Source organism: Coregonus lavaretus (genome assembly GCF_964263955.1).
Source record: "Coregonus lavaretus genome assembly, chromosome: 39".
NCBI lineage: Eukaryota > Metazoa > Chordata > Actinopteri > Salmoniformes > Salmonidae > Coregonus > Coregonus lavaretus.
Window position 1 is genome coordinate 16,624,920 of NC_140026.1, and position 288,358 is coordinate 16,913,277.

The window sequence follows — 288,358 nt, forward strand, 5'->3', positions numbered from 1 at the left end:
TGACCTGGTGATGGTTGCAATATCTTTTATGGTTCTCATAAGGATATCAGCCAATGATTACACAATATGAAAGTATATCTGAAAGCAGGGGTTGTGATACACAATGTATTACAAACATACAACCTCAACAGCAGCTTCAGCACTGGAAAATGTGTATACCAACAGTGATAAATATTCATAACACAAATAACATATTCAGAACCAATTCACAACCAGAACTAGCCAAGGTCCCACCACATTATGCTCCATCATTATAACATGACAATGTGCCACTGAATCCATCCATACTGAATGAGTTAGTTATGTAAACTAGTGAGGGGAATAAGCTGTGATTCCCTTGTCTCAGCAGCAGCAAACAGCACAGTATGTATATTTAGAGCAAAGCAGCTAAGGCCAGGGGGGACATAGGTAGACACACACAGCCAGGCTAAGAGCTGAGCAAGCAGCAAGCATGACTGGGGGGAGCGAGGCGGTGGAGAGGGAGCGAGGCGGTGGAGAGGGAGCGGGGCGGTGGAGAGGGAGCGGGGCGGTGGAGAGGGAGCGAGGCGGTGGAGAGGGAGCGGGGCGGTGGAGAGGGAGCAGGGCGGTGGAGAGGGAGCGGGGCGGTGGAGAGGGAGCGAGGCGGTGGAGAGGGAGCGAGGCGGTGGAGAGGGAGCGAGGCGGTGGAGAGGGAGCGGGGCGGTGGAGAGGGAGCGGGGCGGTGGAGAGGGAGCGGGGCGGTGGAGAGGGAGCGGGGCGGTGGAGAGGGAGCGGGGCGGTGGAGAGGGAGCGGGGCGGTGGAGAGGGAGCGGAGCGGTGGAGAGGGAGAGGAAGAAGAAAAATAAATACAGAGGCAGAGAGGAGGAGGGAAGGGAGAGAGAAAATAATGGAAGAGGGTGAAAGACAGAGGGAGAGATAGGGGGTGAAGGAGAGAGAGAGAGAGCGAGATAAGGGTGTGAGGGAGAGAGAGAGATAAGGGGGTGAGGGAAAGAGAGAGAGAGATAAGGAGGTGAGGGAGAGAGAGAGAAAGCAGTGTGGGGCAAGTAGAGCATCACATAAGCAGAGAGCATGTGATGTTTGGGAGGTGCTTCAATTCATACCAAACAATGAATTCAAGCAAGGACAAGAAATGTACACATTCTCTACATTAACACATTGTATGCGTCCAAAATAGCAACCTACTACATACAGAGCATTCGGAAAGTATTCAGACCACTTGACTTTTTCCACATTGTTACGTTACAGCCTTATTCTAAAATTGATCAAATCTACACACAATACCCCATAATGACAAAGCAAAAACAGGTTATACATTTTTGCAGATGTACTTAACAAAAAACGGAAATATCACATTTACATACGTATTCATACCCTTTACTCAGTACTTTGTTGAAGCACCTTTGGCAGCGATAATAGCCTCAAGTCTTCTTGTGTATGACGCTACAGGCATGGCACACCTGTTTTTGGGGAGTTTCCTCCCATTCTACTCGGCAGATCCTCTAAAAGCTCTATCAGGTTGGATGGGGAGCGTCACTGCACAGCTATTTTCAGGTCTCTCCAGAGATGTTCGATCAGGTTCAACTCTGGGCTCTGGCTGGGCCACTCAAGGACATTCAGAGACTTGTCCCGAAGCCACTCCTGTGTTGTCTTGGCTGTGTGCTTAGGGTTGTTGTCCTGTTGGAAGGTGAACGTTCGCCCTAGTCTGAGGTCCTGAGCACTCTGGAGCAGGTTTTCATTAAGGATCTCTCTGTACTTTGCTCCGTTCATCTTTCCCTTGATCCTGACTAGTCTCCCAGTATCTGCCGCTGAAAAACATCCCCACAGCATAATGCTGCCACCACCATGCTTCACCGTAGGGATGGTGCCAGGTTTCCTCCAGACGTGATGGTTGGCATTCAGGCCAAAGAGTTTAATCTTGGTTTCATCAGAACAGAGAATCTTTTTTCTCATGGTCTAAGAGTCTTTAGGTGCCTTTTGGCAAACTCCAAGCGGGCTGTCATGTGACTTTTACTGAGGAGTGGCTTCCGTCTGGCCACTGTACCATAAAGGCCTGATTGGTGGAGTGCTGCAGAGAGGGTTGTCCTTCTGGAAAGTTATCCTATCTCCACTTAGGAACTCTGGAGCTCTGTCAGAGTGACCAAGTTATCCTATCTCCACTTAGGAACTCTGGAGCTCTGTCAGAGTGACCATCGGGTTCTTGGTCACCTCCCTGTCACCACCCACCTCACCTCCCAATGTCCTTCTCCCCCGATTGCTCAGTTTGGCCAGTCGGCCAGCTCTAGGAAGAGTCTGGGGGTTCCAAACTTCTTCCATTTAATAATGATGGAGGCCAATGTGTTCTTGGGGACCTTCAATGCTGCAGAAATGTTCTGGTACCCTTCCCCAGGTTTGGAATTTGAAATGGTTTATAATTTTACTTTTGATACTTAAGTACATTTTAGCAATTCCATTTACTTTTGATACTTAAGTATATTTAAAATGAAATACTTAATAGACTTTTACTCAAGTAGTATTTTACTGGGTGACTAACTTTTACTTGAGTCATTTTCTATTAAGGTATCTTTACTTTTACTCAAGTATGACAATTTAATACTTTTTCCACCACTGGGTCTGAATACTTATGTAAATGTGATATTTCAGTACTTAAAAAAAAGAAATTTGCAAAAATGTCAAAAAAACTGTTTTTGCTTTGTCATTATGGGGTATTGTGTCTAGATGTATGAGGAAAACAAGTAATTTAATTCATTTTAGAATAAGGCTGTAACGTAACAAAATGTGGAAAAAGTCAAGGGGTTTGAAAACTTTCCGAATGCACTGTATATTTCACAGTTTCGCGCCGCCACAGATAACAGTGGTCTACGCGGCCGAGTGTCAACAAATTCACCACTAGAGATATCAAAAGTTCATCAAATGACTTTTTCTGTCATTTACGTCGAACACCAACGTGTTCCTCCTTTGTGGAGTTAGGTTTGTTTTGTTGCCAAAGCACTAGCAAGACCTGTAAAGTCAACTGTCCTCGGGTTGAATTCAAATTTGAGGACGTTGCTGACTTCGCTCAAAATTATTCCTCTCCCGTCTACTCGTCCTCCATTCAAATTACTTTGCATTGTTTTAGAGTGACCTAGACAGCATGGCTGTCGACTCAAACTAATAAAACAAAGGGCACTGCTTTAAGATAACTAAACCAAAACCTAGGAGTGCATGTGATCAGAACCCATTGTGGTCAAATATACCTTACACTGCTGTCACTAGGGCAACATAGGTGGGTATGCAAAGCGCGCTGGGAAAGATGTATTGGTTGTAAAGGGTTAGTGCTATCCGGGATCCTTAGTGCTATCTGTCCCTACCCTAATCCCTAACCTTAACACCTACCCTAACCCCTACCCTAAGCCTATCCCTGACCATAACCCTTACCTTAACTGTGTTCAATTTCAACTTCAATGGGCTGACGTCAGATTCAGGACGTCCCAAGGATCCCATTCAGAGGCTCCCCCCACGTTCCACCGGCATAGTCTCCTTCCGCCAGATTGGACTTAAATCAAAGTGACCGCACATTAGGCAAAAGAAGGTGCATCAAATTAAGGTCTTAATTCCACGTCGGGAGTTATTAAGATGTTTTGTAATGAAAGTAGACTACGGATATAAATTCCTTTGACACCTTTCAACACTAATAGAGTTGCAAGCTTCTAATATTACATGAGATCCGAGCAGCAGGCTGTGGGGGTTGACGTCCCAGAGATCTATAAAAATGGGGCTGTATCTCAATTGTATATCCTTGATTCTTCATGCCCTCTCTCCTAGCCTCCTTCTCAAAAGTCATTGGAGGAAAAGATCGGATGGGAGGAACATAAGATCGGAGGGGAGGAACATAAGATCGGAGGGGAGGAACATAAGGGAGGCAGGTAGCCTAGCGGTTAAGAGCATTGGGCCAGTAACTGAAAGGTCGCTGGTTCGAACCCCCTAGCTGACTAGGTGAAAAACCCTAATTGCAATTCTCTCTGGATAAGAGTGTCTGCTAAATGATGTAAATGTAATCAAGAAAATACAATTGAAATTCGCTCTGTACATGGATAAGATGCATTAAAACGTGCTAGCTTTCAGCTACAATCCCACACAACATACATGCACAACTACCCCTCACTGTTGTCCCATGTTATTCAAATGCACAACAGCTTCTTTGCGACTAATATGCCAATTACATTTGACTCGGCAGCTTCCCGCCCCCTTGCTTCAGTTCATACTGTGCAGAGGGAAGGACTGGCTGGGACATTAATGCATATTTATTTTACAATAAACAGGGGATTACGCTTAGATTAATCATAGCCAGAACGTCCACGCTGTTTTCTAAGTTATCCAGCTGAGGAGGAAATGCCATTCAAATCCCCTCGACGCCAAGTAAGAGGTAAAGCAAAACCTCCCAGTGTGATTCCGTGTGGCGTTATTGGAAAAGGTGACATGGCACCTTATGCTGAATTGATTAACCTCCGTCACTAATAACATGCACCATATTCAGCCCGCCGACTGACGTATCCTGCGGTTTAAGATTAAGTCACTTCATCAGCCGCGGACGATATGTCAGGCATCCTAGAATTCGGTTTTTTTCAATGAGCCAATATCTTCTCCTCAATCTCTGAGTGGCGAAGAGAAGAAACATCCGGAGTGGCGTTTACTGAGAAAAAATAACACTGCCTGCAGTAAGGGGAGGGGAAGGGTGATGGGGGTGTGTGTGTATTAGTGTGGGTAGGCTCGTCATTCACAAAACCAACCGGTAAACTGTGGAGGGTGAAACATCTCCTTAATTGAATTAAATCCAGCGGGAGGGGGGGGGGGGGGGGGGGGGGGGGGGTGACAGCATCCGATTTGGAGAGGGAGAGATGAAAGGTGCACAAGAAAACAAATGACAAATTCGAAAGCAAGATGGGGAGTGAGAATATGAGATGGAGAGATGGATCAGATGGATAGGGTTGAGAGGTTGGGGGGAGGGTTAGCATGGGGCGGGTAGAGACTCGAGGCACAGCAAAATGGAAGCCAGCTGCACTTTTGCATGATTACACCGAAAACATCATTTGCATCGGGGAGCGCAATCCAAACATGCTTGGTGGATGGGTATGGTTACCGACCAGAAAAACCTCCCATCGCCGAGGGGGGAAATTAGTGGTTTACCGGTGCTATCCTGGAGATTTGCATATGTTAATGACCACCTATCATATAGCATTTCCATAACCATCAACTCATCAACTCTCACAAGAGGAAACAAGTGAAATAGGACCCCATGAATGCTCATCATTAGAATGCTGTGTAGGAGACTGCATGTCTATTTAATCTTGCCCTGTTGCATATTCATGCTTTCAAAGGACATTTCTTGGAATTTGTGACTCGTTTCAGGAAACTAGGCGTATGTCGCGCGTCAGTACTTCACAGGAGAGCCATTTGAACGTAAACTTTTTTTTAAATCAAAATGCATTTTTTTTGGCAGAAATGCCTTCTGGAACATGTGAACTTTCATGTGCCTTAATAACAAACGTGTATGCCATCTGTAAATACTAATACAATTGTTAAATTACGAGCCTAGCTGGTTTAGCCACCAAAAAAGACAGGAACCTTCCCACTAGCCATGATTGGCTGAGATAATGAGTGGGCTGGACATGCCGAGAGATGAGTTCGTATTGGTCTGCCATGTAGCACGCTTCTGTCTATTACATGAGCTGGTCAGTATGTGTAGGTAATCCTTTCTAACGTCTTTTTTTGAACGATATCACATAGTAGAAAAAGAAGTGTTGCTCTCCAGTGGAATTAGAGTATGATAGCTAAGGAGATGGAGAAAATTCTGGCGTTTGATTGCAAATATGCAGGGGGAGTCGAAAAGACAACACACAGAAGGCTGTTGTATAAAACGCCCGTCTCCGGATTACATCATCAAACTAAGGGCAACCATGGCATCCATGACAGAGGGAGAAGCGTCCATCCATGTATACGGGTAAGATTTTCTAGCTAGCTACATTTTCAGATATTACACGTTTCAAATTTTGTCAGAAAGTTGTTTATTTCAAGTTAAAGCATACTGTTAGCTAGCTAACGTTAACTGGCTGGCTCGCTAGCTAACTTTACATGTATCATCTATCTAGTAATATTATTTGTATCTCAGAGTTATTTGCATTGCTAGTTATAGCCTAATGTTAGCTAGCTAGCTAACATTGAACCTGGTTGGTTAGCTACCTGCAGATTCATGCAGGGTAGTAACACTATGAGTTGGGATTATGGTTAATTGTTTAGCTAGCTACATGTCTAAACAAAAGACTCCACTATGCAAGTAACCATTTCAATAGAATGTTCATGATGTCACTGTGACAACTGTCGATAGACGTAGCTGGTAAATTCGCTCTGGCTATCTACTCCGATTTCAGAGCACTCTCATCTGAGTGTGCCAGAGTGCAGAATAACTGACGGATTTACTAACGCTCAACACCCGTTTAATATGGCCGTGTCAGTAAACGTTGGCAAAAAAGTGTACTTAAATTGTTGCCAGCAGCACAGTTACGGTCACCAATGCTCTGGATAACCAGCTCTGCTAGGGCGGGAAAAATGGTCAGAGTGAGCTGTTCTCTCATTTGTGTCTGGAAGTAGCTAGCAAGCTAGCCAACATCAGCCAGTTAGCTTGGGTGCTTGACTGCTGTTGTTAGGTCAGAACGATCGGATCAACCCTACTCCTCGGCCAGAGTGTCCAGTGTGCGCTCTGAATGCTCCGAGAGCGAAACGCTCTGAATTTACGAATGGATAATCTGACAACGCTCTGAGTTTACGAATGCCCAGAGTGAATTTACGAACACACCCGTAGTATAAACCAGCCTTTAGTCTTGAAATCTTTGGTTGTTTAGTACATGGCCTCACATGTGAATCCTTAAAGAGATGGGTGGGGCTAGGGCTTAACAGTGTGTGAACGCTGCTGAATGGGTGTAGACAAAGATGAGCTCTCCAGTAGGTGTACCAAAACATTCAAGGGCCATTTTGTCAAAAGTGAGGTTACAAGTTTATCAACTTTCAAAGCAGAATTACTTTCCCATTGTTCCTCAACTGCAGTGTATGATATAACATTTTCTAGCTCCGAGTCTCTGAGTTTGAAATGGTGTAATAAACACCATTACAAACTTCGCTACATAAAACCGAATCGAGCCGGTCGGTCACATTTATGCAAGGTCGGTTGAATCACTCGAAGAGGGGAACTTGATAGCAAGCTGAAAAATGTTGTCGGAATCTCCTGAATAAAATGTGTTCATGATTTTCTGTGTTTGGGAATGAGTTTGTAGAAATAGTGCAGGGAATAGTCTTGTCATGATATTAGCAACTGTTTAGTCTGATGAGGAAGTGGATTGACTTGTCACGTACCTGTGAGTGGTTCTTCTCTCGTCAAAGCTCCTTACAAATCCAGTACATCACATCTCAGAGACTAGAACCATATATCCCATCCTAGAACAGAGAAAGACACCTGTTAAAATCCAAAAAGGGCTGACTTTTTGATTAGTTATAAAAAAAGAAGAAGAAAAAAAGATATTCACAACATAATTAATCAATTGAATCCATGACGATAAGGACAGTTAGGATCATTTTGAAAAATGCCATCATTATGATCATCACAATCCTTATGATTATGAAAATGTATGCACTCACTAACTGTAAGTCGCTCTGGATAAGAGCGTCTGCTAAAATGACTAAAATGTAAAAAAAAAAATATGCACATGATCATTTGCATGTATATTTTAGCTGCATATGAGCTGTTGGTGTCTCTTCAGATGGCCATTAGAAGTTATTTCAAGTGTGGTCTGGCTGCGCTCTGTACTGGTTATAAATGTATGAAGAGCTATTCAGGCAGAGAGGAAGAGGAAAAGAGAGGCCCAATTCGGCAGAAAATCTGTCTCCCTCCAGCAGGTGGCATTTTTTCATTGTTTCGCCCACCAAGCATGGAATTTTTGTATGGAGGTCAATGAGAGTGGTGAATTTGGTCAACAACAAAAAAATCGATGGCTTATTTGCTACGTGAGGTTTATTTGATCGAATATAAGTTGCGTAATGCTTAAGTTGTTACGAGTGTACTGACGTGTCACTTTATATCGAACTTGTTGAGATGGCGATGCATATTCATGGCATGAGGCTAGTAGCATCTCTCTCCATTGAATACAGGCAGGTGACGTCAACAACCCTCACTGAATATTCAAAAAAGGATTACAATAACGAGATGTATCCACCAATCCAACGAAAGGATAGCCAGGAGCTAGACAGTCCGCCATGCTGCGTTGTGGACAACGACTCCCCTTTTTAGGGCGGAGAGACGTGTATTGTGTCAGTTTATCCATAATCTTTGATTCAGGTCACATCAGCTTTAATGACTGATTTATTAGGACCCAACAAGGCCCTGCTGATGGGCGCCGGACAACGAGCCTGATTTAAACTGTATTAACACTGCAGTAAATATCCATATACGACATTAGCATTTTGATGACTGCTTTTCATTTTCACCGAATCTCTTGCTCCATTTTAGCAGTCTCTCTCTCGCCGTGTGTATCGCTCTCTCCATTTCTCTTATTGTCTCTAGAAGTGCATCTATAGCTTTGTCATGCTCTTAATCTTCCCCTCTCTTTTTTGCGCTCTCACTATCAATTTCGCTCTCTGCACCCCCTTTCCTTTCACCTTTTGAAAAGGCTTCAGAAGTTTAGAGGTTGACTTTAATTACAGCCGAATTACGATTTACGACAATTCCTCTCGAATGAATTCTTCAGAAATGTGTGTAATTGAAACAGAAATAGACAACAAGAACTTCTTTGTGTGTGCGCAACAGAAGAACGGGCCAAAACTTGTTGTCATCCTCTCCCTGGAATGATGGCTTGCTTTTTGCATTTACAGGGGCTGTGAAATGGATTCCCTTAAAAAGTATCTTGATTAAATGTCATCCATCACAAACACAGCCAAGACACAAATGTCTGCAGATTGAGGCAACTGAAGTCCACACATCTGATTGGAATCGTCAATCATACAAACAGTGTTTTGCACTAGCGCCTGCTGTCGGCTATACAGCCGATTACAGAGTCATTTTCAGCCGGGTACTTTCCCCACTTAATTCAACTAGGCTACTTTTCAATTCACTAGTCAGAAAAGTCTGCCGATCCCGCTAGAATGAACGATATGTATCTTCTAGCAATCTATTGATAGGACATGCGCTTGTCAGTCACAAAGTGAGCGATGACAGGGAAACACTGCTGGTATGACAGTCTGCTGTAGTGATGGGCATTCCGAGTCTTTTCGGTGAGCAGACTCATTTGGCTCCCAAACAGCTCTTATTTCAAAATGCTAATGTCCACCTAGAACCATGAAACAACTGCAAATCCCCAATATAAAGGCCAAAAGGTAGGCTACCATTAAAGTGCATTCCGAAAGTATTGAGACACCTGCCCCTTCTCCACAATTTGTTACGTTACAGCCTTATTCTAAAATGAATTAAATTATTTTTCCCCCCTCAATCTACACACAATACCCCATAATGACAAAGCGAAAACAGGTTTAGACATTTTTGCCAATTTATAAAAATATAAAAAACAGAAATACCTTATTTCTGTAAGTATTCAGACCCTTTGCTATAAGACTCGAAATTGAGCTCAGGTGCATCCTGTTTCCACTGATCATCCTTGAGATATTTCTACAACTTGATTGGAGTCCACCTATGGTAAATTCAATTGATTGGACATGATTTGGAAAGGCACACACCTGTCTATGTAAGGTCCCACATTTGACAGTGCATGTCAGCTCAAAAACCAAGCCATGAGGTCGAAAGAATTGTCCGTAGAGCTCCAAGACAAGATTGTGTCGAGGCACAGATCTGGGGAAGGGTACCAAAAAATTTATGCAGCATTGAAGATCCCCAATAACAAAGTGGCCTCCAAATGTTTAAATGGAAGAAGTTTGGAACCACCAAGACTCTTCCTAGAGCTGGCTGCCCGGCCAAACTGAACAATCAGGAGAGAAGTATTCAGACCCTTTACTCAGTACTTGTTGAAACACCTTTGGCAGCGATTACAGCCTTGAGTCTTCTTCGGTATGATGCTACAAGCTTGGCACACCTGTATTTGGTGAGTTTCTCCCATTCTTCTCTGCAGATCCTCTCAAGCGCTGTCAGGTTGGATAGGGAGCGTCGCTGCACAGCTATTTTCAGGTCTCTCCAGAGATGTTCGATCGGGTTCAAGTCCAGACTCTGGCTGGGCCACTCAAGGACATTCAGAGACTTGACCCGAAGCCACGCCTGCGTTGTCTTGGCTGTGTGCTTAGGGTCGTCCTGTTGGAAGGTGAACCTTCGCCCCCAGTTTGAGGTCCTGAGCGCTCTGGATCACCCGTTCATCTTACCCTCGATCCTGACTAGTCTCCCAATCCCTGCCGCTGAAAAACATCCCCACAGCATGATGCTGTCACCACCATGATTCACCGCAGGGACGGTATTGGCCAGGTGATGAGCGGTGCTTGGTTTCCTACAGACGTACCGCTTGGCATTCAGGCCAAAGAGTTCATTCTTGGTTTGGCTGGGTGGAAGAGAGTAAAGGTCGTTCCAAACGTCTTCCATTTAAGAATGATGGAAGCCACTCTGTTCTTGGGGACCTTCAATGCTGCAGAAATGTTTTGGCACACTTCCCCAGATCTGTACCTCGACACAATCCTGTCTTGGAGCTCAATGGACAATTCCTTTGACCTCATGGCTTGGGTTTTTGCTCTGACATGCACTGTCAACTGTGGGACCTTACATAGACAGGTGTGTGCCTTTCCAAATCATGTCCAATCAATTTAATTTACCACAGGTGGACTCCAATCATGTTGTAGAAACATCTTAAGGATGACCAATGGAAACAGGATGCACCTGAGCTCAATTTAAAGTCTCATAGCCAAGCGTCTGAACACTTACCTTATTTAAGTATTTAACTTTTTTAATTTAATTTAAACCAAAAAAAATGTTAATGGTTTGTCGAGATCGGTGTGGAAGAACTTGACTGGCCTGCACAGAGCCCTGACCTCAACCCCCATCGAACACCTTTAGGATGAATTGGAACGCCGACTGTGAGCCAGGTCTAATTGCCCAACATCAGTGCCAGACCTCACTAATGCTCGTGACTGAATGTAAGTAAGTCCCCACAGCAATATTCCAACATCTAGTGGAAAGCCTTCCCAGAAGAGTGGAGGCTGTTATAGCAGCAAAGGGAGGACCAACTCCATATTAATGCCCATGATTTTGGACTGAGATGTTCGATGAGCAGGTGTCCATATACTTTTGGTAATGTAGTGTACACTGGAGTTGCTTACCAAGACGACATTGAATGTTCCTAAGTGGCCTAGCTACAGTTTTGACTTAAAATTGGCTTGAAAATCTATGGCAAGATTTGAAAATGGCTGTCTAGCAATGATCAACAGCCAATTTAACAGAGCTTGAAGAGTTCAAAAAAGAATAATGGGCAAATATTGTACAATCCAGTTGTGCAAAGCTTTTACAGACTCAGGTGTAATCGCTTCCAAAGGTGATTTTAACATATATTGAGTCAGGCTTGAATACGTATCAAGATGAAGTGTTTGACTTTTCATTAATATATATATCTTTTTTTTTTTTCTATTTTGTGTAGATCATAAAAATAAATAAAAATACATATATTTTAATCCCAATTTGTAACAAATTGTGGAAAAATTCAAGGGGTGTGAATACTTTCTGAAGACACTGTATATCCTTGCCATTCATAAATCATACAACATAGCTATATGTCCATGGTATCGCATCCAGACAAATAAACTATTCTCATTTGAATTTTCGATATGAAGTTCATCAGGACTTGCCACACAATGACATTAAAGTGAGTGACTCATCAGTAGCCTATCAAATTGCATCTGCTGTTGATTTGGTTCCCTAATTTGCATACGGGTAGTCTTTTTGGCGATTATCTGCAGATAAATTATGAAAATATTTGATAAAGATGGTGAATCCTCCTCACTGCAGGAACAATAGGTAGGTTAGTGGAGAGACAACCTCACTCTGATCCAAAATATGATAAAAGAAAACTGATTGAATTGTTTTAAAAGCTAAATGATACTTATGTAGTATTTTCAAAAGATATTGAGATAGGTCTACTGATTTAATCAAAGTGTTGACAATGGAGTAGTCAACTGCTGCTTTCTGTGTAGCAAAGTCCATGATTAACACCTGCTTCATTCTTCAATCATACCTGAATTGCAGATAGCTTAGAAAATGCCTCTTAAAAGGAAGCTAGAAACCCTTGGAAGTAAGCAGACTCTTACGGGATTCTTTAAACGCCAAGTGCAGTCCAAATTAAGTTCTTCCTGTGTTTTATATCATATTGTACAACAGCTGATGAAACTAACACTGTAAAAGTGTGAACACATTTTATCAGTGTTATTTCATGATAGTTGCTGATTGAAAATCTAGCATTAGAATGTGCAAAGCTGTCATCAAGGCAAAAGGTGGCTACTTTGAAGAATTTCAAATATATTGTGATTTGTTAAACACTTTTTTGGTTACTACATGACTCCATATGTATTATTTCATAGTTTTGATGTCTTCACTATTATTCTACAATGTAGAAAATAGTAAAAATAAAGAAAAACCCTGGAATGAGTAGGTGTGTCCAAACTTTTGACTGGTACTGTATATACAAATACACTGAGTGTACAAAATATTAGGAACACTTTCCATGACATAGACTGACCAGGTGAATCCAGGTGAAAGCTGTGATCACTTATTGATCACTCTGTGTAGATGAAGGGGAGGAGACAGGTTAAAGCAGGATTTTTAAGCCTAGAGACAATTGAGACATGGATTGTGTATGTGTGCCATTCATTCAGAGGGTGAATGGGCAAGGCAAAATATTTAAGTTCCTTTGAACCGGGTATGGTAGTAGGTGTCAGGCACACTGGTTTGAGTGTGTCAAGAACTGCAACGCTGCTGGGTTTTCACGCTCAACAGTTTCCTGTGTGTATCAAGAATGGTCCACCACCCAAAGGACATCCAGCCAACTTGACAACTGTGGGAAGCATAGGAGTCACGATGGGCCAGCATCCCAGTGGAATGCTTTCAACACCTTGTATTCCATCCTCAACGAATTGAGGCTGTTCTGAGGGCAAAAGGGGGCGCAACTCAATATTAGGAAGGTGATCCTAGTGTTTTGTACACAGTGTATATTCCAGTGCAAAATGTTATTCCAGTCATCCTCAGCAGGTCAAAGATTTTGTGCTGAATCAGTCTAGGGGTGTTAGCAGAGGCTATCATTAGGAGTGAAGGACACACTGTATATATATGTATTTGCACACACTGTATATATATGTATTTCTGTTGTATTTTTTACTTTGTTTTGTTTTACCCCATATGTAACTCTGTGTTGTTGTTTTTATCGCACTGCTTTGCTTTATCTTGGCCAGGTCGCAGTTGTAAATGAGAACTTGTTCTCAACTGGTTTACCTGGTTAAATAAAGGTGAAATAAAAAATAAAAAAAAGGAGGACACACACACACACACAATGAGCATCTGGACCCAAGGGTCAAATTAAATGCAGGCAAGCTGATAACAATTGACTGGGATTGTTGGTGACCCAGGCCAGAGGAAGTGCAGGCAGGTTATGTATTTAAATGTGCTTTCTTGCCTTGTTCTTGCTTTCTCTCCTCCTCACTCACTCCATCTTTCTCTCCCTTCAACTGCATAATCTTATCTTTCTCACTCTCACCTCTTTCTCTCCATCCCTCCCTTCTCTCTATCCTGCCTCTGCATCTTCCCATCTTTCTTTCTTTCTAGCGTCAACCGCTCAAATCGCTCTCCCTCCCTCACTTAAATTTTCTCCCTCTCTCTGAGTCCTATCTTTATCCTGTCATTCTCTCCCCAACTCTCCCTTCTGTCTCGCTGTCTCAATGACAATGAGGGGAGGTGGAAAAGGGTGTACATCTAACACCTCCAACCTTTTAGCTACTCTGCTGGAGGCTTCCACATGCCTGTGCTCTAATTGGCCTTATTAGCGAACTAAGGAACCTTGAGCTATGTGACGCGTGTGTGTTTGTGTGTGGCGTATGTGTGTGCGTGCATGACAGAGGGCAAGAGAGAGCTTGGGTTAAAATTGAGTATGCACGTGTGCATAGTGTGTGCAGACATGCAAGGGTGCAGACTCACAGTAGACTCCGGTCCCTTGTGGGCCCCATGGCTGATCGATAAAGCATTGAGGCAAGGAGGAGGCGTCCTCATATCCCTGCTATGGGTGGGAAATCTGGAGTGTGTGAAACGCCTTTTGCTGAAGATAATTTTTTTATTTTTTATGTATGTGTAAAGGTTCACAAGCATCAACCCCACAATGTATATGTGTGGAACACTTTCTTGTAGAAGATACCTTTAAAAAATGGCCGCCTTTGTGCGTATCAAGACAAACTATAGCATCAATCCCACAGTGTAAAACACCTCGTTGTAGACACCATTAAAAATGACACGCACACAAAGGTGGCCAAGGTGAACTAGCGTCAACCCCACAATTTACAGTAAGTGTGCAAAACAATCGAAGATACCTTTCAAAAGATAGCCACCTTTGTGCGCGTCAAGGCGAACTAGTGTCAAGGCAACCCCCGCAATTTTGCCCTCTCCCGAAGCTTCAGAGGCAAGGTGTGGGGAAGAGAGGGGCGTTTATCTTTCAGATCGAATATCATTATGGTAATGAGCTATTCTTTATTTGGAATACATACTCTTGCCGAGATGACCAACCTTGCGGCGGAACATAAAAGTCAATAGAGGAGAAAATTGTACGGGTGACGTTAGTGGGACTTGACACCGTAGGTCCTTCAGAGGGCTACTGCATTGTGTGCATGAACAAATCAGCCATATAGCTTTTTTTCCTCTCACGATAACGGCACTTAGCATCATGTTTACAGTGCAGGGTGGTATTGTCGGGCAATGAGACGTGATCAAGATCAATGCTGACTGTAAGAGCATGATACTGTCGAATGCAAATGCCCATTCCACTGAAAATAATCTAAAGAATTTACTTGAAGAAATATGTATGGACAGGTCTCTGAACATTTCACTTGACATTCAGTTGTTTTGTGGGGGCGTGGAGGAATCATTTTCTGGTATGAAACTCTGGTATGTCCGCAAAAGCATTGCAAAACACAACACAAAAAGAGTGTTTGGGCATTGGGAATGGGATACCAAAAAATCTGCAACGGATTGAAAATGGGGATTGAGTTACTGGCAAGGTACGTCTAGAGTCCCATTTCCATGTGTAAGTGTGTGACCAACCTTCACCATCCCTCACCTTCAACCCCCCACCTCCTCCTCCTTCCCCTTTCCAATATGGAACTTGACCCCCTCAGAAGAGAGCAACCCCAGAATTGAATGCAACCTTGAAATAGGTGAGGGGGCCGAGGTGTGTTTCCAATAAAAACCCAAGACTTTGTATGTGTGTGTGCACGTGCCCGGCATGCACGTATGTGTGTGTGGGCACGTGCATAAGTTTGTGTGTGTGCCTGTGAATGGGGGTTCTGGAGTCTGTCAGAGCCGGAGGCGCTGCCGACATGGTTTGACAGGTGTGCTGGACCCAAACAGGCACCCGGAGCAGGACCTATCACAATGTTCCCATTCAGGCTTTGAGGGAGTCAGCAGAGATATCCCAGGACCCCTGTAATAAGGAGTTAAAAAGGGTGCCCATTTCTCCATGAGGTGATGAACAACGTCAACGCTTTCTGTACTACTGCACACACAGGCTGTGTCCCAAATGGCACCCTATTCCCTATATAGTGTACTCCTTCTTACCCGGGCCCAGGGCTCTAGTCAAAAGTAGTGCACTATATTGGGAATAGGGTGTCATTTGGGACACAGAGACAGACCTGACTGTACCTGTATCAACATCTTAAATGGGTAGCCTGACCTTATTTTGACCTACCATCATAACACAACACGGAAAATGTCCCTCTTTCATGTCACATTGTGGACATGTGTATATTTCCCATTGCCATAATGCTGATTGCCTTGAGGGCTTGGGAGTCTAAATGACACTCGGCTACATATTGGAGTTCTAGGAAAGTAATGATTGGAAGTCTCTCCTCTACGACCGGAGTGCTATTTTGTCTTTCATTAGTTAGCGGCATATTTAGTATATCCTAATACAACACAGTATAATACAACAAGTCAACTTCAATGGACAACCTCCTGGCTTTTTTACAGACTTATTTTCATAGTTTCACATTTTTAATTATCACCTCACTATGTATCATCTCTGGGAAGGCAGCTAGAGCGTAAAAACCTTCCTACAAAAAAAACACAGAAAGGTGTCAGACGTAATTGACCCGACAACTCCCCCATTTCCCAATTTGGTATTCATTCCCATTGACAAAAACACGAGACATGAACTTTGACCTTGAGGTACTTAAAATTTGACTAGGTCCATCATTAATAATGATGTTGGAAAACAGGAAAGGTTTTCCAGTAGAGTGTATTTGAGCACTGTGCCTGCACAGACGTCACACGCACACATGCACACATACACGTCACACACCATAGACAACAAACACTCACGGAAATGATGTAAAAAATCTTAGCAATGCACAAGCTGATGGTGGGCTTTGACAGAAATAGTCACTGTCTGGAGGAATTACACAAGAATTACACACGGGCAGCGCTGATATACATCCGAAAACGTACATCTGACAGAGGCTTTTAAAACATAGACAACGCTGGCAGAGTGGCCATCCATGCGTAAAATTGGACAGCCATCCTTCAGCCTAGGCATAAATCTATGGCTGGCTTTAGATGGGGAGAAGCACTATACAACGAGCTTCTGATGAAACATTTAAAAAAAAATAACTAAATGCAATCAAATCACATTTTATTTGCCACATGCTTAGACTAACACTGAAATGCTTACTTAGTAGCCCTTCACAACAATGCAGAGAGCAAAAAATTAATAATAGAAAAATAACAAGAGGAATAAATGCACAATGAGTAACGATAACTTGACTATATACATCAGTATCAGTATACAGAACAGGGTATCAGTACCGAGTCCATGTGCAGGGGTACGAGGTAATTGAGGTAGATATGTACATATACTGTAAATAGGGATAAAGTCACTAGGCAAGAGAATAGATAATAAACAGTAGCAGCAGCGTATGTGACGAGTCAAAAGAGTTAGTGCAAAAAGGGTCAATGCAGATAGTTAAATAGTTAACCAATAGCTACCCGGACTAACTATTTAGCAGTCTTATGGCTTGGGGGTAGAAGCTGTTTAGGGTCCTGTTGGTCCCAGACTTGGTGCATCGCTACCGCTTGCTATGTGGTAGCAGAGAGAACAGTCTATGATTTGGGTGGCTGGAGTCTGACCATTTTTAGGTCCTGAATGGCAGGGAGCTCGGCCCTAGTAATGTACTGGGCCGTACCCACTACCCTCTGTAGCGCCTTGCAGTCGGATGCCAAGCAGTTGCCATACCAAGCGGTGATGCAGCCAGTCAAGATGCTCTCAATGTTGCAGCTGTACAACTTTATAAGGATCTGAGGGGCCATGCCTAATCTTTTCAGCCTCCTGAGGGGACAGAGGTGTTGTCGTGCCATTTCCACGACTGTGTTGGTGTGTGTGGAACAAGATAATTCCTTAGTGATGTGGCCGCTCCACTACAGCCCTGTCGATGTGGATTGTGGCGTGCTCAGCACTCAGTTTCCTGTAGTCCAGAATTTTATCTGGGATGAATACAGATATCGCTGGATTACAGTTGAAGAAACATGGCCATGTGAGTTGACTGACTTACTTATTGGTTCTTCTCACTAAATGTATGAAAGTGGGCATTCTAAAATGTTTGGATCGCAGATTGCCCCTTTAAGTAATTATATATTTGTTTAAATGCTGGAATATTAATTTATTAATACTAACGATAGTTATAAAGGTGTTAGATATTATAGAGCCTATTCTAACAATACAAGTGGACAGTCAAATTGGTGTCAAAATAGTAAACAGTGAATTTTAAAAATGACCAACCAAAGACATTCTAAATGGTGCATGGAAAAGTCATAGGGTGAGATGCCAGAAACAACCCAGATTATGAAAGGAGTTAAGCATATGACGTTACTGACAAGGCCTATACCTCGAGTAGCCATCCATACTGCTATATTAAAGACGCATCAACAAGTATGTACAGAAAAAGGGTCAACCACTGAATCCACAGGTTATCAACGCAGTAAATCACATTTGTGTTGCCTACTTTACATTAAACATGTAGGCAAAAAATAAATAAAACACAGGATAGAGTGATAGGCATCCTCATTAAATTCTCTGCCGGTGGCTAACGCAATAAGAACTGACAGTCGACTGCTGTAAAGTGACATTGTGCCTCGGCTAATGTGTTCACGTCTTCTCAGGGGCAGGGAGAGACGAGGGCCGTGTCCTCATTGGGTCATCTGCAGTGAGGGAATAGTCTCGCGCCGCAACGGCTAAAATAAAACATGCTAGGCTAATATAAACTCTCTAGCTTCCCCTTGCTAATGTTTAGCCTGGGAGGAATACAGTCAAAGCTGGCAGGAGAGAGTAAATAGCGGTGGTGGTGGTAAACATTTGTCTTTCAGATCAAAACAAAACAAAACCGAAGAGTGTTGGGCGTCTTCGAAAAAGCTCAATCCTCCGATAAATCGCCTTCTCTGAGTGTTGCCAAGGGTGAAATTGTGATGAATGGAATCGCTCAAGTACAGTCATGATTCCAGTTATCAATAACTATCCAGATAAACTTGGGCAGGAAATTGTCAAAAATAGAGAATACAGTCATTTCAGGCTGAAAAAAAAAAGTGACTACTGTGCTAGCGCACAAAAATGGCATAAGTAATCATAATGGCAGGCAGTGTGTTGTGGGTAGTGGTTCTCTATGCTTGACTGAGGAAGAGGGGGCTGCATACTAATGCTGCTGGGACTCTAAAGCAGATTGCGAGCTCTCGCTATCTCACTGTTGGCCGCTTTCTAATTGGGCATGTCGCAAGCAAAACAACTTCAGACAAAACTAATTGGTAAGTCTATATATTTTTCTCACGTCAATGTGCACTTTCCTTTTCAAATCCTCCTCACTTCCAGAATAGCCCCTCATTTTATTGTCAGGCCACGGAGAGGTGAGAGTGATCCGTCTGACCTCTTTGCTATTTGCTAGTCGTACAGTTATAGGCTGGCATGCTGCTGCTACTTCTGTTGTTGTTAGGGTTTCTTGCTTAAGGTCAAAGGAGGTTCAACTTTTAATTTAGCCCGGCAACATAATTCAACCCAGCAGTCTTGTGGGGCAACAGTATAGCAGTTAAGCAGTGGCAGACCTACTCAAAGTTATGGAACCCTCAGTAGAGATTGTTCTGGTTTCTGTTACTGTGGTCAAATATAGATTGAGGAATGCGATTTTTCAGAATAAGGTGTGAGGGCCATGAGATTGGATGGTGTGTCTTGCATGCCATTAAAATTGTATACGGCGCTTGGCGCTAACAAAACAAACTGCGGGCGCCTGGTAACAGACACAGGGAGACAGATGGCTGTCGGAATGGGGTTTCTTATGCATGAGGACTCGCTGCATCTGCTGGTGTGTTACTGCAGATTTCCTGGCCAGGGTGAAGCTCAAGGAACCAGCGGGAAAGTACTCTTCATAAGGAAGCAAAACAAAAGCTGAGCGCTGTTATCTGTGTTAAAAGAAAATCCAGCTCTTTTATTTGGGGAGAGCCAACTGCTGTACCATCGACTTGGAGCCACAATCCTATTTAGGGGGCCTTAAAAAAGCAATCAAGGACCCAGTCAGTCTCTAACACCCAGGTGGGCAGAGAGCCTTGAAGGAAAAACCAGCAGGGCACTGCAGCCCCTCCAGGGTTGGCCACCCTTTTCATGCTAGAGACAACAGTATGGGAACTGGGGTTGGCAACCTTTGTCATCTGTCAAAACAGATCCAAACATCATAAAATAAGACTGTGTAAAAGTGGTTGTATGGCCACAGTCCAGGCTGACTGTCTGTGCTCCTTTCAGAGACATGCTCTAATTGGACATGGTTGATAGAGATTAAAGAACACCTCTCAAGCTGTGTGCTTTTCCCTTTTATTAGAAAAGAAAGAGGGATGGGGATGCTCGATTTGCATTCCGCCAGGCGATAGAGAAGGTTACAATTGGCCAGAGCAAGATCGATGCACCAAAAGCACTTAATTCCTGCTCAATTTCATCCTTTACTGCTGGTAGAATTAAAAACTGCTCTCGACAGACTTTCCAATCCAAATTTCCCCCCTTAGCCAAGACAGGCCCCGTTCAAAGTCATCAATCGAACGCGGGTGAAAAGTATTCTCTGGGGAGCTGCAGTGGCCTCACGTATCCCACACTCCCACTGATTATATGGAAGGCCAGGTTATTGACCACTTCAGGATGGAGGATTCATTGGACATAGGGCTGTACGCCGTTTGTAGCCAATGATGAATTCTACAGGGCCACGAGCAGCCAATCTAATGCCAAGCACTGGGTGGCCAAAGGTGGTTAGCTCTTCTGGTAGAGGTTTTGACCGATTAGGTAAGAACAAAGAGGCTGCCTGTTGTATTGTGGCATGTATTGCACAGAATACTAGGCCTATGTGTCAAGGGATTGTATTTTGAGTGGGGATGACAGAGCATCAGGTGAGAGAGGACAAATAGTTATTTTAAATACAGTGTGTCAATTCAAGCCTAGTTTCAGATAGTACTAGGGAGTCATGGAAAGATTGGATACTTTAGTAATCTGTTAAATGCAATGCATCCATCTCGCTGTTACCATTATAAATGAAATGTCAGGTTGATAAATTGGCAGAGTGCTTTAGTAACTAATACAACAATTTGCTCCCCATCGCAAAATTTCCACCGCTTCAGCATTTCAAATATCACATTTCAGTTTGAGCGCCACAGCCTTATATTATTAGCTAATTTACTGTAAGCCAACGTCACATCAGTTTATCTTCATCCCAGCGCATCAACTGGCACATGTACACAGTCACATTCCTTTTATTTTAATTAAAGTGGCCTGAATATTACAATTTATTTTGTGAGACATTTGTTCTGAAACCTGTGTAACCCACATTGCAGCCCTGGCCAAGCCAACAGATCGAAATCTGTAAATGACCTGGGTGTAGTGACTGCATTCAAGCTGCTGCCCCAATTATTTCTGCCCAGCTGCAATTATACGAGGCTACCCAGCTGTGTTTGACACAAAGCTGGCTTACAGAGAGAGGGCTTACAACCACCAAAAACATAAACAAGATTAGAGACGGTAACGTTTCACATCGACTCCTGTGTGACAGCGGAGCCGCTAAGTGGACCTTTGGTTTCTCCGGCCGCACCGCATCAGAAAGCCATTTTTTTTTTTTTATACGAAGATTCACCCAAGTGAGGTGATTAAAATGTCTTACTGAAAGGGGCTGAAAGAGGAAAAAATCCCAAATGTGCCTCCTCGAATCAGAAGTTTTGCCCGGCACAAAGGAATTGATCGTTTTCATCTCAATCAATTATTGATGGTAATTGTTCATTAGGGGAAGTTGTAGCCACAGGAAAGGCACAGAAATATCCTGGCTGATAACACATGAAAGTTAAAGCCACAGGTGCAGGAATAAAGACGTCACAGGAGCCTGGCAGATTAAGAGCGATTTAGGGTGCATCCCAAATGGCTCCCTATTCCCTCTATATCCTCTGGTCAAAAGTAGTGCACTACATAGGGAACAGGGTGCCATTTGTGAGACACATCCTTAGACTGCAGCATTCAGTTCATGATTACCAACATCATGACTGCCAGTGTCTATTAATCATTATGTGTGCTAGTTTCACTGTGAGGGATCAAACCTGACCTCATAGTCTAGCTACATACTGTAGTCTCACAATGCCACAGTATGATAAGCATGCTCATAAATTATTTTATCAGTCTAGATATGAGCTGATATGTAGCCATCCATTTGGCATGTACAGCACTGGGAAGTTAACAGTTCATCCTGAAAGAATGTATTTTTTTATGTGGGGTAATTTATGAGACCATTGCCTGTGAGTAATTGGGCTGCCCAAGTTAACCAATTACAACATAGTGTGAGCAGATGGGTGTTAGCCAGTTGAGGTAAAGCCTAGGCATCAGCTCAAGTCTTCAGGTCTCAGCCAAGGTTCCTCATCACGCAAGCATGGTTCACTGAACCAATCTCCAACACATTTTACCTAAATAAAGCAATAAATGCTAAATAAAAATCCTAACAAATGTTTGTAGTGCAAATTTCCTTCCAACCATTGTTACAGTTGGAAAGAATACTCCAAAAGGGAACACTGAGCTCATGCTGTGTATTACGGATGTGGCCATGTATAAAATGTGGGTAGGCATGGGTTATGGACAAGGCAATCACTGCAGACGGAGTGAGCCTTGTTGAACAAAAGTAGATGTCAACTGTCTGGTGAAGAGGATCTGACGTTCCGAGCGCTCCGTACCGATGATAAATGGATGCAATATGCCACCAGTCACCCAGCAGAACCAGTCAATACTACTGAGCAGAGGAATGCTAGAGGGACAATGGGAGACTGTGAACCTTGTTATGGAATGACAAACATCTAGTGGAGGGGTGGATTCTGAGGGTGGTGGGGAGATATCATTCAATACACGTTTCAGTCAGCATTATCGGTGGCATCCCAAATGGCCCCCTATTCCCTACATAGTGCACTACTGTGGACCAGAGCTCTATAGGCCTTGGTCAAAATTAGTGCACCATACAGGGGATAGTGTGCCATTTGGGACGCAAGCATTATTTGGTTTAAGAATGATAGCGGAAAGCTGCCACTTGATAGGCAGATTTAAAGTTGCATATTTGGCAAACGCTGTTACAACTTTGAAAGTTCATATTTTAAGGTGAAACGATCATCAGGTTCATCCAATGTTCTGGAATAGTAGTAAATGTAGGCTTCTACACCAGTGTCAAGCTTGGGTATGTATATTATGGTTTCATCCTCCTGACCCATAACACTTGGTCTCTGAACCTCAATATCATGCCTTCGGAAAGTATTCAGACACCTTGACTTTTTCCACATTTTGGTACAGCCTTATTCTAAAATTGATTCTACACACAATACCCAATAAAGACAAAGCAAAAAGAGAATTTTAGAAATGTTTGGTAATCTATTAATAATAAAACACTGAAATATCACATTCACATAAGTATTCAGAACCTTTCTCCCATTCTTCTCTGCAGATCCTCTCCAGCTCTGTCAGGATGGATGGGGAGCGTTGCTGCACAGCTATTTTTCAGGTCTCTCCAGAGATGTTCGATCGGGTTCAAGTCCGGGCTCTGACAGGGCCAAACAAGGACATTCAGAGACTCGTCCCAAAGCCACTCCTGTGTTGTCTTGGCTGTGTGCTTAGGGTCGTTGTCCTGTTGGAAGGTGAACCGTCGCCCCAGTCTGAGGTCCTGAGCGCTCTGGAGCAGGTTTTCATGAAGGATCTCTGTACTTTGCTCCGTTCATCTTTCCCTCGATCCTGACTAGTCTCCCAGTCCCTGCCGCTGAAAAACATCCCCACAGCATGATGCTGCCACCACCATGCCTCACCATAGGGATGGTGCCAGGTTTCATCCAGACCGGACGCTTGGCATTCAGGCCAAAGACTTCAATCTTGGTTTCATCAGACCAGAGAATCTTGTTTCTCATGGTCTGAGAGTTTTTAGGTGTCTTTTGGCAAAGTCCAAGCGGGCTGTCATGTGCCTTTTACTGAGGAGTGGCTTCTGTCTGTCCACTCTACCATAAAGGCCTGATTGTTGGGGTGCTGCAGAGATGGTTGTCCTTCTGGAAGGTTCTCCCATCTCCACAGAGGAACTCTAGATCTCTGTCAGAGTGACCATGGGTTTCTTAGTCCCCTCCCTGAACAAGGCTCTTCTCCCCCGATTGCTCAGTTTGGCCGGGCGGCCAGCTCTTGGAAGAGTCTTGGTGGTTCCAAACTTCTTCCATTTAAGAATGATGGAGGCCAATGTGTTCTTGGGGACCTTCAATAATGCAGAAATGTTTTGGTACCCTTCCCCAGACCTGTGCCTCGACACAATACTGTCTCGGAGCTCTACGGACAATTCCTTTGATCTCATGGCTTGGTTTTTGCTCTGACATGCACTGTCAATTGTGGGACCTTATTTAGACAGGTGTGTGCCTTTCCAAATCATGTCCAATCAATTGAATTTACCACAGGTGGACTCCAATCAAGTTGTAGAAACATCAAGGATGATCAACGGAAACAGGATGCACCTGAGCTCAATTTCAAGTCTCATAGCAAAGGGTCTGAATACATATGTAAATAAGTTTATTTTTTATTTTTTATACACTACCAGTCAGGTTTGGACACACCTACTCATTCCAGGGTTTTTCTGTATTTTTACTATTTTTTACATTGTAGAATAATAGTGAAGACATGTAGCCATGTCAAATAGCCACCCTTTGCCTTGAAGACAGCTTTGCACACTCTTGCCATTCTCTCAACCAGCTTCATGAGGTAGTCACCTGGAATGCATTTCAAATAACAGGTGTGCCTTGTTAAAAGTTAATTTGTGGAATTTCTTTCCTTCTTAATGCGTTTGAGCCAATCAGTTGTGTTGTGACAAGGTAGGGGGTATACCAAGTCCATATTATGGCAAGAACAGCTCAAGAGAAACAACAGTCCATCATTACTTTAAAACATGAAGGTCAGTCATAAGGAACATTTCAAGAACTTTGAAAGTTTATTCAAGTGCAGTTGCAAAAACCATCAAGCGCTATGATGAAACTGGCTCTCATGAGGACCGCCACAGGAATGGAAGACCCAGTGTTACCTCTGCTGCAGAGGATACGTTCATTAGAGTTATCAGCCTCAGAAATTGCAGCCCAAATAAATGCTTCACAGAGTTCAAGTCACAGACACATCTCAACATCAGCTGTTCAGAGGGTACTGGAAAAGCAGCAAACAAGTGCTCAGCATATGTGGGAACTCCTTCAAGACTATTGGAAAGCATTCCAGGTGAAGCTGGTTGAGAGAATGCCAAGAGTGTACAAAGCTGTCATCAAGGCAAAGGGTGGCTATTTGAAAAATATATTTTGATTTGTTTTTACACTTTTTTGGTTACTACATGATTCCATATGTGTTATTTCATAGTTTTGATGTCTTCACTATTATTCTAAATGTAGAAAATAGTAAAAATAAAGAAAAACCCTTGAATGAGTAGGTGTGTCCAAACTTTTGACTGGTACTGTACATTTGTAAACATTTCTAAAAACCTGTTTTCACTTTGTCATTATGGGGTATTGTGTGTAGATTGCTGAGGATTGTAAAAAAATATATATTTTAGAATAAGTCTGTAACGTAACAAAAAGTCAAGGGGTCTGAATACTTTCCAAAGGCACTGTAGATCTATAAAGGGATATTAAATTCATCAGAAATCCTGGAGACAGAGACAGACAGAGAGATCGAGAGAGAGGAGAGAGTGAGAGACACACACCAATGAATACACACGTTCCATGTTAGCCACAGCCAGCAGAGTGTGTCCCCCTCTGACCGTGAGGTTGGCAGAGGAGAGTGCGGCTGTGGGGGTCTATGAAAGTCTACTCCAGCCCTTGACTGAAGGCGATATCTCTGTGTACACCCACGAGTAGAAAAGGCCCCATTTTCCAGATCCTCGCCCTGCGGGGCCCCTGCCTGCGCGCCAGCACCGTTATCTGCTGCTTATTATTTGGCTGAATGAGCCGGAGCGGGGCTCCCGGGGCCGCTGCTGACATAATGACTGATTACAGTCTGCGGCTCACGCGAAATCCCACCGCTGCCACCAGCTGCAGCTTGGCACTGCAGGAGAGGTCAGGGGGAGCGGTGACAGCCTAACTGAGCCGCCTCTCTACCTGTCACGGCTGACAGAGACTCAGCTGGACACCTGGGTCACTCTGTGCCCATCACCGGCCACCTCGTCACAACCCACTACCTCTAACGACGTGGATGTGGTTTGTGTTGAAGGGGAGAAGTATGATAGACTATGGTAGAATGCAGGAAATGGTCAATGGAGAGGCTGGGGTGGATGGCATTGCTTCCTCGTGTCTGTGAATGTTTAATATAGACTTTAACCTCCTGAAGAGTTGTGATGCACAATCTAATACGGACACCAGACAGGTGATATAAACTTTTTGCATGATCCCTCTCTACCCGCCTTTCAAGTTCCTCCACAGTTTGACATATACAGTGCCTTCAGAAAGTATTCATACACCTTGACTTATTCCAAAAAAGATTGTGTTGTTTTACAGCCTGAATTCAAAATGGATAAAACATTTTTGTACAAAATCTCACCCCCTGTACACACAATACCCCATAATTTCCCCCATTCTTCTTTGCAGATTAACTCAAGCTCTTAAATTAGATGGGGAGCGGCGGTGAACAGCAATCTTGAAGTATTTCCACAGATTTTCAAATGAGATTCAAGTCTGGGCTTTGGCTGGGCCATTCAAGGACTTTCACATTCTTGTTCTGAAGCCATTCCAGCGTCGCTTTGGCTGTATGCTTGGGGTCATTGTCCTGTCGGAACGTAAATCTTCGCCCCCAGTCTAAGGTCGTTTTCACTCTGGAGCAGGTTCTCATCAAGGATTTTCCTGTATGTGGCTCCATTCATTGTTCCCTCTATCCTTACCAGTCTCCCCGTCCCTACCGCTGAAAAGCATCCCCATAGCATGCTGCCACCACCATGCTTCACAGTAGGGATGGTGTTAGATGGGTGATGAGTTTTGCCTGGTTTTCTCCAGAAATAGCGCTTTGCATTCATGCCAAAGAGTAAAATTATTGTCTCATCAGACCACAGAATCTTTTGCCTTATGCTCTCAGAGTCTTTCACATGTCCTTTTGCAAACTCCAAATGTGCGGTCATTTGCCTTTTTATCATCAGAAGTGGCTTCTGTTTGGCCACTCTCTCATAAAGCTCAGATTGGTGAAGTGCTGTAGAGACTGTTGTCCTTCTGGCAGGTTCTCCCATCTCAGCCAAGAAATTCTGTAGTTCTGTCGGAGTGGTCATTGGGTTCTTGGTCACCTCCCTGACCAAGGTCCTTCTTGCCCGGTTGCTTAGTTTGGTCGGATGTCCAGCTCTAGGCAGAGTCTGTGTAGGTCCATATTTTTTCAATTTCCCAACGATGGAGACCACTGTGCTCTTGGAAACATTCAACACTATAAATTGTTTTATACCTTTCTCCAGATATATGCCTCATCACAATCTCTGAGATCTACGGACAGTTCCTTGGACTTCCTGGCATAGTTTCTGCTCTGACATGCACTGTCAACTGTGGGACCTTATATAGACAGGTGTGTTTCTTTCTAAATCATGTCCAAACAATTGAATTGGCCACAGGTGGACTCGTTTCAAGTTGTAGTGACATCTCAAGGATGATCAAAGGAAATTGGATGCACCTGAGCTCAATTTGGAGTGTCATAGCGTAGTGTGAATACTTATGTAAATTAGATATTTCTGTATTTCACTTTCAATAAATTAGCGACAATTTCTAAAAAAACATGTTTTCACTTTCTCATGATTGGGTATTGTGTGTAGATGGGTGAGAGAAACATATATTTAACCCATTTTGAATTCAGGCTGTAACACAACACTGTGGAATAAGTAAAGAGGTATGAATGCTTTCTGAAGGTACTGTACGTGCGTGTCACAATCCATATGAAAAGAGCACGGCAGGGGGGTCTGCGATGTCGATGTCAACAGCTACCCTTTTCAAATGGCAGAGGAATAAGTAGTACCCTCCTTCAGCACTTTTCAGATGATGTCGGCTTTCAGGCAGTCAATTAAGTTCAAGGTGAGACAAAAACGTGTCATTGTTTAAATGGTTTTGCTCTGGCAGGCCCCTGCATCAATCCGGGCGTTTCCGCCACGAAGGTGACAAAGGTCTGGCAAGCAAGACAGGTTCAGGTCTGTCCTTATATACACCAACCTGGGTCATTTTCATAAGGCACCAAATGGAAGAAAATGGACTGAAACAGGGAGGGACAACCTGAACCTGTCCAACAAGAAAAGCTATTTTTTGTTTTCCGTTGCAAGATGTTTTGCTACGGTTAGCCCTATTGACTACGACCCTGATACGAGGCACGATTGCAGGTACACAGTGCTTGGGTCTCAAATAGCCACTTCAATGGGGCAGTCACATGCATCAATGTGAGCGAGTGACTTCTGCAAGGAGCCTCCTGGATAAGGCAGTCTGTCCCCCTCAGTTTAAATTCAATCCTATAGCTATTGATTAGAGAAATCAATTTGGGCTCAATCACAGGCGCAGTGAGATGCTGAAATGCTGCAATACATTTTAAAAGACACAATCAAAATCAGAGTCTGATCAAGTGAATGGATTGAGCCCCCTTGATTGTATTACAAATGTGACCCACCACCTGGATTCAGTCCTATGTAGCAAAATTTGAAATTGTATTTTTTACTTTGGATAAAAGTAGAGACAGCTAGAAAATGGTATATCATACACTGCAGTTGAGGAAAAAAGGGAAAGCAATTCTGCTTTGAAAGTTGATAAACTTTTAACCCCACGTTTGAGAAAATGGCCCTTGAATGTTTTGGTACACCTACTGGAGAGCTCTTATTTGTCTACACCCATTCAGCATCGTTCACACCCTCTTAAACCTTAGCCCCACCCATCTATTTAAGAATTCACATGAAGCCATATGCTAAACAGAGTGAGTAGTGTAGTAAACAACCAAAGATTTCAAGACTAAAAGTAGTAAAAGTAGTAGCCTACAATAAGAAAAATCTAGTTCTTGGCCAATATCCTAATCTGACTTTGGTGAAGGTCATGTTGTGTTTCACATTACCGTCTCTGGTAAACACATACTGTATCAAATAAAAGCTACGTTTATTTGTCACATGCACAGGATACAGACTGTGTAAATGGAACAGTGAAATGGTTACTTGCATATTTGCATAGTAGCAATATCAAAAACAGAAAGTGCCCAGATAATGATGCTTCCGCAGACACTTGTCTAAATTGATGGGTAATATGAAAGAAATGCTATAACCACCCCCCAGCCAAATATAGCGAAGTGGATGGGTCACTATTGTCTAGACATATACACATATTGATGAAATTCAATAGATGGCCGTAATCACCCCCAGACACACCTGAATAACTTGATGGGTCATGTAATCATCAGGTGAAGTGGAGTCTTTTGTTTAGACATGTAGCTAGCTAGTTAGCTAAACAATGAACCGGCATAATCTCAACTCATAATACTACCAATACAAATGTATCGTCATAGCTCTAGTATGAATCTGCAGGTAGCTTAAGCTAACCAACTAGGTTCAATGTTAGCTAGGCTATAAATAGCAATGCAAATGGATTTCTGATTTGAATAATATTGCTACACAGATCATACACGTAACGTTAGCTAGTGAGATAGAAAACAAATTTTTGTTAGCTAGCTAAGAGTATGCTTTAACTTGCAATGAAAAGGACTTTGACTAAATTAGAAACCTATAATATCTGAAAATGTAGCTAAACTCTTACCCGTATACATGGATGAACGTTTCACGGCAGACTGGAACCATTTAACTCTGTTTTGTTTGTAGCTACATCTTGTTTGGCCAGCGTTGTGTCAAGTCACTCCAGTTCACACTGACCGTGGCATGTGCAGAAAGTAGCCCATCACAACTTTTTCCAACTGATCTGTCGATAGCGCCTGCTAAATTCAGGGCATCAATGTTGTTGAGAAATGTAGCAAAACTTTTATAGTTCTCGATGGCTAACATTATATCTTTCAAAAATGCTGCGGTAGAAAGGACCATCAACACATACTGAGCAGCTCACATTATAGATAGAAGCATGCTACATGGCAGACCAACCCAAACTCATTTCCCGGCATGTCCAGCCCATCCATTATCTCAGCCAATCATGGCTAGTGGGAAGGTTCCTGTCTTTTTCTGTGGCTAAACCAACTAGGCTCGTAATTTAAATGTTTTAATCGTATTTACAAATGGAATACAAGTTTGTTATTAAGGCACATGAAAGTTCACGTGTTCCAGAAGGCATTTTTAAAATTATTATTAATATATATTTTTTTACTTTTCCGCCATTTTCTCCCCAATTTCGTGATATCCAATTGGTAGTTACAGTCTTGTCCCATCGCTGCCGTACGGACTCGGGAGAGGCGAAATGTTAATGTTTCTATGCTAATTAGCTAGTGCGACTGACTTTGATAGAGCATGTCACAAATTTGCATTTTGTAACATTTCCACATGAAAATAGCACTTAATGCCTATGATTTATATGTAGTACTAAAGAAATCAATTTCCCAGAGGAGAGAAAAGAGAAAACCTTCCAAGTGGAAGTTATCAGTGTTAGACTGCTCTTAACCATTAAAAAAGGTTTTTATAAATTGATTGATGGTAGAGGAATGATCAATTATTCATCACTAACTAGGGAACTGATGCCAATCCAACTGACAACTTAATTAAATGATCTCTCTCCGCTATACACATGCACTACATCAGGGATGGGCAACTTTGATGGGAGTGGAGCCACCAAAAAATCTGAACTCATGAGGGGCCGCAGTGGCTCGCAGGCCTGCGTACCCACATCCATACCCACACATGCAGTCAGAGCCGGCCCTAGCCTTTTGGGGGCCCTAAGTAAAATGTTGTTGATTACAAGTTTGGATAACTGGCTAGACTATCTTACATATCTAAAACATTTTAGCTGACATGGGCTAATTGAGTGACTGACATAAGAGAAAATACTGTGATGCACAACCAAATTTCGAAATTGCACCTTGTGTTTTCTACTATTATAACTCTCAACAGTAAGCTCAGACTCCGACTGAGTCCAGAACCCTATGGGCCCTGGTCAAAAGTTGTGCACTATGAAGGAAAAAGGGTGCCATTTTGGACGCATTTATTACATTTATCCTCTAAACACCTTAGTGATAACTTGATGGGTGGCATCTGTATACCTTAGGAATGTGACACAATTGGCATTGTCGACCACTAGGTATAGGAATAAACTTGTACATTGATATTTATGATATGTCATTGAATAAAAAAGTACATTGACATTTATGATATGGTGCATGCAACTAAAACTCATCTTCCCCCTCTTTGATCGGCAATTATTGGTCAGATCAGGAGGTCTCCATGGTTTGGGAGGCATAAATACTAACCGTCATCTCCATTAATTTGTATGCAGCTGCAGGTGCACTCGCTCAGTACGGATTCAGGCACAAACTTGCCTTCCAAACAGGCCATAACTTAACTCCCAAGTTCCTCCATTTAGCAGGAAAAGCACTGTTTTTGTTTGAGTCCGAACCACGTCCTCTGTCTAGTAAAAAAAATATATATATATATATATATATATATATAATCAAAACGACGCAAAGCTTCAACATCAATCTTCACCTAAGAAAACTTGTCACATTGTAAAATGCATGTATACAAATGCATCACACTTTACAGAGTAGTAAAGAGGTTGACGTACTGGGGCTTTGTTGGACTATGTCAGTTTGATAGCTTCTGGGTGCCTTTTAGGAACACCAGGAGGGTCATAAGAAAAGCTAAGACGCCTTCAAATGCTAAATCGACATTTCAGGTAATAAACATGCAGCCAGCACTAAATCAAATCAAATGTTATTGGTCACATACACATGTTTAGCAGATGTTATTGCGGGTGTAGCGAAATGCTTGTGTTCCTAGCTCCAACAGTGCAGTGATATCTAACAAGTAATATCTAACAATTTCACAACATATACCGAATACACACAAATCTAAGCAAGGAATGAATTAAGAACATATACATATATGGACGAGCGATGTCAGAGCGTCATGGACTAAGATACAGTAGAATAGTATACGGCAGCATATAAATGAATTCACAATATTTTTCACACTCACACCACCGGTCACGTTTCACATACAAAGACTTATGTTTTGATTCATTCCTGGTGTGGGAGGAATAGGTGATTCAGAGTGGACTGATTTTAATAAACCAATGCAACTGGCAAGTAACTTTCATAACTGAATATAATTTGATCACAACTCCTTACATAACAATTCCACACATTGTTTAACAATACCATACAAGTAAGTTTTAACTGGTGAGAAAAACGTTGCCCATATATGTGTCCTTGTATAGTTGTTTTTATGTTTTGGTAATAAGCATGTGATTACTCTGAATGACACCATAACTTCAGGTGAGTTGACTTCAACAGAGTGCAACAGGGTTGGGGTCAATTCCATTTAAATTCCAGTTAATTCAGGAAGTACACTCAAATTCCAATTCCAATGCTCTTCAATGCTTTTCAATGAGGAACATTTTGAATTGGAGTTTGGTTCAGTTTGAGTTGACTGGAATTATATATATACAGTACAAGTCAAAAGTTTGGACACATCTACTCATTCAAGGGTTTTTCTTTACTTTTACTATTTTCTACATTGTAGAATAATAGTGAAGACATCAAAACTATGAAATAACACATATAGAAATCATGTAGTAACCAAAAATGTGTTAAACAAATCAACAGGTCGGGGGATTGTGGAGGCCAGGTCATCTGATGCAGCACTCCATCACTCTCCTTCTTGGTCAAATAGCCCTTACACAGCCTGGAGGTGTGTTGGGTCATTGTCCTGTTGAAAAACAAATGATTGTCCCACTAAGCCCAAACTGCAGAATTCTGTGGTTACCATGCTGGTTAAGTGTACCTTGAATTCTAAATAAATCACTGACAGTGTCACCAGCAAAGCACCCCCACACATCCTCCTCCATACCTCACGGTGGGAAATACACATGCAGTCTCAAGAACCATACATCTCAAATTTGGACTCAACAGACCATAGGACAGATTTCCACCGGTCTAATGTCCATTGCTCGTGTTTCTTGGCCCAAGCAAGCTTCTTCTTCTTATTGGTGTCCTTTAGTAGTGGTTTCTTTGCAGCAATTCGACCATGAATGCCTGATTCACACAGTCTCCTTTGAACAGTTGATGTTGAGATGTGTCTGTGACTTGAACTCTGTGAAGCATTTATTTGGGCTGCAATTTCTGAGGCTGGTAACTCTAATGAACTTATCCTCTGCAGCAGAGGTAGCTCTGGGTCTTCCATTCCTGTGGCGGTCCTCATGAGAGCCAGTTTCGTCATTGCGCTTGATGGTTTTTGCGACTGCACTTGAAGAAACGTTCAAAGTTCTTGAAATTTTCCGGATTGACTGACCTTCATGTCTTAAAGTAATGACGGACTGTCGTTTCTCTTTGCTTATTTGAGCTGTTCTTGACATAATATGGACTTGGTCTTTTACCAAATAGGGCTATCTTCTGTAAACCCCCCCTACCTTGTCACAACACAACTTATTGGCTCAAACGCATTAAGGAAAGAAATTCCACAAATTACTTTTAAGAAGGCACACCTGTTAATTGAAATGTGTTTAACACTTTTTTGGTTACTAGCTGATTCCATATGTGTTATTCACTATTATTCTACAATGTAGAGAATAGTAAAAATAAAGAAAAACCCTGGAATGAGAAGATGTGTCCAAACTTTTGACTGGTACTTTTATACATTTCATAATAATGTATATGCCATTTAGCAGACGCTTTCATCCAAAGCGACAGTCATGAGTGCATACATTTTATATATGGGTGGTCCTGGGAATCAAACCCACTACCCTCGCATTACAAGCTCCATCCTCTACCAACGGAGCTACAAAGGACCATTTGAATTTAAATGGAATTGACCCCAACCCTGGAGTGCAATAGAAATCCCACCAAAGGTATCCCTATTTCATCAATAGGAGGTCTATTCTAAGACACTAGGTAAAAGCAAACGCTCAATCAATCTACGACAACACTCATCACATTTGATCAAAAGGACAAGGCTTCTATCCCTATAGACGTCAATCAATCCATATCTGCTATTGTCACTGTTACAGTAGGCCCTTGAGCAACAATTAAATAGAGGATGACAGTTCTGAATTAAATGTCTTATACATATGAAGTGATTAAGGACCCAAGTCCATTTGTGAACGCTGCAGCACTCAAATCTACAAAGCAAATCCAAAGATGTATTTAGAGAGTCTGAGGTATTTGATGTGCGGTTTGCGAGTTGCAAATTGTAAACCCCCCCCCACCCCACCCCAGGGACAAGTTAACGAAGAGGCAAATTTAAGATGGAAGGGAGGTAGCAGATTATCGAAAAACTGCAGGCTCAGGGAAAGTCGACGAGCAAAGACATTTGAATGGGAGGGAAAAAACGGCATTGGTCATGCTGGCTCGTGCCAAGTGCACGCCACACGGTCGAGCTCTACCCTCGCCACCCTCACAGGCTTTTATTCAAATTGAATGCATAAATTACTTGAATTAATGTGACGTGGCACTGGAACTCGGGTAAGATGGCCGACGGGCTCTTTTTATGTGTATTGTTTCCTGTCTTTACCGGATGGACCACAAGAGCATAGCAGGTTTCATTGTAGGAGTCATCTAATCAATGGGGGTCAAGTTGATTTCGAGTGATTTTATGGTCCATGATGTTCACATTCCCTACTTTTCCAGAGTGGAAGGGGACGGTTTCTCTCGCTCTCTCGAACCCATACGTTTCCAACACATTGTCTGGTTGACAAGCCTATGGGAAGCGGCTATGACTATTCCATGACTTCAGCTTCTCACAAGCTGCTCTTTTCAAAACACTGCAGACTCATTGGATAGGCACGAAATCCCCCACAATTCCATCCCGCTGAAAAGCTTTCGATCATCAGCCCCCTAGCCTCGCTCCCCTCTTCCCGACCGCATTTAGGGGCAAACTCTGCAAAGAGAAAGTAGCTGGAATGAATTTGATAATCCCAGTCATTATGAGGAGGAAGAATGGGGCTATTAGAGGAAACAATGGCTGGGTTAGTGAATGAGTGGGACGGCGGGATGGTCTTCGCTCACACTCACACCCTCCCAACCGGCTCACACACATTCCTGTCATTGCCCCACACACCACACCATTCTCCTCCCTGTCTGACAATAAGCGCTACATAGAAGATTTAAAAAAAAACACTACATGCCTCACAGGGCATCAAATGAGTGAGTGTGTGTGATTCTGTCTACGTGTGTGGTTTTAAAGAAAAGCTCAAAACCTTTTCAGTTCAATATTTTGTGCAGAGCCAACCATTGATGCAGAAGCACTTAACTTGTACCACAACAACCCGTCATCTCACTACTGTGACCTTGCAATCGCCAGCCTTCGACAGAGCCGCGGCTACAAGACTCAAATATACCTTGTGTCACTTTCTGAAAGCAAACCTTGGGCCTTAATGGCTCTCATGTTTTGTATCACGTAGCATCCCCCCCATCAACACAGCCTAATTTTCTCTGTTGTTGAAAAGCTTTTCGCCACAACCTTTATGCCCAAGCTCTTTGTAGACCTGGAGACCGAAAGTGTTGAGTGAGACGTGCCACAAGGACCTTTACTTTCCACGGCCGTGATTCTTTTATTTTAATTTTCTGACTTTCTTTTCTTCTTTTGACACATTCCTACCGCAGACGGGCCCTGGCAGACCAGCCTGTCTCATCTTAACAGCATGATCACTCCTCTCCTGGAGAGCCAGAAAGCCAAGGCCCTCACACTGGCAGCAGGGCCATTTCTGGCCTGTGTGTGTGTGTGTGTGTGAGTGACAAAGCTATTATAGTTTTGTGCTTTTCTATTCGTTTTTATTTCGATTATTATTCTTTTATTTTTTAGTTGCAGTTAGTTCAGACTATTTAGTTTATATTTAGTTTGAGTTTTATAAAATAATGTTTCAGTTTTTAGTGTTAGGGTCCTTATGCGTGGGATGCTAGGAGACATTTATGTGTTGTAGGCCTATAGTTTGTTTTTGTTATGTCACTTTGTGCCACAGGGGAGCAGTAAAACAAGGTGATGGGCTAGGTCATAGGTTTGGTTAGATTATAAATCAATCTTAATGTGACTTGGATTTAAACTGATAATTGTCGGTGTCCGACTCAGATTCAGACATTTCTGTTGCACCGTTCAAAGCTATGGCCAGCTCTGGTTGTTGTTGATTACGGGTATTCTCTTGCCTGTTCTGTAATAGCTTGATAGCCTTGACTGTTTTCGCCCCGTTGTCAGTTACAACAAGTAGGATCTTCTCCTCCGGTATGTCCCATGCATCAAATGTGCAGTCAATTACCTCTCCGGTGTGTGGATGCTAAATCCAATGTAGGTTGAGCAAACATGCTGTGCCTTGTTGGAGGAAGGGTGATAGAAGCGGACTGATATGCCCATAAAAACGAAGCAGTCAGTCCTTTCTTGCTCCATCTGTCTACACACAGAGTCATTTATTTATACCCCTTTCAGAATCTCCTTAACTTTATAGGTTGCTATATCCATTCGCAAGAAATCAACCTGTTTATTCTAGCAGCGCCAGGAGTTTAAAATTTGGGATCAAGTGTTTGGTTGAATTTTCTGAAGGCTGGCTCATCGCACAGGTCTTGTGGACTTGCCATACTGGATGAATAAATTAACCAGTGCTTCTCTCTTTTTTTTAATACTCATTGAATTAGGTTGCCATGTGCCTACTCTTTTCATGCAAACTGCTAAAGTTGGTTGTCCTGACGTGCAGCTACTAATAGCTGGTGGATGTCTCACTTTGTATTCATCCTGAAATTGCTTATATGATTCTCTGTGGGCGCTGTTCAGATGAACTTTGAGGTTAGTTGGATTTTCCCTTTTATCTCTGTTCCACACACGCTGCCATCTTCTGACACTACATTTGCCTTTGTCCTTTCCAGCAATGAACTCAAAACAATCCCATACAGGGCTTTATCTTTTGTTGCCGCCGTTGTTCACACCCATAGACAGGTTAGCTGACAACGTCACGAAACCGATGCACGCGATTCAATGGGGTAGAAGTCTGTTATTGTGATTCTGGATGGCCAGATAGCTAGCAACAATGAGAAGATGCTGCCATATGGTGAATCGTAAGTGGCTCGTTTCAGCTAGTTTTATCTTGTTCTTGATAAAAATGTTTTGTTTTGAGGGGTTTTGACTCATGTCTATGCTATTAAGGCTAAAATTCTCTAGCTAGCTATCCAACAACTGTAACAATGTACAGTATGAGAGACAACAAGTGCTCATTGTGCAAATGTATTTATGTTTTCAAGTTGGAGTTGGAGTAGTCATGCTGTACTTCGCTCCGCAGGTAATATGACAAACATTACATTACAATGGAACGATTTGATTAGTGTAATGTTAGCTAGCTACATAGTTGTCTTTGTATCAAAGATAAAGGTGTAGTATAGAGAAACTATCGAGGTTAGCTAGCCAGCTACATTCGTTCGCAGCGACACCGTTTTTCAAACAAAGTCAACACCGCAGCCATTGCTAGCTAGCCAACACTACCAGCTAGCAGTACTGTAGCAACTAAATACAATATCATTTTAGTCAATGAGAATTTTGCAACGTAAAGCTTCACCTTCTGAACATTTGAGATGTGTAGTCCACTTGTGTAGCTAGCATTATTGACTTTGTGCTAGCTAGCCAACGTTTAATGAATTCTACGTTATGAAAGGAACTAGACACGGACACGGATGATCTGTTTAGTGTGTTAACACACTATTGGTAGTTTGTTGTAACCAAGTATTGGTGCTAAACCGTGTGTTATTGGATGCTAGCATGCTAGTTAGCTATGGCGTCATAGGATACGGTGACCTGGGCGGTTTTCATGGAAGAATACTGTACCAAGTTAGCTAGCTGAATAAACTAAGTTAGAGTCTATTCCTAGAAAACATTGAACCGCTGTAGTTTACAACAATTATCATTTCTAAAGTGGAAGTTGGGAGAGTTATATTTGAGTGTTTCAGTGAAAGGTAAGTGAGGGAGGCCCCGCTCTCTCGCTTCCCCAGATGTTTAGTTAATTTTATCCCGATCTCTTTTGCATTATTGTAGCCTTTTCTGTAGCCTGTCAACTACAGTGGGGAGAACAAGTATTTGATACACTGCCGATTTTGCAGGTTTTCCTACTTACAAAGCATGTAGAGGTCTGTAATTTTTATCATAGGTACACTTCAACTGTGAGAGACGGAATCTAAAACAAAAATCCAGAAAATCACATTGTATAATTTTTAAGTAATTCATTTGCATTTTATTGCATGACATAAGTATTTGATACATCAGAAAAGCAGAACTTAATATTTGGTACAGAAACCTTTGTTTGCAATTAGAGATCATACCTTTCCTGTAGGTCTTGACCAGGTTTTCACACACTGCAGCAGGGATTTTGGCCCACTCCTCCATACAGACCTTCTCCAGATCCTTCAGGTTTCGGGGCTGTCACTGGGCAATACGGACTTTCAGCTTCCTCCAAAGATGTTCTATTGGGTTCAGGTCTGGAGACTGGCTAGGCCACTCCAGGACCTTGAGATGCTTCTTACGGAGCCACTCCTTAGTTGCCCTGGCTGTGTGTTTCGGGTTGTTGTCATGCTGGAAGACCCAGCCACGACCCATCTTCAATTTGACTGTACATGGCCCCATCCATCCTCCCCTCAATACGGTGCAGTCGTCCTGTCCCCTTTGCAGAAAAACATCCCAAAAGAATGATGTTTCCACCTCCATGCTTCACGGTTGGGATGGTGTTCTTGGGGTTGTACTCATCCTTCTTCTTCCTCCAAACACGGCGAGTGGAGTTTAGACCAAAAAGCTCTATTTTTGTCTCATCAGACCACATGACCTTCTCCCATTCCTCCTCTGGATCATCCAGATGGTCATTGGCAAAGTTACATTACATTTACATTTTAGTCATTTAGCAGACGCTCTTATCCAGAGCGACTTACAGTTAGTGAATACATATATATATATATATATATTTTTTTTTATACTGGCCCCCCGTGGGAATCGAACCCACAACCCTGGCGTTGAAAACGCCATGCTCTATCAACTGAGCTACATCCCTGCCGGCCATTCCCTCCCCTACCCTGGACGACGCTGGGCCAATTGTGCGCCGCCCCATGGGGTCTCCCGGTCGCGGCCGGCTACGACAGAGCCTGGATTCGAACCAGGATCTCTAGTGGCACAGCTAGCACTGCGATGCGGCGCCTTAGACCACTGCGCCACTCAGGAGACAGTTCAGATGGGCCTGGACATGCGCTGGCTTGAGCAGGGGGACCTTGCGTGCGCTGCAGGATTTTAATCCATGACGGCGTAGTGTGTTACTAATGGTTTTCTTTGAGACTGTGGTCCCAGCTCTCTTCAGGTCATTGACCAGGTCCTGCCGTGTAGTTCTGGGCTGATCCCTCACCTTCCTCATGATCATTGATGCCCCACGAGGTGAGATCTTGCATGGAGCCCCAGACCGAGGTTGATTGACCGTCATCTTGAACTTATTCCATTTTTTTATAATTGCGCCAACAGTTGCCGCCTTCTCACCAAGCTGCTTGCCTATTGTCCTGTAGCCCATCCCAGCCTTGTGCAGGTCTACAATTTTATCCCTGATGTCCTTACACAGCTCTCTGGTCTTAGCCATTGTGGAGAGGTTGGAGTCTGTTTGATTGAGTGTGTGGACAGGTGTCTTTTATACAGGTAACGAGTTCAAACAGGTGCAGTTAATACAGGTAATGAGTGGAGAACAGGAGGGCTTCTTAAAGAAAAACTAACAGGTCTGTGAGAGCCGGAATTCTTACTGGTTGGTAGGTGATCAAATACTTATGTCATGCAATAAAATGCAAATTAATTACTTAAAAATCATACAATGTGATTTTCTGGATTTTTTTTTAGATTCCGTCTCTCACAGTTGAAGTGTACCTATGATAAAAATTACAGACCTCTACAGGCTTTGTAAGTAGGAAAACCTGCAAAATCGGCAGTGTATCAAATACTTGTTCTCCCCACTGTTTGTTTATTTATTTATATTTATATATATATATATATATATATATATATATATATATATATATATATATATATATATATATATATATATATATATATATATATATATATATATATATATATATATATATATATATATATACACACACATACACACACACACATACACACACACTAAACAATTTGATGGTTTTTATTTTAGTTAGTTTTGCTGTCAAAGATAAGTTTCAGTATAGTTTCAAATGTTTTTCTTAATTATTTTATTTCAGTTTACAAAATTATTTTTCCAATTATAGTTTTTATTTTATTTTCAGTTTTTGTTTACTATAATACAGTGAGGGAAAAAAGTATTTGATCCCCTGCTGATTTTGTACGTTTGCCCACTGACAAAGAAATGATCAGTCTACAATTTTAACGGTAGGTTTATTTGAACAGTGAGAGACAGAATAACAACAGAAAAATCCAGAAAATCGCATGTCAAAAATGTTATAAATTGATTTGCATTTTAATGAGGGAAATAAGTACTTGCCCCTCTGCAAAACATGACTTAGTACTTGGTGGCAAAACCCTTGTTGGCAATCAGAGGGCAGACGTTTCTTATAGTTGGCTACCAGGTTTGCACACATCTCAGGAGGGATTTTGTCCCACTCCTCTGTGCAGATCTTCTCCAAGTCATTAAGGTTTCGAGGCTGACGTTTGGCAACTCGAACCTTCAGCTCCCGCCACAGATTTTCTATGGGATTAAGGTCTGGAGACAGGCTAGGCCACTCCAGGACCTTAATGTGCTTCTTCTTGAGCCACTCCTTTGTTGCCTTGGCTGTGTGTTTTGGGTCATTGTCATGCTGAAAAACCCATCCACGACCCATTTTCAATGCCCTGGCTGAGGGAAGGAGGTTCTCACCCAAGATTTGACTGTACATGTTTCCACCTCCATGTTTGACGGTGGGGATGGTGTTCTTGGGGTCATAGGCAGCATTCCTCCTCCTCCAAACACAGCAAGTTGAGTTGATGCCAAAGAGCTCGATTTTGGTCTCATCTGACCACAACACTTTCACCCAGTTCTCCTCTTAATCATTCAGATGTTCATTGGCAAACTTCAGCCGGCCCTGTATATGTGCTTTCTTGAGCAGGGGGACCTTGCGGGCGCTGCAGGAGTTCAGTCCTTCACAGCGTAGTGTGTTACCAATTGTTGTCTTGGTGACTATGGTCCCAGCTGCCTTGAGATCATTGACAAGATCCTCCCGTGTAGTTCTGGGCTGATTCCTCACCGTTCTCATGATCATTGCAACTCCACGAGGTGAGATCTTGCATGGAGCCCCAGGCCGAGGGAGATTGACAGTTCTTTTGTGTTTCTTCCATTTGCGAATAATCACACCAACTGTTGTCACCTTCTCACCAAGCTGCTTGGCGATGGTCTTGTAGCCCATTCCAGCCTTGTGTAGGTCTACAATCTTGTCCCTAACATCCTTGGAGAACTCTTTGGTCTTGACCATGGTGGAGAGTTTGGAATCTGATTGATTGATTGCTTCTGTGGACAGGTGTCTTTTATACAGGTAACAAGCTGAGATTAGGAGCACTCCCTTTAAGAGTGTGCTCCTAATCTCAGTTTGTTACCTATATAAAAAAACACCTGGGAGCCAGAAATATTTCTGATTGAGAGGGGGTCAAATACTTATTTCCCTCATTAAAATGCAAATCAATTTATAACATTTTTGACATGCGTTTTTCTGGATTTTGTTGTTGTTATTCTGTCTCTCACTGTTCAAATAAACCTACCATTAAAATGATAAACGGATCATTTATTTGTCAGTGGGCAAACGTACAAAATCAGCAGGGGATCAAATACTTTTTTCCCTTCACTGTAACCTTGGTGGGTGGGGTGGGTGGGTCAGTGAGTGTCAGGGCAGGTAGTCTAACTGTTGTCTCCTTGGCATCTGTAATTCTGTCATATTCTACTTGGTGGTATGCAAGGATTTAGCCAAACCTGGCTATCTGTATCCATAAAATATATGATTGATGCTACACTAGCATTTCTAAAGCCTTTATATTTTAAAATCTCTGAAGCTGGAGACTCTTATCTCCCTCACTAACTTTAAGCATCAGTTGTCAGAGCACCTTACCGATCACTGCACCTGTACACAGCCCATCTGAAATTAGCCCACCCAACTACCTCATCCCTATATTGTTATTTATTTTGCTCTTTCGCACCCCAGTATCTCTATTTGCACATAATCTCTTGCACATCTAGCATTCCAGTGTTAATACTATTGTAATTATTTTGCACTATAGCCTATTTATTGCCTTACCTCCATAACTTGCTACATTTGCACACACTGTATATATATTTTCTGTTGTATTATTGACTTTATGTTTTTTACCCCATATGTAACTCTGTGTTGTTTTTAATCGCACTGCTTTGCTTTATCTTGGCCAGGTCGCAGTTGTAAATGAGAACTTGTTCTCAACTGGCTTACCTGGTTAAATAAAGGTGAAATAAAATAAAATAAAATACTTTATACTCCAACAATGCAAACAGCAGCCGCATACAATCTGTAGGGATCCAAGGCCAGTTTTGACATGCCCAAGTCGTCAATCATACATTTAGCCCCCTTCAAGCCATCCAGCAACCCAAAACTCTATTCCAACACCAACTTTGGCAATGACCAAATTGGCTGAAAATTCCAAACATTTTGGTTTGTCAGAGAAGCGTTGAAAGGGAGGGGGCAAAAAAACAATTACCAGGTGCTGCTGGCTTTGGCTCTCTTCCTGTAATTTCTGGATTCAATAAAGAAACTAATTTCCCTCATTAAACACAATGTACATGGACACAGAAGGCAGTCGGTACAGAAGCCACAATGAACAAATGGTTTTTGATTCCAGAACAGATGATTGTACATGCAGGCACCGAAATGAATATTCATTTCACCCCCCGAATCCAATTTGTACATGTACCTGAGCAATAAGCTGCATATACTGTTACATGAGCTATATTCAACCTACTTAATAGCTTCCCTTACTGTAAAAGGGAAGTTGCACAACTGAAACCCAAAAATGCAGTAATCAATATAAATGTGGCATTAAAATAACAAAAAAATAAGAACACAAGAAAGTAAGAAGCTATATACAGGGTCAGTTCCAATTCCATATTTTCAATATGCAGGGACACTGGAGTGATAAACATAGATATCTATAGGGTAAGGTGACTTGTCATCAGCAGCGTAAATAAAGATTGTATGTGAGTGTGTGCATGTGTGTAGAGTCTGTATAAATGTGTGTGCGCATGTTATGTGTGTTGGAGTGTCAGTGTGCGTGAGTGTGTAGAGTCCTGTGAGTGTGCATAGAGACTGTGCAAAAATAAAAATAAAATATAACGGTCAACTCCGATGTAGCCATTCTGTTAGCTCTTTAGCAGTCTTTTGGCTTGGGGATAGAAGCTGTTCAGGAGCCTGTTGGTGTCAGACTTGATGCACCGGTATCGCTTGCAGAGAGAATAGTCTATGGCTTAGATGGCTGGAGTCTTTAACGATTATCCGGGCCTTCCTTTCACACCGCCTGATAGAGGTCCTGGATGGCAGGGAGCTCGGCCCCAGTAATGTACAGTGAGGGAAAAAAGTATTTGATCCCCTGCTGATTTTGTACGTTTGCCCACTGACAAAGAAATGATCAGTCTATAATTTTTATGGTAGGTTTATTTGAACAGTGAGAGACAGAATAACAACAAAAAAATCCAGAAAAACGCATGTAAAATTTTTTAGAAATTGATTTGCATTTTAATGAGGGAAATAAGTATTTGACCCCCTCTCAATCAGAAAGATTTCTGGCTCCCAGGTGTCTTTTATACAGGTAATGAGCTGAGATTAGGAGCACACTCTTAAAGGGAGTGCTCCTAATCTCAGCTTGTTACCTGTATAAAAGACACCTGTCCACAGAAGCAATCAATCAATCAGATTCCAAACTCTCCACCATGGCCAAGACCAAAGAGCTCTCCAAGGATGTCAGGGACAAGATTGTAGACCTACACAAGGCTGGAATGGGCTACAAGACCATCGCCAAGCAGCTTGGTGAGAAGGTGACAACAGTTGGTGCGATTATTCGTAAATGAAAGAAACACAAAATAACTGTCAATCTCCCTCAGCCTGGGGCTCCATGCAAGATCTCACCTCATGGAGTTGCAATGATCATGAGAACGGTGAGGAATCAGCCCAGAACTACACGGGAGGATCTTGTCAATGATCTCAAGGCAGCTGGGACCATAGTCACCAAGAAAACAATTGGTAACACACTACGCCGTGAAGGACTGAAATCCTGCAGCGCCCGCAAGGTCCCCCTGCTCAAGAAAGCACATACACAGGCCCGTCTGAAGTTTGCCAATGAACATCTGAATGATTCAGAGGAGAACTGGGTGAAAGTGTTGTGGTCAGATGAGACCAAAATCGAGCTCTTTGGCATCAACTCAACTCGCCGTGTTTGGAGGAGGAGGAATGCTGCCTATGACAACAGGAATGCTGCCCACCGTCAAACATGGAGGTGGAAACATTATGCTTTGGGTGTGTTTTTCTGCCAAGGGGACAGGACAACTTCACCGCATCAAAGGGACGATGGACGCCGCCATGTACCATCAAGTCTTGGGTGAGAACCTCCTTCCCTCAGCTAGGCATTGAAAATGGGTCTTGGATGGGTATTCCAGCATGACAATGACCCAAAACACACGGCCAAGGCAACAAAGGAGTGGCTCAAGAAGAAGCACATTAAGGTCCTGGAGTGGCCTAGCCAGTCTCCAGACCTTAATCCCATAGAAAATCTGTGGAGGGAGCTGAAGGTTCAAGTTGTCAAACGTCAGCCTCGAAACCTTAATGACTTGGAGAAGATCTGCAAAGAGGAGTGGGACAAAATCCCTCCTGAGATGTGTGCAAACCTGCTGGCCAACTACAAGAAACGTCTGACCTCTGTGATTGCCAACAAGGGTTTTGCCACCAAGTACTAAGTCATGTTTTGCAGAGGGGTCAAATACTTATTTCCCTCATTAAAATGCAAATCAATTTATAACATTTTTGACATGCGTTTTTCTGGATTTTGTTGTTGTTATTCTGTCTCTCACTGTTCAAATAAACCTACCATTAAAATGATAGACTGATCATGTCTTTGTCAGTGGGAAAACGTACAAAATCAGCAGGGGATCAAATACATTTTTCCCTCACTGTACTGGGCTGTCCGCACCGCCCTCTATAGCGCCATGCGATCGAGGGCGGTGTTGTTTGCATACCAAGCAGTGATTCAGCCAGTCAAGATGCTCTCAATGGTGCAGCTGTAGAACTTTGAGTATTTGCGGGCCCATGCCAAACCTTTTCAACCTCCTGAGGGGGAAGAGGCTCTGTCGCGCTTTCTTCATGACTGTGCGAGTGGACCATTTTAAGTCTGTAGTGATTTGGACACCGAGGAACTTGAAGCTCTCGACCCCCCATTTCTTGTAGTCCACGATCAGCTCCTTGGTCTTACTGACGTTGGAGGGAGAGGTTGTTGTCCCGTCACCACGCTGCCAGGTCACTGACCTCCTCCCTGTAGGTTGTCTCATCGTCGCCGGTGATCAGGCCTACCACCGTCGTGTCGTCAGCAAACTTGATGATGGTGTTGGAGTCGTGTGTGGCACGCAATCTTGGGTGAACAAGGAGTACAGGGTCAGCGTGGCAGAGGTCATGTTTGCCTACCCTCATCACCTGGGTTCGGCCCGTCAGGAAGTCCGGGATCCAGTTGCAGAGGGAGGTGTTCAGTCCCAGGGTCATAAGCTTGGTGACGAGCTTGGAGGGCACAATAATGTTGAATGCTGAGCTGTAGTCCATGAAAATCCTACTCACATAGGTATTCCTCTTATCTAGGTGGGTGAGGGCAGAGTAGCGTACAATTGAGATTGTGTCATCTATGGATCTGTTGGGGCTGTTTGCAATTTGGAGTGGGTCTAGGGTGTCTGGAATGATGGAGATGATGTGTGCCATAACCAGCCTTTCAAAGCACTTCATGATAACAGATGTGAGCGCTACAGGGCGGTAGTAATTGTGTCATGAAGAGTTCTTGGAAACAGGAATTATGGTAGTCATCTTAAGACATGTGGGGATTACAGACTGGGAAAAAGGAGAGGTTGAAAAATTACAGTGAATATTCCAGCCAGCTGATCTATGCATGCTCTGAGAACAGACCCTGGAACAGCCTCGGAGAGCGAGATCACCCAGTCCTTTGGGTTGGTGGGGGCCCACACAAACTGTTATTGTCGAAGCATGCATTAAATGCATTGAGTTCATCTGGAAGAGAGGCATTGTTAGTGGCTGGGTCTTCTGGACTGTAGCCCCTGCCACATGCGGCGGTGCCGGTGTAGTATGATTCCACCTTATTCCTATATTGTCCTTTTGCTCGTTAGATCACTACGGAGGTCGTAGCAGAACTTCTTGTACTTGTTCCTGTCCTCAGCCATAGCTTCAGTTTTGTCTGCGGTAGCCCTGTCTTTTAGTTTAGCGCCAACCTCTGTTAATTCAGGGCTTTTGATTGGGGAAGCAGCGAACCGTCACTGTGGGAACAACGTCACCGATGCATTTCTTTATGAAGCCGGTGACAGAGGTGGTTAGCTCGGCCATGTTATCCTCTGAGTCTCAGAACATATTCCAATCAGCACTAGCAAAGCAGTCCTGTAGCATAATCTCTGATTCTGATGACCATTTCTCAACAGAGTGAGTCAAGTACTTCCTGTTTGAACTTCTGCTGTGCTGTCTGCTGTGTGTGTGTGTGTGTGTGTGTGTGTGTGTGTGTGTGTGTACAGTAATTTACAGGCATCTAAATCCCCTCCATAGCCAGTAGCCTTGGGTAACCTACCGTAAAACTTCAATTAATAGCCGAGGCGTTTATTTGCTTAAATCACTTTACAAAACAGGCGCTTAGAGAGGCTTCTATTTGAGCCAGGTGTCCATTTCCTTAATGCACACAGCTTTTGCTCATTTGCATAGTTAATTGTTTAATTCCAGCATTCACTTCTAGCATTTTAATATATTTATTCACCTCCTGCACTAATGTGTTATCATTTACACACTGTCACGTTTCTTTTGTCTTAGTATGCCTTTATAAAAAAAACTTCAGTGACAGAATAATTATTCTCCTCTTTTACTGTGCAATTTCGGCAGTTCTTTATTTCGCCACTAGAGGGCGATCAGCCGATTTCTAAGGGTCTATTCTCCCGAAGTTCTTGACTGTTTTTGTGCTTGCCAGTTAGCTAGCAGTTCTCAGCTGTTCACAGCCAAAACGGATGATCGCCATCATTTTGTCATTAAACCTCGTAAACAATTAATGGCAATTCATGTTAACCTCATAAACAACTTCCTTTAGAACCATTGTTTATTTGAAACAGGCGTTTATTTGCTGAAATATGTGCCATTGCCAGGCTATTAAAAGGGACAGGTGGCTATTTGAGAGAGCGTTTAATTGAAGTTTTACGGTATTCAAATCGATACAAGGCCAGTACTTTTAACTCAAGTAAAAGCCTTACAGGAGAGGAGCTATCAAGTCATATCCTATACAGTGAACCTACTGAAGAGAATTGAAGAGATCATGTATCGAGTCATACTTTAATGGCAAATTTGATACCACCTGCTGCGTAATGTCCAAAAAGCTCAATCAAATCCATATTGAATCGACTTTAGGGAAACAAAAAATTAGAATAAAACTGAACTAAAACAGCACAGCCTCTGAGAATGAAATGAAATGGTGGCCTATATGGAAGTAGTTAGGATTGGTTTAATTGAAACCAATGTTTTTACTGAGGGTACCAAATTAACCCGTATCATAAAACATTTACGCCATTAGCTGGAATGTGGTGCAGCGTATAGAAGGGAGGGCTTAAATCATGAGAGTAATATACACAGACAGAGGCCCTATACAGAGAGACAATACCGAATAAAGACCTCCATCTTTCACTGCCTCAAGATGAGCTGGCAAGAGCTATTCCAACCTATTCATAGTTTGCACCTCCGTCACTCAGTCGCGTCATGCCATTGTTATGAACGTTCTCAATCCGCCCTCTGCCTGCGGTGCCATAGTGGTGCCCAAAAGTCGCGATAAGCCCAATCATTCTGGACGGAGGCTAACGACTGTTTAGTCTAAATTACACTACAGTGTCCTGGAAATATGATGACATTGCTAAAGTAGGCAGATATTTAGTAGGAAACAACTTTGCCATCATTATCATGATGTCAAATTCCTACTTTAGACAGATGGCAAAGTTATTTTAAGCAAAGTTGGTCCAAAAAAAGCTAGTAATGCTAACGTGAGCTAGCTACAATCTCGTGGTCTCCCCTCAATCTTAGCTAGCTAGATAACATACTGCATCTGAAGTCAATCTGGCCACATCAAAATGATGACAAAAGGTTTTCCTACTAACTATTTGCCTCCTTTCGAAATGGTATTGTATTTCCAAGCCACTGTAATGCACTTTTGATGAAATCTTCCCTATTTTAGGAGACCAAAAGTGTTGGGACAAATTCACTTACAGTATATGTGTATTAAAGTAGTAAAAAGTTAAGTATTTGGTCCCATATTCATAGCACGCAATGACTACATCAAGCTTGTGACTTTAAAAATTAGTTGGATGCATTTGCTGTTTGTTTTGGTTGTGTTTCAGATTATTTTGAGCCCAATAGAAATGAATGGTATATAATGTATTTGTATAATTTCAAATCCAAAGTGCAGGAATACAGAACCATAACAACAAAACATTTGTCAATGTCCCAATACTTTTGGATCTCACTGCATGTCATCCAGGTTAAGAAATATTACCAGTTGTTATGCCTTTGTCAGAGAAACGTCTCAGGAAAACCATCTTTGTCAAGACAACGAAACAATAAAGAGGGAAAGCAGCCTTGAGAAAAATCATAGTGACAAGAATACAATACACATTCATTTTACAGATTGACAACTAATGCAACAAGGTGAAGACGATCTAAGCCCAGTTTGATTGAATTCCAGCCCATAACGAACAGATAAAGTGTGATTTCGGGAAAAAACACCTACTAGGCCTTAGAACACCTAAAGCAGTAACGACACTAGGGTAATAATAATAATAATATAATAATATGCCATTTAGCAGACGCTTTTATCCAAAGCGACTTACAGTCATGTGTGCATACATTCTTACGTATGGGTGGTCCCGGGGATCGAACCCACTACCCTGGCGTTACAAGTGCCATGCTCTACCAATTGAGCTACAGAGGACCACTGTTTTCACAAGCCAGATGGCACACACAGGTAGACTCCTGCACCAGCTCTCGGGCGCTATATGCCACCCCCCTCTCCATCTACCCTCTTCTTGTTATTCTGGCAATAAAAGGTAGTTTACAGACAGAGCAACTCTTGCTACCAGGATTATCAATTTTCCAGACATATTCACTTTACTGCATAAGCGGTTGGCTTAAACGAATTAGGCCAGCCATCCAGAATGCACTTCAATGGGGCAGCACCACAACAAGAGGAAAGGCGAGGTCAGCATCTAGCATTATAGTCAAAAGTGATAGCCGTCAAACATACACCGTTGGGACACTTTGTCCACAGCTGTGGAGCAAATATTATGAAGAACGACGTGGCATTGGATGAGCAAAGACAAGATACATTGAAAGTAAACTACAGGTTGACATCCAATTAGACAGAAAGCAAAGCATCAACTGTCCTCCGATTTTTCCTCTAGGGGGAGGATGACAAGGTCTTCACCGTCTGAGGTAGATGGCTCAGTTTTGTTATGGGCATGTTTACCGTACACCCACCGCATTGAAGATATTGCTGTAATCACGTGTCACCACCTTGACAGCACTTCACAGATGATGAGATGGAGAGTCAGAGACAAACAAGTGTTAGCTAGTAGGCCTACTAGCCCTTGGTAGAATGTCTGGGAAATAATGCACAATTGATCTGAGGAACTGATGGGAAGGATTCAAAGCTTTGACAAATATATTAATGTTACAGACTTTGACCCTAATTTGAACGTTTTATGTCACACACACACTGAATAGCCAGTCACTCATGTTAGTCCATTCCCTTTCATATCTAAAATGGCATTGAGGACAACATAGCAAAATATATTGAAATGAGACAGAAAAGAAGTTGAAAAGTTCTGATTTAAAACATTAACATATCTTACAAATTAATTTAAAATGAAAAGCTAAAATGTCTTGAGTCAATAAGTATTCAACCCCTTAGTCTAAATAGGTTCAGGAGTAAAAATGTGTTTAACAAGTCACATGAATTGCATGGACTGGCAATAATAGTGTTTAACATTATTTTTAATAACTTCCTCAGCTCTGTACCCCACACACACACAATAATCTGTAAGGTCCCTCAGTCGAGCAGTGAATTTCAACCACAGATTCAACCACAAAGACCAGGGAGGTTTTCCAAAGCCTCGCAGAGAAGGGCACCTACTGGTAGATGGGTAAAAAATAAATTAAAAAAAGCAGACATTGAATTTCCCTTTGAGCATGGTGAAGTTATTAATTACACTTTGGATGGTGTATCAATACACCAAGTCACTACAAAGATACAGGTCGCTCAGGGATTTCACCATTAGGCCAATCATTACTTTAACCCTCCCGTTGTCCTAGGGTCAAAATGACCCGCCACTGTGTTGAACCAACTTTATTTAATTTTTATATTTTTTGGATCATTTGTGAGAAGGAGGCAGTGATACGTTCTTTAAAGTCTCACTGCCTCCTTCTCACAAATGATCCCAAAACTATAACAATTAAATAAAGTTGGTTCAACACAGCGGCGGGTCATTTTGACCCTAGGACAACGGGAGGGTTTTAAAACAGTTAGAGAGTTTAATGGCTGTGATAGGAGAAACCTGAGGATGGATGGATCAACAACATTGTAATTACTTCACAATACTAACCTAATTGACAGAGTGAAAAGAAGGAAGCCTGTACCAAATCAGAATATTACAAAACATGCATCCTGTTTGCAACAAGGCACTAAAGTAATACTGCAAAAAATGTGACAACGCAATTAACTTTTTGTCCTGAATACAAAGTGTTATGTTTGGGGCAAATCCAATACAACACATTACTTAGTACCACTTTCCATATTTTCAAGCATAGTGGTGGCTGCATCATGTTATGGCTATGTTTGTATTCGTTAAGGACTAGGGAGTTTTTCAGGATAAAAAATAAATGGAATTGAGCTAAGCACAGAAAAATCCTAAAGGAAAACCTAGTTCAGTCTGCTTTCCACCAGACACTGGGAGATGAATTCACCTTTCAGTAAGACAACCAAAAACACAAGGCAAAATCTACACTAGAGTTGCTTACCAATAATATAGTGAATGTTCCTGAGTAGCAAAGTTACAGTTTTGACTTAAATTTGCTTGAGAATCTATGGCAAGACCTGAAAACTTGACACAGCTTGAATAATTTGTAAAAGAATAATGGGCAAATGTAGAACAATTCAGGTGTAGAAAGCTCTTAGAGACTGACCCAGAAAGACATGCAGCTGTAATCACTGCCAAAGGTGATTCTAACATGTATTGACTCAGGGGGTTGAATACTTATCTAATCAAGATAGTGCTTTATTTTTCACGATAACAAAAAAAAATAAAAATGTTAGAACTTTTCTTCCACTTTGACATTAGAGTATTTTGTGTAGAATCGTTGACCAAAAAAAAAGACTATTACATCCATTTTAATCCAACTTTGTAAAACAACAAAATGTGAAATAAGTCAAGGGGTGTTAATACTTTCTGATAGCAAAACATTAAATTAGTAAATAAGTGTGAACGCCTATGGCCAACGTCAGCGGACTACTGGGGTGTCGCAGTTATGGCAGTCTTGTGTGCAAAGGAATGAGATTGAAACATAAAACTAACCAATTCTGGTGGCTCATGATAGCTTATATTTCATTTCTCGTGCGATGCAGATGGGCCCCTCAGGACTGTTACTGCGTCAGTTTTTCCTCAAACTTGCATGGTGGCACTCAAAATTGACATTATACATGTGGAAAAAACATCAATTTTCATCCTATTCCATATATTGCCGTTTATCCATGATCGTATAACCCATTTTCCATTTTCTCTTGAACAACCGCTGTTTCAAGCACCCATTGTAAAACGGACTGTGAACTGTTTCCGGGTATTCTACACAAACTTCATTCATCACCAACTTCACATTGTGTTAAAGTAACGCGTTGCGCATTATTTCAACGTCTTCTGAAAGCAGGGTTGTGAATAGAGAAACTGACAAACGTACCTTGCCTGTGCATAGTCTCAAACATTCACTTTACTTTATAATAAACCATACCCCAAACTATTTGAAATGTACACATTGATTCTCTCATTTGGATAGAGCAGCAAGGACGCGCTCATTAAGTGAAGCTCCTTAATCACCACAACTGACACCAGAAACTATTGATATCTTGACAAGGCAATTAATTGCAACCTGCGTGGCCAATGAATACCAACCGTGACACACCGTCGACAAGTTTATTTAAAAATTAATTCTTAAATATAGCAAAGTATATAACTCATTAGCCTACACATTACATTCAACATACGCAAATATTGGATATACAAGAAACTGCAGGTAGGCTATTGAAGTGCATATGCGAACCAAAATACTGATGAAGATGCAGGCTAAATCATAATGCCTGCATTTTAGCATAATATTCTTACCGTGTTTTAGAAGATACTGGTGAAACAATTTACCCTTCAAATAGTCCTCCCATTGAAAGTTTAAGTGATAAAATTGTTCACACTATCTTCTTTACCCAATTGATATCGTCCTTGCGCACAGATCAGTCTCCTCAGAGGGTCGAGGGAAAAGAATGGCGATTCCAAATAATTATTTCGAATAACTCCGCTTATATTTTCTCACAAGTCCGGTAGTAGGCTACAAGAGCTGGAAATGTCTGTAGGATCCCTATACTGTCGATATTGCTGGAGAAAGAAGGGGCTCCTTGGGTATCCAGATGACAGTCCCTCAAAAGTAGTGGCACAAAACACGTCCTCTTGTACAGTAACTACCACATCACGTCCTAAAGTAAAAGCTCAAAGGCAAAACACATTAGCGCAAAAGAAGTGTAGGCTATCCTAAATAATTTTGTCTCTTGTTTGAAAATCTCCACGGCAAAGAATTCGATATATGTTTTGCTTCCAAAGCTTTGCTCTCCATGCATATGACAAACCAATTTCGGAGCACTGCCTGAGAGAAATGCGGTCTTTGACTCAAGGTAGAATGCGAGAACAGCGAGAGGCAAAACTCGGATCTGGATTATCGCTCACACCATATACTCGGGCTCCACCTAGCAGTAAATATGAGATAAAAATGCAACCAACCAACTACCTACAGTCGTGGTCAAAAGTTTTGAGAATGACACAAGTATTGGTCTTCACAAAGTTCGCTGCTTCAGTGTTATGAGATATTTTTGTCAGATGTTACTATGGTATACTGAATTATAATTACAAGCATTCCATAAGTGTCAAAGGCTTTTATTGACAATTACATTAAGTTTATGCAAAGAGTCAATATTTGCAGTATTGACCCTTCTTTTTCAAGACCTCTGCAATCCGCCCTGGCATGCTGTCAATTAACTTCTGGGCCACATCCTGACTGATGGCAGCCCATTCTTGCATAATCAATGCTTGGAGTTTGTCAGAATTTGTGGGTTTTTGTTTGTCCACCCGGCTCTTGTGGATCGACCACAAGTTCTCAATGGGATTAAGGTCTGGGGAGTTTCCTGGCCATGGACACAACATTTTGATGTTTTGTTCCCAGAGCCACTTAGTTATCACTTTTGCCTTATGGGTTACTGGAAAAGGCATTGGTTGTCACCAAACTGTTCTTGGATGGTTGGGAGAAGTTGGTCTCGGAGGATGTGTTGGTACCATTCTTTATTCATGGCTGTGTTCATAGGCAAAATTGTGAGTGAGCCCACTCCCTTGGCTGAGAAGCAACCCCACACATGAATGGTCTCAGGATGCTTTACTGTTGGCATGACACAGGACAGGAAGGTAGCGCTCACCTTGTCTTCTCCGGACAAGGTGTTTTCCGGATGCCCCAAACAATCGGAAAGGGGATTCATCAGAGAAAATGACTTTACCCCAGTCCTCAGCAGTCCAATCCCTGTACCTTTTGCAGAATATCAGTCTGTCCCTGATGTTTGTCCTGGAGAGAAGTGGCTTCTTTGCTGTCCTTCTTGACACCAGGCCATCCTCCAAAAGTCTTCGCCTCACTGTGCGTGCAGATGCACTCAAACCTGCCTGATGCCATTCCTGAGCAAGCTCTGCACTGGTGGTGCCCCGATCCCGCAGCTGAATCAACCTTAGGAGACAGTCCTGGCGCTTGCTGGACTTTCTTGGGCAACCTGACGCCTTCTTCACAACAATTGAACCTCTCTCCTTGATGTTCTTGATGATCCGATAAATGGTTGATTTAGGTGCAATCTTACTAGCAGCAATATCCTTGCCTGTGAAGCCCTTTTTGTGCAAGCAATGATGACGGAACATGTTTCCTTGCAGGTAACCATGGTTAACAAAGAATGAACAATAATTTCAAGCACCACCCTACTTTTAAAGCTTCCAGTCTGTTATTCTAACTCAATCAGCATGACAGAGTGATATCCAGCCTGGTCCTCGTCAACACTCTCACCTGTGTTAACGAGAGAATCACTGACATGATGGCAGCTGGTCCTTTTGTGGCAGGGCTGAAATGCAGTGGAAAAGTTTTTTGGGGATTAAGTTCATTTTCATGGCAAAGAGGGACTTTGCAATTAATTGCAATTCATCTGATCACTCTTCATGACATTCTGGAGTATATGCAAACTGCCATCATCAAAACTGAGGCAGCAGACATTGTGAAAATTATTATTTGTGTCATTCTCAAAACTTTTGACCACGACTGTACACCTCTACCTGTATCATGCTTATGACTATCAAGTGAAAGTCATATAAAAACATTTTTCAGTGAAATACAGTTGAAGTCAGAGGTTTACATACATTTAGGTTGGATTCATTAAAACTCAATTTTCAACCACTCCACAAATTTCTTTTGAACAAACTACAGTTTTGGCAAGTCGGTTAGGACATCTACTTTGTGCATGACACAAGTAATTATCCCAACAATTGTTTACAGACAAATTATTTCACTTATAATTCACTGTATCACAATTCCAGTGGGTCAGAAGTTTACATACACTAAGTTGACTGTGCCTTTTTAACAGCTTGGAAAATTCCAGAAAATGATGTCATGGCTTTAGAAGCTTCTGATAGGCTAATTGACATCATTTGAGTCAATAGGATGTGTACCTGTGGATGTATTTCAAGGCCTACCTTCAAACTCAGTGCCTCTTTGCATGACATCATGGGAAAATCAAAAGAAATCAGCCAAGACCTCAGAAAAGATATTGTAGACCTCCACACGTCTGGTTCATCCTTTGGAGCAATTTCCAAATGCCTGACGGTACCACGTTCATCTGTACAAACAATAGTACACAAGTATAAACACCATGGGACCACGCAGCCGTCATACCGCTCAGGAAGGAGACACATTCTGTCTCCTAGAGATGAACGTACTTTGGTGCGAAAAGTGCAAATCAATCCCAGAACAACAGCACAGGACCTTGTGAAGATGCTGGAGGAAACAGGTACAATAGTATCTATATCCACAGTAAAACAAGTCCTATATCGACATAACCTGAAAGGCCACTCAGCACGGAAGAAGCCACTGCTCCAAAACCGCCATAAAAAAGCCAGACTACGGTTTGCAACTGCACATGGGGACAAAGATTGTACTTTTTCAAGAAATGTCCTCTGGTCTGATGAAACAAAAATAGAACTGTTTGGCCATAATGACCATCATTATATTTGGAGGAAAAAGGGGGTGGCTTGCAAGCCCAAAGAACACCATCCCAACCGTGAAGCATGGGGGTGGCAGCATCATGCTGTGGGGGTGCTTTGCTGCAGGAGGGACTGGTGCACTTCACAAAATAGATGGCATCATGAGGAAGGAAAATTATGTGGATATATTGAAGCAACATCTCAAGACATCAGTCAGGAAGTTAAAGCTTGGTCGCAAATGGGTCTTCCAAATGGACAATGACTCCAAGCATACTTCCAAAGTTGTGGCAAAATGGCTTAAGGACATCAAAGTCAAGGTATTGGAGTGGCCATCACAAAGCCCTGACCTCAATCCTATAGAAAATTTGTGGGCAGAACTGAAAAAGCATGTGCGAGCAAGGAGGCCTACAAACCTGACTCAGTTACACCAGCTCTGTCAGGAGGAATGGGCCAAAATTCACCCAACTTATTGTGGGAAGCTTGTGGAAGGCTACCCGAAACGTTTGACCCAAGTTAAACTATTTAATGGCAATGCTACCAAATACTAATTGAGTGTTTGTAAACTTCTGACCCACTGGGAATGGTTTAAAGAAATAAAAGCTGAAATAAATCATTCTCTCTACTATTATAATGACATTTCACATTCTTAAAATAAAGTAGTGATCCTAACTGACCTAAGACAGGGAATGTTTACTAGGATTAAATGTCAGGAATTGTGAAAAACTGAGTTTAAATGTATTTGGCTAAGGTGTATGTAAACATCCGACTTCAACTGTATATATACTTCTGACTTCAACTGTAGGTCTGCGCTTGTAGGCCTGACTCGAAATATTTATGAGTAACATACTGCCTCTCAAGAACTGCTTGGTAAGGCTGTGGAAATGTGAAAATTAATCAACAGTCAGCTGCTAGCAACACTGTATATAAGTATACCAGTTTAATTTAAGGACCAAACAAATTGACAGCTGTGCCACATAGATTGCAAAATAGTTGGAAATAGATTTTCGATGTACTGATTCCATGGCACATGGTTTATGAACTGATATGCAAAACGACTCCGGATTCAAAACGTATAATTTTTCAGTTTAAATTATTATACACAATTCTTGCGACCAATAAAAGGTTACAGTGGGGGAAAAAAGTATTTAGTCAGCCACCAATTGAGCAAGTTCTCCCACTTAAAAAGATGAGAGAGGCCTGTAATTTTCATCATAGGTACACGTCAACTATGACAAACAAAATGAGAAATAAAAATCCAGAAAATCACATTGTAGGATTTTTAATGAATTTAATTGCAAATTATGGTGGAAAATAAGTATTTGGTCAATAACAAAAGTTTCTCAATACTTTGTTATATACCCTTTGTTGGCAATGACACAGGTCAAACGTTTTCTGTAAGTCTTCACAAGGTTTTCACACACTGATGCTGGTATTTTGGCCCATTCCTCCATGCAGATCTCCTCTAGAGCAGTGATGTTTTGGGGCTGTCGCTGGGCAACACAGACTTTCAACTCCCTCCAAAGATTTTCTATGGGGTTGAGATCTGGAGACTGGCTAGGCCACTCCAGGACCTTGAAATGCTTCTTACGAAGCCACTCCTTCGTTGCCCGGGCGGTGTGTTTGGGATCATTGTCATGCTGAAAGACCCAGCCACGTTTCATCTTCAATGCCCTTGCTGATGGAAGGAGATTTTCACTCAAAATCTCACGATACATGGCCCCATTCATTATTTCCTTTACACGGATCAGTCGTCCTGGTCCCTTTGCAGAAAAACAGCCCCAAAGCATGATGTTTCCACCCCCATGCTTCACAGTAGGTATGGTGTTATTTGGATGCAACTCAGCATTCTTTGTCCTCCAAACACGACGAGTTGAGTTTTTACCAAAAAGTTCTATTTTGGTTTCATCTGACCATATGACATTCTCCCAATCCTCTTCTGGATCATCCAAATGCACTCTAGCAAACTTCAGACGGGCCTGGACATGTACTGGCTTAAGCAGGGGGACACGTCTGGCACTGCAGGATTTGAGTCCCTGGCGGCGTAGTGTGTTACTGATGGTAGGCTTTGTTACTTTGGTCCCAGCTCACTGCAGGTCATTCACTAGTTCACCCCGTGTGGTTCTTGTGATCATTTTGACCCCACGGGGTGAGATCTTGCGTGGAGCCCCAGATCGAGGGAGATTATCAGTGGTCTTGTATGTCTTCCATTTCCTAATAATTGCTCCCACAGTTGATTTCTTCAAACCAAGCTGCTTACCTATTGCAGATACAGTCTTCCCAGCCTGGTGCAGGTCTACAATTTTGTTTCTGGTGTCCTTTGACAGCTCTTTGGTCTTGGCCATAGTGGAGTTTGGAGTGTGACTGTTTGAGGTTGTGGACAGGTGTCTTTTATACTGATAACAAGTTCAAACAGGTGCCATTAATACAGGTAACGAGTGGAGGACAGAGGAGCCTCTTAAAGAAGAAGTTACAGGTCTGTGAGAGACAGAAATCTTGCTTGTTTGTAGGTGACCAAATACTTATTTTCCACCATAATTTGCTAATAAAATCATTGAAAATCCTACAATGGGATTTTCTGGAGAAAAAAAATTCTCAATTTGTCTGTCATAGTTGACGTGATGAAAATTGATGATGAAAATTACAGGCCTCTCTCATCTTTTTAAGTGGGAGAACTTGCACAATTGGTGGCTGACTAAATACTTTTTTCCCCCACTGTATATATATGGGGGATCAACAATCTCAGCTCTGCAGATTTTGCTGCAAAGAGACAGTGTCATTAGATCATTTATTTTGGTACTGTCCATATGTAGCTTGTTTTTCGTCACAGGTCCAGTAATGGTTGAAGAATACTGGGTGATTTGAAAAGTCATAGTCAATCAATCAATTATATAATAATACTTTTAGCAAAAATCTTTATCTTTAATTTACAATCTGTAGAAACTATGAGCATAGAAAGGTTCAGCACTTTTGTGACACATCACAGCACAGTTGTGATATATATGGCAAATAGAAATCCAATATGGATGGTGTTAAGAGACAGATGGGAGGGGTTGAATGGAGCTGAAGGGTGGGACTAATAACAACAAGATAACTCATGTAAACTATACTGTGTCCGTAAAATGTATATAGGTTCAGAACTTTTGTGAATCAGCACAGTTAAAAATATATGGCAAATAGAAACCAAGATGGACATCAGAAATAGATAAGAGAGGTTGAGGGTAGAGGAAGGACAGGACTAAAAACTAACAAAATATAACTATTGTAAAATAGATTGTGTCTGTAAAATGTATATAGTATGTATAAGCTGGAAGTAGAAGCCTAAGTGCTGTTGTTCATTAGTTTACTCCAATTAGGGGAGGGGTGGTAGGGTTAGTGGAATATAATAAAGGAAAATAGTCAATACTTTGTAGAGCCACCTTTTGCAGCAATTACAGCTGCAAGTCTCTTGGGGTATGACTCTATAAGCTTGGCACATCTAGCCACCGGGACTTTTACCCATTATTCAAGGCAATACTGCTCCAGCTCCTTCAAGTTGGATGGGTTTTTTCGGTGTTCCTCAAGGTTCCGTTTTAGGACCACTATTGTTTTCACTATATATTTTACCTCTTGGGGATGTTATTCGAAAACATAATGTTAACTTTCACTGCTATGCGGATGACACACAGCTGTACATTTCAATGAAGCATGGTGAAGCCCCAAAATTGCCCTCGCTAGAAGCCTGTGTTTCAGACATAAGGAAGTGGATGGCTGAAAACTTTTTACTTTTAAACTCGGACAAAACAGAGATGCTTGTTCTAGGTCCCAAGAAACAAAGAGATCTTCTGTTAAATCTGACAATTCATCTTGATGGTTGTAAAGTCGTCTCAAATAAAACTGTGAAGGACCTAGGCGTTACTCTTGACCCTGATCTCTCTTTTGACGAACATATCAAGACTGTTTCAAGGACAGCTTTTTTCCATCTACGTAACATTGCAAAAATCAGAAATTTTCTGTCCAAAAATGATGCAGAAAAATTAATCCATGCATTTGTTACTTCTAGGTTAGACTACTGCAATGCTCTATTTTCCGGCTACCCGGATAAAGCACTAAATAAACTTCAGTTAGTGCTAAATACGGCTGCTAGAATCCTGACTAGAACCAAGAAATTTGATCATATTACTCCAGTGCTAGCTTCCCTACACTGGCTTCCTGTTAAGGCAAGGGCTGATTTCAAGGTTTTACTGTTAACCTATAAAGCGTTACATGGGCTTGCTCCTACCTATCTTTCCGAGTTGGTCCTGCCGTACATACCAATACGTACGCTACGGTCACAAGACGCAGGCCTCCTAATTGTCCCTAGAATTTCTAAGCAAACAGCGGGAGGCAGGGCTTTCTCCTATAGATCTCCATTTTTATGGAACAGTCTGCCTACCCATGTGAGAGACGCAGACTCGGTCTCAACCTTTAAGTCTTTACTGAAGACTTATCTCTTCAGTAGGTCATATGATTGAGTGTAGTCTGGCCCAGGAGTGTGAAGGTGAACGGAAAGGCTGGAGCAACGAACAGCCCTTGCTGTCTCTGCCAGGCCGGTTCCCCTCTCCACTGGGGTTCTCTGCCTCTAACCCTGTTGCAGGGGCTGAGTCACTGGCTTGCTGGTGCTCTTTCATGCCGTCCCTGGGAGGGGTGCGTCACTTGAGTGGGTTGAGTTACTGACGTGATCTTCCTGTCTGGGTTGGCGCCCCCCCCTTGGTTTGTGCTGTGGTGGAGACCTCTGTGGGCTATACTCGGCCTTGTCTCAGGATTGTAAGTTGGTGGTTGGGGATATCCCTCTAGTGGTGCGGGGGCTGTGCTTTGGCGGAGTGGGTGGGGTTATATCCTTCCTGTTTGGCCCTGTCCGGGGGTTTCTTCGGATGGGGCCACAGTGTCTCCGGACCGCTCCTGTCTCAGCCTCCAGTATTTATGCTGCAGTAGTTTATGTGTCGGGGGGCTGGGGTTAGTTGGTTATACCTGGAGTACTTCTCCTGTCTTATCCAGTGTCCTGTGTGAATTTAAGTATGCTCTCTCTAATTCTCTCGTTCTCTCTTTCTCTCTGAGAACCTGAGCCCTAGGACCATACGTCAGGACTACCGGGCATGATGACACCTTGCTGTCCCCAGTCCGCCTGGCCTTGCTGCTATTCCAGTTTCAACTGTTCTGCCTGCGGCTACGAAACCCCTACCTGTCCCAGACCTGCTGTTTTCAACTCTTAATGATCGGCTATGAAAAGCCAACTGAGAGACCTGAGCCCTAGGACCATACGTCGGGACTACCGGCCGTGGTGACTCCTTGCTGTCCCCAGTCCGCCTGGCCTTGCTGCTATTCCAGTTTAAACTGTTCTGCCTGCGGTTATGGAACCCCTACCTGTCCCAGACCTGCTGTTTTCAACTCTTAATGATCGGCTATGAAAAGCCAACTGAGATTTATTCCTGATTATTATTTGACCATGCTTGTCACTTATGAACATTTTTGAACATCTTGGCATGGTTCTGTTATAATCTCCACCCGGCACAGCCAGAAGAGGACTGGCCACCCCTCATAGCCTGGTTCCTCTCTAGGTTTCTTCCTAGGTTTTCGCCTTTCTAGGGAGTTTTTCCTAGCCACCGTGCTTCTACACCTGCATTACTAGCTGTTTGGGGTTTTAGGCTGGGTTTCTGTACAGCACTTCGAGATATTAGCTGATGTAAGAAGGGCTATATAAAATAAAATTGATTGATTGATTGATTGGGTTCCGCTGGGTTACAGCAATCTTAAAGTCATACCACAGATTCTCAATTGGATTGAGGTCTGGGCTTTGACTAGGCCATTCCAAGACATTTAAATGTTTCCCCTTAAACCACTCAAGTGTTGCTTTAGCAGTATGCTTAGGGTCATTGTCCTGCTGGCAGGTGAACCTCTGTCCCAGTCTCAAATCTCTGGAAGACTGAAACAGGTTTCCCTCAAGAATTTCCCTGTATTTAGTGCCATCCATCATTCCTTCAATTCTGACCAGTTTCCCAGTCCCTGCCGATGAAAAACATGGTGTTCTTGGATGGTGTTCTCGGGGTGATGAGAGGGGTTGGATTTGCGCCAGACATAGCATTTTCCTTGATGGCCAAAAAGCTCAATTTTAGTCTCATCTGACCAGAGTACCTTCTTCCATATGTTTGGAGAGTCTCCCACATGCCTTTTGGCAAACACTTATTTTTTTCTTTAAGCAATGGCTTTCTTCTAGGCACTCTTCCGTAAAGCCCAGCTCTGTGGAGTGTACGGCTTAATGTGGTCCTATGGACAGATACTCCAATCTCCACTGTGGAGCTTTGCAGCTCCTTCAGGGTTATCTTTGATTTCTTTCTTGCCTCTCTGATTAATGCCCTCCTTGCCTGGTCTGTGAGTTTTGGTGGTCGGCCAACTCTTGGCAGGTTTTTTTACCCCCTAAAAAAAAATAAAAAATAGCTCTTGGTAGGTTTGTTGTGGTGCCTTATTCTTTCAATTTTTTAATAATGAATTTAATGGTGCTCCGTGGGATGTTCAAAATGTAGGCACATTTTTTATAACCCAACCCTGATCTGTACTTCTCCACAACTTTGTCCCTGAGCTGTTTGGAGAGCTCCTTGGTCTTCATGGTGCCGCTTGCTTGTTGGTGCCCCTTGCTTAGTGGTGTTGCAGACTCTCGGGCCTTTCAGAACAGGTGTATATATACTGAGATCATGTGACAGATCATGTGACACTTAAATTGCACACAGGTGGACTTTATTTAACTAATTACATTACATTTACATTTTACTCATTTAGCAGACGCTCTTATCCAGAGCGACTTACAAGAGCAATTCTTATGTGACTTCTGAAGGTAATTGGTTGCACCAGAACTTATTTAGGGGCTTCATAGCAAAGGGGGGGAATACATATGCACACACCACTTTTCCGTTATTTATTTTTTAGAATTTCTTGAAACAAGTAATTTTTTTCATTTCACTTCACCAATTTGGACTATTTTGTGTATGTCCATTCCATGAAATCCAAATAAAAATCAATTTAAATTACAGGTTGTAATGCAACAAAATAGGAAAAACGGCAAGGGGGATGAATACTTTTGCAAGGCACTGTATCTTCAATGTTATACTGAATGTTTAGGACTAAATAAATGTAAATACATGTAGTTAATTTTAATTGTTTCAAACTCAATCACCAATAGCACTCTATATCACATACACATGTATGAATATCATGCTGTGTAGACCTTGATAGTGAAGCACATTCCTTAGTATACTGGGACACCTTTATCTAGTGCACTGCAGGCAGGCAGTGGTTCATTTTTCAACTGGGCTTGCATTTGAAAAGATGAAGTGTTATCTCTAGCCAGCACTGCTTGCAATGCACCCCCGATGCAAATTGATTTTTGCAGGCAGTGCGCTGACCAAAGCTGCATGTCATTACTGTATCAGTGCTTGAAAACCTTGGTAGCTAGCTAGCTTCTGTATGGCTATATACTGTATATAATATACTTCGACCATCTTGACTGCATTAAACAGTACATGAAAACTGCCTTCACAACAACATACACTACCAGTCAAAAGTTTGGACACACCTACTCATTCAAGGGTTTTTATTTTGTTACATTGTAGAATAATAGTGAAGACATCAAAACTATGAAATAACATATGGAATCATGTAGTAACCAAGAAAGTGTTAAACAAATCAATATATATTCTTCAAATAGCCACCCTTTGCCTTGATGACAGCTTTGCACACTCTTGGCATTCTCTCAACCAGCTTCATGAGGTAGTCACCTGGAATGCATTTCAATGAATTGGTGTGCCTTGTTAAAGTTAATTTGTGGAATTTCTTTCCTTCTTTATGCGTTTGAGCCAATCAGTTGTGTTGTGACAATGTAGGGGTGGTATACAGAAGATGGCCCTATTTGGTAAAAGACCAAGTCCATATTATGGCAAGAACAGCTCAAATAAGCAAAGAGAAACAACAGTCCATCATTACTTTAAGACATGAAAGTCAGTCAATACGGAACATTTCAAGAACTTTGAAAGTTTCTTCAAGTGCAGTCGCAAAAACAATCAAGCGCTATGATGAAACTGGCTCTCATGAGGACCGCCACAGGAATGGAAGACCCAGAGTTACCTCTGCTGCAGAGGATAAGTTCATTAGAGTTACCAGCCTCAGAAATTGCAGCCCAAATAAATAATTAACAGAGGTCAAGTAACAGACACATCTCAACATCAACTGTTCAGAGGGTACTGTGTGAATTAGGCCTTCATGGTCAAATTGCTGCAAAGAAACCACTACTAAAGGACACCAAAAAGAATAAGAGACCTGCTTAGGCCAAGAAACACGAGAAATTGACATTAGACATTTACATTTACATCATTTAGCAGACACTCTTATCCAGAGTGACTTACAAATTAGACCGGTGGAAATGTGTCCTTTTGTCTGGAGTCCAAATTTGATATTTTTGGTTCAAACCGCTGTGTCTTTGTGAGAGGCGGTGTGGGTGAACGGATGATCTCTGCATGTGTAGTTCCCACCGTAAAGCATGGAGGAGGAAGTGTTATGGTGTAGGGGTGCTTTGCTGGTGACACTGTCTGTATATATTTAGAATTCAAGGCACACTTAACCAGCATGGCTACCACAGCATTCTGCAGCAATACGCCATCCCATCTGGTTTGGGTTTAGTGGGACTATCATTTGTTTTTCAACAGGACAATGACCCAACACACCTCCAGGCTGTTTAAGGGCTATTTTACCAAGAAGGAGAGTGATGGAGTGCTGCATCAGATGACCTGGCCTCCACAATCCCCTGACCTCAACCCAATTGAGATGGTTTGGGATGAGTCGGACGGCAGAGTGAAGGAAAAGCAGCCAAAAGTGCTAAGCATATGTGGGAACTCCTTCAAGACTGTAGGAAAGAATTCCAGGTGAAGCTGGTTGAGAGAATGCCAAGAGTATGCAAAGCTGTCACCAAGGCAAAGGGTGGCTATTTGAAGAGTCTCAAATATAACATATATTTTGATTTGTTTAACACTTTTTTGGTTACTACATGATATTATTCTACAATAGTAAAAATAAAGAAAACCCCTTGACTGAGTAGGTGTGTCCAAACTTTTGACTGGTACTATATTCCAAGAACAATTATATGAATATCAAACCATTTATGGAAATGTAACCACATATTGAGATCTTGTATTATCACACATTTCAGAGACACAAATTAGACCAAGACAGTTTAATAGTATAGGCCACATGTAACAACACAGCACATAAGTTGCGTCCCAAATGGCACCCTATTTTCTATAGTACACTACTTTTGAAAGAGACCTATGGGCACTGGTCAAAAGAGGGGCAATAAATAGGGAATAGGGTTCCAATTGCAGGAGCGATTGAGAGAGACAGAGAGGCATGCGTCCTGCATCATGTAACTAACTCAGGCCGCCTCTGCCACACTTGAAGCCTTATGTGCTATGGTGATTATATGGAGCTTCAGTGACTAGATTCACAATAGTGAGATACATTGGTGGAGGATACCATTATTGAGTCATTATTGAATAGACAGAGGCACATTTCAATTTTTTATTACTTGTAAACACAGCCATTGAGTTACTAGACAATGTATAATTGTGTGTGTGTGTTATTGCCAAATACTGCTGCCAACAGTGGGGTTTACCCAACACAGACAGTTAAACACCCGAGACATAGTCATAATAATTGGACATCATAAAGTGATACATGGAACCATAAAAGCTCAATGCACAAACTCAACATGCCACTGAGAAACTATGCCAAATATAAAGCTGTTTAGAAAAATTAAAGCTTATGGGGACATGAAGCAAATCCAAAAAAGTAGGAGACATTCCCATTCATTCCCATTCATTCATGCTTGCAAGCAAGCAGAGGATTTTATTTAATCTGGGAGTGTTGACACTTTAATAGTGCTGAATACTTAAAGTGCTCAAACAACTAGAAGCGTAGTTGTCCTCTGCTTATTGTGTTAAAATGTGTGAATGTGCAGTTGTTTTGCATTATTTATAGAGGGTTGTTTGATTTTTCGATTTTCAACATCAGTATTAAGATATTGAACCTAGTTGTAATTGTTAGGCCTTTGTGCCACTCACTTGGGTTACCTTCTCACTACTTGATAGTAGGCTTTTGAGCAAGAACCTTGTCTAATTATCATGCTTGCTTAGGCCTACTTTCTTATGGTTCACATAGCGCACATAAAAGTTCTGTAGACATTTGGAAGGTTTAGGCCTACCGACAACTATACTGTTATCCAACAGGGAGCCAGCCTATTTTACTGGCATAAAAATTGTTGAATGGAAACATGGATAGTGTTAGAATTTCAATATTGCCCAGAGCTGTGACACACTGGTCTGAACCGGAGGGCGTTTGTTGGTGCAATATTTGCTCAAAAATGTGCTCAAGCTTTGATTGGTTCTCTTAAACGTTATTGTTTTCCTGAGGGGTTGAGAACTCTCCTTGTTTGGATTTGAAAATCCAACAGTTGTATTGGAAGGGAGCTGGGTATGGCTGTCCATGTGGCTGTTTGAGTGAGAAAGAGACAGAGGAGAACCAATCAGTAAAAAAGCACAGCCCCATTTATTATCAACGCTTCATGCCTATAACATCAAGGAGCCTTTCCAGACTCTGGTCAGGAAGACTTTGAGTTTGCTGTCAGACAGACTAGACAGTCATTGGTTTCGCATGCAAAACGTAGTTGGTGACAGTTTAGCTTTATCATATCGTGGCTATTGTCAAAGGTTTGGGTATTGAGTTTGCTATTTCTATATTTAGAAATGGTTAGAAATTATTTTTGAATCCTCATGATTGACTAGGTGAAATATTTGTTGTTTCTGCTGTGTTAACCAGAGTATCATTCAGGAGCGCCAATTATCCTGTGTTTTTGGGTAGGCCTAATGTAATGTTACTAAATCCAAAGGGGGAGAGTAGGGTACGATGGTCTATTACATGTTCTATGCATAGTTAAACACTACTATTGAAATGTAGGCTATGTACAGTATTTCAAATCAAATCAAATAAAATTTTATTGGTCACATGCGCCGAATACAACAGGTGCAGACATTACAGTGAAATGCTTACTTACAGCCCTTAACCAACAGTGCATTTATTTTTAACAAAAAAAGTAAAAATAAAACAACAACAAAAAAAGTATTGAGAAAAAAAGAGCAGAAGTAAAATAAAATAACAGTAGGGAGGCTATACAGGGGGGTACCGTTGCAGAGTCAATGTGCGGGGGCACCGGCTAGTTGAGGTAGTTGAGATAATATGTACATGTGGGTAGAGTTAAAGTGACTATGCATAAATAATTAACAGAGTAGCAGCAGCGTAAAAAGGATGGGGTGGGGGGGGCAGTGCAAATAGTCCGGGTAGCCATGATTAGCTGTTCAGGAGTCTTATGGCTTGGGGGTAGAAGCTGTTGAGAAGTCTTTTGGACCTAGACTTGGCACTCCGGTACCGCTTGCCGTGCGGTAGCAGAGAGAACAGTCTATGACTAGGGTGGCTGGAGTCTTTGACAATTTTGAGGGCCTTCCTCTGACACCGCCTGGTATAGAGGTCCTGGATGGCAGGAAGCTTGGCCCCAGTGATGTACTGGGCCGTACGCACTACCCTCTGTAGTGCCTTGCGGTCGGAGGCCAAGCAGTTGCCACACCAGGCGGTGATGCAACCAGTCAGGATGCTCTCGATGGTGCAGCTGTAGAATTTTTTGAGGATCTGAGGACCCATGCCAAATCTTTTTAGTCTCCTGAGGGGGAATAGGCTTTGTCGTGCCCTCTTCACGACTGTCTTGGTGTGTTTGGACCATGATAGTTCGTTGGTGATGTGGACACCAAGGAACTTGAAGCTCTCAACCTGTTCCATTTGGTCATTGAGATTGTATTACCTGAATGTGTGAATAGTGATTTCATGCCTATATGGAAGACTTTTAATTGATGATTGGTCTAAAATGATATAGTCCATGTTGAGGGTATCCCAGGTATCCTATTTAAAACCTGTCATTCCTCTGCCAGAGAGACAGGGGTAAGGTTGTCATACTGGTTGTTCTAGCAGGTGTGATTGAGGCTTGTGTTAATCAGAGCTCTGTTTTGAGTTGTTGATTGTTTTTCAATTTATCTGAGAATGTTTTCCTGTTTGTTATTTTTGTTATAAATATGTGTTAGATAGTGTACATAAGTTTGGCGCTATTAGCTTCTCCACAAATAAAAGCCCTCACTACAGGCATTGCACTTCAGGAACATCATGATGCCTGCCTCCTCACTACAACATCTACTGCAATGGCCTTCCTAACACCAAAAGGCTAACAATTTAAGAGAATTCATAGGACTTAAGACATTCCTGCCAGAATGCATGTATGCACCCAGAAATGTCACATCTCTGTTGGAGATGCAAAAAGCACAAAGGAACCTTATTACATATGCTGTGGTCCTGTAATAAACTGACACCATTTTGGGATAATGTATGTGTAGTGTTTTAGAGTCTGTGATACGCTGATCCGCTCATATGTGCTATCATTTCATTGTGTCTAGGAATTTATATACATCCATCTCCACGGTTATGTCTGTTGGGGAATGTAAATATTGCTGATCAATATCAGATAACGTTTTGTAATCTAGGTCTAATTGCTGCAAATAAATATATATCCATCAATTGGAAAGCCTCATATTCACCCTCAATAACAAACTGGAGGAATGAACTATCTAGCTATATCCCATTGGATTTAGAATATTATAAAGTTAAACAAAAAACGGAAGTGTTTGACGAAATTTGGAAACAATGTTGATCACCTTGGGGGAATGTGTTGTATAGTGGCCGTTTTGTTTTCGTTTTCTGTTGTTTGTGGGGTGCTGTGGAAAAACAATAAAACAGGAATATTTATGTACAACAGTCTTTTTATTAAATTCAACAGAAAAATCTCACTCACGTTTGCCTTCAAAACAACATAAGTTATTGATATAGCTTTAGTGTAGGTTGAACTTTGATGGTTGAAATTAAGTTTAGTAACCCACATAGACACGTATAACAAGCTCCCTAAACAAGATAAAAACTTTACAACAAATCATCAAGAAAAAACCCATTATAACATAGCCTTACAGAGCTCTCTGTCACGTATACAGTTAATAACAGTAAGTACAGTTCTTTTAACAGTAACGTTCCGTCTTAGCGCATAACATTGGAGAAGCGTTCTAGTTAATGACGCGGCAAATTATTGTAACTGTTTAGCAGCACGGGTCCGACGTTGGAATGTACACTATATATACAAAAGTATGTGGACACCCCTTCAAATTAGTGGATTCGGCTATTTCAGCCACACCCGTTGCTGACAGGTGTATAAAATCGAACACACAGCCATGCAATCTCCACCGACAAACATTGGCAGTAGAATGACCTTACTGAAGAGCTCAGTGTCTTTCAACGTGGCCGTCATAGGATGCCACCTTTCCAACAAGTAAGTTTGTCAAATTTCTGCCCTGCTAGAGCTGCCCTGGTCAACTGTAAGTGCTGTTATTGTGAAGTGGAAACGTCTAGGAGCAACAACGGCTCAGCCGCGAAGTGGTAGGCCACACAAGCTCACAGAACGGGACCGCCGAGTGCTGAAGTGCGTAGCGTGTAAAAGTCGTCTGTCCTCGGTTGCAACACTCACGACCGAGTTCTAAACTGCCTCTGGATGCAACGTCAGCACAATAACTGTTCGTTGGGAGATTCATGAAATGGGTTTCCATGGCCGATCAGCCGCACACAAGCTCAAGATCACCATGCGCAATGCCAAGCGTCGGCTGCAGTGGTGTAAAGCTCGCCACCATTGGACTCTGGAGCAGTGGAAACGCGTTCTCTGGAGTGATGAATCACGCTTCACCATCTGGCAGTCCGACGGACAAATCTGGGTTTGGTGGATGCATAGTGCTAAGTTTGGTGGAGGAGGAAAAATGGTCTGGGGGCTGTTTTTCATGGTTCGGGCTGGGCCCCTTAGTTCCAGTGAAGGGAAATCTTAACGCTACAGCATACAATGACATTCTAGACAATTATGTGCTTCCAACTTTGTGGCAAAAGTTTGGGGAAGGCCCTTTTCTGTTTCAGCATGACAATGCCCCCGTGCACAAAGCGAGGTCCATACAGAAATGGTTTGTCGAGATCGGTGTGGAAAAACTTGACTGGCCTGCACAGAGCCCTGACCTCAACCCTGTCGAACACCTTTGGGATGAATTGGAACGCCGACTGCGAGCCAGGCCTAATTGCCCAAAATCAGTACCCGACCTCACTAATGCTCTTGTGGCTGAATGGAAGCAAGTCCCCGCAACAATGTTCCAACATATAGTGGAACGCCTTCCCAGAAGAGTGGAAGCTGTTATAGCAGCAAAGGGGGGACCAACTCCATTTTAATGCCCATGATTTTGAAATGAGATGTTCGACGAGCAGGTGTCCACATACTTTTGGTCATGTAGCGTATGTATGTCTGTAATCGGAAAAAGGTTGTGATTAAGAGGTTCTCGTTTGCATCGCCGAGCAGTGCCCAATAAATAATGAAATCCACTGGTTAGATGCTACCCCCCATTCTACTTCCTGTCTGCAGCAGCATGCTGCCCATATTGCAACGCTGATTCGCTAGGACAAACAGGTGTGAAACACAGACAGGTGTGCGCGCAGACAACATGGGGTCCATTTTTTGTCTTGTTTTGGAGGGGTTGGTAGCATCTAACAATTGGATTTAATTATTTATTGGGCACTGCCCGGTGATGCAAGCGACGACCTCTTAATCAGAACGGTCTAGCGATTACGGATATACATTCAGACATTGGAAATGTATTGCCAAACAAGCAGAGGCACTGGTCGGCAAATAACTCGCAAGGTGGGTATCTATACTGAACAAAAATATATACGCAACATGCAACAATTTCAAATATTTTACTGAGTTACAGTTCCTATACAAAAATCTGTCAATTGAAATAAATTCATTAGTGCCTAATCTATGGATTTAATATGAGAAGGAATACATATATGAATCTGTTGGTCACAGATACCTTACAAAAAAGGTAGGGGCGTGGATCAGAAAAGCAGTCATTATCTGGTGTGACCACCATTTGCCTCAGGCAGTGCGACACATCTCCTTCGCATAGAGTTGATCAGGCTGTTGATTGTGGCCTGTGGAATGTCCCACTCCTCTTCAATGGCTGTGCAAAGTTGCTGGATATTAGCAGGAACTGGAACATGCTGTGAAACGCGTCGATCCAGAGCATCCCAAACATGGTCAATGGGTGACATGTCTGGTGAGTATGCAGGCCAGGACATTTTCAGCTTCCAGGAATTGTGTACAGATCCTTGTGACATAGGGCCGTGTATTATCATGCTGAAACATGAGTTGATGGCGGCGGATGTATGGCACGACAATGGGCCTCAGGATCTCGTCACGGTATTGTGTTGTGTGACAAAACTGCACATTTTAGAGTGGGCTTTTATTGTCCGCAGCACCTGTGTAATGATCATGACGTTTAATCAGCTTCTTGATATGCCACACCTGTCAGGTGGATGGATTATCTTGGCAAAGGAGAAATGCTCACTAACAGGGATGTAAAAAAAAAAATGTTTGCACAACATTTCAGAGAATTAAGCTTTTTGTGCATATGGAACATTTCTAGTTTATTTTATTTCAGCTCATGAAAAATGGGACCAACACTTTACATGTTAAGTTTATATTTTTGTTCAGTGTATATACTGTAAGCACTGTATAGATGCTACACGAATAATCTTTAAGCAAATCACTACATAAAGGGTGATATAAAAGGTCCTAACATATTGTTTGCCAAACTGTTTTTCCACCCTTTATATGATACAGTTGCTCCTTTTTCAAGTGTGAATTCAGATAATTTTGGGACACTTTTTTGCTAAATCCCCTTTCCAATCCATGCTGCTTTGAAAACAGGACGTTCTTGTTCAGTCATGCATTTCAGATTCCTAGACAGTTTATTGTATCAACCAGTGGGAGGCCAAAATGAAAGTGGGGGAATCATTGGATGAGCTGGCAGATTATTATTCTTATTTTTTTAGTCATTTAGCAGACACTCTTATCCAGAGCGACTTACAGTTAGTGAGTGCATACATTTTTCATACTGGCCCCCCCATGGGAAACGAACCCACAACCCTGGCGTTGCAAGCGCCATGCTCTACCAACTGAGCTATTCTATCCCCAATAGGTGACATGGCAGTTATGTCCTCTGCAATTAGATAGGATTTCTGAAATAATAATTTATATTATGTACCATCATAATAGGCACAAATTAACCAAGCTGCATTAGCCAATGAAAATCATGTAGAAACCAATCGTATGTCAAGGTGTGACAGACGGTTCAAATCCTGGCCTTCTGCACCGCAACAAGACAGTGTTAGGCCACTGAGCTAAAGCCTAGGTATTACCTCTGAGAGCTGACACACGTTTTCAGGTCTCAGGCAAGTAACCACCTCAAATTCAACCACGCTATCTAGTTGAGCTTTGCTGCTCTGATCAGTGGGACAACAGTACACAAATGCCTCCCCTAATCATAGAACATGTATACAAGTCTACAATGATATTGGTACATTTCAATGAGTGGGAATGCAGGATTCTAGTTCAAATTCAATATTTATTGATACACACATTAATGAATGAATGAATGAATGAATGGATAGAACAGGAACTTTCTTCATTAACTTTCTTAATGTTACCACAACGAAACCAAAACCAAAATGTTACCGCAACGAAACCAAAATCCCTACATCACTGTTCCCTTCTTTAAGGATAAAACCACAGATCTAATGCCGAATCACTATTTAACAGGCAAAAAGGGAGTTTGTCCCCACATGCATTTGATACATTTAACTTTGAGTAACAGCTCTCTCTCATATCAAAATGTTATAAGCTTTGCACATCTGGGTCTGAAATGGAGCACATAATCATATAAACAGGAAATACACAGAACATCTTAGTTTGAATAGCATGTCATGTCCTTTCCAAGGTGAAACTAAATGCATTCTATTTTAATTTTTTACACATCATGATCACATAATGCTTCATACATTTGCATGCTCATCTGCACCTGGCTAATACATGCTGTGTGTATTTTGGTCGCACGTCCCTGCAATTGGAATTTGTGTGTGTGTATGGTTTTGATTTTACTATCCTTGTGGGGACCAGAAGTCCTCACAAGGATAGTAAAACAAGGAAAATCAAGTGGGAACATTTGGGGAAGTGGGAACTTTTTCCCCCACAAGGAAAAAGGCTATTTTAAGCTTAGAGGTTAGGTTTAGGGTGAGGGTTACAATTAGGGTTAGGGTTAGAATTATGGTTAGGGGTTAGGGGTTAGGGATTATGTTTTAGGGTTAGGTGTTAGGTTTAGGGTTAGGGGTCTGGGGTTACGTTTAGGGCTAGTTTAAGGGATATGGTTAGGGAAAATAGGATTTTGAATGGGAATCAATTATTTGGTCCCCACAAGGATGTGTGTGTGTGTGTGTGTGTGTGTGTGTGTGTGTGTGTGTGTGTGTGTGTGTGTGTGTGTGTGTGTGTGTGTGTGTGTGTGTGTGTGTGGATGTGGATGTGTGTGTGAGCCACATATTTCCTTCAGATTACACAGATCATTGATAAACTCCCATATGCGATAACATCTACAAAATGTGTAAAATTTGTTAGGCGAAATATCACAATGTGCAATCACAGCAGCAAGATTTGTGGCCCATTGCCATGAGAATAGGGCAAACATTTGCACTACAACTATTTGCACATTGCTAAAACACTGTACATAGCTGATAATATAAAACTTGAGATGTCTTCATCTTTTTGAAACCTTTGTGAGTACAATGTTTACTGTTAATTTCTAATCGTTTTTTTGTTTATTCTTTTTTTCCACTTGCTTTGGCAATATAAACCTATGATTCCCATGCCGATGAAGCCCCTTTAAATTGTATATATATATATATATATATATATATATATATATATATATATATATATATACAGTGGGGAAAAAAGGATTTAGTCAGCCACCAATTGTGCAAGTTCTCGCACTTAAAAAGATGAGAGAGGCCTGTAATTTTCATCATAGGTACACGTCAACTATGACAGACAAATTGAGGAAAAAAAATCCAGAAAATCACATTGTAGGATTTTTAATGAATTTATTTGCAGATTATGGTGGAAAATAAGTATTTGGTCACCTACAAACAAGCAAGATTTCTGGCTCTCACAGACCTGTAACTTCTTCTTTAAGAGGCTCCTCTGTTCTCCACTCGTTACCTGTATTAATGGCACCTGTTTGAACTTGTTATCAGTATAAAAGACACCTGTCCACAACCTCAAACAGTCACACTCCAAACTCCACTATGGCCAAGACCAAAGAGCTGTCAAAGGACACCGGAAACAAAATTGTAGACCTGCACCAGGCTGGGAAGACTGAATCTGCAATAGGTAAGCAGCTTGGTTTGAAGAAATCAACTGTGGGAGCAATTATTAGGAAATGGAAGACATACAAGACCACTGATAATCTCCCTCGATCTGGGGCTCCACGCAAGATCTCACCCCGTGGGGTCAAAATAATCACAAGAACGGTGAGCAAAAATCCCAGAACCACATGGGGGGACCTAGTGAATGACCTGCAGAGAGCTGGGACCAAAGTAACAAAGCCTACCATCAGTAACACACTACGCCACCAGGGACTCAAATGCTGCAGTGCCAGACGTGTCCCCCTGCTTAAGCCAGTACATGTCCAGGCCCGTCTGAAGTTTGCTGGAGTGCATTTGGATAATCCAGAAGAGGATTGGGAGAATGTCAGATGAAACCAAAATATTACTTTTTGGTAAAGACTCAACTCATCGTGTTTGGAGGACAAAGAATGCTGAGTTGCATCCAAAGAACACCATACCTACTGTGAAGCATGGGGGTGGAAACATCATGCTTTGGGGCTGTTTTTCTGCAAAGGGACCAGGACGACTGATCCGTGTAAAGGAAAGAATAAATGGGGCCATGTATCGTGAGATTTTGAGTGAAAACCTCCTTCCATCAGCAAGGGCATTGAAGATAAAACGTGGCTGGGTCTTTCAGCATGACAATGATCCCAAACACACCGCCCGGGCAACGAAGGAGTGGCTTCGTAAGAAGCATTTCAAGGTCCTGGAGTGGCCTAGCCAGTCTCCAGATCTCAACCCCATAGAAAATATTTGGAGGGAGTAGAAAGTCTGTGTTGCCCAGCGACAGCCCCAAAACATCACTGCTCTAGAGGAGATCTGCATGGAAGAATGGGCCAAAATACCAGCAACAGTGTGTGAAAACCTTGTGAAGACTTACAGAAAACGTTTGACCTGTGTCATTGCCAACAAAGGGTATATAACAAAGTATTGACAAACTTTTGTTATTGACCAAATACTTATTTTCCACCATAATTTGCAAATAAATTCATTAAAAATCCTACAATGTGATTTTCTGAATTTGTTTTTCTCATTTTGTCTGTCATAGTTGACATGTACCTATGATGAAAATTACAGGCCTCTCTCATCTTTTTAAGTGGGAGAACTTGCACAATTGGTGGCTGACTAAATACTTTTTTTCCCCCACTGTGTATATATATATATATATATATATATATATATATATATATATATATATATATATATATATACAGTACCAGTCAAAAGTTTGGACACACCTACTCATTCAAGGTTTTGTCTATATATTTTTTTACAATGTTTTACATTGTAGAATAATAGTGAAGACATCAAAACTATGAAATAACACATATGGAATCATGTATTAACCAAAAAAGTGTTAAACAAATCAAAATGTATTTTATATTTGAGATTCTTCAAATAGCAACCCTTTGCCTTGATGACAGCTTTGCACACTCATGGCATTCTCTCAACCAGCTTCACCTGGAATGCTTTTCCAACAGTCTTGAAGGAGTTCCCACATATGCTGAAGACTTGTTGGCAACTTTTCCTTCACTCTGCCGTCCGACTCATCCCAAACCATCTCAATTGGGTTGAGGTCGGGGGATTGTGGAGGCAAGGTCATCTGATGCAGAACTCCATCACCCTCCTTCTTGGTAAAATAGCCCTTACACAGCCTGGAGGTGTGTTGGTTCATTGTCCAATGATAGTCCCACTTAGCCCAAACCAGATGGGATGGCGTATCACTGCAGGATGCTGTGGTAGCCATGTTGGTTAAGTGTGCCTTGAATTCTAAATAAATCACAGACAGTGTCACCAGAAAAGCACCCCCACACCATAACACATCCGTTCACCCACACCGCGTCTCACAAAGACACGGCGGTTTGAACCAAAAATCTCCAATTTGGACTATAAAATATATTTTGATTTGTTTAACACTTTTTTGGTCACTACATAATTCCATATGTATTATTTCATCGTTTTGATGGCTTCACTATTATTGTACAATGTAGAAAATAGTAAAAATAAAGAGAAACCCTGGAATGAGTAGGTGTGTCCAAACTTTTGACTGGTACTGTATATATCAAATCTAATCAAATCAAATTGTATTCATCACATACACGTGTTTAGCAGATGTTATTGCGGGTGTAGTGAAATGCTTGTGCTTCTAGCTCTGACAGTGCAGTAATATCTAACAAGTAATATCTAACAATTTTCCAACATATACCCAATACACACCAATCTAGAAAGGAATGGAATTTAAGAATATAAACATATATGGACAAGCAATGACAGAGCGGCATGGACTAAGATACAGTAGAATATTGTAGAATAGAATACAGTATATACATATGAGATGTGTAGAGCAAGATATGTAAACATTATTTAAGTGACTAGTGTTCCATTTCTTAAAGTGGCCAGTGATTTCAATAGGCAGCAGCAGCCTCTAATGTGCTAGTGATGGCTATTTAACAGTCTGATGGCCTTGAGATAGTTGCTGTATTTCATTCTCTCGGTCCCAGCTTTGATGCACCTGTACTGACCTCGTCTTCTGGATGATAGCGGGGTGAACAGGCAGTGGATCAGGTGGTTGATGTCCTTGACAATCTTTTTGGCCGTCCTGTGACATCGGGTGCTGTAGGTGTCTTGGAGGGCGGGTAGTTTGCCTTGCAAAAATATTCATCCCCCTTGGCGTTTTTCCTATTTTGTTGCATTACAACCTATCATTTAAATTGATTTTTATTTGGATTTCATGTAATAGACATTCACAAAATAGTCCAAATTGGTGAAGTGAAATGAAAAAAATAACTTGTTTAAATAAATCGGAATAAAAAAATTACGGGAAAGAGGTGCATGCATATGTATTCACCCCCTTTGCTATGAAACCCCTAAATAAGATCTGGTGAAACCAATTACCTTCAGAAGTCACATAATTTGTTAAATAAAGTCCACCTGTGTGCAATCTAAGTGCCACATGATCTCAGTATATATACACCTGTTCTGAAAGCCCCCAGAGTCTGCAATACCAACTAAGCTAGGGGCAGCACCAAGCAAGTGGCACCATGAAGACCAAGGAGCTCTCCAAACAGCTCAGGGACAAAGTTGTGGAGAAGTACAGATCAGGGTTGGGTTATAAAAATATCTGAAACTGAACATACCACGGAGCACCATTAAATCCATTATTAAAAAAGGGAAAGAATATGGCACCACAACAAAGAGGACCGCCTACCAAAACTCACGGACCAGGCAAGGAGGGCATTAATCAGAGAGGCAACAAAAAGATAAAATATAACCCTGAAGGAGCTGCAAAGCTCCACAGCGGAGATTGGAGTAACTGTCCATAGGACCACTTTAAGCAATACACTCCACAGAGCTGGGCGTTACAGAAGAGTGGCCAGTAAAAAGCCATTGCTTAAAGAAAAAAATAAGCAAACACATTTGGTGTTTGCCAAAAGGCATGTGGGAGACTCCCCAAACATATGGAAGAAGGTACTCTGGTCAGATGAGACTAAAATTGAGCTTTTTGGCCATTAAGGGAAACGCTATGTCTGGCGCAAACCCAACACCTCTCATCACCCGAGAACACCATCCCCACAGTGAAGCATGGTGGTGGCAGCATCATGCTGTGGGGATGTTTTTCATCGGCAGGGACTGGGAAACTGGTCAGAATTGTAGGAATGATGGATGGCGCTAAATACAGGGAAATTCTTGAGGGAAACCTGTTTCAGTCTTCCAGAGATTTGAGACTGGAACGGAGGTTCACCTTCCAGCAGGACAATGACCCTAAGCATACTGCTAAAGCAACACTTGAGTGGTTTAAGGGGAAACATTTACATGTCTTGGAATGGCCTAGTCAAAGCCCAGACCTCAATCCAGTTGAGAATCTGTTGTATGACTTAAAGATTGCTGTATATCAGCGGAACCCATCCAACTAGAGGGAGCTGGAGCAGTTTTGCCTTGAATAATGGGCAAAAATGAATAGTTATGCACACTCAAGTTTTCTGTTTTTTTGTCTTATTTCTTGTTTGTTTCACACACAAAAATATTTTGCATCTTGTGTTGTGTAAATCAAATGAAACAAACCCCCCCAAAATAGAACTGTTTGGCCATAATGACCATCGTTATGCTTGGAGGAAACAGGGGAAGGCTTGCAAGCCGAAGAACACCATCCCAACCGTGAAGGACGGGGGTGGCAGCATCATGCTGTGGGGGTGCTTTGCTGCAGGAGGGACTGGTGCACTTCACAAAATAGATGGCATCATGAGGAAGGAGAAGTATGTGAATATATTGAAGCAACATCTCAAGACATCAGTCAGGAAGTTAAAGCTTGGTCACAAATGGGTCTTCCAAATGGACAATGACCCCAAGCTTGCTTCCAAAGTTGTGGCAAAATGGCTTAAGGACAACAAAGTCAAGGTATTGGAGTGGTCATCACAAAGCCCTGACCTCAATCCTATAGAAAATTTGTGGGCAGAACTGAAAAAGAGTGTGTGAGCAAGGAGGCCTACAAACCTGACTCAGTTACACCAGCTCTGTCAGGAGGAATGGGTCAAAATTCACCCAACTGATTGTGGGAAGCTTGTGGAAGGCTACCTGAAACGTTTGACCCAAGTTAAACAATTTAAAGGCAATGTTACCAAATACTAATTGAGTGTATGTAAACTTCTGACCCACTGGGAATGTGATGAAATAAATAAAAGCTGAAATAAATCATTCTCTCTACTATTATTCTGACATTTCACATTCTTAAAATAAAGTGGTGATCCTAACTGAACTAAGACAGGGAATTTTTACTAGGATAAAATGTCAGGAATTGTGAAAAACTGAGTTTAAATGTATTTGGCTAAGGTGTATGTAAACTTCCGACTTCAATTGTATAAATATATACAGTGGGGAAAAAAAGTATTTAGTCAGCCACCAATTGTGCAAGTTCTCCCACTTAAAAAGATGAGAGAGGCCTGTAATTTTCATCATAGGTACACGTCAACTATGACAGACAAATTGAGAAAAAAAAATCCAGAAAATCCCATTGTAGGATTTTTAATGAATTTATTTGCAAATTATGGTGGAAAATAAGTATTTGGTCACCTACAAACAAGCAAGATTTCTGGCTCTCACAGACCTGTAACTTCTTCTTTAAGAGGCTCCTCTGTCCTCCACTCGTTACCTGTATTAATGGCACCTGTTTGAACTTGTTATCAGTATAAAAGACACCTGTCCACAACCTCAAACAGTCACACTCCAAACTCCACAATGGCCAAGACCAAAGAGCTGTCAAAAGACACCAAAAACAAAATTGTAGACCTGCACCAGGCTGGGAAGACTGAATCTGCAATAGGTAAGCAGCTTGGTTTGAAGAAATCAACTGTGGGAGCAATTATTAGGAAATGGAAGACATACAAGACCACTGATAATCTCCCTCGATCTGGGGCTCCACGCAAGATCTCACCCCGTGGGGTCAAAATGATCACAAGAACGGTGAGCAAAAATCCCAGAACCACACGGGGGGACCTAGTGAAAGACCTGCAGAGAGCTGGGACCAAAGTAACAAAGCCTACCATCAGTAACACACTACGCCGCCAGGGACTCAAATCCTGCAGTGCGAGACGTGTCCCCCTGCTTAAGCCAGTACATGTCCAGGCCCGTCTGAAGTGCATTTGGATGATCCAGAAGAGGATTGGGAGAATGTCATATGGTCAGATGAAACCAAAATATAACTTTTTGGTAAAAACTCAACTCGTCATGTTTGGAGGACAAAGAATGCTGAGTTGCATCCAAAGAACACCATACCTACTGTGAAGCATGGGGTTGGAAACATCATGCTTTGGGGCTGTTTTTCTGCAAAGGGACCAGGACGACTGATCCGTGTAAAGGAAATAATTAATGGGGCCATATATCGTGAGATTTTGAGTGAAACCCTCCTTCCATCAGCAAGGGCATTGAAGATGAAACGTGGCTGGGTCTTTCAGCATGACAATGATCCCAAACACACCGCCCGGGCAACGAAGGAGTGGCTTCGTAAGAAGCATTTCAAGGTCCTGGAGTGGCCGAGCCAGTCTCCAGATCTCAACCCCATAGAAAATCTTTGGAGGGAGTTGAAAGTCTGTGTTGCCCAGCGACAGCCCCAAAACATCACTGCTCTAGAGGAGATCTGCATGGAGGAATGGGCCAAAATACCAGCAACAGTGTGTGAACACCTTGTGAAGACTTACAGAAAACGTTTGACCTGTGTCATTGCCAACAAAGGGTATATAACAACGTATTGAGAAACTTTTGTTATTGACCAAATACTTATTTTCCACCATCATATGCCAATAAATTCATTAAAAATCCTACAATGGGATTTTCTGGATTTTTTTTTCTAATTTTGTCTGTCATAGTTGACGTGTACCTATGATTAAAATTACAGGCCTCTCTCATCTTTTTAAGTGGGAGAACTTGCACAATTGGTGGCTGACTAAATACTTTTTTTCCCCACTGTATATATATATATATATATATATATATATATATATATATATATATAGAGAGAGAGAGAGAGAGAGAGAGAGAGAGAGAGAGAGAGAGAGAGAGAGAGAGAGAGAGAGAGAGAGAGAGCTCATCTCTTGGCAGTAGTACTGTAGACTACTTTATCACTGACCTCAACCCAGAGCCTCTCAGAGCGTTCACAGTCAGCCCACTGACACCCCTATCAGACCACAGCAAAATCACAGTCTACTTGAACAGAGTAATACTCAATCATGAGGCATCAAAGCCAAAGGATCTGAATAATATTAAGAAATGCTATAGATGGAAGGTAAGTAGTGTCGAAACCTACCAAAAAACAATTAGGCAGCAACAAATTCAATCCCTTTTAGACAACTTCCTGGACAAAACATTCCAATGTCATAGTGAAGGTGTAAACTTGGCAGTAGAAAACCTAAACAGTATATTTGACCTCTTAGCTATCCTATCAAATCTAAAAATCTCTAACAGAAAACGGAAGAAAAGTAACAACAGTGACAAATGGTTTGATGAAGAATGCAAAAACCTAAGAAGGAAATTGAGAAACCTATCCAACCAAAAACATAGAGACCCAGAAAACCTGAGCCTATGCCTTCACTATGGTGAATCACTAAAACAATACAGAAATATACTATGGAAAAATAAGGAACAGCATGTCAGAAATCAGCTCAATGTAATTGAAGAATCCAAAGACTCTAACCCCTTCTGGGAAAATTGGAAAATACTAAACAAACAACAACACGAAGAGCTATCTATCCAAAACGGAGATGTATGGGTAAACCGCTTCTCCAATCTTTTTGGCCCTATAACAAAGAACTAACAGCAAAAAAAGATACATGATGAAATGCAAATGTTAGAATCAACTATTAAAGACTACCAGAACCCACTGGATTCTCTAATTACATTGAATGAACTACAGAACAAAATACAAACCCTCCAACCCAAAAAGGCCTGTGGTGTTGATGGTATCCTCAATGAAATGATAAAATATACAGACCACAAATTCCAATTGGCTATACTTAAACTTGTTAACATCATCCTTAGCTCTGGCATCTTCCCCAATATTTGGAACCAAGGGCTGATCACCCCAATCCACAAAAGTGGAGACAAATTTGACCCCAATAACTACCGTGGGATATGCGTCAACAGCAACCTTGGGAAAATCCTCTGCATTATCATTAACAGCAGACTAGTACATTTCCTCAGTGAAAACAATGTACTGAGCAAATGTCAAATTGGCTTTTTACCAAATTACTGTACGACAGACCACATATTCACCCTGCACACCCTAATTGACAAACAAACAAACCAAAACAGAGGCAAAGTCTTCTCATGCTTTGTTGATTTAAAAAAAGCTTTTGACTCAATTTGACATGAGGGTCTGCTATACAAATGGATGGAAAGTGGGGTTGGGGGAAAAACATAAGACATTATAAAATTAATGTACACAAATATCAAGTGTGCGGTTAAAATTGGCAAAAAACACACACATTTCTTTCCCACAGGGCCGTGGGGTGAGACAGGGATGCAGTTTAAGCCCCACCCTCTTCAACATATATATCAATGAATTGGCGAGGGCACTAGAACAGTCTGCAGTACCCGGCCTCACCCTACTAGAATCTGAAGTCAAATGTCTACTGTTTGCTGATGATCTGGTGCTTCTGTCACCAACCAAGGAGGGCCTACAGCAGCACCTAGATATTCTGCACAGATTCTGTCAGACCTGGGCCCTGACAGTAAATCTCAGTAAGACAAAAAGAATGGTGTTCCAAAAAAGATCCAGTTGCTAGGACCACAAATACAAATTCCATCTAGACACCGTTGCCCTAGAGCACACAAAAAACTATACATACCTCAGCCTAAACATCAGCGCCACAGGTAAGCTCCACAAAGCTGTGAACGATCTGAGAGAAAAGGCAAGAAGGGCCTTCTATGCCATCAAAAGGAACATAAAATTTGACATACTAATTAGGATCTGGCTAAAAATACTTGAATCAGTTATAGAACCCATTGCCCTTTATGGTTGTGAGGTCTGGGGTCCGCTCACCAACCAATAATTCACAAAATGGGACAAACACAAAATTTAGACTCTGCATGCAGAATTCTGCAAAAATATCCTCTGTGTACAACTAAAAACACCAAATAATGCATGTAGAGCAGAATTAGGCCGATACCCGCTAATTATCAAAATCCAGAAAAGAGCCGTTAAATTCTATAACCACTTAAAAGGAAGCGATTCCAAAACCTTCCATAACAAAGCCATCACCTACAAAGAGATGAACTTGGAGAAGAGTCCCCTAAGTAAGCTGGTCCTGGGGCTCTGTTCACAAACAAAAACAGACCCCACAGAGCACCAGGACAACAACAACAACAACAACAACACAATTAGACCCAACCAAATCATGAGAAAACAAAAAGAGAATTACTTGAAACATTGGAAAGAATTAACAAAAAAACAGCAAACTAGAATGCTATTTGGCTCTAAACAGAGAGTACACAGTGGCAGAATACCTGACCACTGTGACTGACCCAAACTTAAGGATAGCTTTGACTATGTACAGACTCAGTAAGCATAGCCTTGCTATTAAGAAAGGCTGCCGCAGGCAGACCTGGCTCTCAAGAGAAGACAGGCTATGTGCACACTGCCCACAAAATGAGGTGGAAACTGAGCCTCCTAACCTCCTGCCAAATGTATGACCATATTAGAGACACATATTTCCCTCAGATTACAGAGATCCACAAAGAATTCGAAAACAAACCCAATTTTGATAAACTTCCTTATCTACTGGGTGAAAAACTACAGTGTGCCATGACAGCAGCAAGATTTGTGACCTGTTGCCACAAGAAAAGGGCAACCAGTGAAGAACAAACACCATTGTAAATACAACCCATATTTATGTTTATTTATTTTCCCATTTGTACTTTAACTATTTGCACATTGTTACAACAATGTATATATACATAATATGACAATAAAGCCCTTAAATTGAAATTGAAATTGAAATTGAAATTGAATTGAGAGAGAGAGAGAGAGAGAGAGAGAGAGAGAGAGAGAGAGAGAGAGAGAGAGAGAGAGAGAGAGAGAGAGAGAGAGAGAGAGAGAGAGAGAGAGAGAGAGACGTTAAATTCTACAGCTATAAATTAAAATATTTTAGATTATGGTAAATATAATTTGTGTCTATACATTAAAAGGGCAATCCGCAGTTGAAATAATAACAAAGCGGTCTTACATTTGACATTTTAGTCATTTAGCAGATGCTCTTATCCAGAGCGACTTACAGTTAGTGCATTCATCTTAAGATAGCTAGGTGAGACAACAACACATCACAATCTTATTAAATACATTTTCCCTCAACAAATAATGTATTATCAAAGTCTGTGCTAGCTAGTCTTCCTGCCTCTGTTTTTGTAAAAAGCTGAGGAATGGGGAAATATAACCACTCTCAAATTTATAGACAGAGCTATGGATGCCAGGACTGACAATCCAATATAACAAAAATGATAGTTTTAAGCATATTTTGAGGGTATACAGTGTATATTTACATTAGCAATGTTTACAATCATTGGAGTAAAACAAGCTTATATTTTGGGTTCTGATGGGGTACGACAGTTGAACTAAGCTCATGATACATTTATAAGTTATACTTCAAGAATCAATGGATATATATAATTAATTTATTATTCAAAAAATTACTGTAGCAAGTGCAGATTTCCCCTTTAATTAGTTATTTATTTTTGATTGAGAACACTGATGTCATTATTGATAGGCATAGGTACTGAAGTATATTGAGAAACTATTCTGCACCAAGTTGAATAGGTTTCAGTACCCCTACGCTGCGAGTAATCAGAATAGCACAGGAGATCAGCACTTCACAATGTGAAGCACAGATGGAAAGATAAAGATCTGTTATCTATGTTTTGGCAAATAGATAAGACTGGGTACATTTACATTTACATGATAAACAAAGGGTACCCTTGTTTATCATTCTTGCCAGGGATCATTTATGCAATAGCAGACATGCCTTTTGCAATACCCGTGATTATGAAAAATAGACCCCCTTATAAAATTGCCCAATGCATATAAAGTAAATCCCCAATCAAGTCTGTCTGAGAGCAATACTTGAGATGATTGAGATGCAGAACAGCAGGCTGCACTTTAGGCCTAGTTGTCATGGTATCCACCAAGAGGCGCTTGTGACCTCCCAATAAACTTCCACCGTCTCTCCCATAGCTGCTCTCTAGCTCAACTCTCCGTGACGCTGTTGCTGCAAATGTCTATAGAATATCGAGTTACAATACGCCCCATCTTTAAGCCCAGTATATGCGCCGTTAGCCGGAGTACAACAGGACAGGATACGTCCTGTGTAAGCCGTCAGCCAAGGGTCAACGCCTATGTAAGTTTCCTTCGTTCGTATAATACTACTTTCAATGCATTTGACAAGCTAAAAGTTAATAGGCGTTTCGGATACATATGTAACGCAGATTTCCGATTTCGGATTTTGAGCGACAATGTTGCTATTGTAAAGGCTATGTTCTCTGCCGCTCGCGCGTTCAATGTTTCCGACGATATCTGCATTTTCTCTGCCACAGCCTATATTATACGTTTATAGTTTTGTGGGAATGTTTCAAGCACTTTGGCGGTTTCATTACGTTGTCACAACGTGATACAACTTCTTTGGCGTCTCTGATAATATCGGAAACCTGTTGATTCACTGTCCCGGAGAAGAGATGGAGAAGGAGGGGGAGTTGAGTAAAGCGGATTGTATTCATTGCCTTCTGTAGCCGAGGCGAGTCTAGATTTAAAATAATACTATGTAAACGTATAAACATACAGTGCCGACACTTGTACAAACACATTTCAATTAGAAAAATATGCCTTGAGTGAGCGGTGAATGAAAACTATGCTATTGTGGGGTTATGGATCCATACATAGCCTAGTTATAACTATCCCAGCTAGCACATAACGTTTCTTTGAGCTTGGTGAGAGCCAGTGGCGTGTATTGATGGATGCTAAGGGAAGCCAGGCTTCCCCAAAAAAATTATCAAGAAAAAAAACCTGACAATTTATCTTTTGTCTCTCTGTGTTTCATAATTTTCCTTCAATTCGCAAGAGGCTGAATCTATCTCTCCAGAGAAAGCATCTGAGCGAGCGAAACAGCGCCCCTCTGTCTCTGTATGTGTAGCACATCTATCTGATGCTGTCTGGTCAAAAAGAGCATGAGATTGTTGCCGCCCGTAGCATTGAATGCAAGGGAAGCCAGAGAGCATTTGGCCACCCTTGATAAAAAATAAAGTATAAAATAATAGCCAATCAGCTTTGAGCTAAACTTAGTGAGCTCAACTGTGAATGGTCCTGGCGCACCAAAAAAAAGTGTCAATTGAAGCCTTTTTGGATTTGGCTTCATACCAATCACATCACATCTAGAGCAAAACGTCAAATGACAGAAAAAACTTGAATTGTTGCATCTCGCTGTGTTGTCCTTCGGTAGCTAGCTTGCTAAAATTGGCCCTTTCCTAAATTAGCCATGGATGGAGGTAGGGATTTGGGTTTGGCTTCCCCAGTGATTTTACTGGGAATGGTGCATGATAGTTGCTTGGCTTTGGAACATTCTCAGCACACTTAAGGATCTTGACAAAACGTTATTTTCTTGGTATTTCATTACTTTAACAGATCGTTTTTAAAAGTGCAAACATGGTTACATTTCATTCCAATTTTGGTGATGTTCTAGGAACGTTCTCCAACTAGTTTGACGTTGGGAATGGTCTCAAATAGTACAGAGAAGCTTAATAAACCATTTTATTCTGTGGGAATTTCAACATTTCAATTTCAATACTTCAGCATAACATTTCCAACACGTTTCCTCATGGTTCTATTTAAAGTCATGTTCTCAGAACATTAAGAAAACTTTCCATAAAAACCACAATAAAACATTAGTAACATTCAAAGAACATTGTAAGAATGTTATTTAAAAACCTATACATTCTGTTCTCAGCGTCAACAAAACTCTATCCTCGATCTTGTTAAGTGTGTTCAGGTGTGTTGGCCACACCCACTCATTTGCCACACCTGATCTTAATGAGTGCTTGTTTCCTTTGAAATTTTCACATACATTCTTAGAACGTTTTCGTTTTACCAGTCAGGAAACTTATAGCTTAGTTCCCAGAACCAATTGGAAACCAAAAACGTATGTTCCCACAACTGCCAAGAAACCAAATGTGCTAGCTGGGATCCCTAGCAAAAACCCCTTCAAGAAAACATTATCCTATTGGCTAGGCTATCTGTTTGTCCAAACCTAGTGATAGGCCCTACATAAAGCTTGAAGTTGTTTCCATTTTGGTTTCAAATTCGTTTTTATATTAGGTGACAAAAATTGCTATTGTCTGTAAGTTTATAGACATTTGCTGTAAATATAGCCTACAGATAGGCCTATAGGCTATTCTATGGCTGATGATGCCATGCGACTCGGGTATTCAGCATATGCACCTGCACCTAATTATTGAGCTAATATAGGATTTACGCAAATTAAATAATGTGCCAACAAACAATTAAGATCCTCCCCATACCACTTCTTATTGATAATGGATAAATGCAATTAAATAAACTGTTTTCTATCAATTTGCATGCATGGTATGACTGGAGTGGGTATGATAAGGTTACAGAGCAGTTAGTGAGACGATTTACTGTAGTCAAACTAAATATGCAATATTTAACTTCCAGGTTTTTGTACATTATTGTATAAAAAAATACATTTCATTCACATTAGAACATTGACTTTACCTGCATCACTTAACCTTTCAGTTTTAAAAGCATCACTGTGCCTTGGTATGGTAACTTATTTCTGAATGTATTAATGAATACTTGATTTACAGTAACTGAGAAGTGATATGGCTATTGATTAGGCTACTGAGCATAGAATCAGAACACCTGCCTGTTTGGCCAAACATGCATAGTAAATGACTTTGCCTAGGCCACACAGATGCCTGGTGGTGACATACAGTGGGGAAAAAAAGTATTTAGTCAGCCACCAATTGTGCAAGTTCTCCCACTTAAAAAGATGAGAGAGGCCTGTAATTTTCATCATAGGTACACGTCAACTATGACAGACAAAATGAGGAAAAAATCCAGAAAATCACATTGTAGGATTTTTTATGAATTTATTTGCAAATTATGGTGGAAAATAAGTATTTAGTCAATAACAAAAGTTTCTCAATACTTTGTTATATACCCTTTGTTGGCAATGACACAGGTCAAACATTTTCTGTAAGTCTTCACAAGGTTTTCACACACTGTTGCTGGTATTTTGGCCCATTCCTCCATGCAGATCTCCTCTAGAGCAGTGATGTTTTGGGGCTGTCGCTGGGCAACACGGACTTTCAACTCCCTCCAAAGATTTTCTATGGGGTTGAGATCTGGAGACTGGCTAGGCCACTCCAGGACCTTGAAATGCTTCTTACGAAGCCACTCCTTCGTTGCCCGGGCGGTGTGTTTGGGATCATTGTCATGCTGAAAGACCCAGCCACGTTTCATCTTCAATGCCCTTGCTGATGGAAGGAGGTTTTCACTCAAAATCTCACGATACATGGCCCCATTCATTCTTTCCTTTACACGGATCAGTCGTCCTGGTCCCTTTGCAGAAAAACAGCCCCAAAGCATGATGTTTCCACCCCCATGCTTCACAGTAGGTATGGTGTTCTTTGGATGCAACTCAGCATTCTTTGTCCTCCAAACACGACGAGTTGAGTTTTTACCAAAAAGTTTCATCTGACCATATGACATTCTCCCAATCCTCTTCTGGATCATCCAAATGCACTCTAGCAAACTTCAGACGGGCCTGGACATGTACTGGCTTAAGCAGGGGGACACGTCTGGCACTGCAGGATTTGAGTCCCTGGCGGCGTAGTGTGTTACTGATGGTAGGCTTTGTTACTTTGGTCCCAGCTCTCTGCAGGTCATTCACTAGGTCCCCCCGTGTGGTTCTGGGATTTTTGCTCACCGTTCTTATGATCATTTTGACCCCACGGGGTGAGATCTTGCGTGGAGCCCCAGATCGAGGGAGATTATCAGTGGTCTTGTATGTCTTCCATTTCCTAATAATTGCTCCCACAGTTGATTTCTTCAAACCAAGCTGCTTACCTATTGCAGATTCAGTCTTCCCAGCCTGGTGCAGGTCTACAATTTTGTTTCTGGTGTCCTTTGACAGCTCTTTGGTCTTGGCCATAGTGGAGTTTGGAGTGTGACTGTTTGAGGTTGTGGACAGGTGTATTTTATACTGATAACAAGTTCAAACAGGTGCCATTAATACAGGTAACGAGTGGAGGACAGAGGAGCCTCTTAAAGAAGAAGTTACAGGTCTGTGAGAGCCAGAAATCTTGCTTGTTTGTAGGTGACCAAATACTTATTTTCCACCATAATTTGCAAATAAATTCATTAAAAATCCTACAATGTGATTTTCTGGATTTTTTTTCCTCATTTTGTCTGTCATAGTTGACATGTACCTATGATGAAAATTACAGGCATCTCTCATCTTTTTAAGTGGGAGAACTTGCACAATTGGTGGCTGACTAAATACTTTTTTTCCCCACTGTACATGTCACAAAGCCATTGCCAATGTCAATTAAGGCCCCAGGAATGGCAATTTGGCAGATGTTAATCCCTCAATAAGAGCATTAGTCAAATACAAAGGCCCCATCAACCTGTATGTGCCTAGTAAAGACCTACTTCTTCTAGTAGTATTGTAGCACCTGCATCTTTAGCTGAACAATTTGTATTTGATATTTTATGTCCTGTGAAAAATTAAAATTCAGAGAGTAGGCTGCTGAGATGTTTTAATTGTCTGTCAGTCAGTAAGAACACACTCTCAGAGTGTACTCGGATATAAACATTAAATGAGTAAGTAGCCAATGTGATAATGATTGACAAAAGTAGCATTGCAACAACACTCGTCATGGTTTCATGTTGGTGTCGTATTCATTTGGCCAAAAGTCAAAGGTCAAATAGGGGGTGCTTATATGGAGGGTGTGTAACACATATGTGTATTTTGCAGGCCTTGACTACGGGAAGAGTAACACTCTCCGGTTGATAGGCAGCTATCACATCTACCGGGAATAAAATACATGATTGAGACAATGGGTAAGTGATCTGTCAATTTGTGTTAGAAAATAGTTGATTGCTAATGTTGTCAGTTATGTGCAAGGTCTCACAACATGAAAAGAGTGAGAGGTGATAATGTTTTGATGAAGAGAGTGAATTAGATTGACGTTGTTTGTTTCTCTCTTACTCCCCATCTCCCATCCAAACATTTAAAAAACGGACTAGGCCTCTGTTATTGTAAAATCAACCTATTTCTTTAACAAACACAGAGCCTGAGGAGAATCCTTGTTATGCATGCTTGAACACTCAGCTACAAAAACAACAACAAGGTACAAGCCGTTAACAGAGAAATGTGTCTGTCGAGACTCTCGTGTTATTGGTTTGTTTACTGTCTGTGCACATAAGGTGGGCTAGCTCTCAGAACGAACTCTGCTTTGGAACTCGTGCACGCCCTATTAGGTGTTAGTCACAGTCCGCGGGCCTCGAAAATTGCCCCGTCCTCCTCAACCGGAGGACGTCAAACCCATCCTTGGCTAACAAGCCGCTTTGAGGAGGCGAGAGAAGAGCTTATGCAGGGTCGAGCAAGCAAACTGTGGAGGACCCTTTTTCTCTGGTTGCCCAGTCCGGGCCTGTGCGTCTCTCCGCCGAGCCAAAGCTATCAGCAAATCATTGTTATTCTGAAAGAGAACATCATGTTGAATGGATGTTTATTTTTTTATTTTTGTCTGGTGCAAAGGCCAGAGCTACATGATTCTGATATTCTAAGCTCCGTTGAACAGTGGTCGAACTCAGCTAAGCCTCAGGGTGGTCGATGTGTGTCTCTCCCTCTCCTCTCCTCTCTCCTCTCTCTCTCTCCCTCCTCTCTCTCTCTCTCCCCTCTCTCTCTCTTTCCTTGCCCATGAATCATTCACATGGTGCTTCACACATTAGCAAGCATGTTTGGTTCCGTGTATCAACAGGAGCATGTGTTACTTACAGTAGATAAAGACTTTAGAAGTCTTCCAAAGACTCTGAAGTCAGTAGTAGAATAGACTTCACATTCCTTCAACACTGGGCCCCTCAGGGGTGTATTCTTAGTCCCCTCCTGTACTCCCCTTCACCCACGACTGCGTTGCCGCACACGACTCCAACACCATCATCAAGTTTGCTGACGACACAACAGTAATGAGACAGCCTACAGGGAGGAAGTCAGAGACTTAGCAGTGTGGTGCCAGGACAACAACCTCTCCCTCAACGTCAGTAAGACCAAGGAGCTGATCGTGGACTACAGGAGAACGAGGGGAGAGCACGCCCCCATCCACATCGCTGTACTGGAGTGGGTCGAGAGCTTCAAATTCGTTGGTGTCCACATCACTAAGGACTTAACATGGTCCACACACACCCACACATTAGTGAAGAGTGCACGGTAGAGACTGAAAAGTCCACGGATCCGCCAAAAAGTTATACAGCTGCACCATCGAGAGCATCTTGACTGGCTGTATCACCGCTTGGTATGGCAAATGCACCGCCCTGGACCGCAAAGCTATACATAGAGTGGTGCAGACAGTCTAGTATATCAGGCAGTGTCAGAGTAAGGCCTTAGAGGCCATAGACTGTTCACTCTGCTACCGTCTGGCAAATGGTAATGAAGCATTGGCTCTCGGAACAACAGTCTCTGAGACAGCTTCTACCCCCAAGCCATAAGACTGCTAAATAGCCAGACTGCTAAATAGTAAATGAATGGTACCTGAACTATCTGCACTGACCCTATCTTGCACTGACCCTACGCACACTCACTAGATTATATATACACACCATATACACACTCACTCACACATACTACATTGGCACTGTCACACAAAACCCACACACATTCACATACAGTACATATGCACACACACATTACACACACGCGCATACCGACACAACACAAATACACATGCACACACACATACACTTTTAAACTCATCCTATGCTGCCTGCTGCTACTCTGTTCTCTATTTTACTCGTATTATGATCTATCCTGATACCTCGTCACTTTACCCTGCCTTTATGTACATACTGTATCTACCTCAAATACCTTATTATTATTATTATTATTATTATTATTATTATGATCTATCCTGATGCCTCGTCACTTTACCCTGCCTTTATGTACATATCTACCTCATATACCTTATTATTATTATTATGATCTATCCTGATACCTAGTCACTTTACCCTGCCTTCATGTACATATCTACCTCAAATACCTTATTATTATTATTATTATTATCTATCCTGATGCCTAATCACTTTACCCTGCCTTTATGTACATATCTACCTCAAATACCGCGTACCCCTGCACATTGATCTGGTACTGGTACTCCCTGTATATAGCTTGTGTAATTTAGTACCCTTGTGTTACAATTCTTTTATTTTTTATTATTATTGTTTATTGCATATTTGGGAAGCAGTGCAGGCTGCTGAGGGGAGGATGGCTCATAATAATGGCTGGACTGGAGCAAATGGAATGGCATCAAACACATGGAAACCATGTGTTTAATGTATTTGATACCATTCTGCTCTAGCCATTACCACGGGCCCGTCCTCCCCAATTAAGGTGCCACCAACCTCCTGTGTTGGGAAGGGCTCGTAAACAAGCGTTTCACGGTAAAGGCTACAGCTGTTGTACTCGGCGCATATGAAATGAATACAATTTGATATCTCAGCAATCCATCCTAAATAAACACTGACAACATAATAAGAACACTTTGATGTTTAATTACAGGATGTTTTAGAGAAGTCAAAGGGGGCATGTCAACCTCCTAACTGTACTCAATTTCAAAACACTTGCGTTGATCACCGTGCATGTTCATACTGATAGCTATCCCCCTGCCCCATCTCTCTTCCACTCTTTTCTACGCTGCTCCCTCCCCATGCGGTCACTGGACTATGCAACGCTTTTGCAGATACCCAGCGTGCCTTGCAGGCAGTGGAGCGTCTCCAGGCCAAGCTAAAGGAGCGTGGGGAGGTCCCCACCGAGGAGAAGCTCAGCCTGCTCAAGTCGGTTCTCCAGAGCCCCCTGTTCCACCAGATTCTGGCCCTTCAGAAGTCTGTCCAGCTCCTCAAAGACCAGGTGGGTAAGATCAGGTCACAGGGGTGTTGGGATGTAGGGTCACTAAGTTAGTTAGCTAACTTTGATGAACAATATCAAATATACAGTGCCTTCAGAAAGTATTCACACCCCATTTTGTTGTGTAACAGCCTGAATTTAAAATATACTGAACAAAAATATAAATGCACCATGTAAAGTGTTGGTCCCATGTTTCATGAGCTGAAATAAAAGATCCCCGAAATTTTCCATATGCACAAAAAGCTTATTTCTCTCACATTTTGTGCACAAATTTGTTTTCATCCATGTTAGTGAGCATTTCTCATTTGCCAAGATAATCCAGCCACCTGACAGGTATGGCATATCAAGAAGCTGATTAAACAGCATGATCATTACACAGGTGCACCTTGTGCTGGGGACAATAAAAGGCCACTCTAAAATGTGCACTTTTGCCACACAACCCAATGCCACATTTGTCTCAAGTTTTGAGGGAGCGTGCAATTGGCATACTGACGGCAGGAATGCCCCCAGAGCTGTTGCCAGAGCATTGAATGTTCATTTCTCCAGCATAAGCCGCCTCCATTGTTTTAGAGAATTTGTCAGTACGTCCAACCGGCCCAGGACCTCCACATCCGGCTTCTTCACCTGCGGGATCGTCTGAGAGCAGTCACCCGGACAGCTGATGAAACTGAGGAGTATTTCTGTCAGTAATATGGCCCTTTTGTGGGGATAAACTCATTTGGTGGGCCTGGCTCCCCAGTGGGTGGGCCTGGCTCCCAAGTGGATGGGCCTATGCCCTCCCAGGCCCAGCCATGGCTGCGCCCCTTCCCAGTCATGTGAAATTCATAGATTTACAGTGGGGGAAAAAAGTATTTAGTCAGCCACCAATTGTGCAAGTTCTCCCACTTAAAAAGATGAGAGAGGCCTGTAATTTTCATCATAGGTACACGTCAACTATGACAGACAAATTGAATTTTTTTTCTCCAGAAAATCACATTGTAGGATTTTTTATGAATTTATTTGCAAATTATGGTGGAAAAAAAGTATTTGGTCAATAACAAAAGTTTCTCAATACTTTGTTATATACCCTTTGTTGGCAATGACACAGGTCAAACATTTTCTGTAAGTCTTCACAAGGTTTTCACACACTGTTGCTGGTATTTTGGCCCATTCCTCCATGCAGATCTCCTCTAGAGCAGTGATGTTTTGGGGCTGTCGCTGGGCAACACGGACTTTCAACTCCCTCCAAAGATTTTCTATGGGGTTGAGATCTGGAGACTGGCTAGGCCACTCCAGGACCTTGAAATGCTTCTTACGAAGCCACTCCTTCATTGCCCGGGCGGTGTGTTTGGGATCATTGTCATGCTGAAAGACCCAGCCACGTTTCATCTTCAATGCCCTTGCTGATGGAAGGAGGTTTTCACTCAAAATCTCACGATACATGGCCCCATTCATTATTTCCTTTACACGGATCAGTCGTCCTGGTCCCTTTGCAGAAAAACAGCCCCAAAGCATGAAGTTTCCACCCCCATGCTTCACAGTAGGTATGGTGTTCTTTGGATGCAACTCAGCATTCTTTGTCCTCCAAATACGACGAGTTGAGTTTTTACCAAAAAGTTATATTTTGGTTTCATCTGACCATATGACATTCTCCCAATCCTCTTCTGGATCATCCAAATGCACTCTAGCAAACTTCAGACGGGCCTGGACATGTACTGGCTTAAGCAGGGGACACGTCTTGCACTGCAGGATTTGAGTCCCTGGCGGCGTAGTGTGTTACTGATGGTAGGCTTTGTTACTTTGGTCCCAGCTCTCTGCAGGTCATTCACTAGGTCCCCCCGTGTGGTTCTGGGATTTTTGCTCACCGTTCTTGTGATCATTTTGACCCCACGGGGTGAGATCTTGCGTGGAGCCCCAGATCGAGGGAGATTATCAGTGGTCTTGTATGTCTTCCATTTCCTAATAATTGCTCCCACAGTTGATTTCTTCAAACCAAGCTGCTTACCTATTGCAGATTCAGTCTTCCCAGCCTGGTGCAGGTCTACAATTTTGTTTCTGGTGTCCTTTGACAGCTCTTTGGTCTTGGCCATAGTGGAGTTTGGAGTGTGACTGTTTGAGGTTGTGGACAGGTGTCTTTTACATTTACATTACATTTGCGTCATTTAGCAGACGCTCTTATCCAGAGCGACTTACAGGAGCAATTAGGGGTAAGTGCCTTGCTCAAGGGCACATCGACAGATTTTTCACCTAGTCGGCTCAGGGATTAGAACCAGCGACCTTTCGGTTACTGGCACAACGCTCTTAACCACTAAGCTACCTGCTGCCCTTTTATACTGATAACAAGTTCAAACAGGTGCCATTAATACAGGTAACGAGTGGAGGACAGAGGAGCCTCTTAAAGAAGAAGTTACAGGTCTGTGAGAGCCAGAAATCTTGCTTGTTTGTAGGTTAACAAATACTTATTTTCCACCATAATTTGCAAATAAATTCATAAAAAATCCTACAATGTGATTTTCTGGAGAAAAAAATTCTCAAATTGTCTGTCATAGTTGACGTGTACCTATGATGAAAATTACAGGCCTCTCTCATCTTTTTAAGTGGGAGAACTTGCACAATTGGTGGCTGACTAAATACTTTTTTCCCCCACTGTATTTATATTGACTGATTTCCAAATATAAACTGTAACTCAGTAATATTGTTGAAATTATTGCATGTCGCGTTTATATCTTTGTTCAGTATAGATTAATTTGATATTTTTTGTTACTGGCCTACACACAATACCCCATAATGTCAAAGTGGAAGCCTAAATAGGTTCAGGAGTAAAAATGAGCTTAACAAGACGCATAATGAGTTGCATGGACTCACTCTGTGTGCTTTAATAGTGTTTAACATGATTTTTGAATGACTACCTCATTAATTTTTTTTTTTTTTTTTTATTTAACCTTTATTTAACGAGGTAAGCCAGTTGAGAACAAGTTGTCATTTACAACTGTGACCTGGCCAAGATAAAGCAAAGCAGTGCGATAAAAACAACAACACAGAGTTACATATGGGATAAACAAAAATGTACAGTTCATAACACAGTAGAAAAATAGAAAATCTATATACAGTGTGTGCAAATGTAGTAAGTTATGGAGGTAAGGTAATAAATAGGCCATAGTGCAAAATAATTACAATTTAGTATTAACACTGGAGTGATAGGTGTGCAGAAAATGATGTGCAAAAAGAGATACTGGGGTGCAAATTAGCAAAATAAATGACAATATGGGGATGAGGTAGTTGGGTGGGCTAATTACAGATGGGCTGTGTACAGGTGCAGTGATCGGTAAGCTGCTCTGACAACTGATGCTTAAAGTTAGTGAGGGAGATAAGAGTCTCCAGCTTCAGAGATTTTTGCAGTTCGTTCCAGTCATTGGCAGCAGAGAACTGGAAGGAATGGCGGTCAAAGGAGGTGTTGGCTTTGGGGATGACCAGTGAGATATACCCGCTGGAGCGCATACTACAGGTGGGTGTTGCTATGGTGACCATTGAGCTAAGATAAGGCAGGGATTTGCCTAGCAGTGATTTATAGATGACCTGGAGCCAGTGGGTTTGGCGACGAATATGCAGTGAGGGCCAGCCAACAAGAGCGTACAGGTCACAATGGTGGGTAGTATATGTGGCTTTGGTGACAAAACGGATGGCACTGTGATAGACTACATCCAATTTGCTGAGTAGAGTGTTGGAGGCTATTTTGTAAATGACATCGCCGAAGTGAAGGATCGGTAGGATAGTCAGTTTTACGAGGGCATGTTTGGCAGCATGAGTGAAGGAGGCTTTGTTGCGAAATAAGAAGCCGATTCTATATTTAACTTTGGATTGGAGATGCTTAATGTGAGTCTGGAAGGAGAGTTTACGGTCTAACCAGACACCTAGGTATTTGTAGTTGTCCACATATTCTAAGTCAGACCCGCCGAGAGTAGTGATTCTAGTCGGGCGAGCGGGTGCAGGCAGCGTTCGATTGAAGAGCATGCATTTAGTTTTACTAGTGTTTAAGAACAATTGGAGGCTACGGAAGGAGTGTTGTATGGTATTGAAGCTCGTTTGGAGGTTTGTTAACACAGTGTCCAATGAAGGGCCAGATGTATACAAAATGGTGTCGTCTGCGTAGAGGTGGATCTGAGAGTCACCAGCAGCAAGAGCGACATCATTGATATACACAGAGAATAGAGTCAGCCCGAGATTTGAACCCTGTGGCACCCCCATAGAGACTGCCAGAGGTCCAGACAACAGCCCCTCCGATTTGACACATTGAACTCTATCTGAGATGTAGTTGGTGAACTAGGCGAGGCAGTCATTTGAGAATCCAAGGCTATTTAGTCTGCCAATAAGAATGCGGTGATTGACAGAGTCAAAAGCCTTAGCCAGGTCGATGAAGACGGCTGTACAGTAGCTCTGTAGCCTACACATACAATTATCTGTAAGGTCCCTCAGTCGAGCAGTGAATTTCAAACACAGATTCAACCACAAAGATCAGGGAGGTTTACCAATTTTTACCCATCTACCTATTGGTAGATGGGTAAAAATTAGAAGCAGACATTGAATACCCTATGAGCATGGTGAAGTTATTAATTACACTTTGGATGGTGTATCAATACACCCAGTCACTACAAAGATACAGGCGTCCTTCCTAACTCCGTTGCCGGAGAGGAATGAAACCGCTCAGGGATTTCACCATGAGGCCAATGGTGACTTTAAAACATCTACAGAGTGTAATGGCAGTGATGGGAGAAAACTGAGGATGGATCAACAACATTGTAGTTACTCCACAATACTAACCTAATTGACAGTGAAAAGTGTGGCAAAAAATGTGGCAAAGCAATTAACTTTTTGTCCTGAATACAAAGTGTTATGTTTGGGGAAAATCCAACACATTATGGAGTACCACTCTACATATTTTCAAGCATAGTGGTGGCTGCATCATGATATTGGTATGCTTGTAATCATTAAGGACTGGGGAGTGTTTCAGGATAAAAAAGAAACGGGATGGAGCTAAGCACAGGCAAAATCCTAGAGGAAGACCTGGTTCAGCCTGCTTTACACCAGATACTGGGAGATTAATTAACCTTTCAGCAGGACAATAACCTAAAACGCAAGGCCAAATCTACACTGGAGTACTCTTACCAAGAAGACAGTGGCCGAGTTACAGTTTTGACTTAAATCTGCTTGAGAGACTTACCCAGAAAGACTCACAGCTGTAATCGCTGCCAAAGGTAATTCTAACATGTATTGATTTTTTTTTAATGTGTTTATTTTAATTTTTTATTTTAATGTGTTTATTTTAATTTTTTCTTCCACATTGACATCACAGAGTATTTTGTGTAGATCATTGACAAAAAAATGGCAATTATATCCATTTTAATCACATTTTGTAACACAACAAAATGTGGAATGGTGTGAATTCCTTCTGAAGGCACTAGCTCTTGATTTTCTGTTTTATTGTCAAGAAACCTAAACTTGGGTTGTTTAGGAGTGTCCAGTAGGGTTGGGCCGATTTTATATGATTAAATCGAATATCATGATATTTGACATTGACAATATATTGTGAAGTGCAAGACCATACTCTATTTGACCTTTACACATCAACTCTGTGCAGTTTTATCAGTTAGGCTGTATCAGTATGTTGAAAATGAAGTCTAAATAAATGAACTAAGCCTCATTCTGTCACCATACTAAGATTATTTAATGAGAATGTGACTATAATATCGAAAATAAGCACAAAAATGGCACAGTCTGAAATGATCTAGTCATTAACAGTCATTAACAGCGCAAAATGGAGAAGCAATTGTCAAGTCAACTGGGCTGGTTTATCCCATGCTGTGGATATGGAGATAGTTTAAAGGGATAGTTCTCCCAAATTACAAAATTACATATTGGTTTCATTAAAGCCAGACTCAGTATGTCCCAAATAAAATATCACATTTTCTTTTGTTTAATATATGTCGAAATGGATAAATTAAAACTTAATTTGCCATTTGGGTCACTTCAAAGTGATACAAAATATGTTTATATGAGTTATAAGTACAGCAGCTTTGTTTACAAATTGCAGGGCAGATTTCTCCAGGTAATTATGATCTGTTGCTCTGATCCATCCACTACTACAGCAACACATCAACAATACAAATAGGCCTCTCTATATCCCTCTAATTATAAACAAGACATTATAAATGATAGTTGAATGATACAGAAAAAAAGTGTAATTTAGCTGACAAATGCGTGTGGTAACGGTTTATATATTGGCTCCTGGCTGTCAGTCAGTCTGTCTACACCTTTTTGGGATGTAGTCCGCCATAAAACCAACAGAAGAAGAGGTCCGTCTGTCTGTCTGTCAGCCGATGATTCATAGCAGAGGATTTTTTGAAAACACCGGCGGGTCTGTAACAAAGTTACTCTGTTGCGCTAGCTTGATTTTCTGAATAAATCTGGGAACTGGAATTGTGGGCGATTTTCATTCAGCAAGGCAGGGATTCCTCACTCACGACAAATGCCAGCATCACGCTGCTGTGGACAGGGCCAATGATAATCGCGAAAGCCTGAGCTAGCTGTCTACTCGTAAATGAAACTACAGTACAGTAGTTACACAGCAAGCTAGCGAGCTAATTTAGCTGGCTAGCAAACAGCTGTCGATATATTCAAGCGTTGCTAAATGTGCAAACCGGTGGTGTAGCCTACTATAGTGAAGAAGAAAAAAATGTGCACTTGCAAACTTTGCTGGAGTTGTTAGCTGGTTTACTATTGCAACCTTTTGATGGCAAATTTATTTTACAATTCAACATAGGCTAGCTAGTTGCTAAGGGTCGTCCTTGCACTGCAAGACTGAGATCAAGCAGGTAACGGCATTATTGTTGCATAACAGTATATTTTTGTCTAGCTCTGTAAATTTGAATTTCATTTTACTGCTGTTATGTTAATAGGTGACTTGTAAATTGTTATTTTATAATACAGCAGCCTGCATGTTTTTTGTAACTAGAAGAGGCCTACTGGTTGATCTTGATCAGAGGGTGGCTTGCCCAACAGCTGCTTAAGAACACTCAGGTAGCCTAGACTCTAGAGCATGTTATGACGTCTTGCCTTGGTTTGTAACAAAATATAAAATGTAAACAAAATGACGAAACTGACACATACTGAGTCTGGGTTTAACCTCTAAGCAGTCTATGGACAAGGTATGACAGCAATCCATGCATTGATTGTTTTTGTAATTTGGGTGAACTATCCCTTTAAGAATGAGGGTTAGGGTAGCCATCACTCTAACCCTTACAGGGGGTCATAAACATGACCCAATAAAGTAAACATAGACTTAACCTCAACCCATCTCTCATTCCAACTCCCTAACTGGTCTTTAAATATTTGTCCACATTGTAGATAAATGTGTTAATGGCATAGCTGCAGACTCAGCTCGTCTTTTCAATGTAGCTTTAAATATGTGCCATCTTCTTTCAAGATCAGGATTGACCATGTATGGTCTTTGCTGCAAGAGTATTATTATGTCTAGTAGTTAGAATGAAAGAAATTACTGCTACCTGTTTCAGTCTTGATTTGGTCTGCATTGAAACCAATTGAATTATTCAGGCTCCAGACAGACTTTGCTTTTTTTCTTCTCAAATCATGTATTACTGTGGTCATATTGCAGTCCGAGTTCATCTGGGCACTTTTATTAAGGTTATATAAGCAGACACTACCAGGCAAAGCCAAAAGGCCTCATCGGCTTATCTAGGGCCCATGAGAAATTTAGATTTGTTTTTGCCCAAGAAAGAGCTCTGGTTAGGTCACTGTGGGAAGGGTCAGGGTGAGTGCTTGAGACAGAAAATATGTGAGCTATGCAGTGGTAGGCAGGGATGCTGCTACAGCTTTTCTTTTTTTTCACCCCTGAAGGAATTCAGATTATAAAGTCCTTGCAGGCATTTTTTTGTGTGCCAGTGCTTTATAGCTTATTTCAGCAGTGTCACATTCCTTAGCACAATGTAACAATCCATTCCACACAGTATAGCATGGGTAACTGTGTGTGTGTGTGTGTGTGTGTGTGTGTGTGTGTGTGTGTGTGTGTGTGTGTGTGTGTGTGTGTGTGTGTGTGGCATGCTAAACTATTGCTCTTCCACCCTAATGTTTTTTTAAGCTAAAATAAATTAGCAATGGAGTCTATGTTTATAGATAAAGTGAATCAAAGAAAACATTAAATAATGTAAATTCAATTTAGAGGAACAGAGATTAAGCTGAGTGCTTGCAATACAAATATACTTTCTGGCTTCCTTAGGCAAAACCAATTTGTAGGAAAGATTTAGTTAGTGTTTTTGTTGTCAGTCAATGCCTAGACCCACACATAGTCTGTCTGTCTACTCCCGCCAGTAGTGCTTAGCACTGTCAGTGTCGCTATGGCGACAGGGCCTGCTCGCAGAAGAGAGAGGCCGCCGCCGTGTGAAGTGGGGCAGAAACAAATTCTTAAATGTGCAAGACTGGAGCTTTAATCCTCTTAGCCCGGCTGGCTAACAAAGCTTGTGTATGGGACAGCAACTTGAGCGCTACGCTAACTTAGCCTAGCCTGCAGGGTTTTTCTCTTTACAAAGGCTAAAACCTCACCATAGGCTACTGGCTGGATGATATGTCAGTTAGTGTGTCAAAAATGCTTCGTCAATATGCTAAGCACAAGTTCAAAAGGGCAACCAAATTCAAGGATGCTATATTTCAAACAAAGTGCTTATGAAGCAATGCGCTAGTCCTTTTGGATCACATTCAAATGAATCATAAACAAACATTAGAGCCAATAAGCAAATGAGATTCAAAAACATAGTTTTACACATTGTCTAATTCATGTAATCCATTAGTCACAGAAACACAGTGGTTGCAGCCCATTTATTGAGTAGCATATCAAGGCATCCAGATGGCTATGATGGAAATATTATATTGTGGCAGAGTCATTGTTGGATCCACTGAAAGGCTATTATCTCTGAAGGAATGGACTGCTATAGATCCAGCTAATCACTGTTGGGTAACGAGCTGGCCTGCCTCCCACGCTCCTAGGCTCCTAGACTTAGTTCGATTTTGGAAATTCACGAAATTAGCCTCTGTTTATTTTAACAGCAGTGATGGCAGGTTTTTGGTTAGAACTTGATTGGATCGGCTTGTGTGGCCTCATTTTGCATATTAGTGATACTCAATGCAATGCATGTATGTAACAAAGTGTGACAAGTAAACATGGTTTGTGTTGATATATCCAAAAATAAAGCCGTAATTTTGTGGATTAAGCCTGTTTCTGGCGAGATGTATAATTCCTACCGTCACACCATTGAATATATTTGATTTCAAATACTTAGTTATAGTGTGTGTGATCACGTCTGTCTAACTTCAATCAAACAACTGCCACAAATTCAATAAACAGCACTTCAAAACTATAACAGCCAACAGCTTTTAGCAGCTGCTCTTTTTTATAAACAGTACTGAGTTTACACAGTTTGCCATATATCAAAATGTTGCAAAACCTAGAGTTCTTGAATGCAACACTTGTTGACTGTATTTCCATTGATGGTTTCAGGGTGGTGTCACATCAACACTTAGCGGTGACCTGAGTGAATGCTACACATCAGCCCAGGCCAATGGTGGCCATCTTGCCTACCCAGAAGCCTCCACTAGTACACAGATCAATGGGAAGCAATCGCCTGAGGAGTTTGAGCACATCATTCGCTCCATGGCTCAGGTAAAGACCTGTTTGGATATAACGCAAGCATTTCATACATTTTGAGTTATGTCATCACAGCAAGTAACTTTCTTTTAGATACACATATATTAAGAGGTACATATTTCATTATATGGTTGGTTGTTTTTGTTTGTAATCTGACTTGACTTTTGCACAAATGCTGTTGGTGGTACTATTTCTCCACATCCCTAGACTGTAAGAAATGTATTATCTCCAGAAATATATCTTGATAATCACAAGCAAGGCTGGTTACACTCCCGGTCAAGCTAGCTAAATATTCAAAGACAAGTGCGCACTACACTACACTACACTACACTACGCAGTGTTTAGTGTACACTCTTGAGTGACTTCAAATAGACTTCAGAGGAGAGTGTGTGTCTTTGCTGCTGCTGTGAGAGGGGGTAAGAAGGAGGGCTAACATTGTGTGTGTGATATATATGCGTACATTTGTGTGTGTGCGTCTGTGCATATGCCTGCGTGTGCCTGCGTGTGTGTCTAGGGGCGTTACGTGATGTACATGGAGCTGGTGAAGCCGCTGTCTGGGGGTCTGGGCTTCAGCGTGGTTGGCCTGAGGAGCGAGAACCGTGGGGAGCTGGGCATCTTCGTCCAGGAGATCCAGCCCGGAAGCGTGGCCCACTGGTATGGGAACGTTAACAAGGGTCATGCCCAGCAGATTAATCTGGTTGAAATGACATCATTATAACCAGAAACCCAGTTTTGCCCACTGGGTCAACCGTTGATTATCTAATGTGTTAGTGATGGGCTGGAACAAAAGCCTGCCCACCCTGTAGCAGACAAATCTGGTTGAAATGAAGTCATTAAAACCAGAAACCCCGTTTTTGCACATTCCAGCTGAATCAACAGTTGATTATCTGATGTGTAAGTACTGGGCTGGAACAAAAGCCTGCCCACGCTGCATCTCCCCAAGACCATAGTGGATGACTACTGTCTTTTTCGACCTGCATCTTTTCAACAGTGAGATTATCCGCAGTTCTAAGCTTTACAGCCCATTAGATAATCAGCTGTTGACAATCAACTATTCAATAATGAATTTAGTTGCACTGAGACCGCATCTTATGAAATAGGTTTGACCTTGAGTCATCAATGAAAACTTAACAATATAAGACATTAAAGGGATAGTTCACCCAAAATTACATATTGGACAAAACTACTAAAAAGTTACCACTTACAGCTGCAATATGTCACTTTTTGGGCGACCTGACCAAATTCACATAGAAATGTGTGTTATAGATCTGTCATTCTCATTAAAAGCAAGTTTAAGAACCGGTAGATCTGTTCTATGTGCGCTATTTTGATGCCTCAATATTTTTGTTTAATTGGAAAATATATTTCACAGTGGTTTAGATGCTACAATTCTCTACACTATACTTGCTTATTTTGTCACAAACTGAAATTAAGCAAACTATTAGAATTTTAGCAACCAGGATGTCATACTGTAATTTTGGTGAACTATCCCTTTAATTGATGTCAATTATATATTTTATCATGAGAATCCTCCTGTTCCCACAGCGATGGGAAGCTGAAGGAGTCAGATCAGATCTTGGCCATCAACGGTCAACCCCTGGACCAGACAGTGACCCACCAGCAGGCCATAGGCATCCTGCAGAGAGCCTCTGAGCACGTGCAGCTCACCATAGCCAGAGGACCCATCCCTCAGCTGGCCAGCCCCGTGGTGTCCCGTACCCCCTCCGCTGCCAGCACCCTGTCTGCCCACTCCAGCGCGGTGAGGAGAATGCACACACAGAGGCTTGTGGAAGCATACATAAACACATTAGCACACACACAAACATGAACACACTCACATTCTGCGCGCACACACACACACACAAACTATGGTGTCCCACATTCCCAGGGGAGCTAGCGTCATGCATGACCACTCTAGCGTGATGAGGAACACACAGACACAAAAGCAACCCTCATACACAGACGGTTGTATAACGTTAGTTCACTGAGGCACACACACATACACAATAATACTTAACATATTCCTTCTCGCTCCTTGTGGAGCAAAGGGCCTCAACAGTGTATCTCTATCGAACCCTGTTCTGGGTAGTTTTCTTTACATCCAGGTGGTTCCTGGAATGATGTTTCTTCATTTCCTCTTCATTAGTCCTTGTTTTCCTTGGACTGCCAACCTCTCTTTTGCCCTGAGGGTTACACCCTATAGTAAGCTTCCTGTAGTGAATGTTTTGAGATCCATATCTGACCCTCACTCTCTGTGTCCCTCCTTAGGCCCACTGGAATCATGTGGAGACAATGGAGCTGGTCAATGACGGGACAGGCCTGGGCTTTGGCATTGTGGGAGGCAAGACCACCGGTGTCATTGTCAAAACCATCCTACCTGGAGGCGTCGCTGATCAGGTGACTTCAATGTCATGGATGCACCACACATTGGTATTTAGAGGATTTGCAAGCAGGAACCTGTTGTTTACACGTAATTTCAACCAAAAAAATTCAATGTGATGACGTTGAATCAACGTGGAAAACTGATTGGATTTGCAAAAAGTAATCAATATATGGGTGGAAAAAATTCACCCATCTTTTTACCTAAGTTCAATGTCATGGTGACATTTTTGGTTGATTTCCCGTTTGTTGACATCTCAACCAAATGTAAATAAAAAATTTATGTTGGACTGATGCCTGTGCCCAGTGGGAATATTGGTTTTTGTAAGCCATACCTACTAGTAATAACCAACGACTTTCCTACCTTGTACTTAGGATGGGCACTTACGCAGTGGGGACCACATCCTCAAGATTGGGGACACTGACCTTTATGGCATGGGAAGTGAGCAGGTGGCTCAGGTACTGAGTTTTGTATTGAATTGACTACTGATAATGAGACTCGTCTGAGACTTTTGGATGTACGACTTTGAGACTTGACTGAGACTTGACAAAAACGTCTCCTTTTTATCACCTTTGTCCTGGTTTTCCTATAGTTTTATACAGTATAGTCCTAAGTGACAAGTAAAATATTTAGTGTGTAGTGCTGATCTCAGTTGTATTGTGATTGGTCCAGGTCCTGAGGCAGTGTGGTAACAGAGTGAAGTTGGTTATCACTAGAGGCCCTCCAGAGGAGACCTCCATCGTCCCAATGTTGTTGCCCACGGTCACAGAGCAACAGGTACGACAAGACAATTGTGTGGGGTGGTTGGGTGGATGGGTAGGGGGGAAAGGGGGAGGATAAGGTGGTTTTATTAGGTTTGTTTCCTTAAAATGTTATATTTACATATGACTAGGATAAAGTGCACATGGTTCTGTCTCTCTTTTGTTCCATCTCTCTTCCCCTCAGAGATAGGCATCCAATGAGAATAATTTGTGACACGTAACATCTGTGACTCAGAAGCCTCAGAAGTCACAATGTTCCAAAAGCTAACAACTGGAATTCGCTGTACATTATCAAGCAGTATTAGCCTTGACCCTTATCAACATTCCATGACTAACACTCCCAAACTAGACTGTATATTATTTTCTGTACACAGTCTCAGTAACCCCATTGCTTGATTGCAATTTTTAGTTGACATTGATCAAATAAATAACATAACTCATCTGGCTGACAGAGTTGATGCATAGGTGAGGAATGCTTGTTGGTAAATTGCTAACAGCACATGGAATTGGGGGAATTCCGCACCCGCGACTCGCCCCCTCCACTGTGCTCTCTGTCGGCCATTTTGTAGAATGTAGAAGCTGACTCACTCTTCCTCTCTCTATTCACAGGGATATGAGGAAGAGGAGGCCGAAGCGTTCGATGTTGGGCTGACCAAGAATGCCCAGGGTCTGGGAATCACCATCGCCGGCTATGTGGGGGACAAAAATTCTGGTAAGACTTGCCAGCATTGTTTACTACTAGAAATAGTTTTATTTATTTTCTAATTTATTCACTCTGCTTGGGATGGAATGAAACCACTTGTGAAGAAATGTACTTTAAAGAGTCCCATAGAATGTATGGAGCACAGAGCTATATAGTGACACTGCCTCTTCTCGTGAAATGGTGAATGTTTCTGACTTCTCTAGAACACTCAAACTGCAGATACAGTTTGACAGTTAAAGGAATGTTATCCACACATGCTCATTGTGTCTATTTTGCAATTTTCAGAGCCCTCTGGTATTTTCGTGAAAAGTATAACTAAAGACAGTGCTGTAGAGCAAGATGGCCGGATCCATGTTGGAGACCAGATCATAGCCGTAAGTGTCTTAGGCTATCCTCAACTCTTTTAATTTTATTTTTTTGGACAAATTTATTTTCACTTTCTGACTTGAACAGATAGAGAGGGAAGGAGAATGACAGTGGGGTAGAGGTTGTGCAGTAGGCCAGATTCGAACCTATGCCAACACTAACAGCCCTAACCGCTAGACACCCCCAGGCCACACCCCTCTGATTTTTTTATTAGCTGTTATGTAAATTTAAATTCCATGCCAAAGTATAAAATAAAGTGTGCAAGGGTATTTCTCTCATTTTTGAATAATATGGAGCTTTATCTATTTAGATAATGTAGGGAGATATTAAGGCCCCATATTTGAATAATTTGGCTTCAGCCGAGATTTATACACACTGTTCCAGTCATGGCTAGGGCTGTTACGGTGACCGTATTACCGCCACACCGGCGGTCATGAGTCATGACGGCAGTCAAATTCCATGTGACCATTTAGTCACGGTAATTACGCTTCTCCAAGCTCTGATGCTGCTAATGGTCATTAGTAGCCTACCAAACTTGATAACTGCCTGGTACTCAACACTCTATTGTCCCTCTAATCTCTCTGACATCAATGCAAATGTTATCGAATATCTAATCAACCACTTCATGGGAGCCCATTAGCTCATGTTGCGCAACATTTCTATAGGCTATGCAATTGCGTGAGAAAACAGAATGATGGCCTCTATTAAAAAGTGGAGGATCCCATCAGCTTTCTATAGGCTAGACCTACTATATTTATTTTATCAACTTTTCTAATATTAAGCACATTGCTTCTCTTTACAACAGGAGTATAGCCTACCTGGCTGGCATGGAAATGAACCACGGGAAAAGCGTCCTCCATTCTCTATTTAAGTGCTTAGATGACATTCATTTTTTGCCCATGTTTCGAGACAGGTGCATGAAAATGGTCCATTCTAAATCAAAACAAATTTCACACAAATATTATTTAGTATATGTAAAGACAAGATTACATCAAGAACAGTGATGATGGGTGACAATATTAGCCTATCACTTGTAAATTATATATTATCACTTGTGAATTATGCCCAGCTTGTGTGCAGTAAGGCAAGAAACCGCACATGCCTTTTTTTGCGACTTTTTCAAATCATATTCGCACACCTCATGTAGACTAGCCCATAGGCCTATATGTTTTGATAATGTTTGTATCACAACTAAAGTGGCCAAATACCTTAAAATTAAGCACATTCATCCGCTTTACATTTCATAAAAATAATAAAAGCATTACATGCATTTTTGGCTGTCTTCACTTGTAGCCTGTTAGAAAGATCTGATCACGTGACGGGCATTGGCTAATAAGAATTTAGCAATCTGAGAGAGTCATGTGAGTGAGGGGTGCTTTGGAGCACGTAGCTGGGAAAAGGGTATTATAATTATTATATTCAGCCCAAGGGCACAACGGCCACTGGCCGCAAAAGGCATGATTTTTGGGGGGGCATTATGGCCACACAAAGGGGATGCCGCCGTGAAATTTGAGGCATTGTCAAGTGCTTGTCAAATTGTGAATGAGAGACTGATGAAGTGTGTGCCGTCTGCTCAGAAAACAAAGCAGAGCTCATGCCTTTCATGCAACTTTTTTCAAATCATCATGCAACTTTTTTCAAATCATCATTAGAGTCGCATCATGCAGCCTTAGGCTATATGTTTTGATCACAGCTAAAGTTTTAAAAAAAACTCTAAATTAAGCATATAGGAGTACCTGTTTCTTTGTTAAATGCTCAACACAGAATAGCTGGATGTGCACACTCCCTCAGAAATCTTTTGGAGAAAATATCCTTTCTATTTTATTCAGCTATGTTCAATTGTATTCTTAATACTATTAAATAATGCCACGGAATTCTAAGCAACTCTTGTCTGCTAAATAAACTAGTGTAGCCCACAGCCATATGGCATAGCCAGGTCAGAGCCAGATCAGGGCCTAACATAAGGACAACTCAGAGTATGCTATTCTGTTCTTCTGAAATATACTACATTTTTCTTTAAAATACATAATGGATTTATTGTGATGGTGTAGGCTATATTAAATTGATTTATTAGACTTTTTTAAATGTAGATGTTCCAAAGGTCTGAATCAGTGGCTTGTAGGTTATGCGTGGAAGCCAGGAGATGCTAAATGTGTTTATGTTAATTAACAGTCAATTACCGTGAGATCGGCTTGACAATCACCGGCTGACAATTTCATGACTGCCACAGCCCTAGTCATGACCCTAAATTGAGCATTTACAATTAATGCAAAACACTTTCTGTGTTACATCCTGAATAAATTAATGGATTTGAAGCATGAGCAAATCTTCCATCATGATTTGTTTTCTTGTTGTGATGTAGGTTTGTCTATTGGGTGCAACCATTTTTGTGTGTATGGGTGTGCCTGGTATGGGTGTGCCTGGTACGGGTGTGCCTGGTATGGATGTGCCTGTGAGCTTGCTTTCCTGTTTGTGTTGTCCTGAGAATGTATCCTATAGACTTGGATATACAACTCACGTGCCACAAAGCCTGTTTAAGTACGGAGAAAGCCCTCGTTGATGCTGTCCATGCTGTCACAGAAGCCAATATAACAAAGATGCAAAGAAGAGCCCTCTATTCATCTCCATGATATATCCATAATCATGACATGGATGATCGCCCCCTGCAGGTGGACAGTAATAACATCCAGGGCTACACCAACCAGCAGGCCGTGGAGGTGCTGAGACACACGGGCCAGACTGTTCACCTGAAGCTGATCAGGCGAGGCTTCCGTCCAGAGGACATCCCACCTGCTGTGGTGTCCAGTGTGATCGTAGTCTCACCAACCCCAGGGGGCAGAGACCCCACACTGGAGAGAACGGATGTTGTGGACGCCACCACTGAAGGTACCTCTGGACAAAGGGTTTGGGCTACCTGGATTTGTCCAATAAAAAAACACACTCAATTTGGTTTTCTGTTGCAAAGCATTTTAAAACGTTTTCAATGGCGTGCCCTAATGAACATGACCTTGACAACTGCATCTTTGATTGACAGTGCATATATTTATTGCATATTCCACATACTGTATTCCATTTAGCTGAGAATACAGCCCAACTGTAATCAAGGGATGGGATGGGATTTTTCTGGGTTAATCAGGAATTCCTACTCCAACATTATCCTCCATTCATACATGATAGAAATGGACCTATCCCTTAGCCAGATTGACCTGATTTCTATGTAGTCCGTATGTATCAAGTGTTTCAGAGTTCTGATTTAGGTTCAGTTTTGCCTTTTAGATTGCAATGATTAAGTTTCCATGGACAGGGAAGTACTTCTATTCTGAGAAGCTTGATACATTCAGCCCCTGATCACATCCCTGGGGACCCTGCAGGGCTGTGCCCACTTGAGGAAAGTTCACATACCACAACATTGCCCTAACTTTAATGACCTCCATCTACGTAAGGATGGTGAAGCTTCTTTCTACTTGTATCTTCTCACCACAACCACAGCTCCAGATTTAGAAGGCAGCGCACTCCGCCCTGCTTTAGGAAACCCTGAACTCCTTTAACCTGTAATTGGGCCAGCCTCATACCAACCCCAGTAAACATAAGCGTAGGAAAATGCATGACAAAATCAAATCAAATCCAATTTTATTGGTCGCATACATATATTTAGCAGATGTTATTGCGGGTGTAGCGAAATGCTTGTGTTCCAAGCTCCAACAGTGCAGTAATATCTAACAATTTACAACAATACACACATCTAAAAGTACAAACACACACGTGCATGCACACTCACACACACTCTTACGCACACTCACACACACAATGCCCATTTATAACACAACCCCTTACGACATAACCACCATGTTCTGGCTAGGAGCAAGATGTGTATGTGTGTATTGACGTGTGTATATTGTGTACCCCGGTGCAGGTGAGAAACAGTACCAGGTATTGAGTGGGGAATCGAATGTCACCAACGTGAAGGATCAGTTAACTGAGAACACCAGAGACGGTAAGTGAATCCACTCCCCTGTTATCTGGGGTCCTTTACTAAGGATAGCTAATGGATTGGAATCTGTTTAAAATATGCTATTGTCGTGAGGACTGGTTTTAGGCTACTGTGCATTTCAAAATAATTGAACCAGTCCATCTGTAGATGCTCAACAAACTATCAATGCATGTCTATAGATGTTTTCCCTGTTGTAATTCAACAGAAATGTTGTTGACATGTTTTTGATTGTCTGTGGATAGTTTGTTGAGCATCTACAGATGGACTATCCACATGAAGTGTTGCCACACATTTCAAATATAAATTTTCTCCATAATACAGTTCCTTCAGAAAGTATTCAGACCCCTTGACTTTTTCCACATTTTGTTACGTTACAGCTTTATTCTAAAATAGATTAAATTGTTTTTTTCCCCCTCATCAATCTACACACAATACCCCATAATGACAAAGCAAAAACCGTTTTTTTAGAAATGTTTGCAAATGTATATACAAAAATTTTTGAAATATATAATTTACATAAGTATTCAGACCCTTTACTCAGTACTTTGTTGAAGCACTTTTGGCAGTGATTACAGCCTTGAGTCTTCTTGGGTAGGACGCTACAAGCTTGGCACACCAATATTTGGGGAGTTTCTCCCATTCTTCTCTGCAGATCCTCTCTAGCTCTCTCAGGTTAGATGGGGAGCGTCGCTGGACAGCTATTTTCAGGTCTCTCCAGAGATGTTCGATCGGGTTCAAGTCCGGGCTCTGGCTGGGCCACTCAAGGACATTCAGAGACTTGTTCCGAAGCCACTCCTGTGTTGTCTTGGCTGTGTGCTTAGGGTCGTTGTCCTGTTGGAAGGTGTACGTTCCCCCCAGTCTGATGTCCTGAGCGCTCTGGAGCAGGTTTCATCAAGGCTCTCTCTGTACTTTGCTCCGTTAATCTTTTCCTCGATCCTTACTAGTCTCTCAGTCCCTGCCGCTGAAAAACATCCCCACAGCATGATGCTGCCACCACCATGCTTCAACTTAGGGATGGTGCCAGGTTTCCTCCAGACGTGGTTTCATCAGACCAGAGAATCTTGTTTCTCATGGTCTGAGAGTCTTTAGGTGACTTTTGGCAAACTCCAAGCGAGCTGTCATGTGCCTTTTACTGAGGAATGGCTTCCGTCTGGCCACTCTACCATAAAGGCCTGATTGGTGGAGTGCTGCAGAGATAGTTGTCCTTCTGGAAGGTTCTTAACGTAAATGTAAAAATGTAAATGTTCTCCCGTCTCCACAGAGGAACTCTGGAGCTCTATCAGAGTGACCAACGGGTTCTTGGTCACCTCCCTGACCAAGTCCCTTCTCCCCCGATTGCTCAGTTTGGCCAGGCAGCCAGCTCTAGGAAGAGTCTTGGTGGTTCCAAACGTCTTCCATTTAAGAATAATTGAGGCCACTGTGTTCTTGGGGACCTTCAATGCTGCATAATGTTTTTGGTACCCTTCCCCAGATCTGTGCCTCGACACAATCCTGTCTCGGAGTTCTACGTACAATTCCTCATGGCTTGGTTTTTTCTCTGACATGCACTGTCAACTGTGGGACCTTATATAGACAGGTGTGTCCCTTTCCAAATCATGTCCAATCAATTGAACTTACCACAGGTGGACTCCAATCAAGTTGTAGAAACATCTCAAGGATGATCAATGGAAACAGGATGGACCTAAGCTCAATTTCGAGTCTCATAGCAAAAGGTTTGAATACTTATTTTTAATACGTTTGCTGAAATGTCTAAACACCTGTTTTCATTTTGTCATTATAGGGTATTGTGTGTAGATTGATAAGGGAAAAAATGAATTTAATCATTTTAGAATAAGGCTGTAACAAGAAGTGGAAAAAGTCAAGGGGTCTGAATACTTTCTGAAGGCACTTCAGTGGCAAATAAATACAGATTTTCTTCACATAAAAGGGTAAACGAAAGATGCCTTTGAAGTGGTTCTTACAGTAACACCAAACTCTTTCAAGTAGGGCATTTTGGAGTTGTCTAACTGTAGCCTACCGCTTGCTGTGAGTCATTGAGTCTGAATCAATCAGATGGGACATAGTAGTTGGTTGAATGTACTTGAAACTTCATATTCTATTTAAGTCTACACTGAGTGTACAAAACATTAGGAGCACCTTTCTAATATTGAGTTGCACCCCCTTTTGCCCTCATAACAGCCTCAATTCTTCAGGGGATGGACTACAAGGTGTCGAAAGCTTTCCAAAGGGATGCTGGCCCATGTTGACTCTAATGCTTCCCACAGTTGTGTTAAGTTGGCTGGATGTCCTTTGGTTGGTGGACCATTCTTAATACACACAGGAAACTGTTGAGCATGAAAAACCCAGCAGCATTGCAGTTCTTGATACCATCCGGTGCGCCTGGCACCTACCCCGTTCAAAGGCACTTAAATATTTTGTCTTGCCCATTCACCCTCTGAATGGTTCACTTACACAATCCATGTCTCAATTGTCTCAAGGCTTAAAAATACACATTTAACCGGTCTCCTCCCTTTCATCTACACTGATTGAAGTGGATTCAACAGGTGACATCAATAAGGGATCATAGCTTTCACCTGGTCAGTCTATGTAATGGAAAGAGCAAGTCTTCCTAATGTTTTGTACACTCAGTGTATGTTATATTGATGTTTTTAAGAAGCAAAGCTAACAGAGGATGAAGAGTTGGAGCTGATGAAGAGGTGGCAGGAGACTCTCGGCCCCAGCAACAAAGTAGTTGTGAGTTAACAGAAGTAACATCCACCCAAACACAGCCTGTCTCTACTAAATGATACATGGTTGTACTTTTTCCTGTTTTACACGTTCTCTTGCCGTTTTATGGATGGACAAGCACTGGTTGCAGAATAAAAACATTATTGTATGTGTTCTAAATGGAAAATGTCAATAAAAACATTGTTCATAAAAAAAAAAATCATCAACCATATTGCCACACTAGGTCATTTGAATGCTGACCATTATAGGACAATTTTATAAAATGTGTGAAAGCATAATTTTCTGAAAAAGGTGAATAGTATTTTCGTACCAACAGAGTTTGCCCACCTGTTGTGCCCATGCCCATGACAGGTTGCCCAGGTGGAGAAGTTCAGTGAGAGCAGTGGTCTGGGCATCAGTCTGGAGGCCAACAACGGGCACCACTACATTCGCTCCGTCCTGCCGGAGGGGCCAGTGGGATGCTGTGGGAAACTCTTCAGTGGGGACGAACTGCTTGAGGTAAGGGGTACCGCCAATAGCGAGAACATGGTGAACAACATTTAGCCTGGAACTAACTTACTGCACTAATTCTTCCACCACTGATATCAAATTTGAAGGTGCCTCAATTCCTTGGATATGTTACTAAGATGTTTTCACTACGCAAAAAATAATAGTGAACAAACTAGAATGTATTGCATACAAATAAAAACCTAGCCATTTTTTTTCTTCCAGAAATGACCCTAAAATATTGATAGGAATATTTAGTCACAGTTCCTGCTCTTTTGAATCTTAATCGAAAACATTTAGGCCTTTATTCAATCCGATCGCGGGTTGCAGCTTTTAAAGGCAATTTCAGATTGAGCCGACAAATGCAGAGTTTACCGTGAATAGGATCTCTGCGGGAACAGTGCCTTTAAAAACCGCAATGAGTGACACAACATAAGTGTTAACCATTGGATGTGTGTGCCCACCCCTCTCCATTCAGGTCAATGGAATATCCCTGATTGGTGAGACCCACAAGGAAGTGGTGAACATTCTGAAGGAGCTGCCTGTCTGTGTCTACATGGCCTGCTGTAGGTCCGCCCCTCTCCTAAAGAGTGACAGGGATTCTGGCCAACCAGGGTTGGATGAATTTGCCACTGAACCGAAAATGAAGGTACATTCCCTACGCTCCTTTGAGGTTATTGATAATAAATTATTATTTAAAAAACTCACCTGCTATGGCTTTACATCACTTGCCATCACATGGTTGGAGAGTTATTTAACCAATAGAACCCAGAGAGTGTTCTTCAATGGAAGCTTTTCTAACATCAGATATGTATAGTGCGGTGTCCCTCAGGGTAGTTGCCTTGGGCCATTACTCTTTTCGATTTTTACAAATGATTTGCCACTGGTCTTACATGAAGCTAGAATGACTGTATGCGGATGATTCCACACTTTTACATGTTAGCAACCAAAGGCAGTGAGCTCACAGAAATTCTAAATAAGAAGTTATGGTCAGTATCAGAATGGGTCATCTAAAACTTAGAGAATGTTTTGAACCAAATAGAATGCTTAAACATCAACTGGAGTTGTGCATAAAGGGTGTGACCATTGAGCAAGTTGAGGAAGCTAAACTCCTAGGTATAACATTGGATGGTCAATTATCATGGTCAAGTCATATTGACAAAGTTGTTATGAAGATCAGGAGGGGTATGTCTGTTTATAAAAAGAGCTGCGTTTTTGAAACAAAAATCAACTGTACTAGTTGTTCAGGCCCTGGTCTTGTCCCATCTTGATTACTGTCCGGTAATATGGTCAAGTGCAGCAAAGACGACCTAGCAAAGGAATTCCCTTCCATCTCCAATTACTCAAGCAAACAGCAAAATTACCTATGTGGAAGCATCTGCTTTCAATATACTTTTTATCCTTCATTTACTCAAGTGTTTCCTTTATTTTGGCAGTTACCTGTAGATGCTATTGACATCGGCATTATTACATACAGTGCATTCGGAAAGTATTCAGATCCCTCGACTTTTTCCACATTTTGTTACTTTACAGCCTTATTCTAAAATGCATTACATTATTTTTTTCCCTCATCAATATACACACAATACCCCATAATGACAAAGTGAAAACAGGTTTGCAGAAATCTTTGCAAATGTATTAAAAATAAAAAACGTAAGTACCTTATTTACTTAAGTATTTAAACCCTTTGCTATGAGATTTGAAATTGAGCTCAGGTGCATCCGGTTTCCATTGATCATCCTTGATGTTTCTACGACTTGATTGGAGTCCACATGTGTTAAGTTCAATTGATTGGACATGATTTGGAAAGGGACACACCTGTCTATATAAGGTCCCACAGTTGACAGTGCATGTCAGAGAAGAAAACCAAGCCATGAGGACAAAGGAATTGTCCGTAGAGCTCCGAGACAGGATTGTGTCGAGGCACAGATCTGGGGAAGGGTACCAAAACATGTCTGCAGCATTGAAGATTCCCAAGAACACAGTGACCTCCATCATTCTTAAATGGAAGAAGTTTGGAACCACCAGAACCACAAGTTTGGGAGAACATTCCAGAAGGACAACCATCTCTGCAGCACTCCACCAATCAGGCCTTCATGGTTGAGTGGCCAGACGGAAGCCATTCCTCAGTAAAAGGCACATGACAGCTCGCTTGGAGTTTGCCAAAAGCCACCTAAAGACTCTCAGACTATGAGAAACAAGATTCTCTGGTCTGATGAAACCAAGATTGAACTCTTTGGCCTGAATGCCAAGCGTCACGTCTGGAGGGAACCTGGCACCATCCCGACGGTGAAGCATGGTGGTGGCAGCATCATGCTGTGGCGATGTTTTTCAGTGGCAGGGACTGGGAGACTAGTCAGGATCGAGGGAAATATGAACGGAGCAAAGTACAGAGAGATCCTTGATGAAAACCTGCTCCAGAGCGCTCAGGACATCAGACTGTGGGGAACGTACACCTTCCAACAGGACAACGACCCTAAGCACACAGCCAAGACAACGCAGGAGTGGCTTCGGGACAAGTCTCTCAATGTCCTTGAGTGGCCCAGCCAGAGCTTGGACTTGAACCCGATCAAACATCTCTGTAGAGACCTGAAAATAGCTGTGCAGCGACGCTCTCCATCCAACCTGACAGAGCTTGAGAGGATCTGCAGAGAAGAATGGGAGAAACTCCCCAAATACAGGTGTGCCAATCTTGTAGCATCATACTCAAGAAGACTCAAGGCTGTAATTGCTGCCAAAGGTGCTTCAACAAAGTACTGAGTAATGTGTCTGAATATAACATATTTCAGTGTTGTTTTTTTTTGTGCAAATAAATCTAAAAACCTGTGTTTGCTTTGTCATTATGGGTATTGTGTGTAGATTGATGGGAAAAAAAACTATTTAATCCATTTTAGAATAATGCTGTAACGTAACAATGGGAACAAGTCAAGGGGTCTGAATACTTTCCGAATGCACTGTATTTTTGAAACGGTCAATGTTCCAGTAACTGTCATGGCAATAATCATTGCTTACTAGCCTAAACATAATGCAATCTAACATGCATGGTTGGGGTCAATTCAGATTTAAATTCAGTCATATATCTTTTGTTATTTTCAGCAAGTGAGTTGTTCAGGAAGTGATTTGAAAACAACTGAAGGTTAAGCCAGAAAGTCCTTCACAAAATGGTGGGTGTTGGACATACAGTAGCATACAGTAAACCGTGTTTTCCCCCACCCCTTGATATTGAATGACTAATATGATTGGTCCTCCTACTTCACTCATCCACCCTCATTAGTTTAACACAGTCTGTCCAATGCTCTGCCGGGCCTCCAGTTTGGCAACGATGACGGATTAAGATTTAGGATTAGGAAGGACAGTGACTGTTTATTAACACCAATCCATCTAAAGTAATACCTCAGGTACTGTGACAATGCATGAGATATAGGCGATAGTAGCCAGAGAGCTACACAAAGCTAACCTTCAATGGAAACCTGCCTTTGGATTTTGGATTTCTCCTCAGCTCATCAGATGCCTCAGTTTAGGGAAAAAATACAACATACAGCACTTCTGCCTAGCAACCAAAGATTCCCTTTAATGTGCTGCCAAAAAACTTACGAAACGGCACTAGCGGAGAACCAGCAGCCTATGGGCTCGGAGTTAGTAAGGAATGCGTGTGCTGGTATGATATCGAGGATTTATCTCTGCAGATACAGGGAGACCTCGGCAGTTTCCTGGTTTCCGAAGGTTCCGAGGGGGTGGCAACAAAGGAAAATGTAACGGAGGAGACACTCGGAGCTCCTTTGGCCATGTGGGAGACGGAGATACAGGACATTGAGCTAGAGAAGGGAGAGAGTGGACTGGGATTCAGCATCTTGGACTACCAGGTGAGAATTCTGAATGGGAATTCTGGGAATGATTATCATAGGAATGATACTTGCTAGTCAAGCGTATGTGATTTTTGCAAATGATTGAATTTACTTATTTCATCATCATTCACTTCAAATAGTTGTTGTTGTGGGTTGTACCTGTCTTCGTACTTTGGGAGGAAGTGGTCATGTGAGCTTTAGGACCGTTGCCCTCTGGGAAATTAAGTTCAGTTAAGTGACTCAATACACTGCAATGCGCTGTGTTTTTCCATGTAGATTGAAACTAAATTGCTTACTCTTATTTTTGTTAAAAGTAATAACTTGTCATATACAGAACATTCAGAATAAACAAATCCTCCAAATAAAAGTGCATTATACATTTTAGTCCTTGTTGCTGTATTGGATTATCTGTTGAGTGCATCCATTGACATTACTGACACAGATCTTGTCGTAGGACCCAATTGATCCGGCCAAGACGGTGATCGTGATTCGCTCTCTGGTGTCCGAAGGAGTGGCGGAACAGGATGGCAGGCTGTTGCCAGGTGACCGGCTCATGTTCGTCAACAGCACCAACCTGGACAATGCCAGTCTGGAGGACGCCGTCCAGGCATTGAAGGGGGCCGACATCGGCAAGGTCCACATCGGGGTGGCCAAGCCACTGCCTGTAAGGAAACCCTATTGTGACGTCTGTCCTATAGCGAGACTAGTGAGGCGTGTGTGTGATGTACAGTGAACTCCAAAGGTATTGGGACAGTGACCATTTTAGTTTTATTTTGGCTCTGTACTCCAGCACTTTGGATTTGAAAGGATACAATGACTATGGGGTTAAAGTGCAGACTGACAGCTTTAATTTGATGGCATTTTCATCCATATCGGGTGAACCGTTTAGAAATTACAGCACTAACTGTACATTTTAGGGGACCAAAAGTCATCATTGCGTGCTAGGAATATGGGACCAAATACTAAACTTTTGACTACTTTAATACACGTAAGTGAATTTGTCCCAATACTTTTGTTCCTCTAAAATGGGGGGAACATGTACAAAAAGTGCTGTAATTTCTAAATGGTTCACCCGATATGGATAGAAATACCCTCAAATTAAAGCTGACAGTCTGCACCTTAACCTCATAGTCTCTGTATGATTTCAAATCAAAGTGCGAGAGTACAGAACATGTCACTGTCCCAATACTTTTGGAGCTCACTGTATGTGAGCGTTTGTGTGTGTGGGCACTCAGCATTTGTGTGCGTTTTCTCTCCGGTGTGTGTGGCCACCCAAAAATGAGGGCTCATCTTACTGATGTCTTGAATTTTTCTTGCTGACATACTCACCTCCAAGCTCCCAGACAACAGCATAAGGCAGCACAAACATCCCTGCCTTTTGTGTCATATTGCTTTATTATTGCATTTTGAGGCACCTTGGACTCTGTGTACATAAATGCATTGGGACAGCTGTCAAAATAAGGGTTTTCCCACAAACATATTTACCACCTGAGGGATTTCTAGTCTAATCTTTGTGTGTTTTCTGTGAAAATTGGTTGCATTCTTTCAGCTTTAGAGTTAGATTTCTCTCTCTTGGGCTTGCCATTGGATTATGATGAGAATGTACAGTAGGTTCTAGCTCTCGTGTCAAGGTTGTTGTAGGTCTGGTGGATTACATTGTTTTTGTGAAGCCTCTGTGGAGTTATCGAGCTCTCCTGCAGCTCATTTTTGTTGGATTGCTTCTCAAAATTGAGTTTGACTGGTATAAGCCTCTAATACCGTCTCCAATCTCTCCCTCTTTTCTCTATATCTCTCGCTCGCCGGGCATCGCGCTAGATACAATCAAGATCAAACGGTCCATTTAAAGCGATCTGTGGCAAACTCCAAGAAAGGATGTCTTTTGAAGTCCTTTGGAAATCAAATAACCAAGTACAACTTGTCACCAAACTATTACCAAAGTAGAGACCAATCCATGGAAACCAAATCAAACCAATAAGACTCACACTCCTTTCGCTACTAACAACCTCAACTACATTGTTTAACAACTCCAATCAAATTTGACTTGAAATTTGTAGACAATGATTGGAATTTCCTCAGTATTCTTTTCTGGGAATGTCCAGATATTTTCCAATTACAGCCCTGTCTCCACAGCCGTACAATGAAGAGGGCAGTCCGTCGTCATCCTCGGGAATCTGTTCTTTTATCTTCAACACTCTGCTGGTTAAAGAGAGAGAAGAGGAGCCAGCAGAGGGCCACCTTTTCTGGGCAGAGCCTGCATTGGTTAGTCGCCGTTGGGGACATGTCAAACCAACCATTGAAATTGAGGGACAAGGGAAAAAAACAACCAATCAAAATTAGACACAAAGTAACCATTGTGACTTCTAAAATGTGTCCTTTAAAATATTCTATCAAGTACATTTTGATTTCATTCGTAACTCTAATCACATTCGATCAACAAAAAACAAAATATTGTTTTGAAATGGCTCTCATGGCACTCACACAGCTATCCGTGATTGGATAGCTCACCCATGGAATAGAGACATATTCCCCATCCAATTCACTACTTTAATGCAGATTGACTCCAATGAGGCAGACCTGACCGATGAGAGGGTGTTGGAGCATCGCTTCTCTGGCGAGGAGGATGACACCTTCCAAGCATCCTTGATCGCCCTCCACGGCAGCACCTGCAGCGCTGACCTGTCCTACCAGATGATCTTGCAGTCCTCCACACCCAAGGTAGGCCAACAAACTTGCACTGTGGCTAGCTGAGTCCATTTTAAAGCCATTACAGTCAGCTATTTTTGAAAGCTTGTTGCAAAAGCAGTATCAGTATGGTCATCTCATTAGTTTGAATTTCATTAGAGCAATTGCAAGCTGCTGCCCTTTTCACTAAGAAAACTCCTCACGTAATCAAAATAAATAGCTTATTTTACCATACAAGGTTGACTTTAAAAGTACTGTGCTATCTTTAATTGTTTGACTTCTTCAAACTGGCAGCTATATTGAAGTGATACAATGTTTATTTTGTTGTTAACCCCTTTGTATGTACTGTATGTTGCCTGTTTTTGTTGTAGATCTTTGTCTCTTCCTGGAGCACTATCCCCAGAGTGTTTTTTTAGATTAGTATCTACCTATATATTGCACTGCACCTTAACAAGATGTTACTACCCTATTAGAATTAAATGGTCCATTGCGTGCCTCAGTCCTGCTCTCAGCATTTCTGCTTGTTGCAGTTCTTCCAAATAGTTTCCTCTCCTAGGGATTTCTTTTTCCAAGTTTCATATTGCCATCTCGGATGCTTAAGGAACCGCTGAAGAGATTCATTGCCACACAGTTCGGGCCTCATGAAATATATCTAGGGAGATAATAAAGAAATATTGGGTGCAACGCACACTCTAAAACAGGATAATCTGTAATTATCACTATTCCCCGTCTGTCACTGATGGCTTTTCAATGGCTCATTACGAGGAGTGCAGAGCGGCGACTGAGGTAGACGAAATCCCCCAGTTGGGTGATTGTGAAACTAACGAGGTGTAACCTCCATTTTGGCTCGTCTGGTTTGTTTTACCTACATAGCGGAGTGCTCGTCTGGACTTGTTGACCGAACACCCCTTTGTGATGTTGTCCGGCCTCGCAGACGTCACCGAACCCTTCTCCCCGGAGGAGAAGCCCATCGCTTTCCCCCTGCCCAGGAGTATTGGAAGTCACTCCCTAATGATTGACAACAACGCACTAGCTAGCTCCGATCAGTACCTGGCGCATCACTTAACCCAAATGGAGCCGGCGGATCTGTCGAACTCCTACAGTCCGTACACTGACTCCGGTTTGAATGATTTGGGGGAGCCGATGCAGTCTCTCCATTTTCCGGTGGAGCCCACCATGGCGATTGCGGACATAGGGGAGATGGACGGCTTAATGAAGGTAAACAAGCCTTCATCTAAAGAGCTGTGCCATCTGTCGCTTGGCCATCGAATGTCATTAAGTGTGCTTCATAATCAAACAAGCATGAGTAAATCGGTCAACAGCAATGATCAGGAAATTGAAATGCAAGAAGTTACGTTTAACAAATGTTGAAATGCAGTGGACTCATCACAGGCCAATGTGAAATGTAATTGGATTTACGAGAATAATAGCTAATAACCCAACCAGTTTTAAACATTCTACTTTTTACTAGAATAACATTTTTAGGTATTACATGCCCAAGGTGACGGCATAACAGAAAATAATTTAAGATGATTCCCTTCCTTACTTTGTATGTTTGATTCCTTGGCTAATTGTTCCCACGTAACCTCCCTGGTAGTATAGATTAACTCTATCTTATTCTGTCACAATTATTAGTTTTAAAATGTTGTACCAAAACTTCCTCCATAGAAAATATTTTCTAATTTGACCTCAATCTCATTCTGTCACAATTATTCATTTTTACGTTTTGTACCATAGAAAATATTTAAAAATGTGTTTCATGAATACTTTTTATTGAATCATTATTCTCAAGGGGGATGAGCCATCTGTAAAGCAGTCCAAAGAGGAAGGGGACAAGATTAGAACCACTGGGAGTAACTTTGAAAGGACAATCACTGTTGTCAAGGGCAACTCCAGTCTCGGTTTGTATTAATTCTTTGGCACTATGTTGTATATTCCTATATTTCTTTTTTTAATTGTCAGCCCTGATGAGAAATTGTTGTGAAGAGAACAGTATTCACTTTTTAATCAATCTTTCCTCTTTACACCCCAGAATTGTATGTAAATAATGCAATATCTGATGCATTATGGTCTTTCTGTCTGTTAAGGTTGTTGGATATTAATTATGATATTAACTATGTGAATCTCCAGCGCATCAACATTATTAACAAATGATTAAAGATTGAACACATTACATATAAATGTTCCAGATCTTTGAGAATGTTGTCTTTGTATCTACCTTACAGGGATGACGGTGAGCGCTGTCAAGGATGGCTTGGGGATGCACATCCGCAGCATCATCCACGGAGGCTCCATCAGCCGAGACGGCCGTCTGGGGGTGGGGGACCTCATCCTGGCCATCAACGGCGAGGCCACGGCCAACCTGACCAATGCACAGGCCCGCGCCATGCTCCGGAGACACTCCCTCATTGGGCCAGACATGGGGTAAGGACCCGGGCTAGGCAACATGTCCAATGTTTTGATACCTTGTCCTTGGAAACCTGTTTTATATGGTTTCATTAAAATGCCCAACTACTGCCTATACATACAGTGCAGATTTCACATCAAATATATTATTCCTAGATTCCCTACACACGGATGCACACTCTTTTTTATGTTACAATGTAAAAGTCAGAGAGGACTTTTACATAGACACACTATTAAACAGTCAGATAAATGGCGCCTGACGTCACACTAAATGCCTCTTGATCAAATGTGGTCCTTTAATTTTTTTGTTATGTAAATGATTTGGTGGCTTTTTCTATAGCCTATGTGTACAATTATGATCAAGTCAAGCATTGAGTTAAGCTTCGTAGTGTATTGCATTAGAGTAAATTGCTCCAAATGATCCCATTAATGTAATTTGTACATCTCCCACACAACAGCTAACTGTTTTAACCAAAGCCATCCAAATACACATTTAATTGAAATGAATTGAGATTACTAAAACGCATACCTCAGAAACAACACCTGATAATGAATGTGTAGTAAACATTATTATGCAGTAGAAAGTGTTGAGGAGCTCAGTTTACTTTTAACAATGCACTTATCGTCTAATAGGAAAGGTCATTGTAATCCAGTGTTGTGAGTCATAGACCACCTTAATATCACTTAGAAGTTGTGCCATGCAAAGCATGATAGAATGTACATATATAGGATCTTAATTTGAGACTGTTTGCTACAGCAGGAAAATAATCCTGCAGCAACAGGAAATGTGAATTAGTATGTGGATTATAATTAATGAACATTTTTGTAGGGGTTGATACATTTTTCGTGAGGGAAATTTCAAAGTGGAAATTGCAAACTTCAGAAGCCCTTTTAAACCTTATGTACACTACACGTTTTAAATGTTCTGCCTTGCAGGAAAGTTATCCTGCAACAGGATGATCAAATTAAGATCCTACATCTGTAGGCTACTGTACATACATTTAATATTTCTGATGAACACCAATTGAATACTGTAGGCTACATGAAGGTAGGACTTTCAGTCCTATAGAAAGGCTTTTGGACTACAGCATTTGGACGAGGGAAGCTACATTAAAGTCTTGGGCCCCATTATTTTCGGTATCTCAAGTGCTGCTTGCTTTACGTTAAACTTCTCAGTACAGTATGTTTGCCCATAAAATCCTCTTCACCTTCTAGATCTGCTTGTGCACCAGAGGACGATCTGTGCCCCTTTTATGTGTGAGTATTGCTAACTCCCACGCTGAGGGGTGTGCAACCAAAATCTGCCATTTTAATTTGTTTCCTCACTGTCCACATTTCCTCACCATCCTCATGCGGGCCTCATCGCCTGTCCATGGTAGGGAGTTTTATCCAGATCTAGAAGTTACAACACATACAGTATATCAACCATACTGCACATCTACCTTACACAAACCTTATCTCATCCATATATCTATCATACACAAGTCTTATATTAACCATATACAGTGAGGGGAAAAAATTATTTGATCCCCTGCTGATTTTGTACGTTTGCCCACTGACAAAGACATGATCAGTCTATCATTTTAATGGTAGGTTTATTTGAACAGTGAGAGACAGAATAACAACAACAAAATCCAGAAAAACGCATGTCAAAAATGTTATAAATTGATTTGCATTTTAATGAGGGAAATAAGTATTTGACCCCCTCTGCAAAACATGACTTAGTACTTGGTGGCAAAACCCTTGTTGGCAATCAGAGGTCAGATGTTTCTTGTAGTTGGCCACCAGGTTTGCACACATCTCAGGAGGGATTTTGTCCCACTCCTCTTTGCAGATCTTCTCCAAGTCATTAAGGTTTTGAGGCTGACGTTTGGCAACTCGAACCTTCAGCTCCCTCCACAGATGTTCTATGGGATTAAGGTCTGGAGACAAGCTAGGCCACTCCAGGACCTTAATGTGCTTCTTCTTGAGCCACTCCTTTGTTGCCTTGGCCGTGTGTTTTGGGTCATTGTCATGCTGGAATACCCATCCACAACCCATTTTCAATGCCCTGGCTGAGGGAAGGAGGTTCTCACCCAAGATATGACGGTACATGGCCCCGTCCATTGTCCCTTTAATGCGGTGAAGTTGTCCTGTCCCCTTAGCAGAAAAACACCCCCAAAGCATAATGTTTCCACCTCCATGTTTGACGGTGTGGATGGTGTTCTTGGGGTCATAGGCAGCATTCCTCCTCCTCCAAACACGGCGAGTTGAGTTGATGGCAAAGAGCTCGATTTTGGTCTCATCTGACCACAACACATTCACCCAGTTCTCCTCTGAATCATTCAGATGTTCATTGGCAAACTTCAGACGGGCCTGTATATGTGCTTTCTTGAGCAGGGAGACCTTGCGGGCGCTGCAGGATTACAGTCCTTCACGGCGTAGTGTGTTACCAATTGTTTGTTTTATTGGTGACTATGGTCCCAGCTGCCTTGAGATCATTGACAAGATCCTCCCGTGTAGTTCTGGGCTGATTCCTCACCGTTCTCATGATCATTGCAACTCCATGAGGTGAGACCTTGCATGGAGCACCAGGCCGAGGGAGATTGACAGTTATTTTGTGTTTCTTCCATTTGCGAATAATCGCACCAACTGTTGTCACCTTCTCACCAAGCTGCTTGGCGATGGTCTTGTAGCCCATTCCAGCCTTGTGTAGGTCTACAATCTTGTCCCTGACATCCTTGGAGAGCTCTTTGGTCTTGGCCATGGTGGAGAGTTTGGAATCTGATTGATTGCTTCTGTGGACAGGTGTCTTTTATACAGGTAACAAGCTGAGATTAGGAGCACTCCCTTTAAGAGTGTGCTCCTAATCTCAGCTCGTTACCTGTATAAAATACACCTGGGAGCCAGAAATCTTTCTGATTGAGAGGGGGTCAAATACTTATTTCCCTCATTAAAATGCAAATAAATTTATAACATTTTTGACATGTGTTTTTCTGGATGTTTTTGTTGTTATTCTGTCTCTCACTGTTCAAATAAACCTACCATTAAAATTATAGACTGATCATGTCTTTGTCAGTGGGCAAACGTACAAAATCAGCAGGGGATCAAATACTTTTTTCCCTCACTGTATCTACCATACACAAGTCTTATATCAACCATATATCTACAGTACCAGTCAAAAGTGCGGACACACCTACTCATTCAAGGGTTTTTCTTAATTTTTACTATTTTCTACATTGTAGAATAATAGTGAAGACATCAAAACTATGAAATAACACATATGGAATCATGTAGTAACCAAAAAAGTGTAAAAACAAATCAAATATATTTTATATTTGAGATTCTTCAAATAGCCACCCTTTGCCTTGATGACAGCTTTGCACACTCTTGGCATTCTCTCAATCAGCTTCACCTGGAATGCTTTTCCAACAGTCTTGAAGGAGTTCCCATGTATGCTGAGCACTTGTTGGCTGCTTTTCCTTCACTCTATCATCTGACTCATCCCAAACCATCTCAATTTGGTTAAGGTCGGGGGATTGTGGAGGCCAGGTCATCTGATGCAGCACTCCATCACTCTCCTTCTTGGTAAAATAGCCCTTACACAGCCTGGAGGTGTGTTGGGTCATTGTCCTGTTGAAAAACAAATGATAGTCCCACTAAGCCCAAACCAGATGGGATGGCGTATCGCTACAGAATGCTGTGGTAGCCATGCTGGTTATGTGTGCCTTGAATTCTAAATAAATCACAGACAGTGTCACCAGCAAAGCACCCCCATACCATAACACCTCCTCCATGCTTTACGGTGGGAACTACACATGCAGAGATCATCCGGCGGTTGGAACCAAAAATCTCAAATTTGGACAATTTCCACCGGTCTAATGTCCATTGCTCGTGTTTCTTGCCCCAAGAAGGTCTCTTCTTATTGGTGTGTTTTTGTAGTGGTTTCTTTGCAGCAATTCGACCATGAAGGCCTGATTCACACAGTCTCCTTTGAACAGTTGATGTTGAGATGTGTCTGTGACTTGAACTCTGTGAAGCATTTATTTGGGCTGCAATTTCTGAGGCTGGTAACTTTAATGAACTTATCCTCTGCAGCAGAGGTAACTCTGGGTCTTCCATTCCTGTGGCGGTCCTCATGAGTGCCAGTTTCATCATAGCGCTTGATGGTTTTTGCGACTGCACTTGAAGAAACTGTCAAAGTTCTTGACATTTTCCGTATTGACTGACCTTCATGTCTTAAAAGTAATGATTGACTGTCATTTCTCTTTGCTTATTTGAGCTGTTCTTTCCATAATATGGACTTGGTCTTTTACCAAATAGGGCTATCTTCTGATACCCCCCCTACCTTGTCACATCACAACTGATTGGCTCAAACGCATTAAGAAGGAAATAAATTCCACAAATTAACTTTGAAGATGGCGCACCTGTTAATTGAAATGCATTCCAGGTGACTACCTCATGAAGCTGGTTGAGAGAATGCCAAGCGTGTGCAAGGCTGTCATCAAGGCAAAGGGTGGCTATTTGAAGAATCTCAAATATAAAATATATGTTGATTTGTTTAGCACTTTTGTGGTTACTAAATGATTCCATGTGTGTTATTTCATAGTTTTGATTTGTTCACTATTATTCTACAAAAATAGTAAAAATACAGAAAAACCCTTGAATGAGTAGGTGTGTCCAAACTTTTGACTAGTAGTGTACCATACACAAGTCTTATATCAACCATATATCTACCATACACATACAGTGGGGAAAAAAAGTATTTAGTCAGCCACCAATTGTGCAAGTTCTCCCACTTAAAAAGATGAGAGAGGCCTGTAATTTTCATCATAGGTACACGTTAACTATGACAGACAAATTGAGAAAAAAAATCCAGAAAATCACATTGTAGGATTTTTTATGAATTTATTTGCAAATTATGGTGGAAAATAAGTATTTGGTCACCTACAAACAAGCAAGATTTCTGGCTCTCACAGACCTGTAACTTCTTCTTTAAGAGGCTCCTCTGTCCTCCACTCGTTACCTGTATTAATGGCACCTGTTTGAACTTGTTATCAGTATAAAAGACACCTGTCCACAACCTCAAACAGTCACACTCCAAACTCCACTATGGCCAAGACCAAAGAGCTGTCAAAGGACACCAGAAACACAATTGTAGACCTGCACCAGGCTGGGAAGACTGAATCTGCAATAGGTAAGCAGCTTCGTTTGAAGAAATCAACTGTGGGAGCAATTATTAGGAAATGGAAGACATACAAGACCACTGATAATCTCCCTCGATCTGGGGCTCCACGCAAGATCTCACCCCGTGGGGTCAAAATGATCACAAGAACGGTGAGCAAAAATCCCAGAACCACACGGGGGGACCTAGTGAATGACCTGCAGAGAGCTGGGACCAAAGTAACAAAGCCTACCATCAGTAACACACTACGCCGCCAGGGACTCAAATCCTGCAGTGCCAGACGTGTCCCCCTGCTTAAGCCAGTACATGTCCAGGCCCGTCTGAAGTTTGCTAGAGTGCATTTGGATGATCCAGAAGATGATTGGGAGAATGTCATATGGTCAGATGAAACCAAAATAGAACTTTTTGGTAAAAACTGAACTCGTCGTGTTTGGAGGACAAAGAATGCTGAGTTGCATCCAAAGAACACCATACCTACTGTGAAGCATGGGGGTGGAAACATCATGCTTTGGGGCTCTTTTTCTGCAAAGGGACCAGGACGACTGATCCGTGTAAAGGAAAGAATGAATGGGGCCAGTATCGTGAGATTTTGAGTGAAAACCTCCTTCCATCAGCAAGGGCATTGAAGATGAAATGTGGCTGGGTCTTTCAGCATGACAATGATCCCAAACACACCGCCCGGGCAACGAAGGAGTGGCTTCGTAAGAAGCATTTCAAGGTCCTGGAGTGGCCTAGCCAGTCTCCAGATCTCAACCCCATAGAAAATCTTTGGAGGGAGTTGAAAGTCTGTGTTGCCCAGCGACAGCCCCAAAACATCACTGCTCTAGAGGAGATCTGCATGGAGGAATGGGCCAAAATACCAGCAACAGTGTGTGAAAACCTTGTGAAGACTTACAGAAAACGTTTGACCTGTGTCATTGCCAACAAAAGGTATATAACAAAGTATTGAGAAACTTTTGTTATTGACCAAATACTTATTTTCCACCATAATTTGCAAATAAATTCATTAAAAATCCTACAATGTGATTTTCTGGAGAAAAAAAATTCTCATTTTGTCTGTCATAGTTGACGTGTACCTATGATGAAAATTACAGGCCTCTCTCATCTTTTTAAGTGGGAGAACTTGCACAATTGGTGGCTGACTAAATACTTTTTTCCCCACTGTACCTTATATCTACCATACACAAACCTTAGTCTGACCAGTTAAGTTAAAAATAGAGCAAACTTCTTAAATTCACAATTCAATCATTAATAATTCAAGATATTGTCAAATGATGTTGAAATCTGTGGCCATTAAATTTCACCAGATCAGATAATCTTATAGCTAATCAATGCTTTGCTGATTTTTTTTTAAATACAGCATATTTAATATTGCCAATACCAACACAGATATATCTCCAAAACCATTTTTTTTGGTGTGGCAGCTAAGCTTCTACTCGTGTCCATGTGCACAGGTAGTCAAGTTAACGCAGTCCTAACACAAAGTCAATGTATCTGGATAAATCTCTCACTGGACTGCACAACTAACCATTAAAACTTCATCCTTAACACTACATTGACATTCTTTTCTGGGACTATGGGGCTTGCAGGTCCATTTGTGTGGCGATAACGATTGATTTTGCACTTTTTGGACTTCGCTGTGTCCACCCCATCACACACTAATTCACTTGTTCCTTCCGTCATCTGTTTTTGGAGGCATTTTAATTGCTGTTTGAATGAACAGGGATTCAAGTACCTCAGTGTCTGCATGTCCTAATGTTGAAGTACGAATCAGTCCATCGTTGTTAGATCTGTCATCTTCACTCAAGTGTAAGTGTGTGTGCTTTAGAATCAACTAATCACGATTGAATTGCTTTAAACTGGGCCTACCAAAGCGGACCTATGCTCTTTACCACTTCCCCTTCATTACATTCTTAATATTTTGGAACGTTCTCTTCTGTTCCAGTAAATTAAGAATTGGTGTTCCAATTGATGTTCCCTTCAAACCGCCATGACATATTTTGGAAAGAATTCCGGCACTCAATTCAATTCGAGCCAACTTTATTGGCCCAGACATTTATGAACGACGCAAACATCTGTTTTGGATAGTTATGCGGGACGTCTGCTACATTATTAATTGACGGCTCACCTTGGGCTCATGATAGGCAGAATGCATTGCCGGAGAAATGTAGAGTTCATTCCTTCCCCTCCTGCAATCTTGTGCCGCACAGTTAATTTGGATGGGGAGAAAAACAGGCGAGCTCCTGAATGTAGATTAGACGTCTATGAATAAATACAAGTCATTTTGTTAAAGTACCCTTTCTGCCATATGGGGTGACATACGAATGCAGGCTCTTCCACACTAATGCTTTGTTAAACGTTCATGTCATTCCTAATGATGAATATTGACATGCTTGCACACAAAGTTGAACTCTCGTGTCATATGTTTATGGATAGGATATATATTTTTGGGGTATTTGCAGTGATGATGACATCTTGGTCAGGTTGTTGTTAGGAGTGTGCTGAGGTCCATTGGTGTGTGTGCGCACGTGTGTTCTCAGCATCACCTATGTCCCCGTGGAGTATCTGGAGGAGTACAAGGCCAGCCTGGAGCAGCCTAAAGATGACGTCTTCTCTGATGCTCCTCCGGCCCCAATGTAAGCTCAAACTTTATAAAACTTTATAGAAGTAATATATTATAGAAAGTTATTTTCATAACGATGCCCTCACTAAACTCATATGCTTTTGATTTCAAGCATAGACCAACTTTTACAACATTATTTTGTTGTACTCCAGACAGTACCAAAACAAGTCGATAACTATCATTCAAGCTAAGGTTTACAAAGGCTGCTGTTTTCGGTTTGTCCCTTTGCAGAAGAGAAATCCCAGAACTCCCAGAGCGGGAGGATGGAGAGGGAGAGGAGAGCGAGCTACAGAGTGCCACCTTCAGTAACTGGAACCAGCCCAGGAAGTGAGTAGGAAGTTTGACTTTGGCTTGGTCCAGAACATAGAGTTGGATAGAGGGTGCCCTTTCCACAAAGCCAGTTTTAGCATGGGAAGGAAGCGCCATTGAAGGCTTTCACTATTTTAAAGTAGTCAACTGGGTGTGACTTCCTATGGGTTAATTTAAGAAGTTATCATGGCAAAGATAGGGGTATACCCTCTTTCCAACTCTAATGTTAAGAAAACAAATCTGATTGGGTAAATAAGCAATAAGCACTGCTTTGGACGTCAAGCCAAGGTTTATGGCAGTAGTTATACTGCTTTGGAACTGGGCTAGACCCTGCATACGTATATTACCCACTGTCTGTGTTCTGTTTTGTGATAGTAATGTTGTTCAAAACCGGTATCCTCACCTCACCTCCTGTCCTCGAGAGGTGCTCTACACTGTCTGCTGATTCTAATCAGTGACTGATTTAGGCAAGCGAACGCAAGTCTGTGGCACTCTCTGTCCAATCAATGACAATCAAGAGGAAATCAGCAAACACTGTGGCCCACCAGGATTATTAATAGCTGAGGCTAACTCAATGGGCTGCAACGTTTAGAATGTCACAAATAGAAATGTAGCCAACTGACACACACCCTAATCTAAAAGACAGAGAATCACATCAAGTCTACCTAATTTACCGACCCGACACAATGCCCCATTTTATACAACAGAGAATCATTTACATTTTAAATTGTTGAACCTTCTGTAACGTTGCACTCTCTTGAATTTGTATTCAATAGGTGAGGTTCTTACACAAGCCATTTTCCTCCTTCAATGTCACATGTAATTCTTTACTTTGTTTGCAAATAAATCAAATTACAGGAGTTGGCCAACTGTGTCCCAAGAAGTGGTACAATAGAGAACCCCCTTTTTAAAATATATTTTACAATGCGTGTCATCTCTCTCAGGGTGGAGCTAAAAAAAGAAGCGGGCAAGTCCCTATCTACCATACACAAGTCTTATATCAACCATATATCTACAGTACCAGTCAAAAGTTTGGACACACCTACTCATTCAAGGGTTTTTCTTAATTTTTACTATTTTCTACATTGTAGAATAATAGTGAAGACATCAAAACTATGAAATAACACATCATGTAGTAACCAAAAAAGAATTCAACAAATCAAATATATTTTATATTTGAGATTCTTCAAATAGCCACCCTTTGCCTTGATGACAGCTTTGCACACTCTTGGCATTCTCTCAATCAGCTTCACCTGGAATGCTTTTCCAACAGTCTTGAAGGAGTTCCCACGTATGCTGAGCACTTGTTGGCTGCTTTTCCTTCACTCTATCATCTGACTCATCCCAAACCATCTCAATTTGGTTAAGGTCGGGGGATTGTGGAGGCCAGGTCATCTGATGCAGCACTCCATCACTCTCCTTCTTGGTAAAATAGCCCTTACACAGCCTGGAGGTGGTGGTGGTACAATAGAGAACCTCCTTTTAAAAATATATTTGACAATGCGTGTCATCTCTCTCAGGGTGGAGCTAAAAAAAGAAGCGGGCAAGTCCCTTGGCATCAGCATCGTGGGGGGCAGAGGGATGGGCAGTCGCCTCAGCAACGGTGAGGTGATGCGGGGCATCTTCATCAAACACATCCTGGAGGACAGCCCCGCCGGCCGCAACGGAACCCTGAAGACTGGAGACAGGGTTGTTGAGGTACACCCATCTATATTATTTCACAGTAGCATGTATTTACTTTGACATGGCAAAATGGTTATTGCACAGTGATAACCTATTAATTATTTGTTTGTTTCTTTGGAATGTATCAGGTGGATGGCGTGGACCTGAGAGATGCCAGTCACGAGCAGGCTGTGGAGGCCATCCGCAGGGCAGGAAACACTGTAGTGTTCCTCGTCCAGAGTATCGTCCACAGGCCCAGGGTGAGCCCTCTAGCTCCCTGTGTTGGCATGCCAGCTCCCTGTGTTGGCATGCCAGCTCCCTGTGTTGGCATGCCAGCTCCCTGTGTTGGCATGCCAGCTCCCTGTGTTGGCATGCTAGCTCCCTGTGTTGGCATGCTAGCTCCCTGTGTTGGCATGCTAGCTCCCTGTGTTGGCATGCTAGCTCCCTGTGTTGGCATGCTAGCTCACTGTGTTGGCATGCTAGCTGTGTGGCAAATGTCTTTCAACAACAATACTTTATTTCCTAATCTCAAACCATTAATTATCCCATTTTAATACAAAATGTACTTCAAAAAGCTACTTAACCATCCTGTATCCAACAAAGACTACAGTAGCTATCTATATATGTGACAAAGCTTCAAAAGCATGACTGGCTATTAGGGTTGCTTTCATACCCGAGAGTGTGCTTTGCGAGAGGATGGATTTGAGGTTTGAGAAAGGCTTTTGCTCATATTCAATTCGTTGACAGACTCCTTGACAGGATCCATTTCACTAAAAGTTCAACGGAAACTTCTAAACATTTGGCTGACTGTATTTTTCCTGCATTATCTTCATTGGTTTGAAAGCACCATTAGGCTCCAAAAGCATGACTAACTAAAATCCTACTGAAATTGCTGCCAGCTTTGCAATAGCCAACATACCTTGATATCCAACTTCCAATCATTCATTTTCATGCATGGTTGAAGCTTTCCGGACCTTTTCCGCAACCTTCCACTAACCTTCATCTAACCAGTCCAGCATGCACCTCTTCCTCAGCCCGAGTCCCACTGTAGCCCTGCTTCGTCACCAGTCATAGAGAAATACAGCACCGCTTTAAAATGCTTGCCTTATCAAATGTGCCAGGTAATCTCTCGCTCTCTCTGTTTATTTGTACTGCTTTCTTTCTTTCTTCCTCCCTCTATCTCTCTCTTTGCACATCAGTAGAGTCGATGTTGCTTTATCTCTCCATCCAGAAGTTTTCAGACTTGCTTATAGGCTACTGTATGTGCATGCAACAGAAACGTGCAAAAAGAGACCCAAATAAAAATTTGAATCTGAGTGCATCCATAGGGAAAAAAATAGATATAAAATGCTATATGCTAGAAAGGTTAACTGCTACGGGGCAGGTGTGTATTGCTCTTTCTCTTTTAAATGATGCCACTGGGACCCACCTACAGATCGTAATTATGCTTTCTAGCAGTTCCCCTTTAAGGCCTTCTTCTACTCTTCTGTGTCACTGGTGAATAATCCAAAAGCAGCCTTGAGGATTTTCTGAAAAATGTATTGTTTGGTTCTAAGAAAGAAAAAAAACACTGGTCTCCTTGAGGACATTCATTACCATTCGCTCATTTTGCAATAATTTGAATGACTCCAGAGCTGTTTTTACTTTTGAACATCTATTTTTCTTGGCTATTCCCTTCTTTCCTGGACAGCCTCTGATTACATTTTTGTCAGGGCTCTGCTGCCACATTTCATTTCCTTCAACTTCTGTATCCTTGACTTGCTGTTGATCCCCTGTGTTGCTTTTAGAAGGCGCCCCTACCCTTTCTTCTGCGGCTGAACACCCACCCCGGGTCTAACCCACGACCCACTATTCAAACCTCTGCCAGCTTATTATCTCCTGCCCCTCCGCTTCAGGTTAGACTGTCTGTAGCTCTACTCTGTCTCTGTCTCTGTGTGTGTGTGTGTGTGTGTGTGCGTGACCCAGTGTCCAATCTTCCTTCATGTAGGCTGCTTTCTTTTGCTGCTCAAGGTTTGCTTTTTGTGGGGGGTCAATCCTACAGTGTATAATACTCTTTGTGTAGAATATTTTCTCTTTGGCCCAGTTTCCCAGACCCAGATTAATTATACTAATGAACTCAAAAGCATGCTCAGTGGAGAATCTCCATTGAAAGTGCTTTTGAGTCCAGGAATAGATTGTGTCTGCCTGGGATACTGGCTTATAACGTTTTGTGAACTGAGGAAGAGGAACAGGAAAAGCTAAAATAACACAATAGCTAATATGTCCAGTACCCCAAACCACAAGGTTCACTGAATGTTGCTGTGGTGGTTTCTGGTTGGCAAGCAGAATATATTAAGTCAGCTCCTGGGTGAGATGTGGTCAGGCCTGGGTGGAATATTGATAATGAGCTGCCTACCTCACTGGACACATCACCATTTTAGTTTTCCCAATGTGTATATACTACCCACTCTGACCAAGGGCAATCCATAATCTGCCAATACAACCACAACTCATGAAGAAAGACAATAACAATTGAAGTTTCGCTCAGGCTACTTTTTCTGTTACATTCAAACAAACGTTTTTAATATATATGGATGCTTTTACTTTAGACATGTCCCATGCAAGCCTCACTAATGAAATACAGTATGATGCCTCACCGTTGGAAGTTCAGCCTTTGCTGATATGACATTTGATGGCAATGCCTAGCAGTGTATTTTTCATGTCTCCGTCCCTCTTGTACACAACAGTCCTCAACCACAGACACCAACGAGGAGAGAGCGACAGCCATGGTGCGGTGCAATAATGACAAGGTCAGTGTCTCTATGTAACCTTCAGACCTATGTCAAATACTTTCAAATACTTGAGGTGCACTGGATTTAGCACATCGTTTGCACTTTTGGGACTATTCCATTGGTTCCACTGTACTGAAACCAAAGGAAACCAAGCACAGCAGGGCTCCCGAGTGGCGCAGTGGTCTAAGGCACTGCATCTCAGTGCTTGAGGCGTCACTACAGACCCCCTGGTTCGATTCCAGGCTGTATCACAACCGGCCGTAGGGCAGCGCACAATTGGCCCAGCGTCGTCCGGGTTTGGCCGGTGTAGGCCGTCATTGTAAATAAGAATTTGTTCTTAACTGACTTGCCTAGTTAAATAAAGGTAAAATAAAAAAATAAAAATAAACAGCTCAAGTATTTTGAAGTGTTTGGGCCCTGGTCTTGTAACCTTAGGGGACAACGCCTGTAACTTGATGTTGTATTGTCGTGGAAGTCTCAAACCAAATTCCCGCAGGGCTTTGTGTACACTTTTTTCATGCCAAATGATTTACATCTGTGTACATTATACTATTCACCTATCAAGTTCATGTCTCATCATGACCAGCAAATATGTGACTGAATACAGCTGACCCTTCAGGAATCGAGTTTGAGACACCTGGGATAAATCTTATTTAGCTTATCAAATTACGATTTTTAGTAGACCTAGCACTTCACTCACACTCTCCATCATAGCGGTGGAGTGAAGTTTCTGCCCTTAGTTTCACAATGTTGTCCTAGTCCTTTGTTGTCTATCTCACTGAAAGTCACTGACTCTTCTCTGTTCTCTGTAGGAGGTTGAGAGTCACAGTAGACTATTCCTACGCCTCTCCCCAACTAACCCTTTCACTCCTACTCCGTTTAAGGTTTGTGGGTCTTTGTGTTGTCGTGCTTTTCACCTTCTATTCCCATGTATACTTGTACGGTTGTGTTATGGAATATATGTGGAGACACATATATTGGACAGGCCTTACATGCATACATGCTGTCCTAACACATTTCCACTAAACCTATCTGAATCCCTTTTTCTTTTTTGTGTTTTGTTGGTTACAAATAGAACATTGAAATGTCGAAATTGAAACGTGCCCATTTTAATCTCTTGCAAAAAATATGCAATTTTTTGATTCTGAATCAAAATTATTTTTAATTTTCCTAAATTGATCAAAATAATCCAAGTTTTGTCTTGGATTGTGTTGCACTTGCTTCATAAGGTAAGTGTCCATTTGAATGTGTTATCAGATGGACAATGGTTGGATTGAATTCTATCAGTAAGGAACATTTGTTATTAAACTCAGTCTTGAATATTGAGGTAATCTAAAAATACACTACTTATGACTTGAATCAATGGAATGCTTTGCTTACAGCAGTTTAGTCAAATAACAGTTTAGTCATATAAACTAAAAATACATCCTTAAAAAGTAGGGTGACCCCGTTTTAAAGGGTCCACCTGCACGACTGACTAAAACGTACTTTACCGACTCAACTTAACAGTACAGCTTTAGGTTGTAGTCAGCTAAACCTGCTACGCTGAAACTAAATGATTATCTGCCTTTTTGCCACACTACAACTCTATTGTCCTGATACTTCTGTGATGTGGCAGCCGCCAAAGAGGGAAGTGGGAAAGACATCGTCCACTACTCCTCACCTCTCCCTTCCCGTGGTTCCCCACGTCGGAGAGACAGACACCGATACCCTGACAGAGATTCCCGACAGACAGGCCCAGACGGAAGACAAGGATGAGTTTGGCTACAGCTGGAGTGAGTGTGACTATGAACAGATCTAGGGACAGTTTACCCTCCCCTTAAACACTCAAAACCGATCAATAAGGGCAACTTCCTCCTTCTTCATGAAAGGTCACTCATTGGACCGAAGTTGGCTAACTATGTTATGTTATCTGGGTGCTCACGTTGTTATTATGGATCATTATACAATGAACAAGACCATGGATGGACCCCATCCAGAAAACCCTCCTAGCCCCCACTCCATAGGCACTCGAATAGAACTGAATATATATGATAGGTGAAAGTCCTACCAATTCATCAGTGGGTAGGCACTAGGGTTTGTTTCCATGGATTCAGCCAGCTCCCTCTTGGCATGCCTACTCTCATGTGCTACCACCTAGCGGCCACTAGAGGGCATCCACATTGCATTTTGAACATGACCTGATCTGCGCAATCATAGTCTTGCCAGTGCTTGAATTGGGCCGGAACACACCGGTACACCCAAAATAGGTACAAGCACCTATTTCAGTCTACTTCAAGCACTAAGTCTGGCTACTAGGCTCTCAAGGCAAGTGAACTAGGCTAGCACAATCATATTATACCTATCTAATTATTAAAATGAAGCGTCAGCGGGGTAGGGAAAGGGGTGGTTTCTGAATGGGGCCTCAGGCTCTTCTGATTATGGACAGTATAGTCCCTTCTGGGCCCCTGGTGTGTGTGTGTGTGTGTGTGTGTGTGTGTGTGTGTGTGTGTGTGTGTGTCCGTCCTGTGGGGATCAGATTGATGAGGTGAGTCAGTGAGATTAGTACAGGAGTGATGGGACAGTACAGTCTGTGGCACACAGCCCAGAACAACATGGTCTCCTCTGAATACTATCCATTCCACTGAGAGATAGAGAGAGAGGCCTGTCTGTCTGTCAGGATCAATACAAACCTAGGTTTGGCAGTGTCTTTGTAAGTTGAAACGATGACATATTTGACTCTAATGTGAGATGTGTTGAGTATGACTTTGCATTTGATGTGATCCTTTAGTTTAGAACCACTGACTATGATTTTTGTTAAAAGTTGTTTAATTCCCATTCATGACTTGGATGTATGAGTATAGCAAGTCAAGAAAAGCTATCCAGCGAAAATCTATGCCAAACACTACATGGAAAGCTATTTGATTATATAGTCAATAATTTCACATAATTATATTATACAACACACACAGGTTCTAGTCAAGCCTGCAACTGTATTCACATTCATCTGTATGATGTTTCAGTGTTTCGACTCATTTCAATCTATCCACTGTTCTCTACAGAGAACATCATTCAGCGCTACGGCAGCCTTCCGGGGCTGCTGCACATGATTGAGCTGGAGAAAGGGAAGACTGGCCTGGGCCTTAGTCTGGCTGGCAACCGCGACCGCTCCCACATGAGTGTGTTTGTGGTCGGGATCGACCCCACTGGAGCCGCCGGCAAAGATGGTCGCATTGTGGTAGGGGATGAACTGTTGGAGGTGAGGAGCTTGGATTAGTAATGTAGTGGTCACCGACGCTATAGATTGGTGGTTTTTAACCAGGAGTTGGTGCCCAGTGGGTATTACTGTGTTTTATGTACTAAATCACATTATGTCTTGATTGAGCTTTTCCTGTCTGATTTGATATCTAATCTCGACAATATTATCTGAGGTTTGCAGGAAGGAAGCAAAACTAATGCCAGTTGCTGAATTGAATAACGTGGTACGTTAGACAGTAGTAAGAAATTCCATATTGTTAATTTCTGCACCCTATTAGATCAATGGGCAGATTCTGTATGGGCGGAGTCACCAGAATGCCTCCTCCATCATCAAAAGCGCCCTGTCGAAGGTCAAGATCATTTTGATCAGGTAGTGTATTTGAAGAACCAAGGAAATATATCACAAGTCCTTATTTCCATCCCCCACCAAGTATATTTTCAACTGAACCACCAAGTTCAACTAATTTCTGCCTTGCATAAAGCAGTATAATCACTCATCCCAATTCTTTACAATGACAAACATTTATAGATTCTGTAGCAGAGCCCCTTCAATAGCAGAGGACTATTTTAAGCCTAATAACATCACCATACAAAGCCCAGTAGAGAGAGCTGTGGTGTTACAAAAGACTGTTTAGACTGATCTAAACTGAAATCAGTGCAGACAGGCATCACAATACTCCAAGGTGTCTCCTTCCATTGTCTCCTGCGTTATTCCTGGTAAGGTCACATGATCATGGAAGACTACTTATGTCAGGCCAAAATAAGGCAGGCAGGAACACACGCTACTTAACTCAACTGACAGCCTCAATTAGACTGTGTGGTTCACAGACTCGTGATGCATCCCAAATGGCACCCTATTCCCTACATTGTTCACTATTTCTGACCAAAGTAGTGCACTGTATAGGGAATAGGGTGCCATTTGCGACACACTCATGAGCTATGGGTCTCAGACAGACAGAAAGCTATGTGTCCTGAAGCAGTGACTAGTGATTTACTCTTGAGTTATGACTGGTGGACAGGAACACAGATGCTCTCAACCAGATGGCTGTAGGACCAGTGAGGGAGCATGGAGACACCCTGGAGCCCCAGACAGAGGTAAACACACACAACCATGTCACATGCATACACCCATGATATGTACTTCTCACACAGGAACAAACAGACACATATTCACACACTGTCTCCCTGTCATCCTGTGTATGTGTAGATACTTTTTCTGATTGAAAACGGCCTGAAGGTATGAAGCAGCTCAATGACAAAGGCTCTATCTTCTACACTTTCACTCTCATATTCATCATTTTCTCACAGCTAGAAACATGTACTTCCATTGCACCCTCGGCGATCGATGTCGACATGTTGAAATATGTGCAGCACGTCATTCTGCCGAAGGTGAGTTACCTTGAGACTCTCCGATGCTGCTCTGCTATTCGTTAACATAGGCTCAGACCTCTTCAGGGAGAGAGAGGGAGGGAGCAAAGGGGCCTATTCTCTATTCTAATTGGCTGCTACAAGAGAGAGGGAGGACAATGAGAGAGGGAGGACAGTAATCTATCCTAGAAACTGAGAGAGAGCAGGATAGACAGGGAGAGTAAAGAGGATGTGAACCTATTCTAGTTTAATGGGTCTTCTGACAAGCCAAACACCTGGATGGGAGTCTCAGCCTAGCTGTCTGTCCACATGGTTTATTATATAATAGTCTATTAGAGGATCATGGTATGAAGGCAACATCTGGTATGGGCACATACCAGACACATACTTTCCTGTTACTTCCTCTCACTCTCCAGGAACAAAAGATCATGCCGTGTCAAGATGCTGAGTAGAACTGGGTCGTGTTCATTAGGGCATACCCTAGCAAACCGAAAACTAAAACGAGTGTTTCTTATTGGTCATGTTCAGATAGTACCTCCCTGTTTCTTTCGGTTTCTGACAATTTTTCTCCTGTTTCTAACTTAATGAACACCCTGGTACTAGTTTGCTGCTCCAGTCACTCTTTATTATTGTCAGATTTTCTTTTTACAATAGTCCTTGATATAGGACAGGGGTGAAAAATGAATATTGCCCTGGGGGCCGCATTCGGTCTTCAACGAGGTCCGGTGGGCCGCACTGAAAATGGGTTATATTTCCTCGCCGTCAAAATTAGCAAAAGATAGTCCTCTTGCCATCGTTTTTTAAAATATCCGATGCTCCTTGACTGCCTAGGTTTAATTTAAGTGATTATTGGCAAGCTGGACACAGTCAAGAAAGTGTATGAATGTAGGTCCATTATCATCTCTACACAATTTCGATTTGGTATTAGTCATTTTAAAGTATATTTAGTTCACAGCCCCCCCCCCCCCCCATTTTTATTTATTGTTTTACTTAAACCCCCTGCGGTCCAGATTGGACACCCCTGATGTAGAACCATAATGTTCCAAACTGCCTCACAATTTACAAAACAAACCGTTCTTGCATTGTGATGTTTCTGGTTATCAATAGCTCGCTTTCTTCATGTTTAATGTGTCATCATGCATGATTCACTGTGTCTATAATTATGGTTGACAGGGAGGTATTGAAGAAAATTCAAGTACATTATCTATTTTGAACTCTAGGAGGAGGGTGGATTCGGCATCAATTTCAGTGAGGATGACTCCAAGAATGGGGTGGTGATTCAGAGTATAACTGAAAAAGGACCAGCAGGAAAGGTATGTCACTCTGTCTTACTCTCCTGATTCAAACAGGTGTCCTCTATAGCAGTGTTCTTCAATCCTGGTCCTTTGGACCCACAAGGTGAGCTGGCTTTTGTTCCATCCTAGCGCTAACCCACCTGATAAAACTACTAGGACCTTGATTAGTTCAATCAATAAAGTGCTGGGTTGGAACAAAAGCATATACAACCTGTAGCTGTCCAGGAGCAGTTTTGAAGAACAATGCTGTACAGAAAATAATATTGGACATCCTACATGTTATGCTAATTGGATGGACATATTTTAAGATTAAAAACATTCTCTAACACCAGTCCTGTGTTACTCTATGCAGGACGGCAGCATCAAATCTGGAGATAAACTCCTGGCTGTGGAGGATGAACCAGTGGTGGGCTACACTGTGGAGAGGGTAAGATCTGCCTCTGCAGCCATTTTAGACACACCCTACGGCCAGGGTTAATGGATAGTTGGTTGATTCGTTTGTTGAGTGTTTCTTTATTTTTTTTTATTACTTTGTTTTTACAGGTTTTTTGTTACATATACATACATTTTACATAGTTTGAGTGTTAGTTTAACATTTATAGACCACAGGGATGGGCAAAAATTACTAAATACATATAGAAAATACCATAAAGATCAATATATCAAAATAAAATACAAAAATAAATTTGCAAGTAGCCGGCCCGAACAGCAACAACATTCTCAGTAACGGTTACAAAAACGCGTTACTTGCTCTGACTGTGATATGTTGTGTTTAACTACCTTAGTTAAGCAAGTCACTCTGGATAAGCGTGTGTGCTAAATGACCTAAATGCAAATGTCAAAATTAACATGCCAAAATTCACTGCAAAGCACACTGGGTATTGTTTTGGGGCAGAGCTCATTAAAATAATACCCAGCATGCTTTGCAATTGTTAATTTTTTACATACAGTGGGGGGAAAAAGTATTTAGTCAGCCACCAATTGTGCAAGTTCTCCCACTTAAAAAGATGAGAGAGGCCTGTAATTTTCATCATAGGTACACGTCAACTATGACAGACAAATTGAGATTTTTTTTCTCCAGAAAATCACATTGTAGGATTTTTATTGAATTTATTTGCAAATTTCTCACAGACCTGTAACTTCTTCTTTAAGAGGCTCCTCTGTCCTCCACTCGTTACCTGTATTAATGGCACCTGTTTGAACTTGTTATCAGTATAAAAGACACCTGTCCACAACCTCAAACAGTCACACTCCAAACTCCACTATGGCCAAGACCAAAGAGCTGTCAAAGGACACCAGAAACAAAATTGTAGACCTGCACAAGGCTGGGAAGACTGAATCTGCAATAGGTAAGCAGCTTGGTTTGAAGAAATCAACTGTGGGAGCAATTATTAGGAAATGGAAGACATACAAGACCACTGATAATCTCCCTCGATCTGGGGCTCCACGCAAGATCTCACCCCGTGGGGTCAAAATGATCACAAGAACGGTGAGCAAAAATCCCAGAACCACACGGGGGACCTAGTGAATGACCTGCAGAGAGCTGGGACCAAAGTAACAAAGCCTACCATCAGTAACACACTACGCCGCCAGGGACTCAAATCCTGCAGTGCCAGACGTGTCCCCCTGCTTAAGCCAGTACATGTCCAGGCCCATCTGAAGTTTGCTAGAGTGCATTTGGATGATCCAGAAGAGGATTGGGAGAATGTCATATGGTCAGATGAAACCAAAATATAACTTTTTGGTAAAAACTCAACTCGTCGTGTTTGGAGGACAAAGAATGCTGAGTTGCATCCAAAGAACACCATACCTACTGTGAAGCATGGGGGTGGAAACATCATGCTTTGGATGGGGCCATGTATCGTGAGATTTTGAGTGAAAACCTCCTTCCATCAGCAAGGGCATTGAAGATGAAACGTGGCTGGGTCTTTCAGCATGACAATGATCCCAAACACACCGCCCGGGCAACGAAGGAGTGGCTTCGTAAGAAGCATTTCAAGGTCCTGGAGTGGCCTAGCCAGTCTCCAGATCTCAACCCCATAGAAAATCTTTGGAGGGAGTTGAAAGTCCGTGTTGCCCAGCGACAGCCCCAAAACATCACTGCTCTAGAGGAGATCTGCATGGAGGAATGGGCCAAAATACCAGCAACAGTGTGTGAAAACCCTGTGAAGACTTAAAGAAAACATTTGACCTGTGTCATTGCCAACAAAGGGTATATAACAAAGTATTGAGAAACTTTTGTTATTGACCAAATACTTATTTTCCACCATAATTTGCAAATAAATTCATAAAAAAATCCTACAATGTGATTTTCTGGATTTTTTTTCTTCTCATTTTGTCTGTCATAGTTGACGTGTTCCTATGATGAAAATTACAGGCCTCTGTCATCTTTTTAAGTGGGAGAACTTGCACAATTGGTGGCTGACTAAATACTTTTTTCCCCCACTGTATGTACCTTCCAAATACTTAATATTTATATTTAGTTCATTTAGCAGTCACTTTTTTCACACCATAGTGCTATCAGACGTATGATACCAATGCAGGGTGAAAGGGTAGCCACAAAATGTAAACCGCTATAAAATAAATGGTATAGAAAATTATTTTGTATTTTGAAAATACAAAATGCATTGGAGTGTATTCAGCCCAGTTTAATTCAGATTACAACATATTCAGAAGTAATTCAAATATGTATTTTAAAACACATGTAACAGAAATACTGCCAATCTCTGCTAGACCATCTGTTGGGGACTATCCAATTGTGTATTTTTTTTTCTCCTACATTTCAGGTCCATTCTCTACTGCGGAAGGCCAAAGGCTCAGTGAAGTTGACAATCTGCACAGATGAGTCATCGCCCCTCCCCCCCCACTATACTGATCAGGCCACCAGCCTACCCAGCATCCCTAGCATTTCCATGGCTACCCTGGGACAGACTGAGTCAGAGCCAATCAGGAGTGAGTAAACCGCTTGTCGTGTTGACAGGAGGACATGCCATTGATCATTAGCATTTGGGTTTATTGAACGTAAACAACTTAGCTGAAGATTAACTTAAATATTGGTGCTAGTTATAACTCAAAATCTGAACGAAGTATGATTCACTCAGTTATGTAGAGCAGAGTGATATACTTATAGGACAAGTGCCCCCAACTTCAATACCAATCACTTGACATACCAATCACGTCTGTGATTGTTAGTCATTACTGTTTCTGCTGATTTACACAATGAAGAATGAAACAGATACAGTATCCAAATATAATATAGTCTCTAGTTTACAGTGACTGAATAAATTCTAGTCTGATTTTAGCCTGGCATCAAATGAATAGGTGCTTTAGCCAACTCCTCTGAATATTTTTTGTAATTGCCTTATATTGAATGGCATGCCAATAATAATCAGAGGAATTGGATAAAAGCACACAGATCTGGGACCAGGCTAGAATGAAAACATTTCTTCGATCCTTCATCTTAATTTCCCCCTCTCGCTCATCAGGCTCAAGTCGCTCGTCCACCCCTGGCACTCTGGCCTCCTCTGACCCTATGACCTGTCCCATCATCCCCGGCTGTGAGACCACCATAGACATCTCCAAAGGCCAAACGGGCCTGGGCCTCAGCATCGTGGGGGGCTGTGACACTCTATTGGTAGGCCAAAGAGCAAACGCCACACACAGGAACTTTTCATCAAAGCAGCTCTGTGATGACTGGGTTTCTGAAGCGTCCCCTTGTATTGTAGAATAATAACAAAACGTGTATTTTTGAATATTCTATGACAGAACGGTTGTTGGATCCCAATTAACAGATTGCAAACTGACAGTTACTGACAAAGAATCTGGGTTAGTTTTACATAGTTTTCCATAGATTTATCTGTAGTTTTAGATCAGAATTTACACTGGGTTTTTGTCCAATTCATTATTTTATAACAATACATAAGAAACAAGTAGAAGTTCAACCACTAACATTACAAGAAGACCAATTCCCACTACTACTTCCATAATGATACAAACTTAAAAGATATGCCACCCACTTAGAAGTCTTTGGTTATGTGTGCTTTTAGAGCTGGTAGTAGTATCCCAGGTCTGAAATAGCTGTGGAGGCACTGGAATGGCAAAGGAATATAGGAAATAATGCAGTCTGTCACACACACACACCCCGCTCCTCCTCTCTCCCCGCCATTCTGTGTGCTCAGTCAGTCCTCAGCCACAGGAAGCAATATCCTGGAATGCGCCCCATGACCTGAGAATGACCCCTCTCTCCCACACCGTCACCCCCCCCCCCACCCCTCCGCCATAGACACCTACACACACAGACTCCAGCTACACCGCCCCACCCCTCCCCCATAGACACCTACACACACAGACTCCAGCTACACCCCTCCCCCATAGACACCTACACACAGACTACGGCTAGTGTCAACCTGTCCCACTCTGTCTCTAATCTCCCATGTATTCCTGAACTCCTTCACCTTGTCATTTTATTCTCTTCATTTCCCGCTCTCTATTTCTCCTTCTCTCTTTTCCCTGTTCCCTCCTACTGTGTCACACACCTCTCCTATTTCATCACTTGTTTTTCCCCTTTCTCACACTTTTCTTTCTCTTCTCTTTCTCTAGGGGACCATCATCATTCACGAGGTCTATGAGGAGGGAGCTGCCTCCAAGGATGGGAGACTTTGGACTGGGGACCAGATCCTGGAGGTATTGGAATATAACAGGGCCCGTATTCATAATTTAGGATCAGATCCCCCGCCCCCCTGTAATCGTATTCCTTATGATATAAAAGGCTAAACTGATCCTAGATCAGCACTCCTACTCTGAGACTTGGCGAATATGTGGTCGTGCCGATACACCTTCAGCAATCCCATGTAATGGACAATATCAGACAGGAGAACCCAATCCTAACTTGAGACGTGGGCACATATTTCACACTCTAGTATAACACTGCATTCATATCAATAAGTGACACTTAAGATAGGATTTGGTTCATAGAGTCTGAAGAATAATTGTTCAATTGCACTTGAATCATATGTTACATCTAAAATTATATAAATACAGACAATGAATGGTATAAATAGTCATTATACAGTACCAGTCAAAAGTTTGGACACACCTACTCATTCAAGGGTTTTTCTTTATTTTTACTATTTTCTACATTGTAGAAGTCATCAAAACTATGAAATAACACATATGGAATCATGTACCGGTAGTAACCAAGAAAGTGTTAAACAAATCAAAATATATTTTATATTTGAGATTCTTCAAATAGCCACCCTTTGCCTTGATGACAGCTTTGCACACTCTTGGCATTCTCTCAACCAGCTTCACCTTGAATGCTTTTCCAACAGTCTTGAAGGAGTTCCCACGTATGCTGAGCACTTGTTGGCTGCTTTTCCTTCACTCTGCGGTCCGACTCATCCCAAACCATCTCAATTGGGTTGAGGTCGGTTGGGTCATTGTCCTGTTGAAAAACAAATGATAGTCCCACTAAGCCCAAACCAGATGGGATGGCGTATCGCTGCAGAATGCTGTGGTAGCCATGCTGGTTAAGTGTGCCTTCAATTCTAAATAAATCATAGACAGTGTCACCAGCAAAGCACCCCCACACCATAACACCTCCTCCTCCATGCTTTACAGTGGGAAATACACATGCAGAGATCATCCGTTCACCCACACCGCTTCTCACAAAGACACAGTGGTTGGAACCAAAAATCTCCAATTTGGACTCAAGACCAAAGGACACATTTCCACCGGTCTGATGTCCATTGCTCGTGTTTCTTGGCTCAAGCAAGTCTCTTCTTCTTATTGGTGTCCTTTAGTAGTGGTTTTTTTGCAGCAAATCGACCATGAAGGCCTGATTCACACAGTCTCTTCTGAACAGTTGATGTTGAGATGTGTCTGTTACTTGAACTCTGTGAAGCATTTATTTGGGCTGCAATTTCTGAGGCTGGTAACTCTAATGAACTTATCCTCTACAGCAGAGGTAACTCTGGGTCTTCCATTCCTGTGGCGGTCCTCATGAGAGCCAGTTTCATGATAGTGCTTGATGGTTTTTTGACTGCACTTGAAGAAACTTTCAAAGTACTTGAAATTTTCCGGATTGACTGACCTTCATGTCTTAGTAATGGTGATGGACTGTCGTTTCTCTTTGCTTATTTGAGCTGTTCTTGCCATAATATGGACTTGGTCTTTTACCAATTAGGGCTATCCTCTGTATACCTTCTCACAACACAACTTATTGGCTCAAATGCATTTAAGAAGGAAACACATTCCACAAATTAACTTTTAATTAGGCACACCTGTTAATTGAAATGCATTCCAGGTGACTACCTCATGAAGCTGGTTGAGAGAATGCCAAGCGTGTGCAAAGCTGTCATCAAGGCAAAGGGTGGCTATTTGAAGAATCTCAAATACAAAATATATTTTGATTTGTTTAACACTTTTTGGGTTACTATATGATTCCATATGTCTTATTTCATAGTTTTGATGTCTTCACTATTATTCTACAATGTAAAAATAAAGAAAAATCCTTGAATGAGTAGGTGTGTCCAAACTTTTGACTGGGAGTGTATGTATAGATGACATGATATATAGAATGACATCTTAATAGTCAGCTTAACTGTCTGCCAGCCACCCTTTTGCCCTTTGCTTTGTTATAGAGGCAGACTAGGGGTGTGACTGGGGCAGTTAGTCATGGCAGCTCAGTCAATGGGGCTGGAAGCACCTCACTAACCCCCTTTCAATACATGCACACACCAACACATACACACCCTTATGACTTAATTGCCCCGCCTCAGTAATTCACTTTGGGCCCTCAGCTAAGCTGTAGTATTCACACTGCTCATGATAGGGTCAGGGGGAGGGTGAGAGAGTGGCCACCCATTCTGTGCCTCAAGCAGAACCAATGTCATTAGCGACCCATTTCAGTCTGCTATGAGAAAAACCATACATGGCTATGTTAGCGCTAATGGGCTATTTCCCCTTGATATGGAACCTTAAAGAGGTTGAACGGGATCTTAAGCACTTACAAATTCTGAACATATTGTACGAATTGGAATTCGTAACATATCATACGAATTGCAGGATTTAAAAAATAATAATTTGCAGGACGTAACATATAATACGAATGGATGACGTTGTACACAAATTGCACAATTTTCGGGGACCCGTTTTGGCTTGTGTGTAATACTTTCAACACTACTGGCTGAAATTGTACAAAACCTCTGTAGCATCACTTTAAAATAAGGTTGCGGTTCTCAGCTCTAAGCTAAGTACATTGTGGTGTTATTACCAGAAAAGGTTTTCAAAATATAAGTATAATATAATTATAGTAAAGTATAGGCCTACCCTCACACATGTATGCTAGCTGTTGACTGTGTATGTTGCATTATTCACATCCTACACCAATATTCATATTTGTCAGTGTGTTTGGGCCTATGGCGTTTCTATTCATAGGGACAATATAACATGCTATCGATTCTACCCTTGCTGCCACATTTTTATATTGACAAATCTGTTTTTTTCTCTCTTCCTCTTTCATCTCTCTTCCTCCTCCCTCCACCTGCTCTCTCTCCCCCTCTAATCTCTCTCCCTCCCCATCTCCGCAGGTGAATGGCATTGACCTGCGCGTGGCCACTCACGACGAAGCTATCAACGTGCTGCGGCAGACTCCTCAGCTGGTGCGTCTGAGCGTGTACAGGGATGAGGCCCAGTACAAGGAGGAAGACCTGTGGGATGCCTTCACCGTGGAGCTGAACAAGAAGCCCGGCCAGGGCCTGGGCCTCAGCATCGTGGGGAGAAGGTACTAGAACCTATAAGTCTTATAGGGACGTTTGACTGAAAACATTTAAGGGATGGCTTAAAATGTACATCGTAAACAGGGATGTCCTAAAATATACACCGTAAATGTGGATGTCCTCAAATGTACACCGTAAACAGGGATGTCCTGAAATGTACACTGTAAAGATGTTGGAGAGAAGCTTTCTTTCGCTAGGATGATTAGATTCGTTTATTCGTCACATATACAGGGTCGCAGACGTAATTGCAGGGCACAGTGAAATTCTTAAGCTCGGCGCTCCAACAGTGCAGGTCAAAAAGTGAAGTGAATGAAACAATAATAAAAATAATACTAATAATATATATACATATTTATGTAACTGTAACAATGATAAATGTCCATTGGGGTGGGAGCAGGGGGAGAATGTCCCCGAGGGGATGTCCAAAGGGAAAGCAGCAACCAATCAGAGTTTAACTAGGACTCTACTAGCCTCTCTAGAGCGATGGTTCTTAGTCCCATTCACGGGACTAATACACTTGATTCAAGTAATCAACTTATCTTGTTTTTTTTCATTTAGACCACAATTAGATTATTGGACATAGTTTAAATAATGTGTTGACTCATTCAGACTCACATAAGGTCATGCTGAGCCATCCTCAGTGTGTTATCCCAGTAGATAACAACACACGCCTTGAGGGTCTCTCAACGCATGGTGTTAGAGGTGTGTGACCTCTAGCCCTAACTCACTGGAGACAGACAGCACAGGAATGGCCCCAGCAGAGAAGCCTCAGGCAACCACCGGTGTGTGTGTGTGTGTGAAACATGCTTCTCCTGTTTGCCTGAGCCAATTAGACTGTTGAGGAGTCAGGCCTGCAGTGGTGATGGGGATAGTGTGTGTGTGTGTGTGTGTGTGTGTGTGTGTGTGTGTGTGTGTGTGTGTGTGTGTGTGTGTGTGTGTGTGTGTGTGTGTGTGTGTGTGTGTGTGTGTGTGCGCGTGTGTGCATGTGTGTGTGCGTGCGCAAGAGTGTGAGTATGTGCGTAGGCCACAGGTTATTGAGCAGTGGGGGTCAAGGTGTTTGACCTTTCCTATCTCAGTGATTAACATTGGTCATTGACTAGTTGCTCTACTTGCTGAGAAACTAGTTAAATCAATGGTGACGGGGGGGGACCCACACTTGTTTTAATATACACTTGTTCTAGTAAGAAAATTAAGAGAATATAATGAGGAAGATTAGGCATTTTAAAGATTTAAATGTGTTCTTTATTCAACATAGGAAACGAAAAAGGAAACCTCGAACCGATACCGAATTGAAGAGTCTGAACGGGAACTGGTATCGGAAAAGAAAAAATCCCAAAGATACCCAGCCCTTGCCCTAGTAGATACATGTATAGATAAGATACAGTTGAAGTTGGAAGTTTACATACACTTAGGTTGGAGTCATTAAAACTTGTTTTTCAACCACTCCACAAATGTCTTGTTAACAAACTATAGTTTGGGCATGTCGGTCAGGACATCTACTTTGTGCATGACACAAGTAATTTTTCCAACAATTGTTTACAGACAGATTATTTCACTTATAATTCACTGTATCACAATTCCAGTGGGTCAGAAGTTTACATACACTAAGTTGACTGTGCCTTTAAACAGCTTGGAAAATTCCAGAAAATTATGTCATCGCTTTAGAAGCTTCTGATAGGCTAATTGACATCATTTGAGTCAATTGGAGGTGTACCTGTGGATGTATTTCAGGCCTACCTTCAAACTCAGTGCCTCTTTGCTTGACATCATGGGAAAATCAAAAGAAATCAGCCAAGACCTCAGAAAAAAAAATGGTAGACCTCCACAAGTCTGGTTCATCCTTGGGAGCAATTTCCAAATGCCTGAAGGTACCACGTTCATCTGTACAAACAATAGTACGCAAGTATAAACACCATGGGACCACGCAGCCATCATACGGCTCAGGAAGGAGACGCGTTCTGTCTCCTAGAGATGAACGTACTTTGGTGCGAAAAGTGCAACTCAATCCCAGAATAACCGCAAAGGACCTTGTGAAGATGCTGGAGGAAACAGGGACAAAAGTATCTATATCCACAGTAAAACGAGTCCTATATCGACATAACCTGAAAGGCCGCTCAGCAAGGAAGAAGCCACTGCTCCAAAACCGCCATAAAAAAGCCAGACTACGGTTTGCAACTGCCTTGGGACAAAGATCGTACTTTTTGGAGAAATGTCCTCTGGTCTGATGAAACGAAAATAGAACTGTTTGGCCATAATGACCATCGTTATTATTTGGAGGAAAAAGGGAAAGGCTTGCAAGCCGACGAACACCATCCCAACCGTGAAGCACGGGGATGGCAGCATCATGCTGTGGGGGTGCTTTGCTGCAGGAGGGACTGGTGCACTTCACAAAATAGATGGCATCATGAAGAAGGAAAATGATGTGGATATATTGAAGCAACATCTGAAGACATCAGTCAGGGAGTTAAAGCTTGGTTGCAAATGGGTCTTCCAAATGGACAATGACCCCAAGCTTACTTCCAAAGTTGTGGCAAAATGGCTTAAGGACAACAAAGTCAAGGTATTGGAGTGGCCATCTCAAAGCCCTGACCTCAATCCTATAGAAAAGTTGTGGGCAGAACTGAAAAAGTGTGTGCGAGCAAGGAGGCCTACAAACCTGACTTAGTTACACCAGCTCTGTCAGGAGGAATGGGCCAAAATTCACCCAATTTATTGTGGGAAGCTTGTGGAAGGCTACCTGAAACATTTGACCCAAGTTAAACAACAGTGTATGTAAACTTCTGACCCACTGGGAATGTCATGAAAGAAATAAAAGCTTAAATAAATCATTCTCTCTACTATTATTCTGACATTTCACATTCTTAAAATAAAGTGGTTATCCTAACTGACCTAAGACAGGGAATTTTTACTAGTATTAAATGTCAGAAATTGTGAAAAACTGAGTTTAAATATATTTGGCTTCCGACTTCAACTGTATACCTTAGATTTTTACCTAGGTCTACCTTCAGTGTATTTGGGTAATCCTACCTGCTTTGGAACCTGCTTTTCCTTAACATATCTATAGATCCTGAACTGCCATGCCTCTTATTGGGTAAAACAAAATGGACCTCAACAAACCACAGCAGGAGGCGGGCATTTGATCTGCATTTTTACCTAATAGATTTATAGATACCTTATTGTCCTCAGAGAGAGCCTATTAGTTAAATACAACATTTTAGAACTACACAAATAAAGATGACACTTAAAATGCATAATTTGATTTGGTGTTGAATCTATCAAACCCTAACTGCAAAATGCTCACACACAAATGACAGACACATGCACAGAGACCAAACACTCACACGAACAAAACATAAACCCTGGTTCACTCATATGATGTTTCTATCCCCAACAGGAACGACACAGGGGTGTTTGTGTCGGACATAGTGAAAGGGGGCGTGGTGGAGAGTGACGGGAGGCTGATGCAGGGAGACCAGATCCTCTCCGTCAACAAGGAGGACGTCAGAAACGCCACCCAGGAGTCAGTGGCTGCGCTGCTGAAGGTGAGCCTATGAAAGAACCATGGGAAGCCCCATCTGGGTCAAATAAAGCCGGGTCCCAGATCTGTTTGTGCTGTCTTGATACATGACCACAGGCTTTACAGCACTAACAGATTTGGGACCAGGCTGGGTTCAAAGTTTTAGTTGTCTCAAATTAAGCTTAAAAATTGTTGATGTGGATAGATAATTTATGTATTTAGAATTTGTTAAAAACTTAAATGTATACTGAGTGCTGTATTGGCTCTTTTCCGACTGGTTGGTGTGGAATACGTCACTAGCATCTGTTCTTTGGATGGTTTGTTTAGATGAAAAGCTATTTATGTGTTTGTATGTTTACATGTTTGTGTTTGCAGTGCGGTGTGGGACCCATAGTGATGGAGGTTGGCAGATTTAAAGCCGGACCCTTCCACTCTGAGAGAAGGTTCTCACAGAACAGTCAGGTAAGCTGCCATTTTGTTTTCTGAACCTTAATTATATCCTGGGGCCTGTTCAGGAGGGCAATGTTACAGAATGTTCAGATAGAAATGAATCTAACAGATAGGACCCATGTAGAATAGGGACACCCTGTAAGCTCTATTCATTACAGTTCTATATGAATATATTTCAGCTCACTGAATACTCCCCAGTTCTCTTCCTTCCTCTATGGCCTATTGGTAGTCCTTAGTCCCAAAATGGAGTTCAGATAAAGGAAAGCAATTTGTCATTCATTTCACGTTTCTCTTTCCTTGTGTTTGGGTAGATGAGTGAAACAGGCAGCTGCAAGGTGACCCCTCACTCTCTGTCAGCCTCCTCTGGAAGCCTCCAGATGGACTGTGACAGCGTACAACATACAAGTCAGGAGTCTAAGACATTTTCAGTTGATAAACATGTAGCTGTTTGGAAAACTAAAGCTAGCCGTCATTTGTCTTGATTCATTTTGGCTGCTTACTCTTGTTTTTTACTCTTTTACAAAGCACTGGACCACCAGGAGACCAGAAGTGTTGAATTCACAAAGGTCAGCTTTCTTTTATAATATTTATCATTATTTGGAAAAACTAAACAATTTTTTGCTTGTCCTTGTATTAAGATTGATGCAACATACCGATTGTACTGGTTTTCGTGGAGAGGTAACCCCCTAGAGTAGATTGATGCACCGGTGCGTCAATTTAAGGAACATAATAACAAAATCCCCATCAAAATCCGTCAGTTTAAGCTAGAGATATCTGTCTCAATCCACAGTATTCGCCGATGTCGCACTTCCGCATCTGCAGTGAAAGGTGGCAGAGCTAGAGCGATGTTTGTCAGACCATGAGACATCCGGAAAATCGGTCTTCTCACAAAAACGTCTGTAGCGTTAGAACGGTTTGACCTACAAACGAATGTGACCACTCTATGGAAAGGGGAGACCGTCTCGAACAGGGGACTCGTCTGAAGTTGGTACCGTCAATGTGCCAACTTCTGTTTGTAGCGTCTGAACCGTTTGGGCTACAAACTAATGTGATGGTGTTCTCCGTTTTGCTCTACGACCCCCACAAGTGCCACGGAACTCGTCTGAAGGTAACCGGCACCGGTTTGCAAAGATGAATGGAAGTATGAAGGTAGTTTTGTGCCTACCCAAAGGTTTTATATCTCCTAGATATAGGACAAACACTTCAAAACCATGTTTCTTATTATACATTTTTTGACTGTCTTTTTTTCCATTTATGAATGTGTTAATCAGTGCGTTTCTATGGGCTATAGTAGTAGTATATATTTTTGTGATACCTAAAGTGGTCCTAAAATTCAAAGAAATAGCTAAATGATCCATAGTATGACCATCTTAAAACAATTCCATATGTCAGCTTAGAACCCCTCCTCCAACGGCTTAGACCTTTAAGAATTAAACTACTTTACACTATTTAAATATGTATTTTATTTGTCTTTGTGAGGTAACTTACTACAACTGGTTAGTGGTTGTAGTGATTTTGAAGTACTTTTGTAATTGGTTGTCTTTCCTCATAGGGTCTCACTGATTCATTGGGCATCAGTATTGCGGGTGGAGTGGGCAGTCCCCTGGGTGATGTGCCCATCTTCATCGCCATGATGAACCCTACCGGCCTTGCTGCCCAGACACACAAACTCAAGGTGGGTTGGGACCTGATCAAGAGGATATGGGTTATGTGGGCTATGTTTGTTGAGTTCAAGGACCCTCAAGGAAAGTCAGACTCCGCTGATCACATGGAGTCTATTCACTAAATGTTCACCTAAACAAGAGAAAGAGATTCGTTTTGAGCTACAAATTAACAAACAGCAAGGAGCTTTAACATGTCGATGGATGTTCATACAAATACACCAAACGCGAGCACAAACTTCAAGTTTAAGTCAACTTTAGAATATTTACACCTAAGTGTATTCTTCCTTTATTTGTGGCTGGTTCATTTTGGACAGTGGGCTATTCAGATTTGTGCCCGCAACTTAGACTTTCTTGTCAATCTTTCAGTGTTGTCAATGGGGGAATTCCGTGAAAGTGTTATCTCAAGTCTAAATACTGCCTGTAGTCAGTTTCAAGTCATCACGTAGGTTGGTACTATTAGGGTCGAGGGCCTTTACAGCTGAAAGCGATGGCCTATGGCCTCCTGCAGAAGGACAGACAAACGGACCATTGTAGCCCCCACAGACAGACTGGCAACAGACAATAGTAGAGCAGTAATCCATAGGAGACCATAAATCTAGTTATACTGCACTGAGCCCATAAAATGTAACAGAATAGAGGGCCTGTCTTAGATGTCTTAAATAGAATATCTATGCTGGTATCCCTTCAAAAGAACAAGAAGAATGGGTGAACTAAAGCAGCCGAAACACAAAGCAGTGGTTTAGAAATACTGGATATGGTTTGCTTGCATTAGATATGGCCTACATTAACTTTATCAGTAGTTCTCTTATTTTATAATTACTAAGTCAGTATTATTATAATCAATTGCTTTATGGTCCCTGGCCGAAGGCCGGCTGAGTAGCGGTAATGCGTGATCACTATTCTCAATCAACACAAACCACTATCTCCCTTCCGCTAATCCCTTCAAATCAAATTTTAGGTGTGGACTAACACTGAAATGCTTACTCAAGGGCTCTTCCCAACGATGCAGAGAGAAAGAAAATAGAGAAATAATAGAAAAGTAAAACACATAGTAATAATAATAATAGCTAGTGGCATACAATACAATGCCTTAAATACATCTTTGTTAGTTTACAATACAATGCCTTAAATACATCTTTGTTAGTTTACAATACAATGCCTTAAATACATCTTTGTTAGTTTACAATACAATGCCTTAAATACATCTTTGTTAGTTTACAATACAATGCCTTAAATACATCTTTGTTAGTTTACAATACAATGCCTTAAATACATCTTTGTTAGTTTACAATACAATGCCTTAAATACATCTTTGTTAGTTTACAATACAATGCCTTAAAAACATCTTTGTTAGTTTACAATACAATGCCTTAAATACATCTTTGTTAGTTCATGCCCACAAGGACCTAGGAGGTAGGGGTTAGGGATCGATTTAGGGATTGATTTAGGATTAGTTGTTGTCTCTATCCCAAATGTACCAGTATTACAAACATTGTGACCAAGGGGTTAACACATGCTGTAACCTCTAACCTTGTGACCTCTCTGTGACCCCTCCAGATCGGTGACAGGATCGTCAGTATCTGTGGGACCGCTACTGAGGGTATGAGCCACAGCCAGGCTGTCACCCTGCTGAAGAACGCCACCGGCACCATCGAGCTGCAGGTCAGTGAAAGACTTCTCATTGTCATTCTCCCAACTACAGTAAGATTATACTGGTCTTTTTAGCAACAACGCATATACAACGCATATCTGAAAACCTTTACTTCATCAGTGATAACTGAATACAGATATAATGATGAAGTAAAGGTGTTGTATATACGTTGTTGCTAAAAGATTAGTATGGTCTTGTGTCCAAGGGTGCGTATTGTGGACATTTAGCTACCCTTAATTGATTTATCATGTATTATCTGTAGCTTGGTACAGTATATAGCTCTTTCTGTTTTATGTGGCTGCTGTCATCTATGTCATGTTGTCTGTAAATGTTGATGATGAAATTGTTCTTTATCGCAGTGCTCCAAAATGCGAGACAAATTCCTTTAAAAGGCAAGTAAATGAGCTGATGAACTGAACAAACAAAACTAAATGACCTTTTCATGTATCACGCGTCTTGCAACAACAAAACCCAACAGGTGGTAGCAGGGGGTGATACCACAGTGACCGGCCCCTCTCAGGAACAGACAGCTGCCGGACTCTCAGTCTCCAGCCTTACTGCTACTAGCATCTTCCACGATGACCTGGGGTACGCACGCACGCACGCACGCACACACACACACACACACACACACACACACACACACACACACACACACACACACACACCTGTTGCTCCTGTCAAACCCGTACAAGGCCTGATAAACATCAACAGAAGATAACTAATGACAACATTTCTCTACATCCTACAGACCTCCTCAATATAAGGCCATTACCCTGGACAGAGGCCCAGACGGCCTGGGCTTCAGCATTGTTGGTGGCTTTGGAAGCCCACATGGAGACCTGCCTATTTATGTGAAAACCGTGTTTGGAAAGGTTAGGGGAAATCTCCTCTTTTCACTAAATGATGTTTAATAAAGCAAGTCAGTATAATATTTTAAATCGATGAAATCTGTTAGAATTTACATTTTCGACAGTTGTAATTGTAAGTGTGGTAACCTGGCGTGTGTATGTTCTCCAGGGGGCAGCGTCAGAGGACGGGCGTCTGAAGCGGGGGGATCAGATTATGGCTGTTAACGGACAGAGTCTGGAGGGGGTCACCCACGAGGAGGCCGTGGGCATCCTGAAGAGGACCAAGGGAACAATCGCCCTCACTGTGCTCTCCTAGATACACACACACCTCGCCCTACACACATAGACAAAGAATCATACCCTGGGGTAGACACACATACACACCCTAATATACTGTACATGTATTGAAATGTGAACACACCCATATATTCCCAAACTCGAAGGTTGTTTTGTTCGTGTAGCAAGAAACATTGTGATCCATATTATTTGTATTTACCAGAAGCTACTGCAGGTAGACTGAAGTATTCACTGGACACTGTGGCTAAGATCTTTTATACTCTAGTTTTCTATGCTCAGACATGGACTGTGTTATGGTATTTAGGGTTAAGAGCCCTTTTAAGCATTATCTGAAAATATTGGTAGAATAAGGGCCATTATTTAAAGCTTATGCTACTTTAAACTGCTGTCCATCCTCTTCTATAGTGAAGTCACTGTCGTTTTTAAGTCTAAACTCTCTGAATAACGTTTTTTTTGTGATGCAAATCACCTTTTCAGAAGTGAAATGGTCTTAAAGCAGACCAAGTATCTAAGTGTGTGTACGTGGTCACACACTCAGGGAAAGGAGAGGGCGTGTATGAGACACTCACTGAAATGTAGTTCTGCTAATGCAGATGATGTGACGTATTGTTTCACAGTATTTTACCATTCGAGTATTAATTCTTTTTTTGGGGGGGTCATTTTCTGTAATGACCATACTTTATCATAATATGATAGTAGGTGAAGGAAACCAGCTTCTGTGGTCTATCTCAGTGGTCTCCAACCTGGAGAGCTACTGCAGCCAAGCACTAGCACAGCTGTTTCACATAATCAACTGTTGACGGTTTTCAATATGGACCACAATTAGTCGAATCAAGTGTGTTAGTGTTGGGCTGGAACAAAAACTTGTACACCTCCAGGATAGGAGCTTCTTAATTAATTTCAAACCATTAGCTAGATAACCCATGTTCTAGTTTCACAACAATGGATCCCCTTTTTAACATTGCGTCAGTCACACTCTTACAGATGTAGGGTCTTCATTTGAGCCAGTTTGCTACAGCAGGAAAAGAATACTGCAGCAACAGGAAATGTGGATTTAATTAATGGACATTTTTGTAGGGGTTGACACATTTTTCATAAGGGAAAATCAAGTCTGAAATTTCAAAGTGGAAATTACAAACTTCAGAAGCCTTTTTAAACTTCAAATTCAGTTTAACATTTCCTGCATTGCAAGAAAGTTCTCCTTCAACAAAGTGATCAAATTAAGATCCTACATCTGTATCACAATACATGTGTACTTAGTTAAGTACATCAAGCACAGTATTGAGTTGTTCAGAGGCTGAATTAATAAAAGTGACCTTCAAACCCCAGTTATTGATTGGTTTCATGTGTTTTATTTGGGAAATGTCACAGAGTCCATAGGCTTTTCAGTAGTGTGGCTAACTGGTTTTGTAAAAGTTGATGGGAATTCTATTGAGAATATTTATATGCTGGAAACCTAGGTGCCCTTGCTGGGCTCGTCACCAAGCGGTGGTTATTATTGGAGGCCCACGGCGTCACACAAGACCTGCACATCTGACTAATATATATCATGTGGATTCATGATTTATGAGGATGTGAGGAGTGAATGTGGCTTATGCATCTGATCTATTATTAGCTAGAGGCTATACCTAAGATTAAAGGGAATGGCTCCAAACCCACACATCCAAGTAGAAATGTACAGTATATAAAATCTGATACTAATGTCATACATAATAATTACTTCATCCTTCTTCGTTAGGCACCAAATGGAAGAAAATTGACTACCTGGACCTATCCAATGAGAAACATAAATGTTCCTTTTCTGTTGGAAAATGTAAAGATTTTTGGGTGAGTGCCCTAATGAACAAACCCAGGTTGTTCTATTAAGCTTTTTCAGAGGGAGAGTAGAGAAAGGGGTCTCTGTTTAGATTTACTGTAGGATGTCTGCTGTCTCCATACAGGCAGCTGTTTCACAGCAAAGCATGTGGTCTGTGTGAAGTCCTTCTACACATGAAAACCTTTTCTTAAGCTACAGTGGTTTAAAGAAAACACAGAAGTGTTCCATTACCATGGGAAGTCAAGCGGACCGGTTGAAAGGCTGAAACCCAGGGGAGCAACTTTCACTGGGGATGGGGGGGACATGACCCCCACATTCTGAAATTGCATTTTTGTTCCCCCAAGTTTTATAATTGCACTGTGATTCAAAAAGAGGCATCTGTGTGCTTTAGGACCATGCGAATGCCTTCGAGCGGTCGGGTAGGCTATTTGGTGATATGACAGGCTGGATTTAGGACAACGCGGACACCGGCACAGAGCGTGCGAAGAGAGGCTACTGTTGTCTGGGTGTACCATTAGAGCTAGCAGAAGTTGGCTAACGTTAGTGACCTAGCTACCTAGCTAGCTGACTTACTTCAGCTATTATTTTTGCCTCAATCACACTAGACCTGAATCAAACGATGAAACCAGCGGCCAAGAGATTGAAGACCAATATTCTGACGTTTTTTGAAAGCGCAATGTGAGTTTTTTTTAGAGTCAGTGTAGCAATGCAATGTTATTGAGGTGTCAGTTTCCCTAGCTAATTCCCTACTTTTCACAACGACAAGGTATTAACAGCTCTACAGGCCTCACTTTCATGGTGCACAGTCAGTACACAACACTATGCTCATCATGTCTTAGCATTATCAGACGGTGACAGGTATCCCAGCAGGGTCAGACAGCCAGGGAAGACCAGTCTATGGAGCTCAGGGGAATTTTGCAATATATTATAACAACCAGTAAATGGATACACATTTCCGTCTTGAGTTGATGGGTGGGCTACAGTGTGGGATCTGGGAATAATGTTCATTTCAATTATTGAACCATTGATTCTATTCTTGGATAATATAATGTATAAATGTACACCAAGGTAATTATTTGTCATGCCTCATCTGAGCAGGATCAGATGGTGACAGGGATCTCAGCAGGGCCAGGCAACCAGGGAAGACCAGTCTGTGACGGCGCTGAGGTGAACTTTATTCTCTCTGTGCAGCAAACACTGGACAAGCCAGAAACTTCAAAGATTGAAACTACTGTACTTTATTAAGGCAGTCTGACAAACCTCTAAAGTTGATTTCCAAATGGTATCAAGGGTTGATAGAGGCTTTCCCCGATGACACAAAACATGTCAAACAAAAATGTGAGGAAGACATGGGAGACACTATTGATGAGGATGAATTTATACAGATATGTTTGAATGCCCTGTCATGTTCATATCCCAGACATAAACTACTGCAGTTTAAGACCATCCATACAACGTACTATATGCCAGTGAAACTGAATATCATGCACTCAGAAATGTAATTCCTCTGCTGATGGTGTAAAACACTAGCATTTATAGTGGCTAAGAAATGAATTGCCATTAATTGGAAGGTTGGTTATCCTCCCATGTCAAAATGGATGTCAGAAATGTCAAGTTATGTATCACTAAATTTGATTTATTACAAGATTAAAGGTATACTGTGCAACTTTCATAAAGTCTGGATGCCTTATATGGAATACTGTATGACAAAAGGAGTCTGTATTGAAAACATGCCCAACGTCAGGGGATATACCTATTTAGGCAATCTCTAACTGCTGGGCTGCTCAGTCCTGGCCCTAGGAGTCTGCTGTACTGTTGGTTGTCACTCTGGCCTTGGCCTAACACACCTGAAACCAATAATGAATGTTTCACTAAGATCCTAAAGAGGAGTGGGGTGTGTTGGGTTGGGGCGCTGCAGTGCGGTGGACCCCTTGGGGCAGGGCGGGGCGATCAAGCTACAGTTGAAGTCGGAAGTTTACATACACCTTAGCCAAATACATTTAAACTCAGTTTTCACAATTCCTGACAATTAATCCTAGTAAAAATTCCCTGTCTTAGGTCAGTTAGGATCGCCACTTTATTTTTAGAATGTGAAATGTCAGAATAATAGTAGAGAGAATGATTAATTTCAGCTTTTATTTCTTTCATCACATTCCCAGTGGGTCAGAAGTTTACATACACTCAATAAGTATTTGGTAGCATTGCCTTTAAATGGTTTAACTTGGGTCAAACGTTTCGGGTAGTCTTCCACAAGCTTCCCACAATAAGTTGGGTGAATTTTGGCCCATTCCTCCTGACAGAGCTGGTGTAACTGAGTCAGGTTTGTAGGCCTCCTTGCTCGCACATGCTTTTTCAGTTCTGCCCATACATTTTCTATAGGATTGATGGCCACTCCAATACCTTGACTTTGTTGTCCTTAAGCCATTTTGCCACAACTTTGGAAGTATGCTTGGGGTCATTGTCCATTTGGAAGACCCATTTGCGACCAAGCTTTAACTTCCTGACTGATGTCTTGAGTAGTTGCTTCAATATATCCACATAATTGTCCTTCCTCATGATGCCATCTATTTTGTGAAGTGCACCAGTCCCTCCTACAACAAAGCACCCCATGATGCTGCCACCCCCGTGGTTCACGGTTAGGATGTGTTCTTCGGCTTGTAAGCATCTCCCTTTTTCCTCCAAACATAACGATGGCCATTATGGCCAAACAGTTCTATTTTTGTTTCATCAGACCAGAGTACATTTCTCCAAAAAGTACAATCTTTGTCCCCATGTGCAGTTGCAAACCGTAGTCTGGCTTTTTTATGGCGGTTTTGGAGCAGCGGCTTCTTCCTTGCTGAGCGGCCTTTCAGGTTATGTCGATATAGGACTCGTTTTACTGTTGATATAGATACTTTTGTACCTGTTTCCTCCAGCATCTTCACAAGGTCCTTTGCTGTTGTTCTGGGATTGATTTGCACTTTTCGCACCAAAGTACGTTAATCTCTAGGAGACAGAACGTGTCTCCTTCCTGAGCGGTATGACGGCTGCGTGGTCCCATGGTGTTTATATTTGCGTACTATTGTTTGTAAAGCTGAACATGGTACCTTCAGGCGTTTGGAAATTGCTCCCAAGGATGAACCAGACTTGTGGAGGTCTACAATTTTTTGGCTGATTTATTTTGATTTTCCCATGATGTCAAGCAAAGAGGCACTGAGTTTGAAGGTAGGCCTTGAAATACATCCACAGGTACACCTCCAATTGACTCAAATGATATCAATTAGCCTATCAGAAGCTTCTAAAGCCATGACATCATTTTCTGGAATTTTCCAAGCTGTTTAAAGCACAGTCAACTTAGGAAACTTCTGACATACTGGAATTGTGATACAGTGAATTATAAGTGAAATAATCTGACTGTAAACAATTGTTGGAAAAATTACTTGTGTCATGCACAAAGCAGATGTCCTAACCGACTTGCCAAAACTATAGTTTGTTAACAAGAAATTTGTGGAGTGGTTGAAAAACAAGTTTTAATGGCTCCAACCTAAGTGTATGTAAACTTCCGACTTCAACTGTATATTGTGTGCAACTAAAAAGATCTCTACAGTACTATTAGGCCTATGATATGAATTACAGGCCCTCTGTAATTATTGGGTCAGTGAAGCATTGTTTCTTCTTTTGGTTCTATACTCCAAAACGTTGCATTTGAAATCAAACAATGATTATGAACTTAAAGTTCAGACTGTCAGATTTAATTTGAGGGTATTTTCATCCATATTGGGTGAACCATTTAGAAGTTAGAGCACTTTTTGTACATATTCCCCCATTTTAGGGGAGCAAAAGTATTGGGACAGTAGTAAAAAGTTAAGTATTTGGTCCCACATTCATAGCACGCAATGACTACATCATGGTTGTGACTCTACACATTTGTTGGATACATTTGCTGTTTGTTTTGGTTGTGTAGAAATTAATGTTAAATCATGTATTGTGTCATTTTGGAGTCACTTTTATTGTAAATAAGAATAGAAAATGTTTCTAAACACTTCTACATTAATGTGGATGCTACCATGATTACGGATAATTCTGAATGAATCGTGAATAATGATGAGTGAAAAAGTTAGAAAGACAAATATCATGCTAACCTCGCACCATTACAATAACAGGTGAGGTTAGCATTTTGGGGGTGGGTATATGTGTGGGTCTATAACTTTCTCACTCATCATTATTCACGATTCATTCAGGATCCAAAATCATGGTAGCATCCACATGCATGTAGAAGTGTTTAGAAACATATTCTATTCTTATGTACAATAAGTGACCCAAAAATGACCCCAAACGGGTTATATTTGATTGTGTAGAAATGCAGGAAATTAAAGGTTATGTCCCCCCCCCCCCCCCCCCACTTCTAAAACCAAAGTTGCGCCCCTGGTGAAACCTTTGTAAGAGGTCTCTAGCTGGGCTTTTCTCTTCACTGTGTTGGAGAGTCAAAAAGTGGGACTTGTTACTGTAGAAAAAGATATAGGATGTGTGTGGATGTTGGTGTGTGTGTTTGTTTGCGGTCATGACTCATGCTATTACTAAGCTAAGGCACTGGCTGGGTTTACTGATTCACAATTACATGGGAGAACCGACCCAACCCACCCCTTAAAGACACCCAGAACTATGTCATCTCCTACAAAACCAAGTGACATCTTGTTTCCTTTTTTCAAAACAACCAAGCCTAACCTAAACAAATACTCCATTCACCAATTGCCCTATCCAAGTGGGAAATCTTTCATTTTTAGAAATCCAATTCAATTTATGGACAATTTTGTTCTTCTGTATCTTATAAATCTTAGAACCATAAACAAAGATAGCACCACAAAAAATAACACATCCTGCCTTAAAATGCTGTCAGAAATTCTGTAATATGAAGTCCTGACTGGGAAGTAACAACTTGTCATTTTATCACTGACTTTTCACATTTTCAACCTAAAGATAAAACAAAGCCATTTTTAACAATGTCAAACGTTAACAATGTGGATATACAGTATGTCACTAGTTTGACCAATTGTCAACATTCACAGACTTGATAACTTTAATATAGCTAATCTAGTTAGAGAATATGTAATTGATTGGAGAATTGTTCTGACTTCAAAACCACTTGAACACAATCATGTCATATTCACAACTTCACAACTGGGAAATACGAGATTCCGAGGAACATCTTACCGCCACATAAACATGTGCAATAAATCACATTGGCTTTACAATAGATGTCAAAGCGACAATAGTGTAAACGTGTGAATTTACTGCATGGAGTGCTGCATGATTAGGAACTTTCCTCACTGCATTGCTAGCTAGCATTGTGGCCTACAGCTGTTAGCTCAGTGCCAAAACTCAAGAACCTGACACATGCTATAGACAGCTGAGCTATTCCAAGCACCTGCTGCTTTAATTGCCTGTGGAGTTGTGGGTTAGTTACCTAACCGCTCCAGACTCAAGAAACATGAGCTGGCTGACTAGATGATAGGCTTGTCTGGGCTAGTTCCTTAGATGTGAGATCAGATGCGGCGACCAGGTCACGCTTAGCTGAGCAAGGTCAGATTTCATTAGCCAACTGTAGCAAGGTTAACGTTCTGTCAGGCGTTTTCAGACTTCAAATGTTGAGAGGAGTCCAGAAAAGTCATACTAAGTTTGATTTTGGAATTAACTATCACACAAGTTAGAAGTGCACAACAGGGTCAAAACTATAAATAAGATATGTTTTGACAACGATAGTCACTTCACGTCTTCCCCAACAGACAATCGTCAACCCCTGACTAATGCTTCCACCCCTGAGCTTTAGTCTTTGGTTGTGAAGCCAGTAATTGCCATTTGTTCAAACACCTACTACAGTATCATGTTGTGGTGTGACTATGCGTTGGCCATTGAGAGGTTAAGCAAACAGAAACCAGCAGTCACAGCCAACAAGTGGTCCATGATGACTCAACTAACATGCCAAGGTAGGGTATGTCACGCTACATCACCCCTTCTCATGACATTTCAGTTTATTGCCACTTAATGAGGATTCCCTTGCATAGCTGGAATACTGAGGGCGTGCAGTGGGATGGTGGAATGGATAGAGAACAAAGAACAATACATTCCCTTGTTACGGCAGTTTGGTTATGGAACACAATGATTTCATGGGAACGCTATAGCTAAAGGGTGCCTTCAGATAAGGTTGTCAGGAGCATTAGCATTATGATATAATATTTTTGTCATGTCACAGTAGTCATTGATGTTGCATGTATTGACCTATGACTTCCTCGTTGTCTTATAAGTATGACTGCAAAGACATAGAGTTCAGTTTTCAAATCTGTTTTCACACTTTTCACACACTGTAGTCTTATGAATAACTATTCTTACAGTGGCTAAATGCAATGTTTGGAAAGACTACATTAAATGAAGATCAGCAGTGTGCAGTCAGCATGTCAACAAACCTAGCAAGATGTATGTTTATTTTGTCCTGTTTGAGTGCAAAATGTATAATTCAGAAATATAAAACAGCATAACATTTGGTCTGGTTAACCAAGAAGAAGATGGGGTAGACAGTGGTTTAGCACAGTCTATGCTGACAAGCAGCCCAAAGTTTTTAATTGATGGTATTTAGTTGTTGAAGAATGCAGTACAGACAAAGAATCAAGAGGGCAATTAACTTTTGCTCCATAACTAATGGATTCTCTACCGTTTCCTGTAGTGTAGACATTTCCTCACTTGAAATGCCACAAATGTTGTCGTCATAATGGTATTCAGGAAACACTTTACTTGAAGGTTGTTAGGAATTATAATGCAACACTCATGAAAGTGTCATGGCTGCTTCCCAAAAGGAACTTGTGTATACCCGCTTCAAGTAAAGTGCTACTGGCCTGCTACACTAGACAAATAACCTTTGCAGAGCGTGAGACGCTCCTATTCATTTCAGTGAAACCTGGGCGTAAGTGTGCTGGCGCCACGAGAGGCTGGTGTTGCTTTGCATAAAATTATGTTCTGGTTCTATTTTCAAACCCTGCTTTTTCCCCCAGTGTAGCTTATATATTACTGCTAGTCACTACTCTGGTACAGAATACATTTTCATGTCTGCTTGATCTCAAACATGCCCTAACAAAAAAGACTGCTACTCAGAACACTGATACATGTTTCCACACTGGGGCATGGATGATTGAACAAATGCCTAAACATGGTGTCTAAAGACAGAACGATGGGCGCACTCATGCACAAGGAAGTGGTTGCTAGCTTGTGCATGGATCTGACTTCTACATTACATAAAAGGCCTTATTATGTAGGCTACACCAAGGGAGATAATCTACGGACCGGTCGATCGGGTTACACCTTCCTGGGTTGACACTTTCAAAGGGTCAAAGGTCATCGCATACTGAGCCATAGTTCATTCTAATATATGCACAGACAAACTAACGAACATAGACTGAACAAAAATATCAACGCAACATGTAAAGTTTTGGTCCCATGTTTCATGAGCTGAAATAAAATATCCCCGAAATATTCCATATGCACAAAAAGCTTACTTCTCTAAAATGTTGTGCACAAATTTGTTTACATTCTTGTTAGTGAGCATTGCTCCTTTGCCAAGATAATCCATCCACCTGAAAGGTGTGGCATATCAAGAAGCTGATTAAACAGCATGACCATTACACAGGTGCACCTTGTGCTGGGGACAATACAAGTCCACTCTAAAATGTGCAGTTTTGACACAAAACATAATGCCACAGATCTCTCAAGTTTTGAGGGAGCATGCAATTGGCATGCTGACTGCAGGAATGTCCACCAGAGCTCCACATAAGCTGCCTCCAACGTTGTTTTAGAGAATTTGGCTGTACATCCAACCGGCCTCACAACCGCAGACCATGTGCATGGCATCAGGTGGGAGAGCGGTTTGCTGATGTCAACAGAGTGCCCCATGGTTGCAGTGGGCTTATGGTACGGACAACGAACACAATTGCATTTTATCGATGCCAATTTGAATGCACAGAGATACCATGATGAGATCCTGAGTCCCATTGTCGTGCCATTCATCCGCCACCATCACCTCATGTTTCAGCCTGATAATGCATGGCCCCATGTCGTAAGGATCTGTACATAATTCCTGGAAGCTGAAAATGTCCCAGTTCTTCCATGGCCTGCATACTCACCAGACATGTCACCGATTGAGCATGTTTGAGACGCTCTGGATCAACATGTAAGACAGCGTGTTCCAGTTCCCGCCAATATCCAGCAACTTTGTACAGCCATTGAAGAGGAATGGGACAACATTTCACAGGCCACAATCAACAGCCTGATCAACTCTATGCGAAGGAGATGTGTCATGCTGCATGAGGCAAATGGTGGTCACACCAGATACTGACTGTTTTTCTGAACCACACCCCTACCTTTTTTTTAAAGGTACTGTATCTGTGACCAACAGATGCATACCCTATATATACAAAAGTATGTGGACACCCCTTCACATTAGTGGATTTGGCTATTTCAGCCACACCTGTTGCTGACAGGTGTATAAAATCGAGCACCAAGCCATGCACACTCACTACTTAGTTCCAAACTGCCTCTGGAAGCAACGTCAGCACAATAACTGTTCGTCGAGAGCATTATGAAATGGGTTTCCATGGGCGAGCAGCTGCACACAAGCCTAAGATCCCCATTTGCACTGCCAAGCGTCGGCTGGAGTGGTGTAAACTTGCCGCCATTGGACTCTGGAGCAGTGAAAACGCGTTCTCTTGAGTGATGAATCACTCTTCACCATCTGGCAGTCCGACGGACGAATCTGGGTTTGCAGATGCAAGGAGAACGCTACCTACCCGAATGCAAAGTCCCAACTGTAAAGTTTGGTGGAGGAGGAATAATGGTCTGGGGCTGTTTTTCATTGTTCGGTCTAGGCCCCTTAGTTCCAGTGAAGGGAATTCTTAACGCTACAGCATACACTGACATTCCAGACGATTCTGTGCTTCCAACTTTGTGGCAACAGTTTGGGGAAGGCTCTTTCCTGTTTCAGCATGACAATGCCCTCGTGCACAAAGCGAGGTCCATACAGAAATTGTTTGTTGAGATCGGTGTGAAAGGACTTGGCCTGCACAGAGCCCTGACCTCAACCCCATCGAACACCTTCGGGATGAATTGGAACGGCGACTGCGAGCCAGGCTTTTTCGCCGCACATCAGTGCCCGACGTCACTAATGCTCTTGTGGCTGAATGGAAGCAAGTCCCAACAGCAATGTTCCAACATCTAGCGGAAAGCCTTCCCAGAAGAGTGGAGGGTGTTATAGCAGCAAAGGGGGGACCAACTCCGTATTAATGCCCATGATTTTGGAATGAGCTGTTTGACGAGCAGGTGTCCACATACTTTTGGTAATGTAGTGTATCTGTATTCCCAGTCAAGTGAAATCCATAGATTAGGGCCTAATGAATTGATTTCAATTGACTGATTTCCTTATATGAACTATAACTCAGGAAAATCTTTGAAATTGTTGCATGTTGCATTTATATTTTTGTTCAGTATAATTTAATTTCCTTAGAGGCGGAACCGAAATTCACAGAGGTACAATGCATTCCATTGAAGTCAACAGATGCCAAGGAAGTTGAGTATTCAACTATTGGTAGGACTAAAAAGTTTATTGAACAACCGTCCTGTCTGGTGAAGCAATCGCTTGTCCTTCCTACACGGTGCCTGTATATTGCCTGTGGGTTTATTACTCAGTGGTCTTAAAGAAGTACTGTCTGAGGGATTAGTGGAGGCACGTGCTTGCACAATCCTCCGTATTGTTGAAGTCAGCATAAATTTTTTACTCTAAAAGGTCTTGCTCACTTAACACAAAGGAGTTACTGTGTACAGTTGGAGTGACGACTGTTGACAAATGATGCACGAACCTAGACATTTTGGATGACATACGTACCTATTACACCCTGCTTTGATAAGCCTTTGATAAGGTCGGCATCAACATTGTTTATTGAATGTATTCAATTACTAATAAAGTCAGACAATGAGGATTTATGAGGATTTATCATTTCTGTTGCCTACATTGACTGCCATTGGTAAACAAGTAGGCGGTTTCTAACAACTTCTTCAATACAAAATCCTTAGCAGTACACTGAGCCCTGTTTCACTGGCTAAATAACATTGCATGACAAGACACCTGCAAAACAGTTGTTTATGTGTTCATGTCCTCATTTTCCCACTCCAGTGTCACATTTAGACCCAAACAGAGCAAAGAAAGAAGACAAGTAAAATACACGTTCTTTATGTCCTAATTTAGATTCTAATAACAAAGATTATATAATATGTTTCAGGCTCAGTGAGGCATCATAAGAAACAAACAAACTTGTGATAGCCATACTTGACAAGGACATTAAATGCTATGATTTATGATTTTACAAAAGCTTATTCCTCCTTGGGATATGGTTTAAAGGGGCGATCTGGGATTGGTACATTCATTTTTGGACTTTTATATATATACAGTATAGCCATTGATTCTTGAAGAATGAACTTATAATTGTATAACCTTGTTTGAATCCCAGATTCCCCCTCTAAGCTCTGCTAGTGTTATGTCTCTTGACTGTTAAATAGAGATGGGAGGTAACCAAGGCAACCACAACATCACTGAGTGGCCTTGTCAACTAACCTATGTTTAAAAAATTAAAAAAATAAAATAAAAATATATATAAAAAATAAAAAACTTATTCACTAACTGTAAGTCGCTCTGGATAAGAGCGTCTGCTAAATGACTAAAAATTTTAAAAAATGTAAAATGTACATACTGGAAAGACAAAGCCCTCCCAAGTCCTCCCATGTGTACCAATATATGTTTTGTTACATAATACAATGCTAAGGGTTGTGTGTGTGTGTGTGTGTGTGTGTGTGTGTGTGTGTGTGTGTGTGTGTGTGTGTGTCAAATATTGAATTGTCTGGGCAGGTTTTGTTTGAGATGGTTAGTGTTTCATTAAGGTGTTGACAAAGCATTATGTTGCAAATAGAAATTTGATGAAAATGCAGCACAACAGGACCAATGTTTGCATGAAATCTATGTCTTCAACATGAATAGTATTTTCATCTGGATTTCTACCTATAAAATAATCTTCAAACATGCCATGTGTACAACATATATACATTACACGTCTACGTGGGTTTGTGTGGCAATGGGAAACATGCACAGTCCTATGCACGTGCCTATTGGGTAAAAACAATAAACCTTTAGCACAACACAAACAGGTGATAAGATTAACAAGTGCACTCGTTGTTAGTAATGACACTGATTCAGATGAGACATTGTTGATAGTATGACCATCTGTGGAGCATCTACAGATGGACTATCCAAATAAACTGTGACCTTAATTCATCCCAAACTATCTGTTAATAAGGAACTGCTTGCTAAGGTTACGGTTACGGTTAGGTTTAGAATAAGGGTTAGGGTTAGGGCTAGGGTTAGGATAAGGGTTAGGGTTAGTAGCTAGTTAGTTGAAATGTTACTGATAGTCTGTAGATAGTCTGTAGAGCATCTACTGATGGACTATCCAAATAAAGTGTTAGATAAAATGACAATCTGTTTCCCCCAACACAGTAGAACCACCTTAGGCCCCCAAGCTGTTTGAAGTACAAACATGTTTTATTGGTCAAACTCTAGGTAGCAGTTTTTAGAAAATATGTAGTCTTATCGATAGGGTTCTATCAACAAGAGGACAGAAAAATAGACAGGTGGCTTTGGAAAACAGAAGCTGGGTTATGAAAATGTAACAGGTGTGTCTGGGAGGGTGGGGTGGAAGAGACACAGTGTAATGTTGTGTTCAACATAAATAACACACACTTGTACCTTCTCAATTATATATAATTGATATATCAAGCAGTGCTTTATTTTTTGGAATGTGTCTAACATATTAATTTTTTCAGTTGAGGAAATTGACAAGCAAAGGAAAAATGTGTTTGTTTCTCTGCCAACTGTCATAAGATACAATCTCCCTTTTAGGTATGTTCTATTGAAAAATAGTTATACACCAGGATGATCTTAAATTACACAGACTTATTTTCTCTTAAAGTTGATCATCCATTCAGTCAGCAATGGTTCACTGTTTTAGGAAGATGTCTGAAGATCATATTACCTACAGCAGCACATTGATTCCAGTGCCAAGAAGACTGGACAAGTTGTGGAGTGATACATTGTGACAGGTTGAAAACCCCTCTCTACATATTGGAATAGTCTAAATACACTCAAATTAAATTGGCAACCTATTAGTCACAGTATAGAGATGGAGTATTTATTTAAAAATTTTATTAGACCAACCGGACTGTATGATTCATATTTCAATGAATTGACAAATTTGGATTATATTTGAATTTTAATCATCCCTATGGTAAAGAATCATCCATTAATCATATCTGAGGAAATTATTTTTGATGACACACCGCTTGATTCAGTCAAACATTTACAGCTTTGGTTCATAATAGGGCCCAAGTAAATTCAATTTCTTAATACAAATTCAAAAGGATTACATTCAGATTCAATTTCTGTTGGCACTAATATCACTTCATCCCCATGTAGCTGCAGTCTCCCATTCCCACAGACCTCTCATTTCACAGCTGAAAACTGTCAGGTCAGCCTGGTGTCATAGACGAAATGTAACATAGTAAACGAAAATCAAGAATGCTCAAATTAGTATGATATGTTACGTTTGGTATGGTTACATAAGAGAGAAGGTTACTTAATGAAAAAAACGAAAGGAAGTCTAGCAACCCACAGGTTGCGTATTCGAATCTCATCACGCTAGCTAATAAGCGAATTGGCAACTACTTACTACTTTTTTTGCTACTTTGCAACTATTTAGCATATTAGCCCAACCCTTCCCCTAACCTTAACCCTTTAACCTAACTCCTAACTCTAACCTTAACCCTAACCTTAACCCCTAGCCTAGCTAACGTTAACCACCTAGCTAACGTTAGCATTAGCTACCTATCCATCTAGCTAACGTTAGCCACAACAAATTTCAATTTGTAACATATCTTCCGACAACAACAGCCGAGTTGCTACCCCAAATTGCATGATAACTGTGCCTAAAACTAGTTGATTCCTCACCACGGTCATTTTCTGTGGATTATTTGGCTGCTCTAACAAGGCAGGAAAGACATTAGGGAAAAAATATGTTTACAGATTCCCCGCAATCATGAAACACCATTGGTGACACCAATGAGATAAGACTCAAGAACTGTCAGAAAAGCGAAGAAACCTTTTTGCCTGTCAAGACCTGAACCCAGACAGCTGTCTGTACAGGGTATTCTATGATCATTTCATCACTGGTAAGTCAAGTCTGATCGATTTCGAGATTAGTTTAGCTGTTATGCGAACCAGATGTTAACAACAACACTAAGTTATCCAAAATTAGCTAGCTAGATAGCTTGTAGTCTAGCTATTAGCGTGTGTCCAGTGAATTTCAAGTTTTGGGGGAGCCATTTTTTCACCATAAAAAGGCACCTTTATAACAAATGATTGCATGCCTCTATCATCACATTTGCAGACTAATCTAAGCCTACTATTCCTAATGTGATGAGTGGATTGGATAGTGATAATTTAAGTTATTAATAAGCGCGCAGTGGCATAGGCTTATAGGCTATAACAGAGAAGTTTATTTCCTTTGCACAGGAAAAATGTGGCCTTTGATAAACATTTCATGCAATTCTACTACACTTCATATGACTGGAGACATTAGCTGAATCTTTTTTAATACAATGGCCTACTCTACTGACACTGACAACAGATCAATAAAAACGACCTTGTCTTGAATGCAACCATGTAATCTAGAATATAACGTTAATTTGACAAAAACTGGATCCCTTCTAGCCATGACCATGAAAAGGGGAGACGCAAATTGTACAACATGACGTCCATATAGCCTGGAGGACATTATTGTCCTCCAGGCTATATAACCCAATGATAATATAACCCAATGATAATTAGTTGAGAACTTTATTCATAAGAGGAGGCAAAATGTATGGAAATTGCAGCATAGGACAAAGGCCTCAATGGGATAGGACAACCTGCTGTGTTGACTATTGGTTGTTCCAGCCCAACAATAGATTTAATTTTTATATGACACTAAAACACCTGAAAGAATTAAACACAACCAAACAATTAAGAGCCCTGATGGTATAGGTGACCTACTGTAAAAAAGTGCTGTTCTAACATCAGGTGTGCTTTTCATTTGTTTATGTACTATGTCTCCTGAGTGGCGCAGTGGTCTAAGGTGCCGCATCGCAGTGCTAACTGTGCCACAAGAGATCCTGGTTCGAATCCAGGCTCTGTCGCAGCCGGCCGCGACCGGGAGACTCATGGGCGGCGCACAATTCGTCCAGGGTAGGGGAGGGAATGGCCGGCAGGGATGTAGCTCAGTTGATAGAGCATGGTGTTTGCAATGCCAGGGTTGTGGGTTTGATTCCCACCGGGGGGGGCCAGTATAAAAAAATTATAATAATACGTATTCACTAACTGTAAGTTGCTCTGGATAAGAGCGTCTGCTAAATGATGTAAATGTACTGTAGGTTCACCAGCTGACCTCTATCAAGACACCCATGTTGACTGGATACCCACTGTGAAGATGAGCAATGCTGCATCAGTTTCTATTTCTACTACTTTGTCCTTTTCCAGATATGAAAGGAGACGCCCCTCAGTTATACAAGATGGTGGTCATATGCTGTGGTTTGGACAATCTGAACGATTGTGTTGTGCCATTTGAGTAGAGAGCACCTTCACCTTCTCGTCATGACAAAAGTGCCCCCTTAAACAGTATGAATATATCAAATGTAATTTGGAAGATGTTAAAGACTATTGTTTATGATATTGTAAACATACTGTACTTTAATAATAGGCTATATTGTTGTATGGGTGAAATTAAAAGTATTGTCATCTCTGCTTTGCCTAGCCCCATTGAATAAAAATTATTTCGTATAGCACAAGATTTTCTTTCTTTTACAATTTAAACACATTTAGCATAGACAATGTAATTGTTGTGGTAGTCTTAGGCAAACCATCTTCATTATCACAGTAGCACCTCCAAGTGCCACTCAGACCTTCTGGGAGAAAAGTATTGTATATGGCATTGAACTTGGTGGTTGTAGTTGTGTGTATGTTTTAAGCGAAGGATCCCATCATCTCCTGCTTCCAGACATTTCAGCACAAGGCATGTACAAAATCTAGTATAATGATTAGCCTCATACATTGTCTACTGGTATCGTTTTAAAATTGAGAACATATAGTTGAACAATATGTAAACAATGTGTGAGTTAAGCTATTCTCTGCTTCAGATGCACAATGTCAAGGGGTGCATAGCAAATGCACATAAGGCTAATGCTTTCATACTGTAGGCCAATGGTTCCCAACTCCGGTCCTTGAGTACCCCCAACAGTACAGTTTATTGTTGCCCCGGACAAACACACCTATTTCAACTTGTCAACTAATCATCAGGCCCTTTGAGTTGAATCAGGGATGTTTGTCCGGGGCTACAGCACAAATATGTGCTCTTTGGAATACTCAAGGACAGGTGTTGGGAACCACGGCTGTAGGCCTATTGCTGCATTGCCGTTGCATGTCATTATCAGCTGCAAAATGGGTTCACATGGCTGATATCCTGAAAGAATTATGACAATCAATTAAAACTAATTGGAGAGCTTATGACTGGACAAAAAGGTAGTGTTCATTTGAGAATACAACACAGAAACACAGACAAATTAGAGACAGATTCCCTTCCCCTCTGTATTGCAGGATTGTGATCTGTGATTAATCAACATCGACAGTAGTTCATCTTGAATAATAGTTAAGTTAACAATGAAAACAAGTTTAAACACTTAACTTCAAAGAATCAACACTATTTCATATCATTTCAAGGTGTACAAGGAAGCTAACTCATATGTAAAGGTAAGACATTTTAGTATCAAGTAGGCTAATTATTACTAAAGCATAATTTCAGGTGAACAAAAAAAAGTAAATACCAGAGGTGGCCAACCTTGCTCCAATGATCCTTGATCTACTGGGTGAGCAAATCAAATCAAATCAAATGTTATTTGCCACATGCGACGAATACAACAGGTGTAGACATTACCGTGAAATGCTTACTTACAGCCCTTAATCAACAATGCATTTATTTTTAAATAACTAAGTAAAATAAAACAACAACAACAAAAAAGTGTTGAGAAAAAAAGAGCAGAAGTAAAATAAAAAAACAGTAGGGAGGCTATATATACAGGGGGGTACCGTTGCAGAGTCAATGTGCGGGGGCACCGGCTAGTTGAGGTAATATGTACATGTGGGTAGAGTTGTATGTATGTATATATATATATATATATATATATATATATATATATATACATACATACATACATACATACATACATACATACACATACACATACACATACACATACACATACATATACACACATACATACATACACACACACATACACACACACATACACACATACATACATACATACATACACATACATATCCTTTTAAAATATATATACAGTGGGGCAAAAAAGTATTTAGTCAGCCACCAATTGTGCAAGTTCTCCCACTTAAAAAGATGAGAGAGGCCTGTAATTTTCATCATAGGTACACGTCAACTATGACAGACAAAATGAGAAAAAAAAATCCAGAAATTCACATTGTAGGATTTTTAATGAATTTATTTGCAAATTATGGTGGAAAATAAGTATTTGGTCAATAACAAAAGTTTCTCAATACTTTGTTATATACCCTTTGTTGGCAATGACACAGGTCAAACGTTTTCTGTAAGTCTTCACAAGGTTTTCACACACTGTTGCTGGTATTTTGGCCCATTCCTCCATGCAGATCTCCTCTAGAGTAGTGATGTTTTGGGGCTGTCGCTGGGCAACACGGACTTTCAACTCCCTCCAAAGATTTTCTATGGGGTTGAGATCTGGAGACTGGCTAGGCCACTCCAGGACCTTGAAATGCTTCTTACGAAGCCACTCCTTCGTTGCCCGGGTGGTGTGTTTGGGATCAGTGTCATGCTGAAAGACCCAGCCACGTTTCATCTTCAATGCCCTTGCTGATGGAAGGAGGTTTTCACTCAAAATCTCACGATACATGGCCCCATTAATTTTTTCCTTTACACGGATCAGTCGTCCTGGTCCCTTTGCAGAAAAACAGCCCCAAAGCATGATGTTTCCACCCCCATGCTTCACAGTAGGTATGGTGTTCTTTGGATGCAACTCAGCATTCTTTGTCCTCCAAACACGACGAGTTGAGTTTTTACCAGAAAGTTATATTTTGGTTTCATCTGACCATATGACATTCTCCCAATCCTCTTCTGGATCATCCAAATGCACCCTAGCAAACTTCAGACGGGCCTGGACATGTACTGGCTTAAGTAGGGGGACACGTCTGGCACTGCAGGATTTGAGTCCCTGGCGGCGTAGTGTGTTACTGATGGTAGGCTTTGTTACTTTGGTCCCAGCTCTCTGCAGGTCATTCACTAGGTCCCCCCGTGTGGTTCTGGGATTTTTGCTCACCGTTCTTGTGATCATTTTGACCCCACAGGGTGAGATCTTGCGTGGAGCCCCAGATCGAGGGAGATTATCAGTGGTCTTGTATGTCTTCCATTTCCTAATAATTGCTCCCACAGTTGATTTCTTCAAACCAAGCTGCTTACCTATTGCAGATTCAGTCTTCCCAGCCTGGTGCAGGTCTACAATTTTTTTTCTGGTGTCCTTTGACAGCTCTTTGGTCTTGGCCATAGTGGAGTTTGGAGTGTGACTGTTTGAGGTTGTGGACAGGTGTCTTTTATACTGATAACAAGTTCAAACAGGTGCCATTAATACAGGTAACGAGTGGAGGACAGAGGAGCCTCTTAAAGAAGAAGTTACAGGTCTGTGAGAGCCAGAAATCTTGCTTGTTTGTAGCTGACCAAATACTTATTTTCCACCATAATTTGCAAATAAATTCATAAAAAATCCTACAATGTGATTTTCTGTAAAAAAAAATCTCAATTTGTCTGTCATAGTTGACATGTACCTATGATGAAAATTACAGGCCTCTCTCATCTTTTTAAGTGGGAGAACATGCACAATTGGTGGTTGACTAAATACTTTTTTCCCCCACTGTATATTTCCCTTTATTACTTTCCAACCCTGCCACCCTTTCCCCACTTGGAGTAAACTAGTGAACAACAACGCCTAGGCCTCTACTTCCAGCCCATACCCACTATCTACATTTTATGGACACAGTCAATTTTACAGTAATTACATTTTGTTTGTTCTTTCTCCTGAACTTCTTCTACTCTCAACCTCTCCGATCATTTTCACGATGTCCATCCTGTTTGCTTCTATATGCCATATCTTTCTAACTGTGCTCCTTCACAAAAGCTCCCAACCTACTACCCATACACTTATTATGGACACAGCGTGCCTACATTATTAGTTATCTTGTTATTGTTTGTTGTTAGTTATTATTAGTCCCATCCTTCAATTCCATTCAACACCTCCCATCTATCTTTTAACACCATCCATATAGGATTTCTATTTGCCATATATATTTCAACTGTACTGTGATGTCTTACAAAAGTTCTGAACCTTTCTATTCTCATTGTTTCTACAGATTGTGACATTTTTGCTAATAGTATTATTATGTTATTGATCGATTGACTATTACTTTTCAGATCACCCAGTAGTGCTATCTGCAGGGTTAGCTCCAGGTAAATATTGCAATCCTTTAGCCATTCCTGGACCTGTGTCCAAAAACAAGGTACAAATGGACAGTACCAAAACAAATGATCTAATGATTCTGTCTCTTCGCAGCAAAATCTGCAGAGCTGGGAAGATTGTATCCCCCATATATATAACATTCTATTGGTAGCAAGAATTTTATATAATAATTTAAATAGAAAGATTCTAAGTTTTGAATCCGGTGTCGTTTTGCGTATCAGTTCATAAACACTATGCCATGGGATCGGTACGTCAAAAATCTCTTCCCAACTATTTTGCAATCTATATGGGACGGCTGTCAATCCTTTGGTCCTTAAATGAAACTGATATACCTTTTTATTTATCACAGTTTTCCTTAACCAATTATGTTCTTTAATGCAAGGCCGACAGACAATTCCTTACTTTCTCCTCCTTCCACTTTCCTGTTCCATTTTTGCGGTAAGGCTGCAATTATTTGGTTGTAATTTTGGGTAGAGCAGACATTTCCATATGTGTTTGTTAGCTGCATGTGCGACATAACTCCACCAGTCCTACCGATGATATCATTTACAAAGATTATACCTTTTTTAAACATTTTGTTAAAAAAAAAGGTTTTTTGTCAATTAGTATATTTGAGTTTAACCACAATATTTGTTGCATTATTTGTTCTGTCGTTTCTGGAGGATTAAATTGAAATTGCAACCAACTTTCTATGGCTTGTTTTAGAAATAGTGATATCTGGGAGATTATTTCCTTTTCAAATAACTGAAAGTGAGAGGTTGTAATCTGAATAAAGGGAACAAGGCCATTCTTGAACATTGGGTGAGACAATCTTACTAATTTGCTAGAGTACCAGTTCGGATTTAAGTATAACTTTTGTATGACTGAAGCTTTTAGTGATAGGTCTAATGCTTTAATATTTAATAATGTATGTCCTCCATATTCATATTCATTATATAAATAGGCCATTATATATGTCTGGCTTGCCATTCCAAATAAAATTGAATATTCTTTTTTTATATAATTAAAAAAACTGTTCGAGATAAAGTGACCATTCATAAATAATTAACAGAGTAGCAGCAGCGTAAAAGGATGGGGTGGGGGGGCAGTGCAAATAGTCTGGGTAGCCATGATTAGCTGTTCAGGAGTCTTATGGCTTGGGGGTAGAAGCTGTTGAGAAGCCTTTTGGACCTAGACTTGGCGTCTTTGACAATTTTGAGGGCCTTCCTCTGACACCGCCTGGTATAGAGGTCCTGGATGGCAGAAAGCTTGGCCCCAGTGATGTACTGGGCTGTACGCACTACCCTCTGTAGTGACTTGCGGTCAGAAGCCGAGCAGTTGCCATACCAGGCGGTGATGCAACCAGTCAGGATGCTCTCGATGGTGCAGCTGTAGAACTTTTTGAGGATCTGAGGACCCATGCCAAATCTTTTCAGTCTCCTGAGGGGGAATAGGCTTTGTCGTGCCCTCTTCACAACTGTCTTGGTGTGTTTGGACCATGATAGTTCGTTGGTGATGTGGACACCAAGGAACTTGAAGCTCTCAACCTGTTCCACTACAGCCCCGTCGATGAGAATGGGGGCGTGCTCAGTCCTCTTTTTTTTCCTGTAGTCCACAATCATCTCCTTTGTCTTGGTCACGTTGAGGGAGAGGTTGTTATCCTGGCACCACACGGCCAGGTCTCTGACCTCCTCCCTATAGGCTGTCTCATCGTTGTCGGTGATCAGGCCTACCACTGTTGTGTCATCGGCAAACTTAATGATGGTGTTGGAATCGTGCCTGGCCATGCAGTCATGGGTGAACAGGGAGTACAGGAGGGGACTGAGCACGCGTGTTGAGGATCAGCATGGCAGATGTGTTGTTACCTACCCTTACCACCTGGGGGCGGCCCGTCAGGAAGTCCAGGATCCAGTTGCAGAGGGAGGTGTTTAGTCCCAGGATCCTTAGCTTAGTGATGAGCTTTGAGGGCACTATGGTGTTGAATGCTGAGCTGTAGTCAATGAATAGCATTCTCACGTAGGTGTTCCTCTTGTCTAGGTGGGAAAGGGCAGTGTGGAGTGCAATAGAGATTGCATCATCTGTGGTTATAAGAGACGATGGCGAACGCGAAGAAACACACATAATATTACAATTGGTTAGAGGGCTGTAAAACGGCAGCCATCTTCTCCGGCGCCATCTCTCACACCAGCAGACTTCTGTTCCAGCCCAGCAATAGCACACTTGATTATTAACTAATTAGCATTGATACATTGAATCCGGTGTGTTAGTGCTGGGCTAGAACAGAAGCATATTTTCATAATGTCCTCACACAAAGGATCCTGACCTATCCAGAGTAGCCTACTCTCTGACAGCTGGAACTGCTAGCTAATCCTTTCACCCTCTTCCATGGCTGTTAGCTAGCTACCTACCTACACATGCATTTAGAGTTACAATGATAAATACATCAAGATAGCTAACTAACTAGCCAAAATGAAGTTAGCAAGCTGGTGATATTTAATTCACTTAGCTAGCTATACAGTATACAAAGTTAGCTAACTAGCGAACATTAAGTTAGTAGCTTGTTTAAGTTAGCCTGCACACTACATTTCTGTAGCAAGCTAGATAATAATACATAATTTTCGGATAATTTTACAAATATATTAACTTACTTGAATAGGTTCTCCCACTGCCTCCATTTTCCTGGTCCTTAGAAAAACTAGATAATGTGCAATTTTCTCAAAGTTTCCGGTGGTAGCAAAACACAACCAACAATGTGGAAGATTGGATGACTTCCAACCGACTGACTTTGGTCTTCCAACATGGCGCCTGGTGCAGTTGCTAGGTGATTTGTGATGCAACTGCAAGCCCACTATAGAGTACCACAGTATGGGTCATAATACCCATACAACCTAGCACTCAAACAGGGAAATGGTTCCAATCGTTTTTCCACCATTCATTCTTCCCATAGGGGATTTTAGAAACACTTCAAATAAGGGCTGTGTTTCGTGTAGGCTTTGCCTGGCATGATGTTTTGATAACCGTGTAAATCTCTGTAGGACAAGGTGACTTTTATCAATATACAGTAACGGTAAAAAGTTTTAGAACTCCTACTCATTCAAGGGTTTTTCTTTATTTGTACTATTTTCTACATTGTAGAATAATAGTGAAGAAATCAAAACTATGCTTTTCCAACAGTCTTGAAGGAGTTCCCACATATACTGAGCACTTGTTGGCTTCACTCTGCGGTCCGACTCATCACAAACCATCTCAATTTGGTTGAGGTCGGGGGATTGTGGAAGCCAGGTCATCTGATGCAGCACTCCATCACTCTCCTTCTTGGTAAAATAGCCCTTACACAGCCTGGAGGTGTGTTGGGTCATTGTCCTGTTGAAAAACAAATTATAGTCCCACTAAACCCAAACCAGATGGGATGGCGTTTCGCTGCAAAATGCTGTAGTAGCCATGCTGGTTAAGTGTGCCTTGAATTCGAAATAAATCACAGACAGTGTCACGAGCAAAGCACCCCCATACCATAACACCTCCTCCTCCATGCTTTACGGTGGGAAATACACATGTGGAGATCATCCGTTCACCCACACCGCGTCTCACAAAGACATGGCGGTTGGAACCAAAAATCTCCAATTTGGACTCCAGACCAAAGGACAAATTGCTCGTGTTTCTTGGCCCAAGCAAGTCTCTTCTTATTATTGGTGTCCTTTAGTAGTTTATTGTAGCAATTTGACCATGAAGGCCTGATTCACACAGTCTCCTCTGAACAGTTGATGTTGAGATGTGTCTGTTACTTGAATGTGAAGCATTTATTTGGGCTGCAATTTCTGAGGCTGGTAACTGTAATGAACTTATCCTCTGCAGCAGGGGTAACTCTGGGTCTTCCATTCCTGTGGCGGTCCTCAAGAGAGCCAATTTTATCATAGCGCTTGATGGTGTTTGTGACTGCACTTGAATAAACTTTCAAAGTTCTTGCAATGTTCTGTATTGACTGACCTTCATGTCTTAAAGTAATGATGGACTGTCGTTTCTCTTTGCTTATTTGAGCTGTTCTTGCCATAATATGGACTTGGTCTTTTACCAAATAGGGCCATCTTCTGTATACCACCCCTACCTTGTCACAACACAACTGATTGGCTCAAACGCATAAAGAAGGAAAGAAATTCCACAAATTAACTTTTAACAAGGCACACCAATTAATTGAAATGCATTCCAGGTGACTACCTCATGAGGTTTGTTGAGAGAATGCCAAGAGTGTGCAAAGCTGTCATCAAGGCAAAGTGTGGCTATTTGAAGAATCTCAAATATAAAATGTATTTTGATTTGTTTAACACTTTTGGTTACTACATGATTCCATATGTGTTATTTCATAGTTTTGATGTCTTCACTATTATTCTACAATGTAGGGGTTCTAAAACTTTTGACCGGTGGTGTAGCTTACTTACTTTTTTTGTGTTCTTCTAATTTATTTTTATTGTGTGCTTTTGTTCTACTTAACTTTTTTGTTTTATTTTTATAGTACTACTGATATTGACTACTACATTATTGGGAAAGAGTAAGCAATAAAGCCATTTCACTGTACTAGTGCACATGACAATAAAAATATTGAAACTGTTTTGCGGGTACTATTTAATGAAGCTGCTAGTTGAGGACCTGTGAGGCGTCTGTTTCTCAAACTAGACACACTAATGCATTTGTCCTCTTGCTCAATTGTGCACCGGGGCCTGCCACTCCTCTTTCTATTCTGGTTAGAGCCAGTTTGCGCTGTTCTGTGAAGGGAGTAGTACACAGCGTTGTACGAGATCTTCAGTTTCAGAAGAAAGTTATTTGTTTCTGGCCATTTTGAGCCTGTAATTGAACCCACAATTGCTGATTCTCTAGATACTCAACTAGTCTCAAGAAGGCCAGTTTTATTGCTTCTTTAATCAGCACAACAGTTTTCAGCTGTGCTAACATAATTGCAAAAGGGTTTTCTAATGATCAATTAGCCTTTTAAAATGATAAGCTTGGATTAGCAAACACAACGTGCCATTGGAACACAGGACTGATGGTTGCTGATAATGGGCCTCTGTACGCCTATGAAGATATTTCATTAAAAATCAGCCGTTTCCAGCTACAATAGCCATTTACAACATTAACAATGTCTACACTGTATTTCTGATCAATTTGATGTTATTTTAATGAACAAAAATTTTGATTTTCTTTCGAAAACAAGGACATTTCTAAGTGACCCCAAACTTTTGAACGGTAGTGTATATTATGTGAGCTAAACAAAATAAAAAAAGACTAATCTTGCTGTCCCCACCACAACAACAAAATACTTAAATACATGTAATTTTGTCCTTGAAACATTTGATTTAAATACTGTAGAATTCCATTAATTCCTATGGAGGACTGCTCCTACTGGGGAGTGCCAATATGGCCAACCGGTGGCTTCAATACGTAGCATCAGTAATCCAGGGTTTATATACATCATTGGTGAGACAGTTGAACTAAGCTCATGAGGCCTTTATAACTTAAACTCTTTAACAATCAGTGGCTATATATCATTAATTAGTGGCAGTGGCTAGGTAAATAATATACATCCAAAGATTGCAGTCTCTCCTGGTTCATATAGATTGCTCATTCGGCAAGGAAACACATACGTAATTGTGTAATTTGGGTGAGTAATCCCTTTACCATGATCTATTACTAAACTCCAACAATGCTTGACAAAGATGGAACACTGTGTTACATAATGGACCTAACTTAGTGAAGCAAGCTGCTCCATTATTAGGGTCTATCATGTGTTTGTGTTTCAGATTGTTAATGGACCTACTGCGTAACTGACTGACATGGGTCTCTGCCAAGGAAGTAAAAAAAAATTAAGCTAGTCCATTGATTGAGTGAGAGGAGTAGACTTGGTTTTAACAAGCTATGCATGTTTTGAACCATTTCATAAAAATGCACTAAGATTCAGAGTAGGTCCTACAATATGTATCATCATCAAGTATGATATATATTCTAAGGAGGATGTCACCCAAGGAGTCAAGGAGGTTTCTTCAAGCTTTGATCTAAATGTCTATCCATATCTGTTCAGGAATAGCTTGGGGAGGCTTATTTGTCAATATTTAAACACTAAAATCCCTTACATAAAGAAGTGTGAACCAACCCTAACTGTAAAAACATAACAAACAACTGTTTTGTCTACATTCACAACACATAATAGTAGGTTAAGACATCATACAATATTGTTGACTTTAAAATAGGTTTTTGAATGTTAGTAACTAAAGTATTAAAACTACATATCACCATTGCCATATCCCCATGTTATTGTCAGGCATTGTAAGGGCATGTGTCAACGGCAGTCTTTCATCTCGTAAATCACTTCAGGTATGCATATCATAACGAGGTTCGACCACAATTAGGTCCAGATGAAACCTATGGCATAGCATTTAATAATTGTGTCATCATAACAATAGCTTGATCCAAGAGTCCTAAAAATCTGTCTCTCTAATGTTGCTTCCCAGATAAAACCCCTCATTGGCATTTTTGCAGCGTTTCCAGTGTGCTATTATTGTCTTATCAGACGAGCAGTGTTCCAGTGATGGTTTTAAGAAGTTAAAGAGAGAAAATTGGTGAGGTGTCACATTGGAATTCCGGGACATTCTTGAAAGGTTGGGCACTCAGACGGACCTATAAAACTGAAAAACAACCCACAACAGACTGGTTCCGACACTCCAAAGGAGCAGCTATACCTGTTATTGAAATATATAGGTATGTCTCTCTAGTTCATAGGTGTTGAACATGTTCATTTCACTCTGGCTTTACGTTATATGCCAATGAGATTTAAGAAATATGCTAACACACGTAATGGAGGCCACAGAAATGACTGACATTGTCATAAATTATGTCAAACCACAGGGACTTTTTTGTTAATAACAATAATCAACTATATCCTCATGCTGTACTGTTTATTGGCATAACATGACCTACCAGTGTTTCATAGTAGCTGTGCATGTGCAGTGCTTTAAATCCAGTTCCCCCATTTGATTTACGAGCATATCCTGGAGGGGTAGCAGTAGGGTTGTGTCCCAAATGGCACCCTTTTCCATTCTTAGTACTACTTAGGTAATGGAAGTGCACTATGTAGGGAATAGGGTGCCATTTGGGATGCACCCTAGTAAGAGCTGCCATATGCCTTTAAAACCGAGGTGACATGCAATATACCCTCCTCAACGGGGCATTAAAATGTGTTTACACTCCCATTGCCAGATGAGCGTTTACCTCCCTATCAAATTCCATTAAATATACTGTATAGCCCCATAAACCTTGGCTGCTATTTGGCTTTGATGGCTCACTGGTATTAACAGTGCTTCATTTGTTGTATTATTGTGCAGAGGATTGTGGGTTCACATCCAGGTTTAGACAGAATATGTACTGTTTTACTTTGTCTCTTAGGGCCCCATAAAATCTGTGTTGCGGAGAACGTGGGCGAACGGAATCACGGAATCCAGTCATTAAAGTAGAATTCAACAGTATAGTTTTTTTTATTGAACTTTATTGAAGTAGGAAATCAGCTAAATATACTGATCCTATTAGAAAAGGCATTAATTTGCCCAAGATTATCATAACACATGAATGCCCCTGTCTGTGTATGCACGTTTGTCTACCACCTTGTGTAGCCATTACTGATGACGCTAATAAAATGAAAACAGTCTTCTGGTAGATACTTTCCCAAAAACCTTCTCACTTAAATGTTAACTACAAAGTAGGGTATGCCTACCTGGCAGAATGATATCATGACTATTTGCATCAATCCAGTGGCCATTTGTTTTGCAAACTCTGCAAGCACATGAGCGCTACAGAAACAGCGCCAAAAAATGGTCTCTGGCCTACACACTATCACAGCTTATTGTGAAATAGACACAAATTACTTATTTGAAATTCATGACACGATTTTCTTCACAACAAATTTTGTGTGCTTACTCTGGCTGTCCCTCCGCCACAGAAGCAGCGAGGTTGAAACAGCTGCATTCTGGAGCTGCCCCGCTCAAAGAAAATGTACCAAAACAATAATACCACGGAGGAGTCGAGTATGCTGCTTTATTAAAACCAATGATTTTTTAAAACATTTGTTTAGAGTGGTGGGGCTGTGCCCCACTTGCCCTGAATGATGCATCGGCACTGGTTAAGGTTAGGGTTAGGGTAAGGGTAGGGTTAGCTAACATGCTAAGTAGTTGCAAAGTAGCTAAAACGTAGTAAACAGTTGCAAATTAGCCCATGATGAGATTTGAACACACAACCTTCAAGTTGCTAGACTTCATATACACCCACCCGTCCTCCCTGACCAACCTCCTGCCTATCGTATCTGTCTTAAATAACCTACTGTCTTTATCTGTGATTGAAATGTACTGTATCCAAAATCGTGTACTGCACGAATTTCCAATAAGCAATTAATGTCTATTTCACAACAATCTGTGATAATGGGTTGCTCTGGCTGTTGCACAGTTGAACTAAAGGGTAACTATACAACCAAAACATTTTTAGATTTTTCTCAGACCTCAAAAGTGATCTCCTGATGTGGTTTAAGCATTGTTGTGGAGATCTTCAGTTTCAGAAGAAAGTTATTTGTTTCTGGCCATTTTGAGCCTGTAATTGAACCCACAATTGCTGATTCTCTAGATACTCAACTAGTCTCAAGAAGGCCAGTTCTATTGCTTCTTTAATCAGCACAACAGTTTTCAGCTGTGCTAACATAATTGCAAAAGGGTTTTCTAATGATCAATTAGCCTTTTAAAATGATAAGCTTGGATTAGCAAACACAACGTGCCATTGGAACACAGGACTGATGGTTCCTGATAATGGGCCTCTGTACGCTTATGAAGATATTTCATTAAAAATCAGCCGTTTCCAGCTACAATAGCCATTTACAACATTAACAATGTCTACACTGTATTTCTGATCAATTGGATGTTATTTTAATGAACAAAAAATTTGATTTTCTTTCGAAAACAAGGACATTTCTAAGTGACCCCAAACTTTTGAACGGTAGTGTATATTATGTGAGCTAAACAAAATAAAAAAAGACTAATCTTGCTGTCCCCACCACAACAACAAAATACTTAAATACATGTAATTTTGTCCTTGAAACATTTGATTTAAATACTGTAGAATTCCATTATTTTTCTATTAAAAAAGGGTGATTTTGAAAGCAAAACCTGAAGATTTTTTTGTTGAAAAAATTCAACCTGGAAAAACAAAATGGAGAAAATGGAATTTGGGAAAAAACTAAACGGTATCAGGCAAAAAATATAACCGATTTTATATGGCCCTAGCCACTGCACCAATCCGTTCTGTAGCCAAATGCAGAAGTAAACATTGAAGGTATACGTTACATACTGCTGCCCTCCTGATTACGAATAGCATACTCTGTTGATCTCTTCTTGGAAGTGGATTCCATGTTGGCCATTTTGTGACGCAAATGCTGTCTTTCATCTTTGCACTGTGGAAAGAGGAATGTCGCCCGGTGTCATTGCATGTCTCTAGGCGATAATTACAGCAGAAATATGTTCACGCCATGGATTCTTTAGTCTGTTTTAGATCATGCCATTGTGCTGGAGACTAAAGGGTTTGAACAAGCATGTGAGACACGCTACAAACCTCCAGATTGGCCCTCCAAAAATGTCCAGTTTGGCTCGCCAAAAACATGGATATAATTAATGGCACATTAAGCGCATAAACATAGAAAAAACTCAGACAAACGTCTGTCTAAAGTACAGATCATTACTCGTTGAGGCAAAGGCCTTCAGCTTTTGAAGTATTGTCTGTTCAGAACTATTCAAAATATTGCACTTATGCCTAATTCACGCTATAGGGCCGACCCGGACTATACTGTGCTGGTTCTAGTACAGCTTGTCCTGGCTTGGCTCAGTTTGAACCTATAGTTTGATTTTGAACCAGAAAATAAAAGATCGCATTCCTATTCAGCTCAGGGAGTATATCAAAACCTTTCTTGCCATTTGGTGCCTACTGAACAAGACACTGGTTTGCAATGCCCCAACTGTGGTAGTCGTTGTTTTCGATAGGTCTTTGCTGCATAAAGCATCCAACACTGCTGAACGAGCGGCTTCATTCACTGAAATGTTCTTAATTTTTCCATAAACATGTATGAACCTGTTCATTGGAACAACAGCTTTGACATGTGCTCATACCTCATGTTAAACTAGTATCCTACAGGCAAATATCAAAGAAAGAATGATAGATGATAATTCACAACCATACAATATATTACATATATCTATTTGATAGCCAGATTAGATTCCGTAAAACATCTGACAGGTCTACATGGGTTTCTGAACTCTCATTTAAAAACCATTATTGCCCAAGCGTCCCTGTTGTTGTGAAATCTGTAGTCAGCACATTGTGTGTTGACCTGCATAGACAGTGAACTGTTGACAGGCATCACTGCACGGCTATGCTATCACACAGTATCGATACAAGATGCTTTCTCATGATCCTATCTCTACACACATTTGTCTACATATGTCTACTCCTAGGTTTTTGTTTTGTTTTGAAATTTGAGAGCGGTGAAAACCAAGTGCCCAGACCCACTCAACAGAAAGGCTGTATAAAGATTTTTTTGTGCACATTACAGAACATCACAGCATGCCACACTTGCCTGGGTCAAAATCTGTATGTACAAAATAATCACCAATGTGGTCCATGATTAATGGTGATGTGACTCAATGAATGGATAATCCTGCCATGTGTTGTTTTCTGTGAATGAAACCCATAAACTCTAGTATTCACATAGGCTTGGGGGCAATTTTCCCTCTAAACTGCGCGCGGCCGAGTCCGCGCACTTCCTCCAGGACTGCCGCGCAGAAGACGCATGAGATTGAATTTCACTGAGTTTGCCCCATTAGTTTGCACTATATAGATCAACGTTTTTTCTGTGATAATCAACATTATATTAGCCCCTTTTCAATGCAACAAACCAAATCAAATCTAACTTGCAAGATTGAGTCTGTGATTTTGTTGTAGGAAGAGCCAGAGCGCAACGGAGTAGAATTATATTGGCGGGAGTAGCCCACGAGCGGTCTGTCACCCGCAAATGAATGCACTTTTCAGATCAGTTCAGCTCAGAGCGCAGAGCTGCGCGTGTGCACATTTGTTGATATTCTTTGCTACTTAATGAGTTATCAGCGCAGTTATAGATAAGTATAGGTCAGAGATGTGGAGTTACTGCTTCCTACAAAATCACAAAACGTGTAGGCTACATGTCAAGCTGTCTTTGAAAAGCCAGTCAGGTAAAAAGCTTATGTCTTAATTAAAGGGGCAGTGTCATATTTTGAGACAGGCTTGAATATGCAAATAAGCCAATAGTCAAAGGGGTAGCCTACATTGTCTAATTCTCTGTATGGTAATAATAATACATTTTATTTTGTAAATTGGTTTCTTGCATCATACAACACAATACAATGCAATTTACAGTCACCTATTTGGCCCATGGTGTTACAGACCAAGTAAAAAGCCCTTCATAATGTAAAAACGTTTTTAAAAGTCTCATGCAATGTAGGCCTGCATTGAACACCACATATAGGCTACTGTTGGAAATATCATAGAAATCAAAAGCTATTTCCATGTGAAAATGTTATGGGATTCGCTACTTTGGTTTTGTTGGTAGGCCTACATTATGCACAAGTAGCCACAATAGCCTATTGGCTACTGTCTAAAACGGTAAGGGTACAATGTCAGTGTTCACTGTAAACGCGCCCTGGAAGTTGCACAGAATTCTCACAATGTTCAAGTTTCTGCTCACAAGACCTAAAATTTGCTCAGTACCCCAAAATATTTCAGGGAACATTGCTTGGGGGCTAGGTCTGTATGCATTTTAATAGATTCCAATGACATTTCAATCCATTTAGGTTAAACAGCCTGATACAATAGGAGACCATGTCCCTTTTCAGTCAGCTCTTTTGAACTGGTGTGACGTCCAATTGGCAAAGTCTCACTTGAGGTTTGATGGTTATCAATCACCAACCATCTACCTGAATGTTCCAGTTATGCTAATAGGCTAGTTACTGGTTGGTATATCTGGTTGGTATACAGTGCCTTCGCAAAGTATTCAGACCCCTTGACTGTTTCCACATTTTGTTAAGTTACAGCCTTATTCTAAAATGGATTACAACAACAAAAAATCTCTGCAATCTACACACAATACCCCATAATGACAAAGCGAAAACAGGTTTTTAGAAATGTTTGCTAATTTCTTAAAAATAAAAAACAGAAATACCTTTTTTACATAATTATTCAGACCCTTTGCTATGAGACTCGAAATTGAGCTCAGGTGCATCCTGTTTCCATTGATCATCCTTGAGATGTTTCTACAACTTGATTGGAGTCCACCTGTGGTAAATTCAAATGATTGGACATGATTTGGAAAGGCACACACCTGTCCATATAAGGTCCCACAGTTGACAGTGCATGTCAGAGCAAAAACCATGCCATGAGATCGAAGGAATTGTCCGTAGAGCTCCAAGACAGGATTGTGTCGAGGCACAGATCTGGGGAAGGGTACCAAAACGTTTCTGCAGCATTGAAGGTCCCCAAGAACACAGTGGCCTCCATCATTCTTAAATGGAAGAAGTTTGGAACCACCAAGACTCTTCCTAGCGCTGGCCGCCCGGCCAAACTGAGCAATCGGGGGAGAAGGGCCTTGGTCAGGGAGGTGACCAAGAACCTGATGGTCACTCTGACAGAGCTCTTGAGTTCCTCTGTGGAGATGAGAGAACCTTCCAGAAGGACAACCATCTCTGCAGCACTCCACCAATTAGGCCTTTATGGTGGAGTGGCCAGACGGAAGCCACTCCTCAGTAAAAGGCACATGATAGCCCGCTTGGAGTTTGGCAAAAGGCACCTAAAGACTCTCAGACCACGAGAAACAAGATTCTCTGGTCTGATGAAACCAAGATTGAACTCTTTGGCCTGAATGCCAAGCGTCACGTCTGGAGGAAACCTGGCACCATCCCTACGGTGAAGCATAGTGGTGGCAGCATCATGCTGTCGGGATGTTTTTCAGTGGCAGGGACTGGAAGACTAGTCAGGATCGAGGCAAAGATGAATGGCGCAAAGTACAGAGAGATCCTTGATGAAAACCTGCTCCAGAACGCTCAGGACCTGAGGCAAAGGTTAACCTTCCAACAGGACAATGACCCTAAGCACACAGCCAAGACAACACAGGAGTGGCTTCGGGACAAGTCTATGAATGTCCTTGAGTGGCCCAGCCATAGCCTGGACTTGAACCCGATCGACATCTCTGGAGAGACCTGAAAATAGCTGTGCAGCAACGCTCCCCGTCAAACCTGACAGAGCTTGAGAGGATCTGCAGAGAAGAATGGGAGCAACTCCGCAAATACAGGTGTGCCAAGCTTGTAGCGTCATACCCAAGAAGACTCGATGCTGTAATCACTGCCAAAGGTGCTCCAACAAAGTACTGAGTAAAGGGTCTGAATACTTATGTAAATGTCATATTTTTGTTTTTTATTTCTAATAAATTAGCACAAAAAAAATTACTGTTTTTGCTTTGTCATTATGGGGTATTGTGTGTAGATTGATGAGGGGGGAAAAAACAATGAAATCAATTTTAGAATAAGGCTGTAACGTAACAAAATGTGGAAAAAGTATAGGGGTCTGAATACTTTCCGAAGGCAATGTATCTGCCATGCTGTGTACATTAGACAGTCCTTAGTGGCAAATATCAGTGAGAAAAATATTGAGGTTGAAAATATAACTGTGTATTCCACTAAAATGCTGAAATTTGAATAGGTTTATTACACTAAATACTAACATTTTAGGCAGAATGCTACCGACAATAGCCCTCTTCTGACCACAAACGGGGTCCCTCAGCCAACCAGTTAGTTATGGTAATCTAGCCTCCTACTGTTTTCACTGGTGGGCTGTAGAGGAATTCCTGCCATGTGACTACGCCAACCAAGATTCAGAGATTTCCCATGCATTTCTTCCTTCAATCACCACCAGCAAATGGCTACTGTCAGCTACCAATCTGTGCTTATTCTTTGTACAAACACTCAATTTCACATTTATTTACTGTGCTACACACAGGAAGACTTCCGGTTCCTTTTGAAAAACCGCCATATCCACAGAGAATGAGCAGCATTCTTCAGTCTTTCATCATAAAATGAAATAATTATTTCCTTTTTCAGAGTAACACAAAGGGCATATCTTAGAGTGATTTCTGACATCCCATTCTGGCTATTCTTCTGGGATAGTCTCTGAAGACACTAACAAGAGATGTTTCAAACAGGCTGTGATGCAAATATAATTTAAATGAGGAAATACAGTGAAAGCTATGAGAGAGCTACTTTCAAATGTTTTTCACCAACATTAAATAAACTTCTACAAGGTTAAATTGGGACAACGTGTCCCAGATTTCTCTGTCAGAACATTGATTTTAATGCCAGTGTATACTTAACAGACTTTCACTCTGAGAACAAGAGAGAAATTCTCAAACCATAGACCTACACAAGAATGTATGCATTCACACATTCACACATCAATGACCAACTCATTTGTCTTTATCAGTCTTCGCAGCTGCACAATATGTCTCTGTATCCAATGACAATAGTAAATGAGGACTGTGGCAAGGGTTAGACATCAATCTCAATGAACAGACAAGCACCCTATCAGTGAGTGGCTCACTAGTGGGATGCATAATGATTAGCCTGCCCAGAGATAATCATTAACAGTCACTGCTGATCGCCTGACTGCAATTACCTCACCTGTTGGTCGCTGCAATGCACAGCCAGCTAGGTCAGCATGTAATTAATGGCAATGGCTGCGTCCCGAATGGCACTCCATTCCCTATATAGTGCACTTTGTAGGGAATAGGGTGCCATTCGGGAAGCAGTCAATGTCTATCTGGCGTGCATTTCAGATGAAGTCATTGTAAATTGGCATAGAGCTTGGTCAGTGTACTCAGGTAATCAGAAGAAATCAAACACATTTACAAATATACAATGTAATAATTGCAATTGTCCAATCTGGCCTTGTGGTAAGGACCAATGACAAATAGTCAAGGCAGTGTAGGGATGGATGTAGGTTGAAGTGCAGCTACTTTATGTGTCTGGTAAAGTAGTCCAGCATTGGGAAAGTTCAATGGCTTTAACTGCAAGTGATTCAAACGACTCATGGTTCTTTAGCCTCAGTTCACCATTATTTATAAATGTAGAAATTAATCAAAGTGGAACTGAGTAGCAATGATAGCTAAGTAAGAGCAACTAAGAGCAACTTAAATTCCCTAACGCATTGCTCCCAAAAAGCATGTATTTGTTAAGTAAAAACAAAACACTACAAAGACACGACAGCAGATTGAACAAACAGCGTTGTACTTCTTCTTTGAACAGAAGAGGCCCTCTGAGTCCTATCGGTAACAGGCTGCTAAGAGGATTTTCTCTCCGGCACAAAGAGCTTTCTGTTAGGCCGTGGTGATCCGGGGATCCCTGGAGTCAACTGGGACAGGTGGCTATCCCCGCGGGGAGTGTACGTGGGGGCTGGGAGGGTGGTTGGTGGGCGGCTGCTAGCGTAATCAGAGACCAGCCTTAGACATAAGCACTGTGGTGATGTCGGCTGGTGTGTGGTGTGTGTTTCGAATGGTTTCTAACTGTTAAACAACATATTTACTATGGTTGGGTCAAAGGTGTTCTGTTCACGAACGCCCACTCAACCAGAGAGGAAGTGTGTATATTAACAGTAATAAACATTGGGACAGTTCAAAATGGCCCCTAAGAGAAGAGGGTTACAGGGTTAAAGAAGGGTTAAAGAGGTCAAATTTTTTTCCCATGCAGAATTGTTTCCCTCAACAGTAGGCAATGACTTATGGCCACTTAATAGGAGAAGATTTAAAGTAGTTATAACCAACTTGATTTGCACACATCGGCTTAGTTATCCATCAGGGTCTAGTATCACGGTGCATATGTAAAACTCATTTGGGATATAATTCTAGAGTCAGGTTCTTCTTGGAAAAACAGAAGCCAAATAACATGGGAGTCTACAACTCAAACTCTCAGTGTTATTTTGAGATCTGACCCTACTGGGCTCCCACACCACAGAGGTCATAGAGGGGTCGTTGGTAGGTATTTGAACCTGCAGATATTATGCTGCTTCTGAGGCGGACACTCCAAATCCCCTTCAAGTGGAAACAATCTTCTATTTTTGTATTTATTTTTGAAGAGACTCATTTGAATGAGGAAGCTTTAGACCGTGCCAAGGAACCATTGCCAGTATCAAGGCCTAATCTGTCCGGATATTAGAGGTTCCTTACCTCTTGAACCAAAGCACTTGAGAAGAAATCGTAAAGTTCCTGTTACACATAGAGAGTCTTAATGGTGGAGTGAGGATCAGACCTGGGTTGAAATACTACTTGTAATCATTTCAAATACTTTATCTGTGCTTGATTGAACTTGCCTGGCTTAATGGACCAATAGAATAGTCCCAAAACAGTAAACCCTGCCCATCTGGCACTCTAAGCAGGCTAGAGCAAACACAAACAGTATTTGAACCCAGTTCTGGTGAGGATTGGACGCCAGGGTAGCTTTTTTACATAGTACATCTGTCAGAACTGTCTAGCGATAGAAGGGGATTTTGTTGCAATCTAGCCTCAAATTTGATGAGTGAATTCCTATTTTTGGCACCCTAAGCCACACTGGGGCAGCGGGACGGACAATCAGACCTTTGTCTGTTTCGCGGCGTCACATCATCAGACAGTAACAACTGGAGGTCTGTGAAAGAGGAAGACATACACTAATCCGATGGAGTTAGTTACACGATCACACCAAAACCACTCAGCCAGTAGTACTAAGAGGATTTGAACTTAAAGACACTTCTATTGCCTCCTAGGTCTATAACAAACCATCTCCCAACTGTAGTGACGTAATGATTGCAAACACAGCAAAAAGTACAAGCCACTATTTACACTATGTCACCAAACAGATCTGAATATGTGTAAAATGTTTGTAATGTACATACGACTAAGATGAAATGATATCGGAGGTATCAGCCATCGGTTGGAAGAACATCCTGAAACACATCCTGTGATCGAAATAAGAGGGAGGGGTCTTGTTGGAAAAGACAGTGAGGGGGAGCGTAGTTTGTGCTTCTTCCCAAGGGGATCACATCCCCGCCAAGCGCTGTCAAAACGTTCCCAGGCAGGAAGATGTTTTTATGAGGAAGTGCAGACAGAATGCTTGAAACAGAGGATGATGGGCACCCCATAATGACAGAACTGGGTTCAAATTGTATTTGAAATCTTTCAAATACATTTAGCGTTTGGTATAGCCTGCCTACAGTGCCAGATGGGTGGGGTTTGCACTTTTCCAACAATTATATTGGTTCCATTGTGCAAGGCAAGCTCAATCAAGCACAGCAAAAGTACACTGAACAAAAATATAAACGCAACATGTAAAGTGTTGGTCCCATGTTTCATGAGCTGAAATAAAAGATCCCAGAAATGTTCCATATGCACAAAAAGCTTATTTCTCTCAAACGTTGTGCACTAATTTGTTTACATCCTTGTTAGTGAGCATTTCTCCTTTGCCAAGATAATCCATCGACCTGACAGGTGTGACATATCAAGAAGCTGATTAAACAGTATGGTCATTACACAGGTGCCCCTTGTGCTGGGGACAATAAAAGGCCACTCTAAAATGTGCAGTTTTGTCACACAACACAATGCCACAGATGTCTCAAGTTTTGAGGGAGCGTGCAATTGGCATGCTGACTGCAGGAATGTCCACCAGAGCTGTTGCTAGAAAATTGAATGTTAATTTCTCTACCATAAGCCGCCTCTCGTTTTAGAGAAATTGGTAGTATGTCCAACCGGCCTCACAACCGCAGACTACGTTCATGGCGTCGTGTGGACGAGTGGTTTGCTGATGTCAACGTTGTGAACAGAGTGCCCCATGGTGGCGGTGGGGTTACTGTATTGGCAGGCATAAGTCCTCCCGAGTGGCACAGTGGTCTAAGGCACTGCATCGCAGTGCTAGCTGTGCCACTAGAGATCCTGGTTTGAATCCAGGTGCTGTCATAGCCGGCCGCGACCGGGAGACCCATGGGGTGGCGCACAATTGGCCCAGCATCGTCCAGGGTAGGGGAGGGAATGGCCGGCAGGGATGTAGCTCAGTTGGTAGAGCATGGTGTTTGCAACGCCAGGGTTGTGGGTTTGATTCCCACGGGGGGCCAGTATAATAAAAACAAAAAAATAATGTATGCACTCACTAACTGTAAGTCACTCTGGATAAGAGCGTATGATAAAATAATGTAATAAGCAACAAACACAATTGCAATTTGAATGCACAGAAATCCTGAGGCCCATTTTTTAAAGGTATCTGTGAACAACAGATGCATATCTGTATTCCCAGTCATGTGAAATCCATAGATTAGGGCCTAATTTATTTATTTCAATTGACTGATTTCCTCATATGAACTGTAACTCAGTAAAATCTTTGTAATTGTTGCATTTCTATTTTTGTTCAGTATATTTGAATCGATTTCAAATAGCATTTGAACCCAGGTCTGAATGACATTAAGGAGACTTGATCTCCCAGTCCGAATGAACACATTAATACAACTAGAGACATAGAGCACTTACACAAGCCCAAAAGAGTGACATAAATAAAATGAGGATGTGTTTTTTCTTCAGACAGTTTTAAAAAACTGCACATGTTCTTTCCACAATGCAGAGACAGGAGCCACAAAAGGACAATACAATATATAGTTTTATGAGAAGCATTACTGTAATGAAAATTACAGTAATACCCCACAAGAGATGCCACCAGGGGTCTCTTCACAGTCCCCAAGTCCAAAACGAGTTCACGGCAACGCGGAGCCATGATAACATGGAACTCCCTTCCATCTCCAATTACTCAAGTAAACAGCAAAATTACCTTAAAAAAAGATTAAACAACATCTCATGGAACGGCGGTGTCACGCCCTGGCTCTGGGGACTCTTAAATGTTGAGCCAGGGTGTGTAGTGTCTATGTTTTGTTTTCTATGTGTTTCTTTCTAGATCGTTTGTTTCTATGTTGGCCAGGGTGGTTCCCAATCAGAGGCAGCTGTGGCTTGTTGTCTCTGATTGGGAACCATACTTAGGCAGCACTGTTTTGCACTTGTCATTTGTGGGATCTTGTTCCGGAGAGGGTTGTGTTTTGTTAACCTTAGGACTTCACGTATCGTTTTGTTGTTTTGTTCGTGTCATTAAGTACTCATTAAAAGATGTACGCATATCACGCTGCGCCTTGGTCTGCTTCATACGACGATCGTGACAGAAGATCCCACCAATTAAGGACCAAGCAGCGTGTCCAGGAGCAAACGCTGGAGGTAACGCTAGTGGATGTCCTCCTCGGTTGGGGGAAGATCACAGAGGAGGAGGCCGTCCGCTACCGGAGGGCGATGAGGGAGGATGTCCAGGCAGGAGAGGAGAAGCGGCGCCAACCGGGCCGTCGTCGGACAGGCGAGAGGCAACCCCAATAAAAAATTTTGGGGGGGCACACGGCATGGACGACGGGGCTGCTGGAGGCAGCTACAGGGCGAGTTTGTGGACTAGGAGAGGAGGCCACCAGGTTACGGGGGCCATTGGTCAGGAGGGAGAAGGAGAGTGTGGAGGCACGGCGAGAGGAACTGAGTAGGCAGCAGAGGGAGCGGAGGTTCGGTCCGGCCCGTTCCTGATTCTCGCACAAGGCCAGTGGTGTGTGTTCCCAGCACGGTCAGGCCCGTTCCTGCTCCCCGCACTAAGTTAGTGGTGCGTGTTCCCAGTACGGCCCAACCCGTTCCGGCTCCCCGCACTAAGTTAGTGGTGCGTGTTCCCAGTCCGGCCCGACCCGTTCCCGCTCCCCGCACTAAGTTAGTGGTGCGTGTTTCCAGTCCGGCCCGACCCCTTCCTGCTCCCCGCACTAAGTTAGTGGTGCGTGTTCCCAGTACGGCCCAACCCGTTCCTGCTCCCCACACTAAGTTAGTGGTGCGTGTTCCCAGTCCGGCCCGACCCGTTCCTGCCCCTCGCACCAAGCCAGTGGTGCGCGTCGTCAGCCCGGCCCGGCCTGTTCCTGCCCCTCGCACCAAGCCAGTGGTGCGCGTCGCCAGCCCGGCCCGGCCTGTTCCTGCCCCTCGCACCAAGCCTGTGGTGCGCGTCGCCAGCCCGGCCCGGCCTGTTCCTGCCCCTCGCACCAAGCCTGTGGTGCGCGTCGCCGGCCCGGCCTGTTCCTGCTTCCCGCACCAAGCCTGTGGTGCGCGTCGCCAGCCCGGTCCGGCCTGTTCTTGCTCCCCGCACCAAGCCAGTGGTGCGCGTCGCCAGCCCGGTCCGGCCTGTTCCTGCTCCCCGCACCAAGCCTGTGGTGCGCGTCGCCAGCCCGGTCCGGCCTGTCCCTGCTCCCCGCACCAAGCCTGTGGTGCGTGTCGTCAGCCCGGTCCGGCATGTTCCTACTCCCCGCACCAAGACAGTGGTGCACGTCGCCAGCCCGGCCCGGCCTGTTCCTGCCCCTCGCACCAAGCCTGTGGTGCGCGTCGCCAGCCCAGCCCGGCCTGTTCCTGCTCCCCGCACCAAGCCAGTGGTGCGCGTCGCCAGCCCGGCCCGGCCTGTTCCTGCTCCCCGCACCAAGACAGTGGTGCGCGTCGCCAGCCCGGTCCGGCCTGTTCCTGCTCCCCGCACCAAGACAGAGGTACGCGTCGCCAGCCCGGTCCGGCCTGTTCCTGCTCCCCGCCAGCGGGACCAGACCAGGGGCGCTACGGGGGGGTAGCTAGAGAGTGGTGGTCACGCCCGGAGCCGGATCCGCCTCCGAGGCGGAATGCCCACCCAGCCCCTACCCTCTTGAGTTTGTGTGGCGCGGTCGCAGTCCGCGCCTTTGGGGGGGGGGGGGGGGGGGGGGTACTGTCACGCCCTGGCTCTGGGGACTCTTAAATGTTACAGTTACAGTAATACCCCACAAGAGATGCCACCAGGGGTCTCTTCACAGTCCCCAAGTCCAAAACGAGTTCACGGCAACACGGAGCCATGATAACATGGAACTCCCTTCCATCTCCAATTACTCAAGCAAACAGCAAAATTACCTTAAAAATAGATTAAACAACATCTCATGGAACGGCGGTGTCACGCCCTGGCTCTGGGGACTCTTAAATGTTGAGCCAGGGTGTGTAGTGTCTATGTTTTGTTTTCTATGTGTTTCTTTCTAGATCGTTTGTTTCTATGTTGGCCGGGGTGGTTCCCAATCAGAGGCAGCTGTGGCTTGTTGTCTCTGATTGGGAACCATACTTAGGCAGCCTGTTTTGCACTTGTCATTTGTGGGATCTTGTTCCGGAGAGGGTTGTGTTTTGTTAACCTTAGGACTTCACGTATCGTTTTGTTGTTTTGTTCTTGTCATTAAGTACTCATTAAAAGATGTACGCATATCACGCTGCGCCTTGGTCTGCTTCATACGACGATCGTGACAGGCGGGGACTGTGAGGAGATGCACACAAACAAACACACATACACACAGACACACACATTATTTTTTGTTTGTTGTATTATTATTATTATAATAATTTTTTGTTGTATTGTTTGTATATCGTTGTATTTAACATTTGTGTGACTGTCCTTGTCTATCAGTGTATCAGTGTCTTGTTACTTGTCATGTTTTGTGTTTTTTTGTGGAGATCAGAAAGAATAGCTGCTGCCTCTGCAAAAGCTCATGGAGATACAAATAAACAAATATGGGGTTCTAGATTAATTCTCTGATGGAATGAAATAAGTAAAAAATATACACAAATGCAATGTGGTTATGTTGAATTAGAAATACATAACATTTCATATTTTTATGTGTAATGGGTTTTGCCACACGGGAACACAGATACATTCTAGAGTTAAATATAATGTATTTACCATATCAGTCCAGAGTCCAGTGTGCAAGCCCCTTGTGATTCAGAGGGGTGGTCATCTTCTATAGATGTAGGATCTTAATTTGAGCCAGTTTGCTAAAGCAGGAAAATGATCCTGCAGCAACAGGCAATGTGAATTATTATGTGGATTATAATTAATGGACATTTGTTGTAGGGGTTAATACATTTTCCGTTAGGGCAAATCAAGTCTGACATTTTAAAGTGGAAATTACAAACTTTAGAAGCCTTTTTAAACCTCAAATACACACAAGTTTGCATTTACAGAAACATTTTCATCAATAAAAGAGTGATCAAATTAAGATCCAACATCTGTATAGGGCAGAAGAGATGACTCAATTGAGTTCACCCCACACCTGTTGAAAACCAGATCACAATTGACCTGTGTAAGCCTATCTGTTGTTGTGGTGTCTGGCCTAATTTCACCTGAGGTTCAAAGGTCAGTGTCTGAGGTGTTGCGGTGGAATCCCCAGCTCTTTACACTAATGAAGTTACACCTTTCTGCATTTGTCATACTGGGCTTGAGAACATTTTCCAAGATGGTGGAAATAATTGGCAGAAATTAGATGTGAAGTAGGTCTAAACAATCTCCAATCTCTTCAAAGTAAACCCCCCCCCCCCCCTGCAATCTATTCCCACTCATGACACATAAGTTAGCTGTCAAAGAACAGACACCAAAGTCTAAAGCACTGAAGGGATAAAAGCCTTGAAACAGATGAGTCTTTGATTCCGAATATAGCCATGTAAAGGTTTCCGGGCCCGAAAAAAAATAGAAAAGATCAAATGCAACCGGGAGTTTGTTCTCTATATTTTTGACAGTTGAAGCTTCCTGGCTGATGTTCCACTATGTTTAATCTACACAGTTCAGTGGATTGATCCTCTGGCTGTGTACCAAATGGCAGCCTATTCCTTTTAGAGTGCAGTTCTTTTGACCAGGGCCCATAGGCCTCTGGTCAAAAGTAGTGCACTTTACAGGGAATAGACTGCCATTTGGGACAGAGCCTCAGTACAGCGTGGTAGAGGAGAGAGTGCATCTATCCCAGACAGAGATCAAACAGGACAGACACAGAGGGTGTTGGGAGGTGACCCGACAAACATCAAGGTGAAATAGGGAGGAGAGAGGAGAGGGAGAAGGGGGTGGGGGTGAGAGAGGCAGCATGAGAGGGAGAGGGAGAGAGAGGAGGGAGGGAGAGGGGGGTGATGAAGGAGAGAGAGGAAGAGGGGAGATGAGAGGATGAGAGAGGGAGGAATAAGACAATACGATAGTTGCGCCCCTGGATGTGACTCTAGTTGAATGTCAGTCAGGCAGCCAATCAGATCTATTCCGGAGAGAATTAGAGAGAGGGGACAGACAGACAGAAAGACTGACTGACTGGCAGGCAGAGCTAAACCCGAATCAGCGTTTTATCAACTGTTTAACTCCTATATCATCTCCACATTTAATCAAAATATGAAATTACAAATTATGAAAAGTTTATGGAAGTATTGCTGGCCCCTGTAGCTCAGTTGGTAGAGCATGGCTCTTGTAACACCAGGGTTGTGGGTTCATTTCCCACGGGGGGCCAGTATGAAAATGTATGCACTCACTAACTGTACAGTGGGGAAAAAAAGTATTTAGTCAGCCACCAATTGTGCAAGTTCTCCCACTTAAAAAGATGAGAGAGGCCTGTAATTTTCATAATAGGTACACGTCAACTATGACAGACAAAATTAGATTTTTTTTCTCCAGAAAATCACATTGTAGGATTTTTTATGAATTTATTTGCAAATTATGGTGGAAAATAAGTATTTGGTCAATAACAAAATTTTCTCAATACTTTGTTATATACCCTTTGTTGGCAATGACACAAGTCAAACGTTTTCTGTAAGTCTTCACAAGGTTTTCACACACTGTTGCTGGTATTTTGGCCCATTCCTCCATGCAGATCTCCTCTAGAGCAGTGATGTTTTGGGGCTGTCGCTGGGCAACACGGACTTTCAACTCCCTCCAAAGATTTTCTATGGGGTTGAGATCTGGAGACTGGCTAGGCCACTCCAGGACCTTGAAATGCTTCTTACGAAGCCACTCCTTCGTTGCCCGGGCGGTGTGTTTGGGATCATTGTCATGCTGAAAGACCCAGCCACGTTTCATCTTCAATGCCCTTGCTGATGGAAGGAGGTTTTCACTCAAAATCTCACGATACATGGCCCCATTCATTCTTTCTTTTACAAGGATCAGTCGTCCTGGTCCCTTTGCAGAAAAACAGCCCCAAAGCATGATGTTTCCACCCCCATGCTTCACAGTAGGTATGGTGTTCTTTGGATGCAACTCAGCATTCTTTGTCCTCCAAACACGACGAGTTGAGTTTTTACCAAAAAGTTATATTTTGGTTTCATCTGAGCATATGACATTCTCCCAATCCTATTCTGGATCCTCCAAATGCACTCTAGCAAACTTCAGACGGGCCTGGACATGTACTGGCTTAAGCAGGGGGACACGTCTGGCACTGCAGGATTTGAGTCCCTGGCGGCGTAGTGTGTTACTGATGGTAGGCTTTGTTACTTTGGTCCCAGCTCTCTGCAGGTCATCCAAATGCACTCTAGCAAACTTCAGACGGGCCTGGACATTTACTGGCTTCAGCAGGGGGACATGTCTGGCACTGCAGGATTTGAGTCCCTGGCGGCTTAGTGTGTTACTGATGGTAGGCTTTGTTACTTTGGTCCAAGCTCTCTGCAGGTCATTCACTAGGTCCCCCCGTGTGGTTCTTGTGATCATTTTGTCCCCACGGGGTGAGATCTTGCGTGGAGCCCCAGATCGAGGGAGATCATCAGTGGTCTTGTATGTCTTCCATTTCCTAATAATTGCTCCCACAGTTGATTTCTTCAAACCAAGCTGCTTACCTATTGAAGATTCAGTCTTCCCAGCCTGGTGCAGGTCTACAATTTTGTTTCTGGTGTCCTTTGACAGCTCTTTGGTCTTGGCCATAGTGGAGTTTGGAGTGTGACTGTTTGAGGTTGTGGACAGGTGTCTTTTATACTAATAACAAGTTCAAACAGGTGCCATTAATACAGGTAATGAGTGGAGGACAGAGGAGCCTCTTAAAGAAGAAGTTACAGGTCTGTGAGAGCCAGAAATCTTGCTTGTTTGTAGGTGACCAAATACTTATTTTCCACCATAATTTGCAAATAAAATCATTCAAAATCCTACAATGTGATTTTCTGGATTTTTTCTCTCTCAATTAGTCTGTCATAGTTGACGTGTACCTATGATGAAAATTACAGGCCTCTCTCATCGTTTTAAGTGGGAGAACTTGCACAATTGGTGGCTGACTAAATAAATTAAACTAAACTAAATTTTCCCCCACTGTAAGTCACTCTGGATGAGAGCGTCTGCTAAATGACTAAAAATGTAAAATGTATATTCAACACAGAAGGCCTTATTGCATATCATTTTGAATTTGGTTTGTGATTAATGTTGCTGCTGCTCTAATGCTGCCAGTCATTACTAATCAAAGCTTTCATCTAATGCTTGAGACGGGCTTTGCTTTTTGCTGTGTTTGTGCATATTCATGTGGTTACTGCATATTCATGTGATACTGCTCGCTAAACTGCAGATAGGTCTAGGGCTCAGATTCATTGCAACACAGTATCTGGTCTTAAATGTTTACCTCCTATGTGTTTACGTTGCATGAAGGGAGATGATATTGAAACCCAAACACATCTGTCATTCACACATAGCCATTGTCAATTCAAATCTGGATAACCACATCATTATGGCAGACAGTAAAGTCACCACTAGGGCCACGTTCAGTAGCCAAATGTTGTTGAACACTGCAGATAGAAAAGCCAACATTTTTTCTTTATTCTACATGTCAGAGATGCAAGTTTGTTGTACATAGCATATTTCTATCTGAACATTCCAAATCATTGAGTCCTGCTGTACGTGCCCCAGATTATAGTCTAAACAGAGTCAGCTCTCTATATCTATTGGCCAGAGTTCACACCCTAGGCCTACAGTGTGTGACTAATACTGACTAATTATCCCATCCCTAGTCCCATAGAAACGTGCCCTCCATGGAAATGTACCAGAACGGCTATGTCACCCCAGAAATATTGACTTTACTATAGGTCATACACTGGTTATACAGTTGAGGATGGAGAGAGTAGGCACATGTGATTTCAGAACCTGGATTTTATGTGTGTCTTGTGTATAGTAAACTAATGGTGGGGGAAAATGCCTATCATCAAATATATTTTCTGCATAGTATAATGTTACATTTGATCCGTACAAGTGTATAATTAGGTTGTAATTATAAATTACCATCATTGTGAACTATTCAATATGCTGCTGACTAAATTAATATTTTTTTCTCGCTGCATGCTACATTACCTCTATTGTTATGCAACACCATATCCCACACTATTTGGAATGGGCACAAATGCCACACAGTAATTAGGCAAGCACTACTGATCATGTTAATGACAAGGTAAATGGGTGAATATGTAAATAGATAAATAGATATACTTAACAACTCTCAACTAGAGACATTCAGTTAACCTTGTAATTAAATACCAGAGGGGAATAACTGACCTTTAGCGTTTCCTATGTCCTTCCCTTGGGAATGTCTGTAGTACTCAAGCGAAAATTACCCACTTTAAAATCTGATAAATGTCTGCTTGTATATTTTGGGTGATAAAAATAGTCTCACAGAAAAATGACTGTGTCTGGAATGCACCATGACAGAATTGAGGGTAGTATGTTCTCAGGATGGTGGGCATTTGTATATTTGAGCTTCGAGCTTCCCATAACTTTACACAATCTTGTTTACAAAAACGTACCAATGGGAATTGTAGTAAACTTGAAAACAAAGAATGTATGGTCCGGGCCTGAGACCATTGTTAGTCTCGCTTGTATTGCAAAAGGGCGATGGATGACTATACAAGAAAGTATTCTGAGACGATTTCTGCCATACTTGGTGAGACGGTTCCCCAGACGGAGTGATGGGACTACAGCTTGGAAAGTGTCCAACTGGGGCTTTACTCTACACTACAGATGCATTAAACAGCCCAAATGCTTGTGGGCTTGTGGGCACCACAGTTTTCCAGTTATTTAAGGGGAGTAATCTAATTGGTCTGAAATATTCAGCTTGGCTGTGAAGTTGACCGGTATCATCGGGCAGAAAATCACATGACAAACATGACACTGTGACATTCAGTAACTATTTTTCAGAGTAAGAAATTAGATATTATTGGTAAAAGTCATACCACAGCTTGATACTTCTCCCAAAATGCACTCCTTTATGTCTGGGAATGCAGAATGGCTGACACAGGGGATCCAATTCACTACGAGGATAATGGTTGCAAAAGCATTAGCCAAACCAAGAGCTAAGGAATAAAATGTGTTTGAGCTAGGTACTGACACTAATACCTTGTTCAGATATTACAAATATTAAATCAGAAATACATTTTCTACCACTTTCAATAGTCTCTTAATGCTGGGATAACATTGCCCCATTGATGTAGCAGAGTATACTGACAGGCAGCTAATTAAATGACTTTTGAGTAGTCTATATCTGTGCCTTCCTTTCTGTTTTCAGGGGCCATTACCTTTGCTGTATGGGACCCTTATCCTGTTGATCCCCCTACTCCACTAACCCAAATCCTGTTGATCCCCCTACTCCACTAACCCATATCCTGTTGATCCCCCTACTCCACTAACCCATATCCTGTCGATCCCCCTACTCCAGTAACCCATATCATGTTGATCCCCCTACTCCACTAACCAATATCCTGTCGATCCCCCTACTCCAGTAACCCATATCATGTTGATCCCCCTACTCCACTAACCAATATCCTGTCGATCCCCCTACTCCACTAACCCATATCCTGTTGATCCCCCTACTCCACTAACCGATATCCTGTATCCTGTGTGTCCAGAGTGTCACTGGGTGACAGTTTCCCATATACCACATGGTATTTGTTTCCCAAGCCTGGTGGCACATGCCCAACACAGTGTCTAATTTGATAATGGATCTCCGCTGGAAGCCCTTTTTCTTAGACGCATATCGGTGTAATTATTTTCTCCGGAGGGAAGTAATTGGTTCTACGCCAGCTTAAATGAATAAATAATGATTTTTGACTTGGGAGATGGCTAGGCCCCCTGTGTTTGCATCACATGTGTATCTTTCCTATTCGGATGTAGTTGAGACAATGGCATGACTTCACTCTTATGGGGCCATTCCATGTGAAACTGAAACTGAAATGTCTAACTACAATGTGATTTTCTGGATTTTTTTTCTCTCAATTAGTCTGTCATAGTTGACGTGTACCTATGATGAAAATTACAGGCCTCTCTCATCTTTTTAAGTGGGAGAACTTGCATAATTGGTGGCTGACTAAATACTTTTTTACCCCACTGTATATAAATAAAAATGTCAAGGCCCATTCTGTGTCAAAGAAAGCCCTTGTCTTTGCATTGTTTACACGAGCAACCAAGACCATGTTTAGTTGAGTCAGTATTTAGAGAGAGTGACTTGGTGAATGATTACGTAAAAGAGAGAGCTTTAGAATATTTTGTCACAAAGGTGCTAAAGGAATATGAGCACATGGAGAGAAAGTAAGCCTTTAATCTTCGTCTTGGAGAGATAAAATACCAACGACTGTACCATGTCCTTTTCTCAGGAATTCGACACACACAAATCAACCTGTTCTTGTTTCTTGAAATCCTCCAATTACTTTAGGGGCCACTAGGTCTAGTAATTTCTTTTTCCTGAAGGGGATAGTCAAAGAATAGCCAATGGCGACACAGTTAAGCTTGTCCGACAGGAAATGAGGAGCAAATTATATCTGTTTTAATGGAAGATAGTCAACTAGAAGTCACAATGGGGTGGTTATTTTGGTTTTGTTTAGTCTTGACAGGCGGCTTAAGTGTGCCAAAGGCGCGAAGAAGGTGAGATAAGGCAAAGTAAACCAAATAAAGCCGCTTTGCTCTTTTATACCTAATTCACATAGCATCTTCGGTATGTTGCCTGAAAAAATAATTGGCCATATTTCGTCCCCATTCAGATGTTGTTGTTTTTTACCACATTCTTGTCAGCATTCGTCTTTTATATTGCCATTGCTTGCCACAACTGATCAAGAGCCATTTAAAGATGCATTAGGCAGAAATCGCTCCGCCATTTTCTGGTTGCTAAAATTATGCGACAAAACAAGCAGTCATTGTGTAGAGAATCATTGTACCATCTAAACCAATGTGAAATATATTTTCTATAACCAAAAATATTGTATATTCAGCTGTTTGAAGCTGGTGTACAAAACCGAAAGTAGCACACATTGAACAAATCTACTGCTTCTTAGACTTGCTTTCAACGGGAATGAAATATCTATAATTCACATTTCTATGTGAATTTGGTCGGGTCGCCCCAAAAGTTACATATTGTAGCTTTAACTTTGACCTCATTGTTGCGCTCGTTGTCATGGTAACCTGACTTGACAGTGCTTTAATTTCTTCACATTTACAACAGTAAGTTAGCAGCTCACCATACTTATAAATAATTAGCAAATAATTAACTTGTGTTAATTTTCCTGTTATTGTGAATAGAAAGTTGGCTACAGTTAAACTCAAACTGTTGTCAGATAGGTTCTGGTAATTTTATGAGCTCGCTAGCCAGCTACGCTAGATAGTTAGCTAGCTAACAAGCTAACGTTAGCAACAAACCAAAACATTGTCTTTAGAAAGTTGCTTTTAGTTGCCTGGCTTGAAAGATTGGCATATCCTAAGTACATTTTTAAATGGATGGGTTTCTTTGTGCAAAAAATAGAGCAGGTGATTTTGCTATTTGGACCAGGCTGCTGCGATGTCATGCAGACTGCCATTTTGTTTATACTTTTTCATAATGAAAAGAACAAGTTTGATGTCTGACAACAACAATAGAATGTTCATGATTTAATGTGTGCCAAAGATGGTAAGATGAAAGGTGATGTTTATACTGAGGGGTTGACATTACCGCAATCGGTTGGCGAAAGTAAAAGTACAGGTTTTGTTGTCTGCAATACCTTTCAGATATAAAGAAAAGTAGACTAAAAGCTGGTGGGATGCTAAAGTTGGCAGAAAAACGTCTTGGTTTGAAAGGTGTATTAGTTAGGGAAATGAGTTGGAGAATTAGTTAGGGGAATCAACAGTATGCTCAATTTGACCCTTTCTTAACGCAAGTACAGTGTGGTTTCAGACAATATGGTGTGAGGCTGAAAAAGGTGAAAGAGCTATATTAACAGTGATAAACAGTATGTGACCAATACGTTTGACACCCAACAATTTAGCACACAAGGCATTTACTTTGCTGCAGCTAAATAAATACAAATTTTTGTGGTATTGACTGAGATATAATGTAATTCATACACTTTCATCCCAATCCTTATGCAGCGATTAATAACAATTCAATGCATTTCCTTTTCAGTTTATATGGTGATTCTCTGCACCTCCAATGCTAAGGAAAACATGTAGTTTGGCATTTATGCAAAAATAAAGTGAGAAGTGATATAGTATGCAAAGTTATATAGAGAACTGGAGAGGAATGTCCTTGGGCTGCTCGTTGTACCACAAGGGCCTCTGCTTTCCAATAATGACAGTCCCTATGTACACTCCAGTCTTGAAATGCACTTATCCCTGTAGAAGCCTGTGAGAATAATTAAAATGGACATGAAAAAAACACTGTGGTTAGCATTTATTTTCTGTTTCCGTCTTCTCTCTGACAAACATTTGTTTCGATTTACATGATCCGACTATAATATTTTGACCCTCTTTGCTTTGTGGTTTTTCCAAGTAAGGCCTAGATTTAATCAGATCAAGCGTTAACCGGCAATAGCCTACACCCGCCTAGCTGATGTTTTGGCGGTGTCGGAAGTGTTACTGAGTTGGAGCTGTCCAATCCGTAAGCAGCTGCTCTTGTGATCATTGTCACAAAGCCACACCCATCCCACTCGCGTTAGAAGTTCAGAACGAGAAAGAGTAGGCTATATAGAAATAATGATGCTCAAATTGAAAATCATTAAACAAAATAAGGGGGATTTCTATCAGCCTAATCGAGGTGTAGATTACATCTCACATTCCAGAGTTTGAACAAGGCTGCATGGGATTTCTCTTAATGCGATTCCATGCAGCTAATGGCAATGTCCACTTAAGCTATAATGCCGGGAGCCACTTGTGGAATTGACAGCTCTAACGCTGTCATAGCGGTTGTTTTGGCGGTGTCGGCTAATGAGAATCTGATAGAATCTAGCCCTAACTGAGCAATATTTTCCATGGTACATTGCTCAAACCACCACATGTTGGAACTTCACTAGTCTGCCAAAAATGGAGCCAGATTGCCTCAGCATAAAAATGTGCATATGAGCGCTTCTGTGGTCTTACTAAATAATCCAAAATGGAGTCAACTTCTCTCCACTAATTGCATGTTACCACAAATAGACCATTAGCTTGCAATCGTGTGAACCAGTGTGTGTGCGTGTGTATGTGTGGGTGGGTGTGTGTGTGTTAGCGTGTGTGTAGATTAAACTAACAGTACACAGAAACTGAGAAAGAAGAAAATCACAATATATTATTTCTTTTCCTCAACAGACCTTTCAACAACACCAATAAAAACAATAAATTACATTGTTAAAAAGAAGGCAACATGAAAGCACAACACACAGGTAATGTGAATAGACACAGAAAGTGGAATTTAAAGCTAAATCATCTTTGTACAGAAATTAAATGGCATTACTTTTGTACTTAACTTTGTCAGTTACCAGTAATTAACGTGTTGACTAGCTCAAAATTCAGTTATTAAACGTAACCAAAAAATACCATCTAGTAATTCAATTAATCAAGTGTTGTGAACTTCAAGATTTCCACTTAGGAACTGGTTTGCAATTAATCTCTTGTGGTAAAACAAAACAAAAATTGTAAAATCATGACATTGTTGACCTGGGCATGGCAATGTTGACTGCCATCTGTCTAAATAAAAAAAGTAAGAAAGAGTAAAGTACATGTCCAATGTTTAACATGTAAGCACATACAGTGGGGAGAACAAGTATTTGATACACTGCCGATTTTGCAGGTTTTCCTACTTACAAAGCATGTAGAGGTTTGTAATTTTTATCATAGGTACACTTCAACTGTGAGAGCCGGAATCTAAAACAAAAATCCAGAAAATCACATTGTATGATTTTTAAGTAATTCATTTGCATTTTATTGCATGACATAAGTATTTGATACATCAGAAAAGCAGAACTTTATATTTGGTACAGAAACCTTTGTTTGCAATTACAGAGATCATATGTTTCCTGTAGGTCTTGACCAGGTTTGCACACACTGCAGCAGGGATTTTGGCCCACTCCTCCATACAGACCTTCTCCAGATCCTTGAGGTTTCGAGGCTGTCGCTGGGCAATACGGACTTTCAGCTCCCTCCAAAGATTTTCTATTGGGTTCAGGTCTGGAGACTGGCTAGGCCACTCCAGGACCTTGAGATGCTTCTTACGGAGACACTCCTTAGTTGCCCTGGCTGTGTGTTTCGGGTCGTTGTCATGCTGGAAGACCCAGCCACGACCCATCTTCAATGCTCTTACTGAGGGAAGGAGGTTGTTGGCCAAGATCTCGCGATACATGGCCCCATCCATCCTCCCCTCAATACGGTGCAGTCGTCCTGTCCCCTTTGCAGAAAAGCATCCCCAAAGAATGATGTTTCCACCGCCATGCTTCACGGTTGGGATGGTGTTCTTGGGGTTGTACTCATCCTTCTTCTTCCTCCAAACACGGCGAGTGGAGTTTAGACCAAAAAGCTCTATTTTTGTCTCATCAGACCACACAGGTCATTGGCAAAGTTCAGACAGGCCTGGACATGTGCTGGCTTGAGCAGGGAGACCTTGCGTGCGCTGCAGGATTTTTATCCATGACGGCGTAGTGTGTTACTAATGGTTTTCTTTGAGACTGTGGTCCCAGCTCTCTTCAGGTCATTGACCAGGTCCTGCCGTGTAGTTCTGGGCTGATCCCTCACCTTCCTCATGATCATTGATGCCCCATGAGGTGAGATCTTGCATGGAGCCCCAGACCGAGGGTGATTGATCGTCATCTTGAACTTCTTCCATTTTCTAATAATTGCGCCAACAGTTGTTGCCTTCTCACCAAGCTGCTTGCCTATTGTCCTGTAGCCCATCCCAGCCTTGTGCAGGTCTACAATTTTATCCCTGATGTCCTTACACAGCTCTCTGGTCTTGGCCATTGTGGAGAGGTTGGAGTCTGTTTGATTGAGTGTGTGGACAGGTGTCTTTTATACAGGTAACGAGTTCAAACAGGTGCAGTTAATACAGGTAATGAGTGGAGAACAGGTGGGCTTCTTAAAAAAAAACTAACAGGTCTGTGAGAGCCGGAATTCTTACTGGTTGGTAGGTGATAAAATGCAAATTAATTACTTAAAAATCATACAATGTGATTTTCTGGATTTTTGTTTTAGATTCCGTCTCTCGCAGTTGAAGTGTACCTATGATAAAAAGTACAGACCTCTACATGCTTTGTAAGTAGGAAAACCTGAAAAATTGGCAGTGTATCAAATACTTGTTCTCCCCACTGTAGCTGTCAAAATCCATTTTTTATTTTGATAGCTATGTGCTTCCATATGTTGTGGAGGAGCTGAAATACAGTGATGCAAAGGATTTGGCATGGTAGCAAATTGCACTTGGATGCTACAACCTGAAGGAAATGTAGTATTTCTGCCCCACTAAACCAGTCCAGCTGATGTCTCAGCATGGAACCACTAATGCTCCAAATTACCACTAATTCCTTATATACTACATTACTTTAGTTCAGATGGATGAACGGCTAACCAAAGACATGGTATCTAAGTGAAAAGGGAAACAAGACACTGAGGTATCAGATTCTTTGGAGTACAGTCAGAGTGCACTGAATGAAAATACAGAAAAATTCATCTAACTTTTGCCAAGTGAGCTGTGTCATAAAAAACTAAACAAACAACAACATTATTATTAAAAGGTGCAATTCGTAAGTTCGATTTTCTGTATAAAATAGTGGCCTCCACCGCTCCTGGAGAGCACTCGCAAGCAACACCAAAGATTGGGAGGAAAAGGGTGCACTACTTAGCATTATTTTGTCTTTGTTTTATTTTTGTTTTAGGTTGATTGTGGTTGTAGTTCATCTTGTTGGGGCAGATAACTTACAAATTGCACCTTTAACCTCCTATCAGTACAACAATTGAATTCCTAATTATGTTTAAAGCTCGTCCTTTCTTGTTTTGGTGAAGGGACAAGTGGCTAAGGTTTAGTGAGGTGTAAATGCGTCAGACAAAAATAAATTTGGTTTTAAGATACAAAATAGCACAACTGTGAGAAGTTGCCCCTTGTAAAACCACTTAAATGTCACTGTGACATCACCCTAGAACACTTAGCAGCAGGAAAATAACGTTGATCATCAAGGGAACACATCCATCTTCTATATTTCACACAGCAAGCTCAATGAACAAGACACCTTATGAAACATTTCTAAACTACTCAAATTTCAACCAGTTGAAGTCCTAGTTCATCATTTTAAAATGTTATCAAAGTTACCATGCCAACAGTATTTGATTTTATTAGAATTTGAACTCTTGACAACTCTAGGTGAAATAACCCTCTGGTCTTTGTCTGCGTTGGTATTATTCCCATAGCCACGCAGCACTATCCAAAGCAGTAGTACTCATCGGAGTCCACTCTGAGTCGCATTGTTGGCTTGCTGAAAGTCTCGTCCTCTATAACGGGTTTATCAGAGAAAAGATCAAGGTCCGTTGGAGAACAGTGTTCTGGAAGGTCTTCTGCTAACTCATCCAACGTATCCAGATAGCTGCCCACGGATATCCCGTCCAATCCATCGCTGTGTCCGTCGTGCAGACTGATGAAGCTGCCGCGTGAAGAGGTGTCATCCTGGCTGTCTGATAGGCTGTACAGGCTGCCTGTCAGGCTGCTTTCACGACTGGCTATTCCCTCCTTGTCGTCCATCACCCATTTGATGGATTCGATGCCGTCGTTGATGGACATCAGCTGCTGCATCAGCTTGACATCGATGGCACGGAGGTGGGCCTGCGTTTGGTGTGAAAAGGAGATGCATTTTAGGCCTTTGTCATTATAGATTTGGACTAGAAACTGGACAACTTGAAACCCACATTTTTACATGTATTATAAAGTCACACAATAACACACTTCCAACAAGTAGGCCTACAATCGTATTAGTTTTTTAGATACAATGCTTTCCTATTCAATTTTTGTGAGAAGCCAACACCAGCATGTCTTTTGCATTGGCAAAGTAATGGTGAACATCAAATTGCCCCTGGGGGATAGTAAAGACACCACTCTACTCTTTGGAAGTGACATGTAGACAAAGACAGAACAGCATGCCACAGGAGATCTTTCCATCCTTGTCATGTAACAGCTTGGTCTGTGACTGCATAGCGCATAGAAGGACATTCTCACCTAGATGCCTATACAGTACCACCATTGATTTACCACCGCACCATGACAATCCCCATAGAGTAGGGGTGGGGGGAGGTAGCCTATGGTCTCATTCAGAAAGATTCCCCCAGGCTACCAGCGACAAATAGCCAGCTGTTTACGCCAATGGACAGTCAGTGGCAGCAGTCAAAAAGCATTACGCCAGATGGTGGCTGACAAAGCTGATACAATGTTCCGGACAACTGGCTTTATAAAACAGAGCCCTTTCTTGGGAGTGGATCGTGACAGGCCCCGTTTAGCTCATAATTCTGCCAGTGTTTGCTTTGCGGATATAACCCGCCCTTTATGTGTGCACACACGTTGAGCCGGAGCATAGCGGAATTTTACAACAGTATTAGCAGTGTCAATTAAAGTTGGTTCGAATGGGGTGGTGAATCACAACATGGGTCTAGCTAATGTGATTTACTGCTGCTTGATTTTTTGTTTGTTAGTCATTTATATTCATCTTTATTGATTTACCCGCCCTCCAACAATACTTACAAGAATTAAGTTTAAGATATTTTCTGAACTCTATTTAAAACAAGTCAGATTATTCTGGGCTTTTGTCTAAAATGGGAGTTATAGGCATTTCTTTTTTTTTTTCTTTTTTTACAAAATGTTAATATACCTATGTTATAACAATATACAGTATTTGAATGAAATATTTGTGGAGGAATACACAAGATGACATGGATACAGACAACTGGTAGTCTATTGAGTACCACCGTATGAGTCATAAAAACCGGAAAGGGTTCCAATCGTTTTTTTCACCATTCATTTTTCCATCTAGGACTACTTCATATAAGGTCTGTGTTTCGTCTAGGCTTACCCTGGCGTGACGTTTTGATGAATGCGCAAATCTCTCGGACAAGGTCACTTTTATCAATATTTAGCATTGTGAATTTTTTTGAGAAAATTGAGGCGAATATATTGATAAAACTCACCTGTCCGAGAGAGAATTACACAGCTATTATACCGTCACACCAAGGTAAGACTGCACCAAACAAACACATTTTTTTGTAAAATTCACGATGTGAAAAATGAATGGCGGAAAAACCATTGGAACCATTTCTGTGTTTTTATGGGTATTATGATGCGTCCACTGTGGTGGACTATTGTGAAGTGAAACAGCCAGTTGGCCAAGAGAAAAGCAGCTTGATTGGATTAAAGATTAAGTTCTGATTGTAAGAGGTGACAACAGCACAAAAGCCTTAGATGGCCCAAATGTGCCATTCACTATAGTAGGGAGGAGGGAACACAGCAGAGTACTCTTGCTGTCTTACAGTGCATTCGGAAAGTATTCACACCCCTTGACTTTTTTCACATTTTGTTAAGCTACAGCCTTATTCTAAAATGGATGAAAACTTTTTTGCCCTCATCAATCTACACACAATACCCCATCATGACAAAGCAAAAATAATACATTTACATAAGTATTCAGACCCTTTACTCAGTACTTTGTTGAAGCACCTTTGGTAGCGATTACAGCCTCGAGTCTTCTTGGGTATGACGCTACAAGCTTGGCACACCTGTATTTGGGGAGTTGCTCCCATTCTTCTCTGCAGATCCTCTCAAGCTCTGTCAGGTTGGATGGGAGATGTTCGATCGGGTTCAAGTCTGAGCTCTGGCTAGGCCACTCAAGGACATTCAGACTTGTCCCGAAGCCACTCCTGCGTTGTCTTGGCTGTGTGCTTAGGGTTGTTGTCCTGTTGGATGGTGAACCTTCGCCCCAGTCTGAGATCCTGAGCGCTCTGGAGCAGATTTTCATCAAGGATCTCTCTGTACTTTGCTCAGTACATCTTTCCCTCGATCCTGACTAGTCTCCCAGTCCCTGCCGCTGAAAAACATTCCCACAGCATGATGCTGCCACCACCATGCTTCACCGTAGAGATCATGCGACGTTTCCTCCAGACGTGACGCTTGGCATTCAGGCCAAAGAGTTCAATCTTGGTTTCATCAGACCAGAGAATCTTGTTTCTCATGGTCTGAGAGTCCTTTAGGTGCCTTTTGGCAAACTCCAAGCGGGCTGTCATGTGCCTTTTACTGAGGAGTGGCTTCCGTCTGGCCACTCTACCATAAAGGCCTGATTGGTGGAGTGCTGAAAAGATGGTTGTCCTTCTGGAAGGTTCGCCCATCTCCACAGAGGAACTCTGGAGCTCTGTCAGAGTGACCATCGGGTTCTTGGTCACCACCCTGACCTAGGCCCTTCTCCCCCAATTGCTCAATTTGGCCGGGCGGCCAGCGCTAGGAAGAGTCTTGGTGGTTCCGAACTTCTTCCATTTAAGAATGATGGAGGCCACTGTGTTCTTTGGGACCTTCAATGCTGCAGAAATGTTTTGGTACCATTCCCCAGATCTGTGCCTCGACATAATCCTGTCTCAGAGCTCTACAGACAATTCCTTCGACCTCATGGCATGGTTTTTGCTCTGACATGCACTGTTAACTGTGGGACCTTATATAGACAGGTGCCTTTCCAAATCATGTCCAGTCAATTGAATTTGCACAGGTGGACTCCAATCAAGTTGTAGAAACATCTCAAGGATGATCAATGGAAACAGGATGCACCTGAGCTCAACTTCGAGTCTCATAGCAAAGGGACTGAATACTTATGTAAATAAGATATTTCTGTTTTATATTTTTATACATTTGCAAAAATGTCTAAAAACCTGTTTTTGTTTGTCATTATGGGGTATTGTGTGTAGATTGATGAGGAACATGTTTTAATTAATCAATTTTAGAATAAGGCTGTAACATAACAAAATGTGGAAAAAGGGAAGGGGTCTGAATACTTTCCGAATGCACTGTATATATATTTCTCACTGATATGAAAGATACCTTCCTTATGTTTCCAAAACCGTACCGCAAGTGATGCGTGTTAACGTTTAGAGCAAGTGTCAGGGCTCTTAACAAAACTCCCCCAGCCAGAAGATACTACCATCAATAGGCGCTAAAGGTAGTTAGCGTCTATGAATGGGCTAACATTTTATACAGTATATCTCCATTGCCTTAAGATCAGCATTATAAGTCATCCATAAACTTCTGAGAAGGCAAAAGTATAGCCTATGAACACAAGGGCAATAAAGTTGGATTGCCATCAGGCATCTGTAAGTTATTGCATAACATGTTGAATTAAGATATCACAGGTCAGTAAACTTTCAATATAGCCTAAATAAAACAGCTGCAATAACCTTGGACAACAACCAGACTACTACAGCTAAAAGCTATTTTGTTAGCTTGGGTAAATTCATAGATATTAAAACCAGTAGATAGTGATAGCGCTGACGAATCCACGTATTCCTATGGAAAACTCCTGATGGCGCATGAAAGCCGGAAGTATTAGAATTTGAAGCACGCCATATTGTTGAATGGGGCTGAATGGCAAAAATTCTCTAAGGTGAAATCATTGTTAAAGTGGCCATAACTAGCAAAGGATCATGGTCGATGTAGTCGTTTTCATCCTGCCTGAGAGATTCAACCCAACAGCTGCTTGATGCACACCACACCCCCTTAGATACACGTGCAAAGAGTGTTCATGACGGTGTGAGTGACTGGTCTGTGTCAGCACATGGTCCTGTGTGAAGACAAATGTAGTAGTCTAATGGATCACTATTTAATTAAATATCTGGATTTGTTGCGGAATAATTCACCATAGAACTAATTTTAGAGCCCAAAGTGGCCATCTATTATTTATATTTTTTGACCTTTCCATATGCTTTCTAAGGAAGACCAGGGCTTCTACCAATGATTTATATATACACTAGATGACTTGTAGGGGGTGCTGTGTTGAAGCCACCATGCCTCCATCTTGGCACTCCCTCACCATTGTTAAAAATATTTTGGAAGCTATAGAAATGCATTTACATTCTACATTTGTTTTTGCCATATTTATTCTATTACAGACACTTTAATGTATTATTTTAAATTATATTATGTGAGCTAAACATACAAATAAAAAATGAAATAATATATTTTTTTTTTTTTCCTTAAAGTATAATTCTTTGGGATTACTAATGTTACTGTCCCCACTACAACAACACAATACTTAAATAAATGTAATTTTGTCCTTGAAATACTGTAGAATTCCATTGGTTCCTATGGAGGACTGTTCCTACTGGGGAGTGCTGACCGGTGGCTTCAAAGCTTCTCAATGGCCAATACATAGCATCCGAAATCCAGGGTTTATATACATCATTAGTTGCTACGCAGTAGCCGACCAGCAGAGCTGGTGACTTCACGCTCCAGACCAGTCACTGCGGGCCTTGGGTAAATTGCACTTAATGCAATGCACCACTGAATATACAGAAAGGTTTTGAAAAAGAAGTGAACTGACTTAAAAAAGCCTGTTTGAATTGCAACAGTACCCGTTTTGGATGTCTGCTTCAGTATTCAAGAAACATTATCAAAGGCTTACTGTATGAAACACAGGAGGCTGGTGAGGGGAGGATGGCTCATAATAAATGCTGGAACGGAGCCAATGGAATGGCATAAAACACATGAAAACCATGTGTTTGATGTATTTGATACCATTCCACTAATTCTGCTCCAGCCATTACCACGAGCCCGTCCTCCCCAATTAAGGTGCCACCAACCTCCTGTGGTTTGAAGCAACTCACTGACCCAAACCGACAGGGACAGACGCATCTTTAAGGCAACCACTTACCATTTCCTGTTTCAAAAATAACATCTTGCTCTCCAGTCGTTTCAAGTCAGCAGAGTTCGACTGGTTTTTCGGTGTCGCCGTTTTCGTATCCTCATGTTTGTCGTGATGGTTATTTCCTCCTGCAAGGGAACGAATGAGACTTTCAGGAACTTTGCGACCCAACTTTGTCTCAATATCTTTAAAATCGCGTAAGACGTGGTCCCCGTCCATGGTAGAATTACAGTAAGACTAGGCCTATAAACGAATATATATATAAATATATATATATATATATATATATATATATATATATATGCTACGTTTTTCACTATGTGCAATAGGAAAAACCGAGAGAGCAAATTATAGGGTTCAGTGGCTTGACGACTCCCACTGACTTCACGTCCATAGCCTTGATGGTCTTAGCGCTCAAAAACCGTTCTTATCCGTAGGTAGTTAAGCGTCTATGAATGGGTTAGAATGGTCTGAGATCCGATGTTGAAAGCGTCCTCTATATATCTATTGGCGCACAGTTGCAGAGAAAAGTAATTAAAAAACAAAGTTGCCCCATCCAATTCTTCTCACCAATTCAAAATATAGAGTGTAATCCACAACAAAATATATACATATCCCGTTATTATGCCTACTGCAAAGCCACTACACTCATCCATGAACAATTTTAGTTTTGGAAGTCCCGTCCGCCGGTGTCAGTCGTGTCCACTGAAACAATTGTCGAGCAGCACAGTTGGATTACAGCCACAGACACCCAAATGGAGCTTATGACCCCAGACAGGTGGGACTTTGAAACCACGCCTGTTTGCTGTAATCATAAGGCAATTGTCATAGCATATGTTTTGGCTTATTGTGCACAGTCATTTACTAATCATCAGTTCAATCATACAAACGATTAAATTGACATTTTATGTCAGCAAAGTAGGTTGCAGGAAGAAGTCTTTCGTAGGCTACAGTAAGCGGTCTTTCGTGCTGAATGTATTTTAATTCAAACCAATGTCGTGGCGCCTAGGCCTATAGCCTATTTGCATAGTTGTAGGCTACATTATTATTAGGGTACAGTTGTATTATACTTGCGTAATTAAATCAATATATTTTTAAAAGCAATCTTGAACTACTTTAAAGCAAACAAATTAACCTAAGTTTGATCTACGAAAAAAGATTTAAAATGTATGCACTCACTACTGTAAATCACTCTGGATGAGATCGTCTGCTAAATGACTAAATTGTAAATATAAAATCTAATTAATGATCATATATGTATTCAAAGCAACACATTTTGCCTTGATTGACCATGTCCTCTCCCTCACTACTTTGTTCAAGTTGTATTCCACTTCACTTCTACCACCTTGTGGCAATTAATGAGAATTTGCATTACTTACACCAAATCAAATCAAATTTTATTTGTCACATGTGCCGAATACAACAGGTGTAGACCTTACAGTGAAATGCTTACTTACAAGCCCTTAACCAACAATGCAGTTTTACGAAAGAATACCAACAAAAATCACAACAAATACAATATAAAATAATATGAAATAAAAGTAACAAATAATTATAGAGCAGCAGTAAAAATAACAATAGCGAGGCTATATACAGGGGGTACCGGTACCGAGTCAAACCGGTTAGTCGAGGTAATTGAGGTAATATGTACATGTAGGTAGAGTTATTAAAGTGACTATGCATAGATAATAAACATAGAGTAGCAGCAGCGTAAAAGAGGGGGGGGGGGGGGGGGGGGGGGGTAGAAGTCTGTGTAGCCATTTGATTAGATGTTCAGGAGTCTTATGGCTTGGGGGTAGAAGCTGTTTAGAAGCCTCTTGGACCTAGACTTGGCGCTCCGGTACCGCTTGCCGTGCGGTAGCAGAGAGAACAGTCTATGACTAGGGTGGCTGGAGTCTTTGACAATTTTTAGGGCCTTCCTCTGACACCGCCTGGTATTGAGGTTTTGGATGGCAGGAAGCTTGGCCCCAGTGATGCACTGGGCCGTACGCACTACCCTCTGTAGTGCCTTGTGGTCGGAGGCTGAGCAGTTGCCATACCAGGCAGTGATGCAACCGGTCAGGATGCTCTCGATGGTGCAGCTGTAGAACCGTTTGAGGATCTGAGGACCCATGCCAAAGTGGCAAAGTAGGCTATACAACTTTTTAGATATGATCCTGTTGTTTTTTCTATTATATAAAATTCTATATAAGGAGAGTGCTTATGCATGACATTACACTCCACAATTGTTGCAGAAATTATAATAATGCAAGACAAATACTTAATATTTTCTTTTGTTTAATCACCTCATATTTTCTATGGATTTAAAAAGAAGTTCAATTTTGAACCAAAAGGATTCAAATAAATTGAAATATGTTTACACATCATTGTTATACTCATAATCTATAGTTATATAGGTCAAAGTAATGTAACTAATAGTAGAATGGGTAATAGGGTCAATTAGATTCCATATTATGGACTACATCAGTTGTGGTAAAACTTGGCCATGAGAGGACGGGCCGCATTGTGCAGGTTTTTGTTCCCGACCAGCATTAACGCACCTAATTCTACTCACACTGCCACCCTCCATCGCCAACATTTGGCCACTCCCGGAATACAGTTTGTGACGCATATTATATGGCATTCGAAACTCAAATTGAAATGATGAAAACATGATTTTGTAATCTAATTACATAGCTGCAAACAAAACAAAAGTATGGAAATATGTGACACTCAGCTAAGCCTGGATCAGGCACTAAACAAAAGAAAACTGACAAAAACAGGGAGGGACTACACATTGTCTGTTGCGCCCTAATGAACATGACCCTGTGGTTTCACATTCGGCTCAGACCCCGGATTGGCTTTTGTCGTCGTCATAGCGTTGGTACTGTTCACCCAGCAGGGGCTGGCAGCCCTCCAGTTTGCTGTAGGAGCGGGCGCTCACAACACATGCGGTGGAAGCATAGATTACAGCCACGATGACCAGGGCCGCCACGATGGCAATGGTGATGATCTCGGTCAAAGTGAAAGGAGCAGCTATAGCGAGGAAACAAGATTTATAACAGTTACATTTGTAATTATATGGAATGTGACACTAGCAAAGAGTCACAGACAGACAGATACAGACAGACAGATGGACTCTAACCATGGTTAAAAAAACAAAACAAAAACAATATATATATATATATATATATATATATATATATATATATATATATATATATATACTCTTGGCATTCTCTCAACCATCTTCATGAGGTAGTCACCTGGAATGCATTTCAATTAACAGTTGTGGCTTCTTAAAAGTTAATTTGTGGAATTTCTTTCCTTCTTAATGCGTTTGAGCCAATCAGTTCTGTTGTGACAAGGTAGGGGGGTATACAGAAGATAGGCCTATTTGGTAAAATACCAAGCCATATTATGGCAAGGACACCTCAAATAAGCAAAGAGAAACGACAGTCCATCATCATACAGTACCAGTCAAAAGTTTGGACACACCTACACATTCAAGGGTTTTTCTTTATTTTTACTACTTTCTACATTGTAGAATAATAGTGAAGACATCAAAATTATGAAATGTAGTAACCAAAAAAGTGTTAAACAAATCAAAATATATTTTATATTTGAGATTCTTCAAATAGCCACCCTTTGCCTTGATGACAGCTTTGCACACTCTAGGCATTCTCTCAACCAGCTTCATGAGGTAGTCACCTGGAATGCATTTCAATTAACAGGTGTGCCTTGTTAAAAGTTAATTTGTGGAATTTCTTTCCTTCTTAATGCGTTTGAGCCAATCAGTTGTGTTGTGACAAGGTCGGGGTGGTATACAGAAGATAGCCCTATTTGGTAAAAGACCAAGTCCATATTATGGCAAGAACAGCTTAAATAATAAAAGAGAAACAACAGTCCATCATTACTTTAAGACATGAAGGTCAGTCAAGAACTTTGAACGTTTCTTCAAGTGCAGTCACAAAAACCATCAAGCACTATGATGAAACTGGCTCTCACGAGGACCACCACAGGAATGGAAGACCCAGAGTTACCTCTGCTGTGTTGCAGAGGATAAGTTCATTAGAGTTACCAGCCTCAGAAATTGCAGCCCAAATAAATGCTTCACAGAGTTCAAGTAACAGACACATCTCAACATTAACTGTTCAGAGGAGAATGTGTGAATCAGGCCTTCATGGTCGATTTGCTGCAAAGAAACCACTACTAAAAGATACCAATAATAAGAAGAGACTTGCTTGGGCCAAGAAACACGAGCAATGGACATTAGACTGGTGGAAAATTGTCCTTTGGACTGCTGGTGACACTGTCTGTGATTTATTTAGAATTTAAGGCACACTTAACCAGCATGGCTACCACAGATGGCTACCAAACCATCTGGTATGGGCTTAGTGGGACTATCATCTGTTTTTCAACAGGACAATGACCCAACACACCCCCAGGCTGTGTAAGGGCTATTTTACCAAGAATGAGAGTAATGGAGCGCTGCATCACATTACCTGGCCTCCACAATCCCCGACCTCAACCCAATTGAGATGGTTTGGGATGAGTCGGACCGCAGAGTGAAGGAAAGGCAGCCAACAAGTGATCAGCATATGTGGGAAGTCCTTCAAGACTGTTGGAAAAGCATTCCAGGTGAAGCCGGTTGAGAGAAGATCCGAGAGTGTGTATAGCTGTCATCAAGGCAAAGGGTGGCTATTTGAAGAATCTCAAATATAAAATATATTTTGATTTGTTTAACACTTTTTTGGTTACTACATGATTCCATAAGTGTTAATTCATAGTTTTGATGTCTTCACTATTATTCTAAAACGTAGAAAATAGTAAAAATAAAGAAAAACCCTTGAATGAGTAGGTGTTTCCAAACCTTTAACTGGTACTGTGTATATATATATATATATATATATATATATATATATATATATAGCTACTATGAAGAAACGGTACTATAACAAGGCCATCAGACTGTTAAATAACTATCACTAGGCGGCTTCCACCCGGTTACGTAACCCTGCACCTTAGAGGCTGCTGCCCCATATACATAGACTTGAAATCACTGGCCACTTTAATAATGGAACACTAGTCACTCTAATAATGTTTACATATTTTTGCTTTACTCATCTCATATGTATATACTGTATTCTATTCTACTGTATTTTAGTCTATTCCACTCCGACATTGCTCATCCTAATATTTCTAATATTTATATATTACTTAATTCCATTATTTTACTTTTAGGTTGTGTGTATTTTGTGTATTGTTGTGAAATGTTAGATATACTGCACTGTTGGAGCTAGAAACACAAGCATTTCGCTACACCCGCAATAACATCTGCTAAACATGTGTATGTGACAAATAACATTTGATTTGATTTGGACCACATTGTTATATACATAGTAGATAAGACAAATATCCATAATGTATTTATATTGTCAATACACACCTGGCCATTCAGCCCATATTTATATTGACAATACACACCTGGCTATTCAGCCTGTATTTATATTGAAAATACACACCTGGCCATTCATCCCGTATTTATATTGACAATACACACCTGGCCATTCAGCCTGTATTTATATTGACAATACACACCTGGCCATTCAGCCTCGTAGGAGTAACCAAGGTTCTCAGGGGCTGCAAGAAACATCTCAGCGTGGGTCACTGGAGGCCAGAAGGGAACCATGTTGTACCCCCTGTTGTGACCAATGGGGGCATTCTCTGAAGGATAGACTGCCGAATCTGCAAAATGTCTCAGTTAAGAGTCAGCTTCTGAACATATGGCGGTGACGTACAAAAAAAAAACCTCCCAGAGCTAAACAAATATTGCATAGTGGTGTGTGTATTATGAATCTTAGTTTCCAAAGTAATCATGTAATTGTTGTGTAATTACCATTTTACCATGTAATTTAGAAGTAAATACAAGGAAAAAACAGCCTGTATGTCACGATCGTCTAAAGGAGCGGACCAATGCGCAGCGTTGCGAGTGAACATGATGACTTTTATTAAATAAAGCAACCACGAAAACAAAACAAATGACGATACGTGAAGTCCTCTGTGACACCGACAGAACATAGAACACTGGAACAATAACCCACAAAACAAAGGAGAAAACACACAGAATATATATGGCTCCCAATCAGAGATAACGAGCCGACAGCTGTCACTCGTTACCTCCGATTGGGAGTCACCTGAATAAACACGAACAATCACCACACATAGAAATGAAACAACCAGAATACCCAACATAGAAATACACCCAACCAAGGAAAATGAACAACCCTGGCTCAATAATAAAGTCCATGGAGCCAGAGTGTCACAGTACCCCCCCCTAAAGGTGCGCACTCCGGGCGCACCAGCATACAGTCTAGGGGAGGGTCTGGGTGGGCGTCTGTCCATGGTGGCGGTTCTGGTCCAGGTCGTGGTCCCCACCCCACCTTAGTCACTATCCGCTTCCGTATCCTCCTCCCAATGACCACCCTCCAACTAACCCCACCTGGACTAAGGGGTAACACCGGACTAAGGGGCAGCATCGGCCTAAGGGGCAGCACCGGGATAAGGGGCAGCACCGGGATAAGGGGCAGCACCGGGACAAGGGGCAGCACCGGACTAAGGGGCAGCACCGGACTAAGGGGCAGCACCGGACTAAGGGGCAGCACCGGACTACGGGGCAGTACCGGACTAAGGGGCAGTACCGGACTAAGGGGCAGTACCAGGCTAAGGGACAGCACCAGGATAAGGGACAGCACCAGGATAAGGAGCAACACCGAGCTAAGGGGCAGCACCTGACTAAATGGCGGATCCTGGCTGGCTGGCTCTGGCGGATCCTGGCTGGCTGGCGGATCCTGGCTGGACGGCTCTGGCGGATCCCGGCTGGACGGCTCTGGCGGATCCCGGCTGGACGGCTCTGGCGGATCCCGGCTGGACGGCTCTGGCGGATCCTGGCTGGACGGCTCTGGCGGATCCTGGCTGGACGGCTCATGGCTGGCTGACGGATCTGGCTGCTCATGGCTGGCTGACGGATCTGGCTGCTCATGGCTGGCTGACGGATCTGGCTGCTCATGGCTGGCTGACGGATCTGGCTGCTCATGGCTGGCTGACGGATCTGGCTGCTCATGGCTGGCTGACGGATCTGGCTGCTCATGGCTGGCTGACGGATCTGGCTGCTCATGGCTGGCTGACGGATCTGGCTGCTCATGGCTGGCTGACGGATCTGGCTGCTCATGGCCGACTGACGGATCTGGCTGATCCTGTCTGGCGGAAGGCTCTGGCTGATCCTGTCTGGCAGAAGGCTCTGGCTGATCCTGTCTGGCAGAAGGCTCTGGCTGATCCTGTCTGGCAGAAGGCTCTGGCTGATCCTGTCTGGCGGAAGGCTCTGGCTGATCCTGTCTGGCGGAAGGCTCTAGCGGCTCCGGTCTGGCGGACGGCTCTGATGGCTCATGGCAGACGGGCGGCTTAGCAGGCTTTGGGCAGACGGGCAGTTCAGGCCCCGTTGGGCAGACGGCAGACTCTGGCCGTCTGAGGCGCATCGTAGGCCTGGTGCGTGGTGCCGGAACAGGAGGTACCGGGCTGAGGACACGCATCTCAGGGCTAGTGCGGGGAGAAGCAACAGGGCATGCTGGACCCTGGGGACGCACCGTAGGCCTGATGCGTGGTGCCGGAACTGGAGGTACCGGGCTGAGGACACGCATCTCAGGGCTAGTGCGGGAAGCAGCAACAGGGCATGCTTGGCCCTGGGGACGCACCGTAGGCCTGATGCGTGGTGCCGGAACTGGAGGTACCGGGCTGAGGACACGCATCTCAGGGCTAGTGCGGGGAGTCGGAACAGGGCATGCTGGACCCTGGGGACTCCCATAACGCCTAGTGCGGGGAGCCGGAACAGGGCATGCTGGACCCTGGGGACTCACCTCACGCCTAGTGCGGAGAGCAGGAACAGGCCGGGCTGGGCTGGCGACGCGCACCGTATCCCTGGTGCGAGTGGCCGGAACAGGCCGGGCCGGGCTGGCGAAGCGCACCGTATCCCTGGTGCGTGGAGTAGGAACAGGCCGGGCTGGGCTGGCGACGCGCACCGTATCCCTGGTGCGAGTGGCCGGAACCGGCCGGGCCGGGCTGGCGAAGCGCACCGTATCCCTGGTGCGTGGAGTAGGAACAGGCCGGGCTGGGCTGGCGACGCGCACCGTATCCCTGGTGCGAGTGGCCGGAACCGGCCGGGCCGGGCTGGCGAAGCGCACCGTATCCCTGGTGCGTGGAGTAGGAACAGGCCGGGCTGGGCTGGCGACGCGCACCGTTTCCCTGGTGCGAGTGGCCGGAACAGGCCGGGCCGGGCTGGCGAAGCGCACCATATCCTTGGTGCGAGGGGTCGGAACAGGCCGGACCGTACTGGAGGCACACACCACTGGCTCTACCCCGGGGACTGGAACGGGCCGGACCGGACTGGATACACACCTCAGTCTCTCACGCCGTGCCTCTACATCTCCTTTCCCTACTCTGGCCAGTGACCCCCTTAACCTGGTAGCCTCCTGAATCCTTCCCTTCTCTGCCTCCGTCAGCCCCCTTAACCTGGTAGCCTTCTGAATCTGCCTTGTGACTGCCTCCTGCTGCTCAGCTGCCCAAGCCATGTGCCCCCCCCAAAAAATTTCTTGGGGTTGCCTCTCGTCCTTCCGACGAAACACCTGCCGATGCCGTTGCTCCTCTCCTGCCAGGTTCTCCCCCTTCATCGCCCTCCGGTACCGGACGGCCTCCTCCTGGGTAATATGTCCCCAGCCGAGGAGGACATCCACCAACGTTCTCTCCTGACCCGGCGCCTCCTCCCATGTCCAGACCCTTTGCTCCTGGACGCGCTGCTTGGTCCTTTTGTGGTGGGTTATTCTGTCACGATCGTCTAAAGGAGCGGACCAATGCGCAGCGTTGCGAGTGAACATGATGACTTTTATTAAATAAAGCAACCACGAAAACAAAACAAATGACGATACGTGAAGTCCTCTGTGACACCGACAGAACATAGAACACTGGAACAATAACCCACAAAACAAAGGAGAAAACACACAGAATATATATGGCTCCCAATCAGAGATAACGAGCCGACAGCTGTCACTCGTTACCTCCGATTGGGAGTCACCTGAATAAACACGAACAATCACCACACATAGAAATGAAACAACCAGAATACCCAACATAGAAATACACCCAACCAAGGAAAATGAACAACCCTGGCTCAATAATAAAGTCCATGGAGCCAGAGTGTCACACTGTAAAATACAGCATATTCAACAAACACATACACTGAGTGTACAAAACATTAAGAACACCTGCTCTTTCCATGACATAGACTGACCAGGTGAATCCAGGTGAAAGCTATGGTCCCTTATTGATGTCACTTGTTAAATCCACTTCAATCAGTGTAGATGAAGGGGAGGAGACAGATTAAAGAAGGATTTTTAAGCCTTCAGACAATTGAGACATGGATTGTGTACAGTCGTGGTCAAAAGTTTTGAGAATGACACAAATATTAATTTTCACAATGTCTGCTGCCTCAGTTTCTATGATGGCAATTTGCATATCCTCCAGAATGTTATGAAGAGTGATCAGATGAATTGCAATTAATTGCAAAGTCCCTCTTTGCCATGAAAATGAATTTAATCCCCCAAAAACATTTCCACTGCATTTCAGCCCTGCCACAAAAGGACCAGCTGACATCATGTCAGTGATTCTCTCGTTAACACAGGTGAGAGTGTTGATGAGGACAAGGCTGGAGATCACTCTGTCATGCTGATTGAGTTAGAATAACAGACTGGAAGCTTTAAAAGGAGGTTGGTGCTTGAAATCTTTGTTCTTCCTCTGTTAACCATGGTTACCTGCAAGGAAACACGTGCCGTCATCATTGCTTTGCACAAAAAGGGCTTCACAGGCAAGGATATTGCTGCTAGTAAGATTGCACCTAAATCAACCATTTATCGGATCATCAAGAACTTCAAGGAGAGAGGTTCAATTGTTGTGAAGAAGAAAGTCCAGCAAGCGCCAAGACCGTCTCCTAAAGTTGATTCAGCTGCGGGATCGGGGCACCACCAGTGCAGAGCTTGCTCAGGAATGGCAGCAGGCAGGTGTGAGTGCATCTTCACGCACAGTGAGGCAAAGACTTTTGGAGGATGGCCTGGTGTCAAGAAGGGCAGCAAGGAAGCCACTTCTCTCCAGGAAAAACATCAGGGACAGAATGATATTCTGCAAAAGGTACAGGGATTGGACTGCTGAGGACTGGGGTAAAGTCATTTTCTCTGATGAATCACCTTTCCAATTGTTTGGGGCATCCGGAAAAAAGCTTGTCCGGAGAAGACAAGGTGAGCGCTACCATCAGTCCTGTGTCATGCCAACAGTAAAGCATCCTGAGACCATTCAGGTGTGGGGTTGCTTCTCAGCCAAGGGAGTGGGCTCACTCACAATTTTGCCTAAGAACACAGCCATGAATAAAGAATGGTACCAACACATCCTCCGAGAGCAACTTCTCCCAACCATCCAAGAACAGTTTGGTGACGAACAATGCCTTTTCCAGCATGATGGAGCACCTTGCCATAAGGCAAAAGTGATAACTAAGTGGCTCGGGAAACAAAACATCGACATTTTGGGTCCATGGCCAGGAAACTTCCCAGACATTAATCCCATTAAGAACTTGTGGTCAATCCTCAAGAGTCGGGTGGACAAACAAAAACCCACACATTCTGACAAACTCCAAGCATTGATTATGCAAGAATGGGCTGCCATCAGTCAGGATGTGGCCCAGAAGTTAATTGACAGCATGCCAGGGCGGATTGCAGAGGTCTTGAAAAAGAAGGGTCAACACTGCAAATATTGACTCTTTGCATAAACGTAATGTAATTGTCAATAAAGCCTTTGACACTTATGGAATGCTTGTAATTATACTTCAGTATACCATAGTAACATCTGACAAAAATATCTAAAAACACTAAAGCAGCAAACTTTGTGAAGACAAATACTTGTGTCATTCTCAAAACTTTTGTCCACGACTGTATGTGTGCCATTCAGAGGGTGAATGGGCAAGACAAAATATTTAAGTGCCTTTGAACGGGGTATGGTAGTAGGTGCCAGGCACCAGTTTGTGTTAAGAACTGCAAAGCTGCTGGGGTTTTCATGCTCAACAGTTTCCAGTGTGTATCAAGAATGATCCACCACCCAAAGGACATCCAGCCAACTTGACACAACTGTGGGAAGCATTGGAGTCAACATGGGCCAGCATCCATGTGGAACGCTTTTGACACCTTGTAGAGTCCATGCCCTGACGAATTGAGGCTGTTCTGAGGGCAAAAGGGGGAGGGGGGGAGGGGGTGTAACGCAATATTAGGAAGGTATTCTTAATGTTTTGTACACTCAGTGTAGATGAGTTAGTAAAAGGATGGAAGAGCATCATATTTTCAGAAAAGCAAGCACAGACAAAGATACTAGCACAGGAAGACAATGATCAGGTCTTGAACATGAGATCAATAGTAGAATGGGATCTATTACCAGGGGCGTGCCTCCTGAGCCACTCGTCAAAGATGGCGTCGGTGAAAGTGTGGAGCAGCACGAAGATGGGGTCGTTGGGCGAGAGGTGGGTCTGCCCGCCTGTTCCGTTCAGAAACAGGTGGGCCAGGTTGTGAAGGCTCCGTACCACAGGGTCGTAGTTTCCCTGGGGGGCGCTATAGCCTGCGCACACAACACAAGTAGTTGGTGGATTAAACACAGGGAACCATGTTTAATGGATGTGAAACTCGCCCGTAGCCTTTTGGCTGGAGTACATCAGTGACATCACACCTTCCCTGAGATCTAAAGCTCACGGAGTGACAGACTTGTCTCTTTCTCTGTCGGTTTTGTGTGTGTGTGTGTGTCTGCATGTGGGTGTGTGTCAGCATGCACAACAACCCTCAATGTTCAGTGTGTGTAAGCATATGTACAGGATGTGTAGGTGTCTGTGATATCTGTGTGTGTCAATGTGAATGACTGCAACTACTGGTGTAGACCAGCAATACCCACTCACCCTCGATGGTGTTCCTGAAGCTCTCTGAGGAGGTGGAGTAGTAGGGAGGGGTGTCAAATGTGTTCACCTGCAGGCAGTCTGCAACATCCTGGGGCTCAGGGAGACGCTGCACCATGGGGTGGGCCACGTTACCTCCTGGGTTCCTCCTGATGGGGGTGGTCTCAGTGTCTAGGGGGAGAGAGAGGAGAGGGTTAAGAGGGGTCTCAGTAACCTGGGTTAATAGAGACAATAGTAAATAGACTTGGGAAGTTGGCAAGTGCTAAAGGACACACCCGGGCCCTATTTAAATACTATTTAGATGCTTCTTTCTTTCTTTTTCCCTTCCTTCCATCATTCCTTCCTTTCTTCCTTCCATCATTCCTTCCTACTTACAACCTTCCTTCCAGTAATCACTAGTTTCAAGTTTCATGTTTTAATGTCGCATTCACAAGTACAGTGAAATGCCTTTTTAGAAACTTCAAAATCCAACAATGCAATAATCAATAACAATGTAATACTAGAAAAAGAACACGAGAAAGAAGAAGAAATACGAAGAACACAATAAGTAAGTAAGTATACTATATACAGGTTCAGTTCCAATACCATATTTACAATGTGCAGGGATACTGGTGTGATGGAGGTAGATACAGTTTGTATAGGGGTAAGGTGACTAGGCAACAGGATATAAGATAAACAGAGAAGCAGTAGCTTGTATGTGAGTGGGTGTGCATGTGTGTAGAGTCAGTTTAAATGTATGTGCATATTATGTGTGAGTGAGCAGATGATGGAGTGAGTGTGTGTGTGTGTGTGTGTGTGTGTATGTAAGGCCCTGTGAGTCTGCATAGAGACAGTGCAAAAATACAAATAAAAGGTCAATAAAGACACAAGGTTAACTCAGATAGTCAGTGTAGCTATTTTGTTAGCTATTTATCAGTCTTATTGCTTGGGGATAGAAGCTGTTCAAGAGCCTGTTGGTGTCAGACTTGATGCATCGGTACCGCTTGCTGTGCGGAAGCAGAGAGAATAGCCTATGGCTTGGGTGGTTGGAGTCTTTAACAATTTTCCTTCCAAGGCCTGATATAGATGTCCTGGATGGCAGGGAGCTCAGCCCCAGTGAAATAATGGGCTGTCTGCACCACCCTCTGTAGTGCCATGCGATCGAGGGCGGTGCTATTGCCATACCAGGCAGTGATGCAGCCAGTCAAGATGCTCTCAATGTTACAGCTGTAGGACATTTTGAGAATTTGAGGGCCCATGCCAAACTTATTAAACCTCCTGAGGGGGAAGAGGCGCTGTTGCGCCTTCTTCACAACTGTGCGTGTGTGTTTAGACCATTTTAAGAGTGATTTGGACACCGAAGAACTTGAAGCTCTCGACCTGGTTCACTGCAGACCCGTCGATGTGGACTGAGGCGTGCTTGCCCCCCCCCCCCCCCCCTTTCTTGTAGTCCACGATCAGCTCCTTGGTCTTACTGACATTGAGGGAGAGGCTGTTATTCTGGCATCACACTGCCAGGTCACTGACCTCCTCCCTGTAGGCTGACTCATCGTCGCCGGTGATCAGGCCTACCATCATTGTGTCATCAGCAAACTTGATGATGGTGTTGGAGTCATGAGTGGCCATACAGTCGTGGGTGAACAGGGAGTACAGGAGGGGACTAAGCACACACCCTAGTGTTGAGGGTCAGCGAGGTGGAGGTGATGTTGCCTACCCTCACCACCTGGGGTCGGCCCGTCAGGAAATCCAGGATCCAGTTTCAGAGGGAGGTGTTCAGACCCAGAGTCTTAAGCTTGGTGACGAGCTTGGAGAGGACAATGGTATTGAACGCTGAGCTGTAGTCGATGAACAACATTCTCACACAGGTCTCTTATCTAGGTGGGTGAGAGCAGGGGAGGGTGGAGAGCAATTGAGATTGTGTAATCTATGGATCTGTTGGGGTGGTATGCAAATTGGAGTTGGTCTATGGTGTCTGGGATGTTGGAGTTAATGTGTGGCATAGCCAGCCTCTCAAAGCACTTCATGATTACAGAAGTGAGTGCTACAGGGCAGTAGTCATTGTGGCATGAAGCCTTAGAGTTCTTGGGGACAGGAATAATGGTGGTCATCTTAAAACATGTGGGGATTACAGACTGGGAGAGGTTGAAAATTACTGTGAGTATGCCTGCCAGCTGTTCTGCGAACATTCCCTAGAATATCGTCGGGCCCCGCGGCCTTGCGGGTGTTAAAGACCTTTCTCACGTTGGCCTTGGAGAGCGAGATCATCCAATCCTCTGGATCGGTGACGGCCCTCATACCCGGCACGATGTTGTTGTTGTCAAAGTGTGAAAAAAATGCATTGAGTTCGTCTGGTAGAAAGGCATCATTGGGTAGATCATGGTTGGGTCTTCCTTTGCGATCCGTAATGGACTGTAACCCCTGCCACATGCGGCGGGTGTTGAAGCCTGTGTAATATGATTCCACCTTATTCCTATATTGTCCTTTTGCTCATTTGATGACGCGGCGGTCATAGCGGGACTTCTTGTACTTATTCCTGTCCTCGGCCGTAGCGTCAGGGTTGTCTACGATAGCTCTGTGTTCGGTAGTCCTGTCCTTTAGTTTAGCCCCAACCTTGGTGTTAATCCAAGGCTTTTGATTGGAGAAGCAGCAAACCCTCACTGTTGGGACAACGTCGCCGATGCATTTCCTAATGAAGCCAGTGATGGAGTTGGTTAGCTCGTCAATGTTATCGGCGGAGTCTCGAAACCTATTCCAATCAGCACTAGCAAAGCAGTCCTGTAGCATAATCTCTGATTCTGGTGACCATTTCTCAACGGAGCGAGTCACAGGTATTTCCTGTTTGAGTTTTTGCTTGTAAGCCGAAATGCCTTCTCAAACATGTAAACTTTAATGTGCCTTAATAACAAACTTGTATGCCATCTGTAAATACGAATAAAATTGTTAAATTACGTGCCTAGTTGGTTTAGCCAAAGAAAAAGACAGCAACCTTCCCGCTAGCCATGATTGGCTGAGATAATGAGTTTGGATTGGTCTGCCATATAGCAGGCTTCTGTCAAAAAATGTATCTTGTATTAAAACCGCATAAGTGTTGCTCTCCACTTTCTGGAGGACCGAGTTTTGAAATCAGTGGAATTCGAGTATGATAGCTAAGGAGATAGAGAAAACACCTGTCTCCGGATTACATCTTCAAACTAAGGGCAACCATAGCATCCGACAGGAGACGGGTCCATCCATGAATGATGTATATGGGTAAGATAGTCTAGCTAGCTACATTTTCAGAAATTACACATTTCTAATTTTGATAGAAAGATCCATTTGCTTGGCTAGCTATAGCCTAATGTTAGCTAGCTAACATTGAACCTGGTTGGTTAGCTACCTGCAGATTCATGCAGGGTAGTAACGTCATGAATTGTGATTATGGTTAATTGTTTACCTAGCTAGCTAGCTAACGTTGGCTGGCTTGCTAGCTAACGTTACGTGTATGAACTTATTATTCGTATATCAGAGCCATTTGCTTAGTTAGCTATAGCATAATGTTAGCTAGCTAAAATTGAACCTGGCTGGTTAGATACCTGCAGATTCATGCAGGGTAGTAACATCATGAGTTGTGATTATGGTTCATTGTTTACCTAGCTAGCTAGCTAATGTTAGCTGGCTGGCTCGCTAGCTAACGTTATGTGTATGACCTTATTATTTGTATCTCAGAGCCATTTGCTTAGCTAGCTATAGCATAATGTTAGCTAGCTAACAATGAACCTGGTTGGTTAGCTACCTGCAGATTCATGCAGGGTAGTAACGTCATGAATTGGGATATGGTTCATTGTTTACCTAGCTAGCTAGCTAGCTATATGTCTTTAAAAAAGACTCCACTATGCAAGTAACCATTTCGGGTGCGTTCGTAAATTCAGTCCGGCCATCTACTCGGATTTCAGAGCACTCTCGTCTGAGTGTGCCAGAGCGCAGAATAACTGATGAATTTACGAATGTTGAATATGGCCGGTGTCAGTAAACGTCGGCAAAAAAACGTCATTAAATTGTTGCCAGCAGCACAGTTACAGTCACCAACGCACTGGATAACATGAAAACAGCCTAACTAGCTCTGCTAGGGCGAGTAAAATGGTCAGAGTGGGGTGTTCTCTCATTATGTCTCATTACTGCCATTGTGAGGTCAGAACATTCGGATCAACCCTACTCATGCGCAAGAGCGTCCGGTGTGCGCTCTGAACCGAGAGCGACATGTTTTGAATTTACGAACGGACAATCTGACAGCACAGTTGCAGTCACCAATGCTCTGGATAACATAACAGCCTAACCAGCTCTGCTAGGGCGAGTAATGTTCAGTGAGCTGTTCTGGAAGTAGCTAGCAAGTTAGCTTGGGTGCTTGCCTTCTGTTGTTACTACAGAACGCTCAGATCATCCCTTAAAGAGATGGGTGTGGCTAAATGTAAGAGGGTATGAACGATGCTGAATGGGTGTAGACAAAGAAGGGCTCTCCAGTAACAGTACCAAAAGATTCAAAGGCCATTTTTTCAAAAGTGAGTTTACAAATTTATCACCTTTCAAAGCAAAATTACTTTCCCATTGTTCCTCAACTGTAGTGTATGATAGACCATTTTGTAGCTCTGAGTCTCTACTTGTATCCAATGTAAAAAAACACAATTTCAAATGTTGCTAAGTAAGACCAATTTCAGTACATATGTCCCTTGATGTTCTAGTCATTTGTCAACCTTGCTGAGTATGTTTCTATAATCTCAATGAATTCTACCCATTTTAACATTTGGGGAGGGTGAGTTGATCCTAGATCTGTGCCTACAGGCAACTTCTACCCACCATATATGGTGTTTTCTTTCAAACTTGGAAGGATATGAGCGCACTACTGAAGGCTTACTGTTGCAGATGGTTCCCAGTGTATCATAGTCCTCCACACTCTCACAGATCACCCTCCAGTTGGAGAAGATAGAGTTGGTGCTGATGGAATTCATATCGAGGTTGCTCCTCACTCCCAATAGGTCATCTGTGCAGATGTCACAGGTGCTTCCACCAATGGCAAAGTTCCAGTAGGGCAGGGCAAAGGAAGGGTCTTGCAGCATATCCTAAATTGAGAGTAGGGTTAGAATTAATTACATAAAGGGCACACAATTATAATAATTAGTTTGTGCAATTAGAAGCCACAATAATGAACTGAAAATAAAATAGTTACAAATGGTCTTGGAGAAGTATATAGTGCCTGCATTATTTTAAGCCAACTAATGCAACAACATACAGCTGTATCACAATCTCAATATTTAGCTGCAACTGATTCAATTTTTTCAATTGTATGAAACAATGATTTGTCTTTATTGCTGAGGCCTAATATAGCCCCCATACTGACAGCCAAGATAAATATATCTGAAAACAATAAACAGTCTCTGTCAGTAATGCCAATGTGTAATGCATAATTCAAGGGATAACTTGGACAACAGATGCTCTTTTGTGTCCTATTAGAGGGGAAATCTAGGATCAGACTAGTAAACGCTTAAGCACATTTTTTGCAAAGCTTGCTTGATTATGGCACAAAATTGCTTCATCTGGAAAGATATCCTCACCCTTAATGCGGCACTAATTCAAGCAAACAATAGGTAAAGTGGGCACCGAGTGGCGCAGTGGTCTAAGGCACTGCATCGCAGTGCTAGCTGTGCCACTAGAGATCCTGGTTCGAATCCAGGCTCTGTCGTAGACGGCCGCGACCGGGAGACCCATGGGGCGGTGCACAATTGGCCCAGCGTCGTCCAGGGTAGGGGAGAGAATGGCCGGCAGGGATGTAGCTCAGTTGGTAGAGCATGGCGTTTGCAACGCCAGGGTTGTGGGTTCGATTCCCACGGGGGGCCAGTATGGAAAAAAAATATTTAAAAAATAAAATAATGTATGCACTCACTAACTGTAAGTCGCTCTGGATAAGAGCGTCTGCTAAATGACTAAAAATGTAAAGTGAAATAACTATTGATGGGTAATAAATAGGCCCAGCCTACAGATTAAAATTGATTTTGCTGGAGGTGAAAATCCATAATACCATTAGATGATTGCCTATTATATTGTGATATCCAATTGAATAGTAGGCACACTATAAAAGTAGTTATTTGCATTATTATTGACTATTTCACTTCATATTACATGCAGTGACATACATGTGATTGTTGGTACCCCATCTCACCTGCATGTCGCGCTCAAGTTGGAGCAGGTGAAACCTGTGCCAGGTCACAAACCCGGGACCTTGGTGAGAGAAGTCGACTCCGCCAAAGCTCGGCTGGCCGGCCCCAATGAAGGTCTTGCTGACCGAATAGTAGTGGGTCCACACAAAGTAATTGTAGATGGTGATGTTCTCAAACTGCGGGGTGTTTCCATCGGGTCCGAAGACATCCTGGTACCGCCGCGTAGCTATCACAATGTCTGGATGCACGGTGCGCTTGGCCTGGTCCAGTGCGGTCACGAAAGCTCGCTTCTGATCCGCACTTAGCTGCATCACGTTTCTCCGGACTGAAGGATTAAAGAGAAAAATAAAATGTGATTATCTTAATCATTAATGCGTTAATGAGCAGATTTTTTTGTGGAAAGAAATTAAGAAATTATAGGGCAGGTAGCCTAGTCACCGTTCATCTCTACGCATACACCATTGCCTGAATATGAGGCAAAAAGGTCATTATATCACTATATGTAAGGACATTCGTGTCCTTGCAAAACATTTTTGTGTTGTATGCATTCCATAGTCTGTGCAGAAATGTGTCTTTTAAACAGTTGAGTGGCAGTGCATTAAATCAAAGTTGACTTAGGGGTAGACATAACATAGTAAACGAAAATCTGGGATGCTCAAATTAGTGTGATATGTTACGTTTGGTATGGTATTCATTTGTGGATTTCCATCATCATTTGATATGTTACGAATTACAATTAATATGTTATGAATTACAATTTGTTGTCACGGATTCTGCCGAGGCTGCCCCTCCTCCTTGCTCGGGCAGGCTGCGGCGTTCGTCGTCACCGGAATACTAGCTGCTGCCGATCTATGTTCTATGTTTCTATGTTGCACCTGTTGTCTATTGTCACACACCTGTTGCCCATTATTGTAACCACGCCTTCCCTATTTAACCCAGTGGCTCCCAATGTGTTTTGTGCGTGGTTGTTTTTCGTTTCGTGTGTCGTTGGTGAGCGGGTTAGTTCCTCCCTGTGTGGAGGTATTCTGTATTGTTATCTTTACTTATTTCAGTAAAGTACGTTTCTTAGAGTTCTGTGTCCTGCGCCTGACTTCGATCCACCGCATTATACTGACACCCGTGACAGAACCACGCACCATTTATGGAGTCAGCAGGTACAGCCAGTCAGTCCGAATCGATGGAGGAACGATTTCAACGACAGGAGAGTATAATCCAGGCTCTCAGCACCGCCATGGAGAGGGTGATGAATACTATGGACAGTTGGGAGAGAGGTGGCCTTCCTACACCTCCTCCAACCACTCTACCACCCATACCACAGTCCACCCCTTCGCCACCTGGGCCCAGTGGGATTCGGCTCTCGCTCCCGAGGGCATATGACGGTACACCAGCCGGGTGTCAGGGTTTCCTTCTCCAGGTAGAGCTCTACCTGGCAACCATTCACCCGGCGCCCTCGGGATACGAGAGCGTGTCCGACCTCATCTCCTGTCTGTCGAGGAAGGCGCTCGAGTGGGCCAACGCCGAGTGGGGAGGAATTGACGCTACATCGGTCCGCTACGAGGATTTCACCCACCGCTTCCGGGTGGTATTCGATCATCCACCGGAGGGGAGAGCGGCGGGCGACCGTCTGTTCCACCTAAGACAGGAGAGGAGGAGCGCCCAGGATTTTGCGCTGGATGTCAGGACATTGGCAGCCAGCGCAGGATGGAATGAGAGGGCCCTGATCGACCACTATCGTTGCAGCCTAAGGGAGGACGTTCGGCGGGAACTGGCCTGCAGGGATACGAATCTCAACCTGGACCAACTGGTGGAGATGTCTATCAGGCTGGATAACCTGTTGGAGACCCGCGGACGTTCTGATCAGGGCCCATTCATTGCATCCCCCAGCACCTCCGACTCTACCCCCATGGAGCTCAGAGTTGCTGCGCTTAGGGAGACCAGAAGAGGGGCCGTCCCCTGCACCAACTGTGGCCGCAGAGGACACACTGCCAAGATAGCGTAGCAGTGTGGTCGTGTTCTCTTGTGTGTCCATGTAAATAGCCTGTTTTTTGTATTTGTATTTTTATTTTACGTATATATTTCCCTATCACACTTTTCATCCTTCTACTAAATATACTTTCCTGCAATCCGCCTCACTCAATGCGGAACGGATTCTATTATTTACTCACCTTTATCTAGAATCTCCAGTTGAAACTAGCTAGCCAGCTAACTAGCTAACTAGCTACTTCCTATTAGCCGCCGTTAGCGGTTTTCACCCAGAACATAAGATTTTCTTATGAATCACTGGACCATAACACCGGATCTAGCTAGCCGCAACCGAATGGATGTCGAATGGATGTTGCTGTAGGCTAATCACCACTGCCCCCGTAGCACCAGTTAGCCTTGAGCCTTGAGCTAGCCCCGGCTATCTACCTCTCTGTCTACCGGACGGGAGTAGCCAGCGAACCAGCTAACTAACTACTTGCTATTAGCCACCGTTAGCGGCTTTTCTCCATTGTTCGTGGCCTGCACTACCTACCAGCCAGCTCTAGCCTGGACTATTATCGGCCAGTCTGCACTGTCTGCACAGCGAGTTATCGACCCAGAACCTATCCGATTTTCTGCCGGAATCACTGAATCACTGGACCATTAACACTAGAGAATCGCAACTAGCTAGCTGCAACCAAATGAACGTTGTTGTTGGCTAATCAGCCTTGAGCTAGCCTTGAGTCAGGCACATCTCCCGGCTATCTACCTCTCTGTCAACCAGACGGGACCTCCTAGAGTCGACACGGAGCCCTGCCGATCCATCACGACTGGTCTGCTGACGTAATCGTCTGTGGTTTCAACAGGCTTCCCGTTGCGACGACCATGAAGATCCATCTGCTAGCCCCAGCCCGCTAGCACACGCAAACTACAACCGTGCTTCCTGCTCACTGTGCTGAAGCACCAATTTGAACTGCTCTCGGACTCACATATTGCTGTTCACTGGACCTTATGATCACTCAGCTGCACAGCTGATGCCTGCTGGACTGTTCCTTTACACAGTACCCTGTCCTGTTTATTCTGTTTAGCCTCAGCCCAAACTTTATCGCCATTACCAGTTGTTGTCTTAGCTCTCTCTAATAACACCTGTGATTGCTTTATGCCTCTCTCCCATGTCAATATGCCTTGCCTATTGCTGTTCCAGTTAGTTCTTATTATACAATTTCACTGTAGAACCCCAAGTCCCTCTCAAACTGCCTCAAATAGTTCCTTTGTTCCACCCCCAATACACGCCGAGAACGGCTCAATCGGTGCCTCCAGTGATGCTATCTCTTTCATTGTTACCAAACGCTTAGGTTTACCTCCACTGTACTCATATCCTTCCATATCCTTGTCTGTACATAATGCCCTGAATTTTTCTACAACACCCGGAAATCTGCCCCCTTTATTTTCTGTACCCAACGCACTAGAAAACCAGTTCTTAAAGCCTTTAGCCGTATCCTTATTCTAGTCCTCCTCTGTTCCTCTGGTGATGTAGAGGCTAACACAGGCCCTGCAGCCCCCAGTATCACTCCTACTCCCCAGGAGCTATCATTTGTTGACTTCTGTAACCGTAAAAGCCTTGGTTTTCTGCACGTTAATATCAGAAGCCTCCTTCCTAAGTTTGAGTTATTCACTGCGTTAGCCAACCCTGATGTTCTAGCAGTGTCTGAATCCTGGCTTAGGAAGGCCACCAACAATTCTGAAATGTCCATCCCCAACTACAACATTTTTCATCTAGATAGAACTGCCAAAGGGGCGGAGTTGCAATCTACTGTAGAGATAGCCTGCAGAGCTCTATCATACTGTCCAGGTCTGTGCCCAAACAGTTTGAGCTTCTACTTCTAAAAATCCACCTTTCCAGAAATAAGTCTCTCACTGTTGCCGCTTGCTACAGACCCCCCTCATCCCCCAGCTGTGCCCTGGACCCCATATGTGAATTGATTGCCCCCCATTTATCCTCAGAGTTCGTACTGCTTGGTGACCTAAATTGGGATATGCTTAACACCCCGGCCATACTACAATCCAAACTAGATAACATCAATCTCACACAAATTATCAACGAACCTACCAGGTACAACCCTAAATCCGTAAACATGGGTACCCTCATAGATATCAATAACTTACCCTCTAAATACACCTCCGCTGTCTTCAACCAGGATCTCAGCGATCACTGCCTTATTGCCTGCGTCCGTAACGGGTCCGCAGTCATACGACCACCCCTCATCACTGTCAAACTCACCCTAAAACACTTTAGCGAGCAGGCCTTCCTAATTGACCTGGCCCAGGTATCCTGGATGGATATAGATCTCATTCCGTCAGTAGAGGATGCCTGGTTTTCTTTAAAAGTAATTTCCTCTCAATCTTAAATAAACATGCCCCATTCAAAAAAGACAGAACTAAGAACAGATATAGCCCCTGGTTCTCCTCAGACTTGACTGCCCTTGACCAGCACAAAAACATCCTGTGGGACACTGTAAAGCCATGGAGAATAAGAGCACTTCCTCCCAGCTGCCCACTGCACTAAGGCTAGGAAACACTATCATCACCGATAAATCTACAATAATCGAGAATTTCAACAAGCATTTTGCTACGGCTGGCCATGCTTTCCACCTGGCTACCACTACCCGGGCCACCAGCTCTGCACCCTCCGCTGCAACTTGCCCATGCCCCCCCCACTTATCCTTCACACAAATTCAGACAGCTGATGTTCTGAAAGAGCTGTAAAATCTGGACCCCTACAAATCAGCTGGGCTAGACAATCTGGACCCTTTCTTTCCAAAACTAGCCGCCAAAATTGTCGCAACCCCTATTACTAGCCTGTTCAACCTCTCTTTCGTAACGTCTGAGATCCCCAGAGATTGGAAAGCTGCCACGGTCATCCCCCTCTTCAAAGGGGGTGACACTCTAGATCCAAACTGTTACAGACCTATATCCATCCTGCCCTGCCTTTCGAACGTTTTTGAAAGCCAAGTTAACAAACAGATCACCGACCATTTCGAATCCCACCGTACCTTCTCCGCTATGCAATCCGGTTTCCGAGCTGGTCATGGGTGCACCTCAGCCACGCTCAAGGTCCTAAACGATATTATAACCGCGATCGATAATAGACAGTACTGTGCAGCCGTCTTCATCGACCTGGCCAAGGCTTTCGACTCTGTCAACCACCGCATTCTTATTGGCAGACTAAATAGCCTTGGTTTCTCAAATGACTGCCTTGCCTGGTTCACCAACTACTTCTCAAATAGAGTTCAATGTGTCAAATCGGAGGGCCTGTTGTCTGGACCTATGGCAGTCTCTATGGGGGTGCCACAGGGTTCAATTCTTGGGCCGACTCTTCTCCGTGTATATCAATAATGTCGCTCTTGCTGCTGGTGACTCTCAGATCCACCTCTATGCAGACGACACCATTTTGTATACATCTGGCCCTTCATTGGACACTGTGTTAACAAACCTCCAGACGAGCTTCAATGCCATACAACACTCCTTCAATAGCCTCCAACTGCTCTTAAACACTAGTAAAACTAAATGCATGCTCTTCAATCGAACGCTGCTGGCACCTGCCCACACGACTAGAATCACTACTCTCGACGGGTCTGTCTTAGAGTATGTGGACAACTACAAATACCTAGGTGTCAGGTTAAACTGTAAACTCTCCTTCCCGACTCACATTAAGAATCTCCAATCCAAAGTTAAATCTAGAATCGGCTTCCTATTTCGCAACAAAGCCTCCTTCACTCATGCTGCCAAACATGCCCTCGTAAAACGGACTATCCTACCGATCCTTGACTTCGGCTATGTCATTTACAAAATAGCCTCCAACACTCTACTCAGCAAATTGGATGTAGTCTATCACAGTGCCATCCGTTTTGTCACCAAAGCCCCATATACAGTGGGGAAAAAAAGTATTTAGTCAGCCACCAATTGTGCAAGTTCTCCCACTTAAAAAGATGAGAGAGGCCTGCAATTTTCATCATAGGTACACGTCAACTATGACAGACAAATTGAGGAAAAAAATTCCAGAAAATCACATTGTAGGATTTTTAATGAATTTATTTGCAAATTATGGTGGAAAATAAGTATTTGGTCACCTACAAACAAGCAAGATTTCTGTCTCTCACAGACCTGTAACTTCTTCTTTAAGAGGCTCCTCTGTCCTCCACTCGTTACCTGTATTAATGGCACCTGTTTGAACTTGTTATCAGTATAAAATACACTTGCCCACAAGCTCAAACAGTCACACTCCAAACTCCACTATGGCCAAGACCAAAGAGCTGTCAAAGGAAACCAGAAACAATATTGTAGACTTGCACCAGGCTGGGAAGACTGAATCTGCAATAAGTAAGCAGCTTGGTTTGAAGAAATCAACTGTGGGAGCAATTATTAGGAAATGGAAGGCATACAAGATCACTGATAATCTCCCTCGATCTGGGGCTCCACGAAAGATCTCACCCCGTGGGGTCAAAATAATCACAAGACCGGTGAGCAAAAATCCCAGAACCACACGGGGGGACCTAGTGAATGACCTGCAGAGAGCTGGGACATAAGTAACAAAGCCTACCATCAGTAACACACTACGCCGCCAGGGACTTAAATCCTGCAATGCCAGACGTGTCCCCCTGCTTAAGCCAGTACATGTCCAGGCCCGTCTGAAGTTTGCTAGAGTGCATTTGGATGATCCAGAAAGGATTGGGAGAATGTCATATGGTCAGATGAAACCAAAATATAACTTTTTGGTAAAAACTCAACTCGTCGTGTTTGGAGGACAAAGAATGCTGAGTTGCATCCAAAGAACACCATACCTACTGTGAAGCATGGGGGTGGAAACATCATGCTTTGTGGCTGTTTTTCTGCAAAGGGACCAGGACGACTGATTCGTGTAAAGGAAAGAATGAATGGGGCCATGTATCGTGAGATTATGAGTGAAAACCTCCTTCCATCAGCAAGGGCATTGAAGATGAAACGTGGCTGGGCCTTTCAGTATGACAATGATCCCAAACACACCGCCCGGGCAACGAAGGAAGAAGCATTTCAAGGTCCTGGAATGGCCTAGCCAGTCTCCAGATCTCAACCCCATAGAAAATATTTGGAGGGAGTTGAAAGTCCGTGTTGGCCAGCGACAGCCCCAAAACATCACTGCTCTAGAGGAGATCTGCATGGAGGAATGGGCCAAAATACCAGCAACAGTGTGTGAAAATCTTGTGAAGACTTACAGAAAACGTTTGACCTGTGTCATTGCCAACAAAGGGTATATAACAAAGTATTGAGAAACTTTTGTTATTCACCAAATACTTATTTTCCACCATAATTTGCAAATAAATTCATTAAAAATCATACAATGTGATTTTCTGGATTTTCTTTCCTCATTTTGTCTGTCATAGTTGACGTGTACCTATGATGAAAATTACAGGCCTCTCTCATCTTTTTAAGTGGGAGAACTTGCACAATTGGTGGCTGACTAAATACTTTTTTTCCCCACTGTACTACCCACCACTGGGTTGGCTGGTCCTCACTACATATTTGTCGCCAAACCCACTGGCTCCAGGCCATCTATAAATCACTGCTAGGCAAATCCCCGCCTTATCTTAGCTCATTGGTCACCATAGCAACACCCACCCGTAGTATGCGCTCCAGCAGGTATATCTCACTGGTCATCCCCAAAGCCAACACCTCCTTTGGCCGCCATTCCTTCCAGTTCTCTGCTGCCAATGACTGGAACGAATTGCAAAAATCTCTGAAGCTGGAGACTCTTATCTCCCTCACTAACTTTAAGCATCAGTTGTCAGAGCACCTTACTGATCACTGCACCTGTACACAGCCCATCTGAAATTAGCCCACCCAACTACCTCATCCCCATATTGTTATTTATTTTGCTCATTTGCACCCCAGTATCTCTGTTTGCACATCATCTCTTGCACATCTATCATTCCAGTGTTACTACTAATTGTAATTATTTTGCCCTATAGCCTATGTATTGCCTTACCTCCATAACTTGCTACATTTGCACACACTGTATATATTTTCTCTTGTATTTTTGACTTTATGTTTTGTTTTACCCCATATGTAACTCTGTGTTGTTGTTATCGCACTGCTTTGTTTTATCTTGGCCAGGTCGCAGTTGTAAATAAGAACTTGTTCTCAACTGGCTTACCTGGTTAAATAAAGGTGAAATAAAAAAATTAAAAACTGTGGGTCGGTGCTGGGGAGGGTCCCCAGGGAGTCGAGGCAGTAAGCAGAGCACTGGTCGACCATCTCAGGTGAGTAAGCACCCGACTCACCCAGAGCTCCCTGTTGGTCAGTTGTGTATAGAGGTTGTTTTTCCAGAGTTTTCTCCTCATTCCCAGCATAAGGCGCTAGTAGATTCAGGCGCAGCTGGGAATTTTATTGATCGTCAATATTCACATAGTTTAGGAATTCCTACTGTTCGTGTTGATGTGCCCTTCCCTGTCCACGCATTAGATAGTCGCCCGCTAGGGTCAGGCCTATTCAGGGAGGTTACCGCACCACTCTTAAATGAGGACACAGGGGGGTCATGAGGAAAGGATTAGTCTCTATCTTATTGATTCTCCTGCGTATCCTGTGGTTTTGGGACTTCCCTGGTTAACCACTCATGACCCCACTATTTCCTGGCAACAGAGGGCTCTCAAGGGATGGTCCAGTCAATGCTCAGGGAGGTGTGTAGGGGTTTCCTTGGGGGCTACTACGGTGGAGAGTCCAAACCAGGTCTCCACAGTGCACATTCCTTCCGAGTATGCCGATTTGGCTCTCGCCTTCAGTAAAAAGAGGTCGACTAAATTACCACCCCATCGTCCGGGGGATTGTGCGATAAATCTCCAGGTAGGCGCTGCACTTCCCCGGAGTCACATGTATCCTCTGTCACAGGCGGAGAAGGCGGCTATGGAAACATATGTCTCCAAATCTCTGAGACAGGGATACATTCGGCCTTCCACTTCACCTGTTTCCTCAAGTTTCTTTTTCGTGAAGAAGAAGGATGGTGGGTTACGCCCGTGCATTGATTACCGTGGGCTTAATCAGATCACTGTCAAGTACAGCTATCCCTTACCTCTGATAGCTTGTATGACGGAATTACTGCACGGGGCGCGCTTCTTCACAAAATTGGATCTCAGGAGCGCGTACAATCTGGTGCGTATTCGGGAGGGAGATGAGTGGATGACGGCATTCAGCACCACCTCAGGACACTATGAGTACCTCGTCATGCCATACGGGTTGATGAATGCTCCATCAGTCTTCCAAGCCTTTGTCGATGAGATTTTCAGGGATCTGCACAGACAGGGTGTAGTGGTGTATATTGATGACATTCTCATATACTCCGCTACACGGGCCGAGCACGTGTCCCTGGTGCGTAAAGTACTTGGACGACTGTTGAAGCATGACCTGTATGCCAAGGCGGAGAAATGCCTGTTCTTTCAGGAGTCCATCTCCTTCCTAGGGTACCACATGTCCGAGTCTGGTGTGAGGATGGAGAGTGACCGCATTTCGGCCGTGCGTAATTGGCCGACTCCAACCACAGTGAAGGAGGTGCAGCAATTTTGGGGGTTTGCCAATTACTACCGGAGGTTTATCCGGGGCTTTGGTCAGGTAGCGGCTCCCATTACCTCATTGCTGAAGGGGGAACCGGTGCGTCTGCGGTGGTCAGCTGAGGCGGACAGGGCGTTCAATCATCTGAAGAACCTGTTTACCTCGGCTCCAGTGCTGGATCATCCGGATGAGGACGCGTCGGAGGCTGGGATAGGTGCTGAACTTTCCCAGCGCTCGGGCACACCACCCAAGCTCCGCCCCTGTGCGTTCTTTTCGAAGAAGCTCAGTCCAGCGGAGCGCAACTATGATGAGGGGGACCAGGAGCTGTTGGCTGTAGTCCAAGCCCTGAAAGCATGGAGACATTGGCTTGAGGGGGCTAACCACCCTTTTCTCATTTTGACTGACCACCGCAATCTGGAGTACATCCGGGCGGCGAAGAGATTAAACCCTCGCCAGGCAAGGTGGTCAGTGTTTCTCACCCGTTTTTGTTTCACCCTTTCGTACAGGCCAGGTTCCCAGAACGTCCTGCTGCCTCATTCCTCTGCCCGGTCTCCCTACGGCCCTACAGACTGCTGAGGCCCTATTTACACACGTCTTCCAGCACTATGGGATACCTGAGGATATAGTGTCTGATCGGGGTTCCCAGTTCACCTCAAGGGTTTGGAGGGCGTTCATGGAACGTCTGGGAGTCTCGGTCAGCCTGACCTCAGGGTTTCACCCCGAGAGTAACGGGCAGGTGGAGAGAGTCAACCAGGAGGTGGGTAGGTTTCTGAGGTCGTATTGCCAGGACCGGCGGGGGGAGTGGTCGGTTTTCCTCCCCTGGGCAGAGATGGCCCAAAACTCACTCCGCCAATCCTCCACTAACCTTACTCCATTCCAGTGTGTATTAGGTTATCAGCCGGTTCTGGCACCTTGGCATCAGAGCCAGATCGAGGCACCTGCGGTGGATGACTGGTTTCGGTGCTCACAGGAGACCTGGAACGCTGCCCATGTGCGCCTGCAGTGGGCCATCGGGCGGCAGAAGACGAGCGCCGACCGCCACCACAGTGAGGCTCCGATGTATGCACCGGGGGACCGGGTCTGGATCTCAACCCGAAACCTGCCCCTTCGGCGGTTTGTGGGCCATTTAAAGTCCTGAGGAGATTGAACGAGGTATGTTATAGGTTACAGCTTCCTCCTGAGTATCGTATTAACCCCTCGTTCCACGTGTCTCTCCTCAGGCCGGTGGTAGCTGGTCCACTCCAGGAGTCTGAGATACGGGAGGTTCCTCCGCCCCCACTGGACATCGAGGGGGCACCGGCGTACTCGGTCCGTTCCATCTTAGATTCGAGGCGTCGGGTGGGAGGCCTGCAGTATCTCGTGGAGTGGGAGGGTTACGGTCCGGAGGAGCGGTGCTGGGTCCCTCCATGTTGAGGGATTTCCACCGTAGTCATCCGACTCGCCCCCCGCCGCGTCCTCCTGGCCGGTGTCGACGCACGGCTGGAGCCACGCGTCGGGGGGGGGGGGGGGGGGGGGGGGGGGTGTACTGTCACGGATTCTGCCGAGGCTGCCCCTCCTCCTTGCTCGGGCAGGCTTCGGCGTTCGTCGTCACCGGAATACTAGCTTCGATCCACCGCATTACACTGACACCCGTGACATTCGTATGATATGTTACAAATTTCAATTTGTAGAATATGTTATCAATTTGCTATTTCTTTTCTTATTTTAACCAGGTAAGCCAGTTGAGAACAAGTTCTCATTTACAACTGCGACCTGGCCAAGATATAGCAAAGCAGTGCGATTAAAAACAACAACAACACAGAGTTACATATGGAATAAACAAAAAAGTACAGTCAACAACACAATAGAAAATCTAAATACAGTGTGTGCAAATGTAGTAAGTTATGGAGGTAAGGCAATAAATAGGCCATAGTTCAAAATAATTACAATTTAGTATTAACACTGGAGTGATAGATGTGCGGAAGATGATGTGCAAATAGAGATACTGGGGTGCAAATGAGCAAAATAAATAACATTGTAAATAACAATATGTGGATGAGGTAGTTGGGTGGGCTAATTAAAGATGGGCTGTGTACAGGTACAGTGATCGGTAAGCTGCTCTGACAACTGATGCTTAAAGTTAATGAGGGAGATAAGTGTCTCCAGCTTCAGAGATTTTTTTAGTTCGTTCCAGTCATTTGCAGCAGAGAACTGGAAGGAATGGCGGCCAATAGGGGTTGCGACAATTTCGGCGGGTAATTTTAGAAAGAAAGGGTCCAGATTGTCTAGCCCAGCTGATTTGTAGGGGTCCAGATTTTGCAGCTCATCCAGGACATCAGCTATCTGAATTTGGGTGAAGGAGAAGCGGGGGGGGGGCATGGGCAAGTTGCAGTGGAGGGTGCAGAGCTGGTGAACGGGGTAGGGGTAGCCAGGTGGAAAGCATGGCCAGCCGTAGCAAAATGCTTGTTGAAATTCTTGATTATCGTAGATTTATCGGTGGTGACAGTGTTTCCTAGCCTCAGTGCAGTGGGTAGCTGGGAGGAGGTGCTTTTAATCTCCATGGACTTCACAGTGTCCCAAAACTTTTTGGAGTTAGTGCTACAGGATGCAAATTTCTGTTTGAAAAAGCTAGCCTTTGCTTTCCTAACTGCTTGTGTATATTGGTTCCTGACTTCCCTGAAAAGTTGCATATCGCGGGGGCTGTTCGATGCTAATGCAGTACGCCACAGGATGTTTTTGTGCTGGTCAAGGGCAGTCAAGTCTGGGGTGAACCAGGGGCTATATCTGTTCTTAGTTCTGAATTTTTTGAATGGGACATGCTTATTTAAGATGGAGAGGAAAGCACTTTTGAAGAACGTCCAGGCATCCTCTACTGACGGAATGAGGTCAATATCCATCCAGGATACCCGGGCCAGGTCAGTTAGAAAGGCCTGCTCGCTTAAGTGTTTGAGGGAGCGTTTGACAGTGATGAGGGGTGGTCGTTTGACCGCGGACCTATTACGGACGCAGGCAATGAGGCAGTGATCGCTGAGATCCTGGTTGAAGACAGTGGAGGTGTATTTAGAGGGTAAATTAGTCAGGATGATATCTATGAGGGTGCCCATGTTTACGGATTTAGGGTTGTACCTGGTAGGTTCCTTGATAATTTGTGTGAGATTGTGGGTCGGCCGGGGTGTTAAGCATATCCCAGTTTAGGTCACCAAGCAGTACGAACTCTGAGGATAGATGGGGGGCAAGCAATTCACATATGGTGTCCAGGGCACAACTGGGGGCTGAGGGGGGTCTGTAGCAAGCGGCAACAGTGAGACACTTATTTCTGGAAAGGTGGATTTTTAGAAGTAGAAGCTCAAACTGTTTGGGCACAGACCTGGACAGTATGATACAGCTACATCTCTACAGTAGATTGCAACTCCGCCCCTTTGGCAGTTCTATCTAGACGGAAAATGTTGTAGTTGGGGATGGAAATTTCAGAATTTTTGGTGGCCTTCCTAAGCCAGGATTCAGACACTGCTAGAACATCAGGGTTGGTAGAGTGTGCTAATGCAGTGAATAACTCAAACTTGGGGAGGAGGCTTCTGATGTTAACATGCAAGAAACCAAGGCTTTTACAGTTACAGAAGTCAACAAATGATAGCGCCTGGGGAGTAGGATTGATACTGGGGGCTACAGGGTCTGGGTTAACCTCTACATCACTAGAGGAACAGAGGAGGAATAAAATAAGTGTACGGCTAAAGGCTTTAAGAACTGGCCTTCTAGTGCATTGGGTACAGAGAATAAACGGGGCAGATTTCTGGGCGTTGTAGAATAGATTCAGGGCATTATGTACAGACAAGGATATAGAAGGATATGAGTACAGTGGAGGTACACCTAAGCATTGGGTAACGATGAAAGAGATAGCATCACTGGAGGTACCGATTGAGCCAGTCTCCGCGTATATGGGGGGTGGGACAAAGAATCTATCTGAGGCAGGTTGAGCGGGACTGGGGGCTTTACAGTGAAATAGTTCAATAACTAACCCAAACAGCAATAGGCTAGGCATATTGACATGGGAGAGAGGCATAACGCAATCACAGGTGTTAGTCGAGAGGGCTAAGACAACAACTGGTAATGGCGACGAAAGTTTGGGTTGAGGCTAAACAGATAAACAGGATGGGGTACCGTGTAAAGGAACAGTCCAGCGCGCATCAGATGTGTAGCTGAGTGATCATAAGGTCCAGTGAACAGCAATAGGTAAGTCCAGGAGCAGTTCGTAGGCTGCTACAGCACAGGCGAGCAGGAGGCACGGCTGTTGATTGTGCGTGCTAGCGGGCCGGTGCTAGCAGATGGATCTTCGTGGTCGTCGCAACGGGAAGCCTGTTGAAACCACATCAGACGATTACGTCGGCAGACCAGTTGTTGACACTAGGAGGTCCCATCCGGTTGACAGAGAGGTGGATAGCCGGGAGATGGGCCTGGCTCGAGGCTAGCTCAAGGCTAACTGGTGCTAGCTTTGGGACAAGTGGTGATTAGCCAACAACAACATCCATTCGGTTGCAGCTAGCTAGTTGTGATGATCCGGTGTTAAGGTCCAGTGATTCAGTGATTCCGGCAGAAAATCTTAAATGCTCTGGGTCGATAGCACGCTGTGCAGACTGGCCGATAATTGTCCAGGCTAGAGCTGGCTGGTAGGTAGTGCAGGCCACGGACAGTGGTGAAGACCGCTAACGGTGGCTAATAGCAATAGCTTATAGCAAGTAGCTAGTTAGCTGGCTAGCTGGCTAGTTTCAGCCGTGGGTTCTTTATAAAAGGTATGAAGAAATAATAGAATCCGTTCCACATTGGGTGAGGCGGGTTGCAGGAAAGTATATTTAGTTAAGGATGGAAAGTGAGATAGAGAAATATATATACGAAAAAATACAAAAAAACTGGCTATTTACACGAGGACACAACATAATACACGACCGCACTGCTATGCCATTTTGGATAACCTATACATATAATATGTTTCCAATTCCAATTTGTTGTGACTATGTTAGTTAAGTGGATAATGCTAACATTAGCTAGGTGGCTAACATTAGCTAGGGGTTAGGGTTAGGGGCAGGGGGGAAATTAACACCCATCACACGCCAAATATGGGTCGATTTTGGCATTGGCGGGTAAGAATGTTTATTTCACCAGCCACGTTGGCGGGTGATCACACACAGCATTTGGGAACTGTTTTTTTATCAACCCAAATGTAGAAGTTGGTCGAATTGACCTGAAAGGCTACTAAAGTGTGACCTTGACCTCGTGTTTCTTGGCTAGTTACATTGTTTTGTTCACACGCTAGATTGTTTTTCAATATTAGTTTTGAGTTTGCTGCAACTGTCTACTGGTAGAGCAGACACGAGATTATCATCTCTGACAGACAGGGAGTGCCGTTACCACTCAAATATTTGGGGGTAACGGCAAATATTTGGGAGTAAATTGTGCTTGATTGATCATGGAACATTCCAAAAACCTTTTATTCATGTTTTGTCATTTCTTATCATTAAAACACTCAAATAAATGTGGTCCTACATTTATTTTTGTGCTCCTAAATATCAATTTATGTACTCCTTGTAAAAAAAAATCTGCATTAGAGCCCTGAACTAATAATAATAAATAACCCGTATCACTCAGCATTTTGTGTCAGGGCAGGCACTTAGTTGATTCTTGATGTTCAGTTGTAGAACTGTTTACCTGTTTAACTTTTTACTATTGTATCTAAATTATTTATTTTGGTTAAAAGACTCAGGTCACAAAAATAATATTGAATTGAGCAATATACCACATTACTTCTTACTAATAATACATTTATTGTTTTAAAAACATTACAAAGCATGCTCATCTGTTATTTGTCCACCCTGGTTAGGGGTTAAGGTTAAGGTTAGGGATAAGGAGTTAGCTTAAAGGGTTAAGGTTAGGGTTAGGGGAAGGGTTAGCTAACATGCTAAGTAGGTGCAAAGTAGCAAAAAAGTAGTAAGCAGTTGTAAAGTTGATCATTAGCTAAAATGCTAAAGTTGTCCGTGATGAGTTTGAACACGCAATCTTTGGGTTTAGACATTCGAGTCACCCCCCGTTTTTTGCCTTAAGTAACATGTCTTATACAACCATGCCATATATCATAGCCTACTAATTTGAGCATCCCGGATTTTAGTTTACTATGTTACGTCTGGTCTATAAGACCAGCCTGGTAAAGTAAGGCGCATTGGAGCCTTGTATAGAGGTTGTTTGTGGTAGGCTATCATTTACTTATTTTATTCAACAGATATGTGGACTGTTGATTTCAATTAAGTTGGTTTAAGTGTGAGATTTACCACTCCACTTAAATGAGACACATAATTGAGATGATTAACCCTATGCAGTTTCGATTGCGTAAAAACATCAAATCATTTTATAATGGAAACTGCAACATTTGGTTATTTGTTTTCAAGTGGGATAAAAAAAAGAAAACGTACCAACAGCGACGGGTTGGTCACAGTTTAACCCGGCCAAGCCATGCATACAACGGCTACAATCATAACCGGTGAAATTCCCGTTGCACTGGCAGGTTCGGTTGAAGTAACGGATGGGCCAACGTTCACGGTCATCCCGTCCATCGTGGGGGTACTGCGGGCCGTGTGGACTTGCGTCTGCCGCTATCGAAATACACTGTCCACGTCTTGTGGCGGACCCGCAGGCGTCATTCGCGACCCCAAGCGGGGATGGACAACACTGACCACTCCGAAGTCCCTCCAGAGTCACACATTCCCTCGGAAACTGCGCGCCCACAAACACCGCGCCGAAAAGCACCAACAATCCGTACTTCCACATAGGCAATGAATAGGCAAAAAGACGCACCCAAGAACGTTAGTTAAATGGAACCGTGCATCACCCAATTCTCTTTCTTCAATCACATCTAACAGAAGTCAGTACCTTACTCGAAACCACATCACTTCAAAGTTCATTTTCTGTTTCAACTCAGTGCGCACTTGTGTCCTCTTGTAGGCTACTAATTGCCCACACACCAGCCAAATAAACATCTGGCCTTTAAATACCGCATTAGCACATGACTGGATGCCCAGATTTCTGATCCCCTCGTGATCACATCACATTTCCAACCGGACTGAGAGGGATAGATGTTAGGCAGTCATGCACACTGTTTTACTACTATGAGACACACCAAAATTCAGAGTTTTGAGAAGAATGTGATTTAACATGGTTAGAAAGTACATAACATAACCCTAAAACCGAATTTAACCACCCATGTCACCTGTGCAAGCTACTGAATTAATGCTGTCCTCCAGTTTTCACCCCATCAATTGATGTTCATGAACTTCTAGACCAATTTCAACACATTTTGTCAAAAGGTATTACAAATAAAATTACATGGACAAAATAGTATTTTTATAGCGGTTTCATTGAAATCCACAAATTAGAGTGACTGCTCTAAATTGGTATGGCAGGGAGTCTCTAATGGTAGCCTAGGCCTGTCACTTTATGAAGTGATGAAGTACACTAAAATAAAATGGTCTCCTGCTACATGATTAAGTGTCACTTAGAATAAAATGGAACCAAATGTACATGTTATTATGCCTACATATATTTATGTGTATCTTATCACTAATACAACCCACTCATCTTCATGTTATTCTAAAAGATAGCCCACCTAGGCCTAACTATCATTGAAATAGTGTTATTTTAATTATGATATAATCATAATATTAGTCACTCTCTCACACATAACAGTTACATTGTCCTTGGTGATGTATTGCTTACTGTCACACATCTGTATCATTACACCTAGTGTCATCAGTTCAGTTTGTTTATTTATTTGCACAGATAAAACGTTTTATACAAAGTTAAAGGTAATACAAGGTATGCAATGCATGGGCTCTCCTTTAGCCAATTCCTAATTGTTTACACAGGTTCATGAGTTCATGTTAGATTGTGATCATCTTACCCAAGTCATTTGACTTCTCATGCAGCACCCCTTCCTCCCTATCTACTTTGCCCCCTCCACCCGGCCCTCTTTCCTCCCTCATTCCAATCCTTCCCTCCTCATGTGAGCCAAGAACCCTTGGAGGCCCTTGTGATGATGGCAGCATAATACAGTGAGAAAGTCTAGTGTTATAACTCTCATAGACCACAACTTTACTTTTGCCTCTAGGAATGGAGAGCATATACTGTAGGACCTTTTTATCCTAGCTCTCACTTGATGGATTCAAATGCCAGTTGGCATTTAAGTATTGTTAATGATATTTTAGTTGGGACTGTGGGGTTCCATGAATTTTGAACACATTGCGAAGCAGCTGAATTTAGTGTGATATTAACCTAAAACAAAACCACAATAAATGAATCACAAAAGGCCAAAACATAACCTGCAAGGCGGATAATTAAAGTTTCCTTTAGAGCATTCTAGGTCACAGTAAGAGCAACTTCATCAATCCCACATTACCAATTGAAATGACGTGTAAGCAACGTTGATTCAACCAGTGTGTGCCCAATGGGTATACTATTTGCTTGGCAGTGGGTTATTCTGAGGGCATCTCCGAATACAGACAATAGTTGTTCACTTGCACTAATTAGTAGTCATTATTTCATAATAACTAGGACATGCACGATATCGACATCCTCAGGAGGTTGAACTCCTCCTAATTAGCGAACAACCATTTTCTCGGTGCTATGGTTTGAGAGATAGTTGGGCGAAAACATCAGATGAGTGCTGTGAAAAAAAAGTTAAATGGCAGCTTCTTAGCTTTCAATTACCATATGTTTGTTTCCCACTTCAAAGCACAGACGTGACTTTTAGAAAGAACTGGGCAGAAAGCCAACATTCCATAAAAACGCTAAACAGGTACAAAGGTATAGAGAGCCACCTCATTTTGAAAGGCAGACCCGAAGGTTGTAGGCTGCCAAGTGAATAAAGGAAGTAGAAATAATTAAACAAGTACATTTAGGGAAAGGAAAAATAACAAGTCCTCAATTTACTTCTAATTCTCTCTGTAAGATCTGAGTTAGATTGTTTGCCAATGGAAAATATGAATTAGGAATCCACCACATACTTTTCTTCATGTAGGCCTACAAAAGAAAGCCTGCCATTTTTTCCCATCTAGCTAAAGTAGAATTGATTAACAAGTACATTTAGGGGAAGAAAAATAACAAGTCCTTGATTTACTTTTAATATTCTTTGTACTGTTGGAGTTGGATTGTTTGCCAATGGAAAAAGTGAATTAAGAATCTATACTCAATATGTGGATGGGAATAATTTGATGATATCTTAAAAGAAAAGAGAAACTTGCACACTGCCCTTCCCAGTATCACTTCAGTTTATTAATCTTACAGACCCGCACTAAGTTAGTGGTGCGTGTTCCCAGTCCGGCCCGTCCCGTTCCTGCTCCCCGCACTAAGTTAGTGGTGCGTGTTCCCAGTACGGCCCAACCCGTTCCTGCTCCCCGCACTAAGTTAGTGGTGCGCGTCGCCAGCCCGGTACGGACTGTTCCTGCTCCCCGCACCAAGCCAGTGGTGCGCGTCGCCAGCCCGGTCCGGCCTGTTCCTGCTCCCCGCACCAAGCCAGTGGTGCGTGTCGCCAGCCCGGTCCGGCCTGTTCCTGCTCCCCGCACCAAGCCAGTGGTGCGCGTCGTCAGCCCGGTCTGGCCTGTTCCTGCTACCCGCACCAAGCCAGGGGTGCGCGTCATCAGCCCGGTCCAGCCCGTTCCTGCTCCCCGCACCAAGCCAGTGGTGCGCGTCGTCAGTCCGGCACAGCCCGTGCCTGTTCCACCGGTGCCTGACTGCTCCACACCGGAGCCTGAGCAATCCGCTCCACCGGTGTCCAGTCCAGCTCCGGCCAGCGGGGCCAGACCAGACCAGGGGCGCTACTGGGGGGTAGCGAGAGAGTGGTGGTCACGCCCGGAGCCGGATCCGCCTCCGAGGCGGAATGCCCACCCAGCCCCTACCCTCTTGAGTTTGTGTGGCGCGGTCGCAGTCCGCGCCTTTTGGGGGGGGGGGGGGGGGGGGGGGTACTGTCACGCCCTGGCTCTGGGGACTCTTAAATGTTGAGCCAGGGTGTGTAGTGTCTATGTTTTGTTTTCTATGTGTTTCTTTCTAGATCGTTTATTTCTATGTTGGCCAGGGTGGTTCCCAATTAGAGACAGCTGTGGCTCGTTGTCTCTGATTGGGAACCATATTTAGGCAGCCTGTTTTGCACCTGTCATTTGTGGGATCTTGTTCCGGAGAGGTTTGTGTTTTGTTAACCTTAGGACTTCACGTATCGTTTTGTTGTTTTTGTATATTTTGTAAAGTACTCATTAAAAGATGTACACATATCACGCTGCGCCTTGGTCCACTTATTACGACGATCGTGACACCCCTAGCCCTAACCCTAAACTTAATCCTAACCCTTAACCTAACCTTAACCTTAACCCTGAGCCCTAAACCTAACCCTGATACCTAACCTTAACCCTAACCCTAATTGTAACCCCAAACCTAATCCCTAAACCTAAAATAGCCTTTTTCCTTGTGGGGACCAGCGAAATGTCCCCACTTGTCAGAATTGTCCTTGTTTTACTATCCTTGTGAGGACTTCTGGTCCCCAAACTAGTAAAACCAAAAACACACACCATTGTACAAACATACCCACAACCTTGGAATCCTCATGCATATTCATAGTCCATAGTATCAACTTACATTCAGTTTGAATAGATATCAGAAGTTGATACATGGTTGAAATTAAGACAATGCTGGCCACTCCCATTACAAATGAGGGCAACCCCTTACTATACCTGTCAAAAATAATAACAGACACCCCCATAAATATTTAATACATATCACCACAGGTGCAGCTGCAGCCCACTCAAATAGGGGTCGGGCTCCCCCCAAGAGAGTCAACATGAAATTCAAACTATAGTTTATTCTGGATGGGTGTGCATTGAAACCCAAATGGCATACACATGCATGCGCACATCCCGTGACCAACCAGTCTCCCTCATTATCTCTCCTTTTACTACAATTCTGTCTATGTGAAGTGTGTGAAGTAGCCAATAACCTTTGCAACCTCTTGGATCATGTGAGAAGATGTGACTGGAGCTTAATGGTAATCCTTGCCCTTGGTCAAAAAGGCACAGTGAGAGTCATTAACACTGCAACTAGGAGCTGTTCATATGACTACCTCTCGGATGGTGCCCACTATCCCCCTCCCCCTTCTTCTCCTTTCCTGTCTCATCCCGTTCATGTGATTATGAGAATCATTCCTTCATATTTCCAAGTTCACATTAATTCAGGGTAGTTAACGAGGCTATATGAAACCTTTGCATCTGAGTGGTCACCTAAATGAACAGAAATATTGGATAGAAAAATGGACAAAAGAGAATGCAAAGAGTGTGCAAAGCTATCATTAAGGCAAAGGGTGGCTATTTGAAGAATCTCAAATATAAAATATATTTTGATTTGTTTAACACTGTTTTGGTTACTACATGATTCCATATGTGTTAATTCATATAATAATAATATGCCATTTAGCAGACGCTTTTATCCAAAGCGACATACAGTCATGCGTTCATACATTTTTTGTGTATGGGTGGTCCCGGGGATCGAACCCACTACCTTGGCATTACAAGCGCTGTGCTCTACCAGCTGAGCTACAGAGGACCATAGTTTTGATGTCTTCACTATTATTCTAAAATGGAGAAAATAGTAAAAATAAAGAAAAACCCTGGAATGAGTAGGTGTGTCCAAACTTTTGACTGGTACTGTATATATATTTATTTTACATATTGAAGCCCTTATTATTGTTGGCACAAAACTACCTCCATACTTCCATTCATTTGTATGGGTTACCTTCAGACGAGTCCCGTGACACTTATGGGGGTCGTACAGCAAAATGTTTTAGTGAGAAGACCGATTTTCAGGATGTCTCCTGGTCTGACAAACAGCGCTGTAGCTCTGCCACTTTCCACCGCAGATGCGGAAGGGCGACATTGGGGGATGCGGGAGATTGAGATGCAGCCCATGCAAAATACTGTATCTCTAGCTTAAACTGACAGGCGCTTCAAGAGACGTTTAAGGACATGTTACATCAAGCTCTAAGTCATGCTTAATGTCAACCTTATAAAGGCAATATGCTGCAACTGCATACTGATTCCTGCAATTTTACTGTGTTGAAAAGAAAGGATCAAAAATATTCCTGACCTTTTCTCTACCAATAATACATAATATTGTCAACAAAATATTTGTCAAGGGATAGAGGCAGCACAGGGAAAATATGTAGGGTTGGAGGGCAATAAATTGAGACATGCAGGCCTGGTCCTCTGTAGCTCAGCTGGTAGGGCACGGCGCTTGTAACGCCAAGGTAGTGGGTTCGATCCCCGGGACCACCCATACACAAAAATGTATGCACGCATGACTGTAAGTCGCTTTGGATAAAAGCGTCTGCTAAACGGCATATTATTATTATTATTAGACAACAGCTACTTTGTTACAGTGCAACAACTAAGTCTCACAAAGCTCTCTAGTGATAATCATACTAAGCAGTCACAAGTTACGCTAACAAATTGTCCCGCTGATAATCATAGTTTAGGTTGGCATTTCATAGCATTTCATTTGACCACCTAAATCCAGTTGACAAAACAGTCTCGCACCTTGAGGGCAAGTGGTCTTGAGGGCAAGCGATAACCAGACCTGGGTTCAAATACTATTTGAAATATTTCAGATACTCTGAGCGTTTGTTTCAGCCTGCCATGTTGACAGGGTTTAGTCTTTTGGGACTTTTCTATTAGTTCCATTGCAACATGCAAGCTCCATGAAGCACAGCTAAAATGTTTGAAATCATTTTAAATAGTATTTGAACCCAGGTCTGGTGGAAAGTTCATTTTGGTTATGGCGAAGTCTAAGTTATGTCTAGTGAAGAAAATCACAATGGACAAAATATCTGTTCTCGTTTATGCCCCGCCCCTTTCTGAAATTCAACTGATTATTTCTTTTATTTCTTTGGAAGGCAGTTTTAATTAGTGTTGTTGGCTGTTCGTGTGGTTCCAATCTAAGCTTGTGTTGTCTCCATCAGCTTCAAATGAGTAATGTCACCCATTCACCAGCAGGGGTCACGGTTACCCCATATAAATGGCTGTATTAATTTGTCACAACTCGAGACCGAAGTATTTCTCATCATTGATCCCACTGTGAGTGTTACATTTCACAACAGTTGGGCATCATTTAGACACAAAGTAGTGTATCTGCTTGAAGAAGGGGAAGCACTTATTTCAAGTTCTCAGAGGAGCTAAAATGGTCAAACCACACGGACACCGTGGTGAAGAAGGCACAACAGCGACTCGTCAACCTCAGGATGCTGAAGAAATTCGGCCTGTCCCCGAGGGCCCTCACAGTGTTCTACAGGAGCACCATCGAGAGCATACTGTCGGGCTGCATCACAGCCCGGTACGGCAACTCCACCGCCACTGACCACAAGGTGCTACAGCCGAACGCACCATCGGGTGCACACTGCCTGCCCTCCAGGTCACAAACAACACCAGGTGTTGCAGGAAGGCTAAGAAAATCATCAGGGACCCCAGCCACCAGAGCCAACGACTGTACTCCCTACTTCCATCACTCAGACGTGGGCAGTGTTTATTATTATTATTATTATTATTATTATTATTATTATTATTATTATTATTATTATTATTATTATTATTATTTTCTTTTTCTTTTTATTGTTTCATTAGCTTCCCTTTGACCTTCACTGTACCCTGTATTTACATCTGCAACCCTGTGCATGTGACTAATAAACTCTAAATCTAAATACACAAAATCACCTGTCATAGCAATACTGTCATATATACCTGATATGTAAAAACATACCTTTATACTTACAGTATATTCGCATCTAAATATATAAATGCACATAAATATGGTTGTCCGTTGTTCTCCAACCACCAACAAAGTATTTTCCCAAAACACGTCGGTGTCTGTTTAAATTAAATATCTACATTTACATTTACGTCATTTAGCAGACGCTCTTATCCAGAGCGATTTACATGAGCAATTAGGGTTAAGTGCCTTGCTCAAGGGCACATCGACAGATTTTTCACCTAGTCGGCTCGGGGATTAGAACCAGCCACCTTTCGGTTACTGGCACAATGCTCTTAACCACTAAGCTACCTGCCGTCCCACTAAGCAACCTGCCAATTGTCATACTTGAAGAAAAGTAAAGATACCTTAATAGAAAATGACTCAAGTAAAAGTGAAAGTCACCCAGTAAAATACTACTTGAGTAAAAGTCTAAAGTATTTGGTTTTAAATATACTTAAGTATCAAAAGTAAATGTATGAATAATTAAAAATTCCTAATATTAAGCAAATCAGACGGCACAGTTTTCTTGTTTTTTTAAATTTACGGATAGCCAGGGCCACACTCCAACACTCAGACATAATTTACAAACAAGGCATTTGTGTTTAGTGAGTCCGCCAGATCAGATGCAGTAGGGATGACCAGGGATGTTCTCTTGGTAAGTGTGTGAATTGGACAATTTTCTGTCCTGCTAAGCATTCAAAATGTAACGAGTACTTTGGGGTGTCAGGGAAAATGTATGGAGTAAAAAGTACATTATTTTCTTTAGGAATGTAGTGAAGTAAAAGTAAAAGTAGTCAAAAATGTAAATGGTAAAAGTACAGATACCCCAAAAAACGACTTACTATTTTTACTTAAGTACTTTACACCACTGCTAAAGACTAGGCCTACTCTCAATGAGTTTATATATACCTTTAAAACCCTGCTCAAAGACTTTTGAATGAAGAGTATAGAGTTGAGCAGGCAAATTCTTTATAAAACCCTGACCTTACTCATGGCTTATATCAGTCTGCTGGGGGATTTAGCGTCTAATGATTGGAATAGGCGTCAGTGAGACAGAATGTGATCCTTGGTCAAGCATATCACAAACCAGATACTGCTTCACAATTCTCCACACTTTTCTCAAAGTGTGCACTTGCAACTTAATGTAAAGTGATACAAAGTCAAAAAGGGTCATATGTAAACTCTTTAAGTACTTGAAAGTAACAGTGCTTCTGCAACACAGTCAAAAACTTTGATTGCAGGGGCCCGTTTCAACACAGTAAGCAGAAACCGCCATGTACATAAAGTATGTGAAGAGGACTTAATTTATTTCACCGGGGAGGGAGCTTCTTGGAACGTGGCGTCCACACACACTAGACAGAGACGCTGATAAATGAGCAGAGTAGGGCCCTCTCTAAAGCCTCTTCAAATATCGGGTGACTGTCCACTTAGTCTTAGCGCCTCCACCAGCACCTTAAATCTGCTGCTTTCCAATACGAAATCATTTCAGGTGATTTACATAGCAATCATTTAAACAGTGCTGGAGCCATGACATGTCGTTAGCAATAAAAAACCGAGATAGACTACGGGTCAAAAGTTTTAGAAAACCTATTCATGAAAGGGTTTTCCTTCATTTTTACTATTTTCTACATTGTAGAAAAACTATAAAATAATACATATGGAATCATGTAGTAACCAAAAAAAGTGTTAAACAAATAAAAATATATTTTATATTTGAGATTCTTCAAATAGCCACCCTTTGCATTGATGACAGCTATAGAAAATAGTAAATAATAAAGAATAATAATAATAAAGAAAAACCCTTGAATGAGTAGGTGTTCTAAACCTTTGACCGGTAGTGTATACTGCCCATGCCCGCTGCCATCACCTGATTGCTTTTTAACCGTCATTAGTCTTGAAGGAGAGGCTTCTCAAAGCTGTAGCGCTGTCTGTGAGAAGTTACCTCACCGATATCTGGGCAAACATAGAAATGAAAAAGGAATTAGGGGAGAGTGGGGTAATCTGAGCAATTATTTACTTCCGTATCACTCCGTCAAGGGAAATATAGTATTCGTTCTAACAAAGACATCTACATATATTTCAGGATGTTGTGTATCCCTGGAAATAAACAGAATTCATAAACAATACAGTTTTTAAAATATACAGTACATAGCTCGTCCAAAAAAGTGGTCTCTTGGCACAACCTAACCCCGGATATGGGGTAAATTGAGCCACGGGTCAGGGTAAGTTAAGCCGCCTACAGATTTCTGTACCTAATGAAATATTACCACAAGTTTTTAACAACCATTTCTATCTTTATTTCCCAAACACAATTCAACACAATCATGATAACTTTTTTGTCTTCTCATCATTTTAAGCATCTTTTAACACAGGCTTAACACCTAACACTTCTTTAAACACTTTTGATATTTGGCCATGCCATGTATTAAGACTTGCATTATGCCTGGGAAGAAAACGCTTCAATTTGCTCAACTTGCCATTGGCTCAACCATTGGCTTAACTCACCCCATGGCCATTGGCTCAACTTACTATATTAACCCACATGGCTACAAGGATGCACTTTCGTGCTAGGTTTAGGACCTCATATTGCAGCTTATAGAGACCCCAACTGATGTATAGAACTATCACGTCTCCTCCCGTTGCTCCCCTCCGGCACTCGGATTCGCCGGTCTACTGAGCCACCTCTCTGAGCGCACCATTCTTTTGGAAACCCAACGCACCCTAATCACCTCCAGCGCACCTGCACCTCATCATCTCATCACCACCCCTACAGTGGTGTGAAAAAGTGTTTGCCCCCTTCCTGATTTCTTATTTGTTTGCATGTTTGTCACACTCAAATGTTTCAGATCATCAAACAAATGTATATATTAGTCAAAGATAACACAAGCAAACACAAAATGCAGTTTTGAAATGAAGGTTGTTATTATTAAGGGAAAACAAAATCCAAACCTACATGGCCCTGTGTGAAAAAGTGTTTGCCCCCCCCCCCCCCGTTATAACACAACTCAACTGTGGTTTCTCACACCTGAGTTCAATTCCTCTAGCCACACCCAGGCCTGATTACTGCCACACCTGTTCTCAATCAAGGAATCACTTAAATAGGACCTGCCTGACAAAGTGAAGTAGACCAAAAGATCCTCAAAAGCTAGACATCATGCCGAGATCCAAAGAAATTCAGGAACAAATGAGAAAGAAAGTAATTGAGATCCATCAGTCTGGAAAAGGTTATAAAGCCATTTCTAAAGCTTTGGGACTCCATCGAACCACAGTGAGAGCCATTATCCACAAATGGCGAAATAGCCCTGGACTGTTCAGTGTTGTGTTGTGTGTGATTGTTAGTGTCTTGTCGTGTACTCGCTCTTTGTTGTTCTCTTGCTCAGTGTTAAGTAAACCTTTACATTGTTGATTCCTGCGTCTGCATCCTGCCTCTTCTTATCCTCAGTACTCGTCACAAGAACAATCTTATAATGGTCTACTTTGCTTTAGATACAAGCATCATGAAACCTCTAAGACAATACATTTATTTGACTTGGTGAACATCTGTTTTTTGGACCTAGCTTGCTTACCACTTTTTTCCATGTGGTTTCTTCCTTCACAGACTCTGTGAAATGATGACCTCTTCCTAAATATTTGGTCATATGATTAATTTTGTGTATGGTTTCCTAGAAACAAGGGTGGCTCAACTTACCCCACTCTCTCCTACAGAGTGAGAGAGAGAGAATGAGAAGTGTAAGAAGGAATAAATCAACAGGAGGGAGGCTCGTTATGAAGCAGATTATTGCAGTCGGTAATTAGCGTGGAATAATGCTTAGCGCCAGGATGTGCTAGGAACTGACTGGGTTGGAAGGTTGAATCGGTCTGAGCCAATTAAAACAGAGGAGACAGAGGGAGGAAGATAAACGTGAGGAAGGTTGTGCAACAGTGTGCTCAGCCATGCTTTTATGCCCCATAGGTCTAGCATATAGATAGGCTTTGATTTAAAGTATATAGGCATTATTAGCCATTTTTCTTACTCGCACACACTGTAAAAAAGACCAACAAATCTAGTTGTTTCAACTAATTATTATTATTAAGTAACTGGTTCCACAGCCTTTTTTTTGTTTACTCAACTTTTTGGTCCAAGTGTTACCTAAAACAAAACAAACAAATAGTTGTCTCAAACTTAGCTCTAACTTGAGAAAATCTTGGCAAAAATTCAGTCAATTTAAAATGATGTGTTTGCTCAACTTGTCTCATATATGTTCATTCAACTATAAATTATTACTTAACTAAAAAAGGCTATGCAACTGGTTACACACACACAAACAGTGCTTTTAACATACAATGTTTTCAACTTAAATATTTGGCACATGATGACATTGTGCATGTTAATTTATACTATTATTATTCAATATGTCCCCACCTGGGATTTGAACTCACAACCTCTTGGTTCATGGCATTCCAATCTTCCTGTTACACCACCATGTCTGTGTCAATTATCAGTTAATCTGACTATTCTCTCATTATTGATTTGATTGACTTATTTTTGCAATTTTAGGTTTTTCTGTATAGTTGTCTAATGTTGGTGGGACATATTCCTCTGTTTTAATTTTACTCCTTAATCACTATGATAAATAAAATGGGTTTTCTTGAGTGTACTTTTAACGGAGCTGAGATTTACTTTGAAGTGCAAAGTGTAGCAATACAGGTGAAATCAGTTAGTGACACAGCCATGAAGCATAGCAGGAAGATTGGAATGCTGTGAGTTCAAATACCAGGTGAGGACATGTTGAATATTAATTACTGTATAAATGAACATGCACAATGTCAATGTGTGTCAAATATGTAAGTTGAAAACATTGTTAAAAGCAGTGTGTGTAACTACTTCCACAGCCTTTTTTGGGGGGGAAATGCCCAAATAAGAATTGTTAGTTGAATGAACATGAGACAATTTAACCAAACACATCATTTTCTCATGTTGGAGCTAAGTTTGGGTCAACAAAAAATGTGAAGTTCAGGTAACACTTTGACCAAAAGTTGAGTAAACAAAAAAAAGGCTGTGGAACCATTTACTTAATAATGTTTAATTGACATTGTATTTTATTTTTTACAGCGCATGATACGGACAACGCATTCACCATTGTGCTGCACTCTGCCCTATCCCACCTGGACAAGAGAATGCTTTTCATAGACTACAGCTCAGCTTTCAACACCATATAGTCCCCTCCAAGCTCATCATTAAGCTCAGGGCCCTGGGTCTGAACACCTCCTTCTGCAGCTGCAGTAGAGCGGGTCAAATGTTTCATGTTCCTCTGAATGCACATCACAGAGGGCCTGACATGGACTAATCACACCGACACATGTGGCGAAGAAGGCGCAACAGAGCCTCTTCAACCTCAGGTGACTGCAGAAATTTGGGCCCTCAGATCCTCAATAAGTTCTACAGCTGTACCATCGAGAGCATCTTGCCATGCTGCATCCATGCCTGTTATGGCAACTGCACCTTTCTCAACCACAAGGCTCTACAGAAGGTGGTGCGGAGAGCCCAATACATCACTGTGGACGAAGTCCCTGCACTCCAGGACATTTACACCAGGCGGTGTCTGAGGAAGGCCAGGAAGATCGTCAAGGACTCCAGTCACCCGAGCCACTATGTTACCATCTGGCAAACAGTATGGGCACATCTGGGCTCGGATCCAACAGGCTCCGAGACAGCTTCCACCAAAACAGCTAACCCTAGATGTCTACCTGCTCAGACCTGCACCTTAGAGACTATTAGATACTATTTGCACCTTAGAGACTGTTTGCACTGAATCTCCACACATCCAACCCTTACACACAAGCACACACACAAGCACACATGAACACACATAAACACACACACACACACGTGCACACACACACACACACACACACACAAGCACACAACTCTGCTGTTCTATATATACTATTAGTGAAACTGCGCGACCAAGACACTATCCACTTTATATTTGTAACACAATCAACTTGACATAGCACACTCATAATTTGTACTGCATATTCTATTGTGCACATATCAGTTTCATTACTATGCATACTACCTTCCTCTAATTACTTTTTATTTTTTATTTGACTTTTGATTATTATTGATATTGATATTGTACTGCAATATTGAGGGAGCTAGCACCTAAGCATTTCACTGCACCTTTTATACCTGGTGTAAACCGTGTATGTGACGAATACAATTTGATTTGATTAGTCATATAAGAAAACAGTGAATAAAGGCCTAACAAATGGCTAATAATACAGAATAGATGCCTGATATTTCTGTAATTGTGAAGTATCACAGTGCTCGTTAATGATACAGTACCAGAGGCCTATGAGCTGGAAAGACCAAGACCAACAAAGTCCGCAAATACTGTGATGGGGATTGGTTCATAAGGTGCTGTCCATGGTCCTGACCAGGCTCAGGCTATTTGTGGTGCTGAATCGACAGCTCCACCACAAGTTCTATATGGACCACACCTTCTCCAATGGCTATAATAATGTTAATACAGATCAATAACCATAAAGAATATGACCAAATAAATTAATCATGACACATGGGCCTTAGAGTAACTAATGGTGGAACTGCCTATAATTACACTGTAACTGGCTAGTATATGCACAAAGTTGCACAGTGAGTAGTACGTAAGTACCTATTTAACCCTCCCGTTGTCCTAGGGTCAAAAGGACCCGCCACTGTGTTGAACCAACTTTATTTAATTTTTATATTTTTTGGATCATTTGTGAGAAAGAGGCAGTGATACTTTCTTTAAAGTCTCACTGCCTCCTTCTCACAAATGATCCCAAAAATATAAAAATTAAATAAAGTTGGTTCAACACAGTGGCGGGTCATTTTGACCCTAGGACAACGGGAGGGTTAATGTAAAGTCAGGAAGTAATTTCGGTGCCACTTTACTTGAAGGGTGTATAGGCCTACTAGGGCATTCATGACACCTTTTCAACCAAACAGTGACAAAAAAGACATTTTCAATACGCCAGCAATGATTTGAGATTAATTTACCAGTTGCTGTTGAGATTAATTGACCACATGCTACTATATCCAACCATGCAGTGCTCTGATAGGCTACCTCACCTGTGCAATCTATCGCTATCCTCACACAAGCTTTAGTCGTGATTCCCTCATTAGGTGTCCGCTCACACATAGACACACACGGCTGCCATCTAAAGCATGCCGACAGCATGAACAAAGGAATCGGTGAAAAGAGAGAGCAGATCAAAGGTTTGGATGAGGCTTTGTGAATTGCCTGACTTGGATTCCAAAGTGAAAGATAGTGGCCATTTTGTGGGGCGCAACACAACGGCCATAGAAATCCACCTTTTCAAAGTTGTACGAAAGAGGAAGGTTGTTCCTTTTTAAAAGGGCAATTTGGGATTGGTATATCGATATTTAGATGTTTAAATTTGCATAGCTTTATAGCTTTAAAACTATTATCTTCATCAAATAGATGGTTAGTCCTTGCACCAATAGCTCAGTCTTTGAATTTGAGAGTGGTTACATTACTCCAGCCCCATCCCTCAGTTGTTAACCCAAAAAAGTGGCGGGGTGCCCACTTTATTGTTTAAATCCCAGATTACCACTTTAATGATATATGTGGTGTCTTTCTGAATATAGAGCAGAGTTGTCTCTAAAGATGGAGCTATCAGTATCAGACATTGATGTCTGCCGACTGGAGAGCATGTGGTTCAGGAATGGAAGTTTCTACTTTGTAAGAAATGTGTGTGTGCACATGTAATGCATTTGAAATGAGCTGTCGTCTTTATGTTCCTCTGTGCATAGATAGCGTGACTTTTGAGGATCGTATGACAATGTCATATTCTGTTTGTATCACATCGGAGGGAAAGAGAGTAGCCTACTTTGGATGATTGTCTCAGTCCTAAGAGTTCCAGAAACTTAGGATGTGTCACAAATAACACCCTATTCCCGATATAGTGCACTACTTTTGACAAGGGCCCATAGGGCTCTGGTCAAAGTAAGTAGTGCACTATCTATGGAATAGGGTGTGGGTCCTAGTCAAAAGTAGAGCACTATATAGGGGATAGGGTGCCATTTGGGAAGCATCCATACCACACATGCTAATCCATGGCCCCTTTCCCTTTATAGACACTACTTTGGTGTTCCCAGTGGTTTGACTACTTAATCAACCCTACTATCAATCGGTGTGACAAATAAATCAAAAAGAAAAAACATTACTTCTGATATGGTATTATAAATGCAGCAAACACTCACGTGCCAATAATAGCATGTGTTGTATTTATAAATGAAATAAATTGACACAAATCAATTTCAGAGTCAGACGAGCAACATTTTTAAAACCTCCCGTTTTGGGCTGGATGTATCAATGTGTAGTTCATACATGCATAATCTAGGAGCAGAATTACTGTTTTACCTCAATTAGCCACAAAATCCCTAGTTTGAAGGCGACTGTTTTTTAAAAGCTGTGCCGTACCATGTTCCCATCATTTCCTCCCATATGGGCCAGCCCCTTAGCAAACTGAGTTCTAGCCAATGAGTTTCAGCCCTTCCTGATTTGGCTTTGTTTTTCTGCTTGGTCATTAATGCAGCAGCCATGACTAAAGCCAAACGAAAGTTGTCTTGGAGGGGTGGTTTAATGTGGCTATCTCTTGTGTGTGTGTTCGCATGTGGCAAGCGTTTGTACATTCACTTTGCCAAAACAGTACACAGTTACAGTCACTCACCCTTCTAGATAACTTGATACAGTCTAACTAGGCCTTGTGTCTTGAAGTCACCTAGGCTAGCTAGTGCTAGCCAACTTCCTTCGCCAATAAGCTTCAGCCAGCTGGTGTGCAGCTATGGCAAAGTTGGTTTGACATTGGATAGCTTATCTCTGGGGCTAGTTAGGGACCGTCAATAAATTACACAATGTAAATGAGACAATATTTTCATTTTGCACATCTTTTAGTTATCTCATTGAATGCTTTCAATATGTTTATATGCGTTTCTACAATTTATAGTTGGTTTGAGGTTTTTAGGTAATTTAAATTTGGAGATATTGACATTTTAAAATATTGTCCCATGTACATTGTCCCTAACTGGCCCTATAGGGATATCAGCTGTGCTCTGAATTGATGATTACTTGGGTGCTGCCAGCTGTGGGCATGTGGGCAGAACTGAAATAAACCCAAACCAAAGAAAACTGTTACGGTACCCTTCATTCCGTGACATACCACCTTTTATTTACACTTTGTAGTCAATTTTGACACTAGAATAAATGTATTTGATGCCACATACGTGGTTTTGCTTTTCAGGGGCGGTCGCTCTTTAAGCTGGGCAGTCAGCCAGAACATTACGCTGTAGTTGAGGCAGTCATAATTGAAACTCACTATTACTTCAGAACATCCATGGGCACTAGCCCAAAAAAGAGTCCAATGACGTTCTGTAAAAGCAAACATGACATCACTGCCCTGGAAGAAATCCACCAGAAAGCAGAATGTCTCCCTCCCATTCCATTCCACATCCCCAAATCTGCCTTTCTTCACATTTCGAACTCATAAGCAGCTACATGACACAATGCCCAAGGTAGTGATTCACCTGCTCTGTTTCCCTCCCAACGTCATTTGTTAGCGCTCCATTATGTCACGTCGCCAAATGTATTCCATTTGTTATGTGCGCAGGGGTGACGACGGTGGAAATGTTCTTGCTAATTTAATGCCTATTGAGACAGAAAATTGGATGTACTTCAGGGGCCCGTGATGTGTGTCGCGTGTCGCCGAGCTGCCGATTTCTGCCAGAGATTAATTAAAAATGAAATTTCGTAGGGAAGGTGAGGGAGACAGGAGGACCTGTGACAGTCGCTGTCTCCCTTCCATATTTCTTCATAATTGGAAAGAAGCGTATCTCGAGGAGGAAGGCCTGCGACAGCTTTCAATATATGCGACCAAAATGGCACCCTATTCCTTATGGGCCCTGGTCAAAAGTAGTGCTCGGTATAGGGAATAGGGTGCCATTTGGGATGCAACCTAAGCCGGGGGATTTCATTGGGAAGCCGAGGTGTTCAATGGGCAATGGAGGCTTTCACCAGAACCCCCTCGTGGACCTCTGAAAACTAAACATAGTGACAAAAGGACATGGATGCTTATGTTTGAGATGGGGTTTCATTCAGGGATTAGTGCTTACATGACTACATACATCATGGTCCAATTCATTTAGAGGGGTTCTACTTTACAGTCGCATAATTGTCATGCTAAACTCACTGACTTTGTTTGGTCTCTAAAAAATGAACATTGCAGCTAACATTGTGAAGTAATAACATTGCAACATGGTTTTGTAGAATATAAATAGTGATGGGCCCAGGAATGGACCACACCAACTGACACTGGTCCTGCGATAGACTAGCGTCCTGTCCAGGGGGTGTATTTGTACATCAAGCTGCCTCATGCTACAGAAACAGGAGATGGGCTCCTGCCCTATGGGCCGTTCTAATTCAGACAAGGCTACTTACTTCTAACTAGTTGACACAACTGTTTTGCTGTTATAAATCTCATTTACTTTTCATAGGTTACATAGTCAGATCACTTCCGATTCAGAGGACTGACTTTGCTGAGACTTAATATAGTGGGCATGAAACTGCCATTTTCCATTCTCAGCACAACTGATATGACAACCAATATTATTGTAAAATGTCATTTAGATCTGTGCTGGGTAACGTAAGGCGTAATGGCTCACGAAAAGTGTCGTCTTATTCAAGGAGAGACTACACCAAATGTATAGAGTGCCTTTCACCTATTTCTCCCATTCGTTCTGTAATCCTCAGTCAAAAGATCACAGGTTTTTTACCTTTCTCTCAAGACAGAAGATTACAGGCTGTCACTGCAAGGATTTGGGTCGAACCAATGCTGTCTGCGTTCCCAATCTCTTATACCCTTTCTGCATGAGTACCGGTGACTGGTAAAAATAACAGGCATTCATGACGCAATTCCATGCATCTGTGAGCCTAGGTGCCCCATTTTGACAGCTCGAGTAATTGGATGCTATAGTATAGAGACCGTAATACACTTATGTAACGGTGAAACAACTGTCAATCATGGTACGTCTTAGCACTGATGCTCCAATCATGATTTGGTCCTGTGTGGCTCTGTTAGTAGAGTATGGCGCTTGCAAGGATAGAATTGTGGGTTTAATTCCCGCTGTGGCCACCCATATACACATATGACTGTAAGTCGCTTTGGATAAAAGCGTCTGCTAAATATCATAGATTGCATGGCATATCAAGTTGACTTAAAGAGACAACTCCACCATTACTCCATGCTAATTATCTCTAACAAGGCAATACAGAAGCGAGATAATAAACCCCATTTAGACACTTCCATCTACTCTGTATTGTGTTGAAGAGACTTAAAGCTGTTGCAGGTTGTTAATCTTTGCAGGAATAGGAGCCGTGAGGGAGACTCATGCCCCCTGGGGTACGCATGATTTGTCTTATTGTCATGACTCATTGCTTGGGCTATCAACAGCAGCACAATAGCACAGAGGTATCTCTATTGGGAACATGACAAAAGGGTATATATGCAAGCCTGGGGATCTTGGCAAGTTATTCAACTGATGCATTATGGTAATGTTATGTGTGTGTGAAAAAAGGGGTTCAGCAGTAAATGCTTACAATGAACAACACATTTTACATGGGATCATAGGCATCATGTCCGAAATTAAATGCATGGATGTTCAATACAATCGAACAGTGTATAGCTTTATTTTGTGTAATTATGTTATACTCTATACCATCTGATACAACAGAAAATATAACCTCTCTCTTACTAGACAACTGACCACAAATCATACTTCAAATTATACATTTCAGATCATATTCAATGATTTCCCGAGGTCCAAGCTAAGATTTGCTTTCCCTTGATAGTTAAACCATGTCAAACTTATCAGATTGGGTGAAATGGATTACCAAGTTTCCCACAGATGACAACGGCGCATAAATAGTAAATCAAATCAGTTTGCTCTATAATCATTCCCAACATGAGTCAGAAAATACCCATAATATAACCATTTGAAATGGTAACAAAATCCCTCTCGAAACTTAGAAGGGGAAAGATAGATTCTGATGCTGCCACAGTGTCTGTGACCAGCCTGGTATACTGCAATGATATAACAAGCTGCAAGGAGTCCTTATCTGCAAGGAAACTAACCTATCTGTTAATGTAATATATCATGAATAAGCAGTAGAAAACCTGTTCATTCAATTTCAATCAGACTTAAACCAATTTGTGCCACCAAAGACTAATAAAAAATGACACAGGCATGCATCTGTTACTGATTCATTTCATGGCTCAGGGCAAGTGTTTTCCCTGCAGCTCCCAATATTAATATTGAAGTGACTTCAGTGTTCTGTAATATTCATAGTTTGTCTTGAGCTAACTGACCATTCATTCACTATTCATTCACTCTCCAATGTTATGAACAAGAACTCCTCACTTCCTCTGAGGATACGACGGTAGCCTCTCTCTTCTTTTCTATGCTCTTCTTTTTGGAGTAAAGACTGCTATTGGAAGAGACAGACCTAATTTTCTGTGAATATGCGAATCTCATAGACCACACAAGCTAGCCTGCTTTGCATCATGTCTCTTGGTAATGCCCTTCAGCTAATGCCAATGAACTAATGATTCCCATCTCCCACTCCTGTTATCTCTATGTTATATTTGGGTTCTGTGGGATTTTATACAGTATATTGATCCTTAGTCAGAAATAGTGCAGAATACATTTTTTATTCTCACCCTGTTTTCACATTCACCCCATTTCTGTGTCCGCACACATGATGCTATAGCTGAAATTAGGCTTGTAGTACGACATAGGATATGCATCGTGTCGTCCTAGGATGAGCCGTTTTTTTATGGAAATATTCAAAAGTCTGTGTTAGGGCCGTTCACACTTCAACACTGCAGCCTTGAAGTTGAATTGAGGTAACGGGTCGACGTCAGAGTGCATTGGGTTGACATCTTGAGGGAGGAGCAACTTTAGGTTCTTAGAGAGAGTGGTGTGTTGTCCTCCCCACCCCTCCACCCCCCTTTTGGCTCTCAAGCAATGAGTACGAAAACAAAAGCCCTGTCTGTTCCCTTTATTTAGGCCACTTACATAACCTAGCCATTGTGGAATACTTGATGCCTCCCCGTTATTAATTTTTGATTGTGTCTCTCTTTGAAGCTACTGTAATTGGGCATTTATATGTTTTGCGTGTTTGTCTCTGAGGCCTCCGTGCATTTTGACGTTAGTTCAGTGGCAAGACTCTGAAAGTCTCCAAAGTAGAACACAAGTTTCCCTTTATTTGCGTGTGCCCCAGGGGGTATGTTGTAGATCAGTTGGATGAAAGCAGAAACGAATAGAGAGAGAAAGGTTTCATCATTTCCGAGTAAACATTTTGCGGTATGGAAATATGTCATAGCTTGTCTTCCCAAAAAAAGTTTCATAACTCAGCTAGCTTGCAGTTTCTCAAGAAAAGTGTTATAGTTATGAGAGGTATTGAGCAAAGCCAGCTTCATAGAATGAAGCACTTTTGCTCTGTAATCTGTATTGTGTGTTTGATGGCAGGGCATGATTTAAATGGGGTGTTCTAGCACCAGTGGTACAGGTAACTGACACAGCACTGGAGTTAAGCTGACGATGGTTGACTGTCACAAACTCCAGAGTCAAGATACAAGTTATGTATCAACCTGTCCTCCAGATAAATCAAGATGGATGCCTCAAACAGCTCTCAGAGCTTTGTGTTTTCCCAGGCAATTGTTGTGTCACTCTTGGTTGCTTCAAAATTGTGTTGACACTTTGTACACGGTAAGTTGCAAACATAGCCCTACATTTTCAAAATATACAGTATGTTTCCTAATTTCTATTGTGGTGTCGAGACAACGATGCTGATATGCTGTGATGACAAGAAATCCGCTAACACTGTCCTTGATTATAATGGTTTATTACATCAAAGATTACAGTATCAATTTACAGACTCCTGCAGACATCTGGAGAACAACTGACCCAATCGCTAATATGTTATTCTCTCCGTCCTTTGTTCAAAAACATGGTATTTATATCCTATGTAACATAATATGGGTGGTTTTAGATAGACCAATCCCTAGCCTTTACACATCCGAATCTCCTCTGTCTTAGGGGGCCCCTATAGTAATGTTTTCCAGATGTTTCCGCAAGCAGAGCCAACTTCCTCTAACACACCATTTGCAAACGTCAGCAAAATCATAAACTGTTTAGATACTACACTATATACCAATTTAGGAAAGAAAGGTGATTCAATTGGGCAGTAACATGTGAAGCCACTTATATTGAAACAATTTGGTATTGCAGTGAATTCAGCAGGTAGCCCTGACCGGGACTCAAACCCGGGACCAGCGACTATCAAGACAACACCTTAACCGTTACGCCAAGAGATTCAAACCACTTGACAAGGTTGCTTGGTGTAGGTTGTTAATGTATGAACAAACCTGTCGATATTTTTTTCTAAAGGCTGTTGTGGCTTCATATCAACAACAAGAGGTACTCTTGCCATGATTGAATAACATGCATCACCTCTGTCTGACCTCTGTGATTTTGGTGAAGACACATTGAGAGTGCAATGAACAGAAGAGGTATACTACAATAGTCCACAGCTAAAAGAGACCTCAGTTGGAAGAATGGGGTCTATATGATAATGTGTAGCTTGCGAACAACAAGCTCCTATTGAAATCGTTAATATGTTGCAATAGCATCACCTTTGATTTAAAAAATCTGCCAAAAATCTATATTGTATGGTATCTATACAAGGTGTCCCTTGTTGGACTTGAGTAACAAAATAATATCTACACAATAAAATAATTTATACAAACAGATGTTCACAGGCAACCCAACCAAATACACATTCCAAATGCATCCAGCAATCATATTGTATTTGCTTCATGATGAAGTACTATGTCCAATGGCCTCTGTTCTGTGCAAAGAAACAGAACGGCAGCTGAAGGGGAAGTTATGCCTCTTTCCTATGTGGCTGACGTTGAAGGAAGGCTACTCAGTCATCTCATTGATCAACAGCGTCCCAGTTATTGCTGGATGCCCTTAGGCCTAATTAAATAGTAAACCTTTTATTGGCCTCCACAAAGATATTTGTAAATACATTTGATGCGAGGAAAAATCATTGAAGATTCCCACTCCCCTACCAACACAAAGTTACGGTTATTGCCGCTTGTTCTTTCCCCAGACCCATTTAGACGCATTTAGAATGATGAAAGAGTTGGGAAATTGTGCGTGAGGGGAAGAGGTAGTATAGTCTATCTATCTGGGTGAAATGTAAAACAAAGGCCCAGCAGACATCAATGAGATAATGAAAAACAATGATGTTAGAGGAGAGAAACCAAAGAAGAGTTGCAGCTTATGGTACGGTGATAAAGCCGGTTGGACACACTTCTTTAAAGATATAAGTCAAAGTTGGGGTCAATTCAGGAAGTATGCCTTCTGATGCTGAAAATTGAAATTGGAATTGAAATGTACATCTTGAGTTGACTGCGTTGAAATGGAATTACCCCCAATCATGATACAAGTGCACAGATCATACAGCGATACATTGTCTGATGAAACACTTTTAACACATTTTACACATTTAACCTGCTTTATGACGTCTAATCGTAACACACGAAGAAGAAAAACATTTGCACACATTCTCATCGAGCGATACATGTGTCTGACGATACACTTTGCTTTATGACCGGGTGTTGGGAAGTAATTGGGGGTGAGGCGGAACGGGTCAAAAACCGTCTGTTTCCACAGGCAGTGAAATATGTGACCTCATTGCGTCGTAAACAACGGGTGACAGTGTATTCGACTGTCTGTACCGAGAAGGCACCTTTATGGATGGGCCGAGGTGGCATTAGCAGATAAATCAGGGACTCCATCATTAATAGAGCCGAGAGCTATCAAGTAATAACTCCCAGCATAAATAAACTGATATAGTTGGCCTTCACTTGGCTGGTATATTCATAATTCAATGCAGTAAATTATCTGGTTGGTCGCCATCTTGCCACCTTTCGAGATTCTAAACCTTAAAGGTGCACTATGCAGAAATCGCTCTGCCATTTCCTGGTTGCTAAAATTCGTATAGTTCACCTAATTTCAGTTTATGTGACAAAATAAGCAAGTATAGTGTAGAGAATCATTTTACCATCTAAACCGCTGTGAAATATATTTTCCACAACCAAAAATATTGTATTTTCTGCTGATTGTAGCTGGTGTACAAAACCGAAAGCAAAATACACAAAAACAAAACTTAAGAAGGGGTGCATAGAAATAGTGCACACAGCACAGATCTACCACTTCTTATACTTGAAGAAGAATGAGAATGACAGGTCGCCCCAAAAAGTTACATATTGCAGCTATAATAGCCATGTCCCTTCTTCCCCTTTTACGAGGAAATTCAATTGAATGACCTGGAGTGTTGAGAGGGAGAAGACACCAAACTGCTCTACCCCAGATTAGCCAGGAGAGGGAGCTCCATGCATTGGCTTCATGTACAGTGTACTTCGCTCCCTTCACTTATAGTGATTCCACAGCCCCACTGTTTCTGTTAGAAACGTTATGTCATTGATTTCTCTCCCAGTTCTATATCATCCACATCACATGCCATATCTGTCATGTCATCACCGATGTCTGTGTGTATACAGTATATGGACTGAATTTAAACCTCACAATGTGAGAATGTGATAAGAGCTTTGATGTTTTCTGAGAGACATCATGGGAGCTGACATTTAAGAGAAAGAGAGAGGGAGAGAAGCTCCGTGGAATGTATGCTTCTGGCTCAGTCTCAGAGGCATGGAGGGCTCTCTCTCCCGAGCTGATTGCTACCACTTTCTTAGAGTCTATAGAATAACCTGTTTGTGTATAAGGGAGAGCTGCTGGCATTTTGTAGTGTACTTAACAATGTTGCTCTCTGTACCGTTTCCCAGGGTGGACAAGCAAAGGCCCAGACGACCGTATGGATCTTAGCTTGTCAAATGGTTGTGAAACAGAACTGAATGCTGGGAGATTGGACCCGGAGTCACTGCTTTTTGCTATCTCACTTACACACACACACACGTGCCCTGCGCGGACACGCACACACACTTCTTTATGTTAACACACACATAGCGGTAGGGGGCTCAGCCAGATTGCTGTGGCCGAAGATATGCGGTGCGATCATCAATCACGACGGCCTCCCTCTGGTCAAATCAAGTTTGTCCCGGCGTGAACAGAACTGTATGGGAGCTCAGCAAAGGCAGGCCCCTTGCTCGCTGGCACCCACAAGCACATCAATCTCGCCACGGACCGACAGATGGATGGACGATGATTAGGAGGAGGCTCCTGGCTCAAAGGGGACGACTGGGACACGGGTTCCATGGGTGATGGATTCCTCTGTTCCATTGTCTATACAAAAAAAGAAAAACAGCTGGAGTGACCTGGGCTCATTGTTCAAGATGCGTTTGTTCTGTCAAATCCCCCCCCCCCCCAAAGGGAGACTGATTTTTACCCTCAACGGACGGCTCAGTGGGGCTTGAATTGTGGGGCTTGATTAAAGTCACCTTGGCAAGAATCACTTGCTGCTCTGGTTTCAGTGCTCCCTCCCTACCCCGCCCCACCCCACCCATCCTCAAACCTCCCAATGCACCTAGCCATTACAGCCTCATCTTGGGAGTCAAATCAGCCTACAATGAGTACTTACAGTGTAACTAGACAGCATAAGAGGCACTTAGTGTAAAATGGCTAACAACATAGGCATAATCTACTGTACTCCAACCATTATTTTAAAAGGGGTACGAAGTACCTAAGGAAGGCTGGGGTGTGGTGAGTTGGAGCATTTTTTATTTTTAAAACACCTGAAACAGCTTTTTCCTGCAATCTAGAGCCATGCCTAATTCTATGACAAAAATATGTATATTTTTCTGCATAGGTTATCTAAGCATGCCTCTTTACCTATTCAATTGTCATTTAAACCAAGTATTTTTCTGCATATCTAAGCATACAGTACCTCTTGAGCTGTCTGTATCCTCTGGACTGGTGGTTATTTTTTTAAAGAAACTAAGTATGCTTCTCTGCATCACTGCAAAAATCTGGGTAAAAGATTGAAAGGAATGTGAGTATTATTCAATACATTTAGTAATTGCTTGCTTTTCTAAAGTCTACCAACCTTGCCAGCAGGCATGCCAGCTAAAATAGATAGACAAGCTAGCTACTCTAACTTGATTGATAGCCTGAAATGGCTTGGTAGCTAGTTATGCGGTAGGGAGATTGAGAACCTGTCTAGCTGGATGGCTAAAGCCAACTTCATAAAATTGCTAGGTGACTAGTATTACAGAAAAACAACAAAACATTTTAGTTTGATATATTCATCAAGAAGGAATCAATAGGCTATATAGCTTAATTAAACTCATTTACAAAGATACCTCCTGCCCATCACTGGCAGTTAAAATCAAATCAAACACTGTGTGTGTCACTCTACATTCTCTCTCCTCCTCCACTGACAGTTCTGCAAGCACTAGAGTATCTAGCGTCCTGGCATCTCTTTGCTCCGTGCACCTTGGAAGGAACCACTTACTAGGGAGAATAAGGGTCTCTGACTCCAACAGTAACATCTATTGAATGGGAGTTAACCTATGAATTGCAAAACCAAGCTTTCCTGATGCCATTCCATCAGTATCCCATGTTACCTGCTCTCTCACTCTCTCTCTCTATCTCACTCTCTCCAGCTCTCTCTCGTTCTCTCTCACTCTCCATCTCTCTCTCTCTCCATCTCTCTCTCGCTCGCTCTCTCTCATTCCATCTCTCTCTCTCTTTCGCACTCACTCACCCTGGTGAGGTCAACTTTACTTTCTGTATTGGTGGCAGATCCGGGCAGGCCTCGACCAATGTTCGAGTTGGGGAGCTGAAGTGCAGCTCATAAGTTGTAATTGGTCTCCTGACATCCACATGAGGGCTGATTAGCATTGCTTTGAACCAGTCAGAGCGCATTAGCCCCAGAACAAAGAGACAGACCCGATAATGGTGATTAGAAAATTACAGAAGTTACTGACACACAAGATCAGAAAAGGCAAATTTTAGGAATTTTTCAGTTCATTTTAATGTCATTTCGGTCAATATGAGACCTTATATATGAGTCGTTATCTTCAAATGGCCAGACCAGGTCGAAGAGAAAAGGGGAATACTATTTCACACGGATAGTGAGCATGCCGTGATTAGGCCTCTGTCAAGCGAGGACACAAAAGCTTTGATGTCTCTTGTCATTATGACTGATCAATGACGGCAGATGTCTGTGAATATACATGAATGTCAGTGGGGCTAAATTCTGTCCCAGCAGTTACATTGATGGATCGACTGTAGCCTCTACAAATATTGATTCAACTATAGATTTCCGTCATATTTGTGGCTTTAGAAATAAATATTGTATTGATCTAGCATACTAGCTTGATATTAATCTGTTCCTCAAACCTCTTTGCTCTCTGTTGACATAACACTCTGTTGACATAACAGGTCATGTCTGTATGTTTTCCAGTGGAGACATGCCATTGTTGTTAAGGGTTTTCCATCCCTTCTATTGCTACTTATTCTGCTTAAAATGTCTTTTTTTTCCTTTTGATTTTTTTTGTTGGTCATTTAGCAGATGCCCTTATCAAGAGCAACAACTACATATCACGGTCATAGTAAGGAAAACATTATAATCCTCAAAAGTAGCTATCAGTAAGAAAAGACAAATCCAAGTGTTAGTTCAAGCAAGGCAAGTGTGTTGTGGTATTAATGAAGATGCCAGGTTTTAAGATGTTTCCGGAAGATGGGCAGTGACTCTGCTGTCCTAACGCCAGGGGGAAGCTCCTTCCACCATTGGGGTGCCAGGACAGAGAAGAGCTTTGACTGGCTGAGAGGAAGGGACAAGAGACGAAGGTAGACTGAACATAGGGAGGAAAGGAAAGCACCAGAGTCTTGACCACTGTAATACTATTGTATGACTCATCAAACAAAAGGTTAAATCAACCAAGACTTTGTCCATTGAACTGCCCTTTCTTTCCCAATCAATATACAAGGCTGTTGTCACGGATCCCCCCGGTACTGCTGCTCATTCCGTTCACCAGCTCCGGAGGTCTACGTCACCGGCCTTCTAGGCGTCACTGACCTGGTTCATTACCACCAACCCCGGACTGTCTTGTCTCATTACACACACCTGGTTCCCATTCCCCCTGATTAGTATGTGTATATATGTGCCCTCTGTTCCCCTTTGTCCTTGTCGATTATTGTCCCATGTCCGTTGGTCTCGTGAGCATCGTGTATTGTGCTCTTGTTATTATGGGTCTCGGCCCATGTATTTGTTTGGAGGTTTACACCTCGCTCTTTTGTTTGGGTTACATCCCAGTGTTATATATATATATATATATGTGTTTGTTTTGGGCTTCGTCCCCGTTGTTATTTCATGACGTACCTTGCGTTGGGTGGAGTGATAAAAAAACCTAATACGTATTCCTGCGCCTGTCTTCTAATCATTATACAACGTGACAGAATAATAATGGAGACAGCGGGAAAGGCAGAGCTTGCGACCATCGTAGAGACAGTCCAGCATCACGAGGACTGTCTCTCCAGACTCGGTAGCACCATGGACAGCGTGCTGGCAACCATCCTGCGGTTGAAGGGGAAAGTGCAGTCCCTCCAGTCTCCAGCACCGGTTCCGGCACCAGCTCCCACACCAACACTACCTCCCTCCGTCCCATCTGAGCCGGTCCGCGGAATACCCCTGTCCCTCCCGGAGCACTTTGACAGAGGGCCAGTGAGATGCAAGGGATTCCTTCTGCAATCCGACCTGTACCCTGCTCGCTATGCCGAGGCTGTCTCCGGGAGAGACAGGGTTGCCACAGTCATCTCGGCACTGACCGGACGGGCCCTGGACTGGGGTGCCGTGGTCTGGGAGACGGGCGGATCCTAGGTCGAATCCTACGAGCGCTTCACCCTCCTCTTCCGCTCTGTGTTTGATAATCCTGTGGAGGGACGAGAGGGGGGTGAGTTTCTACTCCGACTATGCCATGGATCTAGGACCGCCTCAGCGTTCGCCCTGGAGTTCCGGACCATCGCGGCCTCCACCGGATGGAACGAGTCGGCTCTGGTCACCGTTTTCCTCAGCGGACTGCAGGAGGAGGTACAGATGGAGTTAGCCTGCCGTGATGACAACCTGTCACTAGACCAGCCCGAGGCAGAGCGTAGGAGAAGGAGGAATCTGGGCCTCTGCTCCTATGGTGGAGAAAGGGGTCATTTCTCCCCGACCTGCCCTCTATCCACTAATAGGCGAGGAGGTGACAAACCAGGGAATTCCCCTGCTCCAACCCAGGGAGGATGCAAGACCTCCTCTTCTTTTCTGTCAACTCAACCAGTGTGTTTTTCCATTAAATTCCCTGAATAACCTAGCCCCTCACTCCCGTTAGCTCTGATTGATTCCGGAGCTGCCGGGAATATTTTAGGCGCACTGGCCACTGCATTATGCATTCCTTTGGTTCCCATACAGTCACCCATTCCGGTTCGAGCCCTGGATAATCGTCCAATAGGGACAGGGCTTGTACATCACATCACTGTTCCCGTTTCTCTGCTGACCCATGACACTCATTTAGAACAGATCACCTTTTTGATTATAGACAACCCCATGTACCCCGTTGTTTTAGGTCTCCCCTGGTTGAGTTGGCATAACCCTGTTATTTCCTGGTCTGAGAGGAGACTGCTGGGATGGTCGCAGGAGTGTCAGGGGAGGTGTCTCGCAGTGTCTGTCAACATCACTACGGTGGATAGTCCGGACCACACCACTCAAGTGGATTTACCGGAGGAATACCAGGATCTGGACCGGGTTTTCTCTAAGACCCAGGCTACACGCCTGCCTTCTCATTTCCCCTGGGACTGTGCCATTGACCTGCTGTCTGACACAGTCCTCCCGAGAGGACATGTCTATCCCCTCTCCTACGCGGAAACCGAGGCCATGGAGACCTACGTACAGGAGAGCCTCCAGCAGGGTTTTATCTGCCCCTCTACGTCACCAGCCTCCTCTATCTTATTTTTTGTTAAGAAGAAAGATGGGGGACTGCGCCCCTGCATTGATTATCGAACACTGAACAAAGCCACTGTTAAGTTCAGCTATCCTTTACCCCTCATCCCAACCATCATCAAACAAATGCACCGGACGCATTACTTCACAAAACTGGACTTGAGGAGCGCCTACAATCTGGTGCGCATTCGTGCAGGCGACGAATGGAAAACTGCCTTTTCCACGACCATGGGACGTTACGAGTATCTCGTAATGCCCTTTGGCCTCTCTAATGCTCCTTCAGTCTTCCAGGCCTTTATGAGCTAAGTGTTTCAGGACATGCTGAGATGGGGTGTAGTGGTTTATATAGACAACATTTTGCTCTACTCTGCTGACCGAGTCCAGCATGTCTCGTTAGTCAGGTCTGTGCTGGAAAGACTGTTGGAACATAATCTCTATGTTAAACAAGAAAAGTGTTTGTTTTTCCAGCGGTCCGTGTCCTTCTTGGGCTACCTCATATCCACGGAGGGAGTGGAGATGGAGGAGCAATGTGTCAGCACAGTCAGGTCATGGCCCATCCCCAACTCCGTGAAAGCAGTCCAGCAATTCCTGGGGTTCGCCAACTATTTCCGGGGGTTCATCGGGGGCTACAGCACGGTGGTCGCGCCTCGCACATCCCTGCTGAGAGGTGTCCCCAGCGGCTTCGTTGGACGGCGGAGGCGGGGAGGGCTTTCGAGACGCTGAAGGCACGCTTCACCACTGCTCCCGTGCTGGCACATCCCGGCCCTCACTCCCCTTCATCGTCGAGGTGGATGCCTCCGAAGTAGGAGTCGGGGCAGCGCTGTCCCAGCACACCGGAACCCCTCCAAAACTGCGGCCCTCCGCCTTCTACTCCAAACAGCTGAGCCCCGCCCAGAGGAACTACGACATAGGGGACCGGGAACTCTTGGCGGTCAAGAAGGCTCTGAAGGCATGGAGGCGCTGGCTGGAGGGGTCTAAACACCCTTTCCTGGTGTGGACGGACCACCGCAACCTGGAGTACATCAGGGCACAGTCTAAGACATCCAGACACCTCTCTTATGGAAAGCTCCTTCCATAAGAGAGGTATTTGGTAGCATTGCCTTTAAATTGTTTAACTTGGGTCAAACGTTTCGGGTAGCCTTCCACAAGCTTCCCACAATAAGTTGGGTGAATTTTGGCCCATTCCTCCTGACAGAGCTGGTGTAACTGAGTCAGGTTTGTAGGCCTCCTTGCTCGCACACGCTTTTCAGTTCTGCCCACAAATGTTCTATAGGATTGAGGTCAGGGCTTTGTGATGGCCACTCCAATACCTTGACTTTGTTGTCCTTAAGCCATTTTGCCACAACTTTGGAAGTATGCTTGGGGTCATTGTCCATTTGGAAGACCCATTTGCGACCAAGCTTTAACTTCCTGACTGATGTCTTGAGATGTTGCTTCAATATATCCACATAATTTTCCTTCCTTATGATGCCATCTATTTTGTGAAGTGCACCAGTCCCTCCTGCAGCAATGCACCCCCACAGCCTGCTGCCACCCAGTGCTTCACAGTTAGGATGGTGTTCTTCGGCTTGCAAGCAACCCCCTTTTCCTCCAAACATAATGATGGTCATCATGGCCAAACAGTTCTATTTTTGTTTCATCAGACCAGAGGACATTTCTCCAAAAAGTACGATCTTTGTCCCCATGTGCAGTTGCAAACCGTAGTCTGGCTTTTTTATGGCGGTTTTGGAGCAGTGGCTTCTTCCATGCTGAGCGGCCTTTCAGGTTATGTCGATATAGGACTCGTTTTACTGTGGATACAGATACTTTTGTACATGTTTCCTCCAGCACCTTCACAAGGTCATTTGCTGTTGTTCTGGGATTGATTTGCACTTTTCGCACCAAAGTACGTTTGAGTTTTAATGACTCCAACCTAAGTGTATGTAAACTTCCGACTTCAACTGTATATGTGCCCTCTGTTCCCCATTGTCCTTGTCGATTATTGTCCCATGTCCGTTGGTCTCGTGAGTACCGTGTATTGTGCTCTTGTTATTATGGGTCTCGTCCCATGTATTTGTTTGGAGGTTTACACCTCGCTCTTTTGTTTGGGTTACATCCCAGTGTTATCTATGTATGTATGTGTGTGTGTGTGTGTGTGTGTGTGTGTGTGTTTGTTTTGGGCTTCGTCCCTGTTGTTTTTTCATGATGTACCTTGTGTTGGGTGGAGTAATAAAACCCCTAATACATATTCCTGTGCCTGTCTTCTAATCATTATACAACGTGACAGCTGTCCGCCTACATTGATTTTCTATTTTCACAATCCCATGGTCCTTATCTAATCTATCATTGGAAGGACCAACCTCATTGCATTGTACAGTTCAGCTTTTGCCAGTGTATGGTCTATACAGTGGATGAGAGGGTTAAATGAAATTTCAGAGGTACGTAATACAAATGCACTCTCTTAAAAGACACAGATTGTCAAAAGGGAAACTCAATGAACTGAACATTAATGCAGGGTCAATTTGGGGGGGTCTGAGTTTCATATCAAAAGCAAAATTGAAGCGAATTTCATGTAGTTGTTAGCTTCTTAAACATAGCCACATGCAACTGAGTGTACAAAACATTAGGAACACGTGGTCTTTCCATGACATAGACTGACCTGGTTCATTCAGGTGAAAGCTATGTTCCCTTATTGATGTCACTTGTTAAATACACTTCAATCAGAGTAGCTGAATGGGAGGCGACAGGTTAAAGAAGGTTTTTTAAGCCTTGAGACAATTGAGACATGGATTGTGTATGCATGCAATTCAGAGGGTGAATTGGCAAAACATAAGATTTAAGTGCCTTTGAACAGGGTATGGTAGAAGGTGCCAGGCGCACTGGTTTGAGTGTGTCAAGAACTGCAATGTTGCTGGGATTTTCACGCTCAACAGTTTCCCATCTGTATCAAGAATGGTCCACCACCAAAAGGACATCCAGCCAACTTGACACAACTGTGGGAAGCATTAGAGTCAACATTGGCCAGCCTGTGGAACACTTTCGACACCTTGTAGAGGCCATGCCCCAACGAATTGAGGCTGTTCTGAGGGCAAAATGGCGTGCAACTCAATTTTCAGAAAAAGGTGTTCCTAATGTTTTGTACACTCAGTGTATACAGTACAAAACTTTGAAACTGATCTTAAAAAGAAAAGGTTGAGTACTTTGGCTTATGTTGTCTATCACGTCATACAAGTGTTTTTTTTTTGCACTGGTAGACAATAAAAGCAAACTTCATCCCTGTATATGGAGGTCAACTGTGCTAGAGTACTTTTACTATGTTCCTCAAGTCTCAATGTCCTCCTCAATGTTGTCTGGTTACTTAATGCACGCAATGTACTGTACATGCTGCATTTCCATTACAATAAATGCAGACTAAGTTCACTTCATTGAGACCGTGTCTGTGCCTCGATCTAGTTTCAGCAAAACAAAACATGCCGGTTTTCGCCTTAGCAATCTCACTGGAATAAAGACGACCTCCATTCCTGTCAATATTGAAAGAGATTGTTATATCTCACATGTTAGATCCCTCACTTCCATAGTCAATTAACTAATTACTGATCATAATCTTGATGTGATTGGCCTGACTGAAACATGGCTCAAGCCTGATGAATTTACTGTGTTAAATGAGGCCTCTCCTGCTGGTTCCTCTAGTGACCATATCCCCCGCGCATCCCGCAAAGGCGGAGGTGTTGCTAACATTTATGACAGCAAATGTCAATTTACAACAACAAAAAAATGACTGCGTTTTCGTCTTTTGAGCTTCTAGTCAAGAAATCTATGCAGTCTACTCAATCACTTTTTATAGGAGCTGTTTACAGGCCTCCCTGGCCATATACAGCGTTCCTCACTGAGTTCCCGGAATTCCTATCGGACCTTGTAGTCATGGCAGATAATATTCAAATCTTTGGTGACTTTAATATTCACATGGAAAAGTCCACAGACCCACTCCAAAAGGCTTTCGGAGCCATCATCGACTCAGTGGGTTTTGTCCAACATGTCTCCGGATCTACTCATTGCCACAGTCATACCCTGGATCTAGTTTTGGTCCGTGGAATAAATATTGTGGATCTAAATGTTTTTCCTCATAATCCTGGACAATCGGACCACCATCTTATAACGTTTGCAATCGCAACCAATAATCTGCTCAGACCCCAACCAAGGATCATCAAAAGCTGTGCTATAAATTCTCGGACAACCTAAAGATTCCTAGATGCCCTTCCAGACTCCCTCCACCTACCGAAGGACGTCGGAGTACAAAAATCGGTTAACCACCTAATTGAGGATCTAAAATGAACCTTGCGTAATACCCTAGATGCAGTCGCACCCCCCCAAAAAAAGAAATTTGCTCCCTGGTATACAAAAAATACCCAAGCCCTGATGCAAGCTTCCAGAAAATTGGAATGTAAATGGCGCTCCACCAAACTGGAAGTCTTCTGACTAGCTTGGAAAGACAGTACCGTGCAAGATCGAAGAGCCCTCACTGCTGCTCGATCATCCTATTTTTCCAACCTAATTGAGGAGAATAAGAACAATCCTAAATTTATTTTTGATACTGTCGCAAAACTAACTAAAAAGCAGCATTCATCAAGAGAGGATAGCTTTCACTTCAGCAGTGATAAATTCATTAACTTCTTCGATGAAAAGATCATGATCATTAGAAAGCAAATTACAGACTCCTCTTTGAATCTGTTTCTTTCTCCAAAGCTCAGTTGTCCTGAGTCTGCACAGAACTGCCAGGATCTAGGATCAATGGAGACACTCATGTTTTTTTATCCTGTATTTCTTGACACATTCATGAAAATAGTCATGGCCTCTAAACTATACTGGATCCTATTCCAACTAAACTACTGAAAGAGCTACTACGTTGAACATAATAAATGGCTCCCTATCCACCGGATATGTACCAAACTCACTAAAAGTGGCAGTAATAAAGCCTCTCTTGAAAAAGCCAAACCTTGACCCGGAAAATGTAAAAAACTGTCAGCCTATATCGAATCTCCCATTCCTCTCAACATTTTTAGAAAAAGCTGTTGTGCAGCAACTCACTGCCTTCCTGAAGACAAATAATGTATACAACACACTTCAGTCTGGTTTTAGACCCCATCATAGCACTGAGACTGCACTTGTGAAGGTGGTAAATTACCTTTTAATGGCGTCAGACCAAGGCTCTGCATCCAAGGCTCTGCAATAGAGTCGAAACGTGTATGTGACCAATAACATTTGATTTGATTTGATTTGATCTGTCCTCGTGCTCCTAGACCTTAGTACTGCTTTTGACACCATCGACCACCACATTCTTTTGGAGAGATTAGAAACCCTAATTGGTCTACACGGACAAGTTCTTGCCTGGTTTAGATCTGATCTGTCAGAAAGATATCAGTTCGTCTCTGTGGATGGTTTGTCCTCTGACAAATCAATTGTACATTTCGGCGTACCTCAAGGTTCCGTTTTAGGACCAATATTGTTTTCACTATATATTCTACCTCTTGGTGATGTCATTCGGAAACACAATGTCAACTTTCACTGCTATGCAGATGACACACAGCTGTACATTTCGATGAAACATGGTGAAGCCCCAAAATTGCCTACCCTGGAAGCCTGTGTTTCAGACATAAGGAAGTGAATGACGGCAAATGTTTTAATTTTAAACTCGGACAAAACAGAGATTCTAGTTCTAGGTCCCAAGAAACAAAGAGATCTGCTGTTTGTTCTGACAAATAATCTTGATGGTTGTACAGTCGTCACAAATGAAACTATGAAGGACCTCAGCGTTACTCTGGACCCTGATCTCGCTTTTGACGAACATATCAAGAATATTTCAAGGACAGCTTTTTCCATTTTCGTAAGATTGCAAAAATCAGAAACGTTTTGTCCGAAAATAATTAAGAAATGCTAATCCATGCTTTTGTCACTTCTTAGATTAGACTACTGCAATGCTCTACTCTCCAGCTACCTGGATAAAGCACTAAATAAACTTCAGTTAGTGCTAAACAATGCTGGTAGGATCCTGACTAGAACCAAAACATTTGATAATATTACTCCAGTGCTAGCCTCTCTACCTACATTGGCTTCCTGTTAAGGCTAGGGCTGAGGTTTTACTGCTAACCTACAAAGCATTACATGTGCTTGCTCCTACCTATCTCTCCGATTTGGTCCTACACGTATGCTACGGTCACAGACGCAGGCCTCCTTATTGTCCCTAGAATTTCTAAGCAAACAGCTGGAGGCAGGACTTTCTCCTATAGAGCTACATTTTTATGGAATGGTCTGCCTATCCATGTGAGAGACGCATACTCGGTCTTGACCTTTAAGTCATTACTGAAGACTCATCTCTTCAGTAGGTCCAATGATTGAGTGTAGTCTGGCCCAGGGGTGCAAAGGTGAACGGCAAGGCACTGGAGCGACGAACCGCCCTTGCTGTCTCTGCCTGGCCGGCTCCCCTCTCTCCACTGGGATTCTCTGCCTCTGACCCTATTACGGGGGCTGAGTTACTGGCTTACTAGTGCTCTTCCATGCCGTCCCTAGGAGGGGTGCATCACTTGAGTGGATTGAGTCACAGACGTGATCTTCCTGTCCGGTTTTGCGCTCCCCTCGGGCTCGTGCGGCGGAGGAGATCTTCGTGGGCTATTCTCAGCCTTGTCTCAGGGTAGTAAGTTGGTGGTCTGTTGATATCCCTCTAGTGGTGTGGGGGCTGTGCTTTGACAAAGTGGGTGGGG

General features: G+C 42.4%; 3 protein-coding genes across 3 annotated transcripts; 1 reads left to right on the top strand and 2 right to left on the bottom strand.

The window, feature by feature from the left end:
• Positions 1–451: 451 nt before the first annotated feature.
• On the top strand, positions 452–158,820 carry LOC311112982 (multiple PDZ domain protein-like; the record flags this gene model as incomplete). Its single annotated transcript, XM_084156108.1, has 49 exons — positions 452–776; positions 92,651–92,817; positions 102,359–102,520; positions 103,020–103,159; positions 104,051–104,264; positions 104,774–104,902; positions 105,260–105,343; positions 105,558–105,662; positions 106,256–106,358; positions 106,635–106,723; positions 109,385–109,601; positions 110,629–110,709; positions 113,360–113,439; positions 113,785–113,931; positions 114,398–114,568; positions 117,606–117,782; positions 118,219–118,428; positions 120,318–120,479; positions 121,320–121,664; positions 122,239–122,347; positions 122,672–122,870; positions 124,068–124,109; positions 130,557–130,652; positions 130,871–130,966; positions 132,469–132,646; positions 132,760–132,870; positions 134,398–134,505; positions 135,337–135,399; positions 136,194–136,265; positions 137,000–137,156; positions 138,423–138,619; positions 138,897–138,988; positions 139,638–139,713; positions 139,927–140,007; positions 141,207–141,299; positions 141,634–141,708; positions 144,068–144,233; positions 144,767–144,915; positions 145,881–145,964; positions 148,871–149,064; positions 152,454–152,601; positions 152,952–153,038; positions 153,338–153,431; positions 153,552–153,592; positions 154,579–154,701; positions 156,248–156,352; positions 156,820–156,929; positions 157,093–157,216; positions 157,362–158,820. 49 exons carry the CDS (start codon positions 452–454, stop codon positions 157,506–157,508), a joined length of 6,525 nt encoding a protein of 2,174 aa, XP_084012234.1. The 3' UTR covers positions 157,509–158,820.
• Positions 158,821–212,056: 53,236 nt separating this feature from the next.
• On the bottom strand, positions 212,057–218,274 carry lurap1l (leucine rich adaptor protein 1 like; the record flags this gene model as incomplete). The annotated part of the gene is made up of 2 exons (XM_084156150.1): positions 212,057–212,996; positions 218,065–218,274. The coding sequence occupies 2 exons, from the start codon at positions 218,272–218,274 to the stop codon at positions 212,598–212,600; spliced, it is 609 nt and encodes a 202-aa protein (XP_084012276.1). The 3' UTR covers positions 212,057–212,597.
• A 2,605-nt stretch (positions 218,275–220,879) lies between these two features.
• LOC311112888 (5,6-dihydroxyindole-2-carboxylic acid oxidase-like) lies at positions 220,880–252,561 on the bottom strand (the record flags this gene model as incomplete). Its single annotated transcript, XM_084156028.1, has 7 exons — positions 220,880–221,070; positions 223,636–223,782; positions 229,555–229,734; positions 230,066–230,233; positions 234,930–235,134; positions 236,232–236,554; positions 252,207–252,561. 7 exons carry the CDS (start codon positions 252,559–252,561, stop codon positions 220,880–220,882), a joined length of 1,569 nt encoding a protein of 522 aa, XP_084012154.1.
• Between the last annotated feature and the right edge of the window lie 35,797 nt (positions 252,562–288,358).